This window comes from Haliotis cracherodii, unplaced genomic scaffold, assembly GCF_022045235.1.
Source record: "Haliotis cracherodii isolate W230 unplaced genomic scaffold, xgHalCrac1.p SCAF_7, whole genome shotgun sequence".
Taxonomy (NCBI): Eukaryota; Metazoa; Mollusca; class Gastropoda; order Lepetellida; family Haliotidae; genus Haliotis; species Haliotis cracherodii.
This window is the reverse complement of record NW_027266330.1, coordinates 50946250-51234607: the sequence shown is the minus strand read 5'-3', so window position 1 is coordinate 51234607 and position 288358 is coordinate 50946250. Positions and strand designations below refer to the sequence as shown.

General features: G+C 39.9%; 7 protein-coding genes, 1 long non-coding RNA gene and 1 pseudogene across 16 annotated transcripts; 3 read left to right on the top strand and 6 right to left on the bottom strand.

The window, feature by feature from the left end:
• Positions 1-19861: 19861 nt before the first annotated feature.
• LOC139447656 (ganglioside GM2 activator-like) lies at positions 19862-27151 on the bottom strand. 2 transcript variants are annotated; one of them, XM_071229084.1, is made up of 5 exons: positions 27123-27151; positions 26694-26932; positions 25617-25793; positions 22829-22996; positions 19862-20881 (listed from the first exon to the last, which is right to left on the bottom strand). In XM_071229084.1, exons 2-5 carry the CDS (start codon positions 26880-26882, stop codon positions 20744-20746), a joined length of 672 nt encoding a protein of 223 aa, XP_071085185.1. In that variant the 5' UTR covers positions 26883-26932; positions 27123-27151; the 3' UTR covers positions 19862-20743. The 2 variants fall into 2 exon arrangements, with proteins under 2 accessions (XP_071085185.1, XP_071085184.1); XM_071229083.1 differs by having other exon boundaries at positions 26694-27149.
• A 10410-nt stretch (positions 27152-37561) lies between these two features.
• LOC139447377 (ganglioside GM2 activator-like) lies at positions 37562-45862 on the bottom strand. Its single transcript, XM_071228695.1, has 4 exons — positions 45552-45862; positions 42149-42325; positions 39379-39546; positions 37562-37849 (listed from the first exon to the last, which is right to left on the bottom strand). Exons 1-4 carry the CDS (start codon positions 45738-45740, stop codon positions 37718-37720), a joined length of 666 nt encoding a protein of 221 aa, XP_071084796.1. The 5' UTR covers positions 45741-45862; the 3' UTR covers positions 37562-37717.
• A 7075-nt stretch (positions 45863-52937) lies between these two features.
• Positions 52938-57089, top strand: LOC139448182 (ganglioside GM2 activator-like). The gene is made up of 4 exons (XM_071229704.1): positions 52938-53208; positions 54107-54283; positions 55089-55256; positions 56512-57089. The coding sequence occupies exons 1-4, from the start codon at positions 53032-53034 to the stop codon at positions 56647-56649; spliced, it is 660 nt and encodes a 219-aa protein (XP_071085805.1). The 5' UTR covers positions 52938-53031; the 3' UTR covers positions 56650-57089.
• A 23250-nt stretch (positions 57090-80339) lies between these two features.
• Positions 80340-81605, bottom strand: LOC139448971 (uncharacterized). The gene has a single exon (XM_071230471.1). It carries the CDS (start codon positions 81603-81605, stop codon positions 80340-80342), a length of 1266 nt encoding a protein of 421 aa, XP_071086572.1.
• A 3523-nt stretch (positions 81606-85128) lies between these two features.
• On the top strand, positions 85129-109759 carry LOC139447133 (uncharacterized). The gene is made up of 5 exons (XM_071228308.1): positions 85129-85197; positions 104333-105054; positions 106317-106469; positions 108332-108480; positions 109589-109759. The coding sequence occupies exons 2-5, from the start codon at positions 104349-104351 to the stop codon at positions 109757-109759; spliced, it is 1179 nt and encodes a 392-aa protein (XP_071084409.1). The 5' UTR covers positions 85129-85197; positions 104333-104348.
• Positions 109760-125218: 15459 nt separating this feature from the next.
• LOC139448970 (uncharacterized) lies at positions 125219-127035 on the bottom strand (annotated as a pseudogene).
• Positions 127036-131708: 4673 nt separating this feature from the next.
• On the bottom strand, positions 131709-247690 carry LOC139447720 (nuclear GTPase SLIP-GC-like). 8 transcript variants are annotated; one of them, XM_071229181.1, is made up of 21 exons: positions 247615-247690; positions 243813-243879; positions 243467-243550; positions 241509-241737; positions 239224-239433; positions 238184-238372; positions 237642-237817; positions 169203-169311; positions 168035-168079; positions 166988-167101; positions 166637-166741; positions 164952-165116; positions 147571-147753; positions 146090-146262; positions 143727-143883; positions 143446-143529; positions 142353-142511; positions 141891-141999; positions 141008-141085; positions 133287-133372; positions 131709-132953 (listed from the first exon to the last, which is right to left on the bottom strand). In XM_071229181.1, exons 2-21 carry the CDS (start codon positions 243845-243847, stop codon positions 132945-132947), a joined length of 2499 nt encoding a protein of 832 aa, XP_071085282.1. In that variant the 5' UTR covers positions 243848-243879; positions 247615-247690; the 3' UTR covers positions 131709-132944. The 8 variants fall into 8 exon arrangements, with proteins under 8 accessions (XP_071085282.1, XP_071085281.1, XP_071085284.1 ...); XM_071229180.1 differs by lacking the exons at positions 237642-237817; positions 238184-238372; positions 239224-239433; positions 241509-241737; positions 243813-243879 and adding exons at positions 187975-188150; positions 188475-188663; positions 189411-189620; positions 191568-191796; positions 247177-247241 and having other exon boundaries at positions 247615-247644; XM_071229183.1 differs by lacking the exons at positions 237642-237817; positions 238184-238372; positions 239224-239433; ... (2 more) ...; positions 243813-243879; positions 247615-247690 and adding exons at positions 187975-188150; positions 188475-188663; positions 189411-189620; ... (2 more) ...; positions 193947-194013; positions 234653-234674.
• Positions 227464-232924, top strand: LOC139448540 (uncharacterized). The gene is made up of 3 exons (XR_011652095.1): positions 227464-227540; positions 227795-227876; positions 232503-232924. It is a non-coding gene; the product is annotated as an uncharacterized lncRNA (long non-coding RNA).
• A 19942-nt stretch (positions 247691-267632) lies between the features above and the next one.
• Positions 267633-274820, bottom strand: LOC139448969 (uncharacterized). Its single transcript, XM_071230470.1, has 3 exons — positions 273661-274820; positions 268458-268646; positions 267633-267657 (listed from the first exon to the last, which is right to left on the bottom strand). Exons 1-3 carry the CDS (start codon positions 274626-274628, stop codon positions 267633-267635), a joined length of 1182 nt encoding a protein of 393 aa, XP_071086571.1. The 5' UTR covers positions 274629-274820.
• Positions 274821-288358: the final 13538 nt, after the last annotated feature.

The following is a 288358-nucleotide window of genomic DNA, read 5'->3' as shown; positions in this document are numbered from 1 at the left end:
CACTGGCGTGGCAGAAATACATCATGGCACACTGGAACATAGAAAATACAATTATCTATCCAATATTGATTACTAAAAGTTTGTTTTGGTAATGTTTTACGTCTTAGCATCAAGGAAGTAAAGAAGGCGTTTTTATCATTCCCAGGTTCGCTGACTTTGTTAATGCATGTCATAGATACCAATTGCGTGGATCAATGCTCATGATGTCAATCACTAGAATGTCTGGTCCAAACTCGATTATTTACAGACCGCCGTCATGTAGTTGGAATATTGCTGAGTGCGGCGTTAAACAACAAAAAAACACATGCCAATTTTAGCATGCCATATTCAACCATTTATGACAACAGTGTCCCAGAAGGTCTACAGCAAAAAGAGTTGCCGAGGCTATTCCTAAGGGGAACATAGGTACACGGCTATCATCATGGATTAAAGATAGCTGGATGTCAGTTTCACTGAAGGTTAACACCAAGTTTAAGGTTCCAAGAATTAGGACACTGGCGTGGCAGAAATAAATCATGGCACACTGAAACGCTGTATATCCTTCATTCATCCGACGAATGAGTAAGTATGTCCTACGAAACGTTGTATTCCTCATAGTAACGAAGCTGACGTTCATAAATTCTCATCCTTATATATAATATGTAGACAACTCTGGATATAGTACTTCATATGCAGTTAAACTATACTGAGTCAAATTAAAAACTTTTTAAAAGTAATCCCATATATGATATACAACGGTCAAATGTATGAGAGAAGGTAATTTTTAATCATTAATGTCCAAAGAAGGAATTTAATTAACGGTGGTAACCATAATTTGTTCCAAGCACCTACAGTATTCGGTAATAACATCAACAGTTTAAATCAGAAGTCCCAAGCACGAGAATCTGATGCCACACATGTTCAGTAGCGTGTATGGCCACCATGTGCATTGACAACTGCCACACAACGCCTCCGCATGGACCTTGTGATGCTTGTGAACACATGATTGGGAAGACGACGCCATTGTTGCTGCAAAATGGTGTAGGATCTTGCAAATTCTGTGGTTGGTTCTGGAGAGTGCGCAGACTTCTGCCAAGAGCATCCCAGACGTGGTCGATGGGATTGAGGTCGGGAGACCTTGACGGCCACTCCATGACGTTGACTCCCGAATTCTGGAGGAAATACCTTGTCAAAATTGCTGTGTGGGGTCTGGCATTGTCGTGTTGGAAGATAAAACCGGGTCCATGTGCTGCCATAAAAGGCAGAACTTCTGGTCGCGGTAAGCAGCAGCGTTGAGGTTGCCACGGATGACAAGAAGCCTGGATCGTGCATTGCCACAGAAAGCACCCCACACCATGACACTTCCGAAATCTGTCAACTTCCTGTAAACAACACTGGACGTAACGTTCATGACGGCGCCTCCACACCCTCGCCCTACCACCAGCAAATCGAAGATTAAATCGGGATTCATCACTGAAGACGACTTGATTCCAATTCGATGGATTCCATCGCGAGTGTCGCTGTGCCCACAATTGACGTTGATGTCTGTGTAATTGAGTCAGAATCGGCCCGCAGTATGGCCGTCGTGCTTGAAGGTGAGCAGTTCTCAGACGGTTTCGAACAGTTTGCGCACTCAGTCTACCCCTAAACAGTTCATTTCTGGTTGATGTAGCCGTCAAAAATCGGTTACGGAGGTGACGTAAGACAATCTGACGATCCTCTGCATGTGACGTCACACGTGGTCGACCTGGCCGAGGGCGATCAGGTTCTTCTACATCAAATTAGAACCAGTTTGGACAGTGCTGTTTTCGTAGCCTTCAGTGCAGATCGAGAGATATCTGCAGGCTGTGATTGGAGGATATTCTTTAAGATTTTTATGTCTTTCAAATGTACAACCATCCAGTTATTAAAACTGACATTGTTTTTCTATATTTAGTACTGTCTTTTTCAACATGATGACTTATGCTGAATGTGACCACAGCTATTTTCAAGTAGGTGACATTTGGTGCGAAACTGGGGTGGTGTGTTTAGCTTCCTGTACTCGGAAAAGAAGCTGGCTAAGCTAGTCATTTTTTATTTTTTTATTGCTGCTCTAAGGCCAAACTGTGCACACACGTACAGGTAATAGCTGTTCATGCTTAGTTATTTTTAAAAAAATATAACGTTACTATAGAAGTCTATGGGAAAACATTTGGTTGTGTGTAACCATCAGCGGTGGTGCCCGTTTGCTGTAGACGCGTCTGTAAATCATAAAAAGTCCGTCGACTACAACCCATCGTCCTTGCGACTTCAACTACGGACGTTCCCGTCTGCATCATGCCGATGGCACGTTCACGTTGCACATTTGAAAGGCGTGGCATGACAAATGGCCATAAAGACTTTTGTTTTCTTGTGTTTTTCCTTTTTTTTCTGTTAATGACTGCTAACAAGTATGGCTGAAACACGTGCGGTATTATGGCCACGTGACTTGTTGCACGTGAAAAAACACTTTTGCCACTATAGTGCTGTGCACATGATTTTGATTGATTCACCTCCACAAAAACGGGTGTTATCTGAAGACAATACGTGGCCATTACTGTTTAAATACACAATAAGGGCCCACAATGATAACTTGTCAAAATGTTAAAATTTAAGATTGTGAAGTTTTTAATTTGGTTCAGTATATATATATATATATATATATATATATATATATATATATATATATATATATATATATATATATATATCTTCTATGACACAAGACAAAACTGTTCCCCGGAATAGAATGGTCTGGCTAGAGAAGAATGGACCTCTACAGCTATAAACCCTGTGGGTCGTTAACAAGGTTGGTCATTCGTGTGCGAGATTAGTCGCGAGGATGATGCCATGGTTTATTACCCGTCATTGCTACTGCCAAATAACGCGACGACATTGTTGCAATAATAATAAGAAGGAGAAGAAGAAGAAGAAGAAGAAGAAGAAGAATAGGCCATTTATATTACGGACCCATGAAGATACGGGGTAGAATAGGTCTTCAGCAACCCATGCTTGCCGTAAAAGAAACTTTGCTTGTCGTAAGAGGCAATTGTTCGCTTCAACTAAAGTACGTGATAGGATATGAAGCTGTTAACATGGCGAAAAATACTTGCCGTAAAAGGCGACTATGTTTGTCGTAAAAGGCGACTAACGGTGGATCGGGTGGTCAGGCTCGCTGACTTGGTTGATGCATGTCATTGTATCCTAGTTGCGTGGGTTGATGCTCATCATATCAATCACTGGATTGTCTGGTCAAGACTCGATTATTTTACAGACTGCCGTCATATAGCTGGAATATTGCTGAGTGCGGCGTTAAACAACAAACAAACAAATATCAATCCGAGTAATTATAATCATAAAGATGCTATGCAATTAGTATCTTAAGATGGTTTATCGTTATCAAAATTGGAAAGCAACACCACCCGATCTTATACACCGCATTAAACACATATTAATGGGTTTTCTACCTTGACGCCCTGTGTTTCTTGTTAAGTTTATTCTTGTATTGATTATACAAGCTATAGGAAACGTTGATAAATTGGCATGTCGTGTTTACAAGATAGTACTGACTGTTACCCTGCCTGGCGCCTGGAATTAAGGTAAGAAGACAATGGGTGGTTCGAAGTCAGTATGTTCATCTGAGGCATGGTATATCTGTGGGCTAGCTGTATAAAACCCGACATTAGTCCGGACACGCACGCACGCACACACACACACACACACACACACACACATATGCATGCGCGTGTCTTGCTATGTAAGTAACATAATCCTTTACGTAACGTTAGAAACCCTTTCACCTCACCTGTTGCCTTGTCCAATAACTTCACAAATCTATAGCAATACTTCTACTTGCATTCGCTTGTAATAACAAAGAACATAAACACTATAAAAATCGCAGATATTTTGAATTTTCCTATGTGTTAAAACAACAGTGTGCCGTTATATATATACAGGTATTTTGAAATATTTGCCGGCACACATGTACGCCAGGTAATTCAAGCAGACAAAAGACAGATGATCTCACAAAGTCTCAAGTATCTCATGTATATTTGTGAACCAAAGGAATTCAATTCGCACAGCAATATATTGACTAAATTGGTAATGATCACTTTTTATAAAAAAAAAATTATATAAACTCCGATCAGAACACAAAAAACTTAAATATGGGAACGTTTGTGAGATGACAGGATGCCTGAATGGAAATATACTGAACCGCAAACGAAACGTCACCATGGATAGATAGATATATGAGAAACCTTATTTGTCCAAACACTGTTAACATACTTTGAGACATATTAGAAAGATGAAACATGGTAAAACTGATCATCAAGGTTGAAATTGACTTGTCAAATGTTCTTAAAGTGAAACACAACACTAGTCTCTAAGAAAATGTCATCACAAGTCAGTATTTGTGTGTCCGCCATGTGCATTGATGACTGCTGTGCAACGTCCATACATGGAATGGAAGAGGCGGTTGATGAAGGCCATAGGCACTTGAGCCAACACTCTGAGGAACGCCTGACGCAGTTCAGCTGCAGTTGTCAGCCTTGTTGTCGGACGTCATTCAGCCGTCTTTGAATCTCGTCCCACGGATGCTCAATGGGATTTAAATCGGGACTGAGGTCTGGCCACTTCATGGTTCTGATGCCATTCTGCTGGAGGAAGTCTCTTGTTGCTCTCGCAGTGTAGGCACGGGCGTTAGCATGCTGAAACTCGTGGTTGTGGCGACGTGCCAATTGAGGTATGGCGGTTTGTCCAGCTTGCAATCATCCAAGGCCTTGGTGTCGCTGATATCTTGTCAATCTCGGCATGTGGTAGCAATTCCAGTAACGAATGATACTTATCCAATCTGGGTGGATTTTATTAGGGCAAGAAATGGGGGAATGCATGCGCATTAAATTTGCAAGGAACTCAAGTGCATCGGGTTACCATGGCCGTTGGCGTTATGCGTTGGGCGATCGGTTTTATTGTCATCTGCTTTGTTTTTTTTAATATCAAATTTCCCGGACTAAGTAATGTTAAATTTTAGAAACTTTGACAAAAATTATCCAGATATTTAAATCACAACTTTTCATGCAATGTTACTTTGAGCGACGTTTCTTTTGCGGTTCAGTATATGATAATTAATGGTCACAATGGAACGCCGTAGTTATACGCTGATAATTATCAAAACGTTACTTCCCTAGGTGCTTAAACTAAACCGATATCATTGATATAAATGTTTGCTCTTACGTGTGACAATTGGCCTAAAAGGAATATATTTTTCGAATTCAGTCTCCTGTCATTGTCCCCGAAAACCCCAGGTCGATGCCACACATGGTTTTGCTGTATAAAACTACCTCACTAACCCACAATCTCCGCACCATAAAGCATGTATTTGGTTCGCTGACTTTCACGTGGTTCTTACAAAGAAGAGTAGGTAGCATGCTTTTGTAATCAGTGATGAAATCAACCTCCTTAAAGTTTAAACTGTCTTCCGCTGTCTTGGTGCACATTGAACACAGAGCATCAGAGAGGAATCTGATTGAAACATTCATGACATTGACCTACAGCAGACATATGTATTTTCTCGCATCTTTTGTACTGATCCCCGATCCCCGTTCTTTGTATACCTTCAGGGCGGGTTAAAACATGTTAACTCTAAATAACAGTGAGACCGATGAAAGACCTTAGTTCTCGCTATGCTAAACAAAGATCTGATGACATCCCATTAAGGGTCACGTCAGAACGACCTTTCGTTCAACCAACCATAGTGAGTGAATATGGTTTTACACCGCTTTTAGCAATATTCCAGCAATATCACGGCGGGGGAGACCAGAAATGGGATTCACACATTGTACCCATGTCGGGAATCGAACCAGGGTCTTCGGCGTGACGAGTGAACGCTTTAACCACTGGGCCACCCGACCGCCCCGACCGATGAAAGAAGTAATTCCATCACGAACCAAGTGTTTGTTTCAATTAGATCTGTTAAGTTATTGCCGTTTTTTGTGTGTACAGTTTACAACACCATTGCTGAACACCATATCAAGTTGACAACAGAACTTGACCAGGGATTGACATATGTCAGAATTCTGGTCATTCTTACTGTGGGAATATCTGATATTGATTAACAATACAACTGTTGTCGCTATTTGTGTGTTGATATGTCCCATCGAGGTAAAATCTTCTTCCAGGTGTAGAAACCGCCACATATGTGAATTATGTCACTACAGTAAAGTACGGTTATAACGAACTCAAAGGGACTACTAATTTTAGTTCGTTATAACCGTAGTTCGTTATAAGCATATATACAGTATAACAACATCAAATAGTCGGGACCAAAAAGTAAGTTCGTTACATCCGTCAGTTCGCTATAAGCGTGTTCGTTATAACCGTAGTTTACTGTACTTTCCCAAACAACATGGACAGAATTCGATATCTTCACTCGGTTTAGTGAAATGGTGTCACAATATATACCATACATGTTGATTAATATATGATGAATTACTCATATTCAAGATATTTAATTTGTTCGATACACAAACGAACACACTGGTATGTTGTTTGAACCGACGTTCATGAACGCATCACATGTGACCTCATAGATCCATGACTCGAGATGCACCATTTGTCTCGTGCAGGATTAGTGTGTAAAGTTTTGAAACACGTACAGAATATTGTGATAAGAATAAAGTCACTCTGTGGTAACACTTGACTGATAGTTAGTTTTGTCATTAAAAAACATCTCTTCACAACGTACATACATTTACGTCTCTATATGTTTTTTTTATGGTTCGCGCTGTTTTAGTGGTGAGTATATAATACGCCTGAGGAAACGCTGAAAAAAAGCAGCCAATCAACATTCAGTCAATACCATTGTGTCGGACTAAATGCCCCGATGGTAGTTACGTAATGTAATTGTTTCTCATCTTTTGATGCCATTCGTGAAGTTAAGCAACGTCGGTTGCGGAGAGTCGTTGGATAGGTGGCCGTGTTTCGGCAGCTTGGCCCCTAGGAGTGTCTTGGGCTTCGGTCCTGTCCCACACTGAGTGAGTGAGTGATTGAGTTGGGTTTTACGCTGCTTTTAATAGTATTCCAGTTATATCACGGCGTGTCAGCTTAATGTGGGAGGAAAGCCCGAAGTGATGCAGGTCTCAGACGTTTACCACTTCGGTGAAACCCACGAGCACGGGTATGGTACTGACAAACCTAGAAACATAATCGGGGTGAACCGGGATTCGAACCCACAATCATAGGTTTCTGGCGTGCCCAAGGGACGCAATTTTGCACAGCGAATCGCGGCGCCTTAGACGACTGGGCCACCCGTGTCCCCGTCCCCCACTGAAGCACATGTAAACAAATGTGGTGTCTCCTGGGGCAGGTTTAGGGACTTTGTTCGAAATGTGCCTCTGTTCACCCAGCAGTGAATGGGTACCCGGTAGGATGAGATTGAAAAGTGGTTATTAACCTTCCAGCGCGTAACAGGCAGCATGGGTTGAATACTCCCCAGGAAGCTGTGACCAGGGTAATAATATCGCTTTGAGCAGGCCCCCGTGTTGTGTGGGAATATACGTAATACAAATGTTGGTTCGTTGGTTGGTTTGTTGTTAAACGCCGCACTCAGCAATATTCCAGCTATATGACGGCGGTCTGTACAATAATCGAGACTGGACCAGACAATCCAGTGATTGACATCATGAGCATCGATCCTCGCAATTGGGATCGATGACAGGTATCAACCAAGTCAGCGAGCCTGACCATCCGATCCCCCGTTAGTCGCCTTTTACGGCAAGCATGGGTTGCTGCAAACCTATTCTACCCCGGATCTTCACGGGTCTAATGAAGAGTGTATGGTTACAGTCAGGGACCTGACCTCTGATCTGCCTGGCTCAGGATCCATACAGAAAACAACTATTTGAGCCTGACCATCCGATCCCCCGTCAGTCGCCTTTTACGACAAGCACAGTCGCCTTTTACGACAAGCATAGTCGCCTTTTACGACAAGCACAGTCGCCTTTTACGACAAGCATAGTCGCCTTTTACGACAAGCACAGTCGCCTTTTACGACAAGCACATTCACCTTTTACGACAAGTATTTTTGGCCACGTTAACAGCTTCATATCCTATCACGTGCTTTAGTTGCAGCGAACAATGTTACAATGGTAATGCACACAAGTGAGTACCTAGCTGCTTCGTATCAAGAAATGCCATTTGACAAATTAAACATCACCACCCAAGGGGGTTGAAACGTCATTCATTGTTACATTTCCGACATGTCAGGGGACATGGAGATGAAATAATGATTCACGGCTGGTTAGTGAAGAGGAAACGGTTGATGATGGTGGCAAATGTATGGGTTGGCTCTTTTAACCAAACAGATGGAAATGGTACAAGTTCCCCATACATCGGCTGGTGGCATTGGTTAGGTACACATTGTCACCTTCCTCTTCATAAAAATGCCACACAGTTAATGGTATTATTTATACTCGTTTTGGGTGGTCAGACTCGCTGACTAGGATCATGTAGGTCATGGATACCAATTGCGTGGATCGATGCTCATGATATCATTCATTGGATTGTCTGTTCCAAACTCGATTATTTTCAGACCGCCGTCATATAGATGGAATATTGCTAAGTGCGGCGTTAAACAACAAACAAGCAAACAGACGTATTTGAAGACCTTGAAATAATTTCTGTCTGTATAAAACGCTTCGAGGCAGTTTAAGTTCAAGGACTGTGTCATTCGTGTTGTGAATGTTATGTGTAAAAAAAAAGAACAGAATATTATGTGTAAAGGAGTATTCATGAAAAAAGATATCTGATTTCATTTGTGTCAACGTACACGAACGTACAACGTACGCCTGTTTGATAAAATACCAATACACAGGATTGTGAGACGAGCATCAGGTGCGATCACTGGGTGGCGTTATCGTTAACCCGTCAGACACGTTTATTGCATCGCACAATGAGTGCATCCAGTACATCCGTCATATAAGGCAGCCCCGTAGAAAATCGTGGTCTGTCCAAAGCCAGCGAACCCGTGAAGATTCCGGGGAAGAATAGGTCTTCGGGAACCCATGCTTGCCGTAAAAGGTGACTATGCTTGTCGTAAGAGGAGACTAACGGGATCGGGTGGTCAGGCTCGCTGACTTGGTTGATGCATGTCATCGGTCCCAATTGCGAGGATCGATGCTCATGATATTCATCACTGGGTTGTCTGGTCCAGACTCGATTATTTAAAGACCGCCGTCATATAGCTGGAATATTGCTGAGTGTGGCGTTAAACAACAAACCAACCAACCAACCAACTTCATTAGATGGCGCTTGAGGCTTGAACTGCTGAACTAAATAACTGTACAGTAATGGTATCTCCACAAAACGCAGTCCACAAAAACACCAAAAGAACCAAATTAGACATAATATAAAGTCGCAGTTGAAGTAGGGTCATAACCATCGTACGTCAGACGTAAAATCTCTTGCATAAATGATACTATGTGTCTTAGCTTTTGTTCTGGGAATATATATACTGAACCAAATTAAAAACTTCACAAACCTAAAATTTTAACAGTTTGACCAGTTATCATTGTGGGCCCTTATTGTGTATTTAAACAGTAATTGCAACGTATTGTCTTCAGATAACACCCGTTTTTGTGCAGGTGAATCGATCAAAATGATGTGCACAGCACTATAGTGCAAAAGTGTTTTTCACGTGCAACTGGTCCCGTAGCCATAATACCGCACGTGTTTTCAGCCATACTTGTTAGCAGTCATTATCAAAAAAAGAAAAACACAAGAAAACAAAAGTCTTTACGGCCATTTGTCACGCCACGCCTTCCAAATGTGCAACGTGAACGTGCCATCGGAACGTCCGTAGCTGAAGTCGCAAGGACGATGGGTTGTAGTTGACGGACTGTTTTATAATTTACAGACGCGTCTCAAGCAAACGGGTACCACCGCTGATTCCCCTCGGCCAGGTCGACCACGTGTGACGTCACATGCAGAGGATCGTCAGATTGTCTTACGTCACCTCCGTAACCGATTTCTGACGGCTACATCAACCAGAAATGAACTGTTTAGGGGTAGACTGAGTGCGCAGACTGTTCGAAACCGTCTGAGAACTGCTCACCTTCAAGCACGACGGCCATACTGCGGGCCAATTCTGACTCAAGTACACAGACGTCAACGTCAATTATGGGCACAGCGACACTTACGATGGACTCAGTGGAATTGGAATCAACTCGTCTTCACTGATGAATCCCGATTTATTCTTCGATTTGCTGATGGTAGGGCGAGAGTGTGGAGGCGCCGTCATGAACATTACGCCCAATGTTGTGTATGGGAAGTTGACAGATTTCGAGGCGGAAGTGTCATGGTGTGGGGTTCTTTCTGTGACAATGCACGTTCAACGCTTCTCGTCATCCATGGCAACCTCAACGCTGCTGCTTACAGCGACCAGGTACTGCCACCAGAACTTCTGCCTTTTATGGCAGCACATGGATCCGGTTTTATGTTCCAACACGACAATGCCAGACCCCACACAGCAATTTTGACAAGGAATTTCCTTCAGAATGCGGGAGTCAACGTCATGGACTGGCCGTCAAGGTCTCCCGACCTCAAACCCATCGAACACGTCTGGGATGCTCTTGGCAGAAGTCTGCGCACTCTTCAGAACCAACCACAGAATTTGCAAGATCTTTTGATGGCGTCGTCTTCCCAATCATGTGTTCACAAGCATCAAAAGGTCCATGCGGAGGCGTTGTGTGGCAGTTGTCAATGCACATGGTGGCCATACACGCCTCTGTGGGCCATCAGATTCTTGTGCTTGGGACTTATGATTTAAACTGTTGATGTTATTACCGAATACCGTAGGTGCTTGGAACAAATTATGGTTACCACCGTTAATTAAAATCCTTCTTTGGACATTAATGATTAAAAATAACCTTCTCTGATACATTTGCCCATTGTATATCATATATGGGATTACTTTAAAAAATGTGAAGTTTTTAATTTGACTCAGTATATAACAGACGGGGGGATTTTGATATTTCCAAGATATGGCGATCATCGAAAGCAGACATAAATAATGGAAATCTGGTCACTTTTCCACAGAGAAATAACAACCCGATATTAAGTGAGATGAAATATGTATGACTTGAGACCCATGTGAAATTAATCAATAAACCAAAACAAGTGATATGACCTCCATAAATAAATATGACACATCGAGGAAGATACACTCTACAGTCCGTTTGACTCCAAATGAGAACGATGAATTGCAAAATAACTCGAAATCCAGAAAAGTGTTCATTCAATGACAAGATAAGCTACTCAGCAGATGTTAAACAGTTGATGTTGAATGTGTATGATTTCTTTAGAAGTGAAGCAGAAAGAGCAAAGCCTTTTTATGCAATTAATAAATTCTTGAAACGAGCTTCAAAAGCTCTTGGTATGTCCCCTCAGAAATTGGGTACAGGGTATTTATTCATGGTCAAGTACCGTATTGATGTTTCATACACTTTTCTGGATTTCGAGTTATTTTGCAATTCATCGTTCTCATTTGGAGTCAAACGGACTGTAACTGGAAAAACAACTTGCATGTTAAGTACTCAGCTTGAGTGAATCCCTTACGAAGATCGAAATTTATCTTCAGTGACTTGCGTCTTCTCTTGATTCGCGTAGTGTTTGGAAACAGTTCACGTCAAAATGTCATGTCAGTTCAGCAACGTCAAAGAGTTGAATTGTGAGTGAGTGAGTGAGTGTGGTTTTACGCCGCTTTTAGCATTATTCCAGCACGGCTTCACACATTGTACCCATGTCGGGAATCGAACCCGGGTCTTCGGCGTGACAAGCGAACGCTTTAACCACTAGGCTACCGACCGCACCCTAAGAGTTGAAAATATATTCCCTGAAACATCGTAGATGCACGATTCGTATACGTACATTTGATGCTGCAAAGAATTTGGGTACCACGATTTCAGCTAACCTTTCAGCAGTTGAACCGGCAAAATGCACAAGTATATATCAAGTAATTAGACTTGATTGTTGAGTGAGTGAGTGAGTTAATATTCAACGTCACATCGGCAATATTTCAGCCATATCGTGACGTGAAGTTAAACCTTAATAAAACAGATCTTTAGACAAAACCTGTCATCGATGGACACTAGAATACCACTGATTCGAGTAAAACTAATTTAGAATACTTAAAACAATAAATTATCCGTTAACATCACAATATAATAACGGGCTATAGATCGCCAGCAATGAAGGATGGTCACCAGGCTAGGGAACTTGATTTTTTAATCCTTGTTGGTAGCATAATTTCATTCTAACCAAATCATGTCTCGTTTGTTTATATAACATGATAAGAAAATTAACGTATGTTGCCACTTTTATTTCTGGCATTGTGCGCCGCGTAAATGACGAAAAACTACATTTAACCTAAGTTATAAATGACAGTGGCAGTGGAGGTGTCTGTCAGCTGAGGGTTCCTCACTTGTGAAGTCAATTTGTATTGATTTGTTTGTTTGTGGTTTTACGCCGCGCTCAGCAATATGCCAGCTATATGACGGCGGTCTGAAAGTATACGAGTTTGGACCAGACAATCCAGTGATTGATATCATGAGCATCGATCCACGGAATTGGGTTCGATGACATGCTTCAACCAAGTCAGCGAGCCTGACCACCCGATCCAGTTAGTCGCCTTTTGCGACAAGCATAGTCGCCTTTTACGGCAAGCATGGGTTCCTGAAGACCTATTCTACCCCATTTGTGATTGGATTATTGATAAGAGCAGCGTATGTCCTTGCTCACTCACTGGCTCATTCACTGACAATGACAACTTGTTTCAATGATGAGCGCCTACCGTATCAACTACAGTAATACAATGTAATTGTCTATTACATGCAGCTCGATTGTGTCGATTCACTGTGGCGTGAATTCGTAAATCTGGTTTTCCTTAACAAACAAAAGTAAAATGAAGGATTAGTTACTTAGTTTAATTACTATTCGATTCCGTTATAAATAATTCAAACTACAACGCACCCCACAGGAATTCCAAACATGTATCAAACCGCGCATATTGTTACAATGTACGAACAAGTCGTCCCTGTGTTCAGTTCAGTGCTGTTTCTCAGACACTGCTTTCCAAGGATTACTTTCGAATGAATCAGCGACAGTCGTCGTCACTAGTATAAATAATCGCGTGGTTGACTGCAGTGATTTTTGCCGTAGGGATACCATAACACACCGATCACGCATTTGCCAAATCTGTCCTTGAATCCCCCCGGACAGATAACGCGAGCAAACACTGTTAAAGTTGTTACAGTTGAACGTAGCGTTAAACAAAAGTACGTCTCTCACTCCCAACATGGAACTTAACACTTAAGAGTGTAATTCCCAGACTAGATTCGTATTGGTTTGGTTGGAATGTATGTCCCAAACAACTACAAGACTAGCTGTCAATGCCATCCTCGTCAGGACCCGTGAAGATTCCGGGGTAGAATAGGTCTTCAGCAATCCATACTTGCCGTAAAAGGTGACTATGCTTGTCGTAAAAGGCGACTAACGGGATCGGGTGGTCAGGCTCGCTGACTTGGTTGATGCATGTCATCGATCCCAATTACGTGGATCGATGTGCATGATATTAATCACTGGATTGTCTGGTCCAGACTCGATCATTTACAGACCGCCGTCATATAGCTGGAATATTGCTGAGTGCGGCAACCGGTTGTGAAGTACGACAGTAAATGTTATAACCGCCAACGATCGTAGGGGTAAGAATTTCAAAGTCGAAGCTTTTGGATCAGTAGTGCGTAATATCGCCACGATTTGCCCATCTTCCCGAGGCAAGAGAGTTAGCTGACTTTAAAAGTCCAGTTTCCACCCTTGCCGAACTAGCCTGGAATTCCTGGCTTGATCGTAGCACCATCAGTGGCTATTACCAGTTATGTCCCTTCTAAACCCCTCCTATGGGCCAAACAGATTCCACCTCTCGTATAACTTACGTTTTTTTCTTCACACAAAATGGTGGCGCCCAGTCAGGACGATCTGATCGATAATCAAGTTCTATGTCGTGATTAAACGGGTCTTACATCGCGAAATGCTTCAAATCATGTGAGCACCTTGATTTAATACCTTGCAAAAAAGGTTGAGTATGTAGTCACTGTCCAGCGGTCGCTCCTTGCGCTATATGGATTTGGGTTCTGTCAGTCATAGTGATGTCATCCCACACCATAACCGATCCAACGTCAAATCTATCATGAGATCTCAGGTTGACATTGGCACTCGTGTAGCCTGACCAAAGTTTGCAACAGTTCGATTCCCCGTTTGAGCTCGATTTCGCTGAGCCTGATTTCGGTCGATCCTGTACTCTCGTCATTGACCTAGAAGTGACAAAACGGGGTTGATCGTCATTATAAAAAAGGAATGACACCACACGCACTTGTGAATGTTTAATGTAAACAATTATCTTTGTTCTAATACTTTCTTAATAATTAACATTTATGTTTCATGTTCCCCTACTTTTTTAAGAGTGAGTGAATGAGTGAGTTGGGTTTAACGCCGCTTTAAACAGTATTCCAGTTATATCACGGCGTGTCAGCTTAATGTGGTAGGAAAGCCCGAAGTAATGCAGGTCTCGGACGTTTACCACTTCGGTGAAACCCACGAGCACAGGTATGGTGCTGACAAACCTAAAAACATAATCGGGGCGAACCGGGATTCGAACCCACAATCATAGGTTTCTGGCGTGCCCAAGGGACGCAACTCTGCACAGCGAATCGGAGCCTTAGACGACTGGGCCACCCGTGCCCCCACTTTTTAAGAGAAATAAGCAATGTCGGAGTACCTCGACACACTATTAACCCAGGCATCGAGTTCCCACGGTGTTATAACTGGGACTACAAATGAATCAAGCTTTTTTCCTTGCCGAAGCATTTAATTGGAGGCCGATGTTGTGAAACTGTGGTCGTAGCCTGCTTTTGTATAAGTATTTGCCATAAAAGGAAACTATGCTTGTCGAAAGAGGCGACAAACGGGAATGGGTGGTCACGCTCGCTGACTTGGTTGATGCATGTCATCGTATCCACAATGCTTGGATCGATGCGCATGATGTCAATCACTGGATTGTCTGGTCCAGACTCCATTATTTACAGACCGCCGTCATATTGCTGAGTGCGACGTAAAACAACAAACAAACAACACTTGTTTGTGAAACTAGTTCGGCAGTACACAACCACGTGCTTTGCAACTACAAACTGTGTAACACGAGCCTATTAAACAGTGGTATTCTCTGCGGGCGAGTGATAGATATCCATACGAATTAAAACTACAATGGTAATAGGTCATTTCTACTTCTCTTCTTTTTCACAAATATAGACACAATACCTGTATGGGTGACACGGCTCTTTGCAGGTTTACAACTTTGAAAGCGAGTTGTATCACACCAGGAAGTCGGATAGGGTCAGGAGATACTTGCAGTTCAAGTAACCTCGTTGTTTCTGTTGAAGGGTCTCCACAGTCTTTGTAGGAGAAAGAGGTCAGTTTTGGACTGAGACTGATGCCCTGGAAATACAATGCTATGAACTGTCAAGACAAAAGTGACAGTACGTTGGAAACCTATAGTGAGTTATTGCTATTGTACATTTGTTTCTGCATCCTTTATGTCATCCGTATGCGTATAGTCTTACTGCCCCCTTTCTGTTGCCAACATGTACATAATTATGCTGTGGTGCCCATTGAGCATGTCCCTCAGTTACGTAGCAATTGCCTTATTATTATAACTATTACATTATTGCAAAGCTAAGCAAACAAGTAAATGAGGTTTTATTTATTTTACACTTGATCTGACGCTATAACAGGTTAACTTCAAAGTACAATTTCAAAGAAACAATCAATTGAAATTGAATACCGCACAGGACCGCCTATGCGACTGTTTTATCTCTAGACACAGAGGTTTAGTTTATGTTCTTCATTGGCGTTTTGCAGATCGTGATAGCATCGCTTTAGTTGCCTGAAATGGACCAGCTTTTATCGCAGGCTTTCCTTGTTGTTTGACGCCGGACTCAGCAACATTCCAGCTATATGACTGCTTATCGTAGGCATTTATGCGGGTTCAATTAGGCCCGGACCGCTGACTTGGTTGATGCATGTCATCGCATCCCAATTGCTTGGCTCTATGCTCATGATATCGATAGCCTGGCCCAGGCGCGATGATTTACTGACCGCCGTCACATAGCTGTATTATCGCTGAGTGCGGTGTTGAACAACAAACAACACATTCTTCCTGTCACTCAACCCTGCTCTTTCTTCGGCGGTGTGTTTGTTTCATATTACATCTTTGAGATTTTATATTAATTTCTGACAACCTGATTTTTTTATTTGTCTCTTGACAACAGTAAAATAATTAATACTAAATCGTCGCTATTATAGTAAATACAAGAATTGATTAGCCATAAATTGTGTCTTCTTTGTCATCGGCCAACTTCTAAGAAATTACTATGTATCACTTATTAAATAATCAAATACTTAGGTATATAGCATTTCAACTGAATTTGTTGAACTAATCGTATGCTTAGGGATATCAGTTATTAAAACAAAGTTACGTGAACAGTAATGACAGTTGAATAGATACAATAATTTTGCTAATACTCCAATAAATTGAGTATTGGTACCCAATCTTCCCATAGTTTTCCTTGAAAGGTTCCCCTCCCATAGTTAAACCAGAGCGGTCATCCTCTCATAGAATAGCATGATTTTTGCAAAATATATTTTGTGATATCTTCTCGGGAGTAGATACAGGAAATGTGTCCTATAATGTTAACTAACATCAGCAAAATATAACAAGTATATCACTGTTGACCCAAAATTTATTCTCAGAATGTTAGAGACAAAACAACGCCATCTCTTAGCAACAATTTAAGATCGCGTTTATTCCACGAAGCTGTGCCAGTCTCTTTGGTACTGGTCAAAGTTGATGCAGTGGATGCCGTTGACGTAGATCTGATTTCTGTCAACACAGTTGGGATGCAGGTTTACTGGATTTCCTCTGAATGATGTTGTCAACGCAGGCTTCCACCTCCACAATATGGGTTGCTGAAGACCTATTCCACCCCGGAATCTTCACGGGTACTATGTTTAGTAATAAGGCTCAAATTGACAATGATTGGAAACCGAAATGGACACTGCTTAACCCTCATGGTGCCACGGGACCATATATGGTCCGAGAAAATGCCCTTTTTAAACTATGAATTTTGATATCAAACACTGAGTGCGCAAAGACAAAATTTAACCATCATCACCCCAATCATCTTAACATCGTGCAACTCATACTTTATACAATGCTACGGATTGCGAAATATGGCGAGATTAGTACAGAACTCAAAGGGACCACAATTTGTAGTTTGTTATAACTGTAGTTAGTTATAAGCATACATACATCATGTATACAGCAAATGGCCTGGACAGAAAACAACAACATAACAACTAATTTTATATTACATATAGCCCACTGATCTACGCTTCTTGAGCTTTCAAATTCAGGTGTTAAAATTGTCCAATTACATCTCGTTTCAAGCTTTTTATAAGTAAGGTTTAAACCATTAACAACTCATCCTAACACCCGAAGTATGAATAAGCAGTATGTGTGATTGCACAACGAAGCAATGCTTGTATGACAAGTGGCGCCCGAGTTACGAGTGATCGAAAATAGGTTTGTTGAATAGATTTGCTGCCCATGAAAACGTTTCAACGATGTTGGTGGAACATATGTGTACATACTCTTGAGTGATAGCACGTTAGTATAATCTTGCTAATTTTCAAGAAATAATAATGATGCCCGATATTGAGAGATGTCAATTTGAGTATTGTTAGGTCTGTCAAGCGACAGTTACACATTTTGTCCTGTGAAAATGTCCGATGTCACTAATGACGGCACGGACACTGAAACCTACATGGATGTGAGCAGGATTTCTTCAAGATACACATTCAAAACTGTAATTCATTTTGTCACATAATCTTTGAAACAGTCTGCGTATGAACCACTCACGACCGCTTACGTCAATAATGACACTGACAAGTACACCAGGATTATTTATCGGCAAAGATAAATCACGGAAAATTATCAATGAATGTGTACCTCGACATAAATGTCATATGTCTATCACCGTTAGAATATGTTCCTTCAAGTGGTGTGAATTATTGGGACATTTAGATTTCAAACAAGGGCGCTATCTTGACTGCCAAAGTCGGGTGCTTCCATATTACGTTTATGTAAAAAAGTAAGAAACTTACAATACCAACACTTTCAACAATGGCTGGGCAGTGCATAGATCTTTTGGATTTGTTGACTTTAGATACTGTTGGAAAGACAAGCATCTCGAGTTGCATGTTATATAATTTGGTTACACTAGGTGAAGAAGTAAGGACGCTGTAACACTTTTGATACAATGTAAACGATTTTTGAAACCGCGACGTCATCATAGTGCGGCACTGATCGGTATGCAAAGCCAGCTGACGGCCAGGCACCATGAGGGTTAATATGTGTGCATCTTCTCGATTTTGGTGCCTTTTCCCTTTCGTTTGTCATTTAACGTCACACTGAACACTATTCAAGCAATACATAATGAGCAACGTCTGTATACCATGAAACACAATTAACCAAGGCACCGAGTCAGGACCCCCAATCCTCACAGGTTGCCTGGTTCAACAAGTTACTTGGCGCGGATTCTAACCAAGAATCACCATATGAACCTGAGGATGCAAATGAGTCGAATTTGTTTTTCATGCGGATCCAATTTATAGGAGGTCGGTGTAGTGACACTCTGGATGAAGACTGCCTTCTACTTCACTGACATCAGAGTATGATCTCACCATTGTCGAATCCAATAGAAAGGTAATAAGGCACCAGTGGGCCATATCAAACCAGTATTCATTTAACCTCGGACATACACCATGCTTTGTCCGTTTGTACTCCACAATTACATACCTATCAATACGGTGGCCCATACCCGCCACTGGTGAGATCATTTTTCACTGTATGCCTCTATATTTTATCTGGCGCCCGCCAGATACTTCCACTGGTTAGATAATTTTTCACTGTATGCCACTATGTTTTGCCAGATACTTTCCGTTTCAAATTGGCATACCACGTGTGACAAGAATTACTTCCAGATCAGTGCTCTGGCATGGCAATCGACAGGTTGGAGATTGTATCTGTAAGATTGAGCTTTGATAGATTGAGCCAGATAAAATATAGAGGCACACAGAGAACAATAATCTCACCAGTTGAAGTATCTGGCGGCCGCCAGATAAAATATACAGGCATACAGTGAAAAATGGATCTCGCCAGTGGCGGGTACTGGCGGCCACCGTATATCAATAAGGCTGTCAGAGAACATCCTTGTATTTGACTGTCGCCTAGAATAATAGAGTTAATAGAGTGAGATCCACACCTAAGGTTTTTGTTTACTTCGTCAAGTTGAGTTAATAGAAAGGTCAGGAAAGTACGATTAAATCCATTTTGGTTCCATACCCGCGACACTCACAGCACTGGCAATGTCACAGCAATTGAGATTGTAAACGACAGAAGCCAAATCGTTTAGAAAGCTGACATCTGACTCAATAAACCAGATATCCTTGAGCGGTCACCCAGTAGCCGCGAGTCGTCAAGATGTAGTGTAGTTGCATTGTTGAAGATTGTCATCGGCAGAAGACACTCGGTTAAAATTTATATTGATGGAAAAACTTCATAGTTTAGTAGTTAATGCTGTGCCTAAATGTAAGGGTGCTAAAAGCGATAAAGTACAATGTGATGTTTTATTTAGAGCTTCACTAAATCAATGAACAAAACTCATTTCTGTTTTTCATTTTTTATTGAGTGACATTTGGAACAAGCCAGGAAGCGGGGTTGGTTGTACGCGGAAGAACTTTATGTTGGTATCGGTATTCCAAAAACTACATCATGACAGAAGCCCGTTAGCCATGACAGATTGAAAAAATATATATTAACGCGAGAAATATACTTTTAAAACTATTGAAACTGTGAAATTAGTACTTTTTTCTGCCTACTACACCTTTTATAGGACATGACAAGAGGAACCATCAGATGTGCACAAGAGTGAGTGAGTCAAAATTTATTGTCAAATCGGCAATATTTCAGGCATATCGTGACTAAAGCAAGAAAACATTAATTTAGACTATATAAAAACCTGTCAGCAAAGGACGGTAAAATTACTAGACTTATCACAGATATCTATTTTTAAAACTAGTATGCGCCCATAAAAAGCTATATAATTACTAAACAGAACAATACATTGTAAAAACGGGCTTACGATCACCAGCAACTGAAGGAAGATCACCATACTGGGGACCATGGGGACTTTTAGTACCTTTGCTACCTGCATGGACCCCAGCAGGATTTACACCATCCCTTCAGCCACTGGCGAGTGTATGCACGTTTAGCCATCAATTAAAACTAACAAATATACTACGATCGAAATCGTGGTTGGCCTGTATATAGTTTGAATGATGTAGAATTTACTTACCCTCTCTGGGGACAATAATTTTACAGTGTTTTAACCCTTTCGAGGATACAGCCACTGATAACCTCAGTTGCTTTTTTAATCTACCAAATTTAAAGCAACATTTACTTATTTTGCAAAACAGATTAATCAGAAATGTTCAAACAATTCTATTTCTTTTAGTGCACAAGAAGAAGCTTAGATAGGTTATTGTTGGCTGAAAGATGTGTCTTGCAATTCTGGAATCAGGCTATTGAAAAGTACGCTTCGTAGCAACTTAGAGTCGACGAATCGATCTTGAAGTTAACCTTAATGCAGAAATCTCCACTTGGGACATTTGGTATGTTGACGTCAAACTCAGTAGTTGGAAGAGTGTAGTTTCCCTGAAATATATGACATGGAAATGAATCTGTGTGTGGTTTGTTTGTTTGTTTTGGTTTTTGTTTAACACCGCACTTGTTTTCCAGCTATATGACGGCGGTCTGCAAAAAAACGAGTATGGACCAGACAATCCAGTGATTGATATCATGAACATCGATCCACGCAATTGGGATTGATGACATGCATCAACCAAGTCAGCGAGCCTGACCGCCCGATCCCGTTAGTCGCCTTTTACGACAAGCATAGTCGCCTTTCACGGCAAGCATGGGTTGCTGAAGACCTATTCCACCCCGGAATCTTCACGGGTACAAGTGATGTACAGGATATGTGAGCATATTAGTAAAACGATATTTGAAATTAAGAATACATCACAAGTTTAGTGAACTGGGCCTTTAACATTTTATTCATGTAAAAATAACTTAAATACGAAATTTATTGTATCTGAGGTCAAAAGCAAGGCTATGGATTTGTATGTGAAAGAGCGGAAAGAGTCTATTTCTGAAACGGTTGGTCCGTCAGTCAAGGGAGGTAATAAGTTGAGACTCTATTGTAAATTAGTAGACAACTACTGTCCAGTAACGTATGTTCCAACAGTCAAGTGATCGACATCATGAGCATCGATCTACGCAATGGATGTGTTTGTTGTTTAACGCCGCACTCAGCAATATTCCAGCTATGTGTCGGCGGTCTGTAAATAATCGAGTCTTTGCAATTTGGTTACGATGATATGTATCAACCAAGTCAGCGAGCCTGACCACCCGATCCCGTTTGTCGCCTCTTACGACAAGCATACTCGCCTTTTATGGCACGCATGTGTTGCTGAAGACCTATTCTAACCTAGGTCTTCACGGGTACGGAAGGATAATGCACTGCTTGTTACGATTTGTTTTGGAAATAGAGGGTCGAAAAAATTATATAGAAACAAGTTATATAGCATTTAACACACGTCTCAAAACGTACCTTATTATTATGCATAATATTCAAAGTGAGTGAGTGAGTTGGGTTTAACGCTGCTTTTAACAATATTCCAGTTATATCACGGCATGTCAGCTTAATGTGGGAGGAAAGCCCGAAGGGATGCAGGTCTCAGACGTTTACCACTTCGGTGAAACCCACGAGCACGGGTATGGTGCTGACAAACCTAGGAACATAATTGGGGCGAACCGGGATTCGAACCCACAATCATAGGTTTCTGGCGTGTCCAGGGGACGCAACTCTGCACAGCGAATCGCGGCGCCTTAGACGACTGGGCCACCTGTGTCCCCCATTATGTTCAGAAGGATACACATGTGTCATTATCCAGTGATACACATTCATAATTAGGCTAGGTTTAGGCAAATGAATCGGAAGTGCAAATTGGATTCCACTCTGGTGTGGATGAAGTTAAGTACCATTAACTTTCTTAAAACACTTAAGAAAAAAGTTCATTTTCATGCCAAAAACATCCTTCGCGAATTTCATACAACTGCCGCAGTATCCATTTTATTACTCTGGCGTCACCATAGCTTGATTTTCAGCCTGATGCGAATGGCAGGACATCAGAAATCAGTCAAAATACTTTCATGAGCGCAGGAAATATTTTGTGTTTCGTTAAAAGGTAGGGAGGATGAATATCGTGACGTAAATTTCGATTCTATGACGGCATATGGGTCCAAGGTTTTCATCAACATAAAAAAAAGAAACATAATACACTTGATAAAAGAGGATGGAAAATTTCAAAATGCGGCGTTATACTTTTTAACCTCATCGACTCATGTGAATGTTGTGCTTAAAAGGGCCACCAGAGTCAGTAGGATATCAACAGGTTTTACTGTCTATCAGGAATGTTCAAGACACATAGCTTCTTATCGACGTTTTCAGACAATTTGAGAGTTTCGGAAATATGAGTCACAATTATTGTTGAAACACTTAAGCATTGTTAAGATGTTAACTACGCAAACAACACTTACCGTTGGGAAGGGACACTTGCATGGTATGTTGTTATCATGGAAAGCTTTTGGACAAGGGGTTTGGTCCAGGAACCCACAGAAGTCTCCATAGCTACACGACCCCACGTTGTGCCAACATGGCACTCGGATCCACATGCCAATTACCTTCTTCCACAGGGTTACCTCCATCTGGGGAGGAAGGAAACAACCACGTGTATAATATTTATTTCAAACACTATCAGGGGGCACGGGTGGCCCAGTCGTCTAAGGCGCCGCGATTCGCTGTGCAGAGTTACGTCCCTTGGGAACGCCAGACTTGTGGGTTCGCATCCCGGTTCGTCCCGATTATGTTTCTAGGTTTGTCAGCACCATACCCGTGCTCGTGGGTTTCATCGAAGTGGTAAACGTCTAAGACCTGCATCACTTCGGGCTTTCCTCCCACATTAAGCTGACACGCCGTGATATAACTGGAGTACTGTTAAAAGCGGCGTTAAACACAACTCACTCACTCACTCACTCACTCACTCACTCACTCAAACACTATCATAATGTGGTCTCATCTTTCAATTAAGAATTGACCTTCACTTTGTGTGAGTTCATTGGAGTATGAACCTTCATAGAGTGAGGGCCAAACTGTATGAACGTCGGAGCTTGCGACGACGTCATACAATGTTTGACCCTCACTCTATGAAGGTTCATACTCCAATGAACTCACACAAAGTGAAAGTCAATTCGTATAATTTGTTATCATAATTTCTTACCTCAAAGGATGTAGGCCGAGATCTAAACACAATTTTATTTCGTACCTTCCGACTTCATGTTTACACTGACAGCCATACAACAACCAGCTATATCGCGGAGTAATATAGTTCCTCATAAAGAGAGGTGACATGGGCGTATGGAGGCACAATTTGCCCTTCAGAAACATCTTACGCAGCACATGTGTTCAAATCATATCCTCATTAGATGAGAAAGGTCTGCAAAGAACTACCTGAGTAAGTCAGTCACAATGACAGCGCGTCGTAATATATTTACATCAAGTACAAGACGTCAAAATGGCCGACACGATAAACGTAACGGGAGGATTTCCGAAGTTGTTAATGAACCTGTGGCGGTTACATGTGTACGTCATCATTGATCAACTGGCCGATCATTGAAAGGTGAATAAAGATGCGTCAAACAGACACCAAGGTAAATTCATAGATTGCTGGAGACGGTCAATGTCAGCCTAGGCACGGATCGAGTCGATACAACGATAGTTTAGATGTGCATTTCATCGTTTGTTCATTAGGATAGGCCGCAGCGAGGACATTCGTGAACAATCATCCAGTCACGCTCTCTGACATTTCTCAATGTATACTGAAACGCTGAGGCCAAGAATAAAGGTTCTAAATGATCAGAAAGAACGCTTATGTATGTTTTCGTGCTAGGGAATTCCCAGGGGTTTCCCAGGAATGTGGAAGTAGTCCGTCAGTGTTTACGTCATTTCAAGAACACGGTCTCGTGAAAAACGCCGCGGTCATGTGACCGACCTCTCGTCCAATGGAAAAGCCGTATATCGTGTAAACGTCTTATTAAAATATTATTATGCGTTATCCACCGTTAATCCTAGGGTAATGGCCATATACATAGAGAAGGGGGTGATTCCGATGTTGGTTGGTTGGTTGTTTAAAGCCGCAGCAATATTCCAGCTATATGACAGCGGTATGTAAATAATCGAGTCTGGACCAGAGAATCCAGTGATTAACATCATGGGCATCGATCCATGCAACTGGGATCGATGACATGCATCAACCAAGTCGAGCCTAACCACCCCATCCCGCATTTTATCTTAGTACTAGACTTCCCGTTAAAACCTAGGTCAAGCGTATGAATACCATATTTGACAGTCGTGCCTAGATAGGCTGACATCGATGCGTTCCACGGCACAATCCAAATTAGTTGAACAGAATAATACAACTTCAACCAGATTAAGAGCTGACACGGAAATTAATACGATACAACGGGCTACCTTTATAATTCAGTACCAGAACCTTTACAAAGACGTCGCAACACCCTTTGACCTACACTGTAAATTTGTGAAATTCGGTTGCAAGACACACTGGCGAAACATCACTAAGCTATGGGGGTTGTAAGGGTAATCGAGTGTGCATAAGCTCCTCTCAGTGACCTAACATCTCCACATGCAATGTCATTGAATAAGCCCAGCGAGTTTGAGACTTTTCAATACTTGTTCCAGTAGCACACAAACATGTGCTTTGCTACAAAAGACTGTGTAACACGACCTCATTAAACAGTGGTATTCTCAACGGGCGAGTGCGTGAGTGAGTTAAAATTTAACGTCGCATGGGCATTATTTCAGCCATAAAGCGACCAGACCAAGTTAATATATTCACAATTCAGTTATTTATGCCAAATTATATTTAAAAACTTATTTGAGCATAACAATATCATGTATACAGTTTTAAAACACGGGCTATAGGGCACCAGTAACCAAAACTAGGCCACCTCGCTGGGGATCAGGGGGACTTACAGTACCTCTGCTTCCTGCATGATACCCCAGCAGGATTTACGTCATCACTTTAGCCACTGGTGGTTGTGCACAATGCCAGCCAATATTTAAAAAGAACTCAGCAATGAGTTGGCTTAAAAACACTGGTTGAAGATAACTACATTGATTATGATAGGATTACGTGTCACACAGGGGGACAATAGTCAACGGGCGAGTGATAAATATCCATTTGAATTAAAACTACAGTGGTAATTGGTCATTTGTACTTATCTTCTTTTTCAGAAATATAGACAATACCTGTATGGGTGACACGGCTCTTTGCAGATTTATAACTTTGAAAGCGAGTTGTATCACACCAGGAAGTCGGATAGGGTCAGGAGATAGCTGCAGTTCAAGTAGCCTCGCTGTTTCTGTTGAAGGGTCTCCACAGTTTTTGTAGGAGAAAGAGATCAGTCTTGAACTGAGACTGATGCCCTGGAAATACAATGTAATGAACTGTCAAGACAAAAGTGACTACGTTGGAAACCTATAGTGAGTTATTGCTATTGTACATTTGTTTCTGCATCCTTTATGTCATCCGTGTGCGTATAGTCTTACTGTTTTGTTTGTTGTTTTACGCCGCACTCAGCAATATTCCAGCTATATGACGGCGTTCTGTAAATAATCGAGTCTGGACAAGACCATCCAGTGATTGATATCATGAGCATCGATCCACGCAATTGGGATCGATGACATGTACCAACCAGGTCAGCGAGCCCGACCACCCGATCCCGTTAGTCGCCTTTTACGACAAGCATAGTCACCTTTTACGGCAAGCATGGGTTGCTGAAGACATATTCTACCCCGGATCTTCACGGGTCCTCAGTTATGTAGCAATAGCCGTATTATTTTTATAACTATTACATTGTTGCAAAGCTAAGAAAACAAGTAAATGAGATTTTATTTGTTTTACACTTGATAAAACGCTAGAACAGGTCAACTTCAAAGTACAATTTCAAAGAAACAATCAACTGAAAGTCCCATAGTTTGTTTGTTGTTAAACGCCACGCTCAGCGTAGTAATCGAGTCTGAACCAGACAATCCAGAGATTGACATCATGAGCGTCGATCCACGCAATTGGAATACGATGACATGCATCAACCAAATCAGCGAGTCTGACCACCCGATCCCGTTAGTCGCCTCTTATGCCAAGCATAGTCGCCTTATACGGCAAACTTGAGTTGTTGAAGACCTATTCGACCCCTGATCTTCACGGGTAATTACATAATATAATAACGACATCTTACAAGCTGTAAATTGTTCTTGGCGCTGTATGACTGAAATACACTCACTAAAGCCATTAATATTACTGAATATCTAAAAAGTAGTACTCACATATTTCTGGAAATAAGACTGTGGCATATACCTCTCGGATGTTCGACGCCGCATCAAAATATTCATGATGTCGAAGGCATCCTTTGCATTCCGATCGTAAGACTTAAAGTTTAATACTCGAAAACTACTAGCTCCCGCAGTAAGACACAGCAGAGCAAGGATACCAGCAGCCTCCATGTTTGCATACATTCAAACACTCTGGTGTATCGCAGTGTGGAACTCTAGCGAGATTCTTCTTCCTTGTATCACGAAAGAGGAAATAAAACAGAAGTTTCATATAACGGTTGTGTGTGAATATCAACAACTGAGGCAGTCACTAGTTTATGAACGTCAAATGAGGAAAGGAAACTGCAACAAGGAACGATTTCAACAAGCCTTGTCTGTTGTTAGAATAGTGGTTCAGAATGCTTAATATTAAAGTTACCATACACGTAGTCGAGACATTGGTCTAGTTACATCACGGTTTGGGTTGGTCAGAGAGGCGGAGCCTCGAGGTAACCCTTTCGCATGTCAATCAAAGGCCGAGACAAAGTGTGCTGTAGCTCGACCAATGGCGAGTCGGGGGTGTGGTTACTGACTTGTAGCACTGATTGCGAGCGGTGATGGAAACGGCGGGAAAGTTACATCATATTCACTTTGATGAAGTAGAGCATGCATGACGTCACAAATAAGCTCAGATACGATCGAGTACAATCGCCATTCGAGTCGGGGGAACTGGAAGGAATTTGAAGACTGAAAATCAACTGACATATTTCTTCAACTGTGTTTTCAATATGTAAGTTACAATTTGGACATTGTGAAATTGTTTGTTTCCTGCAGAAAAGGACTTGAAAGTTATATTGATAACTGAAATAAAGTTGTTTGACAATATAATTTTAAATTTGTATAATCGGTGTGTAATGTTTTATAATGAATGTTTACTTTTATGATTTGAAACCTGGACCACCTTGTTCATTATTTGTTGTTTTTTCGATTATGAAAACTTATTCATTTACGTGACAGGAATAAACACTTGATTTCTCAATTCCTGTGGTCTGTTTTTACCATGTTCATCTTGTTACTTAAGTTACATAACATTGTTGCAACCTTTGCAATATAATGGTGCATCTTTGTATACATTTAACAAGGCGGGGCTTGCTGCGGTAACGGCAGCCAATGGGGAGCTGAACATGGAACAGCACGGCTCAGATTAAAGGAAACGCTCGCTACCAGTGCTACGAGTCAAAAACTGGTTTCTGTGACCTTGCCGACTGCGTGTCATCGTACCCCGTTGGCTTATGTTTTCTATGTTTAGGTTGTATTTTCAAACTCAAGACTTTTCATTACATAATCGTGAAGATCCGGGGTGGAATAGGTCTTCAGCAACCCATGCTTGCCGTTAGAGGTTACTATGCTTGTCGTAAGAAGCGACTTACGGGATCGGGTGGTCAGGCTCGCTGACTTGGTTAATGCATGTCATCGTATTCCAATTGCATGGTCGAGACTTGATAACTTACAGACCGGAATTATAGCTGGAATAATCCTGAATGCATTAAACAACAACAAACCTTTTTAATACAGTTGGAATAGTACTGTCTGCGGTGCTTAACATCATTCACTTATCAACGACACATATATAGGAGACATATATTGGGGATATTTCATGTGTCTAGTGAAAAATGATGTATCTCTCACCTCGTGACGTGGAGAAGGAGCCAAGGGCGAAAATATCTCCTTTTCCACGAGATGGTGAGGTGAGGTGAAATGGGGTTTAACGTCGCCTCCAAGATTATTGCACTTATATAGCGACGTGCATGTACGTGTGTGTGTTTGTGTGGCTGCTTGTACTAGTCCGGACTGATGCCGATTTATAGTGCTAGCTCACTGATATACCATGCCGCAGTTTAACATGAATACCCCACTCAGACACAGTATACTGACTCCGAGCCGACCAGTCCTTGTTTTAGCCTCTTTTATGCCGAGCGCAAGACAGGGTAACAACAAGTACCATCTTTTAACGTCTTTTGGTATGGAGTGAGTGAGTGAGTTAATATTTAACGTCACATCGGCAATATTTCAGCCATATCGTGACGAGAATTAATACATATACTTTATAAACAACCTGTCAGCAAAGGACAGTACAATAACTAGAATATCACAGAGTGTATTAAAACTAGTTGAGGAACATATAAAAGCAGAAAGAATTAACAACACAATATAAAAATGGGCTAGAGATCGTCAGTAACTAAAGGGAGAACACCATACCAGGGACCATGGGGACTTACAGTGCCTTTGCTTCCTGCATGGACCCTGGCTGGATTTATATCATTCCTTCAGTCACTGGCGATAGTTTACCAGTTAAGCCTTAGATTTAAATGACAAAAATACTCTTTTGGTATGACGCGGGCGGGAATCGAACCCCGGACCTTCCGCTCCCACGGAGGCGGCAACAACACGTTGGACAGAGAACACATAGGTGGAAGCCAATGGGACATGATGCCAATTAAACAGGATAAGTGATAAATTGCTTGATGAGTTCATAGTAGGCGGATGGGATGAAATAGCCTTGATCCTCATTTAGTCTTGCTTGACAACGGTATAAGGATCTATAATAAAAAATATTTATTTTTTTTAAATCCCAAACTATCAAAAGGCACCATTTCACCACTATACCTATCCATGTGCCAGGTTTGGTTCAGATATCTCTCATGGTTTTTTGTGTTCCGCTCCGGAAACGAAATGTGACGGACGGACGTACGGCACCCATTCCTATTGACCTTTTTCACACTTTCGCCATCTTGGATCGAAAACGAGGCTTGGAGAGCATAGCTCCATGCAGTGTGAGTCGCATCAGCTGATAGGGAACAGACAGCATGTTGTGCATTTCACTGGTGGACATTTCAAACAAACAAAAAATGGTATCCTCTGTATCTAATACATAAGATATTTCACATTTAATCGTGAGGTCCAACTAAAATATGCCTGTAACACACTGGAATTTGCATTTTGCTGTCAGGATCCCGGAAGTGAATGGAAAAGTGTATTTCGAGATACGTATTTCAGAAATAGATTGTTTTATCATAACCTCGTCGGCATATAGGTACAATGTGACAGTACATTCAATGACAGAAGTTGGGTATCGTAAATAAACCGCATAACATGAAACACGTCAATGTACTTTTGCAAAATTGCTCAGTCAATGCGTGGCTTGGCGAACTCGAGATCAAGATCGAGATCATGTTTATTTCACGTTTCATAGTGGTGTTTGCTGCACAACGCGCTATCGTTTTGCCATGAGTCCAGTTGACAAAAGACACTTTTTCTGCTATGATTTTCATTTTAACATATTACAATGTTAATTATGAAAATAATTCGTGTGTCAAAATAAATATTCAGAAGGGGCGATAACTCTATTCAGTGTGTACAATAAACAGATGATACTTTACTTGTTCTTCAAACATCACTTACTTAACTGATTACTGCCGATTGAGATTGCACCGTGCACGACAAAAGTAACAATGTGTGAACTGTTTAAAACAAGTTAAAGGAAACTAAAAATTGATAAATATAATTAAGGCATGATATTGAAGAAATATAAGAATTGATACAACTATCAACTTCTTGAACACCCTCACCTAATCCTGTATGATGATAGGTAATTGTATATCAAAAGGAAGCTACTAATACATTTATCCTCAATAGTTTGAAAATGTCTTGATCAGATACGAGTACAAATAAAATAACAAAAGATAAAAAGGAATAAACTTCAATTGGTAATCAAGCCAAGATAAAATATATGTATTGGTACAAATTATGTTGATGGAACAATCTGGATTTCTCATATTTAACAAAGAAAAACAAACTAAAATTTTCATATCTTTATTTCTCACAATATAAGTTTTCAAAACTTAAAATGGATTGGGTGTCTTTGTCAGTCAAAAGCACCTAAGTAAATTCCAGGAGAAAATAATTTTCTTGCTTGTAAACAAATGGTACAATGTGCTTTTTAAGTGTCTGATAAATATTGGCCATGTTGTTTTGTGAGTGAATAAGGCTTTTCACTTCCTCGTCCTTTGACAGGATGCACATTGTAACCATTGTGTTACTGTCAGCAGAAAGCTCCTCCAGACATCCGTCACCCGGAAACTAGTACTTCATTGTGGTGACTCGCTGGCCTGAAATGAATAATTCAATAATATTGTAATAATATTCCTACTTCAATAACATTTTTTATAAACAATGCTTATTCACATTCTCTCAAAATATTGCTTACTTAGAAAACAACATTCTTCTGAAATAGAGAAGTTTAAGGAAAATTAATCACAGTGTGTAACATTTGCTACTTAAGAACAATCTTGAAGGCATCAATTCATCTGATATGTCTAAAAATCAAACAGTATATTCTTTGTAAACAGTAAACTCAACAGATGCATCAATTTAATGACAGTGTACTACAGCTCTTTATATCAATGTCACACAGAAATTCACTCTTGTTTTAATGAAACACGTTTTGATATTTGTATTACCTGTCTGTATTTAATCATGAAATACTTTGTTTAGTCTGACCATGCTGAAAACATACTTTCGCTAGAGTGAAATAAATAAGATTTTTATTAAAATCAGGTGAAATATCACGTTTTGTCACAACTACAGTCAGTCTGCCTCATTGACACTATGGTTTTCTGAGTAAGGTCATGAAGATCACAAAGAAAATATAAGACTTGAATTTATTTTATCAAATGCAATGTTTATCTCTTCATGTGGTTTACTAAAGTTGATTTCTTGACTTGAAAATATTAACTTTGTCAGATCACAAGATGAGATATTATTAAACATATTTTATTGTCCAAAAAGACAAAGGGATTGGGCACAAGGGCAGCACTTATTACCGCCTTCTCCCTATATACAGTTATACATAATATTGCATAATGAAAATGAACAATTTACAGTTGAAACTTCACATTGTGGAAACATAGTGCACAATATATATACAGTGCTCATATGAAGGATATGTACAATGTGCTTGAAAGTGAAGACAGTGTGCATCTCATACATATCCTAATATTATACATTTTAGTGTTGAATATAGATTTAACAATATTAATGATTAACAGTTTGGAAACAATACTATGGTAGCTACTGAATCTGTTAGTCGTTTCTATAAATTTGTGTACAGACAAGAATATTTTTGTATTCAGGAAAACATCTAAGTTTGGATCACCAAAAAGAATACTATGTAGAGTTTTTTGTCCTCCAAGATTATCGATAGCTGTTAGTAATGTCTCCCTAAAATCATCATATAAGGTACATTCGAAGAAGAAATGGAATGAATTTTCACAAGGAGCATGCTATACAAGGAGCATGAGATAAATTCATGCTATCATCGTTATTTGACTAGGAAAACAAATTTCTTCTATGTATTTATATTTTTTTATTTTTCTCGTTTTGATTGAATTATAAAAAAATATCAAAATAATCACACCACTTGACTTGATTGAAATAAACTAAAGTTCTAAAGATTGGTAACAATAGTAAAATATTACATCATAACAATATAATTATTGCAAAATGACACAGTAAACTATATTCTTACATATAAATTGATATGATAAATAATCAATAATACATGGCAATTGCTTGCACAAAAGAAATCCTTTTGTTTTAAAAGTTTCAAAACATGTTTGTGGACATAAAACCAGATGGGTTTCACAATTAAACAAAGGGAATTAATGAGTTATGATTGCAATACGCATGGGAATTAAAAATAATACTGTTTATACTTTAAGTTTTTAGTAATGTCAATATCAATTTATGCATTTGAAATATTTGAATACAAACTGTTAAAGAGTTATCTGTTTCTGTAAATTATATAAAGATCACATGTTGATTGAACATTTACTGGACATTAATTAGTTGGGTTTTTGTTCATTTCATGACATGATTAAATTGGTACAGTAAAGTAAATATCATTTTGGTAGAAATATTAATTGTTACCAAAATTGCAGATCAAACTGTAATTTACTTCAAATATTTACACATCCTTTATGTAATAATTCAGTTGAAATATTACACCTCATGCTATCTAATCTGACAACATTGACAATCAAAATAACAACTGTTCACAATCACAACAGCACAAGTAGATCTAGACGTCTAATATTTTATTGGAATGCATTTGAGTCCATTACAATTTACATCAAATACGCAACTGATGCAAAATTCTGATTTGTTACGATTGTAAATTCTCAGTAGGTTTCAATTTGATACATTATATCAACATATAGGCCTATATCAATTAAGTTAGTTTCTGACATATATCTAGATATGGTCAAAAGGTGAATATTTCGACTTCAAATACAACCCGCAAAGTTATTTAAACTCACAATAAATAGTTTAATGGTGTGTAAACAATGAATTATTCTTTACAAGATTTCAGTAGCATTTGTATTAAGTCTGTTCAGCTACCATAAACTGCACTGGGAGTTAGATGGTCATGGGTATTTTAAATTGAAATCATAACAGAACGGCCAGACTCAAATTTATATCGGTAAGGAGACCAGATAACAGTAGAATAGTTTGTCAATAAGAATAATGTTCAATACTTACGATAAATGTACCGGGATGGTTAAATTGTCACAGTTTGTCCCGATTGCGTGCCTTGTTGACATCTCCGTGTGTTTCATGTGCTATTCAGCCTTCACCTTCTGCTCTCCAAGCCTCGCTTTCAAACCGGAAGTAGCGAAGTGTGAAAAAGGTCAATATCCCCCTTCCAGTTGGTGGCGGGGGGTAATAACACCACAAAATACAGAGAACAAAAACGGTCAAATTTGGGAACATACTTACTTCAATGTTACAATTCCTACATGGGCCCTAACAGGATTTACATCATCCCTTCAGGTGTTGGCGATTGTTATCAATTTAGCCGAATTTAAAGAACATATATTTCGCGGTTAAAAACGTGGTCTTAATAAATATACAGTCAAGTCCCGTTAATCCGACATCGATGGTTGCATATGATTGTGTCGGATTAACGTGTACTCGCGGGCAGATGACCACGGAGTACGCTGATCACTGTGTCGGATTAACGAGACTGATTAATGAGTGATTTCAGTATTTCGTTGCAAATTAGGTGTGTCGGAGTCGGAGTGCGAGACTGTCGGATTAACGGGTCGAAATAGCACTGATTTAATCGGTTCCCATAATTAGTGTCGGATAAAGCCGATTGTCGGATTAACGAGTGTCGGATTAACGAGACTTGACTGTACTGTGAAAGACGTGGACTTACGTACCACCTCCGGGAGACAATCCTTTTACACTACTTCAACCCCCTTCGAGGTTCAGCCACTAACAATCTTACTTATCTAATTTATTCTACCAATATTAAAAGATCATAGATTAATTACAAACACATTTATAAAAAAATATTGATCAGTTCTTTTTCTTTACAAAAAATAAGGATTAAATGAGACCTGATATTGTTAAAAAGATCCTTTAACGATGAAACTTTGAAATATTGATCCCGTCTGATGGAAAATCAATACAGTCAAGAAAGACATGCTTGACTGTGATTCTTTCATCACTAGGTATACATAATGGAGGATCTTAACCTTTCAATAGATATTCATGAGTATATCTTGAATGGCCAATACGATATCGTTGTGTCCATTCATATCACCCATGATGATGCAGGGCTTAGGTCATAGAATGCCTTGAGATCAACCTGTTGTAGAGAAGAAGACTGAGGAACATAGAGAGGGCACAAAGTAATAACGATGTGCAATGTCACACGAACAGCCTGTAATGGTGTATTCAGAGGAACAGGGCTGTGGATTACACCCTGCTTCACCAACATTGAAGACCCTCCAGTGGCTTTACGTTTTGGTTTGGTTTGGTTTGTTGTTTTACTTCGCACTCAGCAATATTCCAGCTATATGATGGCGGTCTCTAAAATAATCGAGTCTGGACCAGGCAATCCAGTGATTGATATCCTGAGCATCGATCCACGCATTTGGGATCGATGACATGCATCAACCAAGTCAGCGAGCCTGACAACCCGATCCCGCTAGTCGCCTTTTACGATAAGCATAGTCGCCTTTCATGGCAAGCATGAGTTGCTGAAGACCTATTCTACCCCGGAATCTTCACGGGTTCCACGCAATTGGGATCGATGACATGTATCAACCAAGTCAACGAGCCTGACCACCCCCTTCCGTTAGTCGCCTTTTACGACAAGCATGGGTTGCTGGAGATCTATTCCATCCCGGAATCTTCACGGGTCTAGGTTCTGTGAGGGTAGGGCTCGTTTCCGGAACATAACTCATAAACCGTTCAATATTTTTTCATGAAACTTTGCAGGTTTGTCAGGTACATGCTGTACTGGTACCTTTTGCTATTTAGACATTTTAGAATTTTTTATTTTGTCCGCATCCATTGCAGCAAGATGGACTTAGGTTCCAAACTCTTCTTTTTTTTACAATTTCCATGACAACTTCCACCTCGGTGAAAAAAGGCAAGGGTTTGTTTAGATTTAATTAAGTCATAAATTCTGCAGCAGGGGCGGGGGATATAGCCAAGTTAGGCAAGGATAGCCCCACACCCAGCTAGTCATAAGATGCAGCTAACTTGGATCAGTGCATACGACTCTGTGACTCAACCCCAGTTATGATAATTCTACGTCAGATAGGGTTGATGGACTTGTGAATATTCTAGAGCACGATGGCCAATAAGTAAGACAACAATGAGACTTGAAGTTTAATCTTTACTGAGTCATGTTATGAGGTAACAAACATAAGCCTGTAATGAAAAGGTAAATCTACATGGAGAGTTTATACTGAACCGCAAAGGAAACGTCACCATGGATAGATATACGAGAAACCTTATTTGTCCAAACACTGTAAACATACTTTGAGACATATTCAAAAGATGAAACTTGGCAAAACTGATCATCAAGGTTGAAATTAAAGTGTCAAATGTTCTTAAAGTGAAACAAAACACTGGACTCTGAGAAAATGGCATCGCAAGTCAGTATCTCGTGTGTCCGCCATGTGCATTTATGACTGCCGTGCAACGTCGATACATGGAATGGATGAGGAGGTTGATGAAGGCCATGGGCACTTGAACCCACACTCTGAGCAACGCCTGACGAAGTTCAGCTGCAGTTGTCGGCCTTGGTCGGACGTCATTCAGCCGTCTTTGAATCTCGTCCCACAGGTGCTCAATGGCATTTAAATCGGGACTGTGGTCAGGCCACTGCATGGTTCTGATGCCATCCTGCTGGAGGAAATCAGTTGTTGCTCTCGCAGTGTGGGCACGGGCGTTATCACGCTGAAACTCGTGGTTGCTGCGACGTGGCAGATGAGCTATGGCGTGTGGTCTCAAGACTTGATAATGTACCGAGCTGCTGTGACACCATTGCCTCTCCCTGGACCGATGTTCTGGACGACCACAGGGCCGACCCCCTGTGCAAGACCAATTCCACCCTACACCATGATGCTCGGACCATCGAGTCTCACTCAACAACACAAGCATCCGAATAACGTTCCCCACGGCGTCGCCAGACTGCCATCTGCTGTTGAGATACAGTAACGACTCTCGTCTGAGAAGAGGACTCTTCTCCACTGCTGGTGGCGCCAATGCTGGTGCTGTGTTGCCCACTGAAGGCGATTACGTGGTGTCAGAATGGGTCCTCGATGTGGCCTGTGACAGTGGAGGTGTCTGCACGTCAATCTTCGACGCACGTTGTCCGCATTAATGTGTCGCTGGTGTGTCCCCATGGCCTGTCGAGCAGTTTCCGCAGCAGTAGCAAGCGATCTTGACGATCCTGACGTTTGGTGGTGACCCTTGGTCTTCCACTACTCGGTCGGCCATCTGCAGTGTTGGTGGTCTGGTACCGTTGCTGGAGCCTGTATATGGTCCTTATGTGGACTTGAAATGCACTTGCTACTTGCCGGGCGGTTTGTCCAGCTTGCAATCGTCCAAGGCCTTGGTGTCGCTGATTTCTTGTCAATCTTGACATATGGTAGCAATTCAATAACGAATGAATGTTATCCAATGTGGGTGGATTTCTATAGGGAAAGAAATGGGGAAACGTATGTGCATTTCAATTTGCACGGAACTCACGTGCATCGGGTTACCATGGCCGTTGCCGTGATGCGTTTTCATGATCGGTTTGTTTGTCATCTGCTTTGTTTTTTAATCATCAAATTTCATTTTTCCGGACAAGGTAATGTTAAATTTTAGAAACTTTGACAAAATAACCTAGATATTTAAATGACGTTTGTTTTGCGGTTCAGTATATATATTGTGTTTGCCATAGATTCGCACAATACAAATTGTAGAACACAAAAGTTTATATTTAAATATCCACTTCGCAGGATAGTCGCTAAAGCTATGCATACTATTGATTTTACAATGTGATATTTTTTGCTTTTAAGATGTTCTTTAAATCAATAAACAGAACACATTTTCATTGAAGGAGTTGGGATCCGGGGTAGAATAGGTCTTCAGCAACCCAGGCTTGCAATTACAGGCGACTTTACTTGTCGTAAGAGGTGACTAATGGGATAGAGTGGTCAGGCCCGCTGACCTGTTTGGTGTATGTCATCGATCCCAATTGCGTGGATCGATGATCATGATGTCGATCACTGGATTGGCTGGTCCAGACTCGATTATTTACAGACCACCGTCATATAGCTGGAATATTGCTGAGTGCGCCGTTAATCAACAAACAAACACAAATATGTTTCATTGGGTAGAATGTTGGGCATCCGAGGAACAGAAGTTCAATGTTGATCGTACTCGGCATGAGTTTATGTTCGTGTCGGTATTCCCTGAACTATATAATGACAGAAGCAAGTTAGCCATCAAAGTATTCTAAATAAGAAACTAACGAGATTCAAAAATGATTTAATTACGTGCACAACTTTGACACGAAGCCGTTCGAATTACTACGTATAAACATTTGTTGTCACAGATCAAGAGGAGCATCATAAATGCGCATATCAAAGCTGTTAGATTGTTATAAGGTGAATCTTGCAAATTTGGCTTTAGGCTAAAGAAAAATATATTTCGGAGCAAGAAACAGTCGATGAGTCGAATGCAACCCTTATGCGGAAATCACCACTGGGGACACCTGTGGCGTAGATGTGAAACGAAGTACTTGGAAGTGTGTAGTTTCCCTGAAATATAAATATGTGGTTTGTTAATATGCGTTGTTAAACGATGAGCCTTCCCTGCCTCACAGGTGACACCCATCACAACTCAGAGAGAGAGAGAGAGAGACAGACAGAGACAGAGAGAGAGACTCAGAGAGAGAGAGACAGAGAGAGAGAGAGAGACACAGAGAGACAGAGAGAGAGAGAGACACAGAGAGAGACAGAGAGAGAGACACAGAGAGAGAGACACAGAGAGAGAGACAGAGACAACTCAGAGAGAGAGAGAGACAGAGAGAGAGACAGAGAGACAGAGACAGAGAGAGAGAGAGACAGAGAGAGAGAGACTGAGAGAGACAGAGAGAGAGAGACAGAGAGAGACACAGAGAGAGACACAGAGAGAGAGACAGAGAGAGACAGAGAGAGAGAGACACAGAGAGAGACAGAGAGAGAGAGAGTTCTAACTCTCAGGCACAATAGAGTAATACTTAAATAAGCGGAGTAGGACTAAACACAGCCTGTACTGGCTCGCGCTTTCAACTCGTACCATGTTATTCAGTTATGGCCTGATGAGACTCATACGTGGTACAACTTGAAAGCGCTAGCTAACACAGATTGTGTTCAATACAACTCCACTTATTTCATTATTACTATATTATTAATATATATATATATATATATATATATATATATATATATAAATATATATATATATATATATATATATATATATATATATGTGTGTGTGTGTGTATATATATATATATCGAGATATAATACACTGAATAAAGAAGAGATGGAAATCTCGGACATGCTGGAAGTTTTAACCACTACTGAGGATGATGTTGTACTGTAAACAGCTGCCAGTGTCAGAAGGTTGGTTTGTTGTTTAACGCCGCACTCAGCAATATTCCAGCTGTATGACGGCGGTCTGTAAATAATCTAGTCTGGACCAGACAATCCAGTGATTAATATCATGAGCATCGATCTACGCAATTGAGATACGATGACATGCATCAACCAAGTCAGTGAGCCTGACCACCCGATCCCGTTAGTTGCCTTTAACGACAAGCGTAGTCGCCTTTTACGGCCAGCATGGGTTGCTGAAGACCTATTCTATCCCGGATCTTCACGGGTCAGTGTCAGAAGGACATCAACGAGTTGTAAGGTATATGGGTTTCTTTTCGATGTTTTCAGGCAATTTCAGTTTCGGGAATATAAGCCATAATGTTCGCAGAAATATTAAAACGATGTTAAGATGTTAAATATATACAACACTGACCCGCGAAGATCCGGGGTGGAATAGGTCTTCAGCAACCCATGCTTGCCGTAAAAGGTGACTATGCTTGTCGTACGAGGCGACTAACGGGATCGGGTGGTCAGCCTCGCTGACTTGGTAGAAGCATGTCATCGATCCCAATTGCGTGGATCGATGCTCATGATGTCAATCACTGGATTGCCTGGTCCAGACTCGATTATTTACAGACCGCCGTCGTATACCTGTAATATTGCTGAGAGTGGTGTTAAACAACAAACAAACAAACAACAACACTTACCACTGGGAAGGGACACTTGCAGGGTATGTTGTTTTCAATGAAAACTTTTGGACAACGGCGTTTGACCAACAACTTGCAGAAGTCTCTGTAGCCACATGATCCAAAGTTGCCCATACAAGGCACCTGGATCCACATGCCAAGAATCTTCTTCCACAGAGTTACTTCAGTCTGGGCAGGAAACAATGTAAACGTTAAAGTTCATCATCATATAGTCTCTTCTCAGAGCTCCAGATAAGCTGCGTATCTGCGTGAAATACGCATCAGAAATGCAGAAATACGCAGTAAAATAAAATCCAGGCGTATCAAATACGCAACGAACATTACAGATACGCTACAAAAATAAATCTTGTGCTTATCGTCAAAATATTGCGAAGTAACCCTGCGTATTCGATTAGCAAATCAGCCACTTATTTTGAAATTATAAACGGGCATTCCGTCAACCTTGCTAAACTCCACGATGACAGTTACATCATGATCATTTGCCATCACTTTCTTGTGGAAGTATCGTGGTATTTTTGAGTCCTATAAAGCTCTCGAACCCACACCACACCAGTTTGCAGGGACTAGATGAATAGTGTTTTTAAATATTTAACTTAAATACCCGCATGTGTTAAAACTAGTGGGTAACAGCAATTTGAATACCCAGATAGAATTACTGATACCCAATGATTTTAAAAAGCATGGGTAAAATACCCACAACACCAAAAGCTTATCTGGAGCTCTGGACTCTTCTGTAAACATACCACTAGTGTCCAACGTTTTTTGTATAACACAGAAAACTCCGTCCACCCCAACACACACAATATATCCCAGGGGATTGGTTGGATGGTTTCTTGTTAACACCGCATTCAGCAATATTCCAGAGTTATGCCGGCGGTCTGTGAATAATCGGGTCTGGACCAGACAATCCAGTGATTGACACCATGAGCATCGTTCCACTTAATTGGGATACGTTAACATGCATCAACCAAGTCAGCGAGCCTGACCACCCGATCCCGCTAGTCGCCTCTAACAACAAGCATAGTCGCCTTTTCCGGCAAGCATGGGTTGCTGAAGACCTATTCTACCACGGTTCTGTACCGATAATTTCATATTCATTAGACCCGTGAGTATCCGGGGTAGAATAAACAACAAACAAAGCAAAAATCATATTCATGAATGAGAATGGTGTGGATTTTCTTTAAAGAAAGCGTTTATATACAAGAAAATATTTGGACAAAACATTTGCTGCACGTTTTGCAGAAAATAAAAACTACGTCGATGTGTAACTCCCGCGCGGTCGTTACAAACTATATATGCTACCAACAAAAATAAGGGAACTGATGTAGTAATGATAAATGTCTGTAAAATTAATTGGGGGCGTGTAGATGTTGGGAGATACATGCACGTATTGCCCATCGTTCCGACGGAGAGCATCCGACAGGGGTTCTATTGGGGGTATGTCATTGGATTTCTGCTTTCTGTCCAGATGCCTTCTTGTCTGGGATACTTGGTGACGACCCGGGCACGATGTGGTCTGGCATTGTCAGATGCAGCGAGACATTTCTGCCGACAATCCTAATGAATGGAACAACGACAGGGTACCACATTTAGTCAACATATCGCTGGCCAGTCAAATGTCCACTCACTATAACCAATTCAGTTGGCCTGTCGTGTGTCATACTGCCCGATTCCATGACACGACCGCCCCTAACCGACCATAGTTGTAACGTGTTTTACGTTTTGGTTTGTCGTAGGAAGACTTATAACTTAACCAACGACACGTCGATTATTCCAGTGAACCTTAACTTCTCTGAGCTCATAGCATAAGACAAGAGTCACTTCCCTTGTACCGCATATAACAGTTATGTGCGCCTATCATAATTACGCCACAATAGTTCACGAATTGTTGGCCTGACCTACAGCTCGCCCTTACCTAGCCAACAACGTTTTCTGCGATTTGTGATTTCGAGGCAAAACCTTCAATCGTCTATACACATGGTATAATGGTTTGGCGAACAACCCGTTCCTGGTGCAGCCTAGCTCATCCCAATCTTTGCCACTTATTGTAAGCTGTTAGCTTCACAGGATGCCTTGCTTACTTTCTTGGAGGCTGCCAAGAGCCGTTTTGTAAAGGTCAATACTGACATCCTGTTTCTGTATGGAATTCTCTATTGGCGAGAGGAGCAGATTTGAATCCGTTGTGTAGTGCAATTAATGTTATGGTTTGGTTTGTTTGTTGTTTAACGGCGCACTCAGCAATATTCCGGCTATATGACGGCGGTCTGTAAATAATCGAGTCTGGACCAGACTATCCAGTGATTAATATCATGAGCATCGATCCACGCAATTGGGACCGATGACATGCATCAACTAAGTCAGCGAGCCTGACCACCCAATCCCCGTTAGTCGCCTTTCACGACAAGCATAGTCGCCTTTTACGGCAAGCATGGGTTGCTTAAGACATATTCTACCCCGGAATCTTAACGGGTCAATTAATGTTCTGACACGATCTTGTATAGGTGTCGTTTTTAGGCCTGTCAAGCCCAGGTCTCATTGCAACCCCACCCGTTTGACGCTACTTGTGCCATAGTCGAGATTACACTTTTTGATTTGCCAAACATTCGGGAAATTTAGGTTATTGACCCCTCTAAACCCCATTTCACCTCACCTTTGTTCCATCTGAGAGTACCACGAATGATATAATTATTTCTACAACGAAATATATAGTGTGTTTTGTATATATATATATATATATATTTCTCTTTGTTATCAAATATAGACACAGTACCTGTATGGGTGACACGGCTCTTTGCAGGTTTACAAGTTTGAAAGCGACTTGTATCACACCCGAAAGTCGGATAGGGTCAGGAGATACTTGAAGTTCTAGTAACCTCGCTGTTTCTGTTGAAGGATCGCCACAGTCTTTGTAGGAGAAAGAGGTCAGTCTTGAACTGAGACTGATGCCCTGAAAATACAATGTAATGAACTATCAAGACAGCTGTACATTGTTGCCAATATCGGGAAAACCACAAACAAGGATTTATTTGGAGAAAAATCTGGTATGGAGCTTTCGCTAACCCTCAGCACCATAACAGTTTTACTAAAGTGAATCTCAAAGTAAAACCTGGCAAATGGCGGAATAATTGTAAAACACGGTAAGGCACTGGGTTGACAAGATTCATTTTGAACCGTACAAATGTGAGAAACATAATGTCCCTATTCGAACTATGCACAGCGGCCTGCTTACGACTCAACATTGGTCCCTTTCTAAATCCGGATAGCATCACTTCTATGGCCGTCCCTTGAAGATTCCGGCTTAGAATTTGTCTTCAGCAACCCATGCTTGTTGTAAGAGGCGACTATCGGGATCGGGTGGTCAGGCTCGCTGACGTGCTCGATGCATGTCATCGTATCCCAATAGCGTGGATCGATGCCCATGATGTCAATCACTTGGCTATCTGTTCCAGACTCGATTATCTACAGGCCGCCGTCATATAGCTGAAATATTGCTGGATGAGGCGTTAAACAATAAACAAGCAAACAAACAAGTAAACAAATCACAGTCTGTTATTGACGACTGGCTTAAACAACGTGCATTTTATAACCCGCTTTCCACGTGAAGCTCGTGATTTCCCTCGAAAGTTAATCTGTTTTCATGACAATCGTCTGAACCGGTTACATACTGTCTTCTATACTTCTTCCAAGAAAAGAATCAGTTAACGCTCCGAATTTGTTTCTGATGAAAATACTTTTTCGGTTATATTCAAACATTGAACACATTTACAGTCGTAAAGACACGGAGGAGAACTGTTTTCTGATTAACATATAGGTATCATGGTTCTGTTGGACGCGAAAATGGAAACAGATTTATTTTTTTTTGCAGAGTGATTAAGTTGAGAATAGTCACGGCCTATTTATTAGCTTTACGTGGGAGGAAAGTTATGAAATGATCAGGTTTTTTTACTTCTTCTTCAGTTTTGTGAAATCATCTGCTACAAGTATGATCATGATCAGGGCATTTTGGGAATAGCTTAGGCGATCGCGATATGCGACTCGCGGTGTTTTAAACTACTTCCTAGATATCAGTATCAAGGAAGTGATATTGCTATAGCATGTGGACGCGAACAGGGAAATAATATATGCATATCGTTTCATGTTTATGAAGCACAACAAGGATGCTTGATGAAGATGACAAATCTCCAGGAGCCTCATTACATCGAAATACGTATTTTTTTCAATTATTAACACCATTGCATGTTTACTTATTTATAATGTTTTACTTTATTTCAAAATATGTTTTCATTGGTTTTCTCTTCTCCTAATGCATAAAGTGTTTCCCAGTTTGCCAGAAATATCCTAATTTCATTTCGGGTTTGAACCTCGGTCCCCAGCAACCCATGTTTGTTGAAAGAGACGACTGAATTAATCGAGTGACACGCCCGGTGAATTGTTTGATTGAATGCAAATCGTTTCTCAATTGCGTTGATCGATGCCTATGATATCGATAACTGATTTGCTTGTCGCAGACTCGATTATATACTGACCGCCACCATATAATATACTTGAATATTCTCCCTGCCACTCTTGTGAAACATGGTGCACAACCATTCTGTTTCTTCTTTCTTCATTCGATGTGTTTGTTTTATGTTACATAGAACATTTGATTTGTTTGTTTAGTGTTCAACGACGCCCCCAGCACTAAGCCTGCTATATGACGGTTGGTTGGTTGGTTTGTTGTTTAACGCCGCACTCAGCAATATTCCAGCTATATGACGGCGGTCTGTAAATAATCGAGTCTGGACAAGACAATCCACTGATTAATATCATGAGCATCGATCCACGCAATTGGGATCGATGACATGCACCAAACAAGTCAGCGAGCCTGACCACCCGATCCCGTTAGTCTCCTCTTACGACAAGCATAGTCACCTGTAATTGCAAGCATTGGTTGCTGAAGACCTATTCTACCCCGGATCCCAACTCCTTCAATGAAAATGTGTTCTGGGATCGATGACATGTATCAACCAAGTCAGCGAGCTTGACCACCCGATCCCGTTAGTCGCCTTTTTGGGGCAAGTATGGGTTGCTGAAGACCGATTCTACCCCGGAATCTTCATGGGTCACTATATGACGGAGGACTGTAAATAATCGAGTCTGGACCAGACAATCCAATGATTGATATCATTAGCAACGAAGTCAGCGAGCCTCTTACGACAAGTAAGTTGCCTTAGTGAGATTTATATACATTCTTTAAGTGGCTCAATGGAATTTGATATATTACCGACAAAGTTGACACAATTTGATGATTGCTGTAAAAGGTGACTGTGCTTGTCGTAAGAGGCGACTAACGGGATCGGGTGGTCAGGCTCGCTGACTTGGTTGATGCATGTCGTCGATCCCAATTGCGTGGATCGATGCTCATAATATCAATCACTGGATTGTCTGGTCCACACTCGATTATTTACAGACCGCCGTCATATAGCTGGAATATTGCTGAGTGCGGCGTTAAACAATAAACCAACCAACCAAACCAACCAATTTGACTCGCTTGACGACAGTATTGGGATTTATGATAATTACTTCCGACAATGAGAATTATTATGAATTGTTCAAAAAGTCACAATAATATTCTATTTAATATATTATATTAATTAATTGCATTGTACTTTTGATTTTTATATGATGTTTCAATTGTCATAATGAAATAGTATTTGATGTATTTCTGATTAAAAACGCCATGCTATGTAATAACAGATAAATCAATTAGGGAAACCTATCCTACTATTTTCTGATTAAAAACGCCATGCTATGTAATAACAGATAAATCAATTAGGGAAACCTATCCTACGATTAAGGATAAAAATCATTATATATCTAAATTTACCATTAATGATACCAATGGCTTAACATTTGAAACATTGCAATAGAGGAGTTATTGGACAGTAACGCGGAGTCCTAAATACGTACGTAGCTTATTTTACCGAACAATTCATAGCAATTCTCATAGTCCACGTATATATTATGAACCAATTTCCTGAACTCTTTGAATACCTCAGCATTCATTTTCTTTTTCAGTATTGGCTAGATCTGTCGGCAGCTATCATCATCCACAGCAATGAAATACATACATCCGGGTCATACTGAGAAAGTAAAAGATCCCTTCAAATAATTAAAAGATGAAAACCACTCACATATTTCTGGAAATACAACTCTGGCATATACCTCTCGGGTGTTCGATGTCGCATCAAAATTTCCATGATGTCGAAAACATCCTTAGAATTTTTATCGTAAGACGTGAAGTTCAGTACGCTAGAAGCACTAGCTCCCTCGGTAAGAAACAGTAGGGCGACGATGACAGAAGCCTTCATAGCTGTATACATTCACACCCTCTTGTGTATGGCTGTGTAAAACACGCGCTAATATATCCTGCCAGATACTTCTTCCTGGTATATCCCGAATGGTGAAATGATATTGTGGTTTCGTATAACCAGTGGCTATGAACACCAGTTACATTACGACTGAAGTAGTCACACCCTCAAGCTGATTTTTTTTTTTTTTAACAATCCGTGTCCAGTTAGACATCTTATGTACAACAGATTACACGCAGCTCAGACTACAATTTGTTGTTTAACGCCGCACTCGGCAATATTCAAGCTACATGACGGCGGTCTGTAAATAATCGAGTCTGGACCAGACAATCCAGTGATTGACATCGTGAGCATCGATCCACGCAATTGTGATCGATGACATGCATCAACCAAGTCAGCGAGCATGACCACCCGATCCCGTTAGTCGCCTCTTACGACAAGCATAGTCGCCTTTTATGGCAAGCGTGGGTTGCTGAAGACCTATTCTAACCCGGATCGTAACGGATTACAAGAACATTTTGGCTGCCCCAGTACAGAGCAGCTTCCTGTTCGACATGCTTGATGTCAGGAAGACACTCTGGGAATAGGGTGAATTGGCTCTGGGAGTTTGCTGATTGCGTTTCATCTAACCCCGTTATATAATGCTTTCTGAGATTGGGTTGTATCTTCTTCATTCAATATTTTCATTATAGTTAGAATAGTGATGACTACGGTGCTAAACAAAATTAGGAGATAACCCAGAAATCGGTACGTAAATGAACCTGTATGAAAACAACAACCAACCAATCACTAAGTCTATAAATCAATACAAATTACTGCACAGCAATTACAATGTATGTGTGTGTGTGTGTGTGTGGCTACTTGAAATTTCTGTACAGTGCCCTCGCCAGACTAGCGGCAGTAGAAGTTTACAGAGTATTCTGCATGAGTCCATACCACGGTCTACCGGAAGTTTACATATCACACTAGCATCTGAATATAGTAATTTCCTGACGCCTGCTTACTGTAAATAGTACTACATTCCTCACGTCTAATCACTGTCCATACACAAAGAAACAACGTCTAATGCGCCGCGATTCGCTGTGCAGAGTTGCGTCCCTCTGGGACACCAGAAACCTATGATTGTGGGTTCGAATCCCGGTTCGTCCCGATTATGTTTCTAGGTTTGTCAGCACCATACCCGTGCTCGTGGGTTTCACCGAAGTGGTAAACGTCTGAGACCTGCATCAATTCGGGCTTTCCTCCCACATTAAGCTGACATGCCGTGATATAACTGTAATACTGTTAAAGGCGGCGTTAAACCCAACTCGATCACTCAATTAGTTATATCCTACCCTTTGGCTTCCATGTTCACATAGCGTTGCATTTATGACAACAACAGTGTGATGCTACTGTGAAAAAAATCTCTGAAAATGATGATGCGCAACAAATCGTAGTCCATCACAATATGCGAAGTAATGCTTCAAGGAAAGTGTGTTATCAATTTGTATCGAACTATTTTGATAAACCCCTTGTGTGGTAAATGTTTGCTGATCAAGAATATATTATGTGAAGAAATATTACTCCGGCTTATTCAGCATTGGTATCAAAGCTCATATTTGTAAATAAAATCCCAGTCGGGGCCTGGCATTAATAGCCCCCAGCCCTCTTGCGTGTTGGAAGTTGCGTCCAACACCGATCAGTGCATACGCTTCAGTGACTTAACCCTCATTTGTGGGGGGCGATCGGGTAGCCTAGTGGTTAAAGCGTTCGCTCGTCACGCCGAAGACCCGGGTTCGATTCCCGACATGGGTACAATGTGTGAAGCCCATTTCTGGCGTCCCCTGCCGTGATATTGTTGGAATATTGCTAAAAGCGGCGTAAACCATACTCACTCACTCACGCATTTGTGTGGTGAAGACACGACGAGTCTTGCAGGCTGCGGCGTTGTGTGACACTCCCTTGACGATAACAATACGAGTTGCCCTGATATAAATATAGGTCACCCATGTGACACTCTTACAGGGTTGGGAGAACACATAAATACATGATAATAATAGGGATTAATGTTTCATATTATTTCAGTCGCATCGACCATAAGTAGGTTTATGTAGTGTATCACAGGATCTACTTTGGCACTTGCTATGACAATAGAAGTAACTTCCTAACAACAATTAGTCATACGTCTCCTGAAGTCGGGCAGGCTGGTCACAATGTCAAGGATACAGATCGTCAATTGAAATCGGCTGTCACAACAAAATATGACATGGCCACGCTGGGCGCTCTCAGCAATGCTATAGATAACTGGAGACGTGGAAATTCACTTAATGCTTCTGTTTGTTAATCCTAGTTTTACAAACGTTTATGACTGCATTACAGTACTATCGAATTCAGTTTGAAGAAACAAACAAACAAACATGTTAGGGTTTCGTTTAAGTTATGCACTATCCCCTGCCCACCTATGATAACAACTATAATGCCATTTTGACGAAACCATGGTCTGTGTCAATAGTACAAAACCCAATGTTCAAAGACTTTGTTTTTTTGTTTCTTTGGGGATTAACGCCACTCTCTGCACTATTCCAGTTATTAGACGGTGGGCTGTACAGAGTGAGTGTGTGAGTGAGTGAGTGGTTTTACGCCGCTTTTAGCAATATTCCTGCAATATCACGGCGGGGGACACCAGAAATAGGCTTCACACATTGCACCCATGTCGGGAATCGAACCCGGGTCTTCGGCGTGACGAGCAAACGAGCAAACGCTTTAACCACTAGGCTACCACCGGACCATGACAAGCACGCGCGCACGACCGCACGCACGAACGCACGCACAAACACATTCGACGCCAAACCCAAATTTCATCTCACCTTCACTTTCTTTCTGTATTACCCTTGAAAATCCGGGTTGGGATGGATCTTCAGCAACCCATGCTTGCCGTAAATGGCGACTATACTTGTCGTACGAGGCGACTAACGGGATCGGGTGGTCAGGCTCGCTGACATGGTTCATGCATGGCATGGATATCAATTGCGTGGATCGATCCTCGTCATATCAATCACTGGATTGTCTGGTCCAGACTCGACTATTTACAGACCGCCGTCATACAGCTGAAGTTTTGCTATCTTTCTGTACACATAGTGAGTGAATGACTTAGGTTAACGCTGCTTTGAACAGTTTTCCAGTTATCTCACGGCGTGTCGAGGACGAGTATGGTGCTGCCAAACCTAAAAACATAATAGGGGTGAATCGGGATTCGAACCCGGGATCCTAGGTTTGTGGCGTGCCCAAGGGACACAACTCTACACAGCGAATTGCGGCGCCTCAGACGACTGGGCAACTCGTTCTCCCTTCTGTACACGGAAGTGAAATAAATTTGTTTTGTGACTGTGCAATCGCGGTTTCAATGTTAAAGATACCTTTAGATTTTGTCAGCACAATTCCCACGGATTAATGTGACATGGTTCATGCCACTAGAGGTGAAAGATAAAGACAACTGGTGCTAACAGGTTAAAGATTAGATTAAAGTTATCTGTTGTCAATTTCCGCTTATGTAACAACTCAGATAATGTCACAAAGGTTATGAGGTTGCCTTGACATTGTGTATGTAACCATTCATGTAATGCACAATGAGGAGTGAATTATCTATCGCAGTAAGTGAAATTGTCGTTATAAACAGCTGCAGAGAGATTTGTTTGTTTGTTTGTTTGTTTAACGCCTTACTCAGTAATATTCCAGCTATATGACGGCGGTCTGTAAATTCTGGACCAGGCAATCCAGTGATTGATATAATGAGCATCGATCCACGCAATTGGGATACGATGGCATGCATCATCCAAGTCAGAGAGCCTGACCACCCGATCCCGTTAGTCGTTTCTTACGACAAACATAGTTGCCTTTTACGGCAAGCATAGTCGCCTTTTACGGCAAGCATGGGTAGCTGAAGACCTATTCTAAGACCTATTCTACCCCGGATCATGACGGGTCAGCTGCAGAGAGAACAATGTAATACAGTTTTGAAAATAGTTGTACAATATATGTCATGTATGGTTTATTATACCGAGCATAATTTCCGTCATGCTAGAAAGGAAAACACACAAAAATCTTTCTAACATATTAAATATGAATGTCAACGCCTGAGAATAACCAGCCTCTAATATCCGCCGAAACAGATGTTATTGAGCATAAATGCAAAATAGCGGTGATAAGTATGTGAACAGATCCATGAAAATCAGTGACGATACCAGGTGCTCGGGTTAGCATGTTCCGCTCTACCAGTAGCGCCCGCCATTCACACAACTTACATAAACAGGAAGTGTTTCTGTGTTGCCTGACGCCGCTCATCATGCGACAGCAGCTTAGGATGCAAACCATCAACTTCCCGAGGCAAGTGACTTAACTGACTATAGAAGTCCAGATTCCACCCTTGCCGAACTAGGCTGGTATTATGGAGTTACAATTTGGCTGGACTAACGAGTCTATGCATAGTCCAATCAAAATCGCGCAACGAAATCGCAATCCTGTTCGTTAACTGTCATGCAGATTTCGGTCGACTGCAAGATTTGCAAAGCATGTGCACTGCCAACTCGTTGTCAACAGATATTTTCAAAATCGTTGCATGTTCGTAATCAAGGTGCTCGCGTGATTTGATGCATTTCGCGATGTAAGACCCGTTTTATTACAATATAGATCTTGAATATCGAGCAGATCGTCCTGACTTGACGCCGCCATCTTGTTTGAAGCAAATGCAAGTGATGCGAGAGGTGGAATCTGATTGGTCCATAGGAGAGGCTTGGAAGGGGCATAACTCGTAATAGCCACTGATAGCGCTACGATCGAGCCCAGGAATTCCAGCCTAGTTCGGCAAGGGTGGAAATTGGACTTATTAAGTCAGTTAACTCTCTTGCCTCGGGAAGATGGCAAACCACACAATCAAGTGATGAATCAAGAATAGAACCTCTGACCTTCGTCTGACTGTCACCCACTGTAACCACACACACGCGCGCACACACACACACACACACACACACACACACACACATACAGTGATTACCAGCACATCAGCAAAGTAGTCAAATAGTCTACATAGTTACTATAGCCTGTATGTTTCACAAAGTGAATTCATAATTTTAAATTGATGATACTGTAATACCTTTTTACCCAAACATCTGTAGCCAGCAGATGTCTATTCTAACCCGATATTACCGCAAAGCGCATTCCTTGTGACCATTATGATGTAAAAGTTGTTAACAGAAGTGTTACTACTCGACATGAATATAGCTAATTGTACGGACACTTCAGTGTCATAATAAACACCACACAAAATTCGATTACAGTAAACTACGGTTATAACGAACACGCTTATAGCGAACTGACGGATATAACGAACTTACTTTTAGGTCCCGACTATTTGCTGTTGTTATACTGTATATATGCTTATAACGAACTACGGTTATAACGAACTAAAATTAGTAGTCCCTTTGAGTTCGTTATAACCGTACTTTATTGTAGTTTAACATACAACAAATGCTATATTTGGGATAACACTTCCCAAGTAAAGTACACATTCTAGGACTTTTGGGGGTTGAGCCCCAACCGGAAGTCGCACCCACACTCTCAGAGTGAGGCACAAATATCCAGCACACACAAGTACTAGAATTTGTACTTTACTAAGGAAGTCTTATCCTAAATACACCATTTGTTACACTTGACCACTTTCTAAATTGCATTGTGTATTCACAGATCTGTTTGGCATACTTCACATATTCCCATCGAGACTCTGTTCGTAATTCAACAGAACTCGTCAGAGCAAATAATGTTTCATTGTTTGTATTTAAGTAGATTTAAGGATCTAGGAAGAGACATCCACAGTTGGGCTGACTGTATATGAAATATTAACCGACTCACATGATCCAGGCCAAGTAACACTGCAGTACAGTGTGGATATAAATGTAAGCGAAACCGATAGCTGTGCAGTCCCGCGTGGATGAATGTCAGCCAAGCAACTGCGTGTGCAGTCCCGCGTGGTTTGATGTAATGTAAACCGCTACATGTAGTATTACCAGGAGTGACATTGCAGACCCTAATGTAGCCATACATTTATCGTTTGACGGTAATAATTTGGAAATTTGTTCTTTATTGGTATTTTTTCTCCCAAGGGTTCCGTCGCTAATAAGTTTAAAGAGTTGAGTTGGTACGATTGTGAGGCGCCTTCTGCAATATGCCCGCAATATCACGACGGGGGATAACAGCAATGATCTTTACCCATTGTACCCATGGGATGGTTTGTATTTTTTTATTTACACGGTGAACAGAAGAGCAGTATGACTTTTGACATAAAACAATCAACATGGTTTTGAAAACATAAGATCACATAACTGTTGACATGTTTATGTTGGTCGTAACAGTAGACAGACATGTACTGTTGTACATGATTCATATTAAAGACTATTCAATTGGTTTTATTGCAAAATTATTAGTGTTAAGCCTTGTACGTACACGACTGTATGAAACACACGATAAATAACACAGAAACGAATTACGAAAGTAGAATAATCTTTTCACAATCAATAAGATGAAAAATAGTATGCATTATTACAGTAAACTATAATTAAGCGAAAATTTACACGTCAATATCACGCACAGGTTGGTGGGTGAGTGAGTGAGTGAGTGAGTGAGTGAGTTGGGTTTAACAGTATTCCAGTCACATCGCGGCGTGTCAGCTTAATGTGGGAGGAAAGCCCGAAGTGATGCAGGTCTCAGACGATTACCACTTCGGTGAAACCCACGAGCACGGGTATGGTGCTGACAAACCTAGAAACATAATCAGGGCGAACCGGGATTCGAACCCGAAACCATAGGTTTCTGGCGTGCCCAAGGGACGCACAGCGAATAGCGGCGCCTTAGACGACTGGGCCACCCGTTGACCCACAGGTTGGTGAAGAGACGATAATGCTGTTATGACGACAGGCCAAGCCGTTTAACAACTGGGGCAAACTAATACAGTATTATTTTACCAGCAGTAGCTGGTGACCATGTATACTACTCAAGAGAAGTTAAGGATCACCTGATTCTTTCATATTACTATACTATTAGTTAATCTCTCATGTCATGACAGATTAACTTTACCATTATGAAAGTATCGGGTGATACTTAACTTCTTTTGTGTAGTATATAGCTGCTGACCTTCACTCCCGAGTGACAGCTTATCGTGTCACACACTAACACCATTAAGCCATTGGTGTGTACTGGCGATATACAACAGGTCGTCATCAGGCCACTTCTGGGTAGGTTATATATCCAAATAGTAAGGTGATTTGTGAGAAATATGAAGATTTTCACAACCATTGCACTATTCTGTGCCATATCGGGGGCGTGTAGCTACCACGTAACAAAGTTCAAGTCTTACGATGAAAATACCAAGGATGAGTACGACATCATGGAAATATTGATGCGTCACCGGACCCCCGAGAGATACCTGCCACAGTCTTATTTCCAGAAATATGTGAGTTATAATTATATATATGTATATTTGTAAATCTCATGGTTTTGTAATCAAAATTGTAAACCATAATAGCGATAAAACCATTTTATAATCAAACGAAATATCTACTATAAAGTTGCCTCTACTATTAATAGTGATGATACCAGGTATTCGCGAAAAGGTGCGCGTGCCCTGCCCCTACAGTGGCATTTGTCTGAAACACATGCAAAGGCAAGTCAACTGTTCACCTGCAAAAACACGGGAACGTATGGCACAAGTCAAAATAGGGAATAAGCCATACACGACCTGAAGTTGTGTTTATTATTGTTCCATTAAGACCATTACTATCATTAAAATGAAAAACACACATTGTTCAGAGGGCATATAGATGTTGGAAATTTACAAGCTATTCATAAATTACTCACTATTGTATTCATCACTAAACTATTGAGCATACATAAGAAGTATTAACAATGTATACATACTGTTAAAAGTATCGTTAATCTTACTTAGAGGTATTTGCAAATGGTGACTGACGTCTTTTAAGATGTCCATCGAACTACCTCAATGTCTGTAGAATTTCTGAACGTATACTTTCCGGTACTTAAAGTGGCGGCGAAGTAGCATACTGATCAACCCATTTGCTAGAATTCGATTCCCTTCGTGGATTCACCATGTGAAGGTATAGGGTCATATGTGTGAAATATGAATAATAAGGCGTAAGGCATTGTAAAGTTAATAAGACCATTTGAATTATGCACTGTTGCTTGCCAATCAAACATGGTTCCTGTAACATTTACTGTCAAAGGTTAAAACACCTCATCCCCTAAACAAAACGTACTTATTGAATATTATGTACTGTCTGTGTTTTCTCATTGTTTCTGTAACCCTTACTTTGTCATAAATATTTTTTCGTTAGGGTGGTGGTCGCAGTTCACAGCTGACGTCGTTCTCTTATAAAAACTGTGGTGACCCCACAACGGAAACAGCGAGACTTCTTGATCTGCAAATAACTCCAGACCCAATTGTACTTCCTGGTAATGTACAATTGGCCTTTAAAGTGCAGAACTTGAAAACAGCTCAGTCACCCATACAGGTATGTCTGTGTGTGTGTGTGTGTGTGTGTGTCTGTGTGTGTGCGTGCGTGCGTGCGTGTGTGTGCGTGTGTGAGTGTTTTGGAGATAATATCTGCACTCAGCAATATTCCAGCTTCATGACGGCGGCCTGTAATAAATCCATTAGGGACCAGGACCCACTTGTACAAAGCAATCATTGCGATCATTGCCATATGCATAGACTCGTTAGTCCAGCCAAATTGTAACTCCATAATACCAGCCTAGTTCGGCAAGGGTGTAAACTGGACTTTTATACTCAGTTAACTCACTTGCCTCGGGAAGATGGACAGATTACTGTTGTCTACAAACTGTAAAAAGTTAAAAGAATGATTTTGTACAATAAATAGAATCTCACCATCGTGTCTTTTCATAGCTAACACTCGGGTGAGATTCTCTATACGTTTAAACTTAGAAAACGGATGTGATAAAATCTCCCCCTTGATTACATTACACTACTGAGATGTCCTTGTACGTCAGAGGAGTGTCCCTAATCTATTTAACGCCATACGTTTGTTGTGAATGCGTGAGTTTGGCCTAACGCAGTTTTAAGCAAAGCTATATATGATTCAGATCGTAAACGTTATCAAGAATACTAATCACGGCCAAACTGGGATTCGAACCCACTATCAGTCGATCCCGATACCTCTCAGGGTAACAAATCCGCATTTTGAGTTGCATTGGTGTATCTTTGCACCTGTTGCACTAGTGCTCTTTCACCTAAGCCGTTAAAAGTGCATTACTGATGACGTGTATTTAATGATACACACACTGTTTGTCCTCATGCAGGCTGACGTGATCTTGAGGAAGAAGATTCTGTCCATATGGGTGGAAATTCCTTGCATTGAGAATATAGGATCCTGTAGTTATTCCGACTTTTGTGAAGTTCTGGCGCCAGCCCAATGTCCAGAGCCCTTCACCGAGAACAACATTCCCTGCAAGTGCCCTTTTCCTGAGGTGAGTCTACTGCTTGAATACATAGTAAAACCTAACTTTTTTGGCTGTTTATAAATATGACCACCGACATGTCTACTGGTTCCGTTGCCTGCTACCTACAAATATGATCACTCACACGTTCACTAATTCCCTTTGCCTGCTGCCCACAAATATGATCACTCACACGTCCACTAGTTACCCTTGACTGCTGCCTACAAATATGATCACCAACACGTTCACAAGTTCCCGTTGACTGCTGCCTACAAATATGATCACTCACACGTCCACTAGTTCCCGTTGCCTGCTGCCTACAAATATGATCACTCTCACGTTCACTAGTTCCCTTTGCCTGCTGCCAACAAATATGATCACTCACACGTCCACTAGTTCTATTTACCTGCTGCCTACAAATATGATCACTCACACGTCCACTAGTTCCCGTTGCCTGCTGCCTACAGATATGATCACTCACACGTTCACTAGTTCCCTTTGCCTGCTGCCTACAAATATGATCACTCTCACGTTCACTAGTTCCCTTTGCCTGCTGCCAACAAATATGATCACTCACATGTCCACTAGTTCTATTTACCTGCTGCCTACAAATATGATCACTCACACGTCCACTAGTTCCCGTTGCCTGCTGCCTACAGATATGATCACTCACACGTTCACTAGTTCCCTTTGCCTGCTGCCTACAAATATGATCACTCACACGTCCACTAGTTCCCGATGCCTGCTTCCTACAAATATGATCACTCACATGTTCACTAGTTCTCTTTGCCTGCTGCCTACAAATATGATCACTCACACGTCCACTAGTGCCCTTGGCCTGCTGCCTACAAATACGATCACTCACACGTCCATTAGTTCCCTTGGCCTGCTGCCTACAACTATGATCACTCACATGTCTACTTGTTCCTTTGCCTACTGCCTACACATATGATCACTCACACGTCCACTAGTTCTCTTCGCCTGCTACCTACAAATATCACCACCAACACGTTCACTGGTCCCTTTGCCTGCTGCCAACAAATATGATCACTCACACGTTCACAAGTTCCCGTTGCTTGCTGCCTACAAATATGATCACTCACACGTCCACGTCATGCCTAAAAATATGATCACGATCATGTCCTTGAAACTGTTCTTCCTGAAATGAATTGACCAAGATGTTATCAACCCTGCCTGTATTTTCTATCATGTGTGGCCATTACCCATATCACTGTGACACACTGCTGCACTTTATTTCATATTTACTTAAACACATTCATTCCAGGGCAACTACACACTCCCCAGTACCCAGCTGGAGATCAACTTATCAAACATTCCAAGTGGGGACTATTCGGGACAAATTGACCTCAAGATGGACTCGGCGCCCATAGCGTGTTACGAAGTAGAGATTACACTTGCATAATTTGAAATATTGCCAATGACTTTCAAATCATGACTATAATATTTTTTTGCATATTGCTCATTACTTTTTGGTAGTTTGTTTCTGAACTAGTATAATAATCTAATGTCATGGAAAGTCGCTTCTCGTTGAGGATCCCGCTGATCTGTATTCAGAGTATTTAACTGTTGCTTAAATAGATGCTGTTATAAACTGTATGATTTTATTTTACTATCCATACGAAAAAAAGACGGGGGTTAATGTGCATTCTGTCTTCCTAGCCACTGTTAGTACCATCCCTGACACATTCCTACTGTACTATATAGGAACATATTGAAATCACGTACGGTGTAAGCATTTTGTATGTTAATAAAATATGTGTCTTTAAAGGCGAGCATAAAGAAAATGGATTGCTTTAACTATACTAATGCACAAGCCACTGATGGGATAGAACTGAATATGCGACCAAGACTCCACGAGTTTCCTCCCTTGTATGCGTGCGGGTTTGAACGGCTCTTCTCGTTGATTGTGATTATATGTTCAATCTTTGTAACCGAAGTTGTTTTGATTTCTTAGCTTGTTGTTTTACGCTCCAGTAAGCAATATTCCAGACGCATCACGACGGGCTGTTTTTTCGTCACACAAGTATCGTGACTATGAGGAATGAACACTGCCGCTCGACTGAAAGACTTATTATTAATATACTAGTTAGACTGAAGTATTAACTAATCCGTCAAACTGAAGTATTAACACATCCATCAAACTAAAGTATTAGCACACCGGCTAGTCTGTTATATTAACACACACTAAGATATGAACACACCCATTGCACTGAAGTGTTAACTCATCCATTAGGCAAAAGTATTAACACAACCATTAGAATGACGTACAAACACGCACGTAAGATTGAAATATTAACACATCAATCGGCCTGAAGTATTAACATAACCGTCTGAATCACATCTGTTAACTGAAATATTTACACATCAGACAGAATGAAGCATTTACACAACCATTATACTGTAGTAGTAGCACACCCTTCAGCCTGAAGTATTAACATGTTACAATAACCGTAGGGGGCACGGGTGGCCCAGTCGTCTAGGGCGCCGCAATTCGCTGTGCAGAGTTGCGTCCCATTGACACGCCAGAAACATATGATTGTGGGTTCGAATCCCGGTTTGCCCCGATTATGTTTCTAGGTTTGTCAGCACCATACCCGTGCGTGTGGGTTTCACCGAAGTGGTAAACGTCTGAGACCTGCATCACTTCGGTCTTTCCTCCTACATTAAGCTGACACGCCGTGATATAACTGGAATACTGTTAAAAGCGGCGTTATACCTAACTCACTCACTCAATTACAATACCCGTAAAAAAAAGGTAGTATCCCACCATAACCGCAAACCATTACTGTACTTTAAAACTTCTTATGTATCCAGGGAGACTGTGTTGGTAGTCGTGTATGAAACCAAGACTATCAATGGAGAGCATTGACTTTATGTTTTAATGATAATCCCAATATGCCTAGCAGCTATTGTGTACTAGCATTTCATGGAGACAATATAGGAGAAAAGAGTGCCGTCTAACTCATTGAATCGGAATATAGAGCTGTAGTAACAGTACATGTACCTCCGCGTGTATGCCATTCTAAGTGGGACTATTATCATGTGACATATTTTGAACATTTTAGTATTAAATGTATATTAATATACTTATCCTATCTCACACTGGGCATTTCGTCTTCTACCTCTTTTTCTTCTTCTTCTTCTTCTTCTTCTTCTTCTTCTTCTTCTTCTTCTTCTTCTACGATCCTATGTGGAAACGTTCTTGAACCATGTTTCAAGGTTCTAAAACAAACAAAAACATTCACCAGAACACTCTAGCATCCCTATGGTTTCTGATCAACAACTGAGCCAATTACGTGCTCCCGTCGCCTGACATGACTTTAATCAAGTGTGTATCTCTGCCAGCTCATATTCTTTCGTAAGGCTTTGTAAGGCTATCGAGTCAGATGAACTGAGATGCGGGGATGGTCAGGTGGGCATATCACGTGTGAGATAGGATAAGGATATTTTAATATACAATTTATACTAAAATTTCCAAATTTTTAAACCTATACTATCTCACACTAAGCATTTATCCCACGGTTGGGTGGTTGGCTGCAGATATCCTAGGCTGGACCACAACCGTAAGATATACTCGAGGAAGCTGGATCTAAACAGTGCAGTAAGTAATTTTCTATATATAAAGACATGATCTCTTGAGCGGAAAATCACACGAACACCTGGTGATACTTCTTGAACAGATGTTCTCTAGGTTTGTCATGGAATATCCACATCGTGAACACTATGTAATGTAAAGAATTACACTGATTACCGATCTGAGTGAGTGAGTGAGTTGGGTTTGACGCCGCGTTTAACAGTATTCCAATTATATCACGGCGTGTCAGCTTAATGTGGGAGGGAAGCCCGAAGTGATGCAGGTCTCAGACGTTTACCACTTCGGTGAAAGCCACGAGCACGGGTATGGTGCTGACAAACCTAGAAACATAATCGGGGAGAACCGGGATTCGAACCCACAACCATAGGTTTCTGGCGTGCCCAAGGGACGCAACTCTGCACAGCGAATCGCGGCACCTTAGACGACTGGGCCGCCCGTGCCCCCGATTACCGATCTGAACTAGAAATAATCTTATGCATCAAGATTCAGATAAAAAATCCTCCCCACAAGACTGTATGACCAGAGGGGATGACTTCAAAATAGAAAAGTTTCCTTTGATGTCGAGGAGTATTCCAGCAGCTCCAGCCTTTGGTATCTACATTTCACAACTTTTGAGATACAATAGAGCGTAGAAACGTAATTCAAGTCTTGCTCAAGAGTTGTTTGATCAAGGTTTCAACGATCAAGGCCTCAGTAAAGCTTTCAGACATTTTATGGTAGACATTTGGAGGGCATTTCCAACTTTGACACATCAGTGATAAAAATTACGTCCGATGGAATATCCGTATGTTTTTGCAGGCCAACAATTGACTTGCCTTTGCGTGTATTTGTGACGGGCCACCGATAGGGCAGGATACGCTCACCTTTTCGAGAACACCTGGTATCATCACTTTTTTATTGTGATTCATAAACACATGTTCATGATATTTGGAATCGTACAATGAATACTCGTTTGATAATGGCAATGATTTTTGTTTCCGTTATTTACTAACTCAAAGGAAATTTTGCGTTTTATATGATGTATAGACACAATTGAATTAAATCGTGTGACAGGCATTTCGTTAAGAGTTGACGTAATGTTTGGGTAACATGCATCAACCAAGTCAGCGAGCCTGACCACCCGATCCCATTAGTCGCCTCTTACGAGAAGCATAGTCGCCTTTCACGGCAAGCATGGGTGGTAGAAAACCTATTCCATCCTGTATTTTCACGGGTCGGACAACAAAATCCTGGGAACCATAAAAATCACATTAAAATACATTTGACATGGAATATTCAGAACGATGCATGATAATCACATGTACAAACGCTTTGTCATGATTACCGGTACCCATTATGATCTTGAAATTACACATGCATACAGGTCATTGCATGCATAAAATCCATGTCACATATTTACAGTGTACGTGATACTGAGTCTGGCAAAACCAGGGACCAACCTCGTACTGGACGCCCAAGAGTAATGGCAAAATAGTCATATCCGTCTGGTTCCCCGAAGAAATCGGTTTCAGGCGTCAACTTTAACACCCTGCTGCATTCGTGGCTTACGTCCAATTAGTGGAAGGATTACCATTGTTTAAGGCGCGGCGTATCGAAATGCACGACTGGCATGGCAAAGACCACTTCTGAGGTTCAGGTTACAGAACTGGAGGTTGGTCCACATTCCATTTTGACAGCAGTGATGCCCGTCAGCATCTTTAACGACGTCGGATGGGACGTTACGCTAACGCGTGTGTTGTTCGACGTTCTGCATTCGGTGATAGGAGCGTAATTGTGTGGTTGTGGGACATCTGCTCACATCACAGGACAACTCCAGAGGTCACATGCATCGGCGAAGGGTACCGTCCTCAACTCCACTTCCTTCAGACCTGTGGACGTCACCTCATTTTACAACTGGACGATGTACCCCCTAGAGTTGCAGTTTTGGTCACGGATTTCACTGGACAAGAGAACATCCCCTTGGCCTGCAGTTTCGCCAGATCTTTCGCCCATCGACATGGAATGAAACGTTGGTCAAGTTGCGACAGGCTTTGGTCCAGATCTGGAATGACTTCTCAGAAGCCTTCCCCCCACCCATATGTGTCCTCAGTGAGACTCCATTGTCAAGCTTGTGTAACTGCTTATGGTGTTTATACCTGATACTGACTTGTGATGGTGTTCATACCTGATACTGACCTGTGAACTGACCATTGGACATGTGTTGAAACTGGCATGTGAATTCCTATATCGTGGACATTAAAGTATTGTTCTGTGTTTCCGTCTATTTATTATTTCTCACAATAGTCAGTAGTGCACATGAAACTGTTACCGCCAGAATATAAGTCCTCTTGTGTGCGCAACCGTCTTATAATAAATATTTTTCTCACACCCGTTCCAAGTTGGCTATGGTCACCTTTGGCAGTCACATTTCATACAACCATCTTATGCCCTTCAAATCGATTATGTATGATGACGAAATCCCAAACAAACCAGTAGGCTGCCATTATTTAATCATTCTTGTAATCTGGTCTGAACTTCCAGCGATTTCGTAAAATGTCAGTTAGCATTTGTGAATTGTTAGTCGATCATGTTCTTCATGAACTCTTATGCAAATGTCTCCACACAGAAGTGATTGATGTCCAGAGGATGTGTCTCGCACACCTCAATACCAAACGATGGTCCATCGTCCGTCAACGACTTTGGCTTCCCACATAACAACATTTGAGTTTTGGTCTTCACATCGACTACTGAATTCATGAAAATATTCAGCGGATGTGGTTCCCATTTTGCCACTTTCAAGGGAGCCATTAAATAATTGACGACAGTTCGATTTTCAGTGTAAGTCTTTCCACAGACGTTTCCATTCTCCTGTGACCTATAACCTCTTATAAATATTTACCAACATGCTTGCATTGTATAAGGAACTGTCGTTACTGCTTTCGGGCGTCTAGTGCGACCCTAATACAGTTACTAAATGTATTGCCGTTCCTGGTCTTGGCGGTCAATTACGCCATGACATTGCCACTCACTCGCCTTGTCCGCCGCAGCTCGGCTCCGTCAAGGAGTGATTGGGCTAACGACACTTAATCCAAGTGGGGGCACGGGTGGCCCAGTCGTCTAAGGCGCCGCAATTCGCTGTGCAGAGTTGCGTCCCTTGGGCTCGCCAGAAACCTATGATTGTGGGTTCGAATCCCGGTTCGCCCCGATTATGTTTCTAGGTTTGTCAGCACCATACCCGTGCTCGTGGGTTACACTGAAGTGGTAAACGTCTTGGACCTGCATCACTTCGGGCTTTCCTCCCACATTAAGCTGATACGCCGTGATATAACTGGAATACTGTTAAAAGCGGCGTTAAACCCAACTCACTCACTCACTCACTCACTCACTTACTCCAAGTTGTCTCTATCAGCATTCACACACGCATAATAAAGAAACGCAACACCAGTTTTATACTCACATATACTATCAGCCCATCTATCAGTACAGGACAGGATCAGACTCGTCACTAACTTGGGAAACTTAGAACGATTGGGATTCGACTCGATCGATTGTAATCCGCGCTCTCCTCTCCTAATGTAGAAGGAATCATTTTATAGTGTTCGAGCCTGGCCTGTCCTTGTCACATGTCACAATTTGACCTCATTTTGATTCGTTAAAAGTTAGATCTGACCATGAACTCATGTGTGTCGTAATCGGAAAAATACAGAAGCCTACGTGCCAGATTGCTCATCTCTCTATTAATTTTGTGACACGCATCCGGAAACTCCAAATTAAATATACCTTGAAACTCTCTATTTGTTTCATTAACTAATGGACGATAGCCAGGAACCAATCCAATGATAATTATGAAATGTCCAGAATCCACTTGTGATAAATGTGAAATGTCTTTTATCTATTGATTCCTTTCAAACTAAAAGTTCTGTCACAAACTATATCTAATGCAACTACTCATTGCAGCTGTAATGATTTTATTTGTTATCATTTTCTAATGTTTTTGAGCTGTATTTTTAACCTTATAACATCCTCCGCCTGTGGACAGGAGCTGCCCACAGCACGGAAGACCTAAGCATGAGTTCAGGTCTGAGATGTAAAATACAATCACAATAAACACAATAGAAGTAAAAAAGGATCGATCATTCCATAAATTAAATTGTAACCAATTTCAAATGTTTTGTAAAGATCCGGGAAACAGCGAATACTCGAACAGTCAAAATGTATTTACCTGCTAAAGAATAAGAGAAATGTTACTTCGCATAACCACAAAGCATAATTATCACGAACTATTATTCAAATACAATATAGAATCAATTAATAGCGATGCATAAATGTCAAATGTCACTGCAAATGGCCACAATATGGCACCACCATTCACGAAAGTTCATTTGTCGCTAGTCCCAATCGAATTCACTGGCTCCTTTCTTGTTTCGAAAAGTCAACTGGCGAAACGCTGTCGAACGTCCTGGAATCCGTGAAAACACACGGCCTATGCACACAGTTTGGTCCTCGGCTGGGGTGGCAAAGCAAGGGGTCGACTTTTCTTGTCACTGCGTGAGCGTTGACCGTTCGCTGTCGAAAGATCTTGTATGCCGATAGAGTCACAGCGTATATGCGGTCGTCGTGAGCACCTGTAGCTGTAGACGGCGGGGTGCTGACAGATATGGATAACCCTCTGTGGCTTGCGGTCTGTGTTTAGCGGCAGAGGTGATAGGACAGCGTTCATTCTTGACAGCAAGTGTGTAGCCAGAAGCCAGATTAATTAAAAGGAGAAGGCACGGTCAGACATAGCAGAAGTAGACAGAGGCTGATACAGTAGAGTTCCACCAGAGGATCGGGGAGCACGCTCTGGAGTGTACAGAGATATAAGATCTTTGAGATAGTCTGGATAGTCTCTATTGTTGAGGCAGTCGTGAGTGATGATACATATCTTATAGTGTATACGAAAGGAGACTGGAAGCCAATATAGTGCTTTGAGGACAGGACTGATGTGATTGGATCTTGGAACTTTAGAGATGCATCTAGCTGCAGAGTTCTGAATGCGTTTTAGCTTTGATATGGCTTTCATGGGAAGATTAGCATACAATGCATTGCAGTAATCCAGTTTGGAGGTCACAAGACATTACATCAACAATTTAACTGTTGGAGTATCAAGTAGGTGGCGGACTTTATTGATGTTATAGATGCTATGGTAGCATGCTCTGCTGGTTAGTGAAATATGAGTGTCCATGGCCATTGTTGAATCAAAGGTGATTCCCAGATTACGGGCACTGGCAGTTGGGTACACAGTGGTATCACCAATATGAAGGTATACAGAGTCAGGGTGAAGCTTTCTGACTTGCTGTCGTGAACCAAGGATTAAAAACTCAGTCTTCTCTTCACTGAGTTTGAGATAATTGAAGCTCATCCAGGATCGTATGTCATCAATACAGCGCTCAGGGGCGGCAAGGTTCAGAGACAGTTCGGAAGTTTTAAAGGAAATGTAGATCTGGTTATCGTCCGCATAGAGGTGGAAGTTAAGAGTATGTTTCTGGATGATATCTCCAATTGGCAGGATGTAAATTGTGAATAGCAGAGGTCCAAGGACTGAACCCTGTGGTACACCATAGTGACTTTTGCATGTGACCATCATATGACCATCATATGAGAGAACCAAATTCCAACAACAGGTCGTGTCTCTTCAGAAAAGTAATGAATTCAAAATTGTCACAATAATGAGATGTAATAAGTAGAAATAAACTTTCTCCTTGTAATTCAATATCTGTAAAGGGGAATCACGAATCTGATAAAATATTTCAAATTCGTAACCATTTTAAAGTCTATTTTATAGTGCCCTACTGACAATCGTTTATAACACTCACAAATAACTGGTCCGTAAAATGGTTAAAACAAAGCCATTACAATATTTGATATTACGGGCAAGAAACAATATCTAGATAAGGGAATCATCATCATTATCGTCCCATGGCAGATGGCAATTAATATATGAATTATGTCAGAGGTAACGGAAAAGCGACTCCACAATGTTGAAGTACCATAAAAACACCTGTCGTGGAAGGAAGGAATCGTTTTAAACGAAACGCCATAAGCCAACTTACATACATTTCCCCGAAATATATATAGATTGTGTCGGGGTTTGAATTTGCAAATTGTGACAATCGAACAGTAAATAATAAGTAAGGAATACCCACTGAATACGAAAATTAGTTAAAGGATTCTTAAAAAGGTTTTTACACATGCTTTATATTCACTATCAATGAATACTTGGGTATATATGTTACACACTCAAGGCAGTTTGAAACAGTAACACTTCGTTATATAGCTTGAATTTGCAATCTAAATCGGACGATCATCGAAAGCATTTGGCGATTACGTAAGATAATGAGATAGCCAGTCACGTGATCGTGTGACGTCATACCGGACAGTTGTGGAATCAAAACACACAAGTTGCGCAACGGTGCCGCGCCGAATCGCTCTCGGAAATCTACTTTTATCTTCACCAATAATTCGACCCACAAGGTCAAAAATGGATTTGGAAGGTCTACCTCATACTGATACTGACATAGAAGTACAACTTTTTCAATTTGAACATATTTCCGGCAGCAAGAACGACCAGAATACTGACGACGATTCCAGCAGTTCACAAGAAAACAGTGACGATCCCGATCACGACGATGTTTTGAATAGGCCTAACACAGACTGGTATGCTAGTAATTAGCGTGCCATATATTCAGGAAAACAGATTAAATATGGAATCAATCTTTCAGCTGTCACGGTAAAATGTGTAGTCACAATTACCGCAATGTTAGACCAATAATAATATGCGAAGCCACGCCTATATATGTGACAGTAAATGCTCAAATCGCGAGTTACAAGTAAATCGTTTCAATATAATATGTCAGACTTTTCACCTTAATTATTTAATGTGTTATAAAACTTCTTCTGGCTAAATATACCCAACAGAAGGATCAAATATGGGGATCAACCTTTCTGTGAAATACCATTACGTACGTCAGTCAATACACGTACACTAGCACAGTACCCTAAATTCGTTAGTGTAACATTATCAATGTTGCCGGTGCATCGAAGTTCAATTTTATAACACATTCAATTTCCATAGACGTCTAGCTATTGGTAAGCTGTTGTGATAGTTATTGTGGAATATAAATTTTCAAAAATGGGACGCATGAAATGTTAAATAATTATGAACTTTTATAGTGTGAATTTTAAAAATGTGCCATAAATAAGAAATAAGTGAAATGCTTTTATTTTTAGGGAACTGTACCATAAAGAAATTGATAGGTTTGCATTTATTTCTGTATTATTAGCTATATCATAATTTTGTTGATAGGTGTGACTGTGGCAACTGTATGCCTATGTCATCCCGACCTGAGTCGAAATGTTGCCACTTTTATGCTGGGGTGACAGAGAAACCTTTGGATTGCATCTCTCAACATGAGTGAGTATGATTTTAAGCCGCTTTTAGCAATATTCCAGCAATATCACGGCGGGGGACACCAGAAATGGGCTTCACACATTGTACCCATGTCGGGAATCGAACCCGGGCCTTCGGCGTGACGAGCGAACGCTTTAACCACTAGGCTACCCGACCGCCCCTCTCTCAACATGAAGGATTCTCAGTAAATTTCACCAACATACACGTCCTACAGTTGGCTCTCCTTGAGTTTGTGAGCTTGGCTGGCCCACTAGACAATAACGAACCAATCCATAAGTATGTTCCTTCTTAACCGCTGATAATTACTATAGTAAATGTAGCTGCATCGATTAAAATTGACATAACCTTATCATTGTAATCCATCAAATATTCTCCTAAACTGTCAGCAAGTGAAAGAGATATAATTCTTCAATGCCTTACAGTAATCATGGTAATATATAACATGAATAAAGTGTGATCAGTTCCAAAGAAAGAACTGCTATCAAATTAAGGAACAACTAGAGCAAAACTGAAGGCGTAAATAATTTATTTGCATAGTACTTTTTAACATAATGTTAAAAAATTGATCAATTAATACAATGTCTAGACTAACATCACAAAGACATGTTGGAATAATAACAGAAGTGAAGTAGCAATAAATTATGTTTGTCTGTTTAACGACACACTCAGCAATATTCCAGATATATAACGGCAGTCAGTAGATAATCGAGTCTGGACCAGACAGTTCAGTGATTGACATCATGGGCATCGATCCATGCAGTTGGGATACGATGACATGCATCAACCAAGTCAGCTAGCCTGACCACCAGATCACGTTAGTCGCCTCTTATGACAAGCATAGTCACCTAATATGGCAAGCATGGGTTGCTAAAGACCTGTTCTGACACGCAATGAATTATGACATATGAACATAATTATTCCGGTATGGTAACAATATTATACAATTTCAAGTCGCCGATTAAGAACACTAGTCATGTACATTGCCCATTCCTAGATCCGAACAAAATCTTTCAATTTACAGAACGTATCGCTATGTGGCATACCGCCGATTTACAAGATGGATCCATGGAAGGCTAAGAAAACATGATCGTCGTCCTATACCATCAGGTGTGGTGACTGCAATTAGGGAATACTTTCCATCTGAAGAAATGGCAGGGTTCAAGTACTATAGACCTTCTTACTACATCAGACACATATGATTTCAGTTTATACACCATGCACCTATATGACTCAGTTTATACACCAGTGACTTATGATTTCTGTTCATACATGAGACACTTATGACTTCAGTTCATACATCAGACACTTATGACTTCAGTTCATACATCAGACACTTATGATTTCAGTTCTTTCACCAGGATTGGTGTTGGGGAATTAATATGGATTGTTTCCTCAGCCTTATCTTCCTCTATGTCCATGTCCTCTTCAAACACAATCTCACTCCTCTTGCACAGGTCACACTGTACCGCCACGGTCTTGGTCAGTGGTCTTGCCTGAATTCATCTTGAGATTCTTCGGACGGGTAATGTCTGAATCCGTCTTGTGCGAAGATGTATTTTTGCCTTGGGAACTGCCACTGTAAATAAAACAAATATCAAAATCATTTAACATTAATCAACTAGGATAAACCAGGTCAGACCTATGGTGAGTGAGTGAGTGAATTGGGTTTAACGCCGCTTTTAACAGTATTCCAGGAATATCGCGGCGTGTCAGCTTAATATGGGAGGAAAGCCCCAAGTGATGCAAGTCTCAGACGTTTACCACTTCGGTGAAACCCACGAGCACGGGTATGGTGCTGACAAACCTAGAAACATAATCGGGGCGAACCGGGATTCGAACCCACAATCATAGGTTTCTGGCGTGCCCAAGGGACGCAACTCTGCACAGCGAATCGCGGCGCCTTAGACGACTGGGCCACCCGTGCCCCCCAGACCTATGGACCTAATCTCTAGATGTTACTTATAACTATATATTAGATATCCTTAATCATAAATCTCATTATATCCCTTCCACTATTCACGATATTACATGTCCATTCGATTGCGATAATTTCCCTGGACCAACTGGACATGATGGCTTTGATTAACAGGATTATGGTAGCAGGGTTTTGTCCAATCAAAAGTATAGCATGTCGTTTCTTTCGCCAACCTTGATTTGTCTCCAGATATGTATACATGTGCAACAGCTCAGAGTGTGTAGGAAGCCATATATCATATTGAGTTGATACAGAGTATTTATCATAACAGAACTGTCTGGTATGACGTCACAGCCACAGGAGGCTGACCGCTAAATAAAAAACTATGCATACGAGTGGGCGGAGCCAAAGTGTTCTAGGTTTTGGAGCATAATTATAATAATTACGAATTATTGCAGATTACGGCGTTACGACTATGCAGATTTGGTATGAATTCATGTTTGAATGGTATTCTGTTAGAAAAATGCTGTGTTTGTAGCCTTTTTAATAATCCTTTAAAGGAATACATGTACCTGCCGTTAACGTGAGGTCTCGGGGAGAAAGATAAAATTGTGAGACCATAATTTCATGACAAGCAAAGGAATTTGTCAAATGTAAAACCAGTGACATAACCGGTCGATTGACTTTTTTTATTCTTCGAAAAAGCAAAATGAATACCAGAAATACTGTCGATATGATCAGAAAAACAGAAAATAGTGGATTTAATCAACGATATAAATGAAGGAGGGGGATAATTTGGATAGGGTGTAGTTTGATTCGTTTTCCAAATTGTCAAACCGTCAGTTGGGGAGCCTACTGTAAGTAAGGTCAATGCAAAAAATAAGCGTCGAACTTTTAGCCATAAAAAAGAACGATTATTAAGAGAAATAGGGATAAACCCCTGGCTATGCTTGTCGTTAAGTGATATGGGTTGGTTAAATCCCCATCTAAAGTGTAAGGTGGAAGGGAATCCATCCAATTACCATCAATTAAATTATCCGAAAATGACCTGTGCCTTTTTCATAGGTTGAGAAATAAGGCGTAAATCAACTTCAAATCCTTTCTACGAATTTCTTTTAAAACTTTATCATCAATTAATAAATGTGGGATCTTAAAAGCGGAATACTTAAGAAGGGGATGTAAACTGTCAATGTTTTTTTAAGATGGACGCATTAAAAAATTCCGATAAAAGTACAAGATTAGGTGGGTATAATTTTGAAGAGGTTGACTTTTTCTCACATTTATGAATTCTGATGTCTATGTCGAATTCATCCAGTTTCAACGCACAGTAACAAGGAAATTTAAATATACACATCTGACAGCTGGACGCTTCTCAATGCGACCCTTGCACGTTAGTAGTATGGTTTTTATGCCAGTTATGCCGGTTTGTTTCAATACCCGCGAGAACGGATGAAATGCGTTTATTTGTTTTAGTCATAAATGACGACATCTGAAGAACTTGGACTTGAAAAGCACGATAAGTATTTGCAGCATGCAACGACAATTGTTTAACATACTGCGCTAGTCGTTCAACATCCTCGACTGTAGCAGTACCAAACAGCGAACGACTTATTGATCCAATAAAAGGAAGTATCGCTCATTTCGTGCTGGAATCTTTGTGAAAAATGTTAATATGGGGAATTAACATGTTAATGTCTTTATTGACATTTGTCCAATACGCGAACAACTCTCCTTCGGCCTGTTCTATATATCCATCCACCGCCGAAACGGTATAACAAGCCAAAGTATATGTGGTACAAAAGTCTCGATATCTTGATCTATTGCCCATTCCATCTAAATCAGGCAATTTATATTGAAAGATATGAATCAATTTATTCTGGGAAATGTCGATTCGTGACATATGTACGAAGACAACTCTCCATGGAAGTCGGAGTTCCGTATGCACGGAATTTACCCGATTCTGGATGCTTACCAACGCGATGACAATGAATAAGACCCATACTGGTCGGAGGAGGCCTCTGGATTCTAAAATTCAAAGAAATAAGTGCATAAACATAAATATTAACTTCAAATAAAATATCATATATCACTGATGTTTCGTAAGAAAGGTTTCCATGTCTTGTCAAACCTAGTAACTGTCTGACTGTTTTTATCTTGAATCTTCACCTCGCTAATAATAACTGACTGTATCTTAGAAGTATGATAACAATTGTCACAGGTAGGTAATATATAATCTCACACTGGGAACCGTGCGAGTAAGCAACATCCAACAAAAGTGAACTTGTGTTACAGTATCAACATATATCATCACAACATTATTCATTGTCTCGTCATTGTATTTCACGTCACATGACTGTATTCAGTTCACATGACTGTATCTAAATTCTCATCTTCGTATTTCACTTCACTGTATTTGTAACCGTATTGTATAACCATGCGACCCGTAGTCGTCATTTCTCGTATATTGTAACTCATTTGTTTTCTCGTATATACACACAAAGCGAACTTGCTTTATAGTGGCCTGTGAAATACTTGTGCAGCCAGAATCATCTCGTAGAAGTAGTATATAACCATGCGACCCGTAGTCGTCATTTCTCGTATATTGTAACTCATTTGTATTCTCGTGGCCCGCGAAATACATGTGCGGCCATAAGCCATGAACATGATTTGTTTTCTTCAATGTCAACCAACACATAACTGTAAATAATCCGAGTATTCGGAGTATTCAAAACACAATATTTAACAATAATAATACACATTTTCAACATATATGCACGATTGTATTTTCCTAAAACCTTGTGACAATGGAATCATCTAACAATGTAATAACGATCTATAGCATGTGCTAGCTCCATGCATATTGCATCATGTAATTCTAAACCTGAAATAAAACACATGCCAAAATCAATATTAGGTTGATCAGTCCTCAATATGAAATCTGCAGTGCTGTAACTGAAAAGGAAACGAAACATAACAATTAATTTGAAACGCTATTCGAAATATATATTGAGATTTCTAATGCTTGCGCTTCTTTTTTTAATGACTTCTGTATCATGTAACCTCGAATCACTCCGTGAGGGATATTAGATTCGAGTTCCCATGTAGCCTCCTGTAACGTGAAATTTTCCCAGTGAATCTTGTAGTACTTTTCTCCATTCACTATTTTATGCGCTAAGATTCGTTTTACTATGAAAACGTCATCATCCTATAAATCAAAATCGGGATTCTGTGCCTGCTTGGGGGTTAATGTCTGAGGCGTCGGGGTGGTCATCTCCGTATGATTATTGTCAGATAGGGACGGAATCGTTTGGTTGTCCGTAGCAACAACTGGGAGTGGATTAGTTTGTCTATCTTTCGGGTTGACAAACCGTTTAAGCCTGTTGGCGTGGACTGGAACTTTCAGGACTTTGTGGTCATTACAATGGCGTAACTTATAGGTGAAATGTGGCAGTTCATCCGCAATTTAAAAAGGTCCTTGGAATATCTGGCCTAGCTTTTTACATTTCCCAACAGCACGTGCCGTGGAATGGATCCATACTTTATCTCCGACCTGGAAGATTGGATTTGAGGTCTTCCTGTCATAGTAATATTTCGCTTTGTTGTGGGCCTCTTGTAAATTGGTACGCGCCAATTTTCTAGTAACGTCTATATGATGTAAAATTACATCAAGCCGTTGCTTAATTGTTTGTGGTAGGGGTTCAAATGATTGTAATTCAACACCAACGGGTACTGAGCATTCTTGGCCAAACAGGAGAAAGTAGGGGGAAAACCCAGTACTCTGCGTTGCCGGGCTAGTGTTATAGGCAAACATCACACTAGGGACAAGTTCATCCCAATTGTCCTGGTTATCATTGATAAACATGCGGAGCGTTTGCACGATAACAGAATTGAGTCTTTCACAAGCTCCTTTGGTTTGTTGGTGATAACTACTAGTTTTCAATGGTTTGATTCCCAATATTGAACACACCGCTGTCAAAAGTTTGCTGGTAAAGGAAGTGCCATTATCCGTCAATAACACTCTGGGGATCCCATAAACACAAATGTATTTTGAGTAGAATGTCTTGGCTACTTCCACAGCCTCCAACGAGGAAATCGGAATAGCCACGCTCCATCGGGAAAATGCGCAAGTTAACAAAAAAACATACCTATGACCTGCTTTTGTGGGTGGTAACGGCCCTAGGAAGTCAGCTTGAACACGATCAAACAATTTACCAGGGACTGGTAATGGTTGTAGTGGGGCAGGTCTCTTGTGAAAGTCACGTTTATTTGTTTGACAGGCAGTACATGACAAAATATACTGCTTTATGTCCTCCAGCATATGATGCCAATAGTACTTCTGTCTAATAGCATTGAATGTTCTGTCAATACCGACATGTCCAGCAAACAGGCTGTCATGGTATGATTGTAAAACATGTTTTACCAACGACTGAGGTATCATCAGTTGACGAATGATTCTATCTTTCCTGTGGCCCCGGCTGGGCGGCGCATACAAGTGTTACAATATGTCATTGTCAAGGATAAAATCCTGGCTTTGTAACAATAATGTACGTGTGGCCTTGTCATCAGTAGAAAAGGTTTGGGACTTAATGCAATCAATCAACGCCCGCCTCTGTGCTATGGAGTAATCTCCTAGGGGGTCGGACGATACACTGAGAGGGTCGTCAATTGTGGAGGAATCATACAACTCTGATGTTACATCTGTTGCAGTCACAATCGATATTTGGTTGCCATGGTCATCGGACGTGGCGAGATCATTGTCTGTACTGTTTGTATCAGCAGCAAACAAATAGGGGACATCTGAAAATGGGTCATCTAACCCTGGTGGGCATTCTGGGTAAGGCAAGCTGGACAAGAAATCTGCGTTACCCAAGTTTTTGCCCGGTCGATACTGAACTGGTAAAGTGTAATCACTCAATAAGAGTGACCAGCGGCTCAGTCTGGCTGAGCGGTCCTAATTGTCTTTCAATTACTGTAAAGCTCTGTGATCTGTCACTACAGTAAATGGGGCATGTGTCAAATATACCTTGAAATGTTTGATACCTGATACTACTGCTAAACATTCTTTTTCTGTAATTCCATAGTTTTTCTCTGTTTTTGACAGAGCACGACCACTGTAGGCTTTTACCACGTCTCTGTTACTGGCATCTTTTTGACCGAGCAAATACCCTAGAGCGTCATCACTAGCATCTGTGTATAGGATAAATGTTTTTTCAAAATCTGGGAATGCCAAAATGGGTGGTTTTAGAAAAGCAGATTTGAGGGTTTGAAATGCCTGTTCTTGTGCTTCCGTCCAAACAAATTTTTATCCTTTTGCAACAATAAATGTAAAGGAGCTGCTACTTTGGAGAAACATTGTATGAAGCGACGATAAAATCCTACCATTCCGAGGAAACTTTTATCGTCTTTAGGCGTTGTTGGCGTCGGAAAGAAGCAATCACGCTAGTTTTTTCAGGGTCTACTTGTACTCCACTTTTTGAAAAAATATGTCCCAAGTCAGCAACTGACAGTTTAGCAAATTGGCATTTTGATAGCTTCGCTTTCAAATTTGCGTTGCGTAGGCACAAAAATACTTCTGCTAAATCTGCTAAATGTGTCTATAAATCCGAGGAGAAGCACAAAACATGATCTAAATAGCACATTGTTTTACGCCAATTTGACGGAAAACGTCATTGATCAGTCTTTGAAATGTTGCTGGAGCAGAGGCCAGACCGATTGAAGTGATAGGTACCACTAGCTGTCACAAATGCACATTTGGATTTACTTTCTTCATTCAGCGCTAATTGTCAATATCCCGCTGCCAGATCTATAGTTGTGTACTATTTTGCATGTGCTGTGCCCAAAACATCAAGAACATCTTCTAATCTCGGCATTGGGAATACTATCGGCAATGAGCACGAATTCACAACTCTGTAGTCGATGGCCAGACGCCATGTTGGAGTAGAACCTTCAGTCTGTTTCTAAGGCACCATGACAACTGGAGAAGCCCAGGGGCTATCATGATCTGGTTCACATATGCCTAAGTCTACTAACTCCTGAACTTGACAATCTATCTCTGCACGCATAGCAGGATTTGTACGGTAAAATCCTTGCCTAACGGGTGTGGCATCTCCTGTAGCAATATCATGTTGCACTGAATAATTTAACCCAATTTCTGAGAGATTGATTGCAAAACAGTCGCGATACCTTGCTATGAACTGACTTATTTGTGCTTGTTGCTCCTGTGACAAGTGGGATGGAAAAAAATCAATATTCAACTCACCTAATCTCGCGTCTATTTCTGACTGAGAGAGGGAGGGTTCCGATTCGGAGGGGGAATGTGACTGTAGAGGTGTAATTTCATCGGAGTGTACCAAAGTGAAATGCGCAACTTCATGACCTTTTGGAATGTTCACAGCAAAATCGTTAGTGTTAATAATTTGGTACACGCTTTTCCCTGAACTTGCCGAAACAAGACAACAAGCACCTAAAACCTGATGTGTCTCCGATAGGACTGGGTTAGGTTCACATATGCCTACCTGATCAGACGGGGAGCAACCCATGTAAATTGGGAAAATGATTTCAGACTGCGGGGGAATTGTGAATGCCTGCTGTGCTCGAACCGGGATGGATTCCTGCTCTATCATCTGTGGATGGGGATCCGGTACTAGGGGTGGTAATCATTGTTTGCCCAAATGGGAACAACTGTTGAGCCATTTTGCAGCGTCAAAGTGTAAGTTTGGAAATTTAAGACAGCATCTTTCTGAATCAGAAAATCTAATCCTAAAAACATTGGTGACGCTAACTCTGCAACCACTTGAAAGCGTTGTTCCATTTGGAAATCACCAATAGTGATGGGAAGTAAAACTTGTCCTAACACTGGCACAATATTTTGACCTATTCCTTGAAGAGAGGTCACATCAGACTTTTGAATGGGGATTTCTTTCCACAGACCCGAGTCATAAATATACTTCCCGACTTAAAATACTAATAGAAGCGCCTGAATCCACAATTGTAGAAACTAACTGTTCTCCCTAAATAACATGAATCCTATACTTGTTGTCATTTTTTTAAGTGACTTGCAAAACAGGAGATTGAGGCCGACTGTAACTTGGTGAAATAGTAACCGGCGACTCACGCGAGTGCAAGTTAGTGGGGTCAAAAACATGCTCAGCACAGAGGCATGGTGGCCTGCGTGGTCGTGAATTTAATTGCTATCTGCTTTGGGGAGCTCCTGACTGCAACCGGACATTACAAACACGTTGCAAATGTCCCACTCTCTGACAATAATGACACCTTATATTACATGCGGGACATCTATCAGGGTGAGAGAAATCATACTCAACACCGCATCTGTAACAGGGGCGTGCCCGAGCCATGGTCCGTCCAGTACTGTACTGTGTGCGTTGAAGAGGGGCTGGCGTCTCTGCTGGTGTGGTCCGTCCGGATACGAGAGTGGCTGGAACTGCTGTCGGGGAGGCTGCCACGGCCGAGTTGTATACCTAGAGGACTGTCTGGGGGATTGGGAATATCGATTCTGTCGTGACTGGAAGGTATTAATATGGGACGACGATGGTGCGAGCTTTGCAATCTGGTCTCTCAGAGTATTTATTGCCAACTTGACACCTATATTTTCTTCAAATTGAGGGATTATGGATCGAGCCAAACGTGCAAACGAAACAGCTTCGTTCAAAGCAGTCGGCTGTTTCATGAGCACTTGTTGCCTTGTACCATCATCCAGTCCCCGAACAAATGCATCCATCAAGTCCATGTCAGTCTTACCTAAGGGCTAGCTGTTTGGGTCAAATCCGCTAAATACGTGTCTATAGGTACAGTTGGGGATAACCTACGACTCGCGAAAGATTCTAGGAGGGCCCACCGGTCAGTTGGGTGGACGTACTTGTCCCTGAATAATTTCTCTACCTCATCGAAAATGATGAGTGAGTGAGTGAGTTAAGATTTATAGTCACATCGGCAATATTTCAGCCATATCGTGACTAAATCAAGTTGGACAGTAATAATACATAAATATAGACATTAAAATCTGTCGACAAAGGACAGTAAAAACACTAGATTATCACAGATGTAGATTGTAAAACTAGCATAACAGAATAAAATTTGTAACAATTCATAACAATACACAATAAAAATGGGCTATAGATCACCAATAGCCAAAGGTAGGTCACCATACTAGGTACCATGGGGACTTACGATACTTCTGCTACCTACATGGTAACCCAGCAGGATTTACACCATCGCTCTGGCTACTGGTGATTGTCAGCAAGTTTAAGCCAAATCAGTTAAAAACAACAAGAATTCTACGATTAAAAACATGGAAAATGAAAAATACTTTGAATGAAATAGGACTTATGTACCCTCTCAGGGGGACAATTATTTTACGCTACTTCAACCCCCTTTGAAGGTACAGCCACTAACAATCACAGTCATATAATCATTTTACCAAATTAAAAGCACATACTTTATACAATACATATCAAAATTTATCAATCAATTCTATTTCTTTTAAAAAAGCAATAATTAAATGAGAACTTACCTTAAAAAGATCCTTCATAGATGAAACCTTGAAATAATTGTCCCTTGTGATGGAAAAATCAACACAGTCAAGCAGGACATGCTTGACTGTGATTCTTTCATCACAAGGGATACAGAATGGAGGATCCTCACCTTTTAACATATATTCATGAGTATAACGAGAATGGCCAATACGACATCGTCTTAATACGACTTCTTCAAATCTGGACTGACAGCCCAAGTAGGTATAACCAATATCTGCTTTAATTGCATGTAATTTATTTATACCCACTTGAGTGTCCCACTTCTTCTGCATTAGGTCATTGATATAGGATCTAATAACAGGTTTATAGTCACTGTATGGTAGTAGAAGTGGTGTGACAGATTTGTTGAGAGCTGCCTTTGCTGCAGCATCAGCCATAGTGTTACCCGTGATTCCAACATGACTGGGCAACCAGCAAAAGACGATGTCGTATTGGCCAGTAGCAAGGTCATTATACAATTCTAAAATATCTAAAATGAATGGATGATGCGAAGAGCTAGATTTGACTGCCTGTAGACACGATAATGAATCAGAAAAGATGATGAACCGTTTACAACTGTACTGTTTTGGGATATATTCTAAAGCAGTTAATATTGCCTTGGCTTCAGCAGTGAAAATGGAGCTATGGTCTGGTAAGCGAGATGAAACGGTTTTGGATCCAATGACAGCAGCACTGGAGACTGTGCTGCCGTCTTTGGATCCATCTGTAAAAATAGAACGGTGGGAGTCGTATTTAGCTCTAACTTGTAAATATTCTTGCTGATATACTAATTGATTTGTGTCTTGTTTTTTAAATTGTGTGAGAGTCAAGTCCACCTCCGGTCTGATAAGTTGCCAAGGAGGGGAAGACAGAAGCCTGAAAGGAGAAATATTATCTAAATCAATATGTGCAGCTGTAATGTGGGGTTTAATCCGAATGCCTAGTGGTGGGACCAGCTTAGGCTTACTATGAAAAAGGTCTTCGTAATTGGGTTGAAATATACAGTTATATGCAGGGTTTGACGGGTTAGAACGTAATTTTGCAATATATTGAAGCGATAATTTGATACGCCGCTGCTTTAACGATGGTTCATCAGCTTCTACATATAAGCTTTCTACAGGAGACGTTCGAAAGGCGCCAAGACATAGTCTTAGGCCCTGATGGTGAATAGAATCTAATTTTTGTAAATTGCTCTTACAGGCTCCACCATAAACGATGGAGCCATAATCTAATTTAGAGCGGATTAGAGACCTATACAAGTGTAGGAGAGTTGATTGATCACCTCCCCACTTCGTGTTGGCAACAACTTTCAACAAATCCAAAGCCTTCAGGCATTTAGTTTTAAGATAGTTAATATGCGGTTTAAAAGTTAAATGGTGATCGAAAATGAGACCCAGGAACTTGGCCTCCTTTACAACCTTGATAGGAGTGCCATGTAAAAATAGTTCAGGATCTTTGTGGTGCTTGTATTTTCTACAAAAATGAATACAATTGGTCTTAGCTTTTGAAAACCTAAAACCATTTTCAAGACACCATTTTTCGATTTTGTTGAGACATAGCTGTAACTGTCTCTCGATGGTACGCATATTTTTACCACGACATGAAATATTAAAATCGTCCACAAAAAGTGAACCATCAATGGAATCATTTAAAACCTTTGACAGACTATCAATCTTTATGCTAAACAGAGTTACAGACAAAATACTGCCTTGTGGGACACCCTGATCCTGATTATAATGGTCAGACAGGGTGGAACCCACACGAACCTGAAATTGTCGGTCTGTTAAAAATTGGGATATAAATTGAGGCAAACGGCCTCTTAACCCCAAATTATGTAGATCTTTTAAAATACCATGCTTCCAAGTGGTATCATACGCTTTTTCTAAATCAAAAAAGATTGATACTGCATGCTGATTATTTACAATTGCATTTTTGACAAAGGATTCTAAACGTACCAGATGGTCAATGGTACTTCTATTCTGACGGAAACCACATTGTATGTTACTTATAAGATTATTAGTTTCCAAGTACCAAACCAGTCGATTATTTACCATTCGCTCCATGGTTTTGCACACACAGCTAGTTAGTGATATTGGTCTATAATTAGAAGCATCACTATGGTCCCTACCGGGTTTAGGTATGGGGACAACTATAGCATTACGCCAAGAAGTAGGAAAATTTCCTGACATCCATATCTGATCAAATATGTCAAGAAGCGTCTCTAAACATGAATTAGGTAAATGCTTCAGGAGTTGATAATGAATATTATCATTTCCCGTTGCAGTGTCGTGCGCTTGACCAAGTGCAGTATTTAGCTCGTGGAGCGAAAATACCTCATTATAATCTTCTCCATTTTGAGAAGTAAAATCAATCCTCTTCTTTTCCTGTTGTTTCTGATAAGTTTGAAACTTGGGATCATAATTTGTTGATGAAGAGTGTTTGGCCAGCGTCTCGCCCAATTTATTAGCAATGTCCACTTTATCTGTTAATAAATGGTCACCTTCCTTGAGATGGTGGACAGTCGATTTTGAGCCTTTACCTTTAATTTTTGCAATCATGTTCCACACCTTGGATATCGGCGTGCGAGAATTTATTTTAGAGACATAATTCCTCCAAGACTTACGTTTATTCTGTTTGAAGGTACGGCGGGCCTTGGCATTTGTGATTTTAACATGATCCAAATTATGTACAGTTGGATGTCGGCGGAAATATTTCTCCGCTTTTTTCCGACACTTTCTAGCCTGTTTGCATTCTAGATCAAACCATGGTTTTCGAATGTGTGGATTTGCAGAGGACCTAGGAATAGTTATCACAGCAATTTCATTCAACTTATCAGAGAACAACTGAATAGGGTCGGTAACAGTTCTGAACATATCCGGTGTCAATCTATCGGTACAGAGTTCCTGAAAAGAAGGCCAGTTTGCCTTGGTAAAATTCCACCTAGATGTAGGTGGAACATCAGTTGGATTATTCGCTGTTAATATTGAGGGAAAATGGTCGCTGCCACACAAGTCATCATGGACCGACCACGTAAATTCGTTTAATAGATTTGAATCTGTTAGTGACAGATCTAAAGCAGAATAGGTTCTAGTAGCGGGATGTAAATAAGTATTTGATCCATCATTGTAAATGCATAAATTGTTATCAGAAATAAAATCTTCAAGTACTCTTCCTTTTTGATTAACGTTAACACTTCCCCATAATGGGTTATGGCCGTTTAAATCACCCACAATCATGCAAGGCTTAGGGAGTTGATCGTATAAGGATTGAAGATCCGATCTCTGAAGCACAGAGGAAGGAGAAATATACAAAGAACACAGGGTAAATGTAATGTGCAAAGTCAAGCGCACTGCAACAGCCTGAAGATTGGTATGAAGTGAAACAGGGCTGTGGATCACTCCCTGCTTCACCAAAACAGTAGACCCTCCAGTAGCTTTAGCACCTGTTGGAGAAAAGGAGTGATACGAACTGTACCGACGCAAATCAAAGTTGTCAGTCTCTTTGAGATATGTCTCCTGGAGACATATTGCTGATGGCGTAAAATCTTGAATTAATAAATGTAATTCATTAAAATTGGTCCTGAGACCTCTGCAATTCCACTGAATCAAATTGAGGGAGCCACTCATGGAGGCTCAACTGGGGATCTTGGTCGTGTGGAATGGTCACTCCCATGTACAGGGTGTGAAGGAGTGACGTCCATATCAAGTGGATCAAACGGATTATGAACCGTTACAGTAGGATCTAAAGGTTGGGGCACCTCCAAATGCTGGAGAGTCCTGGCCTGTTTTTTTAACTGTTTCTTTTTCTTTTTCTTTTGGTTAACTGTCTCAACTTCTTGCTCAGATGTTGGTTCAGAGGTTGGGTCAGATGGACCTTGTGTTGGCATTTCTGTCTGAGACGCAGATGAACTGGTCTGTGAAGGTGGTGGCATAGGTGTATCACCAAGTGTGACCCGTTGATCAGTCACCCAAGATATGTCTGTTTGACAGGAAATGGATTTTGTCGTTACCTTGGGAACGGGAACAGAAGAAAGTGCAGCAGAATATGAGACAGTAGGATTTTGACTAGGATTGGGAAGGAATTTTTTTGCTTCAGAAAAAGAGATATTGTTTGTGTGTTTAATTTTGAGGAGTGTTGACTGATATTCAAATTTTGGGCAGGACTTCGACGATGCCAAATGTGGTCCATCACAGTTGGCACACTTGATGTCATTGGTGCACTCAGGGTTCTCATGAGCCCCACTGCAACGAAGGCATACAATATTGCGGGTGCAGGTGTTGGCACCATGGCCAAACTGTTGGCACTTAAAACATCTGAGTGGGTTAGGGATATATACCTCAACACCGATGTTAAAGTAGCCAGCTTTTATTGATGTTGGAATAGCAGAAAGTCTAAAGGTGAACAGATATGTATTTGTTTTGATGACATTGTTGTACTGTTTTCTCGTGAAACGTTTCACGGAGGTAACTCCTTGATGTGTCAATGCTGCTGCAATTTCGTCTTCTGTCATGTCAGACAGACACTTCGCTCGGTCTCGAACAATTCCTCTGCAGGAGTTCAGAGATTTGTGCACTGAAACAACAACCTGGGTGTTAACAAACTGCTGGAGACCCAGCAGATTGACAGATTGCTGTCTCCGTGCACACTCGACAAGAAGTGAACCATTTCTGAGATGAGTTACATTTTTTACCTCTCCACAGACACTCTGAATGCCCTTGGAGACAGCAAAAGGATTAAGTTTGAGAGGATTTCCATCAGAAGAAGATATGACTATAAACCTTGGCCAAGAATTAGCAACATCCTGAGAGACATCTTCATCAGATGACAAAGAGTCCACATGACGACGTTTATTGGTTTTCAATGAACCAGAATTTGGGTTTTGTGACATGGTGTGAGAATAAAATTCAGCACCCCTGATCCCCACCCACCATGGAGTGTCAATAAAAAACGATGCCGCAGAGGAAGCCAGTCTACAACATCAGGGCTACAGGGGTGTTATACTCCAGCAAATACAACATGAATAGCTAAATTTGTCTACCAAAAGAAATGCCCAGCTGGTTCGGCCCATGACAGAACAATGGAGACATATAGAATTCGGAGGTTGACATCACCAGATTGGCCCATGAGCCACCGCCTTCTGGCATAGGACTCTAGGCAAGAATGAGAATTGCATAATTGGGATAACATAATTCATCATAGAAAATGGAGTATTATGATGTATCAAACGTGACAGTTTGCCATGCTCAGGGCATGACGTGACCAGCCGATTGATAGAACCGGGCCCATTCTACCACCCGTCTAGGTGAAGTAAGGGTCGAAGTGGTGTGTTGGGCAAAAGGAACACCGGTTCCTGGCTCCATTGCCCTCAACCACCAGAATCCCGTCCTCCACCGACACAGGGGCGCAACCCACGGCAAACAGGTTGCCCAATTCGGTCGCCTTTTACGACCAGCAATGGGGTGCTGTGGAAATATTCTACCCCGGTTCCACACGGGGGAAGAGCTATTAGCGCTACCCAGCACTCACCACGAGGAGGTTGCTCTTCACGAGTGCCCGAAAATGATGATATCTTCCCCTAGCGATTGTATAAGAACTTTATACCAGAGATAAGCCGAGTCCTTCAAAAACAGTGGAAAAGCTTCTACTTTCTGTGCGTCAGTCCACTTTTTAAAGTTTCCAAAATGAAGGAAACGGTCGAGCCATTCCGCAGCATGGGTCGTGTCTCTGCCAGTGAAATGTTCTGGCATCAAGGTCGAATCCCCCATATTGAAGTCAGGGGGTGGATTTTGTACGTCAGGGCCTGAGGACGAACTTAATGAGGAAACATCAGGGAGAACACAAGCGTACTGATGTAAAAGCTCGTCGGTAGAGGGTGATAAGTCCAAATTCTGTTCAGAAATAGGGGGAGAGGGGTCCTGGGGAGGTGGGGGTGGTTGGGAGGGCGGTTTAGTTATGACAACTTTGATAAAATCGTACCAGTAAGGAGGCGAGCTGGGGCAAGACGGTCACCTGACGGAGATGTATCAGAATTTGGTGTATGAGATATTACAAGCCCAAGTACACCAATTACACCATGTAAGTCCAGAATATCCTATCCATACGTCAAAGTTGAATCCGTACCGTCAAACGTAAGTCTGGGTGGGGCGACGGAATTGAAGGATGGGAACGACAATACGAAAAACAAAGAATGGGATCGTCTTAAACATTTTGTTCAAGAAAAACCCGCATGCTCCACCATGTCGTAACTGCTTTCGGGCGTCCAGTGCGACCCTAAAACAGTTATTAAATGTATTGCCGTTCCTGGTCTTTGTGGTCAATTACGCCATGACATTGCCACTCGCCTTGTCCGCCGCGGCTCGGCTCCGTCAAGGAGTGATTAGTCTAACGACACTTTCTCCAAGTTGTCTCTATCAGCATTCACACACGCATAATAAAGAAACGCAACACCAGTTTTATACTCACATAGTTTTATTTACTCTCAGCCCATCTATCAGTACAGGACAGGATCAGACCGACTAGACTCGTCACTAACTGGGGAAACTTAGAACGATTGCAAACCGCGCTCTCCACTCCTAATGTTGAAGGTATCATTTTATAGTGTTCGAGCCTGGCCTGTCCTTGTCACATGTCACAATACCTCATTTTGATTCGTTAAAAGTTAGATCTGACCATGAACTCATGTGTGTCGTAATCGGAAAAATACAGAAGGCTATGTGCCAGATTGCTCATCTCTCTATTGATTTTGTGACACGCATTCGGAACTAATGGACGATAGCCAGGAACCAATCCAATGATAATTATGAAATGTCCAGAATACACTTGTGATAAATGTGAAATGTCTTTTATCTATTGATTCCTTTCAAACTAAAAGTTCTGTCACAAACTATATCTAATGCAACTACTCATTGCAGCTATAATGATTTTATTTCTTATCATTTTCTAATGTTTTTGAGCTGCATGTTTAACGTTATAACAGAACTATCCAAGTATGAAATCATTAATATAGGACCCTGATATCTGGAAACCAACCTAAACCATTTCCGTCATATGACTCCTGATGTACTGTTTTGGCTTGTCATCGAATGTTACTAGTTATTGATCGGTTTCAAAAATGTTTAGAATCCATCAAATGTTCCTTGATTCGTTTGTGCAACCGTAATGTGGGCTCCATTATCAATAATGACCAACTTGTCCTAAGGTAGCATCCATATATACATCAAACTTGATGGCCAATGTGCCATTTATAAGCTATTCTGGTCTTAGACCAGTTATGCTAACTACTTATGAGTACAATATTGAACATGGACTGACTGAATACTTCACTTATCCATTATGGCTACTGATGAATAGAAGTACCGCATTGCAGCATAGAAGGTTGCGTCATTCCATTTGTACTGGCGTTCAAGCCGTAGAGAGGCACAGTCGCCATCATAAGAAGGTCGGTGTTATCCCCAGGCCGGGATAACCAGCCAATTTCACTCCTTATTCGGGACTCCAGAGTTCATTTTTTGACAACCCTGTAGTTATTTTTATTCTGTTTGCACCCGTACAACACACCGACACCTCCTTTTTTAAACAACCCATGACCGATGGACAACGATTTACTGGATCAATCTCAATCCGAAAATATCGCAAATATCCGTAGAATGGCGTCTTACATCATGAATCCGAGATGCACAAAATCGCGAATGCTATGTCTTAATGTAATGCAAACAGTACGGCAGATCGAGCGAACAACAGAAAAAAGTATCATACATACTAGTGGGGTAGATTAGGACTCAGATTTTGTATGGAGAATAGATATTTTTTCTGTAACATATGCAAAACCATTTTAATATAAACTATGAGCCAAAACGTTTTTTTAACAAAAATCATCTCAAAAATGTATAATTTGTGACATAATATATTATCTGCTTAAGGATAACTTCTTTCAAACATAATGTGGGGCAATTTGTTTTTAGGGAGGAATACAGATGGAGGGAATGCAGCGTTAAACAACAAACAAAAACTACGTCCTAACATAACCGGCCAAAGGCAAAAGATACCTGTCTATGTATATGTGGAATTGCCAAGTCACCTGACGCTGGACCGGCTTTTCTTCTTAATCATTAATTCTGTTACTATTCTCTTTGAGCCCTGTATTTATTGATTCATGTTTCTGGGAAATCTGGATCTGTATCTACAGTTCCAGTCGATGCAAGTAATCGCATCCTAAATCTGTAGATCGATGTTCATCATAGCAATTACTAGATGGTTTGGTCTAGACTCGATTACAACCTTCCTATTGCAGGACCATTGATCGGTGCGGCGTTGGACAACAAACAATCATTGATTCTCTTTGAGCCCTGTATTTATTGATTCGTGTTTCTAGGAAATCTAAATCTGTATCTCAGGTATAACACAATATAAGTACCGTGTATAGGCTTTTGGTGAAGAACAGTTAGAAGTCTATGTTTCACTGAAACATTTGTACAGGACAGGTGAGTCATTATTCTGTACTTGGCATGGTATGGTATTGACATTTCAGTGGTATCAGAAATGGTGTTACAGACTTGTTGAGTGCTGTTTTGGCTGCATCATCGGCCATTGTATTTCCAGTTATATCCACATGGCTTGGTAACCAACAAAAGACGATGTCGTTTTGGCCAGTTGAAAGATCGTTGTATAGCTCTAAATATGTAAAATAATTGGATGAGTTGAAGATACATTAGTTAATGCCTGAAGACAAGAAAGTGAATCAGAAAAAATGATAAACTGTTTACATGCAGTGAGTGAGTGAGTTAAAAATTAAAGCCACATCGGCAATATTTCAGCCATATCGTGACTATCAATAGTTAAATAAAATACATATATTGAAACTTAGATAAAACACCTGCCAACGATGGACAGTAGAATCACTAGACTTATCACAGAAATAAATTTAAAACTAGTATGTAATCATAAAATCAATAACACTATACAGAACATTACATTATAAAAACGGGCTATAGATTTGAAATATTTATCCCTTGTGATGGCAAAATCAATACAGTCAAGCAAAACATGCTTGACTGTGATTCTCTCATCACAAGGGATACAAAACGGAGGATCTTCACCTTTCAACAAATATTCGTGAGTATATCTACTGTGGCCAATACGACATCGTCGTAAAATGACCTCTTCAAATCTGGAATGACAACCCAAGTAGGTGTAACCGATATTTGGTTTAATTTATTGATACCTGCTTGGGTGTCCCACTTCTTTTGCATCAGATCACGAATATAAGATCTGATTACTGGTTTATAATCAGTGTATGGGATAAGAAGTGGTGTCACAGATTTGTTGAGTGCTGCTTTTGCTGCAGCATCAGCCATTGTGTTGCCTTTATTGTCCACATGACTGGGCAACCAAGAAAAGACGATGTCGTATTGGCCAGTAGCAAGTTCGTTAAATAACTCAATAATTTGGATTAAAAGTGGATGTTGACATGATATGTTATTGATAGCCTACAGGCAAGAAAGAGAATCGGAAAATGTGATAAATTTCTTATATTTTGACTGTTTACTGATATATTGTAAAGCTGTTAAAATGGCATTGGTCTCTGCTGTGAAAATAGAACTATTATGGGGTAACCTGGAGGAGATCGTCCTGGATCCGATGACAGTGGCGCTGGCAACAGCGCCACTATCCTTTGATCCATCTGTAAATACAGATTTGTTAGTATTATATGTGTTTCTTAATTCATTATATATTTGTTGATAAATAAGTTGGTTAGTTTCCGATTTCTTTAATTGAAGTAATGTCAGATCCACCTTTGGCTTTATTAACTGCCAAGGTGGAGAAGACAAAAGCTGCGTGGGGGCTATATTTTCAAGATTAATTTTAGCGGCTGAAATATCAGATTTAAGTCTTATTCCAAGTGGGGGAAGAACTGATGATTTTTTATTATAGATATTTTCATAAAGGGGGTTAAAACACAGTCATATGCTGGATTCAAATTATTAGACCGTAATTTAGTGACATACTGTAAGGATAATTTAATTCGGCGTTGTTTAAGAGATGGCTCATCAGCCTCAATGTACAGACTGTCAATAGGAGAAGTTCGGAAAGATCCAAGACATAGTCTTAGACCTTGATGATGGATAGTATCCAAAAGTTTAAGGTTGCTTTTGCAGGCTCCACCATAGACGATGGAGCCATAATCCAGTTTAGAGCGAATTAGTGCGCTGTATAATTGGAGGAGGTTTTGTTTATCCCCTCCCCACTTGGAATTTGAAACAACTTTCAGTAGATCAAGGGCCTTCAGGTATTTATTTTTCAAACATTTTATGTGTGGTAAAAAGGTTAAATGGTGATCAAAAATAATACCCAGGAACTTAGCCTCTTTTACAACTTTAATTGGAATGCTATCTAAAACTAGTTCAGCTTCTTTATGAGGTTTGTATTGCCTACAAAAATGTATACAATATGTTTTCGATTTTGAAAATTTAAAACCATTTTCCAACGACCATTTATATATCTTATTTAGACTCATTTGTAATTGTCTTTCGATAGTATGCATGTTTTTACCACGACATGAAATGTTAAAATCATCCACGAATAGAGATCCATCAATGGAGTCATTTAAAACTTTAGATAGGCTATTTATTTTAATACTGAACAATGTGACAGACAAAATACTGCCTTGTGGGTCACCCTGATCCTGATTATAATGAACAGACAGGGTAGAACCCACGCGGACTTGAAATTGTCTGTCAGATAAAAACTTGGATATAAATTGAGGCAAACGGCCTCGCAATCCAAAGTCATGTAAGACTTTTAAAATACCGTGCTTCCATGTAGTGTCATATGCTTTTTCTAGATCGAAAAAGATAGACACTGCATGTTGCTTGTTTACAATGGCATTCTTTACGAATGACTCCAATCGAACTAAGTGGTCAATGGTACTGCGATTTTTACGAAATCCACATTGGATATTTGTGATTAAGTTACTGGATTCCAAGTACCAGGTTAATATGTTATTGACCATGCGTTCCATGGTTTTGCAAAATCAACTAGTCAATGAAATTGGTCGATAATTGGAAGGATCAGTATGATCACGTCCCGGTTTAGGTATTGTTCAATTATAGCATCACGCCATGAAGACGGAAATTCACCTGACGTCCAGATTTTATCAAATATCATCAAGAGGGTTTCTAAACAGGGTTGTGGTAAATGTTTTAATAGTTGATAATGTATGTTATCAGACCCTGTAGCAGTAGCATGAGCTTGCCCAAGGGCAGTATTGAGCTCATGAATGGAAAAGATTTCATTGTAATCTTCTCCATTATCTGAATTAAAATTTATAGGTTTCTTTTCTTGCTGCTTTTGATATTTTTGGAGTTTAGGAGCATAGTTCGAGGAGGAATAATGTTGAGCTAGAGTTTCACCAAGTTTATTAGAAATGTCAGAAGTATCGGTAAATAATTCATTCCCATTATAAAGGTGGTTGACACTAGATTTAGAACCCTTACCTTTAATTTTCTTAATCATGTTCCATACCTTGGATATCGGCGTACGTGAATTTATCTTGGAGACATAATTTTGCCAAGACTGACGCTTGTTTTGTATTAATGTACGCCGTGCCTAATTGTTTAATATTTTAAATTAATTTAAATTGTGGACCATAGGATGGTGACGGAAATATTGTTCTGCTTTTTTCCTTGCCTTCCTAGCTAGTTTGCAATCATTGCTGAACCATGGTTTACGTATGTGAGGATTTGAAGAGGACTTCGGAATACATTCATCAGCTATTCTATTTAGTTTATCGGAAAAAAAGTTTTATAGGGTCAGAAACATCAAGAAAATCATCAGGTTTTAGATGATTAGTGAAAAGGGTTTTATATAAAGCCCAGTTTGCCTTAGAAAAATTCCATCTTGATGATGGAGGAACATCAGATGGTGTCACAGATTTTAAGATGGTAGGAAAATGGTCACTTCCACATAGGTCATCGTGGACTGACCATTCAAATTCCTGAAGTAAATTAGAATCTACAACTGACAGGTCTAGACAAGAGTAAGTGCCAGTTGCAGGATGTAGATATGTGTGAGTACCATCATTGAAAATACACAAATCATTATTCAAGAGAAAATCCTCAAGTATCTTTCCTTTATTATTGGTGTCATTACTACCCCAAAGAGGGTTAAGGCCATTCAAATCTCCCATGATAACACATGGCTTAGGGAGTTGGTCATATAGTGCTTGAATATCAGACTGTCGAAGAGAGTACGATGGTGGTACATACAATGTACATAATGTAAAAACAATATTTAATGTTACACGTACCGCAACAGCCTGCGGAGGGGTATTGAGAGGAATAGGACTGTGAATGACGCCCTGCCTCACCATAAGAGACGATCCTCCAGTTGTTTTATCCTCCAGAGGGGGAAAGCAATGGTAGGAGTCGTACTGTCGTAAATCAAACTGATCGGAAGTTTTGAGGAAAGTTTCCTGTAAACAAATTGTTGATGGTTTTAAATCTTGAAGATCATTAATATTGTTCCGAAGTCCTCTACAATTCCATTGTATAAGGGAAGCAGAGCAACTCATGAGGGTTCAACTGGAGATCGTGAGCGGGAGGAAGACCCTCTCCGTTGAATTGGCGGAGATGGGGTGACTTCCATATCTAGAGGTTCAAAGGGGTTATGAAGTGGTACTGTCAGTGGTAAAGGCACCTCAATGTGTTTCAGGGCCTTTGATTCTTTTTTCTTTTGTTGTTTTTTTTTCCTTTTCTTGTCATCATTTCAGTGATAGGTACAGTTTCAGATACAGGTGCAGGTGCAGGTGCAGGTGCAGATTGTGGCCGAGGTTCTGTAGAAACTACAGTTTGTGAAGCTGTTGATCATAATTTATTGAAAACAAAATCTTCTGTTCATCTGAAATCCAGTTAATAGCCGTTTGGTTTCCAGCATCAACTTTGACTGGAGACAAGGAGACTGCAGCAGAGTAAGTCAGCTGAGAGGAAGAGGTTGGTGACTCTTGGTTTAATATTTTTTAATCTTCTGTGAAAGAAAGGTCGTTGGTGTATTTGATTTTTAGAATTTTTGTTTGTCTCTCATAACAGGGGCATGATTTAAATGAGGACATGTGATCACCTCTGCAATTTGCACATTTGTTTGTATCTGTGCAGTCTGTGCTTTCATGGGTCTTACTGCAGCGGGAACAAACAGGCGAGTTTCAACAAGATTTCGCACCATGTCCAAACTTTTGGCATTTGAAACAACGGAGTGGATTTGGTATATATACATCCACTCTGATGTTGAAATACCCTGCTTTGATAGATGATGGAATCTTTGCGAGAGCAAACGTAAAAAGGTAGGTATTAGGTTTAATAAAGTTGTCACCATCTTTCCTTGTGAATCTCTTCACAGAAGTCACACCTTGATTTTTTAGTTCTGTTGCAATATCCTCCTCAGACATGTCTGAGAGGCATTTTGCACGATCTCTTACAATGCCTCAACATGAATTCAGAGTTTTGAGCTCGGAGTAGATTGAGGGACTGTTGTCTCCATGCACATTCCACAAGTAAGGAACCGGAATGGAGACGAGTAAAATTTGGTAACATTTCCACATATACCTTCTGTGGATTTGGAAACTACAAATTGGTTGAGGGGGTTTTGAGGGGTTCACCATCAACTCCTTCTACAACAAGAAAAGGGGGCCAAGAATCAACAATGTGTGCATACTCTTCATCAGAAGGAGTGTCAACAAGGACAGGGTTGTAGTGGAAACCGACTACAAACACTAGGGTTACAAGGGTGCTATACCCCAGCAAAAAGGACACAGGTAGCTAAAATTGTCAAACAGGGTAAAAGTCAGGCTGGTTACGCCCAAGACATTTACCTAAAGACCAACAGAACCTGAAGGTCAATAATGCCAGACTGGCCCATGAGCCACCGCCTTCTGGCATAGGACTCTAGGCAAAGTTATTTACAACATGACTTTTATTATAATATTACATGTTGAGGATATACAGTTATTCTACCACCCGTCTAGGTGAAGTAAGGGTCAAAGTGGTGTGTTGGTCAAAGGAACATTGTTCCTAAATCCAGTGCCCTCAACCACCAGAATCTCGTCCTCCACCGACACAGGGGCGCAACCCAAGGCAAACAGGTTGCCCATTTCGGTCGCCTTTTACGACCAGCAATTGGGTGCTGTGGACACATTCTGCCCTGGTTCCACACGGGGAAAGAGCTATTAGTGTTACCAAGCACTCACCACGGGGAGGTTGCTCTTCACGAGTGCCCGTAAATATAGAACAAGTGTCTGGTTTTCTTGAGGAGACAGTTCTGGATCCAATGATGATGGCACTAGCAACTTTGCCACAATCCGTGGACCCCTCTGTAAAAATGGACCTGTGAGAATTATACTGAGTTGGCAATTGATTGTAAGCTTGCTGATAAATCAACGGATTTGTTTCGGATTTTTTTAGTTTGGTTAGAGTGAGGTTTACAGAAGTCGGGGAGGCGATACCATATTAAGATATATGTTAGCTTCATTGATGTATGGTTGAATTCTGATTCCAAGTAGTGGAATCAAGTTTCTACAGATTTTCATATTGAGGGTGAAAAACACAATTGTATGCTGGATTTGATTTATTTGAATGCAATTTAGTAATGTAGAGAGCCAGAACGAAGCTTGGTGACATGTGTAACCTCTCAGCAGATACCAGTGATACCTTTGGAGATAGAAAATGGGTTCAGTTTTATTGGTTTTTTGCCTTGAGCTTCTATTACCAAGAAACGTGGCCAATAGTCGGATCGTTATACTAGGCATTGTGAGTGTCTATGTATCTTCTTTTAGAACCAGGGTGTTGTGAAGCCATGTCGAAAGGAAAATGATTCTGCACCCCTTTTCCCCACCCACCATGGAGCGTCAACAAGGACAGTCTTAAATTGCAGCGGATTTCCAAGCTGCAAAGACCGGGGATAGAGGGGTGCAAATTTGACGCGAAAAGCTATAGCTATCTCCAAACTTAAGGCTCAGGCTGGTTTGGTCCATGACAATTATTTGGAGACGTACATAATTTTACGACCAGCAATGGGATGCTGAGGATCCAAGGGGATCCATGATATGATCAGCAGGCAAATGTCAGTATCTTACATTGAATACTTGCTTGCAACAGAGCACCAATGTAGTGACCTCAAAGTGGGAGTTATATCTTCTCTCTTTTTCGAGTGAGTGAGTGAGTGAGTTAAAGTTTAACGTCACATCGGCAGTATTTCAGCCATATCGTGACGAAACAAAATTTGATATGAACAATATATGTTAAACTATATAAAATTCTGCTGACAAAGAGCAGTACAATAACTAGAACATCACAGAATTTCGTAAAACTAGTTTGAGAACAAGTAAAACTAGAGAACTAACTAATCATTTAACAACACATTATAAAAACAGGCTATAGATCGCCACCAACTGAAGGTTGATCACCGCGCTGGGGACCATGGGGACTTACAGTACTTTTGCTACCTGCATGGACCCCAGTCGGATTTACATCATCCCTTCAGTTGTTGACGACGAGTGACAAATTTAGCCAAACAGTAAAATAACACATATACTACTATTAAAAGCGTGGAAGAAATAAATATACCTTGAAAGACGTGGTCTTACATACCCTCTAAAGGGGACAATAATTTTACACTACTTTAACCCCCTTCGAGGATATAGCCACTAACAATCTCAGTTATTGATTAATTCAACCAATTATAAAATGCATTTATTTATTTACAAAACATAACAATCAAAACTTATGGAGCAATTCAATTTCCTTTAAAAAAGCAATAATTAAATGAGAACTAATAGTGTTAAAAAGATCCTTCATAGATTTAACCTTGAAATAGCAGGACATGCTTGACTGTGATTCTTTCATCACAAGGGATGCAGAATGGAGGATCTTCACCTTTTAAAATATATTCATGAGTGTAACGGGAATGGCCAATACGGCATCGTCTTAAACTGACCTCTTCAAATCTGGACTGACAACCCAAGTAGGTATAACCGATATTTGCTTTTATTGCATGTAATTTATTTATACCCACTTGGGTGTCCCACTTCTTCTGCATTAGATCAGTGATGTAAGATCTAATGACAGGTTTATAATCACTGTATGGTATCAGAAGTGGTGTCACAGATTTGTTGAGTGCTGCTTTTGCAGCAGCATCAGCCATTGTATTACCAACAATTCCAACATGACTGGGTAACCAACAAAAGACGATGTCATATTGGCCAGTCGCAAGGTTATTATGTAGTTCTATGATATCGAGTAAAATTGGATGCTGACACGAGTGATTTCTAATAGCCTGAAGACAGGATAAGGAGTCTGACAATATAATGAATTCTTTATGTTTAGATTGTTTATTTACATATTCTAAAGCAGTTAATATTGCTTTTGATTCAGCTGTAAAAATTGAAGATTCATCCGGTAATCTAGTCGATATAGTTCTGGATCCAATGACGGTGGCGCTGGCAACAGCATCACCGTCCTTGGATCCATCAGTAAAAATAGATTTATAAGTATCATAGTCACACCTTAACTGATTGTATTCTTGTTGATATTGTAATTGATTAGTGTCAGACTTCTTTAGTTTAGATAAGGTAATATCCACCTGTGGCTTTACCAATTGCCAAGGAGGAGACGAAAGCTGGCGGAAAGGAGATATTATTTCAAGTTTAATATCGGCAGCAGAAATGAAAGGTTTTATTCTTATTCCGAGAGGCGGAATAAGAGAGGACTTCTTACCGTACAGATCCTCATAAAGAGGATTAAATACACAATTGTATGCAGGGTTAGACTGATTAGAATATAAGTTTGTGATGTACTGTAGAGATAGTTTGATACGGCGTTGTTTCAGGGATGGCTCATCGGCCTCAACATATAGACTGTCAATCGGAGAAGTTCTGAAAGATCCAAGGCAAAGCCTCAGACCCTATGATGTATGGGATCAAGTAATTTAAGATTACTTTTACAGGCTCCACCATAGATGATGGAGCCATAATCGAGCTTAGAACGGACAAGTGATCTATATAAGTGAAGGAGGGTCGTTTGATCACCTCCCCACTTGGAATTAGAAACAACCTTTAATAAATCTAGTGCCTTCAGACATTTAGCTTTCAAATATTTAATATGTGGTAAAAAGGTAAGGTGATGATCAAAAATAATTCCTAAAAATTTAGCTTCTTTGACTACTTTAATTGGTGTTCCAGCTAGATGTAAATCAGGGTCCTTATGCGGTTTATATTTTCGACAGAAATTAATACAATTTGTTTTAGATTTAGAAAACTTGAATCCGTTCTGCTCTGCCCAAACATTGATTTTATTCAGACTAAGTTGCAATTGTCTCTCAATCGTGTGCATATTTTTACCTCGACATGATACATTAAAATCGTCAACAAACAAAAACCCGTCAATAGAGTCATTTAAAACCTTAGCTAAACTGTTAATTTTTATGCTAAACAACGTTACCGATAATATACTACCTTGTGGGACACCTTGATCTTGATCGTAAAAATCAGACAAGGTGGATCCCACACAAACCTGGAAATTTCTATCTGTTAAAAATTGAGACACAAAATTTGGCAAACGCCCTCTCAAACCCATGTCATAAAGATCTTTTAAAATTCCATGTTTCCAGGTGGTATCATATGCTTTTTCTAGATCGAAAAATATTGATACCGCATGTTGTTTATTTATTAAAGCATTTTTCACAAATGTTTCCAGTCTAACCAAATGGTCAACTGTACTTCTATTTTTTCTAAAACCACATTGAATATTTGTTAAAAGATTATTAGTTTCTAAATACCATATAAGTCGGTTATTTACAATTCTTTCCATGGTCTTACAGACACAGCTAGTAAGCGATATCGGCCTATAATTGGAAGGATCAGTATGATCACGGCCAGGTTTTGGAATTGGAATAACAACGGCATTTCGCCAAGATGAAGGGAAATTCCCAGTTGTCCAGATGTGATCAAAAAATAGTCAATAAAGTTTCTAAGCATGACTCGGGTAAATGTTTGAGTAACTGATAATGAATATTATCAGCACCCGTGGCAGTATCATGAGCTTGCCCAAGGGCGGTATGCAGCTCATGGATGGAGAAAACTTCGTTGTAATCCTCACCATTATTAGAATTAAAATTAATTTTCTTTTTTTCTTGCTGGTCTTTAAATTTTTGAAAATTCGGTGCATAATTTGATGAGGAAGAATGTAGAGCAAGAGTTTCTCCCAATTTATTCGCTATATCTCTTTTATCGGTTAATAATGTGTCACCCTCCTTAAGATGATGAACACTAGATTTTGAACCTTTGCCCTTAATCCGTTGTACCATATTCCAAACCTTAGATATTGGAGTACGGGAATTTATTTTCGAGACATAGCTTTGCCAAGATTGGCGTTTATTCTGTTTAAATGCTCGACGAGCTTTCGCATTTAACATTTTAAATTTATTTAAATTATGGACAGTAGGGTGGCGTCGAAAATATTTCTCTGCCTTTTTCCTCGCTTTTCTAGCCTGTTTACATTCGATGTTAAACCATGGTTTGCGTATATGTGGAATTGTAGAGGATTTAGGTATGCATTCATCAGCAATTTTATTTAACACGTCAGAAAAATCCTGAATAGGATCCATAGCATCAGTAAAACATTCGGGTTGTATTTTGGGAAGTGGTCACTTCCACAAAGATCATTATGGACAGACCAATCGAAATCGTTTAGAAGATTAGAATCAGTGAGGGACAAATCCAAAGAAGAGTAAGTGCCGCTTGCGGGATGCAGATACGTGTGGGAGTCATCATTAAAGATACACAGATCATTATTAGATATAAAATCTTCAAGTATTTTACCTTTGGTATTTGTAGTTGTACCACCCCAGAGTGGGTTGTGGCCATTCAAATCACCCATGATTACACAGGGCTTAGGGAGCTGATCGTATAGAGTCTGAAGATCAGACTGCTGGAGAGCTGATGACGGCGGAATATACAGAGAACACAATGTAAATGCAACGTGCAAAGTAAGTCGCACTGCAACGGCTTGCAGATTAGTGTTGAGAACAACAGGACTGTGTATAACATTCTGTCGCACAATGATTGAAGATCCTCCAGTGGCCTTATTTCCTGGAGGAGAAAACGAATGATACGCACTGAACTGACGTAAATTAAAATTGTCTGTCTGCTTTAAATAGGTTTCTTGTAAGCAGAATGCTGATGGATTAAGATCCTGGACTAATAGATGTAGTTCATTAAAATTAGTCTTTAATCCTCTACAATTCCACTGTACTAAATTTGTTGAAGACACTATCTTTTAGGGGGATTGACTGGGGACCTACCCCTCACCTTCCTTGAGGGCGACAAGCTATGTGCCCTGTGATGGCTCATCTCGGACACATCCATGTCCTCAAGAGATCCGAACTTATTAAAAAGTTGGATCTTGTTATTAGCCCCCTTTGAGGCTCTTCCACTTTGATACTTTTTACTTTGTTCTGTTTTTGGTCTAGATTTGTACTGTGCATGTTGTTTGACAGGGATTTCTGATTTAGACTGTTCAGATACTTTAGGTGATGACGTCGACTGATCCTGAGATGAAGCTGCAACTTCATCATAAGATGCCATGGACTTACTCAATACTGGTGATGTTTGAGAGCTGGAGTTCTCCTGTGGGTGTCTCACCTGGGCTCCTGCAGATAATAAAGTAGGACCAGATGTTTTGGTCCACGTATAATCGGTCTGGCAACCTGTGGAATGAGAGGTAACATGTTTGGTCTTGGAAACCTGCAGTGAAGCGGAAACAGCAGAAGCAAAAGATGGCCCTGGTTGTTCCTCAGCAAGAACAGCCTTCTTTGCTTCGAAAAAAGATATGTTTCGCTCAAATTTTACCCTTGAAATTTTTGATTGAAGTTTCCAAGTAGGACATTCCTTGGATGAAGACGGATGGTTACCAGCACAGTTGACACAGTGAGGAGTTTTGCTACAGAGGGCACTGTCTACGCATGTTCCAGCACATCTATGACATGCAGCTGGATCATGGCATGACTTTGAGCCATGTCCATACTTTTGACACTTGTAACATCTCAAAGGATTAGGGATAAATGTATCCACCCTTAAACTGCAGTAACCAGCTTTAAGGGATTCTGGACGCAGTGGGAGACAAAATGTAAACAAATATGTGTTTGTTTTTATCACCTCATTATTTCTCTTTGCTGTAAAACGTTTGACAGCAGTTACTCCTTGGGAGTGTAACTCTGTCACGATTTCGAGTTCCGTCATATCAGAAAGGCAACGTCCCATATCACGAACGATGCCTTTACTACTGTTCAGTGTCCTGTGAGGGGATACCTCCACAGGAACAGTAGCTAGTGATTTCGTCGAGAGAAGAATTTGTGACTGGATTTGTTAATTGCACTGGATCAGGAGAGAGCCAGATCGTAACTTTTTGATTTCCTTAACTTGGCCAACTAAACCTTCAATACCCTTTGATATAGCAAAGGGGTTAAGTTTAAGTGGATCACCATTTGGAGCATTCATCACTAGAAAACGAGACCATGCCTCAGGATTGACTAGAGGTTGAGGAGTATCTTCATCCCCAGAAGAGAGCGAATCATCTGATTCGTGTGAGCGTTTTTTGAGTGGGGGTGCCATGATAGTTTTAAATGTGATTCGCCCTCCTAGCTCCCCACCCACCATGGAGTGTCTACATGGACGATGCCACACGTCTGTGGATCTCCAGCAGACGGCACCAGGGATACCAGGAGGGTATACTCAAGCAGAAGAACCGATCGAAGATCAATAAACCCACCGGATTGGCCCATGAGCCACCGCCTTCTGGCACTGGCATCTAGGCAAATTTTGAATTTATAAAGTATTGTAAAATTCAATTATCATGTATTTTCAAACAATTCAATGAAAGATATAAATTTCCAAGCCGGAATAGTGAGAACTGTGAGCAAAAAAGTAAGGTGCTCAGGGCTTGGCATGACCAGCCGATTGATAGGACCGGGCCCATCCTACCACCCGTCTAGGCGAAGTAAGGGTCAAAGTGGTGTATTGGGCAAAGGAACACTATTCCTGGAACCAGCGCCCTCAACCACCAGACTCCCGTCCTCCGCCGACACAGGGACGCAACCCACGGCAAACGGGCTGCCCACTTTGGTCGCCTCTTACGACCAGCAATGGGGTGCTGTGGAAATATTCTACCCCGGTTCCACACGGGGGAAGAGCTATTAGCGCTACCCAGCACTCACCACGAGGAGGTTGCTCTTCACGAGTGCCCTCTCTTTTTCGACAGGTGCGCAGCAGCATTTTGCACTTGCTCTAGGAGTGAGTGAGTAAGTTTTGCTTAACGCCGCATCAGCAATCTTGCAGCTATTCGCGGCGAGAAAATGTCTAATCGGACCATAGGGAATCAAATATAATAAAAGTGATGCTGAAAATCACTAAAACTTCAGTCAATATCACAGTCAATTGCTCTAGGATGTGGCAGAGATCCTGTCGGATGTTTATAGGTAGACAATTACCCAAGTCATGTTCTGCATAGAACCAATGATATCAAAAGATGATTTGTTGCTTCAGGTGTTGATAGTAGCCTCATCCGTCAAATACTTCTGATATGAAAATTAGAGATTCCACACAAATGGGCCATATCATGATCCATGGTCGTTTTGCAGCTCTATAAAACTGGATAGTGGAGTTTCCAATCGAAATTGAGGTCGTTTCTGCAAACACCTTACATTCGAGAGAACGGATATCAGAATAATGGGGTGTGACTGAATCTACAATTCACTCAAAACAATCATGATTGAATACTAGGCTGCATCATACTTGACAAGTAATGAGTATTTCTTATTCATACGATCAAACTTACAGAAAGATGTACATGAACACTTAAGGTCCCTGTGTCTATGAAAATAATACCAAGATATGTATGGGTGTAAATAGCTGACAAGTTTATCATATTGGGTGTGGGGGAAGGAAAGTGCATGTTCGTTTGTTTGTTTTCTTATGATTTATGTTGCTGTCAAAATAAAAGGATTGAAGTTGTATTTGTTGACGTTCATCAGCAGATGAAGACAGTGCCTCACATGAGCAAATTCCTATGCGTTAATCGCTCCATGGTAAATTTGCTCACGTGAGGCACGTCAACAAATGCAACTTCAATCCTTTTATTTTGACAGCAACATAAATCATAAGAAAACAATCCATTAAACATGAAACATTTAAAGCGAACTATATCAACGCGGGGAGTCGTGACGTCATTCGTCCAAAACATTCCATTGGTTTTACAAACGGCGGGAAACGTAGTGTATGTCTTCACGTGACACACTGACGTTCATCGGGAAATTAATAACAGTCAGCTAGGTAGTGTTCACCAAGGCGAGTCAGTCGCAACTGTCAATATTTAACGTTTCACTAACCAATAGTCCAGCTATATGATGGCGGTCTGTAACTAATCGAGTCTGGACCAGACAATCCAGTGAGAGACATCATGAGCACCTGTTAGGATGACATCCGTCACATGCATCTGTTAGGATGACATCCCTCACATGCATCCGACAAACATGGGTTGCTGAAGACCTATTCTAATCACGGATGTTACATGTACAGTATTGACATTGGTTGCGGTTGTAGAGGATGAATGTACATACTAGAGTGAGTGAGTGAGTTCGGTTTTACGCCGCTTTTAGCAATATTCCAGCAATATCACGGCGGGGGACACCGGAAATGGGCTTCACACATTGTACCCATGTCGGGAATCGAACCCGGGCCTTCAGCGTAACGAGCTAACGCTTTAACCACAAGGCTACGCGGCCGCCCCTACGACAGACTAGAGCCAGTTATATTCACCCATTAATTTGTTTACACTATCGACTCAAAGTACCAATACATCAGATCCATTTTATAAATGATTGCATAACCTTAATAGTAGGGCTGAACCGATATCCCGGGACACCGATGCATCCCGATTCACTTCATACCATACGGTGAGCGATTTGTGAGGAGCTGTATCTCGATTTTTGACGATACGTTTTTTCAAAGACGTATATACGTACAGTAAACTACGGTTATAACGAACACGCTTATAACGAACTGACGGATATAACGAACTCCTTTTTTGGTCCCGACTATTGGCTGTAGTTATGCTGTATATATGCTTATAACGAACTACGGTTAAAACGAACTAAAATTAGTAGTCCCTTTTAGTTCGTTATAACCGTACTTTACTGTAAGTCTTTTTTCGGTAAATAAACTTTTATCACAGATACGTTTTAAATGTGTTTTAACTCTTTCAACACCGTAGGCCGGTAAACCGACCAAGAAGCATCGAGTCCCCAGGCACCGTAGGCCGGTTAACCGGCCAGGCCTTAGTCACGTCAAAATAGTAGGCCAATATATTTTATGGACCTTCCTGTCATACCATTCATTTTTAAATCTATCACATCTCACAATGTCTGAAATACGTTTTCTATTTCAATTTATCATTTTTTATCGATAGATTAAAAAGTTGTTCACTTTTTTTCGCAATGTCATTGAAAATATAATTCTCGGACACACACTTCGACAACGGGTGCACATCGAACATGTCAAAGAGCAAAACAAAGACGTTTCAAGTAAATCATTAAATACATTATACAAAGTGATAAATTAAATCAACAAAAATATATCTAAATGTGGTCAAACTTACAGCTAAGTTATTATTTCCATCTTTTCATGCGATCGCGTGTAATGTTAGTCAAATGACACCTCGGCTTTCGTCGCCTCGAATTCCCGGCTCGGACACGATGTTCAATGCCAAAATATATGCATAAAAAATCTTTGTCACAGCTCGAAACCTAGCATGGTACATCCACGAAGATTCATATTTTTAATATAGATCGCGATTTCCTGCTTAAAACGTTCAGAATAACACGATTTAACCAAACTTTTTCGTAAAAATCTTAAATTCATCGTACACGAGGATTTGTAATTTGATTGCCTGCCTCAGGTCACGTGCTCAAATTTGACCAATCATGAACCTTGTAGCAGATTTCGGCAAGAAAGCGTCTTAAGAAACCATTTTCTATCCAATGCAATCTTATGTTATAGCTACGAAAAGACTCCAGGCAATGTTACGAGCGTGTAGATGGAACAAACAAGCTTTCTAGCGATGTGTCATATGTCAGTCTTCGACGAATGTGTTATTCATACGAAGCTTTCGAAAACGGAGGTATTTCTTCATGTAACTGAGCAAACAGCCGCTGTTATCTGGAAATGGGTGAAAACAGATACTATTCATAATTCTTTTTAAAATAATTTTCCAATTACGTAAACAATGAAAATAAAAAAGAAATAAGTAGATCTTTTGAAATCTTATATTTGCCCCAAATCGTCAAATTTTCGCTTCCTTGGTCCTTAATCTGGACGTTATGAATGTGTTAGCTTACATTTTTTCTATTTACAACGAACTTAATTAAGTTGTCAATGCATTATTTAAATAATGTGATAAACATAACTTTCATATTTATAACCACTAGGATTAGACCTTTCAAATGGTGTATAACATGACTGTTGCTATAATAGGTTTTTTTTGCCTTTATACATGAAATGGCAAATCATTAGTTACTGGACATTTAGTATTTAGGTACATTTAGTATTTAAGTACATTTAGTATTTACTCCTAGAATCTACCATCTAGTCACAACTCACAAATATGAAGGACTGTTACTTTTGTGTTTGCTAGCCATTACATGGAAATGGCAGATGATTCATTAAGTTAAAATACTCATTACAGTATATATTTTATGACTCATGAACATTCATTCACTTTCATTTAAGTTTTCATTTTAATAAACTAAGTACAATTCATTTATCTCTTGTCTTCTCTTGTCACTATGTGTATCGTAGCGTATCGAGATACGTATCGAATCGTGACCTAGGTATATCGTTGCAGCCCTACTTAATAGCTTGTCGGAGGGAGTTGGGTTTAACGCCGCTTTTAACAGTATTCCAGTTATATCGCGGCGTGTCAGCTTAATGTGGGAGGAAAGCCCGAAGTGATAGAAACCTAGAAACATAATTGGGGCAAACCGGGATTCGAACCCACAATCATAGGTTTCTGGCGTGCCCAAGGGACGCAACTCTGCACAGCGAATCGCGGCGCCTTAGACGACTGAGCCATCCGTGTCCCCACCTTGTCAGATGACGTTTCATGTTTCCACAGACGTCTCGGAATTGTGGCATAGAGTCCCTGATTGTATTGGAAGCTTTGGTTTTGCCAAGTAGTCAGGATAGGCTGAAACAGCTGCTTGCTGGTGGAGCTGTGCATGGGGACTTCTTTCCGAATGATTCAAGAGTGAGTGAGCGAGTGAGTGAGTTGGGTTTAACGCCGCTTTTAACAGTATTCCAGTTATATCGCGGCGTGTCAGCTTAACGTGGGCGGAAAGCCCGAAGTGATGCAGGTCTCAGACGTTTACCACTTCGGTGAAACCCACGAGAACGGGTATGGTGCTGACAAACCTAGAAACATAATTGGGGCAAACCGGGATTCGAACCCACAATCACAGGTTTCTGGCGTGCCCAAGGGACGCAACTCTGCACAGCGAATCGCGGCGCCTTAGACGACGAATATATTTATATGAAATGTTCACCACTTGAAGAAATTACCTGTTGTCATTTTTTAGATGAATCTGTCAAAAGTCTTACGACTGCCACCTTATCACTGCAACCTGAATCCAATCGAGTTGGTATGGGGCATCGTCAAGGGTGACGTTGGACGATCGAACACAACGTTCAAATTACGAGACGTTGAGCAACTCCAAAGGGATCCCTTGGTCGGGTAACAGTAGAAACATGGAGGCGTTGTGTGGCCATAGTCGTTGACGAGATAGAGCCACGTTATTGGTCACGAGATGGACTACGGCCAGCAACAGTCCAACCTATAATAGTGGCAGTCGGTTCAGACACCAGCAGTTCCGACGACGAGATCTATTGCATGAGCGAGTCAGATTGCGACTGAAATTATCATGCGACGGCCCCTCTAACGCTCTGTCATTTCCCCTACCACAGAACGTGCAGTGCATGCGTGCTTGCGCTGTGCCTTCCACGGTTTGTCCCCCTTACGTGTAATGTACACATTTCTATACAAAATTACATGATAGTTTCTTAAAGAACTTCATCCGTCATGGGTCTTAAAATAAACAAAATTCAGATTTTGTTGGGTACAGGGTATTCATGGTCAAGTACCGTATTGATGTTTCATACACTTTTCTGGATTTCGAGTTATTATGCAATTCATCATTCTCATTTGGAGTCAAACGGACTGTAAGTGTGCTAGCGTTGTATTTTAAACAGCACCGCACCGAACAAAAACAGTGGGCTGCGCATCTGAAATAGGTAGAATACCACCCCTGTACCTTCACCACGTGGAACGGGTCTAATAAAGTCTTATGTCGTCATTCCTATCAATTGGGACCAAAGACGTCATATTGCAAGGGACATAAGCCATTGTGCGTTTATTATGGAAATAGAACTCATGGTAAATTTGAAAAGTATGAACCGATTTTAATGAATAAAATAAATTAGTAACTTGTGATATTTGTATTGTTTTGGCTATGAAACTAATAGGTAAATACGTTTTATTTTGAAAAAGTACAAGAAAAATAGGTCTATTTTCATGAAAACACGCTGTGTAAAGGGTTCGAGTTTGATATTTCTTTTCTCTAGTCCACATGCATGATCTGATACAGAGTTCCCTCTAACTAATGCTTAAACAAGTTATTGTTGCTACACATTTCTAAATTGAACAAGTCTTAATCTGCCACATCATCTGGATATTGATAATTTCCAAGAGGAAATTGCGGACATTCCATAATAATGGACATTTATTAAAGTTTGTCGATAATTGTGTAAGGATACGGCGACACAGTATTGTATTCGGAAATGAAGCCCACGATACAATACATTCATTAACATCCCTTGTATCGTGATACGTACGGGGGCACGGGTGGCCCAGTCGTCTAAGGTGCCGCGATTCGCTGTGCAGAGTTGCGTCCCTTGGGCACGCCAGAAACCTATGATTGTGGGTTCGAATCCCGGTTCGCCCAAATTATGTTTCTATGTCTGTCAGCAGCATACCCGTACTCGTGGGTTTCACCGAAGTGGTAAATGTCTGAGACCTGCATCACTTGGGGCTTTCCTCCCACATTAATCTGACACGCCGCGATATAACTGGAATACTGTTAAAAGCGGCGTTAAACCCAACTCACTCACTCACTCACTCACTCGTGATACGTAGGACAATTACAGTACAAATTATTCTTGTGTGAAAACGCATGATTATCAAAAGGAGTTGTTCAGCACCACGGTTACGCAGATTTTCTGTTATTTCCCGGTTGGCTATAAATAGCATAACATTTATATGGCTCTATGCTACTGTCCTGCAGGATCACTTCTTTGACGACTGAAAACAAATGCTTCAGGTTGTGATTTACTTGCACAAAAATTGAAATCTGTATCTTCTGTATCTTCTGTATCTCACCCACAGACGCGTGATATGTATCGTATTGTGACCGTTCCGTATCGTTACACTTCTGTCGTTCATGCTTTAGAATACTTCTCTATTCCTACAGGTAGCTGGTCACGCAGATGTCAAAAGACACGAGTATTTATGTGGGAGGGTTAAGGAGGGACGTGTATCATCCAGAGCTGAGAGAGCATCTAATCAATCTCTTCGCTTGCTTCAACCTCCACGTCCAAAGAAGACACATAGTGATCCTCAACAAGAGTTCAGACTACCGCTATGCATTTGTTGATCTGCAAGATGTCGGGAAAGTCAACATTGTTCTTCACTTCCTGAGTTCCCGAAGCAGACAACAGCATGTTTCGTTTGACTTCACCTTAATAAAAGATCCAAACAATAATCTCATCGTCGACAATAGGAGACGACCAAACAACCCCAGGGAACAAATAGTCGACTTAAGAGACGATGGCGCTGACAATGGCAGGGGTACACGGGTCCCAATGGCCGATGCAGTCAGAGAGCCTCCGGTCCCAAGTTCAAGTCACCAGGACAGCCATGCACAAACATCAACCACGAGTCTGGCGACACAAACCTTCTTAAACCCAACATCACCACCCCTTGAAAATGCACAGCTGCTCTCCTCAACTACATCAGTGAGTTTTCTGGGTCGCGATGCACCCGAGCGTTTCTATAATTACAGAGAGAGTTTAGAGAATCGGACTGCTGAGATCACACAGGAACACTACCTGTCTCCTGAATATGTTGGGAAGTCTGTCTGTGCCTTTCTCAACACAAATGGTGGGACAGTGTTCATCGGAGTAGATAATCATGGTAGGTGCATCTTTAAGAACAGTAGTAACAAGGAAAGTATACAATGTTCATGGTTTAAACACCTTCAAATAATTCCACAGGCTTTTTTGGAGGTAGACAGTTCCAAACTGATAAAATATCAACGACAAAGAATAACTTTTATTATATTTTGGTACATGATTCTGTCATAAAAGATTGCATCCTTGTCATGATCATGAAACATGATATTGAGTGAACAAATGCTGTTGCTGAGTTTTGATGTGGTTTTAAACATGGTTGCCAATACAGCCATATTGTCCGTTTGCCAATTATTCAAGCATTGGTCCATGTGACGTTTATCATATACTCATATATGACAATTGTGTTATTTTCACAATGACCATCTTGTACCATTCCTGCAGTTTGTTAAGTGCATTTTTTGGTCTGACTGTGACCACTGTTTCAAGTCTTAGCTCGATAAATTTCCTTTTGAGCCAGTACATTCAGCTTGTGACTTCTAACAAGTCCAGGTTGTTGTAAATTAATTCTTCTATAAATGCTGAGGGAAACATGATCAAGATGATATTGTAATTCTTTCATTAAAGATTGTTTTTGTTTGTTTTCCAGAAAGGTATGGAACGCATAGGTTGTTTGTTTGTTGTTTAACGCCATACTCAGCAATATTCCACCCATGTGACGGTGGTCTGTAAATATTCGAGTCTGGACCAGACAATCCAGTGAATGACATCATGAGCATCAATCTACACAGTTGGGATTACAATGACATGCGTCAGCCAAGTCAGCGAGTCTGACCACCCGATCCCGTTACTCGCCTCTTATGCCAAGCATTGTCGCCAAAATGTCTTTGTGTGTAAGCCTAGTGGTTAAAGCGTTCGCTCGTCACGCCGAAGGCCCGGGTTCGATTCCCGAGATGGGTACAATGTGTGAAGCCGATTTTTGGTGTCCCCCGATGTGATATTGCTGGAATATTGCTAAAAGCGGCTTAAAACCATACTCACTCACTCACTACTTGTTACAAAATATTGTCTATCAGGTCTGTCAGATCTGTCATGTACAGGTTACGTTGTATTGTACGATCCACGTGCTATGTTGTGTTGTGCAATATGATGTTGTGCTGTCCACAAGCTATAGTGTGGTGTTGAATCTGGTGTTGTGCTATCCAGAAGCACAAGCTATGTACTTTTTTGTGCTATGCACAGGCTATCTTGTGTTGTCTACATCTATTGTTGTGCTATGCACAGGCTATCTTGTGGTGTCTCCATCTCACGTTGTGCTATCCACAGGCAATGTAGTTGGCGTGGTGGGTGATCAACAAGAAGAGGACAGACAACGCCTGACGATAAATCAAGTAATCGAGTCCATCACGCCACCAGTGCTGTCAAACTTGTACAGCATCGACTTTGTACCAGTTCTGAATGAAAGCGAATCTTTCACCTGTGAGTCACTTCACACTCATGTATTGGATGTTAACACTTACAGAAATAATTAGCTCAATGTGTTAATGTAATTTGATTAGTTGAATATTTGCTACAGACTACACGGATTTAAAAAAACACTATGAACATAATGTTGTAGCCATTAATATGTGCATATGTATCCCAGATAACATAATGACACAGGCTAGGGTGTGAGGTCTGATTCTTTATTTTCTGTCGTGATAAACCAACACCCTGGAACCAGGGTATATATATATATATATACCCGGTGAATCCCACTGGGGTGTATTTGGGTGGTCACAATCCCTCGTAAATATGACAAATCCTTCTTGAAAACCTGTTCATGATATAAAATACATCATGAAGGTATGTCTATCTACACACATGAACATTACATGTAAACTATTATCAAATTATTAATACACAATACAAGTTACTACTAATATACAAATGTCCTAGATTAACACAGACACATATAGTGAAATGAAATATATCTAGTACACATACACTCACAATGCACACACTAATACTAGGGGGCACGGGTGGCCCAGTTGTCTAAGGCGCCGCGATTCTCTGTGCAGAGTTGCGTCCCTTGGGCACGCCAGAAACCTGTGATTGTGGGTTCGAATCCCGGTTCGCCCCGATTATGTTTCTAGGTTTGTCAGCACCATACCCGTGCTCGTGGGTTTCACCGAAGTGGTAAACGTCTGAGACCTGCATCACTTGGGGCTTTCCTCCCATATTAAGCTGACACGCCGTGATATATCTGGAATAATGTTAAAAGCGGCGTTAAACCCAACTCACTCACTCACTCACTCACACTAATACTAGTAAATGTGTCATGTTTTAATATAATTAAGGATCTATATAGACATTTATTAAACTAAAGTGATTTGCCTAATTATACTGGCATAAAATACAATTATAACTTTAACTACTAACCTTTATATAAGTATATCCTTTCTTCCAGTCCAGTGCACAGTGAAGTAGTAATGCCAAGTGCAGGGTGAAAACAAAGGGGTTTGAAAGTGGGACACAGAGATTTAAAACTAGCGAATCCAGAGGACGCCTGGGCTTACACTCTGATTGACCACCAAGCAGTTGACTGACCCACTAAGTAAAACATGACATTAGAATAGGGCTTTAATGATGATACTTGACTTACAACTACTTAAGTATGCAGCCTGAAATAAGAAATGCAATAAATAATTCTTGATTACTGCAATATCTGAAATATACAAAATACCATTATTGACAACATACATAGTAAATTAAAAGCTAATTAATAAAACATGATTAATATGTACATAACTATTATCTACCACAATAACAGCATGTCTTTCCAATATTTTATGAACACATTATTTGGTAGTATTTGTATATTTATTGGTGCTAAACATGCTTACTCTACAGTAACTTCTTTATTTATCATTGTCGGTATGCACTTTGAAATCAGGTTACAACTTTTAGAGGTTAGACGATGCAGAGTTGAAGTTTCTGCAGTCTTAAAAGTATGTGTTCCAATACAGTTTGTGAAGCAACCACGATGGTAATCGAGTAGGAGAGCTGTATTGAAAGTTTGTTGGGTAACAGAGAGTTTGAAATACGAAGCACCTGTGCCATCTCTGTGCTATACGTGATATAGGCAAGTAAACGCTCTTCATTGTTCTTTGCGATTTATCGCGCAGTTCTCTTATGTTTGATGCTAAGAACCAAGTCAATACAATGATAACATGAAAACAAAGCCATCCTGCACCTTTAATGCTTTGGAATTTCGACTGCGTCCTCATGGAATACCGACTATGTAACACCAAGAGCTGACTGTTATCACCGGATGTGGACCATGTGATCTCTGTTTGCAGCCAATCAAAAAGTCATAGAGGTGAAGGTGAAGGACCCCGGTGATCATGGTGACCTGTACCTGTACCTCGGTGACCCCTTCATTCATCGGGATGGCAGCGTTCAGATGATGGAAGCCCATGAAAGACAACAATGGGAGAGACAGGTAAAGGTAACCCCTGAAACAAATGTACAGTTTTTGTCATTCTAAAGAATACGTTTTTTCTATGATACGATTACGACATATGGCGATACTTTGTAAAAATGATTGTTCTTATGGAAACATGTCGTTTGGTAAAATATGTTTCATTTTTTATGTCAACTATTATTGCAGGACAGCTCTAGCTCATTGTCAGACTGGGTTCTGAAGTAAAAAAAAATTAAAGTAACTGTTTGTATATATCCGATGTGTAAAACACATAGTACAGAGTCACCTATCGTGTTGTTGTCATTTGGATTGATCCAAATACGTATAAGTGCGCTGTAATCTCCAGATATAGCAAAGTCAGCTAAAATGCATAATCACAGATTTTCTGTTTAATTTAATACAAAGTTATTACAACTCTAGACCAAAATGGGCAAAGCATGAAAAGCACAGTAAAATGGAAATATAAATGATTCTGTTCCGAAAGATCAGAAAGATCACTTAATCAATGCATCCCTGTGGTAGGCTCATGTACCCAATTTAAAAAAGTTATCAACAGAAACACCGAAGCTGATTAAGCTTTTGGTCAGCTAAAAAAACGTTTCAGCATGTCCTGTTTCTATGGATGTCAGCGACGAGTCATGCAGTTGTCTACCACTGTTGCGCTGTGGATCAAACGTTTCGTTCACCATGAGAATAGGTTTACCCCCTTTACATGATCATAGAGTGGACGAAACTTAAGATCTATTATTTTATCAATTTTAGAAAGACTTAAAACCATATTATGTTGTTGAGAAACAATAATATTGTCATTGCAAACACACTCTTCCTGGTCTGTGAATGGAATATATAGTACATCAGCTATCTATCTCACCTACCCAGGTGGCCCCTCCTATAATTCCCGAAGGGTTGTCCTGTATTGATATAGCTATCTCACCTTCCGAGATTTTCCCTCCCAATTCCAGAAAGGTTGTACTGTATTCATCTTTCTAGCATCCCCCGCAAGACTCACCTACCCAAGTTGTCCCCAAAATACCTGATGTGTTCTGCAGTGTTCATACAAACTCTCTAGACAGTCCCTATATATATTGCAGAAAGGTTCTGCGGGTTTCATCTGTCTGTATTACCTCCCCAGAGGTTCCAGGAGAGTCGGGATGAAGTCATGGCGCAGCAAATGGAAATGGATGAGAGGCTGAACCTACAGATCAGGAACCTAGACCTTGTGAGACGGAACCTAGACCTTGAGAGGCGGAACCTAGAGCTAGAGATGCGGAGACGAATGTCCACAGTGTGTTCTGTCATGTAGCCTCCAGTCACGTCTTGTGCAGATGATCAACCGCCTCCGTGGTCCAGTGGTAGAGCGTCCGCCCGGAGAGCGGTAGATCCCCGGCCGCGTCATACCAAAAGACGTTACAAGATGGTACTTGTTGTTACCCTGTCTGGCGCTCGGCATTAAGGGGCTAAAACAAGGACTGGTCGGCTCGGAGTCAGTATACTGTGTCTGAGTGGGGTATTCATGTTAAACTGCGGCATGGTATCTCAGTGTGCTAGCGCTATAAATCGGCATCAGTCCGGACTAGTACAAGCAGCCACACAAACAGACACACGTGCATGCACGTCGCTATGTAAGTGCAATAATCTTGGACGCTACGTTCAACCCATTTTCACCTCACCTCACCTGTGCAGATGATCAGCCTCTCATTTTGAAATCTATTTAATATGCTTTTAACTTCTTCAATATAATTCAAAGCCCCATTCTATTACAAAAAACATTATGATAACAGTAATTTTCCCCCTTACACGATTTCACCTTATAATCTGTTCAACAAAACAACCCCTTTTGCCTGGCCTATTTGAGATGCTTCCGAATGTATGAGTTTCGAAATGCGTTACTGTTTGTTGAGAAAAAGGTTGATGCAACCTGCATGACGTTTATACCAGACTCTGAATGGCTTTGTCTATGGCTTTGTCTAAAGCGGTGTGTCATATCTGCTGTGTGCGTCTATATATGTGCAAACTGATTTATTTGCCGATAGTTTTGAATGACATATATTACTCAAATAATTGAAAACATTTCCGATTCTTCCATATTACTATAGTTACGCCATAGCAGATGATCTGTATTGATATAAAAGAATCGCATGCTCTTTTTCTTCTTTTCAGTAACATATGTGTTCATGCGATTATGTACTCTTAAGATTTGTGAGATGGCCCAGTCCTCTCAGGCGCCGCAATTCGCTGTGCAGAGTTGCGCCCCTTGGGCATGCCAGAATCCTATGGTTGTGGGTTCGAATCCCGGTTCGCCCGATTATGTTTGTCAGCACCATACTCGTTCTCGTGGGTTTCACCGAAGTGGTAAACGTCTGAGACATGATCCAAATGGTCAACGGTAAGGGGTCTTATTCCAGCATCGTAAAAATGGGGGATGAATTACTAACTGAAATAAAATCTTTTCTATTCATGATCTCCACTATGCTCTTGGACAAGCATCATGATACTGCAACAGAAGCTGATATCATACATTATCAACTCCTGAAACATTTTTCATTACCATGTTTCGAAACTCTTCTGTTAATATTTGATGAAGTTTTGATGCCCGGTATATTTCCTTCATCATGACGCGATCTACCTTCAGCTGCTGGCGATCTGTAGCCCATTTTTTATATTGTATCGTCATGTATTGTGCTATTCTCTTTCATAATTCCTTACTAAAGTACTCACGGAAATGAAAAAAAACTGTTTTTCTCAATTTAAAAATCGACACAAAGTGTTACGTAGCTGTAAGTACGATATAACAAAACAACTCGAAAGGGACTAGTCTGGATTTGCTAGTTTGATCTCAGTGAACAATACAAAATGTACTTTACAGGAGGTAATCTGTCGGCACTTTCAACATTCAAAAATAAAACTTAGTCCAAATTAACATAGCAGAAACAGACTATAGGCATTATGCACCTGTTCTCACCTGTCGTCAAGGTGTCATAGGTCACCTTGATCTACTTACACCTGGTTATGCCCTGTTTCACAATAATCTGTTTTATTCACATTTTTACACACTTTTACGTCTAAAAAGGCATAAAAACATTTGATACGCTGTATTTGTGCCACGGCCCAGTTAGTGTTAATTTAGTTGTTTGAATATTTACATATTTTGTATATTAACTGCATTTATTTAAGATCTGAGGTAGAAAAAACAGGGTTTTTTTAATTTCCGTGAGTACTTTAGTTTTATATCTTTTTCTGTGATAAATCTAGTGATTTTACTGTCCTTCGTAAACAGGTTTTTAAATTAGTTTCAATATATGTATCATGTTTAACTATTGATAGTCACGATATGGCTGAAATATTGCCGATGTGACCTAAAATTTAACTCACTCACTCATCAAGGCGCGATGCCATAGTTGTTCCCATACCAAAACCTGGACGGGATCATACCGATCCCTCAAGTTATAGACCCATTATATTGACTAAATGTGTTTGCAAAGCCATGGTTTGGCTTTGATTTGTGTATTTATTGTTTAACGCCGCATTAATCAATATTCAAGCTATATGACGGCGATCTGTAAATAATCGAGTCTGGACTAGACAATCAAGTGATTGATATCATTAGCATCGATCCACGCAATTGGGATACGATGACATGCATCAACCAAGTCAGCGAGCCTGACCACCCGATCCCGTTAGTCGCCTTTTAGGCAAGCATGGGTTGCCGAAGAGCTATTCTACCCAGGATCCTCACGGGTCGATTTGGATGGCAATCCTATTAAGGTTGTCAAGTGTGTTTGTGTGTATTTGTTGACAGACATTTGACTTTTTTACCTCGAATCAAACATTTATAAAATAGATGCCCGAAAGCCCTAGATTTGCTGAAAGTCGAATTCAAAGTGGGGAGGGATCAGAAAACTCTCCTCCTACCGTACAGAGCTCTCATTCGCTCTAAACTAGATTATCGCTCCATCATCTATGGTGGGGCCTGTACTAGTAGTTTTAACAATATTATGTACTATACATCATCAAGGTCTGAGGCTCTGCCTTGTTGCCTTCAGAACTTTTCCTATCAACAGTTTGTTTTCACTATCCTTAACAAAACATCACCAACCTTTTTTTCAATCCATTTAATCCAGAGTATCACTGCCATTTTTCTGATGCAAACATTGAACTTACGGACATATCTCCCACCCAAATACTGTCGTCTCCCCAGTGGCAACTGGTAAAGTCACAGGTGCATGTAGATCATATAGAAATCGGAAAAAATCATCTAATGTATAGGCAAGTATACATTGCGTTACGAAATAGATACAAGACTTACAGATCTATATTGAACAACAAAAGTTCCTGTGACATTGTATAAGATTTAATGCAAAGTTAATCTTTTTACCAAATCTGACACAATTTCGGTTTGCAACAGATAAAAGACTCCTGTAAGTGTTCGAGGGATTTAATTTGCCATACTGACTTCAGAAATTGCGTGATTTCATAAAAAGACATGAACATGCCAAAATGTCAATTTACAAATCAATAGCATGTGTGTCCACCTCTGGCTGCAATGCAAGCAACACATCTTCGTCATGGAATGGACCAGGCGTCGCACAAAGTCCTGTGGGATATCTGTCCATATCTGCTGGAGCATGTTTCGAAGTTCCTGGAGTGTCTGTGGAACACGTGGTTGCCGTCGAAGACGCCGATCCATCTCATCCCACATGTGCTCGATTGGTGAGAGATCAGAGGAGCGAGCCGGCCAGGGGATGACATTCACGAAGTTTTGTTAAAGGGATTCCTGAACAAGTCGAGCAATATGAGGCCGGGCGTTGTCATGTTGAAAGGTAATGCCTGGGCCATGACGACGCAAAACGGTAGAACAACAGGGCCGATGACCCCGTCTCGGTAGCGCTGTCCATTGAGATTTCCCTCTACCACTATCAAACGGGTCCTCTGTCTTGCTGTAATCCCACCCCATACCCTAACGCTGCCGCCTCCGAACCGATCTTCTTCCATGACACAATGATTGACGTAACATTCACCTCGACGTACGTACCCACAAATCCGACCATCGCTGTGATTGAGGTGAAAACGAAACTCGTCAGTGAAAAGAACTGCAGAACCTCTGCATGGCCGTCCAGCGTAGACGCTGTCTGTACCACTGTAGTTGTGCTTGACGGTGGTTTCCTATCAAAATGGGACGTCTGGCGGGTCTTCTGGCGACACCAAGAGGCGTCGACGTACGGTTTGTGAAGCTATTCGTCGAAGGCCAGAGATGTTTCTTGCAGTCACTGTTTCTGGCTAGAATCGATTTCGTAGGTTTGTTGTTCGAATCCAGTTGCCTTGTCGATTATTTGGTTACGCGTGGCCTGCCACTCCGAGGATGGTCTCTGACTGATTTCGTCTTTTGCCATAAACACCAAATGGTATTTCTGTGGACGTTAAATTGTCTTGCAACGTCACGTTGACTTGATCCTGCTTCAAGCTTACCAATGGCTCGCAGACGCTCATTTTCATACAGGCGTGGCATTTCGTAATATTAACTGAATAATTGCGTAATTTTGTTGTTTTTCTGAGTGGTTGTTGTCAGCACGATGCTAAACAATGCATATTTTATCCCGTTAACGCACATGTTTTAATACCCATTCTTGGGTAGTGAAATGCATGGGGCTTGCATAAAAGTCAACTTTTGCATGGAGTACATGCTTTTCTGTAGCAGTTGCGTTTTTGTGACTTGATTCCATACATATACTACAATATTGAAAACTTTACTTGTTTGAAAAATACATTAAAATATTGGTGTCACAGGAAATTTTGTTGTTGAGTATATATTTGCAGATGGTCCCAATGATGGTGGTGCGGTTGCTAACGCCACTGTCATTGGATTAAAAACAATATCATCAAGACTACCAGATGCTTGTTCCATTTTTACAGCGGAATCCAAGCCATTCTAGAAAACATTAATGAACAATCTTAATATAAACAATTTATCATACTTTCTGACTCTCTCGTAGCCTCAGGCTATTCAAAATAATGCATATGCTTTTATTAGAAATTGTTGAATTACATAATGACCTTGCTAGTGGCCAATACGATATTGTCTTTTTGGGGTTACCAAGACATGTTGGAATCATTGGTAACACTATGACCGATGCTTCTGCAAAGCGGCACTCAACAAATCTTTTACGCCACTTCAAATGAAATACAGTGATTATAGACCAATGATCAGATGTTACATCCGAGATCTGATGCAAAAGAAGTGGGACACTCAAGTAGGTATCAATAAATCACATGAAATAAAACCAACTATTGGCTACACCTACTTGGGTTGTCAGTCCACATTCGAGTGAGCGAGTGAGTGAGGTTTTACACCGCTTTTAGCAATATTCCAGCAATATCAATGCGGGGGACACCAGAAATAGGCTTCACAAATTGTACACATGTCGGGAATCGAACCCGGGTCTTCAGTGTGACGAGTGCTACCCGCCCAGCTAACACACGACGTTGTCACAACGTTGTGGAAAGGTTGTGGATTGGTAACGTCGTGATATTACGTTGTCACAACGTTGTTATAACGTCAACGTGCAACGTTATTTCACAACGTTATAACAACGTTGCACATTCACGTTGTGAAAACGTTGTGCATTGGACATCACACAACGTTTTGTAGCTACGTTTCTGAAACGTCGGTGAAACGTTATAGAGTTTGCTTCTCGATAGTCATAAAGGAATAGAACTGCTTTATCAAAATCAACACGAATTTGTCAGAATACCAAGGCATTAATGCATTACCTTTCTATATATTCGGCATTTAAATTCTCATCTCTTAATACTAAAATTTCCTGAACGTAATTGCGTATCTCTATGACAACGTTATTCCACAACGTAACAACAACGTTGCAAATTAACGTTTTGATAACGTTGTGCTTTGGACATTACAACACTTTTTGTAAATAATGTTTAGGAAACCACTTGTAGATCTACCATCTCTTAGTTTTATTTTTTTTAAATATATATATATCTATAACGAAGTTATCTGTCTACTAAATGTTGTCACAAGCAATAATACAGTTAAAAACAATTGCGCCCATTTTTAGCGGCGTGAGAGCGACTGCTGAAAAGTTTAGCCTGTTGCCTCGTGAAGTGACGTCAGAATGACGTCACATTGTCGCGCAAGATTTGTTGTCACCAGCCATCTTAGTTCAAGCTCACTCTAGACATATATTAGAAGTCTACAACCAAGAGATTATGCAGCAACTAGAACTGGACAGATGATCTGTGAATTCGGATGAGGTAAGTAAATTTTTCAGAAGCAGCCTCCGCTTGTTGATATGTTTCTGTACATGCAGATCGTCAAATGATTTAAATGTATCGCATTATTCAGAAGTGGCGGGGTTAGAATGCAGTTTGCCAGTCACTTTCACTGAGCGTCAGTGTTGATATTAATATTTAATACACAGAACATGATGTATATAGAGGTGAAGGAGGCCCAAGACTTTTTTCCATATTATTATTTTATGGATACCAAGGGTAATTACTAAGGGCAAGCAGTATATGTTTGACCAGAAGTCAGTCTGGCGGCGTTTTGTGGACGTCAATGGCGTCATATTATGTTCGGGTTTCGATCGTAAACGTGTAGGTCTGTAAATAGGCCTAACTTATGCAACGCCTACTGACCACTGACAATTATCGCCATTACTTCCGTGTTATTTCTGAAATCATTACTATTCAAAGTTTACTTGTACTAATCTTCGGACTTTGATTTTTGTGAAACAATGTGGCTCATTCTGGCCATGGGAAAGGTTTAGTAGATTTCTCTTATACAGCGAAGAGAGGGAATCAAAACAATGGAAGTATTTTCAGATCGACTCTCTGTAGGCTACTAGTTATAGCCTTAGTCTTAATGCGCTCAATGATGTTATGAAAAATTGTATTTTCGGGAAGAGATAGAAACACACTTGTTGTTTCCGAAAAGGCCTAATTAGCACTGACTGAAGTAGCCTAAATGTGGACCATCAGGTTGTTGGTGCTGTCTATACATTTTATTTTAGCAAGGCTCTTATCATGGTGTATTTTTATTATTTCCAAAAAAGAATCAATTCATCATTTTCCGATAACTAGATCTATGTCCGACTCCCTTCTAATGAAAACGAGCAAAAGTAAAACGAGTCTCTCGTCGCGCACCATATATTGTCAGTGAGTTGGTCATCGTTTGTTGATTATTAAGGTGAGATAGGTGTAGCCAATGTGCACCAATGAAAAATAAATTGGAATTGATAGCAACCCTATTCGTTCGGTTTTCGATCTTCATATGTTGCCACGTAGGCTACCATACTAGGTCTACAGAATTATATTTAACGATATTGAACTGTATTATGTTAATAATCGTAGTAACAAATAAATTGCTGTTTCAACTTCGTCTGGTATTGTATAAGCTATTGCATTTTGTTAATTTTCCCATGTTTCTATCTTTGTAAATATTAGAACATAGATTCTATATAAATACCCTGGCATATTAATATGGAAAATATTAAGGTAAGTATTTTAAAAAAATAATCACAATTTTAATTAGGATAAATACCCCAAAGTGTTAACACTTCTATTCATAATTCATATTCAACATTCATGCTTCAAATATGGGAACTATTTATTTTATTTGGCAATATATATTTTTCATTTATGTATATATTTTTTAAATAAGGTTTTAGAAACTTGGCCAACATATTCACTGTGATGTACAGCAGAAAGGTAAAGTTACTGCTTTTGAATAACTACAGTTGATCTATTGACTGATAAAACTATTTGCCAATACTACCACCAGTTACATCATACTCTAAGTAAATGTTATTTATCTATACAGAACTGGTTTATTTAAAAATGTGATACTTTGTGGTTTCTGTTTTTCTTTCAGGTGGAGAAAACAGTATTGTGGGAGCATATTTGTTTAAAGTACATCACTGACAGAAAGGTATGTATGATGCAATAATATATACAAACATCTTCAAGAAGTAAAATTTAGATGATTCTTATTTAATTATACCCACAATCTAAAAGGGCGGGGGTATAAAGTTACATCAATGATTCAGTGTTAAAAGCTGTTCTGCCTATGTATGATCCTGTTTAAAGACTGACATCAGACATCAAAATATTATTTTGGGGAATGCAACCATTATTGTGTTATGTCAGAAATATGTCCCTTGCCTTGCCATTTTATTACATTTGTGTCATTTTTTATTCAGTTACCAAGGCTTAAGGAGAGACTATGGATACAGTTGAAGATCATCCCTGTGACTTTTCATTTGAGGACTGAAAAGGCTCCTCAGCCACTCAGCCCAAGTTCTGACTTGTCATTTAATAAATAAATAAAAGTCACCTCAACCAGAATTCTATTGTCATTTCGTTGCTGGGAAATGGATCTTAGGACATCAGATGCATAGACTATTCTGTTTGTCACAGTGTTGCTCTCAATGCTGAATGTATGGGGTAAGGCCAAGAAAATTTAAATGTTTCAATTTGTGCAGGGCTTATTGTTTGATGGTTATTAATTTGCAAATTCGTGTGAAAATCAAACATCTTTCAATTGTGTTGAAACATTTGTGAACAATTTGCACATAGCCTTGAAAAATGATTGGGAAAATAAATATTATATAACCAAATTGTACAATGTAATTTAAAACATTTAGATTTTTATCTTGGCCGTATTTCAAACTCTGCCAAAAGAGAGTGCATTACATTGACTTGCTGTTTCATGGATAGGGTTAAAGTGAATTCAGTTTTCAGAATGCATTGCTGGGTACCTGATGTCTTAACTAGATTGGTACCTGATGTCTCAACTAGATTGGTACCTGATGTCTCAACTAGATTGGTACCTGATGTCTTAACTATAAGCTAGATTGGTACAAACTTTTCTGGCTGCCTGGGAGGTATTGAGGAATAAGACAGGCGTTAATCTACATGGACATTGCAACAACTGTAGTGTCGCCATATGTGTGCGATACCTACGTTGTCGCGACGTTTTGGATAAACTTTGTAGCAACGTAAAAAATGGATGTTGTGACAACGTCTTGATTTGGTTGTATTTTGGTTTACGCACAACGTTGTAGCAACCAATCTGGGAGTCTACAGAATTACGTTGTGACAACGTTACGTCACAACGTTGCAGCAACGAAAAGTCAACGTTGTAACAACGTTGTCACAACGTAGAATTGTTTGCTGGGCGACCGCCCCCGACATTTGAGGAGGTCATGATACGATGGAATAGGCCACGGCAGGTATACACATGAATATTAATGAAAGGTGAGGATCCTCCATTTTGTATCCACTGTGATAAGAGAATCACTGTCAAGCACAAGGCATAAATATTTAATTATCATCTATTAAGGATCTTTTATTAATTCTCGTTTAATCATTGGTTTTTAAACGAAATAGAGTTGTTTGAAAAAAATGATCCATGCGTCTTATAAAATATGAATGCTTTAAAATTGGTAAATTAAATTAACTACCAAGACTGTTGATGGCGGTATCCTTGAAGGGGTTTAGGTACTTAAAATTATTGCCCCCCTGAGAGGTTATGTACGTTTTACATCAAGTAGGGACTACTTTCAATGTTTATAAACAAACATGGCGTCGCCCTTGTCATTCGGCGATCGAGTCAGAATAAACCATCGGGAATCTGGAGAAACTACAGGGATATTAGCTATCATTATCAAAGGAACGGTCAATATACTGAACATCAGTGTCTATTTGTAACGTAGCTAAGGCATTTTATAAGTTTTCACAACTTTGGAGATATAAATTTCGTAAGAATTTTGCGAGGGGCACTAGCTCGAACACTGGCAGTGGAAAGGGACAAGTACAGACTTTTCATACTGCTTGTATATAACGTGTGGGTAAATAATCGTCGATACGACTACGGCTGTTGTTATGTATTTATTATTTTTGCCAAGTGTGACTCCTACTAGACCGTCTACACGTTATTATATAAAAGTAACATCCGTGTGTGTTTTCCATTATCAATGAAACGGGTGACGAACACTGGTCTGGGAAAGGGACAACTACAGACTTTTTGTATTGCTTGTATAATTTATATAGCGTGTGCCTAAATAAACGTCGCTTCCTCCACAACTGCTGTAATATATTTATCATTTTTAATATGTATGACTCCTACTGGTCCTCCTTCACATCCTCTGTAAGGGTAAGCGCCCATTGAAGGTGTGATCTCCAACTGATTGTGTCACACTTGCAGCCGCACTTCACAAAACAGGGAATGCGTCAAGTTGTTGACTGTTGATACTGGGTGATCAACTAGAGTGGAATCTGTCCCATCTTCTTGAGTCACTCGATGGCATACTCTCAGGTAACACTGGCTCAAATCAATGTAAGCGTTCACTGGATTGGAAATTTTAAACTGGAGTGGCCCTGCAACAGAGGGTGGTGCCACGGAACTATAGCGAATCCATTGTCCATCTTGCACAGATGTGGTCACAGGGAGTACAGTACAAAGATCCAACTGGGCTTTTGAACATTCACAAGCATCACATTTTCCAGTTTGAAATGGAACTTTGCGTCCTGTGTCGTCCATGATATAGAGTATAATACCATCAAAGGAACCATGACACAGACCAAGGTAGAGAATGTGCTGAGGACTTTTAATAACCACACTATCTTGCATCATCTTCTTTGACACGGGCACATGTATCAGCAATGGGGCCATCGTATTGCCCACAATTTGAACTTCGACTAGGTTGGTGTAAATGTACACTGTGTCAAATCCTGATAGGCGATGACCATTGGTATGACCTGTGATTTCTTTAAGTCAACCTGCCATGGTATAAGAACCCTCTTGCCACTGGGACAATACACTCAAGGGAACAGGAGTATCTGAGTAGCTTTTATATTCATCATCATTGAGGAGCAACAGGTGAACGAATCTGAGCATTCTCAAGAGTGGACTTGGCATGATCACTTCCGTGTATTAGAGTGGTATTTCCCATGAGAGGACGATTGATTTCTATTACTTCGGGGACTTGGAATCGCGCAAGCATGTCAAATCGAAGACTATCTTTGGGATACTTGATAACAATGACAGATTGACAATCCAAATCACTTTGGACTTTGTCTAGAGGGCTGTTCTCTCAAGAATATGCTCCTGAATCAAACGGTTGAGGGTTTTCATAAAATCTTCAAATGTATATTCTCCTTTCTCAATAGGAATCTTCCGGCTTTCATAATTTAAGACACCATGCTCTGGGTGTGGTATAGTGTCGGACATGCTTTCTTACACAAGGGTGTCTTTTTCAGTTTTAGGTTCAGAGCAAACCAGTCAAAGGGTGGGACGACATTGTACCATGTCACATGAAAGTGAATTTCACCAACTCCCTACTCTCACTGTTGGCAGTCAAGGAGCCGAGGATAAGGCAACTTGATTTCATGCGTATTTACTTTGTTGTCTGGATAGATATCCATGAATGCATCACTAGGCAGTGTCATGTAAAAGTCTTGTTTCGAAAAAAGGTGGAGATGGCAGTCATGATGAAGTTAGCTTCGGTAGAAAACTCTGGGTGGATGAGGTATCAGGTTGAAGTCTGGTTGGTGTCATGCGTATTACTGGTGAGGTAAAGGTGGGTGGTGGGAGTACATATCCAAGGCCACCCGAAACCATGCTCATGATGATCACTCCATAAATAACTATGATCTGTGCAAAAAACATTACTTCACTGCAAGGTAAAGTCATGCCAAAAACAACACCAATGTGAATTTCAGTGCTTGAGATGAAGTGGTGCAGGAAGGTGAGGTTCATCGGTACCAACTGATGCTGAGAGGCTCTGCAGTGGTGTCCCTCTGAATAAAAGAATGCTCCATATTTTATCTGTAAATGATCCGCAGGGATCCACGAATTAAAATTAGCAGGGTAGCCAGTCCATTTCACCAAGACCTCTACTTGACCCTGTTTCCCTTTACGTCTTTTCGGCACTTGATCCACTGCATACACATCATCTGTTTTCAAGATGGGTTGTATTTCTTCAGGATTAAAGGTTCCTTTGAGGACTTAAGCATTATCATCATTGATCCTTTAAACAGGAGGACGTCCTCAGGTCGCTGACCAATGGTCGGATCCACGCTACTGTTGTACAACTTGACCAACTGGGGTAAGACTTTCAAATAGTGTCTGGTCCCAGGCTGAGTAAAGAATCGTCACATTTTATTTTTCAGAGTTCATTGAAACCGTTTCACAACTGCTGTTTTAGTTTCAGGATTTTGACTGGTGTAGAAATGAATGCCATGGTTTGGCATGAGATCCCTGAAAGGTCGGTTGACAAATTCTCTGACTTTGTCTATTTGCAATAGAGCAGGTAGTCGACCTTTGGCTTGTTGCATCAGCAAGGTTTGAAAACCTTCAGTCAAAGCAGAACTGCTCTTGACCTTCAGTGGTAGCACCCATGCCATCTTTGAAAACACATCAATCACACACAGCAGATATTTGAACCCTTTGTTGTCTTGAAAGGCAGTCATGTCACTAAAGTGTGCTTGCCACAATTCATCAACGCCTCCCACACGATAGTCGTCTCTGGCTGGTTTGTGCAAGGTGTATGTACTTTGGGTTTTGCAAACAAAGCTTGATTTGACTTTTTGATGGTATGGTTTTCTTCTTGCTTTTTTTTTCTTATGTGGATCTAATAGGGTATCCATGAAGAACTTCGCCTGATGAATCTTTCGTGTTTGGTATCAGAGGGAGGTGGGGTCAACAACAATGTTTTTGCCATCTCATCTTCTTCTTGTTCTTCCGCTTGTGGATCCATCTGCCACTGTCTCCTTCTCTTTTTGTGACTTTGTGGGGAGAAGTTGGGGATGGGGAGGGAGAACTTGGTGTTTGTTGTTCTTGGTGTTGGGTGTTGTTGCTTCTGTATCCAGTGCCATCGTTGAGGATTTCCAATCATTTCATTGGGAACATGACTGTTTCAAATGTTTTAACCTACCGGGCCCTCTTTGGTTTTCCAATGACGCACCAAATCATTGATCAAGTCCACCATGTGTGTGTCAGGGACGGGTTTCCCTTCCACTGTCAGTGTTCTGGAGTCCAACTCAAGTTGGGATTGTTTTGAATCCTTGTCATCTAATTCATGGCTTTACTTTTCATTGTTTTAGGAACACTCATGGCCACTTCGTCTTCACTTGTTGGTATAGGGTTTGAAACCAGGTCTGGTGGGGCAGGTATACCTGTGGTGTCCATAGTTGATGGGGGTGTCACGTTGGGTTGTTGTTTGGTGTTGTTGTTGTGCTGTTTGTTGCTACAGTTGGTTGTATTCATGTTCCTGCATGTTAAAAGGCTGTTGTGTACTCTGCATCAAAGTGTCCATCTCTCCCAAATTTTTGGAGACGTTTCTTTTCCAAGAGAGGGGTGTGAAGTGTCTGAGGTTGACGTTTGGTGGCATGTAGACTTTGCCATGTTTCTTTAGGAACCAACACAATCTTGCATGCATACTTCATGGTGGCACACCACACACTGATCCCAACCTCTGTGGTTTATTTATTACTTTCCTCCAAACAAAGATGCAAGGCAGAACCAATAATAGGAATGATTCCTCCTAGTTGAAGAATTTTACCTTTCTTGCTAAGAGGTACTTGTTTTTTCATGAGTGTATTCAAGGCTTTGCCATGCCGTTACAAGTTTGACGCTGAGTCGTGGTCATGGGAATATTGCCTGCATACAAGTTCACCACACATTCGCAAATGGCATGGATCAGATCTGCAGGAGAATGTTTGAGAATAGCTTTGCGCATCACTGGAGTGGCAACAAACAAATGACACAGAGCATGTTTCTGTTTCCTGAGGCACTGAGGCATCTTTCCTGCATGGAGGTGTCAGACTGTATGAGGCACTTGATCTACAGCATCTCTCTTTTATCAGACAGTGGCAGGACGGAGCTGCAACTGTTGATCTGCCTTGGACTTTATTTTGGTGTGCATTTGCACCAACCGCATGACAGCTTTAGCACATTCATGAGGCTTTACTTTTGGTGTTTTCTTCTTTCTTCTTTCTTCTTTCGTTTTGTCTTAGTAGTAGTTTTTGCAGGTCGGGGGCACCTGGTGTTACCCTGTTTGAGTGGTGTTTTAAGATATTTTTTCCATTGCAACAGAATGAGTGTAAAGACCCCTACAAGTGTACTACTATCACCATGCTGCATCAGGTAGCCAAGACGTTCATCCATAGGCAAACGTGGATTGCAATTTAAGTCAGGGTATCTTTATGTTTTGGCAACTAATAGGACTCGTTCTGCTCACAGGCTACACACGACAATCACAAACCACTGCAAAAGATGATTTCTTCCTTTGACTGCAAGGGTTGCAGCATCACATCACTTGACGGTATAATAGATGCAATAGATGGCCTCTTGTCGTTTTTTCCTTCGCATGGACTTCTGCTGCTGCTGCTGTCAGTGTGGGGGCTTAGAGGTTGAAAGCATTGAAGATCGAGTGGTGGTAGTGACCATGGTGCTGATGATGAAGTATGAGGATGTTGTTGTTGTTGTTGCTCCTGAAGATGCATGTTCACTGGTTCCATCAAAGTGTGAGACGGTCCTGGTGAAGGGTTCTTCTGAAGTACACAAATTCCTGTATCGAATTTGGGGGAGACCATACTGGCATAGAGATCAAATGATCTCTTTGTCTTTATTCTTTCCCTTCGTAGTTCGAGCCTGTTTCTTCCGACTTTGCCCCATGATGGATGTTGCTCAACTGAAGGAAGGTCAGTTGGTTCACATGCTTTTATGAAGTCTCATCTCATAGGTTCGGCATATACACTTTATGTTTCTCGGATCTCGGACACGTACTTGATGTTCTTGCAAAGTGTAAGGTTCTTTTGTGGCGTCTTTATAGGCTTCACGCAGAAAAAGAACTAACAATTTGTGATGCATTTTTCGGATTTCTAAATAGGACCATGTATTGGGCATTCAGACTAATGGCGCGATGTCTTGTTGATTGTGTTTCTGTGACTTTTCTTCGTGAACCATCGCAACACTTAAGTGACTTCTTCTTTTGTATTGTCGCCCAGCAAATCATCAATGACTAGCCAATGAGGAGCCACCCATTTTCTGGCAATGCACAACCAACTTCTTTCATACTATGCACAAACTCACCTAGGCACTTAGGCGGTCTGCCATCTCTTCCAACTCATGATGGAACGGTTACCATTCACTGTACACCCACACAGGGTGATGCATGTGCTCCATACATGATTTCACAAAGTCACTTTTTACAGACCCTGTTGTTCAACACAAGGCAACTGATACTTTCAAGCATGACCTTTCTCTTTTATTTTTTTTCAAAATAAAGTCATGTTTTACAAAGAAAGAACTAGCACGAGCACAGGAATGACAGACAGTGTTTACATCTCAACTCAGCCTTTACCCTCGGTTTGGCACCCTATTGGCGATGAGATAAATCAAGAGACAAAGAATCGGCTCAATTAATCACTGTTTAATGAAAAACAACAACAACATATATACATAGGAAATACGAATCAATTGACAACTAAGGGAGTGCTTAACATGAACGCGATACCTTCAATGTAGAATCTTCAGTCTTCTCAGACAGTTCAGATGTGGTCATTATACAGGCCAGTACAGTCTGACCATGTACAGGTACAGTCTATGACCTCCCTGAAACAGACATGATACATCACTTGACCACTGTTACAGCTTAGGTATTTCAACATGTTGTTATGGCGACAGGCACTACATTCACGTTGTGTTGAAGTGAGTTGATCTTCACAAAAAGTATCGTCGTCGCTATGAACTACGTGGCAAAACATCAATCAGGGTGGGTGTGTCCACATCCATGGGAGGTAGTGCTGGCAACTTGCGTGCTTCATCATCATCATCATCGCCATCACCATCTCATGATGGTTAGGTGAATATGTTGGTTTCCGAGGGATTTGTTCCCACCACTGTTCCAACACTGACTGTGTTGACCTGACATTGAGGGAAGGAAGGGTGTCGATTGGTGTCCTGTCAGTCATACAAGAAAATAACCCTTAAGTATACAAATGATAATAATTCATGCATTTGTACTAATTGGACTCCATTTCAGGCATACACGTACACATGCAATAGAATAAAATGGTACTTACAGTTGTTCTTGATGAGACAACTTCAGAGACAACTTTTTGCCTTTTTTCAGGTGCTGCAGGTTTCATCTCAGTGTTTTCTGTCACTTCCGTTTTCCTGTCTGCTGCTGTTGTTGATGATGATGGTTCAGTCTGTTTCCACTTCCTGTTTCCACTTCCAACAAGTTTTTCTTTGTTGGCCACAACTTGTGCCACACAGGGCACCCAGATAGCCAGATGGCAAATTCGCTTTGACGACCCTTATCTCCGCACACAACATTTCATAGTAACAGTTGTACAAGACACTAGATTTCATCATCAGATCATGCAGTTCTAACTGATCATCAATGATTTCGTACTCTTCTCTGCTCACTTCCCTCAGTGTCTTGACATCAATAAGATTGAACATGATGTTGCTTCTTGGACAACAGCAGAAAGATGACAAGATAGCGTCTATGGTATTTAAGGAAACCCTGCTTCCTGATTTGACGAAAACCCATGCTTCTCATTGGTTGGTTTCTTTTCCATAGTAAAATGCATTTTCAATAGGACAGAAAGCACTGCTCTGGCCTCCACTTTTTCTGACTGTTGTTTCTTCCAAGTCTTTGTGGATTTGAGTTAACACTAGATGTAACTCTCTCCAAACAGTCAATACAACATAATAAAAAAAATCTAGTCTCTTTGCTTGGTGCAGGGGTGTGTTTTTGTATGATCATAACGACGGTCACAGTTCTCACAGTAATAGCTAGAACCACAAACGTATGTCATGATAGTGATCACATCAAAGTGGTCATGATGATGATGGTATAAATGCAAAATGGTGGCACCAGGTGGAACCTCATCACTCTTAAACAGCAGTCTGTTGAAAATATCATGACTGTAGATTTACAGTTGATAGTTCCATTTGGCCAAGGCACGTTTCACATGTTCTAGGGTGTCAAGGCCCTGACAGCTCCCTTCAGGGATGCCAAGGCAACGAAACAATTTCTGTGCCAGTTTTCCTTGAACATCAGGTCGATCCATTCTCATCAGGCTCAATCTCTAGCTTAACCATTCTTCGGTAGTGGGATTAGTTTTCAGTGCATGATGTGCCACAACAATGGCCTTTGTCAAACATGATTGATCTTTGTTATTGATCTGTACAAATGCTTCCAGCCCAACCACGTTATTCAGTGATAATCCCACTTCCATTGCGTCATCGATTGCAAGGTTTATGTGGGACTGCTGGACTTTTTCCACAGAATGAAACATATCTTAGCCATGGAGATCTCCCATGCAGCACAATGGAATCCGTATTGGGGACCCAAGTCTGAGTGACGTTATCAAGTACACTGTCAAATAAGTGTTGCAGTTCTGTTGACAGGTTGTGTGGTGGAACGTCTTTCGAGTCGCCTTGGTTAAATTCCAAAATACAAGTTTGGTATGTTCTTAACTGCTTGGCTCAAGACACGTCAAGCTCATCGACTTCAAGTTGTACGTTTCACTCTGCTTGCCAGCCATGATGCAAATGATAGCCTGATGAAAATCATGACAGTTGCATCATTCAAAAAGGATCGAAAATGCACTAATCCGAAGACAGCACCCGAGTCGTGCTTTCTCAGCCATTGAAAATACATCTTAATAGTGAAAAGAAAAACAAGGCTCGAGTCGGTTTGGAAACCTGGACAAGACCAGGCAAAGAAACAGACCAATCAGCGTGCAGAGTTATGGAACAATCAAAACATTGGGTGCCAATGCCAAATCAGTGTGGGGGCATTTTGATCCACGCCTCTCCTACAATAAGAGCGAAGCCACTAACACTGCATTCTATGACAACATGGAGAACTCATTTCTACGAAGACAGCACCATCACCAGCATTGCCATTTCCTCCAGGGCAATGCACAATGCGCGAAGGCTGCCTACCGGTGTAGGCTCATGGCGCTGTAGCATTTGATGGGACATTCCAGTGTGTGTATTGCCATACCAAACTGGAAGACACGTACGTGCGGCGTTTAACCTATGCTAGCAAGTGTCCAGTCAGAAGAAAGATGGCAACCCATCTGTGCCTGTGCTTTACAGCAAATATGCGGTGAGGTAGCCTCACGATCAAATGGCCCCCAACTCCTCCAAAAAGAAAACTTTGATCATTGCAAACCCCCAAGAAAACAAACACCCAAAGAACAGTGAAATCCCTGTCCTCCAGTATGGACCAAATTCTGCCAAATTCTGTGAAGTCTCCCATCCAAGGGAGTGTCTGTGACTGGAACAACTGGTGGTGGTAATCTCTGCCAGAGCTGCGCTTAGATGGTTTCTCAAGTGGCCTTTCTGTTTTTGCTGATAAAACATGGCAGTGAGAAGGTGATCTATCCAATTATGAATGACTTCCCTGAGCCCATGATCAATAGCTGTGGAGGAGGCAAAGGCAGAAAAAGTCTTTAGAATGCACCGGATTTCTGTTTTAATAAACACTAAGCGAGTGTCCTGAAAAGGGGCGTCATAATCAGGGATGAAGGAGAACTCCATTGAAGACCAGAAAGTCGAGGGAGACGTGAATCGCTACCTGGTGACGAAGTCTGGTGCGTTGGTGGTCAGGAGTCAGGAGTCTCATCTGTAGTTGTGTGCGCATCATTGATAGCAGTGGTTGTAGGAGTTTCTGTGGTGTCAGGGTGCTTGCTGATTCAAGCTCCCACTTAAGGTATCACATTTTTTATGGTATTCATGTAGAGGCATGTGTCATATGTTCCCGTGTGTTTTCGTGTTTTCAGGTGTTTTGATGGGTGCCACCGATGGGGATGGATACCCTTACCTTTTCACAAACTCCTGGTATCCTCACTTTGTGATAGTGATTCATAAACACATGCTCATTATTTAGTCAGAATCAAAAAATCGACTCTGCCTTTGGCAGATATTTCTCATGAATATGAAGAAGGTCTTGTCGCTTTTATTTGTTTGATACACCTCATCGTACAGCACTTCATTCATACCTTGATGAACTATAAGGTGCTATATATTGTACTTTTGAATAAAATCACCTGTCATTCTGCACACTGTGTTGAAAATGTAATGGAATTTGCAACATCTGTAGATGGTAGCGAGGTTCAACACACATGCTCTGTTGTTTGCAATAGGTTTTATTTTGACCTTGCTCCTAAATTCTCTCAAAATACCTGCTTTCCGTAAAAGGCCACTATGCTTGTCGTAAGAGGCAACTAAGGGGATTAAGTGGTCATGCTCGCTGACTTGGTTGATGCATGTCATCGGTCCCAATTGCGTGGATCAATGCTCATGATATCAATCACTAGATTGTCTGGTCCAGACTCGATTTTTTTACAGACCCCTGTCATGTAGCTACAATATTGCTGAGTGCGGCACAAAACAACAAACCAACCAACTCTCAAACTACATGTCCTCACTTTGCAAACATGACCTTCTTAAAACCAAAATACCAATAAAACTGCAAATTCATATGATACGTTCAGCCATACTGTAGACCTATGTATATTTCTGCTACCCGGCCCTTTGTGTTCAAAATGTTATTTACTTTGGTATTTTATTAGATTCAATACACATCTTGTATTATGTATTTTAATTGTTTGACCATGTTTCGGCCATGCTCTTATCTCAAAAGGCATATTTTGTTTATCATTGGAACGTTTGTTTCTCCATACAATGGCATTAAAACTTTTTCAAATCATTAAATTAAGACCTATTCCACCCCGGATCTTCACGGGTCTCAACTCAATTCCCTGGCGATTCCCAGTTACAATTTTTCCTAGCAGCCTATGCTGAGTGAAGAAGGCGATTTAACTGATCGGATGGTCAGGCTTCGCTCACCGGGTTGTCTGGTCTACACACGCACGCGCGCGCACACACACACACACATATTCGTGTCTATACGACATGCTCAATAAGTCCGGCTGAGAGTCCTAATGGTTAATAAGACAAATCGCGTTACATTCAGTTTGTTGCTTTCGACACACGTATATGATGTTTGTTTGTTCTTTTGTTGTTTAACGCCACATTGCAGCTATAGGCCAAGCACATGAACACTCCACTACATATGGTGGCTGAGAGGGGACATCGCTTTCTCGCGGCTGACAACACTTAGCACATGCAACCCCTATAGTGGCCAAGAGCAGATGTTGTTTACCGCGAGATAACATGAGAATACATGCTATCGCTTCCTCGTCTCGCGTTCACTTTCTCGTCTTGTGCCATCGCTTCCTTGTCGCCTGTTATCCCTTTCTCATCTTGCTCTGTCACTTTCTCGCCCTGTTCTCTGTTTTATCACTTTCTTTTCTAGTATCGCTTTTTCGTCTTGCGCTATCGCTTCCTCTTCTCGTGGCACTTGTGATGAGCAACCTCCCTGTGAGTAGTGCTAGGTAATGCTAATAGCTCTTCCGCCGTGTGGACCCAGGGTAGATTGTGTCCACAGCGCACCATTGCTTGTCATAAGAGGTGACAAAGTTTGGCAACCTGTTTGCCGTGGGTTGCGCCCCGAGTTGGTGGAGGAAGGGAGTCTGGTGCCAGGAACCGGTGTTCCTTTTGCCCAACACACCATTTTGACCCTAACTTCACCTAGACGGCTGGTAGAATGGGCCCCATTCCATCAATTGGCTGGTCACGCCATGCCCTGTGCATGGAAAGCATGAATACTAACAAATATATATCGTACTGAATGTGTTCTCGTACTGAACATTGTTACAATTAGTGGCACTCATGAAGAGCAACCTCCTCGTGGTGATTGCTGGGTACCGCTAATAGCGTTGAACCGGGGCAGAGTATTTCCACTGCACCCCTGCCGAATTGGGCAACCTGTTTGCTGTGCGTTTGCATCGCTGTGTCGGTGGAGGAAGGGATTCTGGTGGTTGAGGGCACTTGACGGGTGGTATAATGGGCCTGTTTTTACCAATCGGCTGGTCACGCCATGCCCTGAGCGTGGTCCACTTTGATGTTGAATATATACTACCAATCAAAAGTTTACACTTACCAGTGTAAATGTAGCCACTCACTATACTCAACTGTTCCAAACCAGATAATGCCAAATATTCTAAACTTTTTACAGGTACTGTAAACACATGGACTGATGTGACGTAAAACCAAATCTGTAACGGTGAAAAGATTAGAGTTTTGAGTTCATTTATTGATAAAACTCAGTGAAATGTCGCAAATTTGTAACAAAACTTCGCACCAAAATGCAGCTGTTCACATGCACAATAATGCACGTGTTTTAGCAGCAATTTGATGCGGGGTACTCGTTGCAATTCATCTTTATAAGGATTGCAGTTTGCTCCTCTGAGTTAGTGGAGAATTCTTCTTTAATGCAAGCATGGGTAGAGGGAGAAGTCTCCATGTTGAGCAACGACATCAAGGCTTAGCACTGCTACTAGATGGCAGATCACAATGGTATGTTGCCAGACAACTCTCCCTGACGTCATATTTTGTGGAATATTAGTATATATATATATATATACTAATATTCCACAAAATCTGCCTAGAGTCCCATGCCTGAATGCGGTGGCTCATGGGCCAATCTGGCATTATTAACCTCCGGGTTCTATTTGTCTTCAGAAAATTGTCAAGGGCAGAACCAGCCTGACTCTATTTTGTTTGACTATCTTAGCTACGTGTCAGTATTGCTCGAGTAGAGCACGCCTGTAACCTTGGTGTTTGTAGTCGGTTTCCACTGCAATATCGTCCTTGTAGACACTCCATGGTGGGTGGGGAACGGGTTTAGAACATCCTTTTTACATTATGGCTACATTATTGGGGGAATGTTAAATCAGCAACAATATATTGGTAAGTACTGCCCTGAGATTTGTGAGTTGTTAAACCAAACGATAGCACGCCTGCTTATTATTTTCTCTCAACAGGTACTTTGACTTTTTGAGACAGAAGGAAGCGTGCTGTAACTGCACCTACTGCACCTACTGCACCTACAGCACAAAAGTCTTCATATCAACATGTGCTGAAAATTGTAAAAGATTTCATAGAGAAGTACCGCACACTCATCTCTGTCATAATCAATGCAGAAGTAGGGATGATGGATTTTGTGATGAGTCATTAAACACAAGTTAGGCTCAACCATTATTGAGGCACATACTGACAACTTGGTAGAAGGGGCATGCAAAGTTTCCCCTACCATGGGAGATACCTCTAAATGATGACAAACACAAAATGTAGGCACAAAAAAACACTTTATTATGACTTATATAAGATTCCTTAAACATGTTAAATGGATATCAAGTTGAATTTTTTGGCCTTCGAAAGAAGATTTCATATATTTTTTGCCATGGAAAAAAATTAAAAAAGACCAATTTCCATTTTTTTAATTGTAAAAGGCACCAGTTCAGCATGTACTTGACAGACATGCAAAGTTTCATGAAAAATATTTAACGGTTTCTGAGTTATGCTCCGGATACGAAACGAAACGTGACGTACGGAAGTATGGACGGACAAAGCCCATTTTTATATAGATAAAAATGCGAAATGATACACACAGGCCCCTTCTCTGGAAAAAAATCAAAGTATCTCATAGATTAGGATGCAAACTTTCATTCAAGTAACTTAAGTAGTTACTGAAAAAAACGTCCCAACTTCACACAGTAAGCACTAAGTTGAAAAGCAAGGGCCATAACTCTATAAAAAATAAAACGTTTAACACCAATTTTAGAAACCATTTGAGATCACGACCAGTAAAGTTTCATTTCTTACGGACGATCTCCCCTCTTTTATCCCCGCCCCACTTGCTGGCAGGGGATAACAATATCGTATGCATAAAATCATGGAGTTTTATCATGAGTCTTTAATTACATAAATCTTGGTAGAATAGTTCTTCAGCAACCCATGCTTGCAGTAAAAGGCAACTATGCTTGTTGTAAGAGGCGACTAATGGGATCGGGTGGTCAGGCTCGCTGACTTGATTTGATGCATGTCATCGATCCTAATTGCGTGGATCGATGCTCATGATATTAATCGGTGGATTGTCTGGTCCAGACTCGATTAATAACAGACCGCCGTCATATAGCTGGAATAATGCTGAGTGCAGCGTTAAAGAACAAACCAACCACCATCAATCTTAATTTGGAGAATTCCATAATTTCCATGTGCTTAAAAATCAATACTATGTGCTCTACTTGCACTGACAACATGAAAATGTACATGTAGTAATGACAATGTGAGAAACAAATCAACACGTGTTGATAATAGTGATACATAGTTGAAAGTATGACGTTAAATACAAATAATTCTAGGAGACCATGGATTATAATACTTCATTCACTTCTTATATCTCGTGTACAGATGAGCACCTCAACATATACGTTGATTGTGGGGTCGCTGTATGTGTACATCCTTCTGTTTGTAGAGTGCCTCATGTACCCATGTAGAAGTAAGATAATGAACCATTGTCTAGGAATTACTGTGGATCCTACTTTTCCTGGAACAGAATTAAGAATTCATGTTGACCTTGTGTGAATTCAGAAAATGAGCGCCAAACTGTATGAACGTCAGAGCGTTCACACATATCTTTTTGTTTGTTTGTTTGTTGTTTAATGCCGCACTCAGCAGTATTCCAGCTCTATAAAAACAAACAAACAAACAGACAAAGCAAACCTGGTGATGTCATGTTGTAATGGAACGATTGCCTATACTCAGTTTAGTTCTCTGAGAATACATACATAGTCTGCATAATGATTTTATATAATGATGTGGAGAAAATTAAAAAAAGCTTCTCTGTAAAGAGGTTGTCAGTTTGGTAAAACATACATACCAGTCTTACGAGTTTTGCCTCTGGCATTGGGGAAGGTGGAATGTCATCATGTTGTCTCTTTAACGAGCTGCTGCGCTGTTGACCGTCTAAAAATAAACATCTTTCAGAAACACCATGATTTGTTTGTTTGTTTGTTGTTTTACGTCGCTATCAGCAATATTACAGCTATATGACGGCGGTCTGTAAATAATCGAGTCTCAAACAAACAATTAAGTGACCACCCGATCACGTTACTCGCGTCTCACGACAAGCATAGTCGGCTTTTACGGCAAGCACACCATGATAAACAACTGTTTCAAAGACAAACTTGTATATTACCACATATTCATTTTGCTTTTGAAGAAGTACTTTTAGTACAATCACAGCGTGTCAATATGGCTGCCTGAAATTCAGATTCCAGCCTCCTGAACACATTAGGGTGTTATAACTGGTGGGAACAAGCATGTGAAGTTGTAGCATTTGTTTTCCATTTTTGAAGAAATGATGTCAACAAGTAGTATAGACAATGACAGTTCTGGACCACTTTCATTGGAGCCAGATTTATATACCTATACTGCTACTACAGAGGGTTTTTTTATGCAAAAACGATGATGCAATGCAACGATCGTCAGGATTTTGTAATGAAAATATTCTCTATTATTTTTACTCAAACACATACCATTATTTCGAACAAAGTGATATTCAACAATTTTACTAAGTTCTTTGTTCATTTTACTAGGAGACGAGACAACATACTCTTTTTCGAAATTGGAAAGAAACAATTGATGGCCACATTTGGTTGGTTTGACATCACTGATATAATATATACCCTGTGGTAATTCTCGCCATTTGATTGTCTTGTAATTCTCCATTATTATATACTTATGCAAGCATTCATTTAAATGTGATCCAACGATAGTAAACAATCTATTTTGACTCTCCCAACAGTTCTTTGGTTTTGGCATGTAATAATTGACGTGCTTCTCCCCTGTTCTATGAACTTTTTTTTCTTGTCTTCACTAATACCACTGGTCTTACGAGAATTGGATCGAATCTCCTGCTTCATTGTATTGTATTTGGTTAGTTCTGACAACACTAAACAAAACTCCTCCTTGGATATCTTACAATCAGCCAGTGCTGTTGAAATATGATCCTCAATGCTGTTTAACTTTGCTTCGGCGAGTATCGGCGAATATTATCATGTTTAAAAGCTGAGTAGCTGAGAAGAGCTAAATATGGATCTTCTCCTGAATGTAACAGAGGTTTTAGAGTGCACACAGCATGTTCAGCTTCTCCATTCCCAGATGCATGTCCATGACTGCTGGTAACATGAGAGAAACCCTAGTTTCGACTAAAGTTGTCAAACTCTGAAGAACTGTACTGAGGACCGTTGTCAGAAACTAGAGTCTCTGGCACACCATGTCCCTTGGAGGAAGTTGATCAAGATCCTTCAGACCTAGCAGAGGGACGAGACGTTTGTGATCTGTTTCGAGAAGAAAGTCTATACCAACAAGAAAGTCCTGAAATCTTTCACACGCCCAAGTCAGCACCAACGCTTCTTTTTCTATCTGCGCATAGCATGATTTGGTTTCAGAGAGGGACCTTGATGCATATATGACTGGTCTCCAGCCACTTGTGGTCTTCTGAGTGAGGACTGCACCAAGACCAAACGAAGATGCATCAGCTGTAACCTTAGTTGGTAAGTTCGGATTAAAGAGTGCTAGCACTGGACTGCTACCGAGGGGTTGTTTGATCCGAGAGAATGATTCTTGTTGAGGCTTATCCCATGTCCTGACAGATTTCTTGTTGAGAAGATCTCTGAGTGGCTTTGTCATATCAGCTAGATTGAAGAAAAACTTTCAAAGTTGATTGACCATTCCAAGAAATGAAACAAACCTACATTCTTAGGTTCTGGCATGTCTTTGATTGCTGAGATTTTGTCCTCACTGACTTCAATTCCCTTGGCACTCATAGTTTGTCCAAGAAACTGGATCTGTGACTTTCCAAATTCACACTTATCCTGGTTGAGTGTGATGCCAGCTTCACGAAAAGCTGTCAGAGTGTTCTTAAAACGTTTATCATGCTCCTCTCCAGAAGCACCATATATTATCACATCTTCCATGATGCCAGCTGTTTCATCCAAACCATCAAGAGTTTTCATCACTTGCTTCTGGTAGTATTCTGGAGCGGAAGTTATTGCTATAAAAGACTCCCATTCGGAATATCTCCCGAAAGGAGTCATGAAGGTTGTCAACAGTGCGGATCTCTCAGTCAGCTTCAAGTGAAGAAATCCTGAGTTAGCGTCTATCTTCGAAAAGATCTTGGCACCAGCTAACTGACCTAGAGTGTGATCAACTGTGGGAAGCATGTGACATTCCCGCTGCACAGACTGATTCAAATGATGTAAGTCCACACATATCCTGACATCCCCTCAAGGCTTAGGCACTACTACCATAGGAGCACACAAGTCTGTAGGCACACAGACTTTGGTGATGACATCCAATTCTTCCAATTTGTGCATACTTTCCTTGACCTTAGGGAGAACTGGAATTGGAACACACCTTGGTGTGGTGACTGCGTAATGTATGGCACCTTCACGTAGTTTGATGTTGTACTTGCCCTTCATTTCACCTGGACCTCGGAAGAGTTCTGGGAACTGAGACTTCACCTCTTCAGTTGTGATACTGCTACAAAACTTCACTAGACCCAGCTGTTCACTTGCATTGCAGCTGAGAAGTGAGTTTGTCTTTCCACAGAGAACATACACCTTGTCCTCTAAGGTGTTATCTCTCCACTAGAGCTTGACACTGAAGTAACCAAGAACGTAGAGTTCACTCTGGATTCCATGAAGGATCCTCTTGGTTTGCATTAGAGGTTTGTCTGGGAAGTACTTGTTATATAACTTCTTTGATAGGCATTTAGAATAAATGCTTGCTTGATAACGGTGTTAGAACCTACACCGAAACGTCGCTCTTAATTGTAATAAAGAAGTTGTTCATCCATAAATTCTTATCCTTACTTACTCGTCTCGTTTTCAAATTCAAAATTATTATACACTTGTCTGGCTTCTTTTCCAATAACATGTAGAAATGTATTAGCTGGAATTTTCTCAGGTTTCTTATCCAATCCGCTGGCAATTGAATAAATTTCAAGTTATTGTTTAAATGTTCTGAAGTTTTCAGCAATATTTCCTGTCAATTCAAGTTCACAAGGTGGTTTTAAATTATTCATTATAACTCAAAACAGCACAAGTTAACAGCCTATAAAATATGCCTGGTGAGAGAACACTTCAAAGAGACCACCAGACGACGAGTGAAACAAGTTGTAAACAATGTTGGAGGTCTAGCGAGAAAAGCGTGCAAAACGTGAGCCTGTGAAGCCTTGCGCCAGGACAATGACTGCATGCGAGAGAGGCGATCCACATAAGGCAAACTCCAGGACGATTGTTCACTTTGTGTTATGTATTGTAAAATACTTCAGTGTGCTGAAGGACGATGATTGGCAAGCCACTTGAAATAATTTGAGTTCAAAATAAAGTTTTTGACATAGAACTTTCGAGTACCTTTTTGGTGTGATGTCCGTAAGGTATTGTTTTGACACCATCCCACTTCTGACACCATGTTATGTTAGTTATTCCTTCAAAATCAGGATGGACGCAGGAGTGTGTTTGAGACACATTTATTCGTGAGGGCTACATCATGACAACTGTGGTTGTCTCCCTTTGTGCATACCACTATAGTTGCAATGGGTGATACTCCCATGCTCGTGTTTCTTGAGCCATTTAATTGATAGACTTGGTAATATCTTGAAGGCATCTACCGATGCATCCCCAAACAAGACTTCAATAATAAATGTAGAAGGATTAGGTATTAACTCGAGTTCTGTTTTATATCATTGAATTCAGTAACCAAATTTAAACTAACATTTTTTTAATGCCGGACGACTCAATAACATATGACCTGGTTTTCTGGTAGGGGAGCGACAAACACACTTTGTCGTTTTGAGGGGATATAAGCCCCGAGTATGATCCCACTATTCATTATCTTAGTGAATTGATGTCCCTTACCCATCAGACCCTTGAAGATTCAGGGGTAGAATAGGTCTTGAGCAACCAATACTTGTCATAAAAGGCGACTATGCTTGACGTAAAAGGCGACCAATGAGATCGGGTTGTCAGGCTCGCTGACTTGGTTTATACATGTCATCTATTGGATAAATAGTCTCTTACGGATAAATACAACAGCTGCTATCAGGATCGATATGCCTAAAGAGGGAAAAAATTAAAATTTGACCATTATTGCAATCAAATGCCAGGACCGTACATAATTTACGCTGACTTCACACCTATAGAAAATACTGAACACAATACTGAATGTAGTTTTATGTACAAAACTCAAGAACATATTCCTTGTGGGTTTGGATATATAGTTACAAGGTACAAAACGAAGAGAGAATAATCACGGAAAATTTATCCTGTAAAAAACCCATGTGTATGACGAGGGGTGATTGGAGGGCCTATAAGAAGTCAAGGATTTGGCATGTTTGTAATAAACCCCTGAATCGGGTTTCCATTAGAGATCATTGCCACGTCACGGGTAATTATCAGGGAGCCGTGCATAACAAGTGTAACTTGAAACTAAAAATGATTTCTCAAACAATACCCATCCCCATTGTGTATCATAACCTAAGAGGATATGATTCACATCTCATCATGCAAGCTATCTCAAAGACTGACAGCGGCTTAACGTGCATTTCTAATAATATGGAAAAATAAATATCATTCTCGTTGACTAAAACTATACATTATACGGACAAGGATCGAAAGCCAGAACAAAACAAAGTAATGGACATAGATTCATAGACTCCGTACAGTTTCTGTTATCTTCCCTGGACAATTAAGCTAATGCAAACCATCCCGATGACTTTGCAATAACAAATCAATATACTGATCTTTTTACACGTCATTTGTTGTTTAGAAAAGGTGTATAGCCTTACGAATATATGGATGATTGGTCTAGATTCGACAAAACTAAATTACCACCCCTTGAATCATTATAAAGTAACTTAACAGAATCTAAAATAACCGATGCCGATTATGAACAGGCTCTGACGGTGTTGGATAAATAGGTTGTAAGAATTTAGGCGATTATCACGATTTGTTGTTAAAAACCAATGTACTGTTACTCGCCGATATATTCGAGATATTTAGGAAGACATGTTTAAAACAATCCGGTTTGGATCCGGCATTGTATTATTCCAGTCCTGGTGTAGAACTAAAATTATTCACTTGTTTATTGAGAAAGGATTAAGAGGTGGTACAACGATGACGGCTAAAAGGTATTCCAAGGCTAACCAAAAATTAGTGGAAGGATATGATCCGAGTAAACCCAATACACACACATTACATCTCGATGCCAACTATTTGTATGGATTGGTCTATGAGTCAACTTTACCCACGGGTGGTTTTGAGTGGATCGATGTGAATGATATCAATTCGAATGATATCCCCACAGATTCTGATAAAGGGTACATACTAGAAGTTGACTTGGAATATCCAAATTCTTTGCACAAAGACCACAACAGTTATCCGCTAGTTCCCGAAAGATTAATGGTAAATAAGGATTGGATGTCGGAATATCAACACTCCTTGAAGGGTAATACTAGGTAAGCTAACGTAGAAAAGCTCGTACCAAATTTGATGGATAAGACAAAATATATAGTTCACTACAGAAATCGCCACTTATATCTTTCGTTAGGCATGAAACTAAAGAAAATACACAGAGTTCTAAAGTTTGATCAAAGCCCTTGGATGGAGCCCTATATAAGGCTGAACACAGATTTAAGAAAGATGACTACTAGCGATTTCGAAAAGAACCTATATAAGCTCATGAATAACTTAGTATTTGGTAAAACTATGGAGTATCTAAGCAAGCGTGTTGATGTTATAGCCAGTCCAGCTTTTAACAGAAGCAAGATATTTGATAACGACTTAGCCGCGTTGCATATGCAGAAGAGTTTTATAAAATTCAACGGACCGGTGTATGTTGGTATGAGTATTCTTGACTTGTCAAAACACTTAATGTATGACTTTTACTACAACGAACGTAAGAAGCAATACGGCGATAGATGCGATGTGTTATATGTCGACACAGATTCTTTGTTGATGGAAATACAAACCGAGGATATGTATTAAGATATGGCAGAAAAAATAGATATGTACGATACGAGCGATTACCCAAAAGATACAGCGTAGTAAATATAAAGGTGTTTGGTAAGATGAAGGATGAATATGCTGGGACCCCTATTGCGGAGTATGTCGGATTAAGACCTAAGATGTATTCTATGAAGAAGTCCGATAATGTAGAGATAAGAATAGTTAAGGGTGTTATTAAGTATGTGGTAAAAAAGTATATCAAACAAGAACAGTATAAAGAAGCATTATTCAATTGTAGATGAACACTTTAAGAATTGTCAATCACAGGATATATGAATTAAGAATGAACAAGACATCATTATCCCCCTTAGATACAAAGAGATGGATTGATAAGGATGGTGTAACTACCTACGCTTATGGTTATGGTGGTAATACTGTATCATCGGCAGCTATGAGCAACTCTTCTCGTACAAATGCCCTGCCCGGTCCATCTTTATGATAATAAAAAATAGGCTCTCCTTCTTTCATAACCAATCGACTTATGTTATATATCTTAAAGGACCAAATTGGATCTGTTGCACAAAGTTGGCCTCCTTAAGTTCACTGGGCTGGTTTAAATATCTTACGCTTTATGGAACTTTTGTTCTTTGCTTCTCCTCGGTGCTGAAGATTCGGAAGTCACGGATTTCATTTTAATCGCATCGAACGGTTTCTTCCCGATCAATCTTGTTACTTCATTATTCAGCACTGATACAACAGCTGATAATCGTGTCACCCATTCGGTTGATCTTAATCGTTCTGATTTCATTTTAATCCCATACTTATATCCAAACAAACGTTCCGCTAATGTCGGGTTAAATCTTTCAACGGTAGCTTGATTAGGGTGGGCCTCTTTTTGACCACGTCTGATTTCAACATCGTGCATTATTAACAGTTTAGTTACCGATCCCATAAACTCGCGACCAGGCTCTACTTGTAATAACTTAGGCCATTTTCATGGTCCGCGTTTATATATGCGGCTCAGTGCATTAGCTACCTCTGTTGAATCTTTCGAGTGTTAATGGCTCAGCTTCCTTGTAGCGACTACATCCACTACGGGTAAAGCGTATTTATACATTTTGCGTCTTACCTTATCATGGGGAAGAAAGAAGAGGTCAGCCTGATGAACTTCATAAGTTTTAAAATAAAATTATCAAACTTCTTCCTCGGTATATAACGCGGTGCCGGTAAGTACATTTGTCACATCGCTTGTTTCTTTAACCACATCTTTAGTTACCTTAGCTGCAGTGGCTAGTTTTTGTATTGCACCTATACCTTTCCAATATCCTCGTGGGCTATAGTAAATTTTATTCATTATTAATTAGTATTGATGATTCTCTTAATACGACTCATGACGACCGTTGAATTGCACCATCATTTTGACATAAAAAATCCCCCCTGTAGTAGCAGTATAGGTATATAATTCTGGCTCCAGTAGACGTGGTCCAGAACTGTCATTGTCTATACTATTCAACAGACCTGAACCCCGATGACGTCGGACAAGACCTAAGGTCACTTGACACACATTTCATCATCCATCATTACAAACCTAATTCATGCAGGCCATCTTTGTACTCTGCAAACTCTTCACTGAGAGTTTGGATCAAGCCCTCACACTTTATCAAAGCTGGAACAAAAAATATGTATGAAAAGACAATGCTGATTCATGTAATAGTGAGTGAGTGAGTGAGTGAGTGAGTGAGTGAGTGAGTTGGGTTGTACGCAGCTTTTAGCAATATTCCAGCAATATCATGGCAGGGGACCCCAGAAAAGGCCTTAACACATTGTACTCATGTGGGGAATCGGACCCATGCCTTCGGCGTGATGATCGATGTTTTAACCGCTCGGCAACCCCACCGCCCCCATATCATGTAACAGCACTTTCAAAAATTGTATCTTCTTAAATGATTTCAATCTCATTAAAATCAGACCTTAGTTCTCGCTATGCTAAACAAAGATCTGAGGACATCCCATTAAGGGTCACGTCAGAACGACCTTTCGTCCAACCAATCAGAGTGTCGCTTACAAGATCATGAAAGTGACTGTCGGAATGTGTTTTCTAATCATGCAACCACGACAAGGGTATTCCGAACGACAGTTACGGGTTTTATGATTATATCCATACAATCTAGGCCGTCTATAAGCCATTCCAGAATGTTCTTCTTGTAATTATTTTTTTTAAGCGAGAATAGGACAAAATATGTTTCGAAGCGTTTTTGCCAGTTTGAAACTAGAGTCGTAAAGCTCGAGAAAGCTACCTTCTGATTGGCTTATGTCGATTTCTTGTTAGTCATTTCATTAGTCGGTCAAAATTTGCGAAAGGTCGTTCTGACGTGACACATTGGATGTCTTCAGATCATTGTTTAGCGGTAGCGAAAACTAAGATCTGATTTTAATGAGGTTGTAAATGATTTCTGCTTTACAGCACTTACTTTCCAAAACGTTGGTTCCATCAAGTGTTTGCCACAGAGGCATTATCTGCTTCTCAGTGTCTTCAAAAACGTCCTCGAGAATTTGCGTCGCTTCTCTGATAAAACCATCCTGTAATAAGTAAACAAAAAATGAATATCATTGTAACATCAAAGTTCTACGCAATTGGGATACGATGACATGCATCAACCAAGTAAGCGAGTCTGACCACCCGATCCCGTTAGTCGCCTCTTACGACAAGTAAAAGGCGACCATGCTTGTCGTAAGAGGCGACATACGCGTTAAACAGCAAACAATCAACAATCAATCAATCTTTATTAACGTTCACTATTCAGCCCGAGAAAAACTTTAAACAGACTACTTGACACTTTACCGGTCGGTTTGGATGTTAGCGACACTTTAGGTCACTGTTAGCTTCTTATGTATTCAGTGTTAGTAATAGCCATAATGAGTTAACATGTCACCTTTAGTTGATCTAGTGACTCTGTAATCTTCTTTTGTAGCTGATGAAACATGGCACTCTTCATTCTCTCAGTACGGCCTGCCATTGTCAGTTTCATTCTGTTGAAAGCTCCGAGACCTTCCTCCTGCATACATTGCTCGTATGTGCTCTTCATTTGTTCCTAGAGGCGGAAACAGATTTGTATCACTAATGATATTTATTGACATACAATATGATATTTATTATTGATTAGATACGTTGGGGCAACTCTTTGTTCAAATTAAATAAACCTGGAAAATTACCTTCGCCATTTAGCGGTACCTTTAAACACAGTTGGTCCTGACTTTTGGTATATTCTGCACTGTATGTTTATATTGTGACTGGTTAAACTCAGCAATATTCAGGCTATATGACGGAGACCTGCAAAAATGCATATAGTTATTAAATAATGTTTGCTTGTTTAACGCCACAATCATCAGTATTGCAGCTATATGACGACAGCCTGTAAGTAATCGAGTGTGGACTAGAAATCCATTGATTGATATCGTGAACAATGACATGCAATGATCTAAGCCACCGAGCCTGACACCCGATCCATTTGGCTGCCTCTTTAGACCAGGGAAGGTGGGTAAAGCGTTCGCTCGTCACACCGAAGGCCTGGTTCGATTCCCTACATGGGTACAATGAGTGAAGCCCATGCTCACTCACTTCCTCGGTTGCTGGTTACCTATTCTATCCCGGTATTGCCACGACACGTATATTTTTAAATCCATAAACAAGTGATTCACTTAGATAATTACTTACATTTATCGATCAAAAACGCATTTGGTGAAGGTCACTCCCAGAGGTTATCCTAGCTTGACGAGACCCGTGAAGATTCCGGGGTAGAATAGGTCTTCAGCTACCCATGCTTGCCGTAAGAGGCGACTAACGGGATCGTGTGGTCAGCTGGCTCGCTGACTTGGTTGATGAATGTCATCGATCCCATATGCGTGGCTCGATGCTCCCGATATTCATCACTGGATTGTCTGGTCTAGGCTCGATTATTTACAACCCGCTGTCAAATAGCTGGAATATTGCTGAGTGCGGCGTTAAACAACAAACCAACAACCTACCTTGATGAAATATGTAATCCCGTGCGTTATTTCTCTTTGTTGCCTTTCTATTGTTTTCTCCCAGAGTGAATCTAGTCTTGTTAACTGTGGGTACATTGAATAGATGAGTATTCATTAAGGAAAACATTTGGTTTTATGCGAAATAGGCTGTACATAACAACTTGTGTAAAAATTACTTTTGTCAACATCAACAACAAATACGTGAAACAAGGTAATTATGAAAACATGAAGTAAATGGTTATGTTGCAATTATATTGCCTCCATTATTAATTAAACCTTACTTTTGCAAGTGTATCTGTTTTCAGCCGAGTCAGATCTTTTAGAAGTGTTGAGTCGCTGTCACCGAGGAATTTCATGATGGCATCTATACAGCGAGTTATGGCGATGGATGCAGGTTCTTTTATTTGGCTTTCCACAGTTTGAACCCATTCGCTTTCACTGAAATAATTTGTTTTGTTTTTTATGAATTTGATTAGGATAAATGCAAAACGTCAATGCAAGAGAGGAAGCAGTCAAACCAGTCTCTGTCGAAACAGATTACCCCAGCGCCAAGTGCAAACAAAAGTCATCAGAAAGATAACATATACCTCTCGGCAGCTGTCTGTAATGTAACCACAAGGATATGTGCAATTTAAGTAAAACAAGTGTGTTTCTGTGGGGTTATTTATACAGACAAATTACAAGAAACAATAACTGAACAAGCGTATCGTCAACAAAGTCATCGCCCATTTAACACGTTATGGTCCCAAACCAGGCAACTGACCCAACATTTCTCTTAGCCTATGTCAAAATAGCTGCAATGGAAATTCTAAAATAAACGTTTCTCAAACTCCTTAATATTAAATGGCACCTGTTCAGTATGTGCTTTATATATAGACATGCAATTTTTGGCAAGGAAATATTTAACAGTTTATTTGTTATACTCCATAAGTGAACCCACCCTATATTAAAACTTAAATCCAACTTGTTGCCATGGAAACGTAAAAAAAATAAAAATATAAATCTTCTAAATAGCAAAAGGCACCAGTTCAGTATGTGCCTGGTAGAGATGCAAAGTTTTGTAAGAAAGTATTTAACGGTTTTGGAGTTACGCTCCGGAAATGAACACCACCCTTATAGAACCTTGTTACCATGGAAACGTAAAAAAAAAAATAATTCTAAAATTCCTAAATAGCAAAAGGCACAAGTTCAGTATGTAACTGATAGATTTGCCAAGTCTCGATCAAATACACTGAATTGTTTTCTGCCCCGGTAAAGGAAATGATTACGAAAGGACGGACGGACAGACAGACTGGCTGATCGCTATATCCCCCCGCATTATATGCCGGGGGATAAAAAGCTTTGAAAACCATATTTATGGATCACAGAACATCCGTGGTGTTCGCAAAAAGTGCAAGCATGACCTGCTCAACCAGCAGCACCCGCCACCCACACAATTTGCATACAGCTGCACTCCAACCAAACCAACCCCGACCAGCTTGATAAGAGACAAATAATCAAGTTTTGTTGCTTGTTGTTTTACGACGCACTCAGCAATATTCCAGGTATATGACGGTTTGTAAATAATCGAGTCTGGACCAGATAACACAGTGACTGATGTCATGAGCATCGATCCACGCAAATGGGATACGATGACATGAATCAACCAAGTCAGCGAGCCTGACCACCCGATCCCGTTGGTCGTCTCTTACGACAAGCATAGTCGCCATTCACGGCAAGCATGGGTTCCGAAGACCTATTCTACCCCGGATCTTCACGGCTCGAAATTGATCGACCAAAAAATCTTGCGACAGGACAGCGCATTCACTGACTTCGTGGAAACCAATAAAAACGACTGTCAATTTTGAACCATATCTGATGGACACAAGTGCAGAGATTCTGCTGCTTATATGTAAAGTAAATAATATAATTTTATATACGTTTTGCAACACATTCGGGACAGTTTTAATGTCTCAGCCCAAAGAATTATGATGGTGTTGACTCAGCATAGATAAACGTTTATTGTATATAGAATACTGTATAAACTTACATGGATAAACGTATAGTGCATGTTGGATATTGTAGAGATTTGTTAAGTGAACTAATCATTTGTCTACTTTACATGTGTGAAGATCCGGGATAGAATAGCTCTTCAGCAACCCATGCTTGCCTCAAAAGGAGTCTATGATTGTGGTAAGAGGTGACGGGAGGTTAGGCTCGCTGACTTGGTTTTTGCATGTCATTGAATCCCTATATGACCCGTGAAGATCCGGGGTAGAATAGGTCTTCAGCAACCCATGCATTCCGTTAAAGGTGACTATGTTTGTCGTAAAAGGCGACTAACGGGATCGGGTGGTCAGACTCGCTGACTTTGTTGATTCATGTCATCGTATCCCAATTGCGTGGATCAAGGCTCATGATATTAATCACTGGATTGTCTGGTCCAGACTTCATTATTTACAGACCGCCGTCATATAGCTGGAACATTGCTGAGTGCGGCGTTAAACAACAAACGAACGAACCCTATATTGCGTGGATCGATGCTCATGATATCAGTCACTGGATTGTCTGGTCCAGACTCGGTTATTTACAGACCGCCGTCATATAGCTCGAGAAATGTTGAGTGCTGCGTACAATTACAAACAAACAAAGACAAAGCCAATACCCGAATAGACGAGTCCACGTCTGTGAGAGAATCTGTACAAAGGGATCTGCAAGGTCGTGATTCATATCAATGATGTAACGAATCCCAGTTGATATGAAGGTTCCCATTCGGCGCACAGTTGCCTTGTAGGTGTTGCTATGCAGACCTCCGTGTTCTCTCCGTCTCTTGTTCACCTTACAAAGACATGTGAACGATGAGTTTATTACTTTATGTCAAAGTATTGAAACGAATGTTGAATATTTTCACTGAATTTTAAGTTTCTGACCACCTTCTGTAAAAAATTAACATTAGCTGGGCAGGTATGTCAAATAGATGTTCACTTCTGGAAGAAAGCATGAGAATTTGTACATAGGGGTTTTAGAGTATCAGGATCCGATTTTACTGGGATCCACGCTGGCAAACCAATGGTTCCCACTCAAGTTGAGAAATTCAAGATGGACGCCATCCGTATCACAAATTTCGATATATGGCCGTAACTTTGGATCTATTTGACATAGAAACATTATCTTGTTGGCAAATTATAGGTTTTAAAACACGATCAAAGATGGCCGCCATCCAAACGCGACAACTGTATGTTCATCGTCAGGGCACCAAGCGAGTGTAGCTCCTTGATGTGCTCAGCTAACGATTCACAGCCTTGGACTGATTTACATTCTTGCATTGGGACGGGTCTCTCAGGGGTTCAGTTGAACTTTTCTGGCACAGGGCACACAGCGTCCAGTCTGTTTGGGTAAATACCGGGTTTGACAGAAGTACTGTCAAGTTTTTTTTTCTTGGTCGCCATCGCTCCATATAGCGTGGTTGTATTGGACAAATCTTCAACGCTCATTCTACAGTCTAAAAAAAACCTGTTAAAATCTCAATTCCTGAAAAGAATCTTAACATTCGTTAAGTTCGTTTCAATATTTATCAGAAATCTAAATCAAAAGTTTCAGCTGAATGCTGATCAGGATGCATGTTGTCAAATAAATCCAAAGTTATGGCCATAGATCAAATTTTTTAATACGGATGGCGCCGAACTTGAATTTCTCAATTTTGAGTAGGAACCATTGGTTTGCCAGTGTGGATCCCATTAAAATCGGATTCTGCATACTCTAAAACCCTTATGGACAAATGTTCACGCTTTCTTCCGGAAGTGAACATCTTGGCCTTATATTGTTACATATCTGCCGAGCTACATACGTTTCTACCCGTGAGGATCTGGGTAGATGAGGTTTTCAGCAACCCATGGTTGCCGTAAGAGGCGACTAAGGAGGTAAGGCTGCTGACTTAGTTGTTGCATGTCATCGAATCCAATTTCATGGATCAATGCTTATGATATAAATCACTGGATTGTCTGGTCCACACTCGATTCTTTACATATAGCTGGAATATTGCCTGAGTGCGGGGTTAAAATTAAAGAAGAATTGCATTGTATATACGTTTCATTTCATAGTCTTTTGCTAGATGATGATCACATGAGGAGTTGACGTCCAACTTACCGGTCTTGCCCACAATTCAACTGTGGGTTTTGCCTGTCTTATCCCTTCCTGTGTTGCGTCTTTAAGAGTTGCATCCAGGGGGGCCAAACAGGATGACTGCAGATACGAGTCTAATTCCTTTATTATTGATTTTTCTTCAACTCGTAATGTTTCCAGATGACGTATCAGCTCTTCCTCCCTATCCTGTCATTTTAAAAACAAGAAGTAAGTGCTTGTTCTTAAGATTAGCCTCAATATTGCCGAGAGTCCAACATCAAGGCCTGAGACTCTGTCTTGGCGCCTTTGGGACAGCTCCTATTGATAGCCTTTATGTTGAAGGTGATGAACCTTCTCTTCACCAACGCCGTATTAAATTGTCTCTTCAGTATATTAGGGTGTCCCAAAGACAGTATTTTGTCTGTCACTTTGTTTACTATCAAAGTCAACAGTTTAGCAAAGGTTATAAACGATTCAATTGATGGATCGTCGTTTGTGGATGACTTCAATGTTTCTTGCCGTGGTAGGAACATGCATACGATTGAGAGGCAAATGCAATTGTGTTTAAACAAAATCCAAAAATGGTGTTTAGAAAATGACTTTAAATTTTCCAAATCTAAAACTAACTGTATTCATTTTTGCAGAAAATATAAACCTCACAAAGACCCAGAATTAATATACTGAACCAAATTAAAAACTTCACAATCCTAAAATTTTAACATTTTGACCAGTTATCATTGTGGGCCCTTATTGTGTATTTAAACAGTAATGGCCACGTATTGTCTACAGATAACACCCGTTTTTGTGCAGGTTAATCGATCAAAATCATGTGCACAGCACTAGTGGCAAAAGTGTTTTTTCACGTGCAACTGGTCACATGACCATAATACCGCACGTGTTTTCAGCCATACTTGTTAGCAGTCATTAACAAAAAAAGAAACGTCACATGCAGAGGATTGTCAGATTGTCTTACGTCACCTCCGTAACCGACTTTTCACGGATACATCAACCAGAAATGAACTGTTTAGGGGTAGACTGAGTGCGCAAACTGTTTGAAACCGCCTGAGAACTGCTCACCTTCAAGCACGACGGCCATACTGCAGGCCGATTCTGACTCAATTACACAGACGTCAATGTCAATTGTGGGCACATTGCTGATGGTAGGGCGAGGGTGTGGAGGCGCCGTCACGAACGTTACGCCCAGTGTTGTGTACAGGAAGTTGACAGATTTCGAGGCGGGAGTGTCACTGTGTGGGGTGCTTTCTGTGGGAATGCACGTTCCAGGCTTCTTGTCATCCGTGGCAACCTCAATGATGCTGCTTACCGCGACCAGGTACTGGCACCAGAACTTCTGCCTTTTATGGCAGCACATGGACCCGGCTTGATCTTCCAACACGACAATGCCAGACCCAACACAGCAAATTTGACAAGGAATTTCCTTCAGAATGCTGGAGTCAACGTCATGGACTGGTCGTCAAGGTCTCCCGACCTCAATCCCATCGAACACGTCTGGGATGCTCTTGGCAGAGGTCTGCGCACTCTCCAGAACCAACCACAGAATTTGCAAGATCTGTGCGCCATTTTGCAGCAACAATGGCGTCGTCTTCCCAAACATGTGTTCACAAGCTTCACAAGATCCATGCGGAGGCGTTGTGTGCGTTTGTCAACGCACATGGTGGCCATACACGCTACACAGATTCTCGTGCTTGGGACTTATGATTTAAACTGTTGATGTTATTACCGAATACCTTAGGTGCTTGGAACAAATTATGGTTACCACCATTAATTAAAATCCTTCTTTGGACATTAATGATTCAAAATTATCTTCTCTGATACATTTGTCGGTTGTATATCATATATGGGATTACTTTCAAAAATGTAAAGTTTTTAATTTGACTCAGTATTTTAGATAACACCCCCAATGAAGTTGTAAAAGAAGCGAAGTTTTGGGGTATAATTTTCAACCATCATTTAACCTTTTTATCTCATATAAAATACTTAAAGAATAAATTTTGAAAGACCTAGATTTGTTGAAAGTACTCTCTAATTCCAAGTGGGGAGGGGATCAGAAAACCCTACTCCAAATATACAGAGCACTTATTCGCTCTAAACTGGATTATGGCTCCATCATCGATGGTGGAGCCTGCAAAAGCAACCTTAAACTTTTGGATACTATCCATCATCAAGGTCTAAGCCTATGTCTTGGATCTTTCTGAACTTCTCCTATTGACAGCCTGTACATTGAGGCCGATGAGCCATCTCTTAAACAACGCCGAATTCAATTATCCTTACAGTATTTATCTAAATTACGCTCTAATAACTCGAATCCAGCATATGACTGTGTTTTTAACCCCATTTATGAAAATTTCTATAATACAAAATCATCGGCTCTCCCCCTACTTGGAATAAGATTTCAATCTGATATTGCAGCCGCTAAAATTAATCTTGAAGATACAACCACCACGCAGCCTTTGTCTTCTCCACCTTGGCAGTTAAAATAGCCGGAGGTGGATCTGACATTAACTAGATTTAAGAAATTGGAAACAAATCAACTTATTTTTCAACAAAAATCTTATGAATTAAGAAACATATATAATACTTACAAATCTATATTTACAGATGGATCCAAGGATAGTGGCGCTCTTGCCAGTGCCACCGTCTTTGGATCCTGGACTATCTCCTCCAGGTTACCGGATAATAGTTTTATTTTCACAGCAGAGACCAATACCATTTTAGCAGCTTTACAATCTATCAGTAAACAGTCAAAAGATAAGAAGTTTATCTTATTTTCCGATTCTCTTTCTTGCCTGCAGGCTATCCATAACATATCATGTCAATATCCACTTTTAATAAGAGTTATTGAATTATGTTATGAACTTGCTACTGTCCAATACAACATCGTCTTTTGTTGGTTGCCCAGTCATGTTGGCATTAGAGGCAACACAATGGCTGATGCTGCAGCAAAAGCAGCACCCAACAAATCTGTGACACCACTTCTTACCCTCTACACTGATTATATACCTGTAAACAGATCTTATATTGGTGATCCGATGCAAAATAAGTGGGACACCCAAGTAGGTATCAATAAATTACATGAAATTAAACCAAATATCGGTTACACCTACTTGGGATGTCAGTCCAGATTTGAAGAGGTCATTATGCGACGATGTCGTATTGGCCATACTAGATATACACACGAATATTTATTGAAAGGCGAGGATCCTCCATTTTGTATCCCTTGTGATGAAAGAATAGCGGTCAAGCATGTACTGCTTGACTGTATTAATTTTTACATCACAATATCACAATGATCACAAGGGAACAATATGTCAAATCATCTTCTTTAAAGGATCTTTTTACAAGTATTAATTCTCGTTTAATTATAGGGTTTTTTAAGGGATATTGAATTGTATGAATTTTTTTTATTGATATGGTTTGTATAAACACATGTTTTATAACTGGTAGAAACTGGTAAAACTGTCCTCGAAGGGGGTTAAGGTACTGTAAAATTATTGTCCCCCTGAGAGGATGCGTAAGTTCCACATCTTTCAAAGTACATTTACCTACCTCGTTTTTAATCGTAGCATATGTGTCATTTTAATGTGTTAGGCTAACTCTGCCAATACTCGCCAACACTTGAAGGGATTATGTAAATCCTGCTGGGGTCCATGCAGGAAGCAAAAGTACTGTAAGTCCCCTTGGTCCCTAGTATGGTGATCTACCTTCAATTGCTGGCGATCTATAGCCCGTTTTTATCTTGTATCGTTATATATAGTGTTTTTCTTTTTAATGCTTCCGTACTTGTTTCATAACTTTTTCTGTGATAAGTCTAGTAATTTTACTGTCCTTCGTTGGCAGGTTTTTATATAAGTTCAGTTGTATTGATTATGCTTAACTATTGATAGTCACGATATGGCTCTCTCTCTCTCTCTCTCTCTCTCTCTCTCTCTCTCTCTCTCTCTCTCTCTCTCTCTCTCTCTCTCTCTAGAACTCTCTCTCTCTCTCTCTCTCTCTCTCTCTCTCTCTCTAGAACTGGATCCTGTAGCTTCATACAGACTTTTATCAACTCCTCCATGGCAATTGGTTCGACCGACAGTGGATCTAACTCTTGTCTGATCTAATCAGAAACTAATGACTTACAATATCAACAGGATTATATACAGTTACGGAGCAAATATGATTCTCACCGTTCTCTTTTCACTGATGGATCCAAGGATGGGGGCAATGTGTCTAGTGCCACTGTCTTTGGATCTAAAACTATCTCTTCCCGATTATCAGACAACAGCTCTATATTCACAGCCGAGTCTAAAGCAATACTCACAGCCTTGTAATACATTCAAGAGCACTCCATACACGAACAATTTATTATATACTCAATATTTTAGTGTATTTTGCAAACAAGTAAAGTTTGGTTTTCAATATTGTAGTACATATATGGAATCAAGTCACAAAAACACAACTGCTACAGAAAAGCATGCATTCCTTGCAAAAGTTTACTTTTATGCAAGCCCCATGCATTTCAATCCCCAAGAATGGGTATAAAAACATGTGCGGTAACGGGATAAAATATGCATTGTTAAGTATCGTGCTGACAACAACCACTCAGAAAAACAACAAAATTACGCAATTATTCAACATTACGACATGCAACGCCTGTCCGAAAATGACCGTCTGCGAGCCGTTGGTATGCTTGAAGCAGGATCGAGTCAACGTGATGTTGCAAGACAATTTAACGTCCACAGAAACACCATTTGGTGTTTATGGCAACCTTGGCAACAGACGAATGCAGTCAGAGACCATACTCGGAGTGGCAGGCCACGCGTAACTAATAATCGACAAGACAACTGGATTCGAATAACACACCAACGAAATCGTTTCAAGCCAGCAATAGTGACTGCAAGAAGCATCCCTGGCCTTCGATGAATATATTCACAAACCATACGTCGTCGCCTCAGATGTGCAGGGATTGTCGCCAGACGTCCCGTTTTGACGAAAGCACCGTCAAGCACAACTACAGTGGTGCAGACAGCATCTACGCTGGACGGCCATGCAGTGTGGACAAGTTCTATTCACTGACGAGTCTCGTTTTCACCTCAGCCACAGCGATTGACGGATTCGAGTGTACCGACGTCGAGGTGAACGTTACGTCAATCATTGTGTCATGGAGATCGGTTCGGGGGCGGCAGCGTTATGGTATGGGGTGGGATTACTGCAAGACAGAGGACCCGTTTGATAGTGGTAGAGAGAAATCTCAATGGACAGCACTACCGCGACGAGATCATCATCCCTCTTGTTCTACCGTTTTTTGTGCCGTCATGGCCCAGGCATTACCTTTCAACATGACAACGCCCGGCCTTATATTGCTCGACTTGTTCAGGATTCTCTTCAACAAAACAACGTGAATGTCATCACCTTGCCGGCTCGCTCCCCTGATCTCTCACCAATGAGGTGGATCGGAGCCTTCGTGTTGATGTGTTGCTTGCTTCGCAACCAGAGGTAGACACACACGCTTTTGATTTGTAAATTGACCTTTTGGCATGTTCGTCTTTTCTGAAGTCAGTATGGCAAATTAAACCATTTGAACACTTACATGAGTCTTTTGTTTCAGATTTGGTAAAAAAATTAACTTTGCATTAAATCTTATTCAATGTCACAGGAACTTTTGTTGCTCAGTATATTTTCTGATTCACTGTCCTATCTTCAGGCGATTTAAAACATGTCTTCGGGTCATCAATTGAACTTGGATATATTGGAACTGTACAATGTTCTTGCCACTGGCCAATATGACATTGTCTTCTGTTGGTTCCCAGCCATGTCGGCATAGTGGGTAACACAATGGCTGATGCAGCTGCGAAAGCAGCGCTCAACAAATCTGTGACACCACTTCTTATCCCATACAGTGATATTAAACCTGTGATTAGATGTTACATCCTAGATCTGATGCAAAAGATCAGATCCAGATTGGAAGAGGTCATTATGCGACGATGTCGTATTGGCCATTCTCGTTATACACACAAATATTTGTTAAAAGCTGAAGATCCTCCATTTTGTATCCCTTGTGATGAGAAAATCGCCAACAAGCATGTTTTGCTTGATTGTGTCGATTTCTCTCTCACAAGGGATGAATATTATCATTCATCTTTTTTAAAGGATCTTTTTAATAATGTCAGTACTCATATAATTCTTGAATTTGTAAGAAAAAATAGAACTAATAGATAAATTTTGAATAGATGATATGCATTTTAAATTAGTTAAATATTAACATCAACTGAGATTATTGATGGTGGTTAAAGTAGCGTAAAGCATTGTCCTCCTGCAAGTGACACGTAAATGCATTTCCGATCAAGGTAAGTAATATTGACTTGTGTTTTAGAGCTGAGATTGTATTGTCTTTTTTAATAGAGGCTAGCATACGGTTCAGCCACTGGTAGCCAAAGGGATGGCATAATTCCTGCTGGGGGGTCTTGCGGGAAGCCTAGGTACTGTAAGTCCCCATGATCACCAGTAAGGTGGTCTAACTTTGGTTATTAGTGGTCTATAGCCTTGTTTTAGTTGATAGGACTTTATCTATTATAGCTATATGGGTTTTTTAAAAGAAATTGTGATTTAGTTTTTGTTTTTTTATAAACTGTGATATTCCTTGCTATTTTACTGTCGTTTGTTATGTGGCTGAAATATTGCCGATGCGATGTAAAATTTAACTCACTCACTCACTCAATATTGCTGAGTGCAGCATCTCACAACCAACACTGCGGTAGTCAAAGGAATAGGACTTTAATCATTTTCTGCCTGTCCTCCCTTATAAAGGAGGCATCATGATATAATCGAAATACTATTGCTGTTGGTTGCTTATTTGTGTTTAACGCCTCACTCGACGATATTCAAGCTATATGACAGTGGTCTGTAAATAATCGAGTCTGGACCAGATAATGAAGTGGATTTGGATTAGATGGCATGCATCAACCTCAAAGACTTCAAGATCTGGAAGCTACAAGAAGCCATCAACATCAAAAGACTTCAGCCCTCAATCAACCGTGACCAAGGCTATTACATACCCCTGGCGTACCATCAACTCATCAAAGACCCCAATCAGCCATAATCCGTTGTTTACATTACTGGCTTCATCCTTTGTTCATGGCACTGACTTCACCGATGATTGTCATCACTGCCCTTGTGTGTACACAACAGGCTTCTCTACTCCAGTATAACAATATCTACTCTACTGCATAAACATTGCCTCCTACTTGTATATACACTTGCTTACTGCACTCTGTAAATCATTTGCTTGATAACGGTGTTAGAACTTACACCGAAACGTCGCTCTTAATTGTAATAAAGAAGTTGTTAATCCATAAATTCTTATCCTTACTTAACACAAAAAATACCTAGCACTATATGACACATAACACTTGGTAACTGCAAAGGGATGGTCACTCGTATCTTATGGTCATGTCACGTCACAAAAGATAGGGGGTAGCTTGATAACACCTATGCAAATGAATCATTTGAAGTACTTATGTCCGTGTTTGCGCTTCTTACCAGACATTGTTCTGGACCTATGGAAGTGCTTGATCAGGGATGGATCAAGGTTGGAAGCAGGCTCCGAGGTCGTTAATTTTGTCAACAGGATACGTTTGATTATCTTGAGATTTGTCATCCTGTTGGCGGGCAATGGATGGTGCAGAGCCTGTATCACTGATGTGTGGCTCTGGAAGAACCACCTGTGTGTCTGAGGATGTGTCAGCATCAGCAGACATGCTGGGAAGTGGAGAATGTGTTTCAGCAGAAGTGCTGGGACGAGGAGAATGTGTGTCCGCTTCAGCAGAAGAGCTGGGACGAGGAGAATGACTACCATGGTTGGGAGTGTGATCTGGAAGGCGGTCGTTGGGAGTTCGAACATTGTGGGGCTTGAGGCGATTGGCATGGAAAAGTGCCTTGTGCATCTTGTTCGCTTGAACATGTTGTAGCTTGAAGATATCAAGCTCAAGTATGGTGTAGGGACCTACCCATTAAACTGAAAGTTTCGGGGACCTACCAGGGAGAACATGGAAATTTTGCATCAGGACTAGATCACCTACTGAGTATTTGGGATCTTTAGGTTTTGAGGCCAGTGCACTCTTTGTTGATTTCTTGATGATTTCTTTTGTCCTGTGTATGTCCTCAGCCTGACATGTGATGTGTCGATTGTATAAGATAGAGGTTCAGCTGCTGACGTAGAGGCTGTTGATGCAGATAAGGAGGATGGAGATGGGGCTGGTAATGATGTTGTCCTGGACGTTGATGCTTTTGATGTTGATGCCGTTGATGACGTTGTTGTGGGGATGGTTAGGGAGGGGGAGGCTGGACGGGGTGATTCCTGCGTCTTGAGCAAACTGGTTAAGTTCAAACTTGGCTCAGGCCGTCGAAGCTTCTGTTTGTAGTTGGTAGGCGTGGCAATGGTCATCTAGGATAAGCTCCACCAATTGAAACCGTCCGTTTTAAGGGACCGTTTGTGCCTAGAATGGTTAAGGGGAATTAACTCCGGCATCTCCACGCCTTCCGAAACAGACAGAGGTTCTCAGGCGAAATGTAGGAATGACTATGCCAAGATACCCCTGCATTTATACCCAAGACACCCAGTCCATGTTTGAAAGCATGTCACTACCCATCCGTCCAGTTTGGAATTGATAACAATGGTTTCCCACATGGTGGTCACATTATGCAAGTTTTGATGTGCAGACTTGTTTAGTTAATTGTTTATTGGCTGGTCAGCTGTGTCTGAATCTTATCAGCCAGGTCTAGAATTTTGATAGTGCTAGCTGATTAGCATCTGCCAGCTCGTTTGACTGGTTTCGACAGCTTGTATCTTCAAGCGTTACATATTATGATAGACGTCCTGTAAACTATGTAGCGTTTACTGGCTTTGGAATGAGAAACGTAGTAGAATATATTTGATAAAACTTGAAGAAAAATATAATGAGTTTCGCACTGTTATATTATAACAGATTATATTAGGTTGGTTTGTTGTTTAACGTCGCACTCAGCAATATTCCAGCTATATGATGGCGGTCTGTAAATAATTGAGTCTGGACTAGACAATCCAGTGATTGATGTCATGAGCATCGATCCACGCAATTGGGATTGATGGCATGCATCAACAAAGTCAGTGAACCGGACCACCCGATCCCTTTATTCTCCTTTTACGACAAGCATAGTCACCTTTTACTGCAAGCATGGGTTGCTGAAGACCTGTTCTACCCCGGAATCTTCACATACATGAAAGGAAGAGCAACCTCCCTGTGGTGAGTGCTGGGTAACGCTAATAGCTCTTCCAACCTGTTTGCTGTTGGTTGCGCCGCTCTGTCCGCAGAGGACAGGATTCTGGTAGTTGAGGGCACTGGTTCCTTGAACCGTGTTCCTTTGCCCAACACACTACTTCGACCCTTACATCGCCTAGAAGGATGGTAGGATGGGCCCGGACTTATTAATTGGCTGGTCATGCCAAGCCCTGTGTGTAATATTGTATATGCACACCTGTGTTGTATTTTAGTATATATTTTGGACTTGGTCATGGATAACTTGTATGAACTCACAATTGTGGATCGAATTAATTGCCTAGAGTCTTTTGCCAGAACGCGGTAGCTCATGGGCCATTCTGGTGATGTCGACTTCTGTATTCTGTATGTCTCCAGTTTCTTGTCATGGACTGAACCTGCCTGGCACTACATCTGGTAGATAAATATAGCTATTCAAGTCATATTTGCTGGAGTATAACATCCCTGTATCCCTCGCGTTTGCATGCTGGAAATCCGATGCACTGCAACACTGTCCTTGTTGACACTCGATGGTAGGTGGCGAGCAGGTATGCTGAAACACTTTTCTTTCACCATGTCTACCCAACAAACTGGTTCTATTCACAATGACAAAAAAAGACGTCTTGAAGATGATGATTCTGGGATCATTCCCAACAAATCTGATTCATGGGCCCGATTCCTGGGGATCGAGGCTGCTGACAAACAACCTATAAAACTCAACCCGTTTGCTATCTCAAAAAATGTTAACGGGCATTGTGGAGAAGTGAAAAATGTAACGCGACTATGTAGTGATTCCATCCTTGTTGCATGTGTGAAGAAGCAGCAATCTCTGAATCTGTTATCCATCAGTCAGTTTGCTAATGTTGAGGTTGCTGTTTCAGCACATAAGACTTTAAACTCCAGTCAAGGCATTGTTCGTGACCGAGCTCGATGCCTTTCTGACATGTCGGAACAAGATATCGTCACAGAGTTGAAGGATCAATGGTGTTATCATTCCCCTGAACTGCTATCTGTTCACTATTGATCGAACAACCATTCCTCGTTCAATTAAGCTGGTTATGTTAACATCGGAGTGGAGGTGTATGTCCCCAATCCACTCCGATGTTATACTTGCCAAAAATTTTGGCCATGGTTCCAAGTCTTGTGATCGACCTCAGGTTTGCCAACGTTGTGGTTGTAACGAATGACAGCAACGAATGTAGGGCAGATGCCAAGTGTATCAACTGTAGTGGCCAACATGAAGCTTGGTCAAAGCCCTGTCCTGTATGGAAAACTGAGTCACAGATATTGAAACTGAAACACAACAAGAATATTTCGTATCTGGAAGCCAAGAAGCAAGTCAGTAGCCAAGTCAATAACCAGTTAACGTCAACTACTACTTACTCTGCTGTAGTGTCTCGCTCTGTTTCCATTTCATCAATCGAATGTCAGAATGCGTTGACATGGTTCACTCTGAACAACCAGTAGAAACAACATCTGTCATTCAGCCCAACAAATCAGATTGTCAGCCCACTACATCATCTTCAGAATCACAGACTGATTCACAATGTTTACCAGAAATTGAAAAACCAGGAAATGTTCACATGTCAAAGACAGACAGAAAAAAACTAAATAGACAACATCTTAGGACACCCTCTCCTCCAGAGGTGCCTGTCCATAACTCCTGTGGACCTTTGGATATGGAGGTAACTCCGTATTCACAGGCCAGTGCTAGGAGTTCTTCACGCTCGCGTGTAAGGTTACCTATTGGGCTGCCATGACTCAATCACCTCATTTGATTCAGTGGAATTGCAGAGGACTCAGGAAAAATTTTAATGAGATACAATTGCTAATTCAGGACTTTGCACCATCAGCACTGCGTCTCCAAGAGACTTATCTTAAGCACAGCAATGTATTTGATTTATGGCAATACAATTGCTATCATTCATTTTCACCTCCAGGTGAGAAAGCTACTGGAGGTTCTACTGTATTGATCAGGCAAGGCATCATCCATAGTACTGTTCCCCTCAATACAAATCTTCAAGCTGTAGCTGTCCGACTTACTTTGCACATTGCACTTACTTTATGCTCCCTGTATATTCCTCCTTCGAATACTCTTCAGCAGGCTGATCTTCAGAATCTCTGTGATCAGCTACCAAAGCCCTGTATCATCATGGGTGATTTAAATGGACATAACCCTCTATGGGGAAGTCCAAATACAAACAGAAAGGGAAAAGTGCTTGAAGACAACAATCTCTGCAAATTTAATGACGATTCAAACACTTATTTACATCCTGTGACGGGTACATATTCAGCACTGGATCTGTAAATCACAGATTCAAACCTTTACAACGAATTTGAATGGTCAGTTCATGATGACCTTTGTGGAAGTGACCTTTTCCCTACCATCCTTAAAACTGTTAACTCTACTGATCGTCCTCCAACAACACGGTGAACTTTCATAAAGGCTGATTGGTCATTATATGAATTATTATCCACTGAAAAGTTAACACCCGACATTTTTCAACTTGTTCAAGATCCGATACAGTTGTTTTCGGACATGTTGAATTAAATTGCTGATTCCAAAGTTCTCTGCAATTCCACATATTCGTAAACCATGGTTTAACAACGAATGCAAACAGGCACGAAAATATAGGAAGAAAGCGGAAAAGTATTTCCTCCACCATCCTACAGTCCATAATCTAGATAAGGTTAAAATTATAAATGCTAAGGCACGACGTGCTTTTAAACAAAATAAGCGTCAGTCTTGGAGGAACTATGTCTCCAAAATAAATTCCCGCACGCCCATATCCAAGGTGTGGAATATGGTGCAAAAAATATAAGGCAAAGGTTCAAAATCACCTGTTCACCATCTTAAGGAAGGTGACACGTTATTAACAGATAAAACTGATATTGCAAATAAACTTGGAGAAACGTTAGCAAAACATTCTTCAACATCTAATTATGTCCCGGAGTTTCAAAAATTGAAGAAACAACAGGAAAAGATCAAAGTAAATTTCACTTCTGATAATGGTGAAGACTATAATGAAGTCTTCTCATTACATGAGCTACACACCGCCCTTGGGCAGGCTGATGACACAGCAACAGGAGCTGATAACATTCACTACCAGCTTTTAAAACATTTACCTGAATCATGTTTGGAGACACTTTTAGATATAGTTGATCAAATATGGACATCAGGGAATTTTCCTCCTTCATGGCATAATGCCATTGTAGTCCCAATACCAAAGCCTAGCCGGGATCTTACAGATCCCTCTAACTATCGACCTATATCCTTACTTAGTTGCGTATGTAAAACCATGGAACGAATGGTGAATAATAGATTAATTTGGTATCTGGAAACCAATAATCTAAATTCAAATATCCAATGTGGTTTCCGAAAAAATTGAAGTACTATTGACAATTTAGTACGATTAGAATCCTTTGTTAAAAATGCTATTGTAAATAAACAACACACAGTATCAATTTTCTTTGATCTTGAGAAAGCATACAATACTACGTGGAAGTATGGCATTTTAAAGGATTTACATGATTTTGGTTTGAGAGGCCGTTTACCTCATTTTATATCACAATTTTTAACAGATAGACAATTTTAAGTCCGAGTGGGTTCCACCCTGTCTGACCATTATAAAAGTAGCGTAAAATTATTGTCCCCCTGAGAGGATATGTAAGACCACATCATTCAAAGTACATTTATTCTTACCTCGGTTTTACAACGTAGTATATTTGTTTCTTTTAATGGTTGGCTAAAATTGAATACCATTACCAGCAGCTGAAGGGTTGGTGTAAATCCTACTGGGGAGCCGTGCAGGTAGCAAAAGTAATGTAAGTCCCCTCGGTCCCTTGTAAGGTGGCCTAACTTTGGTTGCTGGTGATCTATAGCCCAATTTTATATTGTCTTGTTGATCATAAATGTATTGTTTTAACTGTTCTCAACTAGTTTTACTATTGAACCTGTGATATTCTAGTTATCTTACTGTCCATCGTTGACAGCTTTTTATTAAATCAAAATGTAATTATTATAACTGTTTCGTCGCGATATGGCTGAAATACTGCCGATGTGACGATAATTCTCACTCACTCACTGACCATTATAATCAGGATCAGGGTGTCCCACAAGGCAGTATTTTGTCTGTTACCTTGTTTAGTATTAAAATAAATTGTCTGTCCAAGGTTTTCAGTGATTCAGTGGATGGATCACTGTTCGTGGATGATTTTAATGTATCTTGTCGTAGTAAAAATATGCATACCATAGAGAGGCAGTTACAAATCTGTCTCAATAAAATTCACAAGTGGTCTCTCGAAAACGGGTTTAAATTTTCTAAAACCAACTGTATACACTTCTGCAGAAAATATAAGCCGCATAAAGACCCTGAATTATTTTTGAATGGCACCCCTATCAAAGTTGTAAAAGAGCCCAAATTCTTGAGTCTCATCTTTGATAGCCATTTAACTTTCTTACCACACATTAAATCACTTAAAGCTTAATGCCTGAAAGCGATCGATTTGTTGAAAGTTGTATCTAATTCAAAGTGGGGAGGGGATCAGACAACCCTCCTACACTTATACAGGTCACTGTTTTGTTCAAAACTTGATTACGGCTACATCGTCTATGGTGGGGCCTGTAAAAGTAATTTTAAAAAACTTGATACTATCCATCACCAAGGACTGAGGCTTTGCCTTGGAGCCTTTCGCACTTCTCCTATTCCAAGTCTGTCTGTTGAAACGGATGAGCCTTATCTTTAACAACGCCGTCTGAAACTATCTTTACTGTTCATTACTAAATTCTATTCCAAATCAGTCAAATCCAGCCTTAAATTGCGTATTTAATCCTCTTTTCGAAGATATTTGCAATAAGAAAACATCTCTCGTTCCACCGCTAGGAATAAGAATCGTTTCTACTGCGAACATTAACTTTCAGCATATAGCTTCCACACAACTTTTTTCATCGCCTCCTTGGCAAATGGTAAGGCCAAATGTAGAACTCACATTAACTAGACTTAAGAAATCTGACACAAATCCAATTATCTATAAACAAGAATACAATCAATTACGAAACACTTTTGACACTTATAAATCTATACTAGCCACATAAAGAAACTGTGCACGGAGAAAATATATTCTGGATTGAAATACAACACAGCAAGAGCAAAATGATGCAAACGTTGTAGCAGCTGAATGATCGGACCATAAGAAAATGTCAACGGGACCTGAACAACATCTGTTACGATGACATCAGAAAATCAAAATGGAGTAGGGGGTCAAACGACAAAGTCACAAAGTCAATAACGGGTATGACCAACCTGTGCGTGAATCACAGCAGTGCATCGGCGACGCATGGAGTCCACCAAATGGGCATGGAAAGCCTGGGGAGTGGCCTGCCATATCCTCCTCAAATCCTGTGCCAAATAACGGACGTTATCTGGAGGATGTGGAAGACGACGCAGACGGCGCTCCATTTCATCCCACACAGGCTCTATTGGGGAGAGATCTGGAGAATTTGCAGGCCATGGCAGTAACATGACATTGTTATGGTGAAGGAAATCCATCGCGACCCTAGCCGTGTGAGGACGAGCGTTGTCCTGTTGAAATGTCAATCCCGGGCCATGACGTTGTAGGAAAGGAATGACCACAGGCCTCAGAATCTGATCTCTGTAGCCAACACCGGTGAGATTGCCCTGAACAACCACCAAAGGGGTTCGGTGCCGTGCTGTTATCCCACCCCAAAACATCACAGAGCCACCTCCAAAACGATTCCTCTCCACAATACAGTTGCGTGCATAACATTCTCCCAAACGCCGGTAGACAGGTTGGCGCCCGTCACTGTGGGAAATGTTGAACCTCGATTCATCTGTAAGGACAACATTTCTCCACCATATTCGAGGTTGGCGAACATGATTTCGACACCATCTTGGACGGTTGACTCGATGACGGTGTGTCAGGATGGGACGTATGGCAGGGCGTCGTTGTCGAATCCCGTACTGACGTAAACGATTCCTTACATTGTTGGGATGGATACGGCGCAGTCCAGGAATTGTCTGGGACGTCGTTACTGCCGTTTGGAACCTGTGTCGGAGATGTGTAACTCGAATCCATCTGTCCTGTCTTGGCGTCGTTACTCGGGGACGTCCTAAACGTGGGTGGTCGGCAACGTCATTTGTGTTCTGATAACGCCTCACCAATGCCGATATCGTGTTACGATGGCATTTGAAATGTGTTGCCACCTGTTGTTGCCTCATTCCCGCTCGGATCATTCCAATGGCTCCATGACGCTGTGCAGCTGTAAATCTTGGCATGATTTGCTTGTGATATGCTTGTGTCTGCGCCTGAGAAGTTTTGAATTTTTGAATGACACAGATCATGCTTTCCAAAGTGACAGCGAATTTTGAGTTGCACATGCTGTGTACAGCTGCACAGGATGCACGTGCAGTAACACATTGCACGTCCATAGGCCCCCATCACTGACGTCACATCGCACGGCACGTGCATGAGCGTTTGCATGTCTCCAATAATTGCTGTGTTCAAACCTATATTTCATATATGGACGGTGTGCCCTTATATCTATATTTTCTCTGTGCACAGTTTCTTTATGTGGCTAGTATATATTTACAGATGGATCCAAGGATGGTGGCGCAGTTGCTAGTGCCACTGTCATTGGATCCAGAACAGTATCTTCATGATTACCCAATAATAGTTCCATATTCACAGCAGAAGCACACGCAATTTTAACAGCACTAAAATATATCAAGAACAAATTCAAACATAAAGAATTCATTATTTTTTCAGATTCACTTTCGTGCCTTCAGGCTATTAAAAATATGTTTTATAAATATCCATTTTAATTGAAATTCTTGAGTTATTTAATGATCTTGCGACTGGCCAATATGACATCGTCTTTTGTTGGTTACCAAGCCATGTTGGGATAGTTGGTAACACAATGGCTGATGCTGCCGCAAAAGCAGCACTCAACAAATCTGTGACACCACTTCTTTTACCATACAGTGATTATAAACCTATAATTAGATCTTGCATCCGTGATCTGATGCAAAATAAGTGGGACACCCAAGTAGGTATCAATAAATTACATGAAATTAAACCAAATATTGGTCACACCCACTTGCGCTGTCAGTCCAGATTTGGAGAGGTCATTATGCGACGATGTCGTATTGGCCATTCGAGATACACACATGAGTATCGGTTGAAAGGTGAGGATCCTCCGTTTTGTATCCCTTGTGATGAAAGAATCACAGTCAAGCATGTCCTGCTTGACTGTATTGATTTTTCCATCACAAGGGATAAATATTTCAGTGTAAAAACAGTGAAACCCCTTTTTGTAAAGTTCATTCTCATTTAATACTATGTTTTGTAAAGGAAATAGACCTTCTTCATAAATTTGTATGTATTTACTGCATTGTTTTAAAAATTGGAAGTGCAAAATTCATAACTTAGATTGTTAGTGGCTGTATCCTCGAGGGGGGTTGAAGTAGCGTAAAATCATTGTCCCCCCTAAGAGGATATGTAAGTCCCATATCATTCGATGTATTTTGCTGCATGTCAGGCTTTTAAACGTAGAATATTCGTCATTTATCTTTGGCTTAATTGGTACACTGTCGCCAGTGACTGAAGGGATGATATAAACCTGCCGGGGTCCATGCAGGAAGCAAAGGCACTGTAAGTCCCCATGGTCCCTAGTATGGTGATCTCCCTTTAGTTACTGACGATCTCTAGCCCATTTTTATATTGTGTTGTTCACTAATACTTATGACTTCTATATATTCTCAACTAGTTTTAAATCGACTCTGTGATATTCTAGTTCTTTTACTGTACATCGTTGACGGTTTTTTACATTGTCTAAATATATGTATTATTAATGTACTTCTCGTCACGATATGGCTGAAATATTGAATCACTCACTCACATACATGAATGTTCATAAACAAACATAATTATTATGTCTACGTTTAACTGCTGCTGAGGACAACGGTGTGTTTATTTTCATTTTGATTCTGTAAGAGTATGCGACTTTTCAGGGCCATCATAACTGCTGCAGTGTAATCTGTTAATTCATTGATAAGTAGTAAAAGTATCGTATCCTAGAATACGTCTGCTAACCTTTCTTCCTCTTTTTGAATTCATCAGATACATCAGTACACCGGCTATGATTCCCTGGAAATCATTTTGCAGAGACATTCTGTGTTTCTTCTGCATTTCAAAAACTATGCCCTGCAGATAGGTTCGCAAGCCAGGGATTTCAGTCTCTTCTGTTGACTGGAATACCTGCAATATATGTGGAAGAATAAATCATTTTAACGAAAAGCTAGTAATACAGAATTCAATAATATACTGAATAGCATTGGAAACGCTATATTACAAAAACAACTTGAGCAATGACCGATTTTGATTAGAACAGACACAGACGGATTATTAAGAAAGACCACAAAGGAAACAGGAATACCACACAGTAATTACAATTACGTCATCAGTGTAAGGAAGACACATAGGGTTAAAATGAAAAGTCAATATCTGGTATGTCCGCCATTGACAGCAACATAGGCCATGCAACGTCTTCTCATTGATAGAATAAGTCTGCGAATAGTGTTCTGGGGCATTCTACTCTTGACATAGTGTATCTTGCATAATCTTGCTGGAAGGTGTGCATATGCAGGTGCTGATGAAAGAATGGGATGACGTGATTTGCCAATATGGTATTCCTGAAGAAAAGGGCATTAACTCTTCCACGACAAACATGGAGCTCTGTTCGATGGTTATGACTGATGCCGCCCCACACCATGACACTCCCTCCCCCCAATCATCGATCTGTCTGTACAACGGAGTCATCGTGGTAACGTTCTCTACGTCGACGCCACACTCGCAGTCGATCGTCAGCATTCCGTAAATGTAAACGGGACTCATCAGAGAACAGCACACCACGCCACTGCCGCAATCTCCAATGACGATGCCTTTTGGCCCAATGCAGACGTTCATTTCGATGTCGATCAGTGAGTATGGGTCCAACATATGGACGTCGAGCACGGAGCCCTGCTGAGCGGAGACGTCGACGTACGGTGTCAGCATTGATCAATTCCGTCGGCCTTGTACGGTTGCTGCAGTCCTGGTAGCCGGAAGTGTACGATCACGAAGATGCCGACGAACAATATGGCGATCCTGACGTGGTGTAGTTACACGACGTTGACCCGGACGTGGTCGATCTCTGGTGGTTCTTGTCTGCTGGTATCTGCTCAGTAGCCTGAGGACTGTTGAATGATGGCATTGAAACCGTTGTGCAACGACTCTACTTGACGTACCAACTTGAAGCATGCCCAAGGCACGTTCATGTTCCTCTGCTGTTAATCTTGGCATTTCTTGTGGCAGTACCCTCTACGTCTGTAGCAACAAGTGATGTGGCTTTTAAAAGTCTGTTTTTTATAGCTCTATTCTGCATGCTTCCCGTGAAACAAAACACGTTTTCCATGATGTGCACGCAATTTGTTGCGTTTTGGCGATTTGGTTCAAAAAAAATTAGGAATGTGTTTTGATGAGCTCTTCTTCTTCATGCTTCGTCCAGAACTTCGTATATTACTCATTCACTTATATATTTTCATATGACTTAAGCCCGGATAAAAATACATCCATTATCATGGTGGTGCGTTTTAAATGCTGTTCAGTATTTGAAAAAAAAAGAATGAAAGATGGAGTACTAGTATGTAAGGTTTTATCACGGCAGGTGAACACCAAAACTTAGCTTCACACATTGTACCCATGTTGGGAATCGAACCTGGTCCGTATTGCCTACTTACTGGTGGCTTGTCGTCATCATCATCGTCGCAAGTGAGAAGATTGCCCAGTTTTATGTAGTCACTTGAGCTAACGCAAAACACCTTCAGGTCCCGTGGATAGTCTAACTGGAATTGAATTTGAATGAGTGAGGATTTATGCAGCTTTGAACAGAAGTCATGAACCTGTCTTCTTTTGATAACAAATGAAAAGTAAACTTCAGCTGTCTTAATACTTTGCTTCATCATATGGACTCAAAGAGGACAAATCAAAGTCCACACCTACCCCTGGAATCTCTGCATATCAGAATAAATATCTACTAGCTGCTTTCTAATCTTACTATTATCCTTTATCTATGCAATGTAAATTCCCACCTGGCTTGAACTTTTATTCTGAATAGTGTTCCTGACAAACTCGTTCCTTTGAACAGCACAAGTTGATGTTTTCTCTCTCTTGAACTGGCCTTGTTTTGTCCGAAGACGTTCTAGCTGAAATATAGAACATGTAGTATGATCAACTTCCGTGGAGTGTTAATGATTTCAACGTAACAATTACAATCACTACCCTGAGCACCTAGTACAAAAGACAATACAGAACATCACTGAGAAATCTCAGAAATATCCCCGTCAACAAGCTGCACCCTTTGTGATCAGCGTCCCTTACTTTGGAACAGTAAGTCAAAAACAATCCAGAGAATAAAGAAACAGACCATCATTGATGTAGTTTTCAAGAAGAGAAGTCACACCATTCAGAGCACAATTGAAGCCACAGGAAAATCACCATCCAGCCACAAGCTAGAACCATCAGGAGCAGTGTACCACATTCCGTGCAAATATGGACAAGCTTACATAGGAGAAACATCTGGGCCCCTAAAAAGGGTAAAACCCGAATTAAAGAACACCAAAGTTCAGTCTCCAAAGATGACTCTAAATCAGCTCTATCAGACCATATCCGTGACAACCCAAGCCACAGCATTCAGTGGGATAAAGTCAAGGCCCTCACCACCAACCTCAAAGGCTTCAAAATCAGAAAACTACAAGCAGTCAACATCAAAAGACTGCAACCGTCAATCGACCGTGACCAAGGCTATTACAAACCCCAAGGCGTACCATCAACTCATCAAAGACCCCAGTCAATCATAATCCTTTTGTTTATATTACTGGCTTCACCCATTTGTCTATATTACTGACTACCCCTTTTGCGAACATAACAGGCTTCTCCAGTGTAACTACATCTGATATCTTCTCTACAGTATAAACACTGCCCCCTACCCGTGTATATACTTGTCAGTCATACTCCGTACATCACTTACTTGATAACGGTGTATATAAAACTGGCATACAAACGACCATGCAGTGACTGGAAACAGAGGATCCTTAAAGTTATGAAGATATTTATATGATGAGTACGAAAAGACAAACCTGCTGGTAAAGTGAGCTCTCCATTGTTTCATTACCGGGGTCCTCCTGAAATAACTCATTGTAGGTAAAAATGTACATTAGTTTTAACTTTTTCCATTGTGTAACTGACCCGTGAAGATCCGGGGTAAATTAGGTCTTCAGCAACCCATGCTTGCAGTAAAAGGCGACTATGCTTGTTGTAAGAGGCGACTAATGGGATCGCTGACTTGATTGATGCATGTCATCGATCTCAATTGCGTGGTTTGATGCTCATGATATCAATCAATAGATTGTCTGGTCCAGACTCGATTATTTACAGACCGCCGTCATATAGCTGGAATATTGCTGAGTGCGGCGTTAAACAAGAAATAAACAAACAAACATTGTGTAACTGTACTATATCTACCGTCATGTAAGTATGGTTTAAGCAAGTATGGATAACTTTTATCACAGGGCACTGGAACATAAGAGCTGGCATTCAACCAAATGGTTGTGCCTTACGCCGCATTTAGTACACTTTGAGACTTATGACTTCACGTATCATCTAAAAAGAATGGACTAAACACAATGCAGCCATATGGGAAATTGAAGACCTGTCTTCGGCCTGGCGGGCCAACGAAAAGGCCGGACCTATCGACCCACCTTTAAGCGAAGTGGTATAAATAGTTCTTTGTTAACATTTCACGTTTTCAAGGAGTGAGAGCAAGCACATACACAGCAATACTAACACTATATAGAGTGCTTGTTTGCGTGCGTGCATGCGTGTTTGGATCAAACTGATACTCAAATACTAGGAAAAACGTTTCTTCAGGATATTTCTTCAAGTTATTTCTTATGTTTAGAAGAGAAAACGTCGAAAAATAAGTGAGAATATTTTGAAATTCAGTAACATCCACACAGCTTGCCATTTGATGCTAATCTATAAAAAAAATCTACTGGACATCATGACGACATGACACAAGTTTGCACCGTGGACCTATATGTTCCAAGGGTAAAGTTCTATTGTATCCCAAACGGAAGTGATATCAATCAGCCGGAAGAGTGTGTAACTTTAGTTTAAGGGGGTTGGCGACACAGTACAGTTTTGAAGTCACGTTGCATATATGAATATTGTCCATCCGAAAGTAATTGTGTGTAACTGGAAATGGATGGTGGTACATTTTGTTTTGTACTTTTTTCTACTTTTTACCTGTTTACTCCTCTTTAAATCTTCTAACTGCTGTTGCAAATCTTGCTCCTGCTTCTTGTAACGTCGACCTAACTCGGTCCACTCTTCTTTCTGTGGTAACTTCAGTTTTCTGTGAAGACAAACTCTACAAATACGTGACTGAGTGAGGTTGATGTAACACTGATTTGAACGGATTGTCAGTTTTACCACAATGTGTCAACAACTCACAATAGTCCAAGAGATATCATGGAATTTATTTACCTCAGAGGTCCAAAAGGTTTGAAATGTGGAGCATGAAGAAGATTGAGTATATTTTCGAAAAATCAATTTCTTACAAATTGTATCTTGACCATTTCCTCACAGTATGCCATTAAAGGCATGACTCAGCAATTTTTTTAGCGCACATGTGATTAAGGAAAATGCGATAAGTTTAATAAAAATTGAGAATGACTCAAGTTATTTGGGTATTGAAGTGAAGGTATGAGCATATACTTTATAAAAGAACACAATATTGCATCCACTATATCAAAATGTCTTATCTGTGATAGGAAATATCATAATATTTATGATTTTGTTTGAAAAGTACCATCTTTTGTTTCTTCTTACTCCTGTAATATGAGGTTAGAATTTTCTCAGTGATTTTGCTTTACAAGCCCAACATTATTGAAACAATATTATTCAATACTTTCAAATGATTATTCATAAAGATTCAGAGTTTTATTCAAAGGAGTCAGAATGATTTATTTTTGGTAAAGGGAGATAACTCCATCCTAAAATCCTAAATCATAAACTGTGACATTTCAGACAGTTCAAGTACAATTAATGTAATAAAAAGGACCAGATTTGAATAGAGTTAATCAATTAACTTTTCTAATGAAGTTTTTAGTATATAATTTCAATCAAGTGCAATGACTGGTCCCTGATGCCAAGATGGCCTCCATGCTGGAAGCATGTAGACAGCAGGATGGATGGAGTTGTTTTAAATACCCTTATCAGTATCTTTTACAGTTGTGTAATGATCCACAGAAAATATCATCACCAGTTCAACAATATAAAGTCTTGTGATCAGTTATAAAGCTCCTGCAAAAAGGATATCAAGGGAGACTACTCTTAATTAAAAGTATTTCCAGGGAGCAGCTGTTGTATTAGTTTGGGTCTATTCAAGTTTGATTAATCATTTATGAAGCAATTTGTTTGTTTTTTAGATGCTGTGTAGTAGCAACACCATTCATTGACTGCAGAGGCACTTAAGTATGAAGAATGGGTGATCAAAATCTCCAATGTATTCTGCATTTGGGTCAACATTCAAAAGAACCAGTCAAAAGGTTTGAAAGGGAGTCGTGGCAACAAATACAAAATGCTGCCAAACTTCGTCTGAACAAGTATTCTTCATCAAAATACCATAAAGCATGTGAATATGTGAGAACTCTAGATGCCATTGAACTTTCCTATGGATATCATATCATCTGCTACAAAAAAAAAATCACAGCTATTCCAAAAGAGATAACTGACCACCAAAGAAATGCACCTGTTTTACTACGTTCAAAATTGCCTGGTATTGCTTGTACTTCCTCTGGGGTATTTGGGGGGCACGGGTGGCCCAGTCGTCTAAGGCGCCGCAATTTGCTGTGCAGAGTTGCGTCCCTTGGGCTCGCCAGAAACCTATGACTGTGGGTTCGAATCCCGGTTCGCCCCAATTATGTTTCTAGGTTTGTCAGCACCATACCTGTGCTCGTGGGTTTCACCGAAGTGGTAAACGTCCTAGACCTGCATCACTTCAGGCTTTCCTCCCACATTAAGCTGACACGCCGTGATATAACTGGAATACTGTTAAAAGCGGCGTTAAACACAACTCACTCACTCACTCTGGGGTATTTGAAAATGTGTGCATTTTTTGCAAAGCTGTTTCAAAGCGTGTTGGGAATCATAGAGAAACACTTGGAAGATGCGAGAGTTTTGATGCTGAAGAAACAATCAAATCTGCTGCTAAAACCCTGTGTGACCAAGCGCTACTTGCTCAGATTCGTGACGTAGATTTCATATCGAAGGAAGTAAAATATCACCATTCTTGTCGTAGGCTTTACCTCAAAAGAGCAGAAAATATATCCATCAATCATGGAGGATCTATGGAGCACTCTGACAACAGCAAAGAAAACCTGATCAACAATGCACATGAGACAGCCTTTCAAGGCATTGTCACTCTATGTTGAACAAGAAATTATGGTTAAAAATGGTGCTGAATGCCTCACATCTCTGCATAAACAAATGTGACGTTACTTGGGAGTGAATCTAAATACAGTGCACAGATGGCGAAAGCTAAATTACTGAACAAGTACAAGAATGAAATAAAGAGTACCAAATCCTCAAACAGCAAAGGAAATGTAATTTGTTCTTCAAGTCTATCAAATGAAGATGCGGTCTTGTATGCTGAGGCACAAGCAAATTCCAATTCTGCACGTGTAGTGGACGCAGCTTTCCTTCTGAGGTAGGAAATAATCAGGATGAGAGATGAGTCAAAGGATCTACCATTGCCCTTGTCAGCACAAGTTATAGGAAAGAGTAATGGCCAACCCTCCTGTGATTTAATGCATTACAATAGATGCAAACGCCTTCATCCAATGCTAGCCCTCACGTTCTGGAAACTACATTTTCAGTCCTTCCTTGACAAGCAATTGTTGATGATGACATGAAGCAACTGGTGAGTGAAGTCGGTGTCAATCCAACATCAGAGTCTGTCAAACTGGCTTTGGAAAAGAATTCAATTCAAAGAATCCTTGACACATATGATGCCTATTCAGAGGAGACAAGGAATGGGGCTCATGGGAAAACTACTCAGTTCTGGATAATCGATATCGATCTTATAAACATCTATCTGATGTTTAGCAGGGCCTGCAGGACGTGAATTCAACCTTTTTGTGTACTGCCTTGGACGGATGTGTCCAACTTTCTTTGCTATGAATCGTCCAAATACAAGATGGATGACCTTGTATCACTTGAATCTACTTAACATAGATATCACACACCCGGGAGCAAAAGAGATGCTAGAAAATGGAGGACTTTCAATTAAGAGAAGCACACATTCTTTTTCCAGAGTACCAGTTCATATGGCACTTGAGCAAACTGTCAATGCTGATGCGGCTTCAAGGATGACAGGAATTTCTTCGTTAATACAATCTGAGTCTGCTCGTACAAGATAGATGATAACTCGCTCTTTAAGAAGAGCAGTTGTGTCAGGTCTTCTTGAGATGGCAGGCCTTGACAGAAAAGATGAAACTTCTCGTGAACAAAGGCTATCTCGGGTTGTGAGAGATCACGAGGATGTTGAGAAACTTCTCAATGCAATAGGAAATTGTTTGAATCCATTCAGTGAAGCATGTCCCAACTCCAACCTCTATTGTATCAGTTCCGGAAAGGCTGTATGAGATGAAATAGCCAATGATCTTGTTTCTGTGCTGCAGAAAGGATAAGAGTGGTACAAGCAATTTCAAGATGTCTGTTTCAGTGATGCTTGTTGGTTTGAAAAACCTATTCCCAGACGTAAAGTAAAAAATTTGCTGCTAGAGCTGTGAAACTTTCATGCACAGCCAAAGATAAGAAGGTAAATGAGCTGAAATGCACAAATAATCTGTTTGGAAGACTACTGTACCTAGCTACAACCTCAAACATCAACCTGCAAGAAGTCTTTTAATATCCCTTGACTCCAGTACCTCTTTGCTTTGCCCACATAGACGGATCTCTCAACAAGACTGACAAATCAAGGCTTCTGTACTGCCTTGAAAAGAAGGTCGAGGATCACTCACAAGCTGTCACTCTTGATGTATGCATTGTTGACGGGATGTTCTTTGTACAGTCTCTCACGAATGTACCTCTAAGGTACAAGGATATTGCCCAACAATGCTTATTGTGCTCTGTCGAATGGCCAAACGTGTTGAGTTTGTGTGTGATACATACAAGAGTCCATCCATTAAGGATACTGAACGGCACATGCGTGGTCCGACTGAATGTGAAGCCTTAGTGACAGGTCCTCTCCAGATTAGACCAAAAGAATTTCATCAAGCGTTGAGGTCTACAACATTCAAATCATCGCACCTGACGTTTCTTGTAGAAGAATGGGCAAAAGATGAATATTATTCAATATTGTCAGGACATGAACTGTATGTTGCCATCGACAGTGTGTGCTATGTTTTCACAGCCTACAGTGGGCAAGTTTTCAGATCACTTGTTTCCCATCTACACTCTGGCCACGAAGAAGCAGATACAAGATTGATATTTCATGCATGCAGTACCAGCAGTGACTTAGAATCGCCAAGGATTTCAGTCAGAGAATCTGATACAGACGTCATGGTCCTTCTACTGCACCATCTGAAACGAATGAATGGTTCCCAGGTATGGATGGACATAGGAAATAGTAGTAACAACACCAGACGCTACATTGATGTCACTGCAGTAGCTTCAGCTATTGGGGAGGATATATGTGAGGCTTCCTTCTTTCCATGCATTCACAGGTTGTGACTACACTGCAGCATTTGCCAGAAAAGGAAAATGTCGTCCATTACATATGTTGGAGACATGAGATGCATTTCAACAAGCTTTTTCTAATTTGGGAAGCCAATCACAGAGGAGGTTGTCAACATTATCGAGCACTTTGTTTGCATGATGTACAATAAAGGTGACATTTCAGATGTCGATGAGGTTCGATATTGTATTTTCAAGGACAAATATGCACCTCGATCTAAATCAGGACCATTTGATAACGTTAAAGGCTGTGATCCATGTGCCTTTCCCCCTTCGAAGAGTGTACTGCTTCATAAACTGAACCGTGTTCACTATGTATCATCTATCTGGAAGAACACTCATATTGCAACACCTGCATTAAGGTCTCTGGAGGAAGATGGTTGGAAATTGGTGGATGGATCATATTCAGTCATCTGGTATAGTGGAGACCAAATGCCAACCTTGATACTTTCTCCTCAGATGACTCTGATGAAGATGAGTTTTCCAATCTATCTGATGATGACACAGATAACAAGAGCAGTGACTCGGAAAATCATTGACGAACATGAACAAAGATGTACTGAAAATTGTTGTGTGCATGATGAACAGTGATATCCTTGAAGAAAATTTTGAGATATACCACTAAATGGTGAAATTTGAAAAACGTTTTAAGTACTTGAATCAAATTTTACATTCTACTCACGAATAATAGCTACAATAGAAAATTTTGAAGGAGGAGTTATCTCCCTTTGGTGTATTTAAAATATCATAGAGTATTATAAAAGTAGCACTAGTTTACGTTTTTGTTAGAAAATGAATAACCTTTGGAGTTTTATACTGGCTATGCCTCATTCTAACAAAATCAACATAAGTTTCATGAATCTGGGGAATAGTTATGAATCCAATTAGAAGTTGAAGTTTACAAAAAAATGACTTAAATTGCCATTTTGACTGTAGACAATACATATAAATTAAATACAGTTTGTCAGTTTTTTGTTATCTTTCAAGATTTGATTTAACATAGAATTTGACCACTATATGTAACACATACATATCCTGATCATCTCTGAAAACATACTGTCACTTTTAGGAAAAAGTGCTGAGTCATGCCTTTAACGCCCCCTACTGGCAAAATGGTCAAGACGTATTTTGTAAGAAATATGTTTTTGAATAGCCCAGACATAATGCAAATGTTACAAGTATTCAGACCATATGGACCTTTCGGGGTAAAATAACATACCTTATCTCTTGGACTACAACTCTTCATCACGCATTGCAGTACTTACATTTCATAATACGGGATTCAGTTGGTTACAGTTTTATGCCCTCGTGTATAGTGCAAGAACTGTCATTGTGCCAACATAGTCGGTAATCAAAACGTGATAATTTTGTTAGGAACAAGAATAATTTATGATGTATGTTGAAGACACAAACACAATGATCTTATATATTTATTTGATCTTTTAAGTAAAAAAACACGTTTTACTGCAAAAGGGCTGTATTATCCAAAAAGAGTGCCACTACACCGTAGCTCTCATAGATAGGTAGTCAGTAGTTTTAAATGTCAACAAAACCCTTTAAACTAAATGGCAGCACTATGCAAATATTGTCTGTATAAAAACGGAGGCCAAAGTATTACCAACAAGAAAGAAGCGTTATTACTATCCCCCACCATGGGCCACATACTAATTTGTTCGTACTCATTTAAGATCATGACCAGTAATATCAGACTGCAAAATCTAATTTCTCCAACCTAAATAGTTTTGGGGTACATTTGTCGTGTTTCAGAAGCGGACGGACGACCTCCGCTACTATATCCCCCACCCTACTTCATGGGAGTCTGCAGTAATCATGTGCTTTTTTGAGCATTGTTACAATACACAACAGTTATATTTACTTCACAATGCATATTTTTTATTAACAATGCAAGTGCTTTATTATTGTTCACTCGAAAATGGCACTCGTGAAGAGCAACCTCCTCGTGGTGAGTGCTGGGTAACGCTAATAGCTCTTCCCCCTTGTGGAACCGGGGTAGAATATTTCCACAGCACCCCATTGCTGGTCGTAACAGGCGACCAAAGTGGGCAGCCCGTTTGCCGTGGGTTGCGTCCATGTGTCAGCGGAGGACGGGAGTCTGGTAGTTGAGGGCACTGGTTCCTGGAACTGTGTTCCTTTGCCCAACACACTACTTCGACCCTTACTTCGCCTAGACGGGTGGTAAGATGGGCCCGGTCTTATCAATCGGCTGGTCATGCCAGGCCCTGTGCGTAATATTGTATATGCACACATGTGTTGTATTTTACTGTAAACTTTGGACTTGGCTGTGCATAACTTGTGTGAATACTCAATTTTGGATCGAATAAGTTGCCTTGAGTCTTACGCCAGAAGGCGGTGGCTCATGGGCCAATCTGGTGATGTTGACCTCCGAATAATGTATGTTTTCAATTTCTTGTCATGGACAGAACCAGTCTGGCATTGAGTTGGTAAACAAATACAGCTGTTCGCGTCATATTCTCTGGAGTATAACATCCCTGTATCCCTGGTGTTTGCATCCTGGATATCCTATGCAACATAACACTGTCCCTGTTGACACTCGATGGCGGGTGGGGAGCAGGGGTGCCGAATAATTTTCTTTCATCATGGCTCAACAATAATCTGGTTCATCTCAAAATGAAATATCAATTTCTTGTAATCTTCTCTTTTTTTCAAATGGAAGTATTGCTCAAAATATTGATACCTGGTCTAAATTCCTGGTTATTGAGGCTGCTGATAACCTTCCCATCAAACTCAATCCTTTTGCTATTTCTAAGGCTGTTTCTGTGTTCGTTACAGGGCTCGTTGTCTGTCCGACATGTCTGAAGAAGAAATCACTACAGAGTTGGGAGACCAGGCTGTAACTGCAGTTAGACGCTTCACATTCAAGAAGGACAGTGTCATCTCGAACACAAATACGTATCTTCTGACGTTTGCCCGTATAACCCTCCCGCAGTCAATAAAAGCAGGGTATTTCAGTATTGGAGTGGATGTGTATGTCCCCTATCCGCTCCGATGCTACAAGTGTCAACGTTTTGGTCATGGATCAAAGTCCTGTCATAGCTCTGTGGCATGTCATTGGTGTGGTGACATCCATGATAGCACTGACTGTGAGAAGCACTGACAAATGAAATCACAAATTATGAAACTGAAATGCGAACGAAACATATCCTCCTTGGATGCAAAAAAAATATCCAAAAATCAGACCACTACTCCCTCAAATATTTCCTACTCCGCTGCAGTCACTCGCTCTGTTGCGACATCAACTATTTCGTGCCAGGCTGACTTGACATGGGTCAAGTCAGAACAACCAGCTGCAACAGTTCCCATCAGTCAGGATATTCCTACCATCAGTCTATCTAGTTCAGGATCTCAGACTGAGATTCAGGCTGAGAATCAATCTCAAACATCAGTCAATCAACCAGTCAAATTGTCAAATAAAGAAAAAAAGAAATTGAAGAAAAATCAACTACCAATCGTCCCTTCACCTTCAGAGGTTCCTTTACCGAACTTTTGGGGCTCTGGACATGGAGGTTACTCTGTCCTCACAGGACAGGCGGAGGAGTAGTTCCTCCTCACATTCACGCGAGCGATCTCCAATTGAGCCACCATGATTCAATTGTCCACCATAATACAGTAGAATTGCAGAGGGCTTAGGCACAATTTTAATGAACTACAGTTATTAACAACAGATTTTATTCCATCAGCAATTTGTTTACAAGAGACGTACTTAATAAATACAGATAAATTTGAATTAAGGCAGTATAGTTCCTATCATTCTTTTTCTCCTCCGGGAGATAAAGCTCCTGGAGGTGCTTCTATGTTGGAGCGGCGGGGCGTTGTTCACAGTCCTGTTCAGCTTGACACAAATTTGCAAGCAGTTGCAGTTAGACTTACACTGCATATCGCCTTCCCACTTTGCTCCTTATACATTCCTCCATCTTCAAATCTTCAGCGTAATGATCTACAAAAACTATACGACCAGCTCCCAAAGCCCTGTGTCATCATGAGTGACCTAAATGGGCATAATCCTTTATAGGGAAGTTCAACCATTAATCAAAAGGGAAAAGTGATCAAGGATTTTGTTTCCGATAATGATCTTTGCATTTTTAATGATGACTCCGACACTTACTTACACCCTGCTACTGGCACATATTCATCTCTAGATCTGTCTCTGACGGATTCAGTTTTGTTAAACGAATTCTCATGGTCAGTCAACGATGACCTATGTGGAAGTGACCATTTCCCCACCGTACTTAAACCCATTAATCCCACTGATGATCCACCTTCACCTCGATGGAATTTTTTGAAGGCTGATTGGCCTTTATTTCAATCTTTATGCAAAGATTAATTACAACCTACGTCTTTTCAGAATGTTGCTGATCCGATTCAGTTGTTCTCAGATCAACTGAATAAAATTGCTGATGAATCAATTCCTAAGTCCTCTATCAACCCACGTGTTCGTAAACCATGGTTTGATGACACTTGCAAACAGGCTAGGAAATGTCGTAAGAAGGCGGAGAAATACTTCCGTAAACATCCTACTGTCCATAATTTAAACACTGTCAAAATTTCAAATGCTAAGGCAAGACGTCTATTTAAGCAAAATAAACGTCAATCATGGAGGAACTATGTCTCCAAAATAAACACTCGTACTCCTATGTCCAAGGTATGGAACATGATCAAAAAGATCAAAAGCAAGGGATCAAAATCTACAGTTAACCATCTGAAGGATGGCGATACTTTACTAACTGATAAAACTGCTATTGCCAATAGACTTGGGAAAACTTTATCTCAACATTCGTCTTCATCAAATTATGTTCCTGAATTTCAAAAATATCAGCTCCAACAGGAAAGGAAAAAAGTTAATTTTACATCTGATAATGGTGAAGATTACAATGGTGAAGTATTTTCACTACATGAGCTATATACTGCCTTAGGGCAAGCTCATGATACAGCAGCAGGGGCTGATAATATTCATTATCAGCTACTGAAACACTTGCCCGAATCATGCCTTGAAACTTTGTTGACTATATTCGATGACATTTGGACATCAAGGACGTTTCTACCTTCATGGCATAATGCCATTGTTATCCCAATACCCAAACCTGGGCGGGATCATTCTGATCCATCAAATTATCGACCTATCTCTCTAACTAGCTGTGTTTCTAAAACTATGGACCGCATGGTAAAAAACGATTAGTGTGGTACTTGGAAACAAATGATCTTCTTACCAATATACAATGTGGTTTCCGTAAAAACAGAAGTACTATCGATCATTTAGTGCGTTTAGAATCGTTCATTAAAAAATCCATTGTAAATAGACAACATGCTGTATCGATCTTTTTCGATTTAGAAAAGCTTACGATACAACATGCAAACATGGTATTTTAAAAGATCTTCATGATTTTGGATTAAGAGGCCGTCTGCCTCATTTTATATCCCAGTTTTTAACAGACAGGCAATTTCAAGTCCGAGTGGGTACAACCCTGTCTGATCATTATAATCAAGATCAGGGTGTCCCACAAGGCAGTATTTTGTCTGTCACTTTATTCAGTATAAAGATTAACAGTTTGTCAAAAGTGTTAGGCACTCGTGAAGAGCAACCTCCTCGTGGTGAGTGCTGGGTAGCGCTAATAGCTCTTCCCCCGTGTGGAACCGGGGTAGAATATTTCCACAGCACCCCATTGCTGGTCGTAAAAGGCGACCAAAGTGGGCAACCCGTTTGCCGTGGGTTGCGTCCCTGTGTCGGCGGAGGACGGGAGTCTGGTAGTTGAGGGCAATGGTTCCAGGAACAGTGTTCCTTTGCCCAACACACTACTTCGACCCTTACTTCGCCTAGACGGGTGGTAGAATGGGCCCGGTTCTATCAATCGGCTGGTCATGCCAAGCCTTGTGCATTAATTGTATTTGCACAAATTGTATTTGACTTGTCTTTACACTTTAGGTCTTGGCCAAATTTGTTTATAAAACACCATTTGATATTGAACTACGTGTCTTTCTTGAATTGCCTAGAGTCTTATGCCCAGAAGGCGGTGGCTCATGGGCCAATCTGGTGGATTGATTAATTTTTAGTTAATCTACTTGAGTATACCATCTCAGTATCCTTGGTGCTGCCAGCTGGAGACCCACTGGCATATAGCATTGTCTTTATGATACTCCGTGGTGGGTGGGGAGCTGGGGTGGGGAGCTGGGATGGTGAAACCACTATTATTAACCATGGCTCAACACAAAAAACACAAACGAGCATTGGATGAATGTTTGTCCTCTGATGAGGATAGTCCCTCAAACAGACCTGATAACTGGAGCAGATTTGTGGTGGTATCTTCTGCTGATGGAGAACCGCTCAAATTAAATCCATTTGCAACTTCAAAAGCAATTTATGGCTTAGTTGGTGACGTGCAAACTGTTAAAAAGATTCGATCTGGCTTTCTTCTGATTGAGTGTAAAACGGCAAAACAATCTGCTGCTCTTCTAAACACAAAACACCTCGTGAATACTGAAGTTTCAGTTTCACCGCACAAGACTCTGAACAGTAGTAAAGGCATCATCAGAGACCAGGACTCTCAGATATGAGCGAATCAGAAATAGCGGCAGAATTGCAAAATCAAGGTGTGACAACTGTGAAACGTTTTACGTCTAAGAGAAATGGAGTGACTGTGCAAACAAACACCTACTTACTTTCTTTTTCCCAGCCTAAACATCCTAAATGTATCAAAGCAGGATACTGTCACATCGGGGTGGAACAATATATTCCAAATCCACTTCGATGTTACAAATGTCAAAAGTTTGGTCATGGTGCCCAGTCTTGCAGGAATCGCATGACATGTTACAGATGTGGTAAAGAAGCCCATGAGGGTTCTGATTGTATGACACCTCCAAAATGCGTTAACTGCTCTGGAGACCACATATCTTCATCAAAGTCATGTCCAAGCTGGAAGCGTGAATATGAGATAGTCAAAATCAAAGTTCAGAAAAATATTCCATACCATGATGCAAAACTTTTGCTAAATGCCACCACCCCTCAAACAGCAGGTATGTCCTACTCTGCAGTGGTTTCTCGACCTCTTACGAAATCTGTTCAGTCTGTTGCATGTCAAACAGATATTACTTGGATATCAACAAAAAAATATTCCGTATTAGGGTCAAGTACTTCTTCCCAGACAAATGCTGCTCCACCATCAGTGCCTGTGACAACACCATCACTGGCGACTGCAACAACTCCAACATCTTCCCCTGTTGTCAAAAATGCCAGCAAAAAGATAGATTACTCTAAAAATTCAGATCGTGTGCCTAAGGGTCAACGCGACCCCATCCATATTTATAATCGCTTTGAATCCTTGGAGGACATGGATGTCTCTCCTCATCCTAATGGGCGCAACAGAAGTAAGTCGCCTAGAAATGGGAGACGTAGATCTCCGGTTCATCCACCTATAACTTGAACGTCATGAATCCACTTATTCAGTGGAATTGCAGAGGTCTCAGGACCAATTTTAATGAATTACATTTATTAATTCAAGATTTTACGCCATCAGCAATATGTCTCCAGGAGACATATCTCAAAGAGACTGACAACTTTGATTTGCGTCGGTACAGTTCGTATCACTCATTTTCTCCACCAGGTGCTAAAGCTACTGGAGGATCTACTGTTTTGGTGAAGCAGGGAGTGATCCACAGCCCTGTTTCACTTCATACCAATCTTCAGGCTGTTGCAGTGCGCCTGACTTTGCACATTACATTTACCCTGTGTTCTCTATATATTTCTCCTTCCTCTGTGCTTCAGAGATCGGATCTTCAATCCTTATACGATCAACTCCCTAAGCCTTGCATGATTGTGGGTGACTTAAACGGCCATAACCCATTATGGGGAAGTGTTAACGTTAATCAAAAGGGAAGAGTACTTGAAGATTTTATATCTGATAACAATTTATGCATTTACAATGATGGGTCAAATACTTATTTACATCCCGCTACTGGAACCTATTCTGCTTTAGATCTGTCACTGACAGATTCAAATCTATTAAACGAATTTACGTGGTCGGTCCATGATGACTTATGTGGCAGCGACCATTTTCCCTCAATATTAACAGCGACTAATCCAACTGATGTTCCACCTACATCTAGGTGGAATTTTACCAAGGCAAACTGGCCTTCTTTTCAGGAACTCTGTACCGATAGATTGACACCGGATCTGTTCAGAACTGTTACCGACCCTATTCAATTGTTCTCTGATAAGTTGAATGAAATTGCTGTGATAACTATTCCTCAGTCCTCTGCAAATCCACACATTCGAAAACCATGGTTTGATCTAGAATGCAAACAGGCTAGAAAGTGTCGGAAAAAAGCCGAGAAATATTTCCGCCGACATCCAACTGTACATAATTTGGATCTTGTTAAAATCACAAATGCCAAGGCCCGCCGTTTGTTCAAACAGAATAAGCGTAAGTCTTGGAGGAATTATGTCTCTAAAATAAATTCTCGCACGCCGATATCCAAGGTGTGGAACATGATTGCCAAAATTAAAGGTAAAGGCTCAAAATCGACTGTCCACCATCTCAAGGAAGGTGACCATTTATTAACAGATAAAGTGGACATTGCTAATAAATTGGGCAAGACGCTGGCCAAACACTCTTCATCAACAAATTATGATCCCAAGTTTCAAACTTATCAGAAACAACAGGAAAAGAAGAGGATTGATTTTACTTCTCAAAATGGAGAAGATTATAATGAGGTATTTTCGCTCCACGAGCTAAATACTGCACTTGGTCAAGCGCACGACACTGCCACGGGAAATGATAATATTCATTATCAACTCCTGAAGCATTTACCTAATTCATGTTTAGAGACGCTTCTTGACATATTTGATCAGATATGGATGTCAGGAAATGTTCCTACTTCATGGCGAAATGCTATAGTTGTCCCCATTCCTACACCTGGTAGGGACCATAGTGATGCATCTAATTATAGACCAATATCACTAACTAGCTGTGTGTGCAAAACCATGGAGCGAATGGTAAACAATCGACTGGTTTGGTACTTGGAAACTAATAATCTTATAAGTAACATACAATGTGGTTTCCGTCAGAATAGAAGTACCATTGACCATCTGGTACGTTTAGAATCCTTTGTAAAAAATGCAATTGTAAATAATCAGCATGCAGTATCAATCTTTTTTGATTTAGAAAAAGCGTATGATACCACTTGGAAGCATGGTATTTTAAAAGATCTACATAATTTGGGGTTAAGAGGCCGTTTGCCTCAATTTATATCTCAAATTTTAACAGACCGACAATTTCAGGTTCGTGTGGGTTCCACCCTGTCTGACCATTATAATCAGGATCAGGGTGTCCCACAAGGCAGTATTTTGTCTGTAACTCTGTTTAGCATTAAGATTGATAGTCTGTCAAAGGTTTTAAATGATTCCATTGATGGTTCACTTTTTGTGGACGATTTTAATGTTTCATGTCGTGGAAAAAATATGCGTACCATCGAGAGACAGTTACAGCTATGTCTCAACAAAATCGAAAAATGGTGTCTTGAAAATGGTTTTAGGTTTTCCAAAGCTAAGACCAATTGTATTCATTTTTGTAGAAAATACAAGCACCACAATGATCCAGAACTATTTTTACATGTCACTCCTATCAAGGTTGTAGAAGAGGCCAAGTTCCTGGGTCTCATTTTCGATCACCATTTAACTTTTAAGCCGCATATCAACTATCTTAAAACTAAATGCCTGAAGGCTCTAGATTTGCTGAAAGTTGTTGCCAATACAAAGTGGGGAGGTGATCAGACAACCCTCCTCCACTTGTATCGGTCTCTGATCAGCTCTAAATTAGATTATGGCTCCATCGTTTATGGTGGAGCTTGTAAGAGCAATTTACAAAAATTAGATTCCATTCACCATCAGGGCCTAAGACTCTGTCTTGGCGCATTTCGAACGTCTCCTGTGGATAGCTTATATGTCGAAGCTGATGAACCATCCTTGAAGCAGCGGCGTATCAAATTATCGCTTCAATACATTGCAAAATTACGCTCTAACCCCTTAAACCCTGCCTATAACTGTATATTTCAACCCCTTTATGAAGACCTTTTTTATAGTAAGCCAAAGCTGGTCTCACCACTAGGCATTCGGATTAAACCCCACATTACAGCTGCACATATTGATTTAGATAATATCTCTCCTTTCAGGCTTCTGTCTTCCCCACCTTGGCAATTTATCAGACCGGAGGTGGACTTGACTCTCACACAATTTAAAAAACAAGACACAAATCAATTAGTATATCAGCAAGAATATTTACAAGTTAGTGCTATATACGACTCCCATCGCTCCATTTTTACAGATGGATCCAAGGACGGCGGCACAGTCTCCAGTGCTGCTGTCATTTGATCCAAAACCGTCTCATCCCGCTTACCAGACCATAGCTCGATTTTCACCGCTGAAGCCAAAGCAATATTAACTGCTTTGGAATATATCCAAAACCAGTACAGTTGTAAACGGTTCATCATCTTTTCAGATTCATTATCGTGTCTACAGGCAATCAAATCTAGCTCTTCACATCATCCATTCATTTTAGATATTTTAGAATTGTACAATGACCTTGCTACTGGCCAATACGACATTGTCTTTTGCTGGTTGCCCAGTCATGTTGGTATCACGGGTAACAATATGGCTGATGCTGCAGCAAAGGCAGCTCTCAACAAATCTGTGACACCACTTCTTCTACCATACAGTGACTATAAACCTGTTATTAGATGCTATATCAAAGACCTAATGCAAAGGAAGTGGGACACTCAAGTGGGTATAAATAAATTACATGCAATCAAAGCACATATCAGTTATACTTACTTGGGTTGTCAGTCCAGATTTGAAGAGGTCATTATGCGACGATGTCGTATTGGCCATTCTCGTTATACTCATGAGTATTTGTTGAAAGGTGAAGATCCTCCATTTTGTGTCCCTTGTGATGAAAGAATCACAGTCAAGCATGTCTTGCTTGACTGTATCGATTTTTCCATCACAAGGGAAAATTATTTCAAGGTTTCATCCATAAAGGATCTTTTTACTGTAAGCCCTCGTTTAATTCTTGAATTTTTAAAAGAAATAGAATTGATTGACAAATTTTGATATGTATTGTAAAACAATATGTGATTTTAATTTGGTATAATGAACTAATAACTGAGGTTGTTGGTGGCTGTACCTTCAAAGGGGGTTGAAGTAACGTAAAATAATTGTCCCCCTGAGAAGGTATGTAAGTCCCATTTCATTCACAGTATTTTTCATTTTCCATGTTTTTAATCGTAGAAATCTTGTTGTTTTAAATGTTTTGGCTTAAACTTGCCGACAATCACCAGTAGCCAGAGGGATGGTGTAAATCCTGCTGGGTTACCATGTAGGTAGCAGAAGTATCGTAAGTCCCCATGGTACCTAGTATGGTGACCTACCTTTGGTTATTGGTGATCTATAGCCCATTTTTATAGTGTACTGTTTTGAATTGTTATGAATTTTATTATAATATGCTAGTTTTACAATCTACATCTGTGATAATCTAGTTGTTTTACTGTCCTTCGTCGACAGAATTTTATACAGTTTACATATATATTATTAAAGTCACATTTTCTCTCGTCACGATATGGCTGCAATATTGTCGATGTGACGTTAAATATTAACTCACTCACTCACACTCAAAAGTGTTAAATGATTCAGTTGATGGATCACTTTTTGTGGACGATTTTAACATATCTTGTCGTGGTAAAAATATGCACACAATAGAAAGGCAATTACAATTATATCTCAATAAAATTCACAAGTGGTGTCTAGAGAACGGGTTTAAATTTTCCAAATCAAAAACTAACTGCATACATTTTTGCAGGAAATATAAACCACATAAAGACCCTGAGCTATTTCTAAATGGCACCCCTATTAAAGTGGTGAAGGAGGCAAAGTTCTTGGGACTTATTTTTGATAGCCATTTAACTTCCCACATATTAAATACCTAAAAGCAAAATGTCAGAAGACACTCGACTTATTGAAAGTTGTTTCTAATTCCAATTGGGGATGGGATCAAACAACTCTCTTACACATATACAGGTCACTAATCCGTTCAAAACTTGATTATGGCTCCATCATCTATGGTGGAGCCTGCAAAAGTAATTTACAAAAACTCGATACCAGCCATCATCAAGGCCTGAGGCTTTGCCTTGGAGCCTTTAGAACGTCTCCCATTCACAGTCTCTATATAGAAGCAGATAAGCCTTCTCTTAAACAACATCGTTTAAAATTATCTTTACAATACATCACTAAATTATATTCTAATCAGTCGAATCCAGCTTTTGAATGCATATTCAATCCTCTCTACGAAGATATTAACAATAAGAAATCAACACTCACTCCACCACTCGGAATTAGAATAAAATCTGCAATATTAGCATCTAATATTCAACTCCAAGATATAGCTCCTACTAAACTTTTCTCATCTCCTCCTTGGCAAATGGTAAAGCCAGAGGTAGACCTTACATTAACAAAACTAAAGAAATCAAATACTAACCAATTAATTTACCATCAATAATACAATCAATTAAGAAACAATTATGACACTTATAAATCTATATTTACAGATGGATCCAAGGATGGTGGCGCAGTTGCTAGTGCCACTGTCATTGGATCCAGAACAATCTCTTCACGTTTACCTGATAACAGTTCAATATTCACTGCAGAAGCAAACGCCATTTTAACAGCACTTAACTACATCAGTAATCAATCTAAACATAAACAATTCATACTGTTTTCAGATTATCTTTCATGCCTTCAGGCGATGAAAAAAATGTCATCCAAACATCCACTTTTAATCGAAATTCTCGAATTATGTAATGATCTTGCTACTGGCCAATATGACATCGTCCTTTGTTGGTTACCAAGCCATGTTGGTATCACTGGTAACACAATGGCCGATGCTGCTGCTAAAGCAGCACTCACCAAATCTGTGACACCACTTCTCATACCCTACACTGATTATAAACCTACAATTAGGTCTTACATTCGTGATCTGATGCAAAAGAAGTGGGACACCCAAGAAGGTATCAATAAATTACATGAAATTAAACCAAATATCGGTTACACCTACTTGGGCTGTCAGTCCAGATTTGAAGAGGTCATAATGCGACGATGTCGTATTTGCCACAGCAGATATACAAATGAATACTTATTGAAAGGTGAGGGTCCTCCGTTTTGCATCCCTTGTGATGAGAGAATCACGGTCAAGCATGTCCTGCTTGACTGCATTGATTTTTCCATCACAAGGGATAAATATTTCAGTGTTAAAACAATTAAGGACCTTTTTAATGACGTTAATTCTCGTTTAATATTATGTTTTTTAAAAGAAATCGAACTTCTTCATAAATTTGGATGTGTTAAATGTGTTATTTTGCATGTTGGTAGTGCTTTTTTATAACTGAGATTGTTGGTTGCTGTACCCTCGAGGGGGGTTAAAGTAGTGTAAAATTATTGTCCCCCTAAGAGGGTATGTAAGTCCCTCATCATTCAAAGTATTGTTATGCATGCCAGAATTTTAAAACGTAGGATTTTTGTCATTTTATTATAAGGCTTAACTGGTATACTATCGCCAGTGACTGAAGGGGTGATAAATAAATCCTGCCAGAGCCATACAGGAAGTAAAGGTACTGTAAGTCCCCATGGTCCCTGGTATGGTGATCTCCCTTTAGTTACTGACGATCTCTAGCCAATTTTTATATTGTGTTGTTCCTTAATACTTAATGCTTTTAAATGTTCCGCAACTAGTTTTAAATCTCATCTGTGATATTCTAGTTCTCATACTGTCCTTCGATGACAGATTATTATAAAGTTTAAATATATGTATATTCATGTATAACTTCTCGTCACGATATGGCTGAAATATTGCCGATGTGACGTAAAGCATTTACTCACTCACTCACACTCACTCGAAAATAATCTTATGCAGCAAAATGGGAGCAATGTCCAAACATCTCAAACCATCAAAATGGCTGCAAATGTAGTTTCCAAACTACATGTTCCTTGAAGTCTTTCATAGGTATTTAGAAGTTGGAAAAAAACATAAATTTATTACTCTTTTATGGACAGCAAAAATAAAAGCAGTTGCCATCCATAAAAAGTGTCATGTATACATGTTACTTATCGGGTGACCTGGATGACATTATAGTAGAGATAGTAAATAATTGTGACTACACTTATTTGAACACGAGGTTATTTTCAAAATGATGTTCTACTTACCTGATGACATCTCTCAGGTTGACATCATCTGTTTGTGTACAGGCTAAAACTGCCTTAGTCTGGTCCATCAACAGCTGACGAAATAGTTTGTCCCCTAAAGCATTCTTGACCGTTTTGTTGTCAACAGCTCTCTGAATTTTCGTAACGATCAGCAGCACATCACATGTTTCCATGTACTGAAAGAAGGCAATGTCAAAGACTCAAAGTACATATAAGTATCTGTAAAAACGGTAGTGATGCAGCGTCATAAGTCAAACAATTACATCTGCTTGCCGTAGCAGGCGACTATGCTTGTCGTAAGAGGCTACTAACGGGATCGGGTGGTCAAGCTCGCTGACTTGGTTGAGGCATGTCATCGTATCACATTTGCATGGATCGATGCCAACGATCGCAATCATTGGATCGTCTGGTCCAGATTCGTTTATTTACAGACCGCCGTCATTTAGCTGGAATATTGCTGGGTGTGGCGTTAAACAACAACTAACACCTGCGTTCTGTACCTTTCTGGCAACATTGTCTCTTGCTGGGTTCGAATCTCCAACTCCAGGGAGGTCCACCAAGTTAACGCCGCTCCGACACAGGCCTGAATCTGGTACTCTCAGAACAACTTGCTTAATTAACGGCCAGAACTGACGTTTTTCTTCATTTGGCTCACTGAATGTCCTGATCTTGTCCTGCAGGGTACTTGCCTAAACATAAAATCCAAATATAATAATAAGTATTCCAGTTTCTCTGTGCGTTGGTGCACACATCATCCCGGATCACATCATAGATGTTCAGTCAGGTTGAAATCAGAACTATTATCACAATGAAGAATTAGGAAAGTTCTATGGCTAGATGCCGTACCATCCCACACAATCACTGAGATAGATATTTCTGGTTGAGCTTATAAAAACGACTCAATAATATAAGAACGACAAATAAATCTTGATTCGTAATGGAATATGACGTGACGCCAATCGCGGCTTCATGCTAATCACTGAGTGGCACTAAACACCTGCAACAGACTGCTAATTATTCATAGTTGATTCACTAAATCCCTTGTGGGATTAACTTTTTGTTCACTCTGAATGATGAGCTGAATCTATCCCATCATGCTATGTGTTTTGTCTGACGGTCCTCATGATATGTATTTTTGTACATCCAGGAGAAACATGACTGAATTTTCTCTTGTTTGCCTATTAAAAATAGCTTAACCTTTAACTACGTATTCATTTGTTCAGATAACTACCAACCTGTTGGACCCCTCCTCGACCTAATCATGTCTAGCGCTTGTTTCTTTATTGTCACTCGATGGTGACTTTAAAAACTACAAAGTTTCATCATTCTTCTTCACTATTGTTCTTTGTGGGTATACGGTTATGTGCAAACTATTTGAACTGTACCTTATGCGACCCCATTCTTGCAATAACTTGGTTTTTTTTAGGCATACTCACACTGATTTTACGCAGTTCCTTTACAGTTCCAAACATTTCAGCTGTGTCAGTATCATCATCTAGCAGGGTATCGAGGTTTGCAGGCTCAAAGTCACCATACACTTCAGCAAACTTTGCACGAGCTTCTTCGTACACATCAGTATCCTCATCGTCGTCACCATCATTTTGTCCCAGGTCATGCTTTAAAACATCGAATTCTTTCTTCCATTCCTAAATCAGACAGTAATTAAATCAGTTTATGTACTTGTTTTCAAATAAATCAAATCTAGCATACAATTTCCACCCTCAATATGAAAACCTCTTCCGAAATCTGTCCAAATTGATTCCACCACTTGGTATCAGAATTCAACCTCACTGCAGCTAAAATAGACTAATATTATATCATCCTCCCCACGTCCCTGGCAGTTGGTGGAGCCAGAAGTAGACCTCACTCTAAGCTAAAAATGTCAGACACTAATCCGTTGGTATATCAAAAATCGTATTACCAATTACGATCAAAATACAATTCCCACAGATCCATTTTGGACTTAATGTAGGCATAACAGGTAAATCAAAAGCCGATGCTGCAGCTAAAGCAGCCCTTGACAAACCAATATCTCCACTACTTATCCCGTACAGTGATTTCAAACCAGCCATCGAGAGTTGTACTCGGGATCTCATGCAAAAGATGTGGAACACCATGTAGGAATCAATAAACATGAATTTAAACCAACAATCCACTTGGGTTGTCAGTCATGACACGATGAGATCGTTTAACGACGATGTCGTATTGGCCACATCCAGTTTACCAATGAATATGCTAATGGCACATGACAACTAACCTTATGAGTGTGGCCATTGTGATGAAAGGTTCCCCGTCAAGCATGTATTGCTTGACTGTGTGGCCTTTGCAACCGCAAGGGATTCACATTATCAAAGTGTAAATCTCGTGTAAACGGGCATCAAATTCTCAGTTACTTCAAAAAAATTGGTCTGTATAATAAATTTTAAAATATGTATGTGAATAATTAATTGCTTGTTTTTAATTTGGTGTGATGCTATTATCAACTGACATTATTGAAGGTTCTGCCCAGGAGGTTGAAGTACAGTAAAATTATTGTCCCCCGGTGTGACACGTAATCCTATCACAATAGATGTAACTATCTTCAACCAGTGTTTTAAGCCAACTCATTGCTGAGTATTTTCTAATATTGGCTTGTATTGGGCACAACCACCAGTAGCTGAAGTGATAATGTAGAACCTGCTGGCGTATCATGCAGGAAGCAAAGGTACTGTAAGTCCCCATGATCCCCAGCGAGTCGGCCAAGCTTTGGTTACTGGTAGCCTATAGTCCGTGTTTTTAACTGTATAAATAATATTGTCAAGCCCAAAATATTTTTGAAAATTATGTATTCAAATGTAACCTTACATCTATGACTCATGTCTTTAAAATCCTGAAGAAAACGGTCTATTGTAACTAGCATTTACTCTGAATTTATTTCTACTACATTTGGTCTGAACTACAGTTTATCGGACACAAGGACCACGAATCACTGTTCCACAAGAAAAAAGATAAACAAACAAATCTTGTACTATATACTCCAACTTTGGACAACACAAAGTCACAGGGATATGTAACACATCATAACTGTAGCAATATCATGTTTCACGTAATAAGAACAGGGCAAACAACCATATTTGCAACACACATTTATAAACACCTAAAACAGTATGATTATTTCATCTTAAAGCATGCCAAAATATATAAGTACTGGTTAAATTCAGTATGGCAGCCATAGTGACAATGATGAAAGGTGAATCAAACTTCTGTAACTTCAGTTGGTCTTTGCTGTGATCACATGAACAAACTGCCACCCTAGAAACCCCAGATATTTCAGACAAAATAACACCAAATGCAGTATCTGTAGAAATAATGGCTACATATATACGTCAACGGTAATGGAAGAACGAAAACAAAAAACGGGAAATCAACACGTATGTCATAATGATACATGCACGAATTGCCCAATAATGGACAAAAAGGTCTATATCAGTTAGCTGTCAGGACATAGTCACAGTTGCTGACATCATCCATGCAATATGGTTTTCATTAATACAGCATAAATACAGTTGATATTTAATTAAGAAATTGAGCTAGATATTATAAATGCCTGATACCTCTTTAGTGAGAAACTCAATGTCCGCTTCAAAATCAGAGCTTGTTTTGTTTTCTTCTATTTTCATGACCACTGATGTACATGCTCTCCCCATTCCGGATGTAGGCAACAGGGACGGCTGATCCAACAGGGCGTTCAACAGGGAGGACTTGCCTGACCCAGTCTCTCCATATACAGCTACTGTAATTTCTGGAGGATCACCATATTGCTTTATCCTCTCAAGATCTTTTCTGGACGAATGTTTACAGAGAAAATGTTCATACACTGTTTGTATATCATCACAATATGAAATATAAACATGTAAAAATCATGAAAACAATTGATTCAGTTATGTCATACCATCATCACTATATGTTTGTGTGTGGAGAGTTAACTCTAATATATTGGTCATGGTGCCCATCGCATGTCATTCTACCACATTACTGAAAAATGCTTGATTCAGATTGGTTAGAAAGAGGTTTCATTTTGCTAGGGAAACCTCTTTTAAATATGTGAAGCCTTTTCATACAAAAAATACATATGAATACATCAATAGCCTACAAATCGATTTATTAAAAAAGGCTGCTGATAGATCACCCATAGGAACTGTAAACGTATAGATATATCCTCTATTATACACTGTGTCAAAATAGGTGGCTGGTCGTCAGTGTAAAAAAATGGCTGTTTAGTCATGCTTCAATTCCATTGTATCATTAGACTTATTCCCAATACACTTAGACATTAATGTTGAACCCCATCATAGATCAGTGTTGTCATATTGCTTTATGTATCTTGTCAGAGGCACTGGTTATGTAAACAAAACCATTGGCAGCGATTGACAGTTGTGAGTAACTGGGATGTAGGTCAAGTTCAGCCACATCCCAGTTCCTGGTGAAGAGGCATTTATTTTGAATTTGTATTATTTACTGTGTAAATTGCAAACTAATTGCTAAGATTTACACATTTAAAATAAATATTACCATGTTGATTACTAACGGGTGTTGTTCGTTCAGCATTTGCTTAAGTTATTTCTACAACCTGTCATCCCTACAATGCAAGATGGCATATTCGATTTCCAAGAAATGAATTGTTGAGTCCAAACAGTTCACAACAGGTTACGATGAAATCAAAACATACATACATACATCAAAGCTTTGTGTTTTGAACCCTTATTTTGAACTTGTCAAGACTATGGGTATTTTAATGTTGAACTTAGTAATATGTGTCATCTTTATAACTACCTGTGACCCCTAATTCCCTCTAATTGATATATTAAAGTGCTCTGTTCCATATTAAAAAAGAGGTATCTACTCTACAGTGGAACTACAACATTTTAAAATGGAGCAGGTTTATCTCCTAAATGGAAACGAAATAAGCACATACTGGATACATTTTGACTTGATCTCCAAACGGTTTTTAGAAATGACATTATAACTGTCGAAATTACTTCCATAATTCCTGGAGAATATCCTGCAGCTGAGAATTTCCAGATATGAACATATATAGAAATGTTGCCTATTATCACATAGACATTTTAACTTTTTAACTCGGGGTTTTGAATTGGTTGAAGGATCCGTTGTAGTCTACTGCATACTGTGAGACCATGCACTTTTGAGAGCGGTAGACATGACATGACTAACAAAAAGTAAGAGAACAAAACTTGTGAAATGGGCACAGCAAATGGTATGCTGATAAACGTTTTAGCTAGGGCTAACTTTCATACCCATAGGCGTTATAAGAAAGCACAGCTAATTTAATTTATTCCACAGCATAGTGTATCCAGTTGTATTGTGGTGTACACGGTTGCCGTGTGCTGTTTGCATTAGGATATTTTTGCAGCAAACATGGTAAATAATGTATGCAACATATTATGTAAAGGAGCTTGAATTATGTATTGTATGTTTTAGTGTTCAGTTAAACCATCTGTTTCAATCAATCATCTCATATGAGCGAATGGTGAAACTGACAATGAAATGAACAGAATAAACACATGCTGAGGGGAATTGGCATTTTGTTCATTATACAAGGTGTCAATGTAAACACAATGAGCAATACCTTGCCTTCTGCACAATGGTACAGGCTCCTTCTCGCTTATCTTCTGGTGTTGCGTTTCCAAGTAAATTCAAGATCCCCTCACATCTAAACAGAAAAAACTTTACCGTACATTGACAACAATATGGCTTCTGCGAATGAAACATGAATCATATTCGTCTTTGGATTTTCATTTAATTATCAGAAAAGTTTCAACGTGACGCAATTTGAAGTTCGGTGTGAAAATATGAAGTGAGATATTCACATATATAAATATAGCGTCATACTTTGTTATTGTTATTTTATTTTACAAATATCACAATTCATAAAAATTACACCAGCAATATTAGCCTTTTAACGAGGATCGTACCGGGTGATGAAGGTATTCAACATAGAGGTGTCCATTATGCGCACAAGCTGGTCCTGAGTTTATGAATCTGAAAGCAACACCTTATGAGTACACTTCAAGATTATCTCTACATACCAGGTCCTATGAGACATTATCTTGAGTTCATTTTATGAACGAAATCATTTTTTAATGACATTACATGGTAAAGATATCGTGTGTTTACGTATCGCAAATATGGGATATATAGAGTACAGAGATTAGTATTAAATTGTCCAAGGCTCGCTCAATACCTTTTTTATTGGTTATATGTTTAACGATACGGAAACAGTGTCGCGTATTAATCTCTGAAAAGGGTTCAAGTTTGCAATACAGATTCTGATCACCCTTAGCCAGAGGAAAATAGTGTCATTAGGCTCTCGACTTGTTAAAAGGCGTTTCAAATTGCGAGTGGGGAGGGGATCAGACCACCCTCCTTCACTTGTACAGATCGTTTATGCGCTCCAGACAAGACTATGCTTCCATTGTCTATGGTGGAGCCTGCAAGAACAACTTAGAAAAATTGAACACTATTAACCATCAAGGCCTAAGACTCTATCTTAGAGCTTTTGGGACCTCTCCCATGGACAGTTGGTATGTGGAGGCCGATGAACCCTCACTCGAACAGGACCGCATTGAACCTTCACTGCAATACATTACTAAATTGTATTCAAATCAAGTAAATCCAGCATTTAATGTTTTCCTCCCTTAATATGAAAATCTGTTTAAAAATCTTTCAAACCTGGTTCCACCTCTTGGAATCAGAATTCAATTTCTGTCTTCTCCTCCCTGGCAGATGGTGAAGCCAGAAGTAGGCCTCACTCTAACACAGCTAAAAAAAGTCAGAAACTAATCCTTTGGTATATCAACAATCTTATAACCAATTACGCTCGAAATATAATTCTCAAAGGTCCATTTTTACAGACGGGTCCACGGATGGTGGCAAAGTTGCTAGTGCCAACATCACTGGATCCAGAACTGTCTCCTCAAGAATCCCAGATTCCAGTTCTATCTTTACTGCTGAGGCCAAAACTATCCTAACAGCTTTACCTATATCAAACATCAAAACCAACCTGAAAGAACCATGCATCATCTTCTCTGATTCGTTGTCTTGCCTTCAGGCACTTAAGGGTGAAAGGTGTCTCATCACAGCACACTTTTGTTCTGGACATTTTAGAACTCTCTAATGTTTTTCTACAGGCCAATGTGACATCGTCTTTTGCTGGTTACCAAGTCATGTAGACATAACAGGTAACTCAAAAACCGATGCTGCAGCTAAAGCAGCTCTTGAAAAACCTTTATCTCCAACACTTATCCCGTGTAGTGATTTCAAACCAATCATCAAGAGTTACATTTGGGATCTCATGCAAAAGAGGTGGGACACCCAGGTAGGAAGCAATACTCTTCACGAATTGAAACCAACAATTGGTCATACCTACTTGGGTTGTCAGTCAAGACATGGCGAGGTCGTTTTACGACGATGTTGTATTGACCACAGTCGGTTTACCAACGAATATCTGCTGAAGACAGATAAGGACGAACCTCCTAAGTGTATCCCTTGTGATGAAAGGTTCACCGTCAAGCATATATTGCTTGACTGTGTGGACTTTGCAATCGCAAGGGATTCACATTATCAAAGCGTAAATCTGAAAGATCTCTTTTCCCATGTCAGCGGGCATCTCGTTATCAGCTTTTTGAAAGAAATTGGTCAGTATCATAAATTTTAAATATATTATATGTGGATAACTAAATGCTTGTTTTAAAATTTGGTGTGATGTTATTATCATCATTACGGACATTATTGAAGGCTCTGTCTAGGGGGGTAAAGTATCGTAAAATTAGTGTACCCCTATGTGACACGTAATCCTATCATAATCAACGTAACTATCATCAACCAGTGTTTTTAAACAAACTCATTGGTGAGTATATTTTAATGTTGGTTAGTATTGTGCATAACCACCAGTAGCTAAAGTGATGACGTAAATACTGCTGGGGTATCATGCAGGAAGCAGAGGTACTGTAAATACCCATGATCCCCAGCGTGGCCTAGCTTTGGCTTCTGGAGGACTGTAGGCCGTGTTTTAAAGCTGTATACATCATAGTGTTATGCTCAAATATTTTGATAAATTGTTTTTAAATATAGTATGCTCAAATATGTCTCACAACTTGTTTTTAAATATAACTTTGCATAAATAACTAAATTGTTAACATATTAACTTGGTATCGTCGCTATATGGCTGAAGAAATGCCAATGCGACGTTAAATGTTAACTCTCTCACACTCACTGCCCCGGAAAAGAGCACTCCCCTCATTTTCAATAAAGTCCAACTTATCGTAATGAATAAATAACAGTCCTAAATCATCAAAAGTCACCAGCTCACGACTCAACGATTTAGGAGTTCTGCTCTGGTAACGCGGAACGGACGCCATACGGACATACAAGCAGACGGACGGACATGCTGATCGCTATATAAGAAGTAACACATGGTTAAACATGACAGCAGAGAGAAGCTAGATCCAAACTCTTGTTTTCCTTGCAGAATTATACTTCATTACGTTGAAGATCCGGGTAGAATAGGTCTTCAGCAACCCACGCTTGCCCGTAACAGGCGACTTGTCGTGATAGGCCACTAACGGGATCGGGTGGTCAGGCTCGCTGTCGATGCATGTCATCGTATCTTAATTGCATGGATCGATGCTCATGATGTCAATCACAGGATTGTCTGGTCCAGACTCGATTATTTACAGACCCCCGTCATATAACTGTAATATTGCTGAGTGCAGCGATCAACAACAAACAAACAGTGCTCATGTGAGTTTGTTTTAAATCAGCCTTTACAGTAGTTCAGTTATATCACGGCATGGAATCTTGTTACAAGTGGAAAACATAAAGTGATTCAGCTGTCATCAATTCTATGTATTTCCACTCCTTACAATATCACCGCCGTCATATAGCTGGAATATTGATGAGTGCGGCGTTGAACTACAAACCAACCAACCAACCAACCAACCTTACAATATTAGTACACGCTGTCTGTCTCTACAAGGAAATTTCAAATGATAGCTGTGTCAGCGGTATTACAATTCCTGGTACACAACAAATGCTTTGTCATGCATACGTAGTTGAGGGCATTTTGTAAAATCGTACACTCACTGAACACTTACTGACAGTTTATAGTTGTAGTTATGACAGCAATGATTCTGCGTGCATCCATGTGTAAAGCGACACGCTGAAAGTGTGCACAAAATGTTGAACGCTTCACAAAATGTAAACATTCTAGGTTCTCAACATAGCCCATTGTAAAGCAACTGGGAATTGTATTGCTCAGAACAAAAGTAGGTCTTCATTAACGTAGAACCTCCAAACACGAAAAGAAGAAAGATTATACTGAACGAAAATGAGAATCCATGTCTGCCTGTAAGGTATTTGAAATGATCACGGGTTACAGGCCGACAGGTGTTGTGACAGCCCGAGTTTACATGCTATTACATTATAGTTGTGGAAACACTAGATACATGCTTTGTCTTGCACATGTAGGAGAGTGCTTTCAGTATACTCGTACACTAACCGAAGACCTATAGATAGTTTATGTTTTTACTAACCTCTGTAGTGTTTCTGCGTGCATCCATGTATCAAGCGACAGCTGAACTTGTGCACAATCTGCCGCTTGTAAACGTTTCACAGAATAAATTCTTCTACACCGCATTGTTCAAAACGAAACTACGATACGAAGTGACGCAGTGCTTTTATTCAGAAAAGTAAAGAGAGGTTATCACGCGAGTGTGTTTGAGCCAAGGCCCTCTAAATATACTGAACAACAAAAGTTCCTGTGACATTGAATAAGATTAAGGTTATGTTTTTTACCAAATCAAAAACAATTTTGGTTTGCAACAGATAAAAGACTCCTGTAAGTGTTCGAAGGATTTAATTTGCCATACTGACTTCAGAAAATGCGTGATTTCATAAAAAAAACAACTGAACATGCCAAAATGTCAATTTACAAATCAATAGCGTGTGTGTCCACCTCTGGCTGCGATGCAAGCAACACATCGTCGTCTCATGGAATGGACCAGGCGTCGCACAAAGTCCTGTGGGATATCTGTCCATATGTGCTGGAGCAATCCCTGCACACCGAGAGGCGTCGACGTACGGTTTGTGAAGATATTCGTCGAAGGCCAGAGATGCTTCTTGCAGTCACTGTTTCTGGCTAGAATCGATTTCGTGGGTGTGTTGTTCGAATCCAGTTGCCTTGTCGATTATTGGTTACGCGTGGCCTGCCACTCCGAGGATGGTCTCTGACTGATTTCATCTTTTGCCATAAACACCAAATGGTGTTTCTGTGGACGTTAAATTGTCTTGCAACGTCACGTTGACTCGATCCTGCTTCAAGCATACCAATGGTTCGCAGACGCTCATTTTCGGAAAGTCGTGGCATTTCGTAACATTAATTGAATAATTTCGTAATTTTGTTTGAGTGGTTGTTGTCAGCGTGATGCTAAACAATGCATATGGAATCCCGTTAACGCACATGATTTTTATACACATTCTTGGGTAGTGAAATGCATGAGGCTTGCATAAAAGTCAACTTTTGCATGGAATGCATGCTTTTCTGTAGCAGTTGCGTTTTTGTGACGTGATTCCATACATGTACTACAATATTGAAAACTTTACTTGTTTGAAAAATACACTAAAATATTGATGTCACAGGAACTTTTGTTGTTGAGTATTTATTTGCAGATGGTCCCAAGGATGGTGGTGCAGTCGCTAACGCCGCTGTCATTGGATCAAAAACAATATCATCAAGACTACCAGATGCTTGTTCCATTTTTACAGCGGAATCCAAGCTATTCTAGAAAACATCAATGAACAATCTTAATATAAACAATTTATCATACTTTCTGACTCTCTATCGTGGCCTCAGGCTATTCAAAATAATGCATGTCATCATATGCTTTTATTAGAAATTGTTGAATTACATAATGATCTTGCTACTGGCTAATACGATATTGTCTGTTTTGGGTTACCCAGCCATGTTGGAATCATTGGTAACACTATGACCGATTCTTCTACAAAGCGGCAGTCAACAAATCTCTTACGCCACTTCAAATGCAATACAGTGATTATAGACCAGTGATCAGATGTTACATCCGAGATATGATGCAAAAGAAGTGGGACACTCAAGTAGGTATCAGTAAATTACATGAAACAAAACCAACTATTGGCTACGCCTACTTGGGTTGTCAGTCCACATTTGAGTGAGTGAGTGAGTGAGTGAGGTTTTACACCGCTTTTAGCAATATTCCAACAATATCACTGCGGGGGGACACCAGAAATGGGTTTCACACATTGTACCCATGTCAGGAATCGAACCCGGGTCTTCGGCATAAAGAGCAAATGCTTTAACCACTAGGCTACCCGACCGCCCCCCACGTTGGAAGAGGTCATTTTACGATGGAATAGGCCATGGTAAGTATACACATGAATATTATTGAAAGATGAGGATCGTCCATTTTGTATACATTGTGATAAGAGAATCACTGTCAAGCATGTCCTGATTTTGCCAGCACAAGGTGTAACTATTCAATCATTATCTTTAGGGTCTTTTATTAATTCCCGTTTAATCATTGGTTTTTAAACGAAATAGAGTTGTTTGAAAAAAATGATCGATGCGTCTTGTAAAATATGAATGTTATAAAATTGGAGATAAAATTAGCTTCTGATATCGTTGGTGGTGGTATCCTTCAAGGGATTTAGGTGCTGTATAACTATTGTCCCCCTGAGAGGTAATGTACGGTCCATATCTTTCAAAGTAAGTTTAGAACTACCACGTTTTTAATCGTTGAATATGTGTCTAGTCATATGTTAGGTTAACTTTGCCAATAATCGCCAGTACTTGAACGAATGGGGTAAGGCCTGCTTGGGTCTATGAAGGTAGCAAAGGTACTGTAAGTCCTCATGGTCCCCAGTATGGTGTCTGTCTTCAGTGGCAGGTGATCTCTATAGCCCGTTTTTATTATGTATTTATATATATGGTGCTATCCTTTTTATGATTCCATACTAGTTTTACATTTTTTTCTGTGATAAGTCTAGTTATTTTAGTGGCAATTTAGTTATTTTCGTTGGTAGGGATTCCGCTGGCAAATGACATCTGAATGAAATGATGACGTATAACTACTTCCGATTGAATATGGAAATGATATTAAGCCTCAACCCAGACGATATTACGTGGCGCACGAGACAGACGAACTGTGCTGTGACGAACGTGCAAATGCTGACAACCTCAGTTGGCGAGAGCACTGACAAGCACATGTTGTAGCCACTCCGCACTTGTTCCGCCAAGCTACAGTCGATTTTCCTTGTCTAACGAGAGTAAGTACTCAGAAAAATACAATGAAAACAATATAACACCCCAACTTAATTAATTACATACTAACTAAGCCTTCATAATATCCGCGAATTTCATGTTGTGTCACATCTGTTCTAGCGCCGTTAAACGCATGCGCAGACATGGGGAGCAGTCATTATTTGTTAATTGTTTGAATCGCACGTAAAATAGCACAGATAATTAGACGACCTATGACATATGAATTTTTTTAGGCGATTGTGGGTTCATTGAGACGTGGTTAAGCAATGAAGATAATGTGTGTGGCAACAGAATATATCAAAGGTGCATCATAATATGTGTACGAGGATAAATGCCCTGCAATGTATTATGGTTTTGTAAACTGACATAAAATTTCCATAAAAAAGCCATGTGCAAAAGGATGCAAAATCGACACGTTCATTGAAAACAATTATATTAATATAATAGCGTATAGAGAACATAAAAGCAATAGAAAATGTAATGAATATTCGTTAACTGCATTATCACCGTGGCACTATGTTTGCTGTCTGTGCCCTGTAGGTGTCATCCGAATGCTGACAACGAAGACGTCAAGCTGAATTAACACAACCACCACAATAGCTGTCAGTGTGTATAGACCAAAAAACACATGTTTATATAGAATACATATAATTTACAAGGAGGTTAATTCATAACAGTGGTAAGAATATTCTAATTGCTACAACACAATCCTACATGTATACAAATCGAGACAATGTACTTACACACGATAAAAAGAATTCCCATATTATTCAGGCGTTTCCAGTGTGTACTGACCACCTACAACTCTTGACGTCCACTTCAGAAAGTGCATTTGCCAAAGGTAAACGTATATTTATACGTACTGTAATGTATTTAAAAGAAATATTTAAAATATTATTAAAAATACATATATTCCTATAAAATTATTGAACTCCATAAATGAAAGTATTTGTAACATTCAGTGCGTTGCGACATTTCTGAAAGTTATTAACATCTGTCAATATTGTTTCAGATTATCCTACCTGTTTGTTCTCTGTGAACAACAATACACCTTGGCTAGTTTCACTCCAACCTGCACTTGTCCACTGGCTAACGTATGTTGAAACAGATTATAATTCATTACACAGACGTGTTTCATATTGTTTTGTACATAATAACATGTATATAACTATAACAGAATGTACCTCCCTTTTTTTCTTCTTCATTTAGAGCATAGGATAAGTTGTGCACGTTATTAACATGTGTCATTATTGTTTCAGATTTTCCTACCTGTTGGCTGTCTGTGAACAGCAAGACACCTAGGCTAGTTTCGCCCAAACCTGCACTTGTCCACTGGCTAACGTATGTTGAAGCAGATTATAATTGATTAAATCTGTAACAAGTGCATATGTTGTCTATATCCATACTTACTTAAAACTAGTGTGGCAAGTGCATGAAAACATACAATAAGGTAAAGAATAATTGTGGACATAACAGAAAACCACATCATAATCATATTTATTTGTATTAACATTTCATGTTATAGATACATATGGAGATAAGGAGCCTTAAAATGTGCCTATGTTACAAACGTAATGGTATATTATTATTGTTTTTTCAGATTCTGTAATACCGTTAGCTGATCATACCGTACCTCCAGAGATCAAACAGCATCTGCTTTAACGCAATAGCAACTGAGGGGTAAATACAACTTTTCACTTTATATGTATCTCTCCACGTGATTCCGATATAAATGCCCTGACAATGTATGTTTAATAGTTGAGTTAAAAGTACGTGCTGTATGATTAGTATACATATTAAATAATGTCATATCAACTGATATCATACATTTTGCAGCTCATGGAATTCCCCCAACTTAAACAACTTGGCTTAAATGCCTTTATTGCTTCGCCAGCTTCAGACAAGCTGGAGCGGCTCAGTACCTCAAAAATCACCAATGGTTTAGTAATAGAGCTAGAACGCTTGAAGCCAAATTGGGGCACTTTTAATACATGGCTTACCATTATATCGGGTGGAAAGTACGTCCGAATATGCGACCAATACCTCCGCCGGTATGTTCAAAAGATTATTGCAACCAAAAAGAAGCTCGGCAAAAAGAAAACTCCTACACTTATAAATAATTTGACACAGTTCCTTTTCACCCCTTTCCAGTTACCAACATCACCCAATACAACCCCTCTGGCAACTGATATTCCTATAGCACTACCTGATTCCACTCCCTTGCAGCACTTTGCACAAGACCATGCCTATTGTAAAAGCACCGAGAACGCCAGCAACTCCATTTATGTACATGTACCTCAAAACAGTATCCCCCAAACAGAACCTCTAGTGGAAATAGAACCTCAACATGGTCACGTACAAAAAGAAATAATGCTTTCTCCTGAAGTTCAGTCTTCAAAATTGCATGTACTTACACCATGTACACAGAGTGTTCAAGTAAAGTTGAATAAAACCCCAAATCAATTAAAGTTCATGTCAGAACAATCCACTAGGGACATAACATTTCTCAAGATTAATATGCAGAAATTGTATGAGGAAAACATAACCATAAAGGCAAAAATACGTAATGTTGAAAGGCAGGTAAAGAAGATGAAAGCACAAATTCTTTATAAATCAAATCAGGTAAATATTTACCGAAAGAGAGTAATGAAACTAAAAAAAATAAGAAATGAAAAGGTGAACAGTTATTGCAAACAAACACAGACCTTAAAGAAGGAATGCACAAACTGCTGTAAGTTGAGAAAAGATATAGAGAAAAGTATTTGTGAAGAAAACATGTTGAATGATGTAACTTTTCACAAAGGCAGAATTTCCTTAAAGAATGGTAATAGGTACACCAATGAAACAAAGATGTGTGTTTTGACACTTTTGGCAGAAAATGTAGGGTATGATCACGTCCCTAATGTCATGGAAGCCATACTAAATCTCGTTGGATTAAAAGCAGACGCCCTGCCCCAAAAAACCTGTGTCGCAGACATAGCAACAATGAGATTGCCCCTGAGCCACGCCCATATGGATGCGACAATCACCAAGGACACTCATACCACACTATACACTGATGAGACATCCAAACATGGACAACAATTTCAGACATATGTGGTTACGAATGAGCACCTAACTCCAACAATCCTTGGAATGCGTGCAATTGCAAACAAGTCCGCTCAGACAACCGTAAACACATTAAAAGAAATCATTGATGATGTCAATGTCATGTCAGGTAAAGGGCCATATATCATTGCCAATATAAAAAATACAATGTCAGACCGTGCAGCTACAGAGAAGGCTTTCAATACATTATTAACAGAATACAAAAAAGATGTGTTGCCTGTAATTGAAAGGGAGTGGGATTCGTTGTCCCAGGAGGAACAAGTAGATATGGGGCACATTGACAACTATTTTTGTGGACTACATCTTCTTGTTAACATGGCTGATCAATGCACCAACACTTTGCTTGAGTTTGAATGTAAAGAACAAAATACAAAACCTCCAACATCATCTGTCATAGACTTGGTCCGCATGGCGTGCAAAGCTTTTTCCAGAGGAGGGGATGAGAAAAGCGGTTGCTACGAAAGTGTCAACATATTTCTTACTTCCAGAGGTAGGAAAACGAATTTTACCAACTTTCGTGGCAATCGCTTTAACATCCTCTTTCACAATGCAGCTGAAGTGTACCATGTATATGATGACCTGAAAGATTTTTTACATACATGTTTCACTCCAGAAACAAGGAACCGTCTTTTGACATGCATTTCAACATCATTGGAATCTGAGCTCTGCATATCCGGATGTCGTGCCCTTGGTCTCTTGGATAAGTTGCTCACGAAACCACTTTGGCGTATTCTTGAGGCCAAGGACAGGACAATCCTAGATATGAATATTTTATATGACACACTCATCAACCGGCTCAGGTCACTGGACATTCCAAGTTTTATGAGAGGGGATGTCGAGGTTCTTCCATACGAGAAGAAACCCACAGACAAACCAGATTCTGTGTTGGAAGCCCTCACAACGTCATGCCATAATGACGTCACCACCCACCTCATCTTGGAGAATATCATACCAGACATCACATCACTTCTACAGCGCCTTCTGGCAGATCAGCTCCCTGGTGGCATTCATTGGAACAAAACTTCCCAATCACATCCACATTGCACGTCATCTTTAAAACACAACAAACTCCCGGAATCTGTATTTGGTCAGTTGGATCACATAAAGCACAACAAACCATCTTCATCCGTTTACACTCAGGAATCACACATCATTTTCAATTTCAACAGGGTTAATGAGTGGATAGCCACTCTATCACATGATTCACAACACAATGTCCTCAACCATGCCTCAAAACTTAAAAAAAACATCCCTCGCTCAATTTAAACATCGCAGATTAATTATTCACCAACAAAAGCAGGATGCCCTCAAACGCAAACAAGAGGAAGTTGCGCGTAAACTTAAAAGACAGCAAAGTAAACATGATGCCAACCTAGAGTCAATCATGATACATGGACTGTGGCAGTCCCACAATGAAGTGGACAACCGTTTGACTAAATATCGGTCAAAGAAGGAGCGTATGGAGGCCCTGAAGGGTCAGATTCGTTTCCGAAATAAAGTTTTAAAACAAAAACGCGAAAATCCTCTTCTCTTACAGTTTTCTAACAATAAAAAAGCATTTGACCTTTCAACTCTCACTAACAATCTGAAATGTTTAATATGTCTGGCAGCTTCTAACAACACCGGTGAGGGTTCCTCTAGGAGTATTCTTGTGGGCGAGAGGGTGAATCATGTCTGGGATGTGGAGGGTAATTTACAGTGGTTTCCGGGGATGGTAATTTCCCAGGTACCAGGCTATTTAAAATGGCACAATATCGTCTACGACAATGAACCGGAAAAAGTGTACACATTCACTTTATTTGACGATCTGGAGAAAGGCGATCTGCACATTTTGCCCAGCGTAAGTTTCATGATATTGTATTATCACCACCACCAAACCCTCTGGCACATTGGGCAGGTTCTTTTGTAACCAATACACATTTTTTCTTCACATACCTATTTCATTTCATATCCACTTCATTATTACTGATTCCCTTATGCGTGCCACTACATATATATCGTTTTGTGTGTGTGCGTGTATATATATATATATGTCATACATCTATATATATATGTCATACATCTATATATATATGTCATACATCTATATATATATATATGTCATACATCTATATATATATATATATATGTCATACATCTATATATATATGTCATACATCTATATATATATATGTCATACATCTATATATATATATATATGTCATACATCTATATACGTTACGTGTCTCTCTGTGTGTTATATATATATATTTTTATATTTTATTATTACTATATTGTGCCGGATATTACAACTTTACTCTAAATGTGTGTATGCAACTTTATTATCACTTAATACTTATCTGCATAATTGATATGTGTCATTACATCTCATCTTTTCTATTATTAATATATATACATTTTTCACAGATTTCTTATGTAGATGTGTGTGGACATCCTAGTCACATATCTTCACATTATCAGAGGAAATGTTTCTCCAGTTTGTATTTCTGTTTTGGCAGTCTGTGCGATATGTTTTTGCCAAAACGTATGCTCCCTCATTTACGCGAAACTTAGAGTTATCTCCCTTCTAATATCAGCTTCCGGTATAACTTTCAGATCGCCTCAGCGACAGGAGAAGGCTCCGAGTAGACGTTGTTTCAGAAAGGACCTGTATGGCACTAATAAATGGTAACACTATATATTTTTACATGTTTTCGCTTTATTACGTTCATATGCAGAAATGAGCACACAAATTGCAGTCTATTTTAAATATATATTGAAAGTCCCGGAATCCCTATTTTAGTATAGGAAAATACATATTATGTTATCCACGCGTGCCTCTTAGATCCTTTGGGTTAGTTGTGTCAGATTTGTTTGTTTGTTGTTGTTTAACGAAGCACTCACCAATATTTCAACTAAATGACGGCGGTCTGTAAATATTGTAATGTATTGTCATTTTAGCCATTAAGAATAAGCGGCACTGAACTTTTCAACCAAACCTTGTGAAATCATTTTATACCACCCGGTATTATTGTTTGTATATCATGCACAATTTTAGACAAAAGGATGTGTTGAAAGTCTCTATGTTCTAACACACATATGTTGAGTTTCTGTTCCGTTTCCAAAATAGAAAACACTACCATTTAACACTGCAAATTAGGGCTGGGACGGGTGACTCGGGTACTCGAGTCTTGTGGGTCCTGAGTAGGACCCGGGTACCCACAGGACTACCCAGACCCGTGGTTGGTCACGTTATATATTGTTTAAAGATAAAAACATACCATAGCTCAGTGGTTACACTACAAGTCGCCAATGTTCACATTATTTTCTGACGATGCATTCCTTTTGACTTGTAAATGTTTGAGTAAAGATAAAGCTTCAGTCAACTTCAGTGTACGCATGATCTGATTGTTTGATACATGTATCTGAATAGCATTAGCCAGGGCTGCGGTAAGACAATTACCAATCTGACATTTTGTTCCCAACTTGCAGTGGGTACCCGGGTAATAGGGGATCGGGTAACCGGGGAGTAAATTTGCCCTACTGCAAATATATCACAAAATAAATGCCTCGATAACTGCAAACTATGAAAAGTTTTATTGTGGTATGGTACTTAGTTTTAAGTCTTAATTTCATTTCATCTGTGCTTTAAAACTTAAATTTACAAATAAAGCACGTGTGACAGTTCAATCACAACTTCCTTGTCTGAGTCATGAAAGGTCTATACGTCCCTTTCCCAGACCAGGCCACAGCGCTACGTTTATCGAGTGGTATACCTCTTGCAAGGGACGCGACTGCTGTGTCAACAGTGCGAATGCAAAATTTGTTTGCCACCCGATCGGGTAACCGGGGAGTAAATTTGAACTCGTCCCAGCCCTACTGCAAATATATCACAAAATAAATGCCTCGATAACTGCAAACTATGAAAAGTTTTATTGTGGTATGGTACTTAGTTTTAAGTCTTAATTTCATTTCATCTGTGCTTTAAAACTTAAATTTACAAATAAAGCGCGTGTGACAGTGTTAATGGAATCACTTATACACTTCCAAATACAAGGAATACAATCTGGTATTCAAGTTTCAGTGAATGTTACTTTTGTTAGAAATACAGTCTAAATCAATTGGGTTTCTGTCACTTCCAGAACTACAACAATGAATCATAACAAGCATGACAAATATTACAGTACATCATTAATATCAGAACTCAGCTATTTAATATATCTAGCTTGTGACAATTTTAACAGGATATTCTCGTTTCATATTTGTCAACTGAATAATGTGTTATAGTTCACAAGAAAATTAAGTTAGCCAGTCAGACAACCTTAATGTTATTTTCATGAGCCCGACTTGAAATTAATGGTTTCTTAACCATAAAAGGTCGGGGATTTAATCTTTCCGAGGACATTTTCTAGTGTGACTTATAATTTGAAAACTACAGCATAGATTCTTCTCAAACTTTGTGTATCAATAGGACAGGTGCTGTGTGAGGTTCGATTTCAATTTTGGTATTTTCTGAAAAAAATACAACTGTTTTTCATTGTGTTACTTATATTTTTTCTACTTAAACATTTTTAGTACTGCATGCATTCTTTTGAAATTTAGGGAACAGTTTCCATACTAAAATAGAGGAGGTCCAGTGCAAAGTTTGATAAGTTGAATTTCTCAGAAAATATACCGGCATCTTGTTTCATGTTTTGAACTTAGAAATATTTTTATACCCCTGAACTAAAAGCTTGAAAAGGGCGGCGCATCATATTTAGGACATAAACATACTGTGTTTTCAATGTAGAGCTGGGTTACCTGTAGATTTAACCATGCTAAATTGAATTTGGAACCAAAAGTGCAGCATGAGGTTTCAAATATTAAATCTCCATTCTACCATGACTAAATAAAACGCCAACTCTTTTGTATTACAAAAATATATTGAGTGAAGTGGCATGGGTTGAGTCCAGTATTTTGAGTGGGTTGTTGATCTGAATTTACGGAATCCCTGACAACAGCCTGTAAACACAATATGGTGCTCTCTATGTCCAGCAGTTGCTTTACACTGTAAAACTTCACACAAACTTATCAGACCCGTGAAGACCCGGGGTGGATTAGGTCTTCAGCAACTTATTCTTGTCATTGATATCATGAGCATCAATCCACACAGTTGGGATCGATGACATGCTTCAACCAAGTCAGCGAGCCTGACCACCCGATCCCATTAGTCGCCTCTTATGACAAGCATAGTCGCCTCTTAAGGCGAGAATGGGTTGCTTAAAACTTATTCTACCATGGATCTTCACGGGTCAACTGTTATGATGTCATGTTGCTCATTGTGATACAAAAGACATGCAACGTCATACAAAGAAAAGCGCCAAAATGCAAGCCCTCTGTTGACTTTAAATTTTTAAATACATTCTCTTTGCAGATTTCTATCATGTTCTCTGCATGAAAATATTTGCCACACATCCTTTGAATCATATAACCTCATCTTTTATGACTCCTACTGGACCGTCTACACATTATTATGTCAAAGAAATATCCCTGTGTGTTTTCCAATATCAGTTAAACAGGAGACGAACACTGGTCGCGGAAAGGGACAACTACAGACTTTTCATATTGCTTGTATGTAGCATGTGGGTAAATAATCGTCGCTACCTCCACAACTGTTGAAATATAAAGATTATTTTCACTATGTATGACTCCTACTGGACCGTCTACACATTATTATATAAAAGAAACATCCCTGAGTGTTTTCACTTATCAATTAAACAGGAGACGAACACTGGTCTGGAAAAGGGACAACTACAGAATTTTCATATTGCTTGCATATACCGTGTGGGTAAATAGTGGTCACTACCTCCACAGCTGTTGTTATATATTTATTATTTTCACTATGTATTACTCCTACTCCCTTTCCCAGACCACTTTTCGTCTCCCGTTTAATTGATAATGGGAAACACACAGGGATGTTTCTTTTATATAATAATGTGTAGTGTGCCCAGTAGGAGTCATAAATAGTAAAAATAATAGATATATTACAACAGTTGTGGAGGTAGCGACGATTATTTACCCACATGCTATACACAAGCAATACGTAAAGTCTGTAGTTGTCCCTTTCCGCGACCAGTGTTCGTCTCCTGTTTAATTGATAAGTGAAAACACACAGGGATGTTTCTTTTATCTAATAATATGTAGTGTGGCCAGTAGGAGTCATACATATTTAAATATATATATATATATTAAATAAAATATAATAAAATATAATAAAATAATAAAGTCCACGTTAGTCCATCATCTTCTTTATATCAGTTTCATACATAGTACTTTCGCTGTCTCATGACAGCTCTTCAGTGTAACAGCGAAGGTACTATGTATGAAACTGATATAAAGAAGATGATGGACTAACGTGGACTTTATTATTTTATTATATATTACATGTACACCGAGTGAACATTTACCTCATTTTTGTATATATATATATATTACAACAGCTGTGGAGGTAGCGACGATTATTTACACACACGCTATACACAAGCAATAGGAAAAGTCTGTAGCTGTCCCTTTCCGCGACCAGTGTTCGTCTCCCGCTAAATGGATAATGGAAAAGACTCAGGGATGTTTCTTTTACATAATATCCGCGGGATTGCCTAAAAGTCGAGCCAAGAAAAGTCGGGCCGGGCCGGGCCAGCGGGTAATACTAAAAATGGATTGCAGAATAATAAAACGAAACGTGCATATCTAGGCAGATCTCAAATGTCCAGAAACGGATAGTTTTGCTCATTTAATTGAGTTTGAATCAAAATGTATCTTCAGCAATGTAATGAACTGATAATTATAGCTACATACCGAGAGTTCATTCCGAAAAGTCAGTTTCTTTACTTTGTTGAGAAGGTTTCTCACCGACCTTAGCGTGTAGGGGTGTGATGTCCTGGGCAGGAATTCGAAATGACAGTGTTTTGACTACTCTTCTTTCATTAATTAACGTGTTTGGCATACCTAATTAACCTTTACTAATTCATGTTAAACCAACACAGGATGTTTTCTGCACGTGGATATTCGCGAATGTCACAGGACTGACACGACACCTGTTGATAACTGTCCAAGCGCTTCTAAAATTACAACACATACTTTACATCTATAGACTAATTATAATATCATATCTACCTATATAACACTTTAGTATCTCATACTGCATAATATACGGTAATGAAAACGCAGACAAAGCAGCTAAACTATCCCTCAAAATCCCAGAAATAAGCTTAAACTTACCCATCTCAAAATCAGAAATTAAAAGTGTAAACAAGCAAAAAATCACCAAAAAATGGCATAACCTTTATCTAAACTCAAATAGCCAAATCAAAAAAGTGCTCAGAAAACCACTAACCAAACCAAAAATTCTCCATCCATCAAAAAAGTAATCACTAAACTCCAAACAGGACACACCAACCTAAATAACCACCTAAAAAAAATAAAAAAAACACACTACAGGTAACTGCCCACATTGCAAACAACCAGAAACCCCAGAACACGCACTCATCCACTGCAAACACTTCCTCACACATCGAACCGAATTACAAACCACCCTCAATCTAAACAAGGCTCTCACTCTAGAAGCAATACTAAACCCACAAAATAAACTAGAAAACTTCAAGGCCTTAGGCGTATTCTTAATCAAAACGGAACTAAAAAAATTCATCTAAAAACATAATAACCTACCAAATCAAAATAACATAAATAAACAAACATCCACCATACCCAGCTCCCTTAGTTCTCCTCCCCAATCCCATCGGCATCTATTCCAAATCTCAAAATTCCCAAATTCTATATAAGCAACCCCTAAAGCCCCCTCTTAGGGTTGCACAGGCCACCTTCGCCCCTTTCGGAAACACATTAAATGGCCTGGCCTGGCCCGTGTGCGAAATACGCATCAGTCGGAAAGCGCACGTTAAATCTCCAAAGTAAGTAAGTAAGTAAGTATATTGCAGTAGCAAACACGGTGCTCAAAAGTGAAGCCCTTTTCCCTTTACATTCTCTCTATCAGAAGTGTTTGGCTTGTGTTGGGTCCGACCTTTTTTCCTCAACATTCTCAACATGACTAGTATTATATCTACCTATATAACACTTAATAATGTCGCACGATAACTCAAAGAAAACTGGTCTGTTAAAGTCGAGCACTTTCACTGTATCTTCTCAAGAAAATTTCACCAAATGTGTTGGAGTGAACTATACTCTTTAAATTGAAGCCCTTTTTTCATGGTATGTGTCTGGTCCGAAAATCCCTTGCATTTACCTAATCCGTCGTGGTTTTTTTTCAAGGATCATACTCACAGGGTAACTAACACTTGGAGAAGGTAAGGTGAGCCACTTTGCATTTCAGGATAAATCTCTCCCTCAACCCTGCTTAATGCTTCTATTATCTATGAGTGTGTTTAGGAAAACAGGATTATCTGAGACAGTTGTAATCTGCCATACCGCGAGGATACGTGCTGCATCTCCGAGCAGCTCGTTCTGTGAAAACACACTTCTCCTGAACCTGACTTGGACCACTCAGTATTATTGTCGTGATGGTTAAAAGACGCCATAAATTAAAGTTCTTTATATATCTAGCAACTTTTTTTATATAAGCAACCCCCAATATCCCAAAGAATAACAAACTACCTAAATGAACACCAAATTAAAAATCTTAAACAAAACTGCAAACAATCAAATATCTTCACCCCTAAACTTAAAATACCCAAAATAGACACAACACTAGCTAGCCAAATAAATAAACAAACCGACCCAAACATAGCTAAAACCACCACACTAGCATACATACACGAAAATTGACCAAATTGGTGTCACATTTACACGGATGGATCTTCAGATCCGACCTCCAAACACACAGGTTTCGGAGTCCATACCACACAACCAACTAAAACCAAACAATCCTTCCGACTCCCAAACAACCAATCAATATTCACGGCAGAACTAATGGGCATGGCCTCAGCCCTCCATAATCAATAATCCAAAAATCACCAAAAAAAATCCTAATACTTACCGACTCCCTAAGTGGACTACAAGCCCTCCAAAACAAAAATACCAAAAACCGACCTAAATTAATAAATCAAATACTTAAAAGCTCCAACGACCTAACTAAGGCAGGCAAACAAATAACCTTCTTGTGGATACCCACCAACGTAGGAATATACGGTAATGAAAACGCCGATAAGGCAGCTAAACTATCCCTCAAAATCCCAGAAATAAGCTTAAACTTACCCATGTCAAAATCAGAAATTAAAAGCGTAAACAAGCAAAAAATCACCAAAAAATGGAATAACCTATATCTAAACTCAAATAGCCAAATCAAAAAAGTGCTCAGCAAACCACTAACCAAACCAAAAATTCTCCATCCATAAAAAAATAGACAGAGTAATCACTAAACTCCAAACAGGACACACCAACCTAAATAACCACCTAAAACCGCTTTACAAACCACCCTCAATCTAAACAAGGCTCTCACTCTAGAAGCAATACTAAACCCACAAAATAAACTAGAAAACTTCAAGGCCTTAGGCGTATTCTTAATCAAAACGGAACTAAAAAAACGCATCTAAAAACAATATAATCTACCAAATCAAAATTACATAAACAAGCAAACATCCACCATACCCAGCTCCCTTAGTTCTCCTCCCCAATCCCATCGGCATCTATTCCAAATCTCAAAATTCCCAAATTCTATATAAGCAACCCCTAAAGCCCCCTCTTGGGTTGCACAGGCCACTTTCGCCCCTGTCGGACACATTAAATGGCCTGGCCGGGCCCGTGTTGCGAAATACGCATCAGTCGGAAAGCGCACGTTAAATCTCCAAAGTAAGTAAGTAAGTAAGTAAATTTGTTTTACAGTCATGATGTTTAAGATTATTAACCACCCGGGACAAGTCGATCCGACAGGTTGAATGATACGCAGGATGCAAAAGGAGGTAAGCGCAAGTACGGTACAGAAACTGAAGTAAGTTGGGCTCTCTTAGTTTTCTGTATGCTTACACATCATCACGTCATACTGGATTTAATTTAGTTTCTTATTCTAATACTGCTAATCTTTGTCAGTGGCCAGTGAATGTATCACAAAGGAAAATTCCAATATATACAAAATATACAATTTGTATATATGGTACATCCAAAAATATACATTTTTGTACACATGGTATATCCAAAAATATACAATTTTGTATATATGGATAGATTATACCACTGCTTTACTCAGTTCCCTTTTACTGGATTCTCACAATATGTGGTTGATATTAAAAATATTACTAATAATACCGGACAGTATTATTGCATGTGACAAATATACTTTAAAACTATGTTCATTATGACAACTACATTTGGAGTGTTATGAAATAATTGGCATTTATTCATGTTGACAGCATTTTACATATTAAAGAAATAGAAGATTTCAGCAGACTTTTGTAACTGTTAGATATATAATACGTCCGCCAACTGTTTACAAATAAGATGATCTATACATACAAGTAGTTCAGAGTAGTTTTAAACAGTGACGGTAAAATAAATTTATCGTGAATAGCGGCAAATATGAATTGTTGTTGTTGTTGTTGTTGTTGTTGTTGTTGTTGCATTAGGTGTTTAAGAGGTCGCCTTCTGCCTAGGCAATTTCGGCTGACCTGTCCCTCTTTGGGACTCCTGTGTGTGAGAAGGGTTCACATATCTATTGTGATTTCGGTGTTCACATAATTTCTGTTTTTGCATTGATATGATTTCTATTTTCTTATATTGATATGATTTCATTTTTATCCTTGGCTGCTCTGTTTATATACGTTCGAGCAGCTGTCCATCTCTCAGAAATAGAGTTAGTTTGGCCTTCGCTATTGCATCTCTTGGCTTTAGGAGATCTATGACAGATAGCGGATCTAACTGCAATTCTTGTTTTAACCTAGCCCGGGCTGGGGCATGGTCTTGACATTCTAGTAACAGGTGGTCAATGGTTTCAGCCTGATTGCAAGATGAACAAACCTTGTCATAGTGCTTTTTGTGACCAAGTCTGAGGCGTGAGATAGCAGTTTCAATTTTCCTTTCATTTGAGTATGAGTTTGGCTTTTGTTGGACCTTGGGTTGAATTTTGTATAGCCATCTGCCGATCTTACTTGCGTCCCATTGGGCTTGCCATCTTTTTGCTATGGAGGCTTTGATTTTGCTTTTTATCTCTAGTTTATTAAAGGGAATAGGCTGTATATCCGCTTTGTCTAGAGCTAGCTTCGCCAGTGAGTCTGCTTTTTCATTTCCATGAATATCTATGTGAGCGGGGATCCAACACAGCTCCACCTGTTGCCCTTGGTCCGATAGTTTTAAATATGAATACATAAATCTAATATATATGTGTCTGTTATGTCATGGTATGGTGATTCTGAATCTAAAATATTGCTTGATATTGTTTGCCAAACAGTTGTATGCACTGTCCATCGTGATACCTCTACTTAAGTATATAAAAAAGGATGTTTGTTTAGACATGCGTTTATTGTAAACAACGCCGTGTTTTCGTTTGCTGGTTAGCTTTTACAGATCAAAAGAGAAGTTAATCGCATTACTTTCGTGACGCATTTTAGGCCTGTCATACAGTTCCTGAAACAAATATATCCAATACAGCCGATGCAAGTCAATCATATTTGGCAAGACTAGATTGCTGCAGTTATATATTTTATCAATATAATCAAACAATTGTATTTATTTTTGTAAAATATGTTCTTTTCAGAAACTAGATGTTAGTCTAGCCAGCGGTCTAAACTCGCATTAATTTGGTTACACGTTTCATGATTTACAGTATTCGTGAAGAATATGTAACAATTAGCCACAATTAGAGCCTTTGGTAGGAGTAGAGGGAATGATAAGAATAGACTTGCTAAGTATTTTATGATATTCATGTGGCTCAAAAGAAACTTTGATTTATGTTTGTAGTACACCCCAAAAAGAGGGATAACACAAGTGATATATTAAGATGACATACAACTTATACATACTTACGTGTATAAACTACTATCAAACAGTGAGGATAACAGGTGTTTGCATAGACGTGAGCGTATCCTGCACCACCGGTTGAACAAACACACGCAAAGGCAAGTTAGTTGTTAAACCCGAAAAACACGGAAACAATTAGCACAAGTCAAAACAGAGAATTTCATCGGACATAACTCCATTTGCTACTTCTGTGGTAGTCACCAATCAACCCATTTATACTTCCAAAAATAGCTTTAACCCTTTTAAAGCTTTTGAGAAATTCAACAGTATGGGTTTGGTCTGACAAAGCAAGAAGCACAAATGGGGTATGTTTCGGCCAATGATTAGAGTATTCTTGCAAGTCTAAGGGTCCAACAGGAGTTATTTCTGCGACATGCTATTTCAAAACCCAAAATTCAGAGGGATATATATGAAAAGAAAAATTGAAATAATTCAAATATAAATTCCTTCCAGGTGAAGGCTATCACTTGAAATCAAATTAACAAAGCAGATTTTAGTCAATGACACATCTCTTGGGGTAGAAGGTCATCTCTGTCACCATGCTATGGTATTTCTGGAAAGGAAAGTTAACTTACAAAGTTGTCATATACGTGAAAGGCTTAGTGTTGCTGATTAAGCGCAAAGATATAAACTCTAACTGACTGCTCAGTAACATTCATGTAATATTAGTAATATTCAAATAAGTGTACTTGTTCTAGGTGTGTGTGACGTGGATACATATATCTAAGCGTATAGAAGAAACGTCAACAAACTTGTAACTATGTATAAAATAATAAATAAGCAATGTCCTTCATATATAACTTATCTTATACCACCAGCTGTGTCACAGAAGGTCAGTTATAATCTCAGAAACCGCCATGATTTTGTAGTTCCATTTGCACGGACATCTACGTTTAAAAGGTCTTATATTATAGATACATTAGGCCAATGGAATAATCTATCATCAGGAATCAGGGATAGTCCGTCAATATCTTATTTTAAAGCTGTCGCATCTGAGCAGCCTACATCACCACCTATGCACTATAATTGCGGTGAGAGATCTACAAACATATTGCACACTAGATTGAGACACAATTGTAGCACACTAAATTCCAACCTGTTTCGTGTTAATTATCTGATACTATTTCCTGTAAACGCGGAGCTCCATGTGAAAATTCATTCCATTTCTTCTTCGAATGTATCTTATATGATGATATTAGGGAGACATTACTGACAGCTATCGATAATCTTGGAGGACAAAAAACTCTAAATAGTATTCTTTTTTGTGATCCAAACTTAGATGTTTTCCTGAATACAAAAATATTCTTGTCTGTACACAAATGTATAGAAACGACTAACAGATTCAGTAGCTAGCATACTATTGTTTCCTAACAATAATCATTAATATTGTTAAATCTATATACAACACTAACATGTATAATATTAGCATATGTATGAGATGCACACTGTCTTCACTTTCCAGCACATTGTACATATCCTTCATATGAGCACTGTATATAAATTTATATTGCGCACTATGTTTCCACAATGTGATGCTTCAACTGTAAATTGTGAATTTTCATTATGTAATATTTTGTATAACTGTATATAGGGAGAAGGTGGTTATAAGTGCTCCACTTGTGCCCAATCCCTTTGTCTTTTTGGACAATACACTATGTTTAATAATTATAATAAGCAACCAATGTATTATGATCAGGGTCCAATGGTATCCCTTCAGCAAGTGCGAATCAGGTCCTAACACATCTGTTTTGTCATGTATCACGCGCTATACAGTCGAACCTCGCTTATCCGGACAATTGCTTTTTCTAAAATGTTGTCGGATAAACGAGTTTCTGGATATCTGAATACCTTGTTATCTGACCAGAAGTCCTTCCCCTACCTCAATTCTACCGAGGCATATGTGAAATGAATGGCAAAAATATGATTTATGAAGGATCGGCCAATTACTAATAAAATACATTGTGCTGTACAGACCTACGCAGCATGCTGTGACAGCGCACTGCATTATTGAAACGGCTGAAGAAATGCATATGTAGCCTAGTTTAGACTATGCACTTGTTTTGTGTACAGATACGACGGTGAGGTTGGGGCAACCTGACATACATGAGCATTAATAGCCATGGTTACCTGTACTAGTTGAGAGCCAAGGTTAAAGTCATTCATGTGTGAAACATGTTGTCGAGGCATTTGTAAACGGCTAAAGAAATGCAAATGTAGCCTAGTTTAGAATATGCACTTGCTTTGTGTACAGATGTGACGGCGAGGTAAGGGCAACCTGACACACATGAGCATTAATAGCCATGTTTACCTGTACTTGTAGTTGACTGCCAAAAATGCTGTCGAGGCATCTGTACATCTTCTTTGTCGAATTGCATTATTAAAGTACATCAAGATGAGACTTTATATACATTCATATATATTTGTTGAGCACGAAACCTTGAAGTGTAGCCAGGACATTTCCAAGAAACTATGGGCGGCCATGTAGCTTCAATATCTTATAAATTATATCACTGAACATAGGTCAAGGTGTATTCAGTAAACAAAGATCTGAAGGGCTGTATTTCCTTCATCGAACACACTATGCGTTCATCACAGTTTTTGACGGATTACGGATACGAACGAACTAGCACTTGGCAGGTAGGTTTTGTTAAGATTTGTTACCTTGTACTCTCTCTACCCTCTACTTCCTTAATCACAATTTAAATCCTAAATAGACTTTCGGGCCTAACACTGTGGCAATTTTAGACCCTCTGTTTCTGTATTTACTTGAGCTCATTTCCCCTAAGGTTTACACATCTCATAAGACTAAGTCATCAATGATGTCAAAGCTGTCTGACATGTTTCTTATGAACAGTTTATGAAGCTAAACAATGTCCAAGTGATTTAAGCACAACAATACGCGAACACTTCTGACATAGAATTTCTTAAGAAAATACAGTAAAAATGCTTGACTTTGAGCACCTTATTTCTTTAAATACGATGTACCGTGACATTATAAAGTGGTATATAGGTAGATATAACACTAATCTATAGATTTGAAGATACATCTGTGTGTTTAAAGTTGATTTTGACAGCCCGGGCCAAGTCAGACCCAACACAAGACAAACACTTCTGATAGAGACTATGTTGAGAATGTAAAGGGAAAAGGACTTCACTTTGAGCACCTTGTTTTCTTTAAGTACAGCGATCTGAGACACTATAAAGTGGTATTTAGGTAGATATAATACTAATCTAAAGATGTGAATTATTTCTGCATTATAACAATAACAATTTTGTTCACTGATATCCTAATTAGTTCTGATTATTTATCTTTATAGTGAGTGAGTGAGTGAGCTGGGTTTAACGCCGCTTTTAACAGTATTCCAGTTATATCACGGCGTGTCAGCTTAATGTTGTAGGAAAGCCCGAAGTGATGCAGGTCTCAGACGTTTACCACTTCGGTAAAACCCACGAGCACGGGTATGGTGCTGACAAACCTAGAAACATAATCGGGGTGAACCGGGATTGGAACCCACAATCAAAGGTTTCTGGCGTGCCCAAGGGACGCAACTCTGCACAGCGAATCGCGGCGCCTTAGACGACTGGGCCACCCATGCCCCCTGAACATGAGTAAATTATTTAATAAGATTTGTGTCTGCATAGCTGCATGCACAAAATAAAGTTAAATATTGAAATCTATTTTTAGCGTTTTATAACGATGTTTAACCGAGATACATGTTCCGTAAGATGTAGGGTAATGAAGTGTGGTTAGAAAGGTAATGAAGTAATAATTTTAGGGCTACTTTCTGGTGGACGTCCTGTTTAAAACACTGACATAAATAACGAAATAAACTATGCAACTACAAAGAAACAGAATAAATCTTCCGATTGACGCCAGTATCTAAGGACTTTGTTATATACTTAATGGAGCAATTTGTACTGGAAAATGGATAAATTGTGAATTTCTCGCATGCCGCCATTTTTTTTGTACGATAGAACAATGGGATGTTGGACGATATTTCCTTTCGTTAATTCGCAAAATGTCAACGTATACATATACTTACTTATATTTAACAAATGTACTTTGCAAATCAGGAAAACTGACATAATTCAACGTTTATATGTGAAGGTTTGGAAGGCTGATTAGTCAATTCACGAAAATCTCGTAAATCTGAGAATCTCGCACAGTCTCGCGTGAAACTGCCGCTTGGACTCGCGCTAGCGATCGGTCTCCAACTTGCCCTAAGGCACGTCCATCGGTACTCCGGTCTCTGGTCGAGTCTACTGTTATCGACGTCCAGCTGTACATAAGTGCTTGGCACTGAAATACGTTTGTGTCATAAATACTAAAATACATACTCAATTATTCTATCTTTAAGAATAAACATAAGTAACCTTACCAAAAATATAAATTTGTCCGCCGGTCTCTATGATATTCTAAACGCATCTGTTATAGTTCAATGTAACGGTACATTAAGCTACATTCAACCAATGCGTTTCGAACATACATGATACAGGAGTGAGTGAGTGAGTGAGTGAGTGAGTGAGTGAGGTTTTACGCCGCTTTTAGCAATATTCCAGCAATATCACGGCGGGGCACACCAGAAATGGGCTTCACACATTGTACCCATATCGGGAATCAAACCCGGGTCTTCGGCGTGACGAGCGAACGCTTTAACTACCAGGCTACCCGACCGCCCTGTCAGTTAGCTGACCCACATCACTATGTTATTGTTTATATCCCCTTTCAGCAACAGCTGTGTTGTCCTTTAGCGACTGTCCTTTATCTGATAGTACCGTGGTTCACGAGACATAGACTTACACAGGCTTTCCCAAAAGCATTGACAAAATTTCTGTGTCTTATTATTGTACTTATTCACATATATTATACTTATTCACATGTTACATTATGTGTTTAGTACATACTAGCTAGTATATATCACCCTGCTGGTCATTCATATTTACTGAACTGCAAAAGAAACGTCACCCGAAGTAACATTGCATGTTGTCATTTAAATATCTGGGTAATTTTTGTCAAAGTTTCTAAAATTTAACATCACCTTGTCCGGAAAAATGAAATTTGATGATAAAAAACAAAGGAGATGACAATAAAACCGATCGCCCAAACGCATCACGGCAACAGCCATGGTAACCCGATGCACGTGAGTTCCGTGCAAATTGAAATGCACATGCGTTCCCCCCTTTCTTGCCCTATAAAAATCCGACCAGATCGGATAACATTCATTCGTTATTGAATTGCTACCACATGCCAAGATTGACGAGAAATCAGCGACACCAAGCCCTCGGACGATTGCAAGCTGGCAAGTAGCCAGTGCATTTCAGGTCCACCTAAGGACCTTATACAGGCACCCGCAAAAACGGTACCAGACCACCAACACTACAGATGACCAACCAAGTAGTGGAAGACCAAGGGTCACCAGATCGTCAGATTGTGCGACAGCATCTTCAAGATCGCTTTGTTACTGCTGCAGAAACTGCTCGACAGACCATGGGTAGGGATTCCGCTGGCAAATGACATCTGAATGAAATGATGACGTATAACTACTTCCGATTGAATATGGAAATGATATTAAGCCTCAACCCAGACGATATTACGTGGCGCACGAGACAGACGAACTGTGCTGTGACGAACGTGCAAATGCTGACAACCTCAGTTGGAGAGAGCACTGACAAGCACATGTTGTAGCCACTCCGCACTTGTTCCGCCAAGCTACAGTCGATTTTCCTTGTCTAACGAGAGTAAGTACTCAGAAAAATACAATGAAAACAATATAACACCCCAACTTAATTAATTACTTACTAACTAAGCCTTCATAATATCCGCGAATTTCATGTTGTGTCACATCTGTTCTAGCGCCGTTAAACGCATGCGCAGACATGGGGAGCAGTCATTATTTGTTAATTGTTTGAATCGCACGTAAAATAGCACAGATAATTAGACGACCTATGACATATGAATTTTTTTAGGCGATTGTGGGTTCATTGAGACGTGGTTAAGCAATGAAGATAATGTGTGTGGCAACAGAATATATCAAAGGTGCATCATAATATGTGTACGAGGATAAATGCCCTGCAATGTATTATGGTTTTGTAAACTGACATAAAATTTCCATAAAAAAGCCATGTGCAAAAGGATGCAAAATCGACACGTTCATTGAAAACAATTATATTAATATAATAGCGTATAGAGAACATAAAAGCAATAGAAAATGTAATGAATATTCGTTAACTGCATTATCACCGTGGCACTATGTTTGCTGTCTGTGCCCTGTAGGTGTCATCCGAATGCTGACAACGAAGACGTCAAGCTGAATTAACACAACCACCACAATAGCTGTCAGTGTGTATAGACCAAAAAACACATGTTTATATGGAATACATATAATTTACAAGGAGGTTAATTCATAACAGTGGTAAGAATATTCTAATTGCTACAACACAATCCTACATGTATACAAATCGAGACAATGTACTTACACACGATAAAAAGAATTCCCATATTATTCAGGCGTTTCCAGTGTGTACTGACCACCTACAACTCTTGACGTCCACTTCAGAAAGTGCATTTGCCAAAGGTAAACGTATATTTATACGTACTGTAATGTATTTAAAAGAAATATTTAAAATATTATTAAAAATACATATATTCCTATAAAATTATTGAACTCCATAAATGAAAGTATTTGTAACATTCAGTGCGTTGCGACATTTCTGAAAGTTATTAACATCTGTCAATATTGTTTCAGATTATCCTACCTGTTTGTTCTCTGTGAACAACAATACACCTTGGCTAGTTTCACTCCAACCTGCACTTGTCCACTGGCTAACGTATGTTGAAACAGATTATAATTCATTACACAGACGTGTTTCATATTGTTTTGTACATAATAACATGTATATAACTATAACAAAATGTACCTCCCTTTTTTTCTTCTTCATTTAGAGCATAGGATAAGTTGTGCACGTTATTAACATGTGTCATTATTGTTTCAGATTTTCCTACCTGTTGGCTGTCTGTGAACAGCAAGACACCTAGGCTAGTTTCGCCCAAACCTGCACTTGTCCACTGGCTAACGTATGTTGAAGCAGATTATAATTGATTAAATCTGTAACAAGTGCATATGTTGTCTATATCCATACTTACTTAAAACTAGTGTGGCAAGTGCATGAAAACATACAATAAGGTAAAGAATAATTGTGGACATAACAGAAAACCACATCATAATCATATTTATTTGTATTAACATTTCATGTTATAGATACATATGGAGATAAGGAGCCTTAAAATGTGCCTATGTTACAAACGTAATGGTATATTATTATTGTTTTTTCAGATTCTGTAATACCGTTAGCTGATCATACCGTACCTCCAGAGATCAAACAGCATCTGCTTTAACGCAATAGCAACTGAGGGGTAAATACAACTTTTCACTTTATATGTATCTCTCCACGTGATTCCGATATAAATGCCCTGACAATGTATGTTTAATAGTTGAGTTAAAAGTACGTGCTGTATGATTAGTATACATATTAAATAATGTCATATCAACTGATATCATACATTTTGCAGCTCATGGAATTCCCCCAACTTAAACAACTTGGCTTAAATGCCTTTATTGCTTCGCCAGCTTCAGACAAGCTGGAGCGGCTCAGTACCTCAAAAATCACCAATGGTTTAGTAATAGAGCTAGAACGCTTGAAGCCAAATTGGGGCACTTTTAATACATGGCTTACCATTATATCGGGTGGAAAGTACGTCCGAATATGCGACCAATACCTCCGCCGGTATGTTCAAAAGATTATTGCAACCAAAAAGAAGCTCGGCAAAAAGAAAACTCCTACACTTATAAATAATTTGACACAGTTCCTTTTCACCCCTTTCCAGTTACCAACATCACCCAATACAACCCCTCTGGCAACTGATATTCCTATAGCACTACCTGATTCCACTCCCTTGCAGCACTTTGCACAAGACCATGCCTATTGTAAAAGCACCGAGAACGCCAGCAACTCCATTTATGTACATGTACCTCAAAACAGTATCCCCCAAACAGAACCTCTAGTGGAAATAGAACCTCAACATGGTCACGTACAAAAAGAAATAATGCTTTCTCCTGAAGTTCAGTCTTCAAAATTGCATGTACTTACACCATGTACACAGAGTGTTCAAGTAAAGTTGAATAAAACCCCAAATCAATTAAAGTTCATGTCAGAACAATCCACTAGGGACATAACATTTCTCAAGATTAATATGCAGAAATTGTATGAGGAAAACATAACCATAAAGGCAAAAATACGTAATGTTGAAAGGCAGGTAAAGAAGATGAAAGCACAAATTCTTTATAAATCAAATCAGGTAAATATTTACCGAAAGAGAGTAATGAAACTAAAAAAAATAAGAAATGAAAAGGTGAACAGTTATTGCAAACAAACACAGACCTTAAAGAAGGAATGCACAAACTGCTGTAAGTTGAGAAAAGATATAGAGAAAAGTATTTGTGAAGAAAACATGTTGAATGATGTAACTTTTCACAAAGGCAGAATTTCCTTAAAGAATGGTAATAGGTACACCAATGAAACAAAGATGTGTGTTTTGACACTTTTGGCAGAAAATGTAGGGTATGATCACGTCCCTAATGTCATGGAAGCCATATTAAATCTCGTTGGATTAAAAGCAGACGCCCTGCTCCAAAAAACCTGTGTCGCAGACATAGCAACAATGAGATTGCCCCTGAGCCACGCCCATATGGATGCGACAATCACCAAGGACACTCATACCACACTATACACTGATGAGACATCCAAACATGGACAACAATTTCAGACATATGTGGTTACGAATGAGCACCTAACTCCAACAATCCTTGGAATGCGTGCAATTGCAAACAAGTCCGCTCAGACAACCGTAAACACATTAAAAGAAATCATTGATGATGTCAATGTCATGTCAGGTAAAGGGCCATATATCATTGCCAATATAAAAAATACAATGTCAGACCGTGCAGCTACAGAGAAGGCTTTCAATACATTATTAACAGAATAGAAAAAAGATGTGTTGCCTGTAATTGAAAGGGAGTGGGATTCGTTGTCCCAGGAGGAACAAGTAGATATGGGGCACATTGACAACTATTTTTGTGGACTACATCTTCTTGTTAACATGGCTGATCAATGCACCAACACTTTGCTTGAGTTTGAATGTAAAGAACAAAATACAAAACCTCCAACATCATCTGTCATAGACTTGGTCCGCATGGCGTGCAAAGCTTTTTCCAGAGGAGGGGATGAGAAAAGCGGTTGCTACGAAAGTGTCAACATATTTCTTACTTCCAGAGGTAGGAAAACGAATTTTACCAACTTTCGTGGCAATCGCTTTAACATCCTCTTTCACAATGCAGCTGAAGTGTACCATGTATATGATGACCTGAAAGATTTTTTACATACATGTTTCACTCCAGAAACAAGGAACCGTCTTTTGACATGCATTTCAACATCATTGGAATCTGAGCTCTGCATATCCGGATGTCGTGCCCTTGGTCTCTTGGATAAGTTGCTCACGAAACCACTTTGGCGTATTCTTGAGGCCAAGGACAGGACAATCCTAGATATGAATATTTTATATGACACACTCATCAACCGGCTCAGGTCACTGGACATTCCAAGTTTTATGAGAGGGGATGTCGAGGTTCTTCCATACGAGAAGAAACCCACAGACAAACCAGATTCTGTGTTGGAAGCCCTCACAACGTCATGCCATAATGACGTCACCACCCACCTCATCTTGGAGAATATCATACCAGACATCACATCACTTCTACAGCGCCTTCTGGCAGATCAGCTCCCTGGTGGCATTCATTGGAACAAAACTTCCCAATCACATCCACATTGCACGTCATCTTTAAAACACAACAAACTCCCGGAATCTGTATTTGGTCAGTTGGATCACATAAAGCACAACAAACCATCTTCATCCGTTTACACTCAGGAATCACACATCATTTTCAATTTCAACAGGGTTAATGAGTGGATAGCCACTCTATCACATGATTCACAACACAATGTCCTCAACCATGCCTCAAAACTTAAAAAAACATCCCTCGCTCAATTTAAACATCGCAGATTAATTATTCACCAACAAAAGCAGGATGCCCTCAAACGCAAACAAGAGGAAGTTGCGCGTAAACTTAAAAGACAGCAAAGTAAACATGATGCCAACCTAGAGTCAATCATGATACATGGACTGTGGCAGTCGCACAATGAAGTGGACAACCGTTTGACTAAATATCGGTCAAAGAAGGAGCGTATGGAGGCCCTGAAGTGTCAGATTCGTTTCCGAAATAAAGTTTTAAAACAAAAACCCGAAAATCCTCTTCTCTTACAGTTTTCTAACAATAAAAAAGCATTTGACCTTTCAACTCTCACTAACAATCTGAAATGTTTAATATGTCTGGCAGCTTCTAACAACACCGGTGAGGGTTCCTCTAGGAGTATTCTTGTGGGCGAGAGGGTGAATCATGTCTGGGATGTGGAGGGTAATTTACAGTGGTTTCCGGGGATGGTAATTTCCCAGGTACCAGGCTATTTAAAATGGCACAATATCGTCTACGACAATGAACCAGAAAAAGTGTACACATTCACTTTATTTGACGATCTGGAGAAAGGCGATCTGCACATTTTGCCCAGCGTAAGTTTCATGATATTGTATTATCACCACCACCAAACCCTCTGGCACATTGGGCAGGTTCTTTTGTAACCAATACACATTTTTTCTTCACATACCTATTTCATTTCATATCCACTTCATTATTACTGATTCCCTTATGCGTGCCACTACATATATATCGTTTTGTGTGTGTGCGTGTATATATATATATATGTCATACATCTATATATATATGTCATACATCTATATATATATGTCATACATCTATATATATATATGTCATACATCTATATATATATATATATATATATATATATATATATATGTCATACATCTATATACGTTACGTGTCTCTCTGTGTGTTATATATATATTTTTATATTTTATTATTACTATATTGTGCCGGATATTTACAACTTTACTCTAAATGTGTGTATGCAACTTTATTATCACTTAATACTTATCTGCATAATTGATATGTGTCATTACATCTCATCTTTTCTATTATTAATATATATACATTTTTCACAGATTTCTTATGTAGATGTGTGTGGACATCCTAGTCACATATCTTCACATTATCAGAGGAAATGTTTCTCCAGTTTGTATTTCTGTTTTGGCAGTCTGTGCGATATGTTTTTGCCAAAACGTATGCTCCCTCATTTACGCGAAACTTAGAGTTATCTCCCTTCTAATATCAGCTTCCGGTATAACTTTCAGATCGCCTCAGCGACAGGAGAAGGCTCCGAGTAGACGTTGTTTCAGAAAGGACCTGTATGGCACTAATAAATGGTAACACTATATATTTTTACATGTTTTCGCTTTATTACGTTCATATGCAGAAATGAGCACACAAATTGCAGTCTATTTTAAATATATATTGAAAGTCCCGGAATCCCTACCTTCGGCTGTCAATCGAGTTTTCGAAATACTTGACGTCCTCGTTGTGGATGGCTCAGGTGGATTTCGACCGGGATTTCCGAGTTACGGGTGATTGAGAACAATGTATCGATACACGAGGTAAGCATATCGCAATCAAGCATCACGGTGTACATCGAGTACACGAGGTTTGAGTGTTTGTTTACAATTGTGTTCCAAAATGGCGCCCTCGGCCATACAGGGAATTATGGGTAGACTTGCTTGTCCCGGAATAACACGAGTTGGTCACGAATGACGAGCGGTCATTTCTGCAGCAGTTACGGAAAGAGACGAGGTTGGCCGATTACAGTTCATACAGGCCATATTGGGAGCCGCGGGGATTTCGACAGTGTGTATTAGGAAGTATACCTATGTGGTGTATGGAATATGCGCTTGCCTACCATGCCAGGCAGTGTGACAAGGGATATCCCAGCGGATGTAATGTTCCTACAGCAGAAATGTTTCACAACCTGATTGCAGGGAGCTGAAGATGTGACATATTCAGACAGAGACCATAATACATAGACTGTTATATGGTCTCTGATTCAGGTAAGGAATATGTTAATCATATTGATCACGTATTAAAGTTATTTATCTTCTGTAAGCCACTTATTCTGTGTTATATATGTTAGTAAATGTGTGATTTAATTTTTGTAGGATAAGCAATCTACCTAATTTATGTTAATCCTTGCTAATGTATATGATGTAGAAATATGTTTGCTTACTTGTATTCCTTTATCTAGATACTCTATAGTGACTCATTTTTTTAGTTCATACCGTACCGACTAAACTTACTTTTGCAGGTGTGAATAATCAAGAACAAATTAAATGACAGGAGTTTTGCAACAGTGAACATAGTGAAGTGGAAGATAAGACATTTGAAAGGTATGGATATTTTCACTTGAACTTTTTGAAGAATACCGTGATGACAACTTTATCATGTTGGGAATTTGGGCGGTGGGGTAGCATAGTGGTTGAAGTGCTGAAGACCAAGGTTCGATTCCTGTCATGGGTACAGTGTGTGAAGTCTATGTCAGGTGTCCCTTGCTGTGGTATTGCTAAAAACAGCGTAAAACCATACCCACTCATTTGGGGATTCCGGGTTGGAATTGGTCCCCATCAACCTATGCTAGTTGTAAGAGAGGGTAATACTATAAAGGGAAATAGTACCTCGCCTACTATTGCCTGGTGAAAACAGCACCTTGTTATTTTTTATACCTTGGGTCTGAATATGCCCGAATACATGAAATTAAACTTGCATGGTCACTTGTAAACACAAATAACTGAGAAATTTTCAAAAAGGTTTACATTAAAAACTAGCATCTACTTGCCGACTCTGATTTGGAGACGCAACTAAACTTATTGTGAAAATATAATATGCTTTGATTTCTTTGAAGTAAAATAAATGCAATTAAACTTGCAAACACAAATAATTGTTAAATGTTAGTCACCTAAAAATAGTTTACATTAGAAATTAGCCTCTGCTCAAATTTACTCATGATTCTGATTGGGAGGTGCAACTAAACTTATCATTGAAAGATCACATGCTTTGAAGTTTTAAGTAGCTTTACTCAGATTAGCTCAATGTCAAGCTGAACCTGAGTCTGGCGAAAATGTCAAGAAACTGGACAACAGGTATACTATATATGTCATATTTATTTTAGTAAGTAGGAAATAAATAGTATTTTTATAGAAATTTCATTTATATATATTTCGGCCAGGAATCAACATGTCTCTCCAGATAACAGACAACAATTAGTAGCCCTTTTTGCCAAATCAAGGTGCTGTTTTCGTTGGAGAAATCAGTGACATTTTGCTGAGGTGCCGTTTTAGCCTCACCCATAAGAGATAACCTAATAGATCAGGTGATCAGGCTCAGTGACCTGGTTCATGGCATCTGACAGTGACCATCTAACAGTGTGGATTGATGTTCACAATATCAATCACTGGATTGTCTAGAATTTTGGGCCTACCTTTAGAATACAGTACCTAACTTTTCAAACAGGTCACAGTACCCTGTGATGTAATTCGTAGTATTCTGTTGCCTGACACCCTGGCAAAACAATGCCTTGTGATGTCAGGGGTCATTGGATGTGCATATATATGCTCTTTTCAGTGGTCTATCGTCTTCACACGCTATGTTGTGGCATGAGTTTAAATTATTTGTTTACTAAATATTGTTTTAAACATTTATATGTGAACTGGATGGGTAAACAAGCAAAAACTTATTTGAATACCGCTCCAGAATTAGAATACAATATGATATGACAAAAATACAGTCAAGGAATACAATTATATACATGTTCTAATTATAGAAACTACGTTGTCGGCGCTGTCAGGTCGCATTTTTAGTAGTAATAGTGTACTGCAATATACGGCAAGGAATAGTATTATAAATTTAAGATGCTATGTACAATCACAAAACCTATTGGATAGCTGAATGTAGTCTTCTACTGATTTAAGAATTTCTAAGTTTATTTTTGACGTCCTTTCAGGATTACCTAATAGAATTGAATTTAGATCATATCCCTTAACATAATAGTACATATTCTGTCTTAAATCATTGTAATTTGGACATATGAAAAAGAAGTGAAGTGCATCTTCAGTGTGATGGCCACAGCTACATGCAGGATTATCTTATAAATATTGCCTGCGGATGCACATTTTATAACAAGTGCTTGTTTATTTTCTATATACTTTTATTTCATTTTTTTTACTTATTACAGTGGTTAAAATGATTATAAATATAAATTGAAACTAATAATGTGCAATAAGCGGGTTATAGCTGAAACGACACCTTAGCAAAACAGCACTGACTGGCGAAATACTCGCCGAAAGCGAAAACGGCGATTATTACTTGACGAAAATGACACCTTATTTTTTTTTTTACCTTGGTAAAATAAATGAAATTAAACTAGGATTGATAACTTGCAAAGACCAATAATTGTGAAATGTTAAAACAGGTTTACAATAGAAATTAGCCTCTACTCCAACTAATCCGATACCCGACTCAATTTATTGTGATAACATGCTTTGAAGTAAAATATATGGAATTAAACACACATCGTCTCATACAAACACAAATGCATGTAGTTGTTAAACGTTGAAACAAGTTTACCTTCGAAATTATTCCCCTACTCCAATTTACTCACCGACTGTTGTGAATGTATTTTTCACTTTAAAGTTTAAAATACTCAATGTCAAGCTGAAACTGTATTTAAGAATCCTAACATGGTGCAATTTTTCACAATGGCCTTTCGATGTGTCATTTGAACATGTTGAAAGGTTTTACAAGGGATATTTGTAACCCAATACTTTCCGTAACGGGCGACAATGCTCGTCTAAAGAGTTGACTAACGCCATCAGGTTGCGATCAGGCTCGGTGACTTGGTTGATGCATGTCATTGATCCCAATTGTGTGGGTCGATGCTCATGATGTCAATCACTGGACTGTCTGGTCCAGACTCGATTATTTACATATAGCCGGAATATTGCTTGAGTGCGGCATAAAACAACAAACCAAATCATAAGTGTGGGATGAATGATTTGAAATTAGCAAGTTTAATGTGACCTTCAATCACTACAACCTGATCTGAGTCTTGAAAAGATATGACTTTGATTCAGTGAAAATTTGCATCATGATAGTTTCAACTGTAAATACAGTTAATCTGTTTGTTGTACAGTTTCTGTATATCAATATATATGTTGTTCAAATAAGCTTTGCCTCTTCACCAACCCTATTCCTCTTTTGGAATAAATAGTGTCTAATAATTCAAACACCATCACCATCATCCTAGTGAACACAACAAAGAAATGCACATCAAAAACGTCATTATTATTATTTCTGATCTCTGATAAATTAGAAAAAAACTGTTATCCAGCAAGATACATTTCCTTGGTCCCAAGAAGCATGGTACATAGTAAACTGACTCGATAAGTTGAATAACAATTGTAAAGGCACAGCTGACTAAGCCATCACTACTCAATTAAGTAATTAACAGACAATTGCAAGTACTAATACCCACCCGACACTAATTGCCCTGTTAATCCCTAGTCCACAATGAGTTGACATTGAGTTCATTTTGCTAATTAGCTGTTTTTAGAGTAGCAAGGTAATAAACATCAAAGGTGGGGCAGGCTTTGATCATGTGTTCTGTAGAAGAGATGATGTCACTTGTTTTATGTTTATTTAGGATTAGCTACATCCCTTGATGCTACCAAGGCAGCCCTTGAGATTATCAGACAGTTTGGCTAGACACAAACTGATGTCTCCCTTGTAGCACACTATGTGTCAGACACAGACTTTGACCACTCTGTGCAGATGCATATCAATGCATAAAGAACATTGGGTAGATGATTCAACAATGCCACACAAGTCAAAGTTGGGTTTCACTGTATTTAGAAACAGACGATGGATCCAAAACTTTATAACAGTAATTATGATTAATTTAAACTTTGCCAGGCCAATATTTTGGCAGATTTGCATGTTATAGTTAATCTTTATTTAGTTAATTTTCAAAAAAGATAGGATGAATGATAAAATATGATAATGAGTCATGAATATTTGAATTCAGATCAGAACAAACAGGGAGGGTCACCCTAAAATGTGAGAGTCTCTAGGGGAGACTTTTGACAAAATGGACAATAAAATATAAAGTGCTTTGCATTTTCTTTCAGGGAGGGTTGTGTCAAAAATGAATGAGAACATACCGGTAATACATGACCGGCCCCTTTAATGTAATATACATAGTTTTTAGTTGATGGTTCAGGTTGTACTTTTCAGTTGAATTTCTTATCACTGTCTATGATGGACTACCAATTAACGGTAGATATTTAATATCCATAATAACTTAGATAAATGCTTCTACAGTCTCATCCTAATTTGTCAAAATTTGAATTTCAATATAGCTTCCATTAATGAATTAATGAATTTGGTGAGAATATTTATTGTCTGAATTCCTAATATACTTTCTTTTGTATTTGGTGTGCAAGGGTAGCCTAGTGGGTGAAACAGTCTCTGAAACCCGGGTTCAATTCACCACATGGGTACAATGTGTGAAGCCCATAGCTGGAATATTGCTAACAAGCTGAATGAAACTATACCAACTCACTCGCTCATTATGTTGTATTTTGAGATCACTTACATGACATGTGTTTTGATAATTATGAATAGTTGCATTTATGTATTTATGTATGTAAGAACCTATGTAACTTAGTTTTGCATAGTCTTGTTTACCCTTCCTTACATTTTGATGTAATGCGAACATTCAACCAAAATTCAGGTGAACCTTGTGGTATTGTTTTAGAAGACCGGATACATTTTTGTATTTTCTGAACACTTTACTGTTTGCAATGGCTTATTTACATGTTCAAAGATTGGTTAAATATCAGTTGCAAGATAAATTGTCAATACCTCACTGTTTGAGAAAACAACTTTAAACATTTGTAAATATGTGTGTGTTTCATAACTTTTGACTAACAAGTTTCTAAAGATGTTATGAAATGTTTCAGGTACCTGGATTTCACAATCTCACACCAGCTACATTTAAGAAGATCCTGCTCACACAATTCAGACAAGGGACTCGCCGGAAGATGAACAGTACTCCTGATAACAACCAACAGATTCACCTCAGAAAGTGATGATTCTGAATGAATAATGCCACATCAGTGTGACTGTAGGTGGTTTTATTATGACACTAATGAAGTCTGAATGACTTTATGCCAAAGCACTGTGACTATGTCCAGGTTGTGTACACCGATGCTGACCATACAAATCTGAATGACTTTTGTGGTTTACTGCAGAAACATAATTGACTTTAGATATTCTTCTTCAATAAAATTCTTCTGAGATTTGACTAATTTGTTTATTTAGAAAATGGCATTGAAGCGTCTGTTCTGTAAGGCCTTGCAAACACCACTGGTTACTTTATGCTAGTTCCTCTTCTTGCTTGATCAAATTTCAATTTGTGATATGTACCAATGAAATGCCATATAATCAATAAATAAGATTTTTTTCCAAAAACATGATTTGTTTTGCTTCATTAGCATAAAGATATATAATACTGATCAGCCATAACATAGGTGCTGAACAAATATGAAATGTACTAATGCCCTGAATGTTTTCCTACTATAAATACTTAACAAAAGTTGTAGTTCCACCTTAGTAGACAAATGACATTGATATTTTTTCTGTACTTTATTTAGGTGTTTTCTATGGATGCCATTAGTCTTATGCACCAATTTGGGACAATTGTATTCTGTTTTATATTCCCATGAAACTACACTGTCCCGATATAACAAGTACTGATACCGTTCCAAACTAATCTGTTAATCTCACCAGGGCCAAATGCCAAAGCACATAGCCAATGACTTTCCATTTTTTTGTGAGTGAGAATGCTGTTTTGCCACTTTTAGCAATATTGCAACAATATCATGGTGGCGGACACCAGCAATAAGCTTCACACATTGGACCCATGTCGCAAAACAAATTGTGAACAATGCATGCCCACATATCTCAGTTTGAGGAGGATATTTACCATTAAAATAACACAGAATATTACAACAGGTACCTGTAACTTTTTCTTTTTCTCAGTACAAACTGGAAGTCTGGACATGAAATTTAAGGATATCATTATACAAGAACTGATGTTTGTTCATTAAATACCATTAACATCCGAAAAGGACAAAATATGAAATTGAACAATTTTCTTCTCCAAAAATGTTTTAGGAGGATATTTACCATTAAAATAACACAGAATATTACAACAGGTACCTGTAATGCACAGGCTAACATTATTTACCAGAAGCAAGTCATGAAGAAAATTTGCATCCGGATACCTTCCGGATACCTTCCGGAAACCTTCCGGAAACCTTCCAGATGCCTTCAACAACCTTCAAATTGCTTGGTATTTTCAAGTTAATTTTTTTATGTGTTTCACACTTAAATGAACAAAATGCACCCCCCAAATTTTGACATTTTTTTTGGAAGGTTTCCGGAAGGTATCCGGGCCGGATCCAAAATGGGAAGGTATCCGGAAGGTTTCCGGAAGGTTTCCGGAAGACGGAAACCTACACTTTTTTTGCTGTGGAACGAAAAGGCCGGACCTATCGACCCACCTTTAAGCGAAGGGGTATAAATAGTTCTTTGTTAACATTTCACGTTTTCCAGGAGTGAGAGCAAGCACATACACAGCAATACTAACACTATATAGAGTGCTTGTTGGCGTGCGTGCATGCGTGTTTGGATCAAACTGATACTCAAATAATAGGAAAAACGTTTCTTCAGTATATTTCTTCAAGTTATTTCTTATGTTTAGAAGAGAAAACGTCGAAAAATAAGTGAGATTATTTTGAAATTCAGTAACATCCACACAGCTTGCCATTTGATGCTAATCTATACAAAATAAACTGGACATCATGACGACATGACACGAGGTTGCACCGTGGACCTATATGTTCCAAGGGTAAAGTTATATTGTATCCCAACCGGAAGTGATATCTATCAACCGGAAGAGTGTGTAACTTTAGTTTAAGGGGATTGGCGACACAGCACAGTTTTGAAGTCACGTTGCATATATGAATATTGTCCATCCGAAAGTAATTGTGTGTAACTGGAAATGGATGGTGGTATATTTTGTTTTGTACTTTTTTCTACTTTTTACCTGTTTACTCCTCTTTAAATCTGCTAACTGCTGATGCAAATCTTGCTCCTGCTTTTTGTATCGTTGACCTAACTCGGTCCATTCGTCTTTCTGTGGTAACTTCAGTTTTCTGTGAAGACAAACTCTACAAATACATGACTGTGTGAGGTTGGTGTAACACTGATTTGAACGGATTGTCAGTTATATCACGATGTGTCAACAACTCAACTCTTCATCACGCATTGCAGTACTTACATTAATTTTCATAATACGGGATTCAGTTGGTTACAATTTAATGCCCTCGTGTATAGTGCAAGAACTGTCATTGTGCCAACATAGTCGGTAATCGAAACGTGATAATTTTGTTAGGAACAAGAATAACTTATGACGTATGTTGGACACAATGATCTTCTATATATTATTTGATCTTTTAACTAAAAAAACCGTTTTACTGCAAAAGGGCTGTATTATCCAAAAAGAGTGCCACTACACCATAGCTCTCATAGATATGTAGTCAGTAGTTTTAAATGTCAACAAAACCCTAAATGGCAGCACTATTCAAATATTGTCTGTATAAAAAACGGAGGCCAAAGTATTACCAACAAGAAAGAAGCGTTATTTCTATCCCCCAACATGGGGCACATACTAATTTGTGTGTGTTCATATAGAAGTGAATATTAACAAACAAAGGAGTCCTATAAGTACAAATCATAGAATGCGATATTATTACACGCAAAAGGCCGCTCCTATGGAAAAAAATAACCCCGTCTAGATAAGTATCTCTTGAATAAGCTGACTTCAGAGGTTTCTGAGAAAACATGTCCACATTGTAGGCGCTATGCACTTTGTAAAATAACATGGATCAAGGGCCGTAGCTGTCTGTGCTCAAAATATAAAAACATGTTTTCGAAAACAGTCTTGACAAGTAACTCATAGATTCATTCATGTAACGTCAGTAGCTTCTGAGAAAAGTTGTCCCCATTGCAGATACTATGCACTAAGTGCCTAATATGTGTAACGTGGACAAGTTTTCTCAGAAACTACTGAAGTTACATGAACGAAAGTTTACATGCTATTCTAAGAGATACTGGTCAAGAATGTGTTCGAAAATTGGTGCCGTATAATCTGTTTCATAGTTATGGCCCTTGCTCCATGCTTAAACTAACACCAATTTTCGAACACATTCTTGACAAGTATGCGATATTATTACACGCAAAAGGCCGCTCCTATGGAAAAAAATAACCCCGTCTAGATAAGTATCTCTTGAATAAGCTGACTTCAGTAGTTTCTGAGAAAAGTTGTCCCCATTGCAGATACTATGCACTAAGTGCCTAATATGTGTAATGTGGGCAAGTTTTCTCAGAAACTGCTGAAGTTACATGAACGAAAGTTTACATGCTATTCTAAGAGATACTGGTCAAGAATGTGTTCGAAAATTGGTGCCGTATAATCTGTTTCATAGTTATGGCCCTTGCTCCATGCTTAAACTAACACCAATTTTCGAACACATTCTTGACAAGTATGCGATATTATTACACGCAAAAGGCCGCTCCTATGGAAAAAAATAACCCCGTCTAGATAAGTATCTCTTGAATAAGCTGACTTCAGTAGTTTCTGAGAAAACTTGTCCACATTGCAGACGCTATGCACTTTGTAAAATAACATGGATCAAGGGCCGTAGCTGTCTGTGCTCAAAATATAAAAAAAACATGTTTTCGAAAACAGTCTTGAAATGTAACTCATAGATTCATTCATGTAACGTCAGTAGCTTCTGAGAAAAGTTGTCCCCATTGCAGATACTATGCACCAGTGCCTAATATGTGTATCGTGGACAAGTTTTCTTAGAAACTGCTGAAGTTACATGAACGAAAGTTTACATGCTATTCTAAGAGATACTGGTCAAGAATGTGTTCGAAAATTGGTGCCGTATAATCTGTTTCATAGTTATGGCCCTTGCTCCATGCTTAAACTAACACCAATTTTCGAACACATTCTTGACAAGTATCTCTTAGAATAGCATGTAGACTTTCGTTCATTTAGTTGAAAAGCATTGAACAAGGGGCATAATGTAAAAAGGTTATATACAGCACCAATTTCCGATCTCATTCTTGACAAGTATCACTTGCAAACTTTCATTCACGTAATTTCAGCAGTTTCTGAGAAAACTTGTCCCCATTTCACGCAGTTACAAAGTTGAGTGAGTGAGTGAGTGAGTTGGGTTTAACGCCGCTTTTAACATTATTCCAGTTATATCACGGCGTGTCAGCTTAATGTGGGAGGAAAGCCCGAAGTGATGCAGGTCTCAGACGTTTACCACTTCGGTGAAACCCACGAGCACAGGTATGGTGCTGACAAACCTAGAAACACAATCGGGGAGAACCGGGATTCGAACCCACAATCATAGGTTTCTGGCGTGTCCAGGGGACGCAACTCTGCACAGCGAATCGCGGCGCCTTAGACGACTAGGCCACCCGTGTACAAAGTTGAAAAGCAAGGAGCAAGGGCAATAACTCTGTAACAATTTAACTAAAGACTCCAATAGTCGAACTCATTTAAGATCATGGCCAGTTATATCAAAGTGCAAAATCTAATTTGTAAATAGTTTTTGGGTACATTTGTACTACTATATCCCCCGCCCTACTTCGTGGGGAGAGGGAGGGTATAACAAGATTTCTAAATCTGCAGTAATCAATGTGCTTTTTTTAGCATTATTACAATACACAACAGTTATATTTACTTCACAATGCATATTTATTATTAACAATGCTGCAAATGTAATTTCCAAACCACATGTTCTTTGAAGTCTTTCATAGGTATTTAGAAGTTGGAAAATATAAATATATTACTCTTTTATGGACAGCAAAAATAAAAGAAGTTACCATCCATAAAAAGTGTCATGTATACATGTTACTTATCGGGTGACCTGGATGACATTATTGTAGAGATAGTAAACTATTGTGACTGCAATTATTTCAACACGAGGTTATTTTCAAAATGATGTTCTACTTACCTGATGACATCTTTCGGGTTGACATCATCTGTGTGTGTACAGGCTAAAACTGTCTTAGTGTGGTCCATCAATAGCTGACGAAATAGTTTGTCCCCTAAAGCATTCTTGACCGTTTTGTTGTCAACAGCTCTCTGAATTTTCGTAACGATCAGCAGCACATCACATGTTTCCATGTACTGAAAGAAGGCAATGTCAAAGTACATATAAGTATCTGTAAAAACGGTAGTGATGCAGCGTCATAAGTCAAACAATTACATCTGCGTTCTGATCCGTGAAGATCCGGGGTAGACGAGGTCTTCAGCAACCCATGCTTGCCGTAGCAGGCGACTGTGGTTGTCGTAAGAGGCTACTAACGGGATCGGGTGGTCAAACTCGCTGACTTGGTTGAAGCATGTCAACGTATCACATTTGCATGGATCGATCCCAACGATCGCAATCATTGGATCGTCTGGTCCAGATTCGTTTATTTACAGACCGCCGTCATATGGCTGGAATATTGCTGGGTGTGGCGTTAAACAACAAATAACACCTGCGTTCTGTACCTTTCTGGCAACATTGTCCCTTGCTGGGTTCGAATCTCCTACTCCAGGGAGGTCCACCAATTTAACGCCGCTCCGACACAGGCCTGAATCTGGTACTTTCAGAACAACTTGCTTAACTATCGGCCAGAACTGACGTTCTTCTTCATTTGTCTCACTGTATGTCCTGATCTTGTCCTGCAGGGTTCTTACCTAAACATAAAATCCAAATATAATAATAAGTATTCCAGTTTCTGTGTGCGTCATCCTGTTGTAATAAATAACTAGGAAACACAAACATACAGTAGGGTTCGTATAAACTGAATGGGACGTCTTTGTTCATTTCATTGAATGCCTAACAGTCAAGTAATATCAAAGTTATATTGGGTGTGTATGTCTCCCTGTGGATGCCGACTACTGCCTGACTTCTGGGCATCTTCTGGATGAGGCTTCTGATGGTTGATTTTGGGAGCCACAACTCTTGCACGGCTGGACATAGTTGGCCCAGATTTCAAAACGACTCAATAATATAAGAACGACAAATAAATCTTGATTCGTAACGGAATATGACGTGACGTTAATGGCGGCGTCATGCTAATCACTGAGTGGCGCTATACACCTGCAACAGACTGCTAATCATTTACAGTTGATTCACTTAAATCTTTGTGGGATTAACTTTTTGTTTACTCTGAATGATGAGCTGAATCTGTCCCATTATGCTATGTGTTTTGTGTGACGGTCCTCACAAAATGTATTTTTGTACATCCAGCAGAAACATGACTGAATTTTTTTCTCTTGTTTGCCTATCAAAAATGGCTTAACCTTTAACCATGTATTCATTTGTTCAGATAACTACCAACCTGTCGGAATCCTCCTCGACCTAATCATGTCTAGCGCTTGTTTCTTTATCGTCACTCCATGATGTCTAAAAACTACAAAGTTTCATCATTCTTCCTCGCTTTTGTTCTTTGTGGGTAAACGGCTATGTGCAAACTATTTGAACTGTATCTTATGCGACCCCATTCTTGCAATTAATTGTTTTTTTATCCCTTAGGCATACTCACACTGGAGTCACGCAGTTTCATTACAGTTCCAAGCATTTCAGCTGTGTCAGTATCATCATTTAGCAGGGTATCGAGGTTTTCAGGCTCAAAGTCACCATACACTGCAGCAACCTTTGCATGAGCTTCATCGTACACACCAGCATCCTCATCGTTGTCACCATCATTCTGTCCCAGGTCACGCTTTAAAACATCGATTTCTTTCTTCCATTCCTAAATCACACAGTAATTAAATCAGTTTATGTACTTGTTTTCAAATGAATACAATCTAGCAATCAAATTCCACCCTCAATATGAAAACCTGTTAAGAAATCTGTCCAAGTTTATTCCAGTACTTGTATCAGAATTCAAATTTACTGCACCTAAAATAGATCTTAATATTATTTCACCCTCCCGACGTCTTGTCTTCTCCTCCCTGGCAGATGGTGGAGCCAGAAGAAGACCTCACTCTAAGCTAAAAATGTCAGAAACTAATCCGTTGGTATATCAAAAAATGTATAACCAATTACGATCAAAATACAATTCCCAAAGATCCATTTTGGACTTTAGGTAGGCATAACAGGTAACTCAAAAGCCGATGCTGCAGCTAAAGCAGCCCTTGACAAACCATTATCTCCCCTACGTATCCTGTACTGTAATTTCAAACCAGCAATCGAGAGTTGTACTCGGGGTCTCATGCAAAAGATGTGGGGCACCATGTAGGAATCAATAAACACGAAAAACAATCGGTCAAACCACTTGGGTTGTCAGTCAAGACATGATGAGATCGTTATACGACATCGTCGTATTGGCCACAGCCAGTTTACCAACGCATATTCTTATGGCAGATGAGAACGAAACTTATCAGTGTGTCCCTTGTGATGAAAGGTTCCCCGTCAAGCATATATTGCTTTACTGTGTGGCCTTTGCAACCGCCAACTATTCACATTATCAAAGTATAAATATCGTGTAAACGGGCATCAAATTTAAGTTACTTGAAACAAATTGGTCTGTATAATAAATTTTTAAAAAATGTATGTGAATAATTAATTGCTTGTTTTTAAATTTGGTGTGATGCTACTATCAACTGACATTATTGAAGGCTCTGCCCAGGAGGTTGAAGTACAGTAAAATTATTGTCCCCCGGTGTGACACTTAATCCCATCATAATCGATGTAACTATCTTCAATCAGTATTTTAAGCCAACTCATTGCTGAGTATTTTCTGATATTGGCTTGTATTGTGCACAACCACCAGTAGCTAAAGTGATCATGTAGAACCTGGTGGGGTATCATGCAGGAAGCAAAGGTACTGCAAGTCCCCATGATCCCCAGCGAGTCGGCCAAGCTTTGGTTACTGGTGGCCTATAGTCTGTGTTTTTAACTGTAAAAATAATATTGTCAAGCCCAAAACTGTTTGAAAATTATGTTTTCAATTATAACCTTACATTTATGACTCACCTTTGAATATATCAACTTGGTCTCGTCACAATATGGTTGAAATAATGCCGATAAAATTATTTAAATTATTTAAATTTTAACTCACACTCACTCACTCACTTGTGGGAATTTGAAACATGTCTCTAAAATACTGAAGAATATGTTCTATTGTAACTAGCATTTACTCTGAATATATTTCTACATTTGGTCTGAACTACAGTTTATAGGACACAAGGACCACGAATCACTGTACCACAAAAAAGATAAACAAACAAATCTTGTTTTCTTTATACTCCAACTTACTAATATCAAGTTTCAGATAATATGAAAAGGGCAAACCACCATATTTGCAACACACATTTATATACACCAAAAACAGTATGATTATTTCATCTTAAAGCATGCCAAAATATATAAGTACTGGTTAAATTCAGTATGGCAGCCATAGTGACAATGATGAGAGGTGAATCAGACTTCTGTAACTTCAGTTGGTCTTTGCTGTGATCACATGAACAAACTGCCACCTTAGAAACCCCAGATATTTCAGACAAAATAACACAAAATGATGTATTTGTAGAAATAATGGCTACATATATACGTCAAAGGTAATGGAAGAACGAAAACAAAAAAACGAGGAATCAACACGTATGTCATATCATATATCATTCATAATAATAATGGACAAAAAGGTCTATATCAGTTAGCTCTCAGGACACAGTCACAATTGCTGACATCATCCATGCAGAGTTGCATCTTCATAGGCAATATGTTTTTCATTACTGTTGGCAGATAGATGGATAATGTACTACAGCATAAATACGCTTGATATTTAAGTAAGAAATTGAGCTAGATATTATAAATGTCTGATACCTCTTCAGCGAGAAACTCAATGTCCGCTTCAAAATCAGAGCTTGTTTTGTTTTCTTCTATTTTTATGACCACCGATGTACATGCTCGTCCCATTCCAGCTGTAGGCAACAGGGATGGCTGATCCAACAGGGCGTTCAACAGGGAGGACTTGCCTGACCCAGACTCTCCAAATACAGTTACTGTAATTTCTGGAGGATCACCATGCTGCTTTATCCTTTCAAGATCTTTTCTGGACGAATGTTTACAGAGAAAATGTTCATACACTGTTTGTATATCATCAGAATATGAAATATAAACATGTAAAAAACATGAAAGCAATTGATTCAGTTATGTCATACCATCATCACTATATGTTTGTGTGTGGAGAGTTAACTCTAATATATTGGTCATGGTGCCCATCGCATGTCATTCTACCACGTTCCTAAAAAATATTTGATTCGGATTGGTTAGAAAGAGGTTTCATTTTGCTAGGGAAACCTCTTTCAAATATGTGAAGCCTTTTCATACAAAAAATACTTATGAATACATCAATAGCCTACAAATCGATTCAATAAAAAGGCTGCTGATAGATCACCCATAGGAACTGTAAACGTACAGATATATCCTCTATTATACACTGTGTCAAAATAGGTGGCTGGTCGTCAGTGTAAAAAAATGGCTGTTCAGTCATGCTTATGTATCTTGTCAGAGGCACTGGTTATGTAAACAAAACCATTGGCAGCCATTGACAGTTGTGAGTAACTGGGATGTAGGTCAAGTTCAGCCACATCCCAGTTCCTGGTGAAGAGGCATTTATTTTGAATTTGTATTATTTACTGTGTAAATTGAAACTAATTGCTAAGATTTACACATTTAAAATAAATATATTACCATGTTGATTACTAACGTGTGTTGTTCGTTCAGCATTTGCTTAAGTTATTTCTACAACCTGTCATCCCTACAATGCAAGATGGCATATTCGATTTCCAAGAAATGAATTAGTGAGTCCAAACAGTTCACAACAGGTTACGATGAAATCAAAACATACATCTTTGGACTCAGTTTTGAAGGTTATTTGTCAACTTCTTTTTGAAAAGCTTTGTGTTTTGAACCCTTATTTTGAACAAGACTATGGGTATTTTAATGTTGAACTTAGTAATATGTGTCATCTTTATAACTACCTGTGACCCCTAATTCCCTCTAAATGATATATTAAAGTGCTCTGTTCCATATTAAAAAAGAGGTATCTACTCTACAGTGGAACTACAACATTTTAAAATGGAGCAGGTTTATCTCCTAAATGGAAACGAAATAAGCACATACTGGATACATTTTGACTTGATCTCCAAACGGTTTTTAGAAACGACATTATCACTGTCGAAATTACTTCCATAATTCCTGGAGAATATCCTGCAGCTGAGAATTTCCATATATGAACATATATAGAAATGTTGCCTATTATCACATAGACATTTTAACTTTTTAACTCGGGGTTTTGAATTGGTTGAAGGATCCGTTGTAGTCTACTGCATACTGTGAGACCATGCACTTTTGAGAGCGGTAGACATGACATGACTAACAAAAAGTAAGAGAACAAAACTTGTGAAATGGGCACAGCAAATGGTATGCTGATAAACGTTTTAGCTAGGGCTAACTTTCATACCCATAGGCGTTATAAGAAAGCACAGCTAATTTAATTTATTCCACAGCATAGTGTATCCAGTTGTATTGTGGTGTACACCGTTGCCGTGTGCTGTTTGCAGCAAACATGGTAAATAATGTATGCAACATATTATGTAAAGGAGCTTGAATTATGTATTGTATGTTTTAGTGTTCAGTTAAACCATCTGTTTCAATCAATCATCTCATATGAGCGAATGGTGAAACTGACAATGAAATGAACAGAATAAACACATGCTGAGGGGAATTGGCATTTTGTTCATTATACAAGGTGTCAATGTAAACTCAATGAGCAATACCTTGCCTTCTGCACAATGGTACAGGCTCCTTCTCTCTTATCTTCTGGTGTTGCGTTTCCAAGTAAATTCAAGATCCCTTCACATCTAAACAGAAAAAACTTTACTGTACATTGACAACAATATGGCTTCTGCGAATGAAACATGAATCATATTCGTCTTTGGATTTTCATTTAATTATCAGAAAAGTTTCAACGTGACGCAATTTGAAGTTCGGTGTGAAAATATGAAGTGAGATATTCACATATATAAATATAGCGTCATACTTTGTTATTGTTATTTTATTTTACAAATATCACAATTCATAAAAATTACACCAGCAATATTAGCCTTTTAACGAGGATCGTACCGGGTGATGAAGGTATTCAACATAGAGGTGTCCATTATGCGCACAAGCTGGTCCTGAGTTTATGAATCTGAAAGCAACACCTTATGAGTACACTTCAAGATTATCTCTACATACCAGGTCCTATGAGACATTATCTTGAGTTCATTTTATGAACGAAATCATTTTTTAATGACATTACATGGTAAAGATATCGTGTGTTTACGTATCGCAAATATGGGATATATAGAGTACAGAGATTAGCATTAAATTGTCCAAGGCTCGCTCAATACCTTTTTTATTGGTTATATGTTTAACGATACGGAAACAGTGTCGCGTATTAATCTCTGAAAAGGGTTCAAGTTTGCAATACAGATTCTGATCACCCTTAGCCAGAGGAAAATAGTGTCATTAGGCTCTCGACTTGTTAAAAGGCGTTTCAAATTGCGAGTGGGGAGGGGATCAGACCACCCTCCTTCACTTGTACAGATCGTTTATGCGCTCCAGACAAGACTATGCTTCCATTGTCTATGGTGGAGCCTGCAAGAACAACTTAGAAAAATTGAACACTATTAACCATCAAGGCCTAAGACTCTATCTTAGAGCTTTTGGGACGTCTCCCATGGACAGTTGGTATGTGGAGGCCGATGAACCCTCACTCGAACAGGACCGCATTGAACCTTCACTGCAATACATTACTAAATTGTATTCAAATCAAGTAAATCCAGCATTTAATGTTTTCCTCCCTTAATATGAAAATCTGTTTAAAAATCTTTCAAACCTGGTTCCACCTCTTGGAATCAGAATTCAATTTCTGTCTTCTCCTCCCTGGCAGATGGTGAAGCCAGAAGTAGGCCTCACTCTAACACAGCTAAAAAAAGTCAGAAACTAATCCTTTGGTATATCAACAATCTTATAACCAATTACGCTCGAAATATAATTCTCAAAGGTCCATTTTTACAGACGGGTCCACGGATGGTGGCAAAGTTGCTAGTGCCAACATCACTGGATCCAGAACTGTCTCCTCAAGAATCCCAGATTCCAGTTCTATCTTTACTGCTGAGGCCAAAACTATCCTAACAGCTTTACCTATATCAAACATCAAAACCAACCTGAAAGAACCATGCATCATCTTCTCTGATTCGTTGTCTTGCCTTCAGGCACTTAAGGGTGAAAGGTGTCTCATCACAGCACACTTTTATTCTGGACATTTTAGAACTCTCTAATGTTTTTCTACAGGCCAATGTGACATCGTCTTTTGCTGGTTACCAAGTCATGTAGACATAACAGGTAACTCAAAAACCGATGCTGCAGCTAAAGCAGCTCTTGAAAAACCTTTATCTCCAACACTTATCCCGTGTAGTGATTTCAAACCAATCATCAAGAGTTACATTTGGGATCTCATGCAAAAGAGGTGGGACACCCAGGTAGGAAGCAATACACTTCACGAATTGAAACCAACAATTGGTCATACCTACTTGGGTTGTCAGTCAAGACATGGCGAGGTCGTTTTACGACGATGTTGTATTGACCACAGTCGGTTTACCCACGAATATCTGCTGAAGACAGATAAGGACGAACCTCCTAAGTGTATCCCTTGTGATGAAAGGTTCACCGTCAAGCATATATTGCTTGACTGTGTGGACTTTGCAATCGCAAGGGATTCACATTATCAAAGCGTAAATCTGAAAGATCTCTTTTCCCGTGTCAGCGGGCATCTTGTTATCAGCTTTTTGAAAGAAATTGGTCTGTATCATAAATTTTAAATATATTATATGTGGATAACTAATTGCTTGTTTTAAAATTTGGTGTGATGTTATTATCATCATTACGGACATTATTGAAGGCTATGTCTAGGGGGGTAAAGTATCGTAAAATTAGTGTACCCCTATGTGACACGTAATCCTATCATAATCAACGTAACTATCATCAACCAGTGTTTTTAAACGAACTCATTGGTGAGTATTTTTTAATGTTGGTTAGTATTGTGCATAACCACCAGTAGCTAAAGTGATGACGTAAATACTGCTGGGGTATCATGCAGGAAGCAGAGGTACTGTAAATACCCATGATCCCCAGCGTGGCCTAGCTTTGGCTTCTGGAGGACTGTAGGCCGTGTTTTAAAGCTGTATACATCATAGTGTTATGCTCAAATATTTTGATAAATTGTTTTTAAATATAGTATGCTCAAATATGTCTCACAACTTGTTTTTAAATATAACTTTGCATAAATAACTAAATTGTTAACATATTAACTTGGTATCGTCGCTATATGGCTGAAGAAATGCCAATGCGACGTTAAATGTTAACTCTCTCACACTCACTGCCCCGGAAAAGAGCACTCCCCTCATTTTCAATAAAGTCCAACTTATCGTAATGAATAAATAACAGTCCTAAATCATCAAAAGTCACCAGCTCACGACTCAACGATTTAGGAGTTCTGCTCTGGTAACGCGGAACGGACGCCATACGGACATACAAGCAGACGGACGGACATGCTGATCGCTATATAAGAAGTAACACATGGTTAAACATGACAGCAGAGAGAAGCTAGATCCAAACTCTTGTTTTCCTTGCAGAATTATACTTCATTACGTTGAAGATCCGGGTAGAATAGGTCTTCAGCAACCCACGCTTGCCCGTAACAGGCGACTTGTCGTGATAGGCCACTAACGGGATCGGGTGGTCAGGCTCGCTGTCGATGCATGTCATCGTATCTTAATTGCATGGATCGATGCTCATGATGTCAATCACAGGATTGTCTGGTCCAGACTCGATTATTTACAGACCCCCGTCATATAACTGTAATATTGCTGAGTGCAGCGATCAACAACAAACAAACAGTGCTCATGTGAGTTTGTTTTAAATCAGCCTTTACAGTAGTTCAGTTATATCACGGCATGGAATCTTGTTACAAGTGGAAAACATAAAGTGATTCAGCTGTCATCAATTCTATGTATTTCCACTCCTTACAATATCACCGCCGTCATATAGCTGGAATATTGATGAGTGCGGCGTTGAACTACAAACCAACCAACCAACCAACCAACCTTACAATATTAGTACACGCTGTCTGTCTCTACAAGGAAGTATTTCGATCACGAATAATTATCGTGGATATGGGTGTTGTCTGGGTCAGGCCGCCCCTCACTTCACCCTTTATGTGAGTAGGGGTGGTAATGGCGGCTTTGCAGATACACCGATGTAGAATATATTTAGATGTATAGTCCCATAATACTCCTAATTAGACCCATAAAACAATTAATCAGTTTCATTTCAAATGATAGCTGTGTCAGCGGTATTACAATTCCTGGTACACAACAAATGCTTTGTCATGCATACGTAGTTGAGGGCATTTTGTAAAATCGTACACTCACTGAACACTTACTGACAGTTTATAGTTGTAGTTATGACAGCAATGATTCTGCGTGCATCCATGTGTAAAGCGACACGCTGAAAGTGTGCACAAAATGTTGAACGCTTCACAAAATGTAAACATTCTAGGTTCTCAACATAGCCCATTGTAAAGCAACTGGGAATTGTATTGCTCAGAACAAAAGTAGGTCTTCATTAACGTAGAACCTCCAAACACGAAAAGAAGAAAGATTATACTGAACGAAAATGAGAATCCATGTCTGCCTGTAAGGTATTTGAAATGATCACGGGTTACAGGCCGACAGGTGTTGTGACAGCCCGAGTTTACATGCTATTACATTATAGTTGTGGAAACACTAGATACATGCTTTGTCTTGCACATGTAGGAGAGTGCTTTCAGTATACTCGTACACTAACCGAAGACCTATAGATAGTTTATGTTTTTACTAACCTCTGTAGTGTTTCTGCGTGCATCCATGTATCAAGCGACAGCTGAACTTGTGCACAATCTGCCGCTTGTAAACGTTTCACAGAATAAATTCTTCTACACCGCATTGTTCAAAACGAAACTACGATACGAAGTGACGCAGTGCTTTTATTTAGAAAAGTAAAGAGAGGTTATCACGCGAGTGTGTTTGAGCCAAGGCCCTCTAAATATACTGAACAACAAAAGTTCCTGTGACATTGAATAACATTAAGGTTATGTTTTTTACCAAATCAAAAACAATTTCGGTTTGCAACAGATAAAAGACTCCTGTAAGTGTTCGAAGGATTTAATTTGCCATACTGACTTCAGAAAATGCGTGATTTCATAAAAAAAAAAAACTGAACATGCCAAAATGTCAATTTACAAATCAATAGCGTGTGTGTCCACCTCTGGCTGCGATGCAAGCAACACATCGTCGTCTCATGGAATGGACCAGGCGTCGCACAAAGTCCTGTGGGATATCTGTCCATATGTGCTGGAGCAATCCCTGCACACCAAGAGGCGTCGACGTACGGTTTGTGAAGATATTCGTCGAAGGCCAGAGATGCTTCTTGCAGTCACTGTTTCTGGCTAGAATCGATTTCGTGGGTGTGTTGTTCGAATCCAGTTGCCTTGTCGATTATTGGTTACGCGTGGCCTGCCACTCCGAGGATGGTCTCGTACTGATTTCATCTTTTGCCATAAACACCAAATGGTGTTTCTGTGGACGTTAAATTGTCTTGCAACGTCACGTTGACTCGATCCTGCTTCAAGCATACCAATGGTTCGCAGACGCTCATTTTCGGAAAGTCGTGGCATTTCGTAACATTAATTGAATAATTTCGTAATTTTGTTTGAGTGGTTGTTGTCAGCGCGATGCTAAACAATGCATATGGAATCCCGTTAACGCACATGATTTTTATACACATTCTTGGGTAGTGAAATGCATGAGGCTTGCATAAAAGTCAACTTTTGCATGGAATGCATGCTTTTCTGTAGCAGTTGCGTTTTTGTGACGTGATTCCATACATGTACTACAATATTGAAAACTTTACTTGTTTGAAAAATACACTAAAATATTGATGTCACAGGAACTTTTGTTGTTGAGTATTTATTTGCAGATGGTCCCAAGGATGGTGGTGCAGTCGCTAACGCCACTGTCATTGGATCAAAAACAATATCATCAAGACTACCAGATGCTTGTTCCATTTTTACAGCGGAATCCAAGCTATTCTAGAAAACATCAATGAACAATCTTAATATAAACAATTTATCATACTTTCTGACTCTCTATCGTGGCCTCAGGCTATTCAAAATAATGCATGTCATCATATGCTTTTATTAGAAATTGTTGAATTACATAATGATCTTGCTACTGGCTAATACGATATTGTCTGTTTTGGGTTACCCAGCCATGTTGGAATCATTGGTAACACTATGACCGATTCTTCTACAAAGCGACAGTCAACAAATCTCTTACGCCACTTCAAATGCAATACAGTGATTATAGACCAGTGATCAGATGTTACATCCGAGATATGATGCAAAAGAAGTGGGACACTCAAGTAGGTATCAGTAAATTACATGAAACAAAACCAACTATTGGCTACGCCTACTTGGGTTGTCAGTCCACATTTGAGTGAGTGAGTGAGTGAGTGAGGTTTTACACCGCTTTTAGCAATATTCCAACAATATCACTGCAGGGGGACACCAGAAATGGGTTTCACACATTGTACCCATGTCAGGAATCGAACCCGGGTCTTCGGCATAAAGAGCAAACGCTTTAACCACTAGGCTACCCGACCGCCCCCCACGTTGGAAGAGGTCATTTTACGATGGAATAGGCCATGGTAAGTATACACATGAATATTATTGAAAGATGAGGATCGTCCATTTTGTATCCATTGTGATAAGAGAATCACTGTCAAGCATGTCCTGATTTTGCCAGCACAAGGTGTAACTATTCAATCATTATCTTTAGGGTCTTTTATTAATTCCCGTTTAATCATTGGTTTTTAAACGAAATAGAGTTGTTTGAAAAAAATGATCGATGCGTCTTGTAAAATATGAATGTTATAAAATTGGAGATAAAATTAGCTTCTGATATCGTTGGTGGTGGTATCCTTCAAGGGATTTAGGTGCTGTATAACTATTGTCCCCCTGAGAGGTAATGTACGGTCCATATCTTTCAAAGTAAGTTTAGAACTACCACGTTTTTAATCGTTGAATATGTGTCTTTGTCATATGTTAGGTTAACTTTGCCAATAATCGCCAGTACTTGAACGAATGGGGTAAGGCCTGCTTGGGTCTATGAAGGTAGCAAAGGTACTGTAAGTCCTCATGGTCCCCAGTATGGTGTCTGTCTTCAGTGGCTGGTGATCTCTATAGCCCGTTTTTATTATGTATTTATATATATGGTGCTATCCTTTTTATGATTCCATACTAGTTTTACATTTTTTTCTGTGATAAGTCTAGTTATTTTAGTGGCAATTTAGTTATTTTCGTTGGCAATGTATTCAGTATTGGAGAAAACACGCTTCCGAGGTTTTGGTAGACAGAGCATGCCCTTGGGAGAAGCCCCCGCGGTTTTTCCCGAGCCCCAGGGCATGCTCTCTCTACCAAAACCGAGGGAAAGAACAAATGTTTTTCCATACTTATAAACCGTCTAAATTGATTAAATGTTAAAACAAGCATCTATAAATGAGGCGCTTTCATGAAGACGTGATATCATATATTGCACGTGAAAATTGCTGACTTGCCAGGCGTTCAAGAGCACTTGGACGTGTCAACAACAAAACACAACTAAAATACTTACTTTTAAATGAAAGTGAAATCTTCGGTTTCTAAATGTTTGTGTTGCAATATTCCAATTCTTTTAAACTTTTCAAAACGAAAATTCGCAAATTTTAAAGGTGTCTTTTGCTTTACAAGATTTTTTACTTTAAACAATCCAACTGTTACATAGAGGTAGTTGTGACGTAACGGCTAGCAGTTACAGCACGTGCAAATTGTTCGGCATTGATAAGCACTTGTTTAAAAGCACTTGTTCTGCTACTTGTTGTCGTTTTTTGAGTTACTTGGTTAAACCTGGGATTTGAGGTTTTACATTCACAGTAAAACCTCCCGAACGAAAATAAAACCTCTTAATAGGTTTTACTTTGAAAGTGAAACCTTACAAGAGGTGTTAATGCCTGTAGAAAGAACTCTTAATAGAGATCCCAATGAATAGGTTTATAATTAAGTTTAACCCTTGATAGTCAATGTATGGCTGCAATATTGCCGATGTGACTAAAGTGTTAACTCACTCACTCGCTCATCTTCGAATTGAACTGAAGTATGGAGGTAGCAACCACAATGCTTTAGTAAAGTCCTTCGATCTCATGTCATTGATATAGGTTGCCAGTTCACATCAAACTAGTGGCGTAACATTATTGTCCCCCTAGGAGGGTATGTCATTCAATGTATTTTTATGCATACCGGAATTTTAAAACGTAGTATTTTTGTCATTTAATATAAGGCTTAACTGGTAAACTATCGCCAGTGACTGAAGGGATGATATAAATCCAGCCAGGGTCCATGCAGGAAGTCCCCATGGCCCCTGGTATGGTGATCTCCCTTTAGTTACTGACGATCGCTAGCCCATTTTTATATTGTGTTGTTCACTAATACTTATGACTTTTATATATTCTCAACTAGTTTTAAATAGACTGTGATATTCTAGTCATTGTACTGTCCATCGTTGACAGCTTTTTATATTGTCTAAATATATGTATTATTAATGTACTTCTCGTCACGATATGGCTGAAATACTGCCGATGTGACGTTAAATCTGAACTCACTCACTCACTCACATCAAAACTGGCCAATGCTATTTGTCAAATGTGAGAGGTAAAACACCACTTAATGTAATCGTACGGTCCTCGAACAAAGGGATTCGTTGAACGGCATAACAGCATCAAAAGCCTTAAAATCATACTGTAAGCGTGACCAAATCGAAGCGGGTTCAATTTCTCTTTCTCACGTCAATCAGTAACACACCATGGCAAAATTACTCTCATGCAGAGCTCACATTCGAAATGTCCCTTTAAAGAATATTGTCGAAGAAATCTGTATTTATAAAACTATCGTAACTAATTGCTTCCCACGTACCATTCTCCATTCAATCACCCGTGACTATGGATGAAAAAGCATGGTTTGTGAGTGAGTTGGGTTTAACGCCGCTTTTAACAGTATTCCAGTTACATCACGGCGTGTCAGCTTAATGTGGGAGGAAAGCCCGACCTAATGCAGGTTTCAGACGTTTACCACTTCGGTGAAACCCACGAGCACAGGAATGGTGCTGACAAACCTAGAAACACAATCGGAGCGAACCGGGATTCGAACCCACAATCATAGGTTTCTGGCGTGCCCAAGAGACGCAACTCTGCACAGCGAGTCGCAGCACACTAGATGATTGGGCCACCTGTGCCCTCGTATGGTTGGTACGTTTTGTGTAACGACAAAAGGAATTTACACGTCAATAGTTCGAAACGTGCAGCAATTTGCACATGCTTTTACGACTCATTGTATGCTGAAACTATACTGATATTCCGAAACCGGTTTTGAATTTAGGTTTAAGTACAATAGACTCGGACTAAACTTCGTGGTCAAATATTGAGTGAGTGAGTGAGTGAGTTAATATTTAAAGTCACGTCGGCACTATTTCAGCCATATCGTGACTTGAACAAGTTAAACATTTATATTATATATAAAAACATGTCGCCGAAGAACAGTACAACAACTAGCAATATATAACAAATTATAATTTTAAAAGTTTTAGAGCAATAAAATGATCAAATTATATCAGACGACACAGTATAAAAACGGGCTGTAGATCGCCAGCAACCAAAGTTAGGCCACCATACTAGGGACCATGGGGACTTACGGTACTTCTGCTACCTACATGGTCCCCAGCAGGATTTACATCATCCCTCTGGCCACTGGCGATGATCAGAAAGATTAGCCAAACAGTTAAAATCAACAAAAAATCTACGATTAAAATCACAGCGAAATGAAAAGATACTTTGAATGATACCGGACTTACGTACCTTCCCAGGGGGACAATTGTTTTACGATACTTCAACCCCCTGTGGAGATACAGCCACTAACAATCTAAGTTATGAATTCATTTTACCAAATTAAAATCACTTTCTATATACTATACATATTACAATCAAAATTTATCTATTAATTCTATTTCTTTTAAAAAACAGATGAGTAAATGAGCACTGATACTAAAAAGATCATGGATGGACGAAACTATGAAATACTTATCCCTTGTAATGGAAAAATCAATACAGTCAGCAGGACATGCTTGACTGTGATTCTCTCATCACAAGGGATGAAAAACGGAGGATCATCACCTTTCAATAGATATTCGTGTGTGTATCTTGAATGGCCAATACGACATCGTCGTAAAAGGACCTCTTCAAATCTGGACTGACACCCCAAGTAGGTGTAACCGAGAGTTGGCTTAATTTGATGTAATTTATTGATACCCACTTGGGTGTCCCACTTCATTTGCATAAGATCTCTGATGTAACATCTGATCACAGGTTTATAATCACTGTATGGAAGTAGAAGTGGTGTCACAGATTTGTTGAGGGCTGCTTTAGCAGCAGCAGCAGCCATTGTGTTGCCTTTTATGCCCACATGACTGGGCAGCCAACAAAAGACGGATGTCGTATTGGCCAGTTGAAAGATCATTATAAAGTTCTAAAATGTTTAAAATGATTGGATGACTAGAACAGACTTTTTTAAGTGCCTGAAGACAAGATAAAGAATCAGAAAAGATTATAAATCGTTTATATGCAGACTGTTTTTGAATGTATCCCAAGGCTGTAAGGATAGCATTGGCCTCAGCAGTGAATATAGAGCTATTATCTGGTATTCTGGAGGATAAATGTTTGGATCCAATGACGGTGGCAGATGCTACTTTGCCAGCATCCTTGGATCCATCAGTAAAGATTGAACGGTGAGTGTCGTATTTATTTCTTAACTGTAAATATGCTTGTTGATATACGAGTGGATTGGTCTCAGATTTTATAAAACGTGTGAGGGAAATGTCTACTTCTGGCCTCACCAACTGCCAGGGAGGAGAAGACAAAAGGCGGTAAGGAGAGATGAGATCTAAATCTATATTGGCAGCAATAACATTTGATTTAATCCGAATTCCAAGTGGGGGAACCAGCTTTGGTTTCCTCAGAAACAGTTCTTCATATTGAGGATGAAAAACAGAGTCATATGCAGGATTAGAAGGGTTAGAGTGCAATTTGGTGATATATTGTAGAGATAATTTAATACGGTGTAGTTTCAAAGAGGGTTCATCAGCCTCGCCATAGAGACTGTCAACAGGAGAAGTTCTAAAAGCACCAAGGCACAGTCTAAGTCCTTGATGGTGGATTGAATCTAGCTTTTTTAAATTACTCTTGCAAGCTCCAGCATACACAATGGAGCCATAGTCTAATTTAGAGCGGATTAACGATCTATATAAGTGAAGGGGGGTTGTCTGATCCCCTCCCCACTTAGAATTCGAGACGACTTTCAACAAATCGAGGGCCTTCAGGCATTTAGTCTTTAAATATTTAATATGTGGCAAAAACGTCAAATGGTGGTCGAAAATCAATCCCAGAAATTTGGCCTCTTTTACAACCTTAATTGGAGTACCATCTAAAGAGAGCTCTGGGTCTTTATGGGGTTTATATTTCCGACAGAAATGTATACAATTTGTTTTCGTCTGTGAAAACTTAAATCCATTCTCAAGACACCATTTTTGAATTTTATTAAGACACAACTCTAACTGTCTTTCAATGGTACGCATATTTTTACCACGACATGAAATATTAAAATCATCCACAAACAATGACCCATCGATTGAGTCATTTAATACTTTAGATAAACTATTTATTTTTATGCTAAACAAGGTAACAGACAAAATACTGCCTTGTGGAACCCCCTGATCCTGATTATAATGATCAGACAGGGTTGATCCAACACGAACTTGAAATTGTCTGTCTGTTAAAAGCTGTGATACAAATTGAGGCAAGCGGCCTATTAAACCATCATGTCATCATAAGTCATGTAAATCTTTTAAAATACCATGCTTCCAAGTGGTATCATAAGCTTTTTGAAGATCGAAAAAGATAGATACAGCATGTTGTTTGTTTATAAAAGCATTTTTAATAAAGGATTCTAAGCGAACCAAATGATCAATTGTACTTCGGTTTTTACGAAAACCGCATTGGATATCACTGATTAAATTGTTGGTTTCTAAAAACCAAACCAAGCGATTATTCACCATGCGCTCCATGGTTTTACAAACACAGCTAGTTAATGAAATAGGTCGGTAATTGGATGGATCTGTATGATCCCTGCCAGGCTTTGGTATGGGTACAACGATGGCATTTCTCCACGAAGGAGAAAAATGTCCTGTTGTCCAAATATCATCGAAAATATTCAATAGTGTTGTGAGACAAGATTCAGGCAAGTGTTTAAGAAGCTGATAATGGATATCATCAGCACCAGTTGCAGTATCATGAGCTTGTGCTAAAGCAGTGTGTAGCTCATGAGGTGAAAATACTTCGTTATAATCTTCTCCATTGTCAGAAATAAAATTGAGTTTTTTCCTTTCTTGTTGTTGTTGATACTTCTGAAACTTTGGATTATAATTTGACGAAGAAGAATGTTTGGCTAAAGTTTCGCCCAGTTTGTTTGCAATATCTGATTTTTCTGTCAATAAATTATTATCATCTTTGAGATGATGAATACTTGATTTGGAACCTTTGCCTTTGATTTTTTGGATCATGTTCCACACCTTTGACATAGGCGTGCGAGAATTTATTTGGGAAACATAATCCTTCCAGGTCTGTCGTTTATTGAGTTTAAAAGTTCGTCCAGCTTTGGCATAATTAATTTTTACATTATTCAAATTATGAACAGTAGGATGGCGTCGGAAGTATTTCTCAGCCTTCTTCCTACGCTTCCTAGCTTGTTTGCAATCATAAGTAAACCATGGTTTACGAATATGTGGGTTCACTTAGGAATAGTTTCATCAGCTATACCTTTCAGTTGATCGAAAAACAACTGAATCGGGTCAGGAACATCCATAAAAAGGTCGTGTTGCAATTTGTCAGTACATATGTTCTGAAATAACAGCCAATTTGCCTAAGAAAAAATCCATCTTGTTATAGGTGGATCATCAGTGGGGTTTACAGCTGTAAGTACTGTCGGAAAATGATCACTTCCACAAAGGTCATCATGGACTGACCATTCAAATTCATTAAATAAGTTAGAATATGTGATTGACAGATCTAATGCAGTGTACGTACCTGTTGCAGGATGTAAATATGTGTTCGAGCCGTCGTTGAAGATGCATAGATTAATGTTAGCAATAAAATCTTCAAGGATTTTCCCTTTATTATTTGTATTAGAACTTCCCCATAGAGGGTTATGCCCATTAAGATCACCCATGATGATACAGGGCTTAGGTAGTTGGTCAAATAAATCCTGAAGGTCAGACTGCTGCAAATTTGGGGATGGAGAAATATATAGGGAACAAAGTGTGAAAGTTATTTGTAGAGTAAGTCGGACAGCAACAGCCTTGAAGGTGACAGTGGAGATGAACAGGACTGTGGATGATGCCATGCCTCACCAAAATGGAAGCACCGCCAGTGGCTTTATCACCTGGAGGTGAAAAAGAATGATAAGAATTGTACTGACGCAATTCAAATTTATCAGTATGCATAAGAGGAGGTGGAGGGGTAGAGATAGCAGCAGCAGCAGAGTAGGTTCTGGTAAGTGGAGTTGACAGGGCCTGACTTTCAATAGCCTTCTTAGCCTCGAAAAACGAGATATTTTGTTCATGTTTTAGCCTGATGATTTTTTATTGTTTTTGCCACACTGGACATAATTTCGATGAAGCCAGATGGTTGCCATTACAGTTTGAACATTTAATGTCAGCTGTACATCCAGTGCTGTCATGGCCGTCACCACAGCACTGACAGACTACAGAGTGATTACAGGATTTAGACCCATGTCCAAATTTTTGGCACTTGAAACATCGGAGTGGATTGGGGACATACACCTCCACTCCGATGTTCAGATAACCAGCTTTAACAGACTGAGGAAGGGCCGACAGTGCAAATGTAAGCATATAGGTATTTGACGGCATGATGTCACCGTCTCTGGATTTCATTGTGAAACGCTTCACTGCAGTTGCACCTTGACTAGTCAATTCATCTGTAATGTCTTGCTCTGACATGTCGGACAGGCAACGAGCTCTGTCACGAACAATGCCTCGGCAAGAATATAAGGTTTTGTGTACGGACACAGCAACCTCAATATTTGCAAATGTAGCTATAGATAGCAAATTGAGAGATTGCTGTCTCCGTGAGCACTCAACAAGAAGAGAGCCACTACGAAGACGAGTCACATTTTTAACTTCTCCGCAAATTTCTGAAACTGCTTTTGAAATGGCGAAAGGATTAAGCTTTAATGGTTGTTTATCAGCTGCCTCGATCACAATAAATCGGGCCCAGGAATATAAGTCACGAGATAATTTTTCAGTTTCATCAGATTCATCTAGATCCACATGTCTACGTTTTGTTCGGTGTGAACCAGGGTATTGGTGAGACATGATGAAATAAAGTAATTCAGCACCCCTGCTCCCCACCCACCACGGAGTGTTACAAAGAACGGTGTTTTGGTGCACCGGATATCCAAGATGCAAACACCAGGGATACAGGGATGTTATACTCCAGCAAATATGACGCAAATAGCAATATTTGTATACCAAATTAAATGCCAGGCTGGTTCGGCCCATGACAAGAAATTGGATACATACTGAATTTGGAGGTCAACATCACCATATTGGCCCATGAGCCACCGCCTTCTGGCATAAGACTCTAGGCAAATTGTTACATAAATAGTTTGAGAATTCAAGCATGTTATACACAACCAAGTCAAAATAAAACATTTATAAAAATCACGTGTGTGCATACACAATTTTATGCACAGGGCTTGGCGTGACCAGCCGATTGATAGAATCGGGCCCATTCTACCACCCGTCTAGGTGAAGTTAGGGTCAAAGTGGTGTGTTGGGCAAAAGGAACACCGGTTCCTGGTTCCAGTGCCCTCAACCACCAGACTCCCTTCCTCCACCGACACAGGGGCGCAACCCACGGCAAACAGGTTGCCCAATTCGGTCGCCTTTTACGACCAGCAATGGGGTTTCGTGGACACATTCTGGCCCGGGTGCACCCGGGGGAAGAGCTATTAGCGTTACCCAGCACTCACCACGAGGTGGTTGCTCATCACGAGTGCCTGGTCAAATATTGACTCGTCTTCTATTCTATACGTATATTTTTCATCATGTTAAACGTGCGTAACGGCGCACTGATGGAGCGTAGCAGGAAAGGAGGAATGATCAGTTGAATTATTAAAACATCAATCGAAGGATTACCAATAATACCTTAATTGATTAATCACTGTTATCTTGCACAGTGTATTTGTCAAAGGTAAGTATATATATATACAGGTTGGGGAACCCACGAAACGGGCTATAAAAGGCCATTCGGGCCATGTGAGGATAGCCCAATTGGGCTATACGAGAACGTTTTCGGTTTTGTGAGAGGACCCCAAAATACTTTATTTGCAATACCCCATCAGCACATCGACTGACATTAACCATCCATAAAAATAAGGTAAAAACACAAAAACACACATCGTTCATACATACCCGACAGGCTCAAAGACTTTTAGACAGCCATAGAGACACCAAACCTACCAAAATATACATGCACATCAATTGATTTGAGGAATGTATGGGAGGTGGATATTGACGTAAGATTAGTTATGTACGACTTGGAAATAAGAAATAATGCCAACACAAAATATGAAAATGAGGCGTCATGACATTTAAAGTCATTGATTGGTTGCAAGAAATACACAATTAATTGAGACCATATAAAAGGTCCTCTCTATGAAGACATATACCTTAAAAAGCCATCCCTTAGTCCTACACTCGTTCTACGAATCAAACCTGCTATTTCTGCTTCTAATATCGATCTTAAAAATATAGCTCCAACTCAGCTTTTGTCTTCTCCACCGTGGCAGTTGGTACAGCCAGAGGTTGATCTGTCTTTAACTAAACTTAAGAAATCAGAAACAAACCAACTAATTTACCAACAAGAATATGATCAGTTGCGGAACACATACAAAACTTACAAAACTATATTCACAGATGGATCCAAGGATGGTGACGCGGTTGGCAGAGCCACTGTCATTGGATCCAGGAATATTTCTTCACAACTTCCAGATCATAGTTCCATTTTTACAGCCGAATACCATACCATTTTAAAAGCTCTAAAATATATTGGTAAACAAGCTAAGCATAAGCAATTTGTATTATTTTCAGACTCTCTCTCATGTCTTCAGGCTATCAAAAATATATCATGTAATCATCCTCTTTTAATCCAAATTATTGAATTATATAACAAACTAGCTACTGGCCAATATGACATCGTCTTTTGTTGGTTACCCAGCCATGTTGGAATCACTGGGTACACAATGACCGATGCTGCTGCAAAAGCAGTACTCAACAAATCTGTGACACCACTTTTGATCCCATACAGTGATATCAGGCCTGTTATTAGATGTTACATCAGAGATCAAATGCAGCAGAAGTGGGACACCCAAGTAGGTATCAATAAATTACATGAAATTAAACCAAATATCGGTTACACCTACTTGGGTTGTCAGTCCAGATTTGAAGAGGTCATTTTACGACGATGTTGTATTGGCCATAGTAGATATAGTCACGAATATTTATTAAAAGGTGAAGATCCTCCATTTTGTATCCCTTGTGATGAGAGAATCACGGTCAAGCATGTCAAATTTTGATAATATGTATTGTATAAAATGAATGACTTTTTAAAATTGGTAGAATGAATTTATATCTGAGTTTGTTATTGGCTGTATCCTCAAAGGTTGTTGACGTAGTGTAAAATGATTGTCCCCCTGAGAGGACAACAGAAGAATAGTTCTGCCTACTAGACTTTTAAGCGTAGCATATTTGTAATTTTAACTGTGGCTAACTTTGCATACAATCGCCAGTTGCTGAAGGGATGATGTAAATCCTGCTGGGTCCCATGCAGGAAGCTAAAGTACTGTAAGTCCCCATGGTCCCTATTATGGTGATCTACCTTCAGCTGCTGGCGATCTATAGCCCTTTTTTATATTGTACTGTTACAGTCGTGCCTCGTTTATACGTACACTTGCGTCATTTCACAATTCGTCCGTATAAACGAATTTCCGTATAACTGAAACCAGCTTCTTAATGGAAGAGTTACTTCCCTTCAATTATGCAACTCATGACAAAATTCCTTATACATATTGTTTTTATTAATTTCGGCGAAATCGTGTGTGAAGCGATCGGAAGATCGCACAACTCACCGTTATTAACAGCAACCACGGTCAGAATACCGCTATTGACGCCTTGAAACGAACTTTAGTTGACAGAGAATGGATACATATATCATAAATGACATATTTTGACTCGTTAAAAGTCATATTTGTATTTATAGTGATATCTTTTTAAAGTTATATGCTAGTTTTAAATATTAATCTGTGATATTCTAGTAATTTTACTGTCCATCGAAGACAGGTTTTTATTTAGTTAAAAAAAATGTATAATTTATCGTCACGATATGGCTGAAATATTGCCAATGTGACGTAAAGCATTAACTCACACACTCACCCATATAAAAAGGGCCGAATCGGGAATAATCAACCCCACTCAACTCAGCTACATGGAATGCGGGTGCAAGAAGCACAGTGAATTTGCACACGGAAAGGAGTTTAAGGTACTCAAACTATCTTGGAAAAAAAAAACCCAAATGCACCGTGAACAAACGAATATAGACAAACATTTGTTGACAGAAAAGCAAAATCTGCTCTGCACTGCCTGTACTGATCATTGCCGTGATTTTATTCTCAAGGAACATTCACAAGGTGTCACATCCATCATCGACAACATTAACAACGGCAAATGTACTCAGAACGAACTACTTACACAGGAAGAAGTTCATTGAAGAACAAATTAATCATGTGTTTCACCAGTAAATACATGATGTGAACATCACTGATATGTTTGATTCTCTACCAGTCTCATCACCCCACACCACCAAGGCCAACCCCACTGAACTCAAAACTAAAGGGACTCGTAAAGGTAAGGGCAAGGGTAAAGCTAGTGCCAAAGTTAACAAAACCGTTAGAGACAGTACACATGCTTTATGATCCACACCACATTACACTGCTGTGTCTTGTGGAAGCGATGGCAGTGTGAAATTGAGAAAGGTTACAACAGAGGCAAACAAATATGACATGGTTGAAGCCGAAGTTCAAACCTAAAATTGATGTTGGCAATCCTGTTATGGTGAACCTATGTTCTTACAAAGCAGTTGGTGAGGTCATGGGTTCCATCCAAAAACAAAACCGTAGACGAGACTCCTCGATATTGGACAGTTATTGCTTGTGACGGTCTTCCATACAGCCTTGCTTCCAGATGAGTGACGTCAGAGTTCACACGCGACATAAGTGACGAATCACTATCTGGAAGTGAGGCTTGTGTGGAACACCTGAAAGCAGTCCACAACAAGGATGTTTCTGATGTAACAAACCTCAGAACCTTTGGAAATCTATCCTCGTCCCTGGTCCTGGTCATAAAGAAATTAACATGGTAAAGGGGTTGTTTTAACTTCTGTGGGAAGTATTATTGAAGTACATAGCCCACATGTTGCATTACAGATCCACTTAAGCAATGGTCTCCTGCAAAAATGCCTCTGATCATCACAGGTCTTGGCAAATGGTTGAAATCCTATTATTTGGCAAAAGCCGTGAACTTTATGTGCCATGTGTCAGAGAATGTATAATGTGTGGCAAGAAACCTAACTATCATTCATTTTCGGAATGGGTAAATACTATCACAAACCCAAATGTCAGCTTTCTCACAGACATCATGTTCACACGCGTTTTCGCCCTTTACATGTACCGTGTGGCTAGTCGTAGGGGCGATTCACGTTTGGCAAGGGAGGCCTACCTGAAAGACAGTGAATTGTTTTTCGGACTGAACATGTATCATTACAAGGAGCTTACCATTCGTGAGCTGCAAACATACGTCAATGCGCACGATGCTGTCAAAGACTTCTTAGACAAAACTACTACAATGTCCAAATCAGGCCATGATAGCAAGGGAGGGGGAGGTGACTTCGTTTTGGAGAATTATAACCGCAAGATCAAGATGTGGATGACTCCTGGCCTCCCTACTACTCAAAGTGGGAGATCATCTGTCGCAATCTCCACAATTTGGAACAGGTACATAAACCAGTGAACATTCGTACAAATACCTTATTTGAAGTTTATACTGTTATGTGAATTATCAACGTTGGCTCATACGTCACTCAAAGGCCACACAATGGTCATAAGGTGTAGCCATACTTTTTTCTTAATTCGCTCATAAAAGTATGATTAACTGCAAACAGATCTTCAAAATAACACAAATGGTTATTTTGGCGATAAAACCACATAGTCGTTTTCAATATAAATGGCGTCGACATTAACATCAATCCGATTTAATGCCTCCGATGAATACACACAAACAACGTATTTACTCCAATGACAGTAATTGTTAATATTGGCGATACCAATATAACATTACAAATGAACTATACACAACAAACATGGATAATGGTTTCTTACATTTATTGATGACGTACACAGTAAAAGGTTATTGTTTTCATTAAATATTATTGTTTTTTGATAATTTTAAATCCTATGCAGGACAGGAGCACCCAGTAATGACAATCTTCAGTCCAACCAACCCACATTCCCGTATCTTCATCATCTGTTGTAACATATTCAACACCACATATGGAGCAGTGGTTTTCATCACTCTCCTTGAATGTTGAATGGTCAGTTTGGGTTCTTTGGCTATGTACCCTTTCTTTTCCAGGGGATGGGAACGTTACTTCCGTTCTTGAAGTCGACGGCTGGGGCTCCTTATTAGCCTTTTCGTTTGATGTATTCTAACATATTTGAAATCGGTCAATGTACATGTTATTCATATAACATAGATCAATCTATATCTATTAAACGTCGTCAATTCAAGCGTCTGTTAATTATCATTTATCGCAATCAACGTCTATGACAATGGCATTCCTCTTTCTATTTACTTTAAACGTTATTCATACACAGGTTCATCGTGAACATTATGTCTCAAACCTTGTACGTTTTCACCATATCTTTGTTCCCTAGTAACAGTACCGTTCCATCTTGGTCTTCACTTCTATGTACACCAGAGAGCCCGTAATCATAGACAGTTCCCTACCCTAAAGGTAACTCATGTTATAGTATTCTATGGTATGTCATATATCAGCCCACAAACACAATGAGTTAGTTATTACTTTTGTTTTGGTAATTATGTATTTATTTATGAATTTATGAATATGTATACTTATGCTGTCCGTTTACCTTACTCCCACTCCTGGCCTTGGCATCCGTTTTGTATACAATGGGGATTAGGCCCGTATGATGCCCCTTGATTTGCTGACCTGGGTTTGTTTTTCTTTTCTTTTTGAATAAGTACTATTAGTGGCAAACTCTTGTTTCTAATGAAATAAAGCAGCCTCAGTGCCTATCTCTTCTATTTATTACCGTGAAATTCCGGAGTAGAATAGGGTTTCAGCAACCCATGCTTGTCGTAAAAGGCGACTATGTTGGTCGTAAGAAGCGACTAAGGAGGTCGGATGGTCAGGCTCGCTGACTTGTTCGATGCAAGGATCTCAATTTTCTGTGAACTGAAGCTCTACGTGATCTCAGGGTGCTTGGAATTGTCAGTTCTGTTTTCTTTATCCGATATTCGGCATAAAACTTTCGTAGAGTTTTGGGCATGTGAATGAAGATTCCTGGGTAGAATATGTCTTCAGCAACCTATGCATGCCGTAAAAGGCGACTATGCTTGTTGTAAAAGGCGACTAACGGGATCGGGTGGTCAGGCTCGCTGACTTGGTTGATGCATGTCATCGTATCCCAATTGCGTAGATCGATGCTCAAGATGTCAATCACTGGAATGTCTGGCCCAGACTCGATTATTAACAGACCGCCGTCTTATAGTTGGAATATTGCCGAGTGCGGCGTTAAACAACTAAACAACCAACCAACCAGCCAACCAACTTCTTGTGATGAAGGAGCACTGGCACTGAAACCTCGTTGGAAACAAAAAGAGAAGTTATCCATAAAATGGGTACATATGTTTAATGTAAGTAAGGAGACAAGGAAAATATATTTAACTTATGTACAATGTTTATTGAGTCAAGTTATGGTGTACTAAAATATGCTCTTAAAAGTTGCCCTGAAGCAATTCATGATTAAACAATATGTTGCCGATACTCTATCTATAACCTAGTGAATAACGTTGAGTAAGATAAGACAAAACAAGTCAAGGACAGATCAGAACTATAATTCGACAGTGTTAAGCATGGTTTCCTCTGAAAGCAAGAAAACAACCTTATCACAGTTATCGATGACAGGTTTTTATTCATCTAAGTTTAAATTGTATTAATGTTCTCGTCACTATATGGCTGAAATATTGCCGATGTGACGTAAAATTGTAACTCACTTACTCACAAATATAAAAAGTGAATATAAGTATATAATCTCTTCTAACAAGCAATCAAACAAGAGGTCAAAAGTAATGCTACCGTACACTAATCAGTGGTTCGAACGCAATCCTATGTTTGCTCTTTTTATGAGGATATGTTAGTCAATCATAAATGCACACAGACAGCAGAAGTCAATTATCTGTTGGTTAGACCTCGTGGTTGTTTGGTTGTTTAACGCCGCACTCAGCAATATTCCAGATATATGACGGCGGTCTGTAAGTAATCGAGTCTGGACCAGACAATCCATTGATTGATATCATGAGCATCGATCCATGCAATTGGGATCGATGACATGCATCAACCAAGTCAGCGAGCCTGACCACCCGATCCCGTTAGTCGCCTCTTACGACAAACATTGTCACCCTCCTGAAGACCTATTCTACCCCGTAAACTTCACGGGTGGGTTAGATCTCGTGACCTGGCCGATTCGCTTGTCATTGTACCTGGTGGGGTGATCGTTATGAAGTTCCTCAAATGATTCATCAGTTACTGACTGGATTATTTAAAGGCCACCTTGATATAGTTAAACTGGCAAGAACAGCATTCACTCGCTCATCGGAGACTTTCATAACATATTTCATCGTACTTTCATTACATATTTCAAGATGGAGGACAAAGTTCTTTCATGTTATTTTCATAACCTCTAAACAAGAACTAATCGAGTTCCCTGCCACAGACCCAAGTTGGTACTTTTAGAATTCAGTGGCGAGGGACTTGTTCGAAATTTTAAAACTATCTTTTGCCATATTTTTTCGTTTATTTGTGTGTAAAATATCCTGGAAACAACAACGAATCAAAAGTCCACTTATGTGCATTATTTGTGAACGTCGGTGGTTCTCGGTGGACGCCGTAGGACGTCGGTGGTTCTCGGTGGACGTCGTAGGACGTCGGTGGTTCTCGGTGGACGTCGTCGGACGTCGGTGAACTCTCTTTCCACTAGACCACGGAGGCGATAATGTCCCATGGCACATGTTTAAGCAGTATATACCTGCGAATCGTAGATATTTACTGCATCGATGTTACTATTCGTCATCTACCATCTAACACACACCTGCTAATCAGTTCTCCAGTAACGTTCAAATAGGGTCCAAGGCTGAATTTACACCAGCGTCAAGCGCGGTCATAGGGCATATATCGTGGAATTGTTCCCAAACCATTTATCGTCAAATACTCCAAATACTTTGATTGACGAATTGAACATTTAAATGCTGTCTTAAGATTGGCGCTGTATTCTAAGCATAGCAACAGCGGCCAAGGCAGTAAATCTTGAACAGAAAACGGAGCTGTGAACATGCAACTTCTATTTCGTAGCAAGTCAATATACAGTCCATATGAAAATTGCACTTATGATGTATAATTGGCATACTAACTGAAAAGATGTGTTTGTTGTTTGTTTGTTGTTTAACGCCACATTCAGCAGTATTCTAGCTATATGACGGCGGTCTGTAAATAAACGAGACTGGGCAAGACAATCCAGTGATTGACATCATGAGCATCCATCCATGTAATTGGGATACGATGACATGTATCAACCAATTCAGCGAGCCTGACCACCCGATCCAATTGGTCGCCTCTTACGACAAGCATAGTCGCCTTTTACGGCAAGCAGGTATTTTGAGAGAATTTAGGAGCAAGATCAAAATAAAACATATTGCAAACAACAGACCACGTGTGTTGAACCCCGCTACCATCTACAGATGTTGCAAATTCCATTTTCAACACAATGTGCAGAATGACAGGTGATTTTATTCAAAAGTACTATAAATAACACTTTATAGTTTATCAAGGTATGAACGAAGTGCTGTACCATGAGGTGTATAAAACAAATAAAAGCGACAAGACCCTTTTCATATTCATAAGAAATCTCTGCTAAAGGCAGAGTCGATTGTTTGATTCCGACTTTATAATGATCATGTGTTTATGAATCAGTATCACATAGTGATGATACCAGGTGTTCGCGAAAAGGTAAGAGTATCCTTCCGAATCGGGAGCTCCCATCACAAATACACGCAAGGGCATGTCAATTGTCCATGTAAGGATCACAATAAATGTCTATTCATCCTAGAACAAAAGTGCAATTCACATTTCCTTCTTCATTCTCATCTCATCATCAATTATCAATAAATAACCTCTTTTAAATTGAAAGATTGACTGCAAAGGAAAAGTAAACAATCATGATTTGCAGTTCAATATGTAAACAAAACAATAACAATGTACGACAATTACTAAGACAAAAAAGCTGACACAAGACATTAGATTTTGACAAAATAATTGCAAGAGCATTTGCACAGAAAGAATGTATACATTAGTGATTGAAAACTGAACACATTATCATTACTTCAGAAAAGTTACAAATACAACAATTTTGGAAATAAAATTGCTACAGAAATATATTAACAATGGAAAAGAAATACAAATGCATGACAACATACCATTTTTGTAGACCCATATTCTTCTCTAACCTTTACCTTTTGCTTTTTTGTCACTGACCACATGGGTCCTTATTCACTCCTTCCAGAAACTAAAAAACATGCATGGCATGAAGCCTAAACAGAGTTACCGTCCTTGGCTAAACTCCTGAAGCATGCATAAAATAATAATCTTGTACGTACTAAATTTGGAATGAAAATTTAAGAAAAAATTTAAACTTAAATAATTTGGAAAAATAAATAGGGATTATGTTAGAGATGTTATTTTGACTGTAACAGTCCACCTGAAAAAACACGGGAACATATGACACATGCATCAAATTTTGAAATGTCCTCCACATGAGTACCATAAAAAAAATGTGACACCTTTAGTGGGAGCTTGAATGCTGTAACACTGAAAGTTGTTGTGCTGCCAATTAGTAGGAGGTTGCTCACGATATTATGGTCCATATTTGAATAACTGACGAAGGTTGTCATTGTCAACAATAGAAATGTCACCTGTGATTATATAACCTGCAGGTTGATAGAAGTATGTGTCTTGGCAGCCACAAATAGTGGAATTTACATAATGAGCTGCCAAATCCATGTTGTGCAACACGTCCCTATAATTGAACGACCTGGGTGAAATGGCGCTCGTATAGGTGGGTCCCGAAATTGGATATAGCCCAGTCTATTTCTGGTTTGGCCAAACGTTTCAAAGGGACATCAAGAACTATGCTATGTTGATACTTTGGGCATTTACTGTTTGTAGACCCAACTTCCAGAAAAAGTTGCTGGAGCCGTTTAATTTCTTTCAGTGACACAGAATATAGTCTTGTTCTCACTTTGCGTAGTCCGACTGGTTCCTGAAGGAGAGGCAACATTTTTCCAAATGAATATGGTATCGTTTGGCCTTCGTCCTTTCTTGTGACCTCGCCTGCGTCGGAAACAGACTCATTACTTTGATGTTGGCAGTTTGTGGATTAGAAAGACTGCCAACGTCTTTAATTTTGTCATTACATCCACATGGCATTGCTGAACACAACAGTCGAGTCCAATGATTTTCTCTGGACATTCTATAAGGTCGACTGCAGTAAAGGCTGTTACATGGATGGTTTATTTTTTTTATAATATTCTAACGTTCATGCAAAGGAACAGGTTTGTCTTTTCTTTTGTTTCAGCTTCTAGCATATGCCGTCACAGCATTCATAGTTTAAAGTTGTGCTGCCAATTAATAGGAGGTTGCTCACGGTATTATGGTCCATATTTGAATAACTTTCATGCAAAGGATTGAATGATTTTTAGAATTGAAATGTTGGTCGAAACAATTGGAAACATTTCTGTTGATGTATAATCTCAGGCGATGGAACGTCAAGAACCGTCCAATGGACTGGAAGGGCATCCGTGCAATTCCCGAACCTGTCAAACAGAAGCATGCGGCCCATCACTCTTATGACTTGTATCACAAAGCTAATATAATGTCTCCTAGGTACTTCCCTCACGAGAGCAGCACCTTGATGTATTGGGGCTCTAAAATCCAGCCATTACTCTTTTTTAATCCTTTCCGTTTTCATAAATTTTGTTAATGCCTCCTCTGACACGAAGGCAAGTCACGATATGGCTGAAATAGTGCCGATGTGACTTAAAACTTAACTCACTCACTCACTCTGACACGAAGGAATTTGTTCTCTTCTTATAAAATGTTTCACCAAGGTGTGTGCCAAATGATCGTGAAAGTGATGGTGGTCCTTCAATTGTTCTGTGATCTATTCCATCAACCATCTTCTTTCTTTTCCTTGGCGTCAATGGAGAGAGAAACGTCTTCCATGCTTCTTCATTTGATACTGGATCGAGACTGTGAAGAAATATATGTGTATTATGTATTTTGTTCAGATGTATCAGATGATTTAGCTGGTATTCACAGTATTGGGACTTGAATGATTGGTGATAACAGCATCAAGGACTGTAGGTGACTGTAGGTGTCTAGGCGGCAGGAAATGGTTGGTTGGTTGGTTGGTTGGTTGGTTATTTAACGCCGCACTCAGCAGTATTCCAGCTATATGACGTCGGTCTGTAAATAATCGAGTCTGGACCAGATAATCCAGTGATTAATATCATGAGCATCGATCCTCGCAATTGGGATCGATGACTGTGCTACATTTGCGTTTCAATGTTACCAGCGCATCCATTCACAACCTTCTTAACTGCCTTAACACTAGTACAACCAATGACCATCCTCCGACAGGGAGATCAAGGGTTACAACTGCTGGGCAGGATCGGTATAATCGAATAAGCACTCTACGTAACCGGTTCCAGATTGTCATATTGCCTAGGGACCGCCTCCGTGGTCTAGTGGTCGAGCGTCCGCCCGGAGAGCGGAAGGTCCGGGGTTCGATCCCTGGCCGCGTCATGCCAAAAGACGTTAAAAGATGGTACTTGTTGTTACCCTGTCTGGCGCTCGGCTATAAGTGGTTAAAGCAAGGACTGGTCGGCTCGGAGTCAGTATACTGTGTCTGAGTGGGATATTCATGTTAAACTGCGGCATGATATCTCAGTGTGCTAGCTATATAAATCGGCATCAGTCCGGTCTAGTACAAGCAGCCACACACACACACACACACACACACACACACACGTGCATGCACGTCGCTATATAAGTGCAATAGTCTTGGACGCGACGTTAAACCCAATTTCACCTCACCTAATATTGCCTAGCAGTTGCATGTCTCTACCAGACTATAGTAAATCGTCAACGTTGTCAAGCACTTACCACTTGTTGCAACATGGTGTTTCTACAATTGCTGTATGTTTGATACATTGACGTTTTCAATGCACGAAATTGTTGAGTATACAATTGTATTGTCATGTGTAGTCTTATTTTAACTGACGTCTTAACTGACGTCCAAAAGAAACTTTACCAACTGAAAATATAAATTTCAGACAAAGTATAAAAAATAATTTCGATGAAGTCTATCTAAAACACATAACCTAAATACAACAATAGTGTATGCAGAAAATGTTAATTGTCTGTTACATGTTTGCAACACGTGAGAAACACGTGCACCTCGGACAACTGCAAATGCACGTGCGGATAAGGGTATAAAACGATTGCAACGACAAGTCAGACATCAACAGTGATAAAAAAAACACAAAAGAAATGCCACGACTCACAGTCGAACAACGTGAACGAGCCTTGGGTATGGTACAGATGGGAGCCACCCACGCCCATATTGCACGAACCTTCGGTTGCTCCCGTGTTGCCGTTACCAACTTGATGCAACGTTACAGACAGACAGGGCGGACCGCTGACAGGCCAAGAACAGGCAGACCCAGGGTGACCACGCCCCATGATGACCGGTACTTGTGTACCTTGCACTTCCGAAATCGCTTCCTGACAGTGACGTCATCGGCGACAAATACCTTAGGTCACAGGGTTAGTCGGCAAAAAATGGCCAGGAGACTCAGGGCTCATGGAATCAGGGCTTTTAGACCATAACTAGGGGACAGCTATTGACAGCGCAACATCGTCGTCTGCGATTGGGATGGACCCGGACTGTACGACGTTGGCAACGACGTGACTGGCAGAGGGTTGTCTTCACTGACGACAGTAAGTATTCTGTATGTTTAGGGCTGATGGAAGACAACGTGTTTACCGCCGAAGGTAAACTAAACCTGTTATCAAGGTAGCCTGAGGCACGTTTCGGGAGCACTCCGATAAACTAAACGTATTATCAAGGTAGCTTGAGTCACGTTTTGGGGGCACTCCGATAAACTAAACGTGTTATCAAGGTAGCTTGAGGCACGTTTCGGGAGCACTCCGATAAACTAAACGTATTATCAAGGTAGCTTGAGTCACGTTTTGGGGGCACTCCGATAAACTAAACGTGTTATCAAGGTGGCTTGATGCACGTTTTGGGGGCAGTCCAATAAACTAAACATGTTATCAAGGTAGCTTGATACACGGCTTGTGGGCACTCCGATTAACTAAACAGGTTATCAAGGTAGCTTGAGGCACGTTTGGGGGTTTGGGGGCACTCCGATAAACTAAACATGTTATCAAGGTAGCTTGAGGGACGGTTTGGGGGCACTCAGTAAAACTGAATGTGTTATCAAGGTCGCTTCAGGCACAGTTTGGGGGCACTCCGATAAACTTAATGTGTTATCAAGGTCGCTTCAGGCACAGCTTGTGGGCACTCCGATAAACTAAATGTGTTATCAAGGTAGCTTAAGGCACGGTTTGTGGGCACTCCGATAAACTAAACAGGTTATCAAGGTAGCTTGAGGCACGTTTTGGGGGCACTCCGATAAACTAAACGTGTTATCAAGGTAGCTTGAGCCACGTTTCGGGGCACTTCGAGAAACTAAGCGTGTTATCAAGGTACCTTGAGGCACGTTTCGGGAGCACTTCGAGAAACTAAGCGTGTTATCAAGGTAGCTTGGGGCACGTTTTGGGGGCACTCTGATAAACTAAACATTTTATCAAGGTAGCATGAGGCACGGTTTGTGGGCACTCCGATAAACTAAACAGGTTATCAAGGTAGCTTGAGGCACGTTTTGGGGTTTGGGGGCACTCCGATAAACTAAACAGGTTATCAAGGTAGCTTCAGGGACGGTTTGGGGGCACTCCGATAAACTAAACATGTTATCAAGGTAGCTTGAGGCACGTTTAGGGGCACTTCGAGAAACTAAACGTGTTTTCAAGGTAGCTTGAGGCACGTTTTGGGGGCACTCCGATAAACTAAACATGTTATCAAGGTAGTTTGAGGCACGTTTTGAGGCCGCTCCGATAAATTAAATGTGTTATCAAGGTAGGATGAGGCACGTTTTGGTTGCACTCCGATAAACTGAACGTGTTATCAAGGTAGCATGAGGCACGGTTTGTTGGCACTCCGATAAACTAAACATGTTATCAAGGTAGCTTTAGGGACATTTTGGGGGCAATCCGATAAACTAAACATGTTATCAAGGTAGCTTCAGGCACGTTTTGGGGGCACTCCGATAAACTAAACGTGTTATCAAGGTGGCTTGATGCACGTTTTGGGGGCAGTCCAATAAACTAAACATGTTATCAAGGTAGCTTGATACACGGCTTGTGGGCACTCCGATTAACTAAACAGGTTATCAAGGTAGCTTGAGGCACGTTTGGGGGTTTGGGGGCACTCCGATAAACTAAACGTGTTATCAAGGTAGCTTGAGGGACGGTTTGGGGGCACTCAGAAAAACTGAATGTGTTATCAAGGTCGCTTCAGGCACAGTTTGGGGGCACTCCGATAAACTTAATGTGTTATCAAGGTCGCTTCAGGCACAGCTTGTGGGCACTCCGATAAACTAAATGTGTTATCAAGGTAGCTTAAGGCACGGTTTGTGGGCACTCCGATAAACTAAACAGGTTATCAAGGTAGCTTGAGGCACGTTTTGGGGGCACTCCGATAAACTAAACGTGTTATCAAGGTAGCTTGAGCCACGTTTCGGGGCACTTCGAGAAACTAAGTGTGTTATCAAGGTAGCTTGAGGCACGTTTCGGGAGCACTTCGAGAAACTAAGCGTGTTATCAAGGTAGCTTGGGGCACGTTTTGGGGGCACTCTGATAAACTAAACATGTTATCAAGGTAGCTTTAGGGACATTTTGGGGGCAATCCGATAAACTAAACATGTTATCAAGGTAGCTTCAGGCACGTTTTGGGGGCACTCCGATAAACTAAACGTGTTATCAAGGGAGTTTGATGCACGTTTTGGGGGCACTCCGATAAACTAAACATGTTATCAAGGTAGTTTGAGGCACGTTTTGAGGCCGCTCCGATAAATTAAATGTGTTATCAAGGTAGGATGAGGCACGTTTTGGTTGCACTCCGATAAACTGAACGTGTTATCAAGGTAGCATGAGGCACGTTTTGTTGGCACTCCGATAAACTAAACATGTTATCAAGGTAGCTTTAGGGACATTTTGGGGGCAATCCGATAAACTAAACATGTTATCAAGGTAGCTTCAGGCACGTTTTGGGGGCACTCCGATAAACTAAACGTGTTATCAAGGGAGCTTGATGCACGTTTTGGGGGCACTCCGATAAACTAAACATGTTATCAAGGTAGTTTGAGGCACGTTTTGAGGCCGCTCCGATAAATTAAATGTGTTATCAAGGTAGGATGAGGCACGTTTTGGTTGCACTCCGATAAACTGAACGTGTTATCAAGGTAGCATGAGGCACGGTTTGTTGGCACTCCGATAAACTAAACATGTTATCAAGGTAGCTTCAGGGACGTTTTGGGGGCACTCCGATAAACTAAACATGTTATCAAGGTAGTTTGAGGCACGTTTTGAGGCCGCTCCGATAAATTAAATGTGTTATCAAGGTAGGATGAGGCACGTTTTGGGGGCAATCCGATAAACTTAACGTGTTATCAAGGTAGCTTCAGGCACGGTTTGTGATCACTCCGATAAACTAAACGTGTTATCAAGGAAACTTGAGGCACGTTTTGGGGGCACACCTGAGAGACTCGATGACCTGATCGCTGCTCAAAAGATCAATCCTTGGCCCTCTGGTCCAGACTCTATTGTTCACAAGCTGCCATCATAAACCTGGCATGTTGCTGAGTGCACACGTTTCTCGCTGCGAACAGCTGCAAAATTGCTGATGCAGCAATATTCACTCACTCACTAACTGATTCATTCAATTTTCCTCGTAGACCTGGAACGATGCTCATTATTATTTTACATTGGTTTATGTGGTCCTTGTGGGTTTCAGCTGACTGCCTTCCGAAGCGGACACCTGTATATGATTTCCTAGCACCCTACACATATTGCCTCTGCTAGGAACCATATATATTTCCACCATCATCATCATTCAAGTTAGATAATAATATCAACCGACCTGACTTGGCTTTGAGGGGTCACATCAATTTGTCTCTGCACAGGAGCCCTTCCTTGACTGCCATCATCATCTGATTGCATTTTTCTTTCATCTAATGTTGGTGTCGGTGGTTCTAACTGTTGTCTCAGTTTCGACACAGCAGTATATAACGCACGGTGAAGGTGATCGTAGACATCGCAAAATGTCTCAGCACCAGCAATACGTCGGAGTGTAATCCGTCTGTGGACTAAACGCTCACTCCTTAACCGGGATTTTTCGACAAAAAGCTTTTCACCTTTAATCTTCAACAACAGGAATCTTCGTCCGTCAGTCAGGATATTAACAATTGGTACTCGAGTCATGTCCACACCGAAATGAAGTCCCTTCTTATACGCCCACTGCTGAAGGACGAGCAGCTGAATTACAGCCTGGGCGTACGCAGTTTTGTCTAAGGTACTATCACGTTTAACTTCGATGGCACCAATAGGTATATCATCTTTCTCTGTTTTCAAAATATAGTCCAGTCTGCAGTTTGGAAAGGGGTCCATATCAATTGTCTCTTCCGTGTTCCTCCTCAAATGCAGTTGATCCAACAGGGGACTGATCATTCCGTCCACAATGTACCTAACATCTGCTTCAGTCAGGTCCCGGATGTTTTTGGTAAGTGTGCTCCTTTCGATGCCTTTATTGTAGTTGTACAGAGCCTCTGTTCTTAAACCTTGTAATATTTTCTCTTCACACTTGAACTCCCAGTCTTGTTCAGATATAATGGCATCACTTTTGTCAAGTACCCAATCAGACACATCTGCCCTGAAGTTAATGTAGTTGCACATCATTGGAAGAGTCCAAGAACTGACACTTGTGGATCTGTCGTTTACGCTCTTTCGCTGTGTCTTGAATCTCTTTTCCTTTCGTTTTTTGTTCACAAGAGTATCAGTACAACTGGCTTCGATGTCCTTACGATGTATTTCTAAGCTATTGCTAGCCATTGTCGGAATATGCCCAGCAGGAGAACTAGAGATCAACTCCTCACTCAGCTCCACGAAGAAGTGTGTCTCGTGGTGCTGCCCCTGTAGATGGTCGGAACCACCCAATAGAAGTAGTGATCAACACCTAATGCAACTCTGTACGTTGTCAGGACAGCAGGCACAGCAGACATAATTCTGATCATCGACTTTGGAGGCGGCTCGCACGGCAATACAAGTGCGCAGTAGAAGACGTCATTGGAAAAACCCGACGCTTTTGTATACACAACGAAAGTACAACTAGGTGTGCCTTTGGAGGCGGCTCGCACGGCAATACAAGTGCGCAGTAGAAGACGTCATTGGAAAAACCCGACGCTTTTGTATACACAACGAAAGTACAACTAGGTGTCCGGGATAACGAAATCGTCTCCTTCGTGAGTCGACTGACTACTGAATGGGTTTGACAGATTCGCTATCTAAAGCTATTGATAGATCACCTCACACTCGGTACTTTTATGTAATGGCATTATTATCTGGCTATCAGTATTACCCATTAGTAATAAAGGTTATCGCCTCGCGTCGTTCGAGTACGATCTAGGTCAGTGCAGTTTTCCAGGTATATGACATCATGGTCATCGATCTACGCAATTGGGATCGATGACATGCATTAACAAGTCAGCATTTTTGTGTTTAACGCCGCACTCAGCAATACTCCAGCTATATGACGGCGGTCTGTAAACCACGTCAGCGAACCTGACCACCCGATCCTGTTAGTAGCCTCTTACGACAAGCATAGTCGCCTTTAACAACAAGCATGGCGTATTGAAGACCTTTTCTAACCCGGAATCTTAACGGGGGAGGGCAGTATGCAATTCGTACATAAATCTATATTTTAATGGGTATCGTCACATTTGTTACACAGCATAGCGCATGGGTGAGTTCACCTTAGATTATCTGTCTCTGACATACAGTTCTTTGTTTATGTTTTAAAATTCACAGACATTAGACTTACCTTTATTCTCAAATACACATATATAAGCACTGAAACAATAGACGATAAACATTTCTACTTGAATATATATAATAGAACCCCAATGTAGAATTATATTTTGTTTAATATCTGACATAAATATTATGAAAATATGTATGTTCTTAATATTCATAGAAATTATATTTATTATGCACTAATAGTTAGTAACACACAGAAACTTAACACCTTTAATATTTTCTTATATACTTCAGTGTTAATAGAAGTGATATTTTCATTGCAGTTAACATAACACTTGATATTTCACTACAATGAACATAATACTTGATATTTCAATGCAGTGAACATAATACTTGATATTTCAATGCAGTGAACATAAGACCTCATATTCTACTGCAGTGAACATAACGCTAGATATTTCACTGCAGTGAACATAACACTAGATATTTCACTACAGTGAACATAATACTTGATATTTCAATTCAGTGAACATAAGACTTCATATTCTACTGCAGTGAACATAACACTTGATATTTCACTACAGTGAACATAACACTTGATATTTCACTGCAGTGAACATAATACTTGATATTTCACTGCAGTGAACAAAATACTTGATATTTCACTGCAGTGAACATAACACTTGATATTTCACTGCAGTGGACATAATACTTGATATTTCAATTCAGTGAACATAAGACTTCATATTCTACTGCAGTGAACATAACGCTAGATATTTCACTGCAGTGAACATAACACTAGATATTTCACTACAGTGAACATAATACTTGATATTTCAATTCAGTGAACATAAGACTTCATATTCTACTGCAGTGAACATAACACTTGATATTTCACTACAGTGAACATAACACTTGATATTTCACTGCAGTGAACATAATACTTGATATTTCACTGCAGTAAACATAATACTTGATATTTCACTGCAGTTAACATGACACTTGATATTTCACTGCAGTAAACATAATACTTGATATTTCAATTCAGTGAACATAAGACTTCATATTCTACTGCAGTGAACATAACACTTGATATTTCACTACAGTGAACATAACACTTGATATTTCACTGCAGTGAACATAATACTTGATATTTCACTGCAGTGAACAAAATACTTGATATTTCACTGCAGTGAACATAACACTTGATATTTCACTGCAGTGGACATAATACTTGATATTTCACTGCAGTTAACATGACACTTGATATTTCACTGCAGTAAACATAATACTTGATATTTCACTGCAGTGAACATAACACTTGATATTTCACTGCAGTGAACATAACACTTGATATTTCACTGCAGTGAACATAATACTTGATATTTCACTGCAGTGAACATAATACTTGATATTTCACTGCAGTGAACATGACACTTGATATTTCACTGCAGTTAACATGACACTTTGACGGAACAATTGTCATACAAAAGTTATCTCCCCGCAAATTGTCTCCTTTTATCGTAAGTGTCTGCCCTGTTCACAATCAGCTGACTTCCTATTTACGTCAGTTCCACACTAACAAAGCAAATTAATGACAGATGTTCATTTCTGGAGTTAATGTCGCTTCTTGCCATTTGTTAATCTGTTGAAAATGTTCCGTAATAAGCCGTAAATCTCTCATTTAAGCCGTCAAGCGCCATTTTTATTATGTGACTTGCGTGTATTCTTTCGCTTCCAACAACGCTCCATCAGATTTCAAGAATATTTTTTTGTCGCGGTTCATTTTGTATATAATCATATCCAAATGTGTGATAAAGAATTGTATTGACATCAAACGTTTTTGTTACTTTTGTTTACACTCCAGTATTTTTAAGATTTTGCAAACACGGAACTACCTTTTAATTCGCAATTGCAGGTGTGTGTGTGAGTGAGAGGGAGAGAGACACACACACAGAGAGAGAGAGAGAGAGACAGAGAGAGAGAGAGAGAGAGAGAGAGAGAGAGAGATCTTCGTGTTAGGAAGGGACAATTTACGTTTCCACGTTTCACATTTGTAAGGCACAAATGTAATTTCCTGATAGATAACTACACAAAACAAGTATATAATACAATAATATACGTTCAAAATGAAAACGATCTGAGGTAAATGATATCCTTGACGCCATGGCAAAAGAACTGAACAGACGTTTCCTATAAAATGTTGGGCAAACTGTTAATGTCCTCTTCTCAACCAATGAATGTCAAACGTGCGGGAATAGTAAGTCCACCTTGTGGTAGACTGGAACGTTTTGCCTAATGTGACAGATTTTGTACTTGAATTACGCCTCTACGAAGAAGAAGGCAGTTGCACAATTTAATCTGCTGAACGGGAAAGTGACCAACAGTGCGTTATTATCCTGTGGTCACGCTGGGTATTCAAAATATAAACTACGTTAGTGGTCTAATGTGTTTTGTATATGTGGATACCTCTTACACCTTAAGGTGTAGTATTGGTAAAGCACGTGTTGCACAATATAATGCAAGCCCATGGGCTTAAAAAGCGTTTTATTTTTCCTTCCCATGGACTAAGTAACGGGAGGGCGAAAACACTGTTCAAAACCTGTTCAGCAATAAAATCGTTACAGAATTAAAAGTTATTACTGTAAATCTTGAAATTAACGCGAGCGTGAATTAAATGCGAAAAATGCGAGTGGTCTTTGTTCGCATTATTAAACATCGCATTTATATCAACAATAAGACATTTTGGATAGCAGAAATACCAACTTAGACATACGCTGAAAACAAACAACTATGTATTCCACATCACTGTAACAAGTACATAAACAATGTCATTCAAACACTAATTAGTAGTATAGTGTCACTAGGCAGGAGCTGGTTTTGGTTGATCCGGTTGATCCAGGCGCATGCGAAGGTGATTGGCTGATCCAAGTCACGTGATCGGATAGGATGACTCATGCATCAACAGCGCGTCGGGAAAGGGGGGGGGGGATGAAAGGTGTGTGTGTTTATAAGGCAGAAAAGAATTCATAAGTAAACAAAAGTAAAGGGTTACGAAAAGAGCTATCTGTATAGCGTGTTGCCCTAAATAGACAAGCAGCCCAGTTTGAATTGAGCGCGCATGACAACTCACGTTATATATTCAAATAACCCGCGCTCGCTAGAGCGTGCGACCTGGTTTGATGAATACAGGGTGTGTGTTGAAAGTACATCATACCACAATAGAGACGGGTTATGTCAACACGATATACGCCGGGTAATGTAGGAATAATAAATGTACGTCTAGCTGGAACAAATTCATCTTGTACGGTCTACACGTTGTACACCATGAACGTTAGACAACCTGTATGGAAAAAAATATAGACAAAATAGATAAGACTTTACAATCAGCAAGCTAGCAGTGTCGTTTAATTACATTTAGCGCGCAAGAACGAGGTAGTCACGTCACCTTGCATTGACTATAACGCTGAAGGCAGCCGTATTTCGAATCACCCGCGCTGCGTACTATTGTGAACCATTTGTATAGAGGGCGTTCACTTATTCAGCCCTGTCCCGACTTGCATAGTTGATGTTTCAACGCTAGCGTTTCCATTTAACGCGATGATAAATAAACCGTGCGGTTTGAGTTTTAACCGCGTAACATGCTATTTTGAAAATAGATGGTTCGAAATACGTATGGATAGAACCGGTACCATGTCTATGTTCAATAGAAAACTGATGAGTACATGTAGCAATGTGATAGCACGAAGCTAGGTTTGATGGGAAAGTGATGGAAACCATCTATAAGACATTTTCATGTTTACAATACTCACCCTTAATTCGAAGAGAGAACAGAGTTTATCATGGAAAATTGTTTGACGAGGAAAATGTTTCATTGGAAAAATATGTCGAAGTAGGTTTATTCATAGCTAATGTATAGCAGAGAGACTAAGCGACCGACCGCCCATAACAATGTCAACATACCCCGGCCTTACAATTAATGTTAACATACCAGCCTCGCCTGAAGCTTCCCATTCATAAATTGTGTGATCAGTGTCCCGTATTTATGATATGTTAGGGAAGATGTGTTGTACATTTGTTATTTTAAAAGGGAGTTATTTCAGATATATATATATATATATATATATATATATATATATATATATATATATATATATATATGGGTATTCCCCTCATTAAACCTTTCTTTCGTTGGTGTCTATTAAACGTATCCGGTATTTAATACATTCGAATGATGTAGGAAAGTATGTGCGTGTAGATGTTGTACCTATATCCGAACACGAATGTATGACACCTTTCAATAGATCAATTACGGTTCTAACCACGACACGCAACATGACTATGAGCGTGGTTAGCAGTTCATATTTATAAACACATCGTAAATGACATATTTCTGATGAATGAACTCGCCCGCACACATGTCTATAGGGTTATGTTCGCCCGAACTGCAAACAGTGACACATTGATAACAGGAAGGGTGTGTGGAATGCACTCGTCCTTGTAAGGGTAAAATACGCGTTTAAACTCACCGTTTAAATGATGACATTACTGTTTAGATGTATTGGTATCAGTGAGTGAGTGAATTTAGTTTTACGCCACACTCGGCATTATTCCAGCTCTAAGGTGGTGGTCTGTCAATAAACGAGCTTGGACCACACAATCCAGTGATCAACGGCATGAGCAGCGATCTGTGCAACTAGGAACCGATGGCACGTGTCATCCGAGTCGGCAAGACTGACCAACCGATCCCCGTCAGTCGCCGATAAGCATGGGTTACTGAAGGTCGATTCTATAACCCGGGACCTTCACGGGTGTAGTATGACGAAGATTATATACTAATATGATCGCTTTTTTAACATACTCACAAGTGTGCTGTGAAGAAAAGAGTGTCTTCCAAGATTCCCTGCACGTGTAAGACAGTATAAACTCTACAGTAGTGTAGCCCGACAAACAGTTTTACTCTCGCCAGCAAACGGATTGGACGTGAACAACATGAAGAAAGCATCAGAGATTACACTTGACCCTAGAGATATATTTAGGAAGGCTACGTTGAGAAAATCACAACAGAGAAAGAAACCACAAGCAGCCAAGAAGTCGACGCTGAAGACAAAGAAGAGACAGGTAACACCTAAAATGAAAACGATGACAACCAAACAGGGATCGAAGACAACACCCCAACCCGTGAAAATACAACATGTGTCGGAGGTGAAGGCTGTGGTGGAACGGGCACTTGCTGCCTTGAAGTGTCAACAGAGTCAAGGGTATAACAGAAAGCTTCATACCCTCTAATCGCACACCGTATTGGATCACCATGGGGGTTGCCACCAGTCCGGACTGTGAAAAAATGTTTTCAAGGAGAGATGTCATGTTACCACACAGAAATAAACATAGCATACCGCCGCTGTTACAAGCCCACCCGCCGCCGCAAGTCCACTCGCCATTACAAGCCCACCCGCTAACGCCGCCGCCGCAAGTCCACCCACCGCCGCCGCTGCGTCAAGCCAACCCGCCGTTACAAACACATCCGCCGCCGCCGCCGCCGCCATCGCCGCCATCGCAAGTCCAGTCGTGGCTGCCTCATTTACCATGTATATCTGATCTTCGAGAACAATTCAAGTTCCTGATTCCCTCAAATGCGCTCGTTGTGGGACCCAGTGGTTGTGGAAAGTCTGTGTTTACCTCTCATGTACTGTACTCCGGCATGGCCTGATCCAACCCCAACCTACCCGCATCGTTTGGTGTTATACTCAATGGCACCCATTATATCAGGACCTCGGTGAGCAGCTGCCTCAGCTGACCTTTGTAAAAGGAATTCCCTACGATATCTTGGACGAGGATTACTTTGATGCTCGTCAACAGAACGTGTTGGTCCTGGATGATTTCCTGGCCGAAGCTAAGCACGACAAGCGTATTTCGCGGCTGTTTACTCAAACCTCACATCACAAGAATGTATTGATCTTTCTCTTGATACAAAATCTGTTTCCGAGAGGTAAGGAATCGAGAGACATTGCTTTGAACGTGCATTATGTCACCCTGTTTCATTCCCCCATAGATAAACAGCAAATCAAACTCTTCGCTCGTAGAATTTTCCCCGAACATATGGATCACTTTATGGCTATGTATGAAAAGGTTGCTGAAACACCCTATGGACAACTTACCATCGATCTAAAACCTACCACCAAAGATAAGGATCGACTGCATGTTAACCTCTTAAATGAGGAAAACAGGAGAACAACAGCACAGTCTGAACCTAATCTGCGTAGGGAGAAGTTGACTACGACAGAATCTCTGGATAGTCCTCTGACACAAGAAGAGAGATTGCCCCAACACCAGCTCACTCCAATTGAAACCGATTCAGACACGAGTAGTGAGACATCATTGACTATGACCACGGCTTGCGCATATTGCGGGGTGCTGATAGATAACATGCACGATCTACAGCGACATATCAAACACTGGTGTCCGGCCAATAGCCTTCAACCTAAGAGAAAGCGTGCCAGACTCGAGAGTGATGACGATGACAGTGACTTTGACGACATAGCCTCTTCCCAGAAAGGCAGTGGTCTTGCCGTCAAACCTCCACGTGGGAAGTCAACATTCACTAATATGGAAGCCGAGGAGTGGCAAAATGTAGGCTTACAACGCATCTGGAAGCAGGTGTACGATACGTTTCATGACAAGATGTAACTGCAGAAAAAACAGTACGAGCGACAGGGACGAACGCAAGAATGGATTGAGAGAAGATTGAAACTGAGGTGGGAGGATCTAGTGCGTAGTACTCTCAACTATGCGATGGAATATACCACATACTTTAAAGAGGCACCTCTGTTTCAAAACATGCTATACAACCTGGGAGACATGAATCCTTCCACGGAACAATCCGTTCTCAAAAACAAAATCAAACTCCTCCTAAAACCCAAGATGAAAGAGATCCTGCCTTTGATGGATATGCCGGAAATAGAAAGTGAGACTGAATCTGATAGCGTTGCAGAGGATAACGACGGTGATGACGAGGAGGAGGATGACGATCTTGAGCAGAACGATTAGGCATAAATACCCATCACTACTGTATCAGTCTAACAGTCTGAAGAGAATGCCGAGTCAACGCCACGCGTCTAGTTTGATTCATATTTTGAAAACACCTCGTAAACTGAGGCGTTTGAACGAAAAGAAACGCCGAATTTCCCTCTACGTGAGAGGAATTGTGAAACTGGGACCTCCTGGACGGAAATCGTTACAAGAAATGGATAAAGCATAGACTATAGACAACCATTCAACCTTAAAACATTCAAAAGTGCGAAATGTGTTTCAAAACATGGACTGGCTGTTTAAACAATAGGGCCTTCAGCAGCAGCAGCATGTGTATATGAGTGGCTAAATAATGTTCCAGAGTGAATACTATTGTCCATTCGTATATCACAGCTTTGTATGGAACCAATTGACTCGAATCAATAAATGATACGAATGAATTGGTTTGGTTTTTCTCAGTTTTTGCATATTAGTATTTAGTCTTCGTCATACTACACCCGTGAAGGTCCCGGGTTATAGAATCGACCTTCAGTAACCCATGCTTATCGGCGACTAACGGGGATCGGTTGGTCAGTCTCGCCGACTCGGATGACACGTGCCATCGGTTCCTAGTTGCACAGATCGCTGCTCATGCCGTTGATCACTGGATTGTGTGGTCCAAGCTCGTTTATTGACAGACCACCACCCTAGAGCTGGAATAATGCCGAGTGTGGCGTAAAACTAAATTCACTCACTCACTGATACCAATACATCTAAACAGTAATGTCATCATTTAAATGGTGAGTTTAAACGCGTATTTTACCCTTACAAGGACGAGTGCATTCCACACACCCTTCCTGTTATCAATGTGTCACTGTTTACAGTTCGGGCGAACATAACCCTATAGACATGTGTGCGGGCGAGTTCATTCATCAGAAATATGTCATTTACGATGTGTTTATAAATATGAACTGCTAACCACGCTCATAGTCATGTTGCGTGTGTTGGTTGGAACCGTAATTGATCTATTGAAAGGTGTCATACATTCGTGTTCGGATATAGGTACAACATCTACACGCACATACTTTCCTACATCATTCGAATGTATTAAATACCGGATACGTTTAATAGACACCAACGTAAGAAAGGTTTAATGAGGGGAATACCCATATATATATATATCCTCTCTGAAATAACTCCCTTTTAAAATAACAAATGTACAACACATCTTCCCTAACATATCATAAATACGGGACACTGGTAACACAATTTATGAATGGGAAGCTTCAGGCGAGGCTGGTATGTTGACATTAATTGTACGGCCGGGGTATGTTGACATTGTTATGGGCGGTCGGTCGCTTAGTCTCTCTGCTATACATTAGCTCGTTCTTTTGCGCTAAATGTAATTAAACGACACTGCCAGCTTGCTGATTGCGTAGTCTTATCTATTTTGTCTATATTTTTTTCCATACAGGTTGTCTAACGTTCGTTCGTTCGTTAACGTTCGACCCTGTATTCATCAAACCAGGTCGCACGCTCTAGCGAGCGCTGGTTAAACGACGAGGCCACGTCAGTTGTCAAGCGCGCTCAATTCAAACTGGGCTGACGGGTACGGTCTGTCTATTTAGGGTAGCACGCCATACACATAGCTCTATTCAATAACCTTTACTTTTGTTTACTTACGAATTCTTTTCTGCCTTATAAACACACACACCTTTCATTCCCCCCCCCCCTTTCCCGACGCGCTGTTGATGCATGAGTCATCCTATCCGAACACGTGACTTGGATCAGCCAATCACCTTCCCTATTTTCACTCAACCTCCCTCAACCAAAAAAGGTTCCTGCGGACTTAGACTATACTACTCTAATTACATCCTGTGAATTGTAACTGATGGGGTCAAGACAAGTGTTCTACTCACTTATGCCATCACTGATCACACCTGCAAGTCCGGATAGACGCCACCCACGTAACACGGTGTCTTTGTTCTTTGCAATTTTCATATCGTACCCCATATCAACGCCCGACCCCCATATCAGCCGGAGACCCGTGAAGATACGGGTTAGAAAGATCATAACAACCAATGCTTATCGTAAGAGGTGACTATGCTTGTCCTAGACAACTAACGGGATCGGATGGTCAAGCTCGCTGACTTGGTTGATGCATGTCTCCCAGTTGCGTGGATCGATACTCTTGATATCAATAATTGGATTGTCTGGTCCAGACTCGATTGTATACGAACCGCCGTCATATAGCTGGAATATTGCTGAGTGCGGCGTTAAACAACAAACAAACAAATTATCTCGAGGACCGAAGGTCTGAGGGTTGATATTGGGGCCGAGGGTTGATATGTGGTCTGGGGGCACGGGTGGCCCAGTCGTCTAAGGCGCCGCGATTCGCTGTGCAGAGATGCGTCCCTTTGGGCATGCCAGAAACCTATGATTGTGGGTTCGAATCCCGGTTCGCCCTGATTATGTTTCTAGGTCTGTCAGCACCATACCCGTGCTCGTGGGTTTCACCGAAGTGGTAAACGTCTGAGACCTGCATCACTTCGGGCTTTCCTCCCACATTAAGCTGACACGCAGTGATATATCTGGAATACTGTTAAAAGTGGCGTTAAACCCAACTCACTCACTCACTGATATGTGGTCTGATAGGAAACCTGACGTATGATAACCATTTTTACAATATACCATAACACCAAATTGTATAGTGTATTTATTTGCAGGAGAATGTAATGCACTTGCACGTTGTTTGGAAGACATTGGTAGTGACAGTGGTATCTGACCCAGCGAAATGAAAAAAGTAGTCCCGGTGTGACAGAGGTCACGGTTATCCAATCAAAACGAATAAAACGAGGTCAACCTTGACGTACGGATTTAGTATCTTATCACCTGTATCTACACCACGTTGGTAATAAAATTTCTTACCACCCAGGCTGATATCAATGCACAAACAAGCCACACCTATGGTGGCCGAGAGGGGACATCGCATTCTCGCTTTCCCGCGGTAAAGCAATATCCCCTCTTGACCACAATAGCGGTCGCATGTGTTATTTGTTTCAATTGGGAGGGAATGTTGAAATTTTCTCACTGTTCACTTAAAACATAATTTAACTGTACAGACGTAGATAATTTTAAAACAATCCACATATGTTTGCGTAAAATGTAATTGACTGACTTATGGCTCTATTTAGTTTCATGTAACCAATAGTAACCATCACGCCGAAAGCGCGTGGCGGATCATGGCAATACGCTCTAAACAAATCAGGTTAAAATCTGTTTTATAGAGCACTTTTCAAAAGAAGTTAACAACACTATGGTTAATTATTCATGGCTGGTTGCATTTCAAAATACAAACTTATAATTGTGGGTGTTCTATAACTTGTTTTGGAGTAGTATATGATGTAACAGTGTGTCATACTGTTGTCCGTAAATATTCCTTTTGACATTTGATGTATGATCAACTTGTATTGTGTCTCCTGTCTTGTGCAAATCTACAAGTATGTGTACTTGCATATAGTAATTTGATAAACAGTGAGTGAGTGAGTATACGTTTACGTCGCTTATGCATATCATCGATCCCAATTGTGGTCACACTATTTAGGATGTCTCTCCTTATGTGTAGTTTACACAAGTAAACATATCAACTGTGATAACGCCACAGAGATGGGGGCAGTGGGGTAGCCTAGTTGTTAAAGCGTTCGCTCGTCACGCTGAAGGCCCGGGTTCGATTCCCCACATTGCTACAATGTGTGAAGCCCATTTCTGGTGTTCCCTGTCGTGACATTGCTGGATTATTGTTAAAAGCGACGTAAACGTATACTCACTCACTCACTGTTTATCAAATTACTATATGCAAGTACACATACTTGTAGATTTGCACATAGTCACCTCTTACGACAAGCATAGTCACCTCTTACGATAAGCATTGGTTGTTATGATCTTTCTAACCCGTATCTTCACGGGTCTCCGGCTGATATGGGGGTCGGGCGTTGAGATGGGGTACGATATGAAAATTGCAAAGAACAAAGACACCGTGTTACGTGGGTGGCGTCTATCCGGACTTGCAGGTGTGATCAGTGATGGCATAAGTGAGTAGAACACTTGTCTTGACCCCATCAGTTACAATTCACAGGATGTAATTAGAGTAGTATAGTCTAAGTCCGCAGGAACCTTTTTTGGTTGAGGGAGGTTGAGTGAAAATAGGGAAGGTGATTGGCTGATCCAAGTCACGTGATCGGATAGGATGACTCATGCATCAACAGCGCGTCGGGAAAGGGGGGGGGGGGGGGGGAATGAAAGGTGTGTGTGTTTATAAGGCAGAAAAGAATTCGTAAGTAAACAAAAGTAAAGGTTATTGAATAGAGCTATGTGTATGGCGTGCTACCCTAAATAGACAGACCGTACCCGTCAGCCCAGTTTGAATTGAGCGCGCTTGACAACTGACGTGGCCTCGTCGTTTAATCAGCGCTCGCTAGTTTGATGAATACAGGGTGTGTGTTGAAAGTACATCATACCACAATAGAGACGGGTTATGTCAACACGATATACGCCGGATAATGTAAGGGAAAAAAATGTACGTCTAGCTGGAACAAATTCATCTTGTTCGGTCTACACGTTGTACACCACGAACGTTAGACAACCTGTATGGAAAAAAATATAGACAAAATAGATAAGACTACGCAATCAGCAAGCTGGCAGTGTCGTTTAATTACATTTAGCGCAAAAGAACGAGCTAATGTATAGCAGAGAGACTAAGCGACCGACCGCCCATAACAATGTCAACATACCCCGGCCTTACAATCAATGTCAACATACCAGCCTCGCCTGAAACTTCCCATTCATAAATTGTGTTACCAGTGTCCCGTATTTATGATATGTTAGGGAAGATGTGTTGTACATTTGTTATTTTAAAAGGGAGTTATTTCAGAGAGGATATATATATATGGGTATTCCCCTCATTAAACCTTTCTTACGTTGGTGTCTATTAAACGTATCCAGTATTTAATACATTTGAATGATGTAGGAAAGTATGTGCGTGTAGATGTTGTACCTATATCCGAACACGAATGTATGACACATTTCAATAGATCAATTACGGTTCTAACCACGACACGCAACATGACTATGAGCGTGGTTAGCAGTTCATATTTATAAACACATCGTAAATGACATATTTCTGATGAATGAACTCGCCCGCACACATGTCTATAGGGTTATGTTCGCCCGAACTGTAAACAGTGAATTGGTTTGGTTTTTCTCAGTTTTTGCATATTAGTATTTAGTCTTCGTCATACTACACCCGTCAAGGTCCCGGGTTATAGAATCGACCTTCAGTAACCCATGCTTATCGGCGACTAACGGGGATCGGTTGGTCAGTCTCGCCGACTCGGATGACACGTGCCATCGGTTCCTAGTTGCACAGATCGCTGCTCATGCCGTTGATCACTGGATTGTGTGGTCCAAGCTCGTTTATTGACAGACCACCACCCTAGAGCTGGAATAATGCCGAGTGTGGCGTAAAACTAAATTCACTCACTCACTGATACCAATACATCTAAACAGTAATGTCATCATTTAAACGGTGAGTTTAAACGCGTATTTTACCCTTACAAGGACGAGTGCATTCCACACACCCTTCCTGTTATCAATGTGTCACTGTTTACAGTTCGGGCGAACATAACCCTATAGACATGTGTGCGGGCGAGTTCATTCATCAGAAATATGTCATTTACGATGTGTTTATAAATATGAACTGCTAACCACGCTCATAGTCATGTTGCGTGTCGTGGTTAGAA

Bases quoted from the DNA above. Each gene is read 5' to 3' on its own strand.
- LOC139448971 (XM_071230471.1), bottom strand. From the start codon at position 81,605: ATGTCACAAAACCCAAATTCTGGTTCATTGAAAACCAATAAACGTCGT.
- LOC139447720 (XM_071229180.1), bottom strand. From the start codon at position 247,641: ATGGATGCACGCAGAAACACTACAGAG. The intron at 243,551-247,176 runs GTAAGTGTTCAG...TTTTCTGTTTAG, and splicing joins ACTACAACTATAAACTGTCA to ATGTGAAGGGATCTTGAATT. The intron at 143,884-146,089 runs GTATTGGCTTTG...AAATTATTTCAG, and splicing joins ACGTGGACTCGTCTATTCGG to TGAAAGCGAATGGGTTCAAA.
- LOC139447377 (XM_071228695.1), bottom strand. From the start codon at position 45,740: ATGTATACAGCTATGAAGGCTTCTGTCATCGTCGCCCTACTGTTTCTT. The intron at 42,326-45,551 runs GTGAGTGGTTTT...TTGTATTTTCAG, and splicing joins AGTTGTATTTCCAGAAATAT to GGCATCAGTCTCAGTTCAAG. The intron at 37,850-39,378 runs GTAAGTGTTGTT...TTTATATTTCAG, and splicing joins GCAAGTGTCCCTTCCCAGTG to GGAAACTACACACTTCCAAG.
- LOC139448969 (XM_071230470.1), bottom strand. From the start codon at position 274,628: ATGGCTAGCAATAGCTTAGAAATACATCGTAAGGACATCGAAGCCAGT. The intron at 268,647-273,660 runs GTCGGTTGATAT...ATTTCTTCACAG, and splicing joins ACCCCTCAAAGCCAAGTCAG to TCTCGATCCAGTATCAAATG. The intron at 267,658-268,457 runs GTGAGTGAGTGA...CCTCTCCTTCAG, and splicing joins ACAAATTCCTTCGTGTCAGA to GAACCAGTCGGACTACGCAA.
- LOC139448182 (XM_071229704.1), top strand. From the start codon at position 53,032: ATGAAGATTTTCACAACCATTGCACTATTCTGTGCCATATCGGGGGCG. The intron at 53,209-54,106 runs GTGAGTTATAAT...TTTTTTCGTTAG, and splicing joins AGTCTTATTTCCAGAAATAT to GGTGGTGGTCGCAGTTCACA. The intron at 54,284-55,088 runs GTATGTCTGTGT...GTCCTCATGCAG, and splicing joins CAGCTCAGTCACCCATACAG to GCTGACGTGATCTTGAGGAA.
- LOC139447133 (XM_071228308.1), top strand. From the start codon at position 104,349: ATGTCAAAAGACACGAGTATTTATGTGGGAGGGTTAAGGAGGGACGTG. The intron at 105,055-106,316 runs GTAGGTGCATCT...TGCTATCCACAG, and splicing joins CATCGGAGTAGATAATCATG to GCAATGTAGTTGGCGTGGTG. The intron at 106,470-108,331 runs GTGAGTCACTTC...CTCTGTTTGCAG, and splicing joins TGAAAGCGAATCTTTCACCT to CCAATCAAAAAGTCATAGAG.
- LOC139447656 (XM_071229084.1), bottom strand. From the start codon at position 26,882: ATGTATGCAAACATGGAGGCTGCTGGTATCCTTGCTCTGCTGTGTCTT. The intron at 25,794-26,693 runs GTGAGTACTACT...TTGTATTTCCAG, and splicing joins AGTCTTATTTCCAGAAATAT to GGCATCAGTCTCAGTTCAAG. The intron at 22,997-25,616 runs GTATTGTCTATA...CTTCCTCCCCAG, and splicing joins GAGCCGTGTCACCCATACAG to ATGGAGGTAACCCTGTGGAA.